The 221,973-nt window shown below is 37.2% G+C and overlaps 31 protein-coding genes and 1 long non-coding RNA gene across 47 annotated transcripts; 21 read left to right on the top strand and 11 right to left on the bottom strand.

Annotated features, from left to right (window-relative positions):
* The first annotated feature begins 2,890 nt into the window (after positions 1 to 2,890).
* Positions 2,891 to 5,214, top strand: LOC135584385 (probable trehalose-phosphate phosphatase 6). 2 transcript variants are annotated; one of them, XM_065101932.1, is made up of 11 exons: positions 2,891 to 3,270; positions 3,359 to 3,499; positions 3,594 to 3,665; positions 3,760 to 3,852; positions 3,939 to 3,992; positions 4,078 to 4,179; positions 4,287 to 4,364; positions 4,445 to 4,514; positions 4,592 to 4,662; positions 4,755 to 4,847; positions 4,944 to 5,148. In XM_065101932.1, exons 1-11 carry the CDS (start codon positions 2,983 to 2,985, stop codon positions 5,007 to 5,009), a joined length of 1,128 nt encoding a protein of 375 aa, XP_064958004.1. In that variant the 5' UTR covers positions 2,891 to 2,982; the 3' UTR covers positions 5,010 to 5,148. The 2 variants fall into 2 exon arrangements, with proteins under 2 accessions (XP_064958004.1, XP_064958005.1); XM_065101933.1 differs by lacking the exon at positions 4,445 to 4,514 and having other exon boundaries at positions 4,944 to 5,214.
* A 3,711-nt stretch (positions 5,215 to 8,925) lies between these two features.
* Positions 8,926 to 10,643, top strand: LOC135609404 (uncharacterized). The gene is made up of 2 exons (XM_065102626.1): positions 8,926 to 10,339; positions 10,440 to 10,643. The coding sequence occupies exon 1, from the start codon at positions 9,158 to 9,160 to the stop codon at positions 10,250 to 10,252; it is 1,095 nt and encodes a 364-aa protein (XP_064958698.1). The 5' UTR covers positions 8,926 to 9,157; the 3' UTR covers positions 10,253 to 10,339; positions 10,440 to 10,643.
* A 5,865-nt stretch (positions 10,644 to 16,508) lies between these two features.
* LOC135609403 (uncharacterized methyltransferase At1g78140, chloroplastic-like) lies at positions 16,509 to 22,767 on the bottom strand. Of its 3 annotated transcripts, XM_065102622.1 has the most exons (10): positions 22,624 to 22,767; positions 22,342 to 22,539; positions 21,012 to 21,112; positions 20,712 to 20,852; positions 18,691 to 18,772; positions 18,216 to 18,406; positions 17,969 to 18,080; positions 17,666 to 17,773; positions 16,940 to 17,148; positions 16,509 to 16,837 (listed from the first exon to the last, which is right to left on the bottom strand). In XM_065102622.1, exons 2-9 carry the CDS (start codon positions 22,531 to 22,533, stop codon positions 17,008 to 17,010), a joined length of 1,068 nt encoding a protein of 355 aa, XP_064958694.1. In that variant the 5' UTR covers positions 22,534 to 22,539; positions 22,624 to 22,767; the 3' UTR covers positions 16,509 to 16,837; positions 16,940 to 17,007. The 3 variants fall into 3 exon arrangements, with proteins under 3 accessions (XP_064958694.1, XP_064958696.1, XP_064958697.1); XM_065102624.1 differs by lacking the exon at positions 22,624 to 22,767 and having other exon boundaries at positions 16,916 to 17,148; positions 22,342 to 22,611; XM_065102625.1 differs by lacking the exons at positions 20,712 to 20,852; positions 22,624 to 22,767 and having other exon boundaries at positions 22,342 to 22,611.
* A 1,574-nt stretch (positions 22,768 to 24,341) lies between these two features.
* LOC103980518 (early nodulin-like protein 21) lies at positions 24,342 to 25,277 on the top strand. The gene is made up of 2 exons (XM_009396954.3): positions 24,342 to 24,719; positions 24,918 to 25,277. The coding sequence occupies exons 1-2, from the start codon at positions 24,521 to 24,523 to the stop codon at positions 25,265 to 25,267; spliced, it is 549 nt and encodes a 182-aa protein (XP_009395229.2). The 5' UTR covers positions 24,342 to 24,520; the 3' UTR covers positions 25,268 to 25,277.
* A 1,410-nt stretch (positions 25,278 to 26,687) lies between these two features.
* LOC135609402 (extradiol ring-cleavage dioxygenase-like) lies at positions 26,688 to 29,066 on the top strand. The gene is made up of 3 exons (XM_065102621.1): positions 26,688 to 27,099; positions 28,260 to 28,630; positions 28,705 to 29,066. The coding sequence occupies exons 1-3, from the start codon at positions 26,869 to 26,871 to the stop codon at positions 28,895 to 28,897; spliced, it is 795 nt and encodes a 264-aa protein (XP_064958693.1). The 5' UTR covers positions 26,688 to 26,868; the 3' UTR covers positions 28,898 to 29,066.
* Positions 29,067 to 29,932: 866 nt separating this feature from the next.
* Positions 29,933 to 35,524, bottom strand: LOC135609401 (UPF0481 protein At3g47200-like). The gene is made up of 2 exons (XM_065102620.1): positions 35,506 to 35,524; positions 29,933 to 31,640 (listed from the first exon to the last, which is right to left on the bottom strand). The coding sequence occupies exon 2, from the start codon at positions 31,429 to 31,431 to the stop codon at positions 30,055 to 30,057; it is 1,377 nt and encodes a 458-aa protein (XP_064958692.1). The 5' UTR covers positions 31,432 to 31,640; positions 35,506 to 35,524; the 3' UTR covers positions 29,933 to 30,054.
* Positions 35,525 to 46,646: 11,122 nt separating this feature from the next.
* LOC135608882 (UPF0481 protein At3g47200-like) lies at positions 46,647 to 48,067 on the bottom strand. Its single transcript, XM_065101930.1, has one exon. It carries the CDS (start codon positions 48,065 to 48,067, stop codon positions 46,664 to 46,666), a length of 1,404 nt encoding a protein of 467 aa, XP_064958002.1. The 3' UTR covers positions 46,647 to 46,663.
* Positions 48,068 to 58,705: 10,638 nt separating this feature from the next.
* Positions 58,706 to 60,093, top strand: LOC135609302 (UPF0481 protein At3g47200-like). The gene has a single exon (XM_065102409.1). The coding sequence runs from the start codon at positions 58,828 to 58,830 to the stop codon at positions 60,091 to 60,093; it is 1,266 nt and encodes a 421-aa protein (XP_064958481.1). The 5' UTR covers positions 58,706 to 58,827.
* Positions 60,094 to 65,274: 5,181 nt separating this feature from the next.
* On the top strand, positions 65,275 to 69,573 carry LOC103980522 (UPF0481 protein At3g47200-like). Its single transcript, XM_065101929.1, has 2 exons — positions 65,275 to 65,333; positions 67,600 to 69,573. Exon 2 carries the CDS (start codon positions 67,784 to 67,786, stop codon positions 69,359 to 69,361), a length of 1,578 nt encoding a protein of 525 aa, XP_064958001.1. The 5' UTR covers positions 65,275 to 65,333; positions 67,600 to 67,783; the 3' UTR covers positions 69,362 to 69,573.
* A 5,565-nt stretch (positions 69,574 to 75,138) lies between these two features.
* On the top strand, positions 75,139 to 76,590 carry LOC103980523 (UPF0481 protein At3g47200-like). The gene has a single exon (XM_065102408.1). It carries the CDS (start codon positions 75,139 to 75,141, stop codon positions 76,588 to 76,590), a length of 1,452 nt encoding a protein of 483 aa, XP_064958480.1.
* Positions 76,591 to 78,795: 2,205 nt separating this feature from the next.
* LOC135609400 (UPF0481 protein At3g47200-like) lies at positions 78,796 to 81,863 on the top strand. The gene is made up of 2 exons (XM_065102619.1): positions 78,796 to 78,909; positions 80,113 to 81,863. The coding sequence occupies exon 2, from the start codon at positions 80,190 to 80,192 to the stop codon at positions 81,714 to 81,716; it is 1,527 nt and encodes a 508-aa protein (XP_064958691.1). The 5' UTR covers positions 78,796 to 78,909; positions 80,113 to 80,189; the 3' UTR covers positions 81,717 to 81,863.
* A 5,413-nt stretch (positions 81,864 to 87,276) lies between these two features.
* Positions 87,277 to 88,979, top strand: LOC135608881 (UPF0481 protein At3g47200-like). Its single transcript, XM_065101928.1, has one exon. It carries the CDS (start codon positions 87,449 to 87,451, stop codon positions 88,898 to 88,900), a length of 1,452 nt encoding a protein of 483 aa, XP_064958000.1. The 5' UTR covers positions 87,277 to 87,448; the 3' UTR covers positions 88,901 to 88,979.
* Positions 88,980 to 91,400: 2,421 nt separating this feature from the next.
* LOC103980524 (UPF0481 protein At3g47200-like) lies at positions 91,401 to 93,959 on the top strand. The gene is made up of 2 exons (XM_009396960.3): positions 91,401 to 91,436; positions 92,146 to 93,959. Exon 2 carries the CDS (start codon positions 92,223 to 92,225, stop codon positions 93,795 to 93,797), a length of 1,575 nt encoding a protein of 524 aa, XP_009395235.2. The 5' UTR covers positions 91,401 to 91,436; positions 92,146 to 92,222; the 3' UTR covers positions 93,798 to 93,959.
* Positions 93,960 to 94,804: 845 nt separating this feature from the next.
* On the top strand, positions 94,805 to 100,810 carry LOC103980325 (subtilisin-like protease SBT5.3). The gene is made up of 11 exons (XM_009396693.3): positions 94,805 to 94,989; positions 95,140 to 95,252; positions 95,320 to 95,417; positions 95,493 to 95,657; positions 95,948 to 96,056; positions 97,371 to 97,905; positions 98,156 to 98,253; positions 98,647 to 98,892; positions 99,580 to 99,694; positions 99,778 to 99,991; positions 100,126 to 100,810. Exons 1-11 carry the CDS (start codon positions 94,906 to 94,908, stop codon positions 100,665 to 100,667), a joined length of 2,319 nt encoding a protein of 772 aa, XP_009394968.2. The 5' UTR covers positions 94,805 to 94,905; the 3' UTR covers positions 100,668 to 100,810.
* Positions 100,811 to 101,377: 567 nt separating this feature from the next.
* On the top strand, positions 101,378 to 104,972 carry LOC135609399 (ras-related protein RABB1c). Its single transcript, XM_065102618.1, has 6 exons — positions 101,378 to 101,564; positions 102,306 to 102,445; positions 103,139 to 103,221; positions 103,300 to 103,504; positions 103,608 to 103,676; positions 104,679 to 104,972. The coding sequence occupies exons 1-6, from the start codon at positions 101,519 to 101,521 to the stop codon at positions 104,769 to 104,771; spliced, it is 636 nt and encodes a 211-aa protein (XP_064958690.1). The 5' UTR covers positions 101,378 to 101,518; the 3' UTR covers positions 104,772 to 104,972.
* Positions 104,973 to 105,497: 525 nt separating this feature from the next.
* On the bottom strand, positions 105,498 to 106,101 carry LOC103980327 (chaperone protein dnaJ 11, chloroplastic). The gene has a single exon (XM_009396695.3). It carries the CDS (start codon positions 105,999 to 106,001, stop codon positions 105,612 to 105,614), a length of 390 nt encoding a protein of 129 aa, XP_009394970.2. The 5' UTR covers positions 106,002 to 106,101; the 3' UTR covers positions 105,498 to 105,611.
* A 1,612-nt stretch (positions 106,102 to 107,713) lies between these two features.
* LOC135608878 (uncharacterized) lies at positions 107,714 to 109,787 on the top strand. Its single transcript, XR_010485636.1, has 2 exons — positions 107,714 to 108,180; positions 109,481 to 109,787. It is a non-coding gene; the product is annotated as an uncharacterized LOC135608878 (long non-coding RNA).
* Positions 109,788 to 114,056: 4,269 nt separating this feature from the next.
* Positions 114,057 to 119,454, top strand: LOC135584151 (probable galactinol--sucrose galactosyltransferase 1). Its single transcript, XM_065102616.1, has 13 exons — positions 114,057 to 114,535; positions 114,859 to 115,118; positions 115,215 to 115,305; positions 116,129 to 116,177; positions 116,395 to 116,486; positions 116,605 to 116,712; positions 116,830 to 116,964; positions 117,084 to 117,494; positions 117,576 to 117,717; positions 117,807 to 117,874; positions 117,954 to 118,088; positions 118,170 to 118,387; positions 118,492 to 119,454. Exons 1-13 carry the CDS (start codon positions 114,345 to 114,347, stop codon positions 118,866 to 118,868), a joined length of 2,277 nt encoding a protein of 758 aa, XP_064958688.1. The 5' UTR covers positions 114,057 to 114,344; the 3' UTR covers positions 118,869 to 119,454.
* A 5,889-nt stretch (positions 119,455 to 125,343) lies between these two features.
* Positions 125,344 to 126,077, top strand: LOC103980330 (uncharacterized). Its single transcript, XM_009396697.3, has 2 exons — positions 125,344 to 125,376; positions 125,475 to 126,077. Exon 2 carries the CDS (start codon positions 125,492 to 125,494, stop codon positions 125,903 to 125,905), a length of 414 nt encoding a protein of 137 aa, XP_009394972.2. The 5' UTR covers positions 125,344 to 125,376; positions 125,475 to 125,491; the 3' UTR covers positions 125,906 to 126,077.
* A 1,426-nt stretch (positions 126,078 to 127,503) lies between these two features.
* Positions 127,504 to 132,959, top strand: LOC135608877 (probable galacturonosyltransferase 4). The gene is made up of 10 exons (XM_065101927.1): positions 127,504 to 127,737; positions 127,875 to 127,909; positions 128,003 to 128,044; positions 128,135 to 128,249; positions 128,442 to 128,647; positions 129,483 to 129,700; positions 130,111 to 130,468; positions 130,581 to 131,156; positions 131,613 to 131,924; positions 132,826 to 132,959. The coding sequence occupies exons 1-9, from the start codon at positions 127,653 to 127,655 to the stop codon at positions 131,886 to 131,888; spliced, it is 1,911 nt and encodes a 636-aa protein (XP_064957999.1). The 5' UTR covers positions 127,504 to 127,652; the 3' UTR covers positions 131,889 to 131,924; positions 132,826 to 132,959.
* A 919-nt stretch (positions 132,960 to 133,878) lies between these two features.
* LOC135609301 (uncharacterized) lies at positions 133,879 to 134,259 on the top strand. Its single transcript, XM_065102407.1, has one exon. The coding sequence runs from the start codon at positions 133,879 to 133,881 to the stop codon at positions 134,257 to 134,259; it is 381 nt and encodes a 126-aa protein (XP_064958479.1).
* Positions 134,260 to 141,038: 6,779 nt separating this feature from the next.
* Positions 141,039 to 141,392, top strand: LOC103980527 (uncharacterized). The gene has a single exon (XM_009396962.2). It carries the CDS (start codon positions 141,039 to 141,041, stop codon positions 141,390 to 141,392), a length of 354 nt encoding a protein of 117 aa, XP_009395237.2.
* A 974-nt stretch (positions 141,393 to 142,366) lies between these two features.
* LOC135609398 (protein FATTY ACID EXPORT 1, chloroplastic-like) lies at positions 142,367 to 145,783 on the bottom strand. Of its 4 annotated transcripts, none has more exons than XM_065102615.1 (7): positions 145,403 to 145,783; positions 145,135 to 145,293; positions 144,008 to 144,248; positions 143,763 to 143,918; positions 142,679 to 142,726; positions 142,551 to 142,591; positions 142,367 to 142,466 (listed from the first exon to the last, which is right to left on the bottom strand). In XM_065102615.1, the coding sequence occupies exons 2-6, from the start codon at positions 145,189 to 145,191 to the stop codon at positions 142,584 to 142,586; spliced, it is 510 nt and encodes a 169-aa protein (XP_064958687.1). In that variant the 5' UTR covers positions 145,192 to 145,293; positions 145,403 to 145,783; the 3' UTR covers positions 142,367 to 142,466; positions 142,551 to 142,583. The 4 variants fall into 4 exon arrangements, with proteins under 4 accessions (XP_064958687.1, XP_064958684.1, XP_064958685.1 ...); XM_065102612.1 differs by having other exon boundaries at positions 145,135 to 145,332; positions 145,441 to 145,783; XM_065102613.1 differs by having other exon boundaries at positions 144,008 to 144,241; positions 145,140 to 145,332; positions 145,441 to 145,783.
* Positions 145,784 to 145,806: 23 nt separating this feature from the next.
* LOC103980332 (VIN3-like protein 1) lies at positions 145,807 to 151,987 on the top strand. Its single transcript, XM_009396701.3, has 4 exons — positions 145,807 to 145,992; positions 148,718 to 149,310; positions 149,961 to 150,277; positions 150,379 to 151,987. The coding sequence occupies exons 2-4, from the start codon at positions 148,790 to 148,792 to the stop codon at positions 151,470 to 151,472; spliced, it is 1,932 nt and encodes a 643-aa protein (XP_009394976.1). The 5' UTR covers positions 145,807 to 145,992; positions 148,718 to 148,789; the 3' UTR covers positions 151,473 to 151,987.
* Positions 151,988 to 152,729: 742 nt separating this feature from the next.
* LOC103980333 (WPP domain-interacting protein 1) lies at positions 152,730 to 161,508 on the bottom strand. Its single transcript, XM_009396702.3, has 3 exons — positions 161,392 to 161,508; positions 160,004 to 161,213; positions 152,730 to 153,646 (listed from the first exon to the last, which is right to left on the bottom strand). Exons 2-3 carry the CDS (start codon positions 161,181 to 161,183, stop codon positions 152,982 to 152,984), a joined length of 1,845 nt encoding a protein of 614 aa, XP_009394977.2. The 5' UTR covers positions 161,184 to 161,213; positions 161,392 to 161,508; the 3' UTR covers positions 152,730 to 152,981.
* Positions 161,509 to 163,811: 2,303 nt separating this feature from the next.
* Positions 163,812 to 170,900, bottom strand: LOC103980334 (uncharacterized). Of its 4 annotated transcripts, none has more exons than XM_009396705.3 (4): positions 170,753 to 170,900; positions 169,217 to 169,573; positions 167,482 to 168,619; positions 163,812 to 166,855 (listed from the first exon to the last, which is right to left on the bottom strand). In XM_009396705.3, exons 2-4 carry the CDS (start codon positions 169,360 to 169,362, stop codon positions 164,171 to 164,173), a joined length of 3,969 nt encoding a protein of 1,322 aa, XP_009394980.2. In that variant the 5' UTR covers positions 169,363 to 169,573; positions 170,753 to 170,900; the 3' UTR covers positions 163,812 to 164,170. The 4 variants fall into 4 exon arrangements, with proteins under 4 accessions (XP_009394980.2, XP_009394978.2, XP_018680261.2 ...); XM_009396703.3 differs by having other exon boundaries at positions 170,561 to 170,893; XM_018824716.2 differs by having other exon boundaries at positions 169,299 to 169,573; positions 170,561 to 170,892.
* A 6,646-nt stretch (positions 170,901 to 177,546) lies between these two features.
* On the bottom strand, positions 177,547 to 183,262 carry LOC135609396 (probable WRKY transcription factor 2). 4 transcript variants are annotated; one of them, XM_065102608.1, is made up of 6 exons: positions 182,954 to 183,262; positions 182,013 to 182,520; positions 180,901 to 181,083; positions 178,682 to 179,502; positions 178,382 to 178,540; positions 177,547 to 178,263 (listed from the first exon to the last, which is right to left on the bottom strand). In XM_065102608.1, exons 2-6 carry the CDS (start codon positions 182,472 to 182,474, stop codon positions 177,699 to 177,701), a joined length of 2,190 nt encoding a protein of 729 aa, XP_064958680.1. In that variant the 5' UTR covers positions 182,475 to 182,520; positions 182,954 to 183,262; the 3' UTR covers positions 177,547 to 177,698. The 4 variants fall into 4 exon arrangements, with proteins under 4 accessions (XP_064958680.1, XP_064958682.1, XP_064958679.1 ...); XM_065102610.1 differs by having other exon boundaries at positions 178,682 to 179,499; positions 182,013 to 182,511; XM_065102607.1 differs by having other exon boundaries at positions 182,013 to 182,511; positions 182,954 to 183,091.
* Positions 183,263 to 185,206: 1,944 nt separating this feature from the next.
* LOC135609395 (probable protein phosphatase 2C 66) lies at positions 185,207 to 190,611 on the bottom strand. The gene is made up of 5 exons (XM_065102606.1): positions 190,225 to 190,611; positions 188,029 to 188,409; positions 187,636 to 187,753; positions 187,089 to 187,312; positions 185,207 to 186,095 (listed from the first exon to the last, which is right to left on the bottom strand). The coding sequence occupies exons 1-5, from the start codon at positions 190,564 to 190,566 to the stop codon at positions 185,538 to 185,540; spliced, it is 1,623 nt and encodes a 540-aa protein (XP_064958678.1). The 5' UTR covers positions 190,567 to 190,611; the 3' UTR covers positions 185,207 to 185,537.
* Positions 190,612 to 196,515: 5,904 nt separating this feature from the next.
* Positions 196,516 to 200,539, top strand: LOC135609394 (uncharacterized). 4 transcript variants are annotated; one of them, XM_065102604.1, is made up of 3 exons: positions 196,516 to 196,918; positions 197,447 to 197,488; positions 198,324 to 200,539. In XM_065102604.1, the coding sequence occupies exon 3, from the start codon at positions 198,369 to 198,371 to the stop codon at positions 200,127 to 200,129; it is 1,761 nt and encodes a 586-aa protein (XP_064958676.1). In that variant the 5' UTR covers positions 196,516 to 196,918; positions 197,447 to 197,488; positions 198,324 to 198,368; the 3' UTR covers positions 200,130 to 200,539. The 4 variants fall into 4 exon arrangements, with proteins under 4 accessions (XP_064958676.1, XP_064958675.1, XP_064958677.1 ...); XM_065102603.1 differs by having other exon boundaries at positions 198,280 to 200,539; XM_065102605.1 differs by lacking the exon at positions 197,447 to 197,488 and having other exon boundaries at positions 196,517 to 196,918.
* Positions 200,540 to 207,930: 7,391 nt separating this feature from the next.
* On the top strand, positions 207,931 to 208,631 carry LOC103980528 (glycine-rich protein-like). The gene is made up of 2 exons (XM_009396963.3): positions 207,931 to 208,068; positions 208,167 to 208,631. The coding sequence occupies exons 1-2, from the start codon at positions 207,969 to 207,971 to the stop codon at positions 208,430 to 208,432; spliced, it is 366 nt and encodes a 121-aa protein (XP_009395238.1). The 5' UTR covers positions 207,931 to 207,968; the 3' UTR covers positions 208,433 to 208,631.
* A 2,475-nt stretch (positions 208,632 to 211,106) lies between these two features.
* On the bottom strand, positions 211,107 to 212,566 carry LOC135608876 (fasciclin-like arabinogalactan protein 7). The gene is made up of 2 exons (XM_065101926.1): positions 212,411 to 212,566; positions 211,107 to 212,210 (listed from the first exon to the last, which is right to left on the bottom strand). Exon 2 carries the CDS (start codon positions 212,163 to 212,165, stop codon positions 211,377 to 211,379), a length of 789 nt encoding a protein of 262 aa, XP_064957998.1. The 5' UTR covers positions 212,166 to 212,210; positions 212,411 to 212,566; the 3' UTR covers positions 211,107 to 211,376.
* Positions 212,567 to 214,530: 1,964 nt separating this feature from the next.
* LOC135609393 (threonine--tRNA ligase, chloroplastic/mitochondrial 2-like) lies at positions 214,531 to 221,664 on the bottom strand. The gene is made up of 8 exons (XM_065102600.1): positions 221,273 to 221,664; positions 220,240 to 220,386; positions 219,959 to 220,106; positions 219,621 to 219,874; positions 218,813 to 219,190; positions 216,729 to 217,037; positions 216,429 to 216,629; positions 214,531 to 214,976 (listed from the first exon to the last, which is right to left on the bottom strand). The coding sequence occupies exons 1-8, from the start codon at positions 221,603 to 221,605 to the stop codon at positions 214,716 to 214,718; spliced, it is 2,031 nt and encodes a 676-aa protein (XP_064958672.1). The 5' UTR covers positions 221,606 to 221,664; the 3' UTR covers positions 214,531 to 214,715.
* Between the last annotated feature and the right edge of the window lie 309 nt (positions 221,665 to 221,973).

The raw sequence follows: 221,973 nt of genomic DNA, 5'->3' as shown, positions 1-221,973 counted from the left end.
AAATTATACAAAGAAAGCTAAAAATTTTATTGTTATCAAATCATAAGTTTGATTAAGTTATTTAGTCTATTTATAGACTAAATAAATTCTAAATCATAATTTTTTTTTTTCTTATTTGGATTCTGATCCTTCAAATAAGTTGAATCACCCAAATTATTTTCTCATATGTTGCTCTCCCACCACCAAGATTTACATATACATGAAATATTTATCGAATAAATAAAATTTTAAATTATAAAAAAAAAAATCTCTGATTAGCTTGAATCATTTCATGACTCCTGAATACTTAGCAATCAAATTTTTTTATGCAGCAGTGAAGAATATTGATTGTTTGGTGTAATAAACGGAGGGTTCCTTCAGCAAAGATTGGAATTGTTGCGTGGGAATTTTCTTTACAGTGAGCTCAGTCTGGAACATAGAGTTTTAACGTTGAAACCATCGATATAATAATTTAAAGCTGGTGCAAATCTGTGATAGATTCTACGTATTAAACTAAAAGTAAGACAGCCAACTACTCCTTTAATTTTTCTGAAGGCTTCTGCACGCAGATCCAAAAGATGAGAATTAGGTACATGGAAGGAAGCATTGACTTTTAGCGAGTCACAAGGGGTACAGTTCAGAACCCTAAACCATGAGAGAGGAACACAATTTTGGAAGACGATAAATGTCTTTTTGTTTATTCACAGCATCACCTCCCAAACATAGATACATTTTTATATGTAAGTACTATAAGAAATCATGATAAAAGTAACGGTTCATTCTTATGTCTGCGTGTGTTGTAATTAACACCACTCTCGTGTCTTGCTCTCCAAGAACAGATTTTGATTAGTGTCTATCTTTAATGCTATCAGAAAATCTGGATGTGTTCTTTTTTAATGGAATCCTCTCTTAAAAATTACTCGACACACTGTAAAGAACATGGCAGCTGGTTTTGGGCTCACGCTACTTGTTTCGTATGTATTATTCATCTTTTTTTTTTTTTTGCTTAATCTCATTCTTCTCAATGAAAATAAGACTTAGTAATACGATCAAATTTTATCGTTATATTATATGAGTCTAACTTCTAACTCTTATCATAGGTTAGATTTTGGGAAAACGATGGATTTGTAGGCGTTTCGATGCTTAAATTAGTATGATTTTATATGATTCTAAAATAATAAGATAATAATTTTCTACCTCTAAGGTCAAAGAAGCACTCAGAGGACCTTTTACAGGTAGCCATTAGATTAGAGCAGACGAGTAATTCTAAAAACAATTATGCCAAATACTCAACTAATCATGAGTCAAATTGTCAAATGCTATAATTATAAGGCAATCAATGTTTATGCTAATGATGCTGGAGGGTCACAAGTTGTCATTCTGGTTTAATAGGTTGTTTTGTCCACATTGAACCAGCATTCCTATAGATGATGATTTAACTATCATATCAGAATGACAAAGGTGTATAGTCAGATCTAACGTGTTAACGAATTACTTGTATGTTAGATTTCCCATATCAATTGTCAATCTAATAATATATGGAGATTGATTCTATTTGGATCACATCTAGAAAATGAAAAGTTCTTCTCAAGAGAATATGATCAAGAAAATTATCAATCGAGGAATGTGTTTGCCGAAGGCAAAAGATAACAATACATATATCTTGTATCTCATATTTTATTTTCATCTTAAGTTAATTTAAATTTATTATGAGCAAAAAATCTATAATAAATTCAGGTTTAGATTTAGCTCGATGATTATAGAAAAAGCATATTCTTTTTAGATTTGAATGATTTCCTAAAAAATCTTCCTTTTTTATGTTTTCATAAGGTATCTCCTCTTTTCATTTTCCTAAATAGAATTTTTTTTATTTTTTTATTCTTATAAATTTCTTTCTCTTTCCTAGTCATCGGTTGTCTTTATCATCGTCGTTTTGTTGGTGTCACCCACCGTTCCTCACCTGTCACCTCCCCCCCCTACCTATCACCGAGGGGTCTTGCTCATCACAACTATCATCTTTGCCTTTGTGCGCTCTTCCTTTCTTGTCATGATTATCACCTTCGCCTCATGAAACAAAACAAAGGAAGAGCGAATGTGACATGTGTAATGGGTTAAGAAAGGTGCTCATAAGCAAAGATGACGAGTGATATGAGGCACATAAAAGTAGAGGTGATGAGCATGATAGGTCAAAAGGGCAAAGTTTTATAGTGATGGGTTGGGAATAGAGGTGATGGGGAAGGGGCAAAAGTGGTAAATATAACAAGTGGACAAGATTGTAGTACAAAGAACAGTAAAATCATGAAGTGAAAAGAGGAGGGGTGTAAGGCGACAAGGATACTATATAAAGACAATAAAATCTCAATAAAAAAGGATGTGGCACCAATAGGTGAAAGCGATGTGCAAAGGAAAATAAAAATATTATATGAGAAAAACGATAAAGACATCTTAAAAAAATAAACGAAGACTGTAATAGGAAAATGATCTTTTAGATTTTTTATTGATATGATATTATTTAATTAGTGCATAGTAATATTTGGATTCATCCACCACGTGGCTCAAATTTTTATTGACCAAAATTAATGATCATATTCTTTTATAATTGCACGATCTTAATAAGTAGTAAGAATAATTAATTCGTAAACTTCATAATTTTATAGGGTGAAAAATAGTGCTACCGCCATTTGTTACGTGGCTTTTGGATTTGTTGGCGCTGCGGGTTCGACACGTCCGCATCACACGTGGACCCGACGCTGGCGCGTGCTGCGTTCGCCGCGACGTTGAAGGCGGCGGGCCCGACGGCCGCCAACCACCTGGGCGTGGGCCCCGGCCTTCGTCGCCTTGTGTTCTCCTCGCTCCCATAAATCCACCGCCCACGGCGACATCGCTCCGTCGCCAACTCCCCAATCTCAATCACTACCACCGCCCTACCAACCCTCAAAATCCTTAAAAATCCCATTTTTAGCGAAGGGAACGAAAAAGAACCGAACTTTACTCCTCGCCGCCATGACGAATCAGAATGTGGTCGTGCCGGAGGCAACGCCAGCTATCACGGTGGCGGCGGCAGCCAAACCCCCGGTCCTGTTCCCCTACCCCCCGCCTCGCGGTGGTGGCGCCTCCGCTGCAGCCGCTATCAGGAAGAAGCACCTTTCTCAGGTCGAGCTCGGCGAGAGCTGGACCAACGCGTGGCTGGAGACGATGAAAGCTTCCTCTCCCATCCACGCGAAGGTTGCGGCCAGCGCTGCCGCGGTGCCCATCATAGAGCGCGAACAGAATGAGCACTCAGCATGGATCGTAAGCGCTTATAGTTCAATTGCGTTCGTCCTTTAACCCAAAAAGGTCGGATCTCCCGATTGCTGATAGTCATGTTTTGCTGGAGCAGGTGCGGCATCCATCTGCTTTGAGTAAGTTTGAGCAGCTCATGAAAGCCACCAAAGGAAAGCAAATCGTAATGTTCTTGGACTACGACGGGACGCTGTCCCCCATCGTCGATGATCCCGACTCTGCATTCATGTCGGATGCAGTGAGTCTTCCATTCTTTCATCTCTTTATTGCGTGCCCCAATTCATCAAAAGATGATATTGTGATCATTCGATTGGTTGTCTTGGGAGTATCAGATGAGAGCTGCCGTGAAGGAAGTGGCAGGGTGCTTCCCCACCGCGATTGTGAGCGGGCGGTGCCGAAGCAAGGTGCAGTGAACACCCGACTCCAAGACATAACATGTGTCAGTAATGTCCGTCTCTCTGTTTCCTCTGCTCACCATTTGACTCCCATGATCTGTAGTTGTTTGACTTCGTAAAATTGACCGAGTTGTACTACGCTGGAAGCCATGGCATGGACATCGAAGTTCGCAAAGGAACTAAATACACCAAGAAGGTACCACTCATTTTCCCTGTTATTACATCAAAATCAAGAAAATTTCTCTCACACATTTATGCTTCCCTCTCGTCTTCGTTGTCCAGAAAAAAACTGTTCTCTTTCAACCAGCAAGCGAATTCCTGCCCATGATAAAGAAGGTTTGGTTCATCTTCCAAGTGTCTCTGATCTGTACATGAAACTATAGCATTATACATGATCACCAACATTTGCTTTCTCCTTCAGGTTCACAAAGCGCTGTCGGAGAAGACCAAACCCATTCCTGGTGCCAAGTTGGAGAACAACAAGTTCTGTGTGTCTGTTCACTTTAGATGTGTAGATGAAAAGGTCAGCCGTGAGCTCACACTCGAGGACCAACTGCTTGTTCCATGCCATCATGCATGGGAAACAAAATCTTTTCATCTTATCCTTCTCTCTGTATGAACTATATGCAGCATTGGAGTGTGCTGCTGGAGCAGGTGTGGTTAGTGTTGAAGGAATACCCCATGTTGCGGATTACTCCAGGGAGAAAGGTGAAGTGTTTCTCTCTCTTTTAGGAGCTTAACACCATAACATGGATGTGACTTGTGTTCCTCGTTCACTACATATTTAGGTACTGGAGATCCGTCCCATTATTAAATGGGACAAGGGGAGGGCCTTGCAGTTCCTATTAGACTCACTTGGTAAACGGAAGAGTAGCATTGGTTTGGTGTTCTAATTATTCCATTAACGAAGCATCAACTTCTTCTGATTCCTATAGGTTTTGCTGACTCCAAAAATGTATTGCCTGTTTACATCGGAGATGATCTCACCGATGAAGATGCTTTTAAGGTATACATGCAATCTCCATTTACTTTGTTTGCCTCTAAAGTTCATGAGTTAGTGATGTTGATAACAGGAAGAATGTGACGTGATTTTGTTAGGTTTTACGTGATAGAGGCCGAGGCATTGGGATCCTCGTTTCAGAGTTTCCAAAGGAGACGAATGCTTCTTATTTCCTGCGACGGCCCTCTGAAGTAATTAGTGTAACCTCATGTATTATACAGACAAATGGAAGTTTGTGTGCGGGGTGTGAAATTGCTGATGTGATCTTTGGATTATTATTATTATAGGTCATGGAGTTCTTACTTCGCCTGGTGGAGTGGAAGCGCCTCTCTTTGGAGGATGGCTTGGAGTAGTAAGCACGAAAGGGATGTGCCATGGCACTACCCCTTTAAAACTTTGGGGTATGCTTGGGATTGAATGAGATGGGACTTCATTTCATCCCGCGTTTAAGAATAAAATAAGAGAGAGAGAGAGAGAGAGCATTTCATTATCCTTTTCTTATTATGAGTTCTTTCGGGGTTTGAAAGCGCTGCAAAAAACTTGGCTTTCCTGCCCCTCAATGAAGCTAAATTTTGTAAGTAGAACTATGTACAATGGAGAAACAAAAGTTGGCTTTCTTGATCTCTCTGCAATGGAGAGAGAAATAACATGTTGTTCTTAGGGTAAACTAATTTACTTTATGTTTGGAAACTGAAATATATACTTGGATTTGTGTGTGGAATATATGGCAAGTTCATCTTAAGAGACTTGTCAGTAGTTGCAACGTCCATAAGCAGGCAAATTCTTTTCTTCTTCGAGTCTCCCTTCAGTCGGAATGTCACTTTCTTCAGTCTCTTTCTGATGCGTTGTAAAAGGAAGAAGAAACCCACACCCTGAAGTCGTCTTTTTAGTTTCCCATTTTGGTCCCTCTTTGGTGAAGAGAAAAAGGTAGGATCTACGAATTCTGATTGGAATAAGCGTTTCCATCAGCAGCCAATTACGTGTCTCCTCTCCTCACCTGAATCTCCATAAACCCTTCTCAGAATCATGTTCTTTTGCTCCATTTATGCTTTGTACTTGTGTTGAAGTCATATTTCAGTCTTAAAACCTACAAAAATTAGCAGCATACTTAGTTTCATCCTCAGAAGCTGTCAGTCCCATTTCCAAATAGCATCCAGCAGCTACAGAACTCTGAAACCAATCCTACTACTTTATCATCTTCACCCACACCATATAATATACCTTTATCGACAGAAGTTGCTGTATCACAATCAAAGAGGTTGGGAGCTTCAGATAAGTTGGACCATGCAGAGGGGTCATCCTCTGTTCTTTACCTACACATGTCTTGTGTTTCCAACAAGTGACTGACACAAGTAAACCCAATGAGCACATGAAAATTATTTTCCACAGGAAGAGCTGATCTTCACCACCTCACATGTGTTCTCAAACATGGGACGATGGCCATCTTGGATCTCTGTCAGACCCACTTGAAAAGAGTGAGTGGAATCTCAGCAATATGGAAGGTTTGTTGTCTTCAACATTGGTTGGGTACCCTTCCAGGTAGGTCATGAAAGGGAGGCAGCAACAAGGTGTGAAGGATTATTCTTGCAAAAGAGATGTTTGATTTAGCTGTTTCTATCTTTGTAGTTAAGGGGTCTCATGTTGATGGAAAGATCAATTTTGTTGTCCACAAAATTGTCACCTGATTTCATCCAATGTTGGGCACCAACAAATTGATCTGTATTACACAAACTCTTTACCTTATCTAAAGAAAAATTATATCTACAGGTAGCTAGCTAATTGAGGAGGGCATTCATTTGGATCTCTAATAATGACAGTGAAAGCTATCATTTCCGTCAAAGCTTGGACATGCAAATTTGCTCAGGAAATATAGCTTTCTGCTTGTTCGGTGAAAAGTTACCCAACAGCCACATCTTCTGATACATTGATGGAATTCATCTTTCTTGACAACGATCTAAAACGTAATCAAACAGAATTGAGCTAAGAACATGGCAAGTAATTCAATGTTATCTGATAAAGAAGGGATGTGAGATGCAACCTTACCTTTCTCATCAATTCTCAATCATGTCATTATTGCTTCAGACAATTGTGATGCACCTTGTCCACCCAAAATACGTATCATGTTGATTAACATCCAAAAGAAGTTACAGCTAAGAACAAACATTACTGGGTCACAAGTTGGAGACACAGAAGACAGATCAATTTCAATCCATAAGCATCAAGCATCTTGAGCTGTTTGGCCCGTATCTTTCTAATTCGGCCCGTCCTCTGGGATATGGAGTCAAGTCAAGAGAAAGAAGACAAGCAAAAGAAGCAACACTACCCAAGCTTTGTCATTGAAAGGACTCATCCTCCAAAACTTGCAAGTGGATGTGCACCTTCACTGTTATCCATCTTCTATATCCCAGAACTAATAAACCCTACAACACATCCGATCATGCTCTCGGAATTAATAGTTTTAAGTTTCATGAAAATACATCTGAAATTAACAGTTTTGGTTCCAAGTAATTTCAGTTCCGAAACCATTGGGTCTAAAAGAGGATAATCTTCCGTTGTTTCAAGTGATTTCGGCTTCAATTTTGATTCAAACCATCGGTTCGCATTGATGAAAAAGAAAAGATAAAAAGATTTCATTACTAGATTTTGATTTTAAAGTGCTAACTATATTATGGAACTTATTTGAATTCTGATTCTATCGAGTACTTAATTCGATTCTGATTTGAATTGAATCGTAGTCAAAACTACCCTACGAATACGTCTTAGGATTGGTCTTGAATAGAAGAAGAAACAAGAGAGAGATGATATGAGGTTGAAGTGATTTAGGAAGGTAGTTTTCATGGGCATGGATGGAGTCCTCCTCAAGCAGTATCTATCAGTTGAACAACATGAGCCACATTACTTTAGCTGTTCCGTAATGGACCCGGAAAGTTCTCTAAGAAGATTGCCCCATCTTCTGCAACATTCGAGTCGAATTTTGCTTCTTATTTGTTTGTGAGTTCAGCGGACGAACACATCAAGCTTGGAACAAAACTAGCCACGCATGGGTGTAAGCCTCAGAAGCTTTCTGATGATCATATAAGCTCTTCTGATATCTTATGCTGCAGAAAGAGAACTCCTTTAAACAAATGGTTGTCATCTCTTCCCAGCTATTAGATATGAAATCCAGCACACTTGGTGGTGGATTCATTAATAATATTAGAACATATGGCTGCCTTTTCAACTATTAGATATGACATCCAGCACTGGTAGGTGGATTTATTATGGTTAGGAATCAGATGCATCACTGGAATACTTTTTCATTTTTTTATTTCTTACATAAACTTAGTGCATCTTCTTAAACAAGGGATACGAGAGCATAGCAAGCTAATACAATAAATAATAAAGAAGGGATACGAGAGCATAGCAAGCTAATACACTGAATTAGCATCCAATATAGGAGATAGGTCAAAAAGATCTTCGTTGGTCAAATCGTTCTGTGTAGTAAAATGACTTTAATTAAAGTAAAAAAGAAATACAAATGACTTGAAGACCTCTTCAAACATTATGTAGCTACATCAATGAACTACTCCACTGTGGATGTTGGACCTCTTAAACTGAAGGAAGAAACTTGTATTGCCTTCTCTGCTGCAGTTTGTCCAACTTATCCCATGTCAGTGCATGGAAGGCAGTACACTTGTTCTGTGACTACAGCACTGGATCCAATTGAGCCCACCTGTTGCTTGTGAGATCAGCTTTGCTGGTGAAAGGGATGGATGAGGGAGCCATTGAAGTGTTGTGACTTGGACAACTGTGATGAGAACAAGCTCAGATACAATTAAGAGTTCTTCTGTTGTAAGGTCATGGGAGTGATGTGTACTTGTGCAACTTCGGTTGACGAGTAGTGTATATCCCCCCAAGATAATTCACAATCTATCTATCTATCTATCTATCTAATTAGGTCGATTAGACGTTCTAATCCAACTCAAGTGGGTGTGTTATTGCTATCTAATAATTGTAATTATTCTCTCATGCTTAATTGGAATTGACGGCAGTCTCTGATCAGTATGTGTTGGACACCAATTGCGACAATGATAAGTGGCTTGGATTTTGCCCCCCACAATTCTAACCCCGAAATCTATCAAAAAGTAGAAAGAATTTTCCCTTAATTAAAAGATTTTTTTATTCTTTTTGTAAGTGGAAACGTGGGATGAAGGAGCCATTTTTTAATTACCAGAAAACACGAAAACAGAAGCTACAAAGAACCTTCCTTGTCCGTCCTCTACCATTCTCTCCTCCCTCAAAACCCATGGCTGAGTGCTGATTGATCCTTCCTCTTCTCTGATCTTCTCTTCCCGCGTATCCTTCTTGGAAAAGAGTGATCTGATCTACGTTTATTGGGAGAATGATAGCTTTCGTCTCCGTGTTTGCCATCACTTCTTGAATTGAGATAATAGCAGCTTCTTCTTCCTCCTCCTGGAGTACTGTTTCCTTCACCCTCTCTCTGTCTTCTACAAGCGATACCATGGACTCTGGTAACCGTGGTAGCCTCCAGTCAAACAGCGGCGGCGGCGATGATGACTTTGACTCCCATGTTGACTCCCTCTCCGCCTTCTTCAGCTCCTCCTCCGTAGCTGGCGCCACCACCCTCCCACCGGCACCGCTATCCGACGGCCAGCACTTCTTCGACTACCCGTCCATCTCCTACCTCAACTCCTCCACCTCGCTCCTCCCCCTCGACTCCGCCGCTGCGGTGCCTTGGCTTTGCTCTCATCTTGACTCCTCCAATTGCACCGCTGCCGCCGTCTGCCAGTCGTCGTCGTCGATGTCGTCAGTGCAACAGCCCGTCCCCACCGCTGCGGCAGCTGCAGGGTCGCGGAGCTCGAAGAAGCGCTCTAGGGCCTCGCGCCGGGCCCCGACGACTGTGCTCACCACCGACACGTCCAACTTCCGCGCCATGGTACAGGAATTCACCGGCATCCCATCCCCTCCCTTCGCCGCCGCGTCCTCTTCCCCCTTCGCCCGCTCCCGCTTCGATCTCTTCCACCCTGCTTCCGTGGGCTTCCGTTCTCCCACCGACGCCCCTCCGCCCCCTTTCCTCCTCCGGCCCTTCCCCCAAAAGGTCCAATCTCCGTCCCTTCCTACTACGACTAATTCCATCTCCTCCTTTTCTTTTTCTCCTCCAGCTTTGATCCCCACAACTACTGCATATAGTGTCAATACCTGTACTCCTACTGATAACCACAACAGCGACTACCAACTACCTTATCAAGATCTTGGCCTCGGTGGAGGACACAGCCAATCTCCTCCCGCCCTCAACTTTCAATCCCCACTTCAACCCTCTCTTCTCCAAGCCAATTACACGCCTGCCTTGCCGACAAGCTTCGATGCAAAGCCCTACAGCGTGCCGTCGTCTGGGTATGACAACAACGTGCTCAGCGGCCTCCTGCCAGGTCATATCGCGTCCAAAGCAATGCGGTCCGGCTGGCCGGACGCCAGCACCGATCTAGCTCAATCGAGGCCGCTCTCGGGGCGGTTGGAGTTGGACGGAGAGAGGCAGCCGGAGAGCATCGCAGCCACGAGGAGCGAAGGCATGGCGGAATCGAGAAGAGAGATGTAGTGATGTTTTTATTGGACGCAGAAGGAGAGGAGTTCATGGCTGCCTTCTTTCTCCTCATGCACATGACACATGTAGCAAGCAGCACTGGTAAGTATACATTAGTATCTTCTTCGTCTTCTCTATTACCTATCTATTTGGTACGTTAAGAGGATTTCTCGAGCTCATCACTATACTTGCACAATGACAGAGCTTGGAAACAGTAGTAGTTTGTTTCTTCTGTCGTTCGTCCCATTTCCTCAGGCATTGTCAACCACAGTAGCTCTTCTAAGAGAAGACTAAAGATGTGCATGGTGCAATCGAAACGCAAATATGTGATGTCTATCAATGTTTACATTATAATACGAACAAATGGGAGGAGATGGAAATCAAGTGGAGCATAAGCTTTCAGCAATCTTCCATCTTAATCATGCTACGTATAGATAGATTCCTTTCATTCATATACCGATTCCTTCGTCACGTTGACACAATGAATCGGAATGCCTTTATAATTATGTAGAATAATCAATTTTCAGTACTTCTATACAAGAAATCAGATTGTTTATTTATGACGTGAGTGATAATAATTTGATTCGTGAATATAGTCTTCTTATCTATAAAGGTAAGACTGCATTAGTCTTCCCAAATCCGGTATATATTGACACTTCATTACTATCGTTTATTGATTTTTTGATAAAAATAAATTAAAATATGCTACTGAATTAAAAGCTTTCATATTGCAAATTCTTCATCAGTTTTATAAAGTTATCGTAATGACGACTTGTTTCATATAATATTATCATTCTAAACCTTTCTCATGTAAAGAAGCGGCTCTCGCAAATGAGAGAGATACTTTTCTCTACGACTATTCGTAAATTATAAATCTTCTGTTCGTCAAAGCTTACAATTGAATGGGTGTTCGATAAATACTAGTTTTTGTTTATGTATTTTCAAAATAGGACATCCCATTCTTTTTCTGAATGTTGAACAATATATGATATGATGATGAAATGAGATAAATAGTAGTTTTTCTAGTTCACTCTAGATTCTTTTAACTCTTCCTTAATTGTCAATAAAACTGGAAGACATTTCAAAGATTATTTTAATTATAAACATTGTCCATTGATATCTACTTGATAAGGATTCAAAATCTCATTCGATAAATTTTACATTTAAAATATTAATTAAGTAACATTCATTTATTAAAATTTGATGATATGAACATCATCCAATAAATTATTACATTAAGGAAAATGACAAGAACAATATATTGAATGGTTTATTCATAAATCCTGATCTTTCTTTGTTTTGCAATGGATCAGGTTAAAGAAAATGACAAGAACAATAAATATATTGAAAGCGACCACCCAAAGATAGGAAAATGAAAAGAACAACGGCAGTAAAATGGTATAGCAACATTCAAAACCAACCACATCAGAGATGCAACAGGCCATGGATAATAAGGTTGTGGTGTAAAAGCTTTCTAGGCTCCAAAGAACATTTACTGATCTACAAAAATTTGCTGTGCCCAGATTTTGCTTCTTACTTTGCTCGCAACAATATTTCCAGTCTCTATTCATCTCCTCCTGTCAGACAGCAATGTACAATCTGAGTTGCTGACACAAATCTTCTCTCTCTCTCCCGCGTTTTAGAATGCTTGGGTTTTTGTGCCCGCAGGTGAAAGCGAACAGATCTAACAAAATTTGGCATGATTAGATGTGTCAGGTTTTGGAATAAATGATAGAGAACTGTAGACAACAATGTGATCTACAACAAATGATGTCTTTCTTCTTCCATCCCAAAGTAACACGTGAGATGGAGCATTTGGTGTTCTGCTTAAAAGGACGACGGGCTTCAAAAAAAGATCGAGGGGTTTCCCCGACTGCCTCCCCTCTCTTTCTTCCTTCTCGAAGAAGACCAACATCTTCCATCAGACTTCAGAAACAAGTTCTAGTGACAATCTCTCGACGGATCACTAACAACAAGACTTCGTGGATTTGAACGACTTGGTTTGCGTAATTCTGTGGTTTGCCCTTGTTTCATGCACCTAATGAGGTGAGAATTGGTGTCAACAAAGCAGCTCACCAACTGGGGTCAACCGGGCATGATGACTGCAACCAGACTGACAAAGCTACATGAGTGGCTGTCTCTTATCTTGTCTCACTTTAATGTCCATACTAGAACCAAATCATGCGACTGCCATTACCAGAGAATCCTATCATGAACTACACCCTCACTGAAATGGTCATCTGCAAGCAGCAGGAAGTTACCAAGCTGTGAACTGTTGGATCAACCATCAACCAGTAATTCTTTTAAGACCAAGGATGGTTGATCAGTTTCGAGCAGGGATGGTAGCATGTTGCCTATTTTCTAGGGGAAGAGTACATGCTTATATTTTATGCTGCGAGATGCCATGTGAAGTTGACAGGACCAGAGAAGGCCATGACTTGTAGCTTACACCAACACTCTTCTGGTTGACTTGACCCAGGAATGGAGGGAGTCCTCCTTTGACTGGTGTAGTTATGTATGTAGGAGAGGCAGTAAAGATCCAGGGAGAAAATTCTGTGAAGCTAAAGAGAGATTCGAGCCATCTTTTTGGAACATAGAATAAGTCTTGCACTTCATCTGTTTGGCTCAAGGTTTTAGGTCAAGGGAAGGTTTACTTGCCAAAGCCACACTGAGAATATTTTGGAGTAATTTTATAGATACATGAAGAGTAATCTTCCTTGTGACCTCGAAAGGCTAATACTGAAGACTATTGATGTGTTCAATCTCACCAAATGAATGAGGACCGAAAAAGTATTTCCTAAAACAAAAATAGATGTTTTGTACAGTAGGAAGGACAATTAATTGGTGAAATGAGACATAAATATATCACATAATTCATGTAAAATACTTTGAGGCAAATCTATTCAATAATTCTTGTTAGGTGGTCAGTAACATTAGCTTGTTTACATCTCATCCAAGTCACCATAAAATTCTCGTCATAGACAAGATGATGGTGCTTTCCTTCTCTATAAAATAATATCAATTGTGATCCTCTATAAAATTTCCCTTCCAATGGTAGGTAGCGCAATGCAGAGAAATAAAGACCTAGTTGACAAGAACATACTCTTTTATATTTCATCTCCCACATGATATTTCTTTTTGGAATGTCCACATCTACTATCCTTGGAACACTTTGTGATATCAAGAACCTTGGAGGTGGAATTTGACACAGCTAAGTGAGGTTGGTTCTACATATTCTGCATGATCTTTATTGAAGAATAGATCTACTAGGGAAGGCATGAAATCAAGGTGGGCTGTTTGCCTTGTGTGGGGAAAAAAGACAATGGGACTTTCTTGTATATGATGAGCAAGGCACTCTTTTCTAGCTTTCTGACTGATGATAGACTAATTGATCATTTAGTGTTTCATCCTAATTTGTGTCCTAACTGCTTGATTGCAAAGCTGTGAAAGTTTCACCCTTAGTTCAGATATGGATGAAGCAGACATGACAGTCAAACTGACCACAAGATCTTGTCATCTTGCCAGCATCATTTACTACATACAACATGTTCATCACATACTGATAAGAGCAATAGTAGTAGGCCATGCAGGTTTTTGTGAGTACAAGAGACTAGCCATATATTAGCAGCAAGCTTAGTCAAGAATCAATTGAGATTCATCAACAAGATCTGTAGAACTGTTCTTGTATTGGTTTCCCATGTCTGATACCAACAATCTCCATAAACGGACCTTAGTGGTTTTTTCTGCATCTTAATAAAGACATGAACCATATGCTCAACCATACACCACCATCCACATTATTACCAGTGCCTAAACTAGAACAAGCATCATGGTGTAACCAAATGCACAGATACAAATAGTGTCAAGAGTGAGTGAAGGGTGGCAGGATGCAATGACAATTAGGACTTTTTCTTACTCAAGAGAACAAGACAAGGCCATTTACCAGTCCAAAGAAGGGTACAGTCCTCGACTCAGAAAACTCTAAAACAACTGGTCATTTTTCTGCAAAGACTCAGCACATGCCCTTTAATATTTCCTTCTGTACCACCATTTCTGCAAGACACAAGAATGACGACTCTTGGTTCCCCTCTCGTTGTGTGGAAAGTGTATATTAGACCTTAGAGAGTGTCGATCCTTCTCTTGACTGATTTCTCTTTGGCAACAGTTACCCAAGATAGTTGCCAACTCCAAGACAGACAGACTCTAAATTCCCCCACATGAGCATCTGACTAAACTCTTCCGACATTGACCAAGACTTTGAGGGATCATCACTTTATTGCTGGTGTACACCCATCCCTTGGAGTTCAGCAAGAACAACTAGGATTCAATAAAGTTGTCTCTCACCATAATTCATGGACATGGTGCACTTACTATACTGCCTAGCAGAAGAGTGTTTACCAGATAGGCAACAACAATTCAACGAGCTACCTAACCAGGTTTACTGATCTTGTTAAAGTTCTTTAAGCTCATAATCTGTCACAAGAATGTGAAGACAACAACTACTTGGAATAAGCAAATAGAACTAAATGTTGTTCTTACCAACACACACACTCACTAATAAAAAATGCTGTTTTAATTCTAGATAAAAACCATGTGTTAATAAGTTACTAAATCGTGGTGACTGAAGGGGACGTAAAGGAGTAGAAGTGGAGGGCAGAAATCTACACCTCTGATTAACTAGCAGCTGATGAGAAATCACTTCATCGAATTGACATCCTTTTTCTTTCCTGGGAAGGGGCATAGTTTTTACCTTTTCAGTTCAAATACTGTCTTGGTTTGATACATCTTACATACCTGAAGATATTTGGTGACTTAGTGATGAAAACAGGTGAGATAAACCTTTTTCTTTTAGATAAATCCTTAGCAAACAGGCAGTCATAAATGACAACCCACTTTTTCTCCTTCCACCAAATTAAAGAAAACAAAAAGAAAAAAACAGAACATTAATCATTATTATTTGAATTTGGAAATGAATTTCAACTTGGAATAAGAAGATCTCCCTCAAGCACGAAAAGTTAGATGTCTTTCTTCTCTGGAAGTAGCACCAACGAAAGACAAGATACTGCTACACCTGAGGCTGAGGGGTCTCCCTGTCTCATCTCATGATTCTTGTTTCAGACACCCCTCCTCCTGCGTATCTAATGATGTTATCTCCCACAAATTCTATGTTGTCTATCGGTGCCATAATCGGAGTTGCTTGCTGAGGGCCCCCCATGCACCTGTGATAGCAAGGCTACTTAGTGTTTCTGCTGATGATGGGTAACCCAAACTTGGGGCATGGATGAGGAGACAAGGTTTGGCATCTCACATCAGTCTCAACACTGTCTCCAAAGGACAAGGCTGGGCAAAAACCCCTCTGCCATAAATGTTGGATTGCTTGATTAAAGATCATAAGTTTTACTCAGAAAACCAAGAGGTGAGTTAAGTTCATACAAACAGGATTGGTTTGAAAATTTAGCAACATAGATTGATCAAATCTGTGGCTGCAAAATTACTGTGTAATTTAGAAGTTTTCATCTTGACTGTGAATTGAGATCCTTGTAGCTTTTCTGACCTAACATCATGTGAGAAGACAATCTTAAGAGTCCAATATCATAAATACACCAGACAGAGGACATGGATCAGTATCAGCTTGAGATGTATATAATTAAATCAAAATATCAATTACAAGTGCAAATGTTTTCTAATTGTATCACAATATTAAACGGATCCGGGAAAGTCAACAATGGGCCCCCATGGATCCAGTTAAGGCGAACGCATTGACGAGGATGGTGCGCCATGCTGGCGCAAGGTGCGGCTGGTAAAACAGGTGGGGCCAACGGTGCCCGCCCGTGGGGCCCCTGTCGATTTCATTCACGGTGGCGACGACGACGACGACGACGATGCGAATCCCATCTCAGTGTCGGTGCCATCACAACACCACGAGCACCACCATGACCATCAATAATAATAATGTATAACACAGGTGAAAAGATTAATAAGAAAATATGTACATTGTACATTTGCTTGCCACCCTTCTGTTGGATTAATATATTGAAGATGTTTCAAGCAGCTTGTTTCTCTTCTTTCCTTCCGGTTTGTAGGTGTGGAGAAGTGGAAGCACAGAGAATTAGCTGATGACTGTTTCCATATGACAGTCAAAATATGCAACATAGCACAATGATGGTAGACTATTCATTCTACTTCGTCACCTAAATATGTTTCCAATTCTCAGAGACGTGCTCTATATCTAAAGGAACATCGTCAAGACATTTAATCAGCAGATGCTTAATTGCATGCCATCTCACACACAAATTTATTCCTTTAGCAAATTATATGAAAAGGAAGGAGAAGATTCTTCTACAGAATATGCATTTAAGTTAACTCAAGACAGGTATATATATCTTTTCTGTTAAAGCATAAGAAAAGGCAGAAGAAGAATCCCACCAACCTCTTTACAGGATTACAACCCTAAGAATTAAGAAGCTTCGACCTAGTAAAAATGGCATTAGCGACTGCAAGTTCACAGTGCAGAGTCTTATCACATCCTCTGCAGCAGCCCCCCTTCCTTTCCTTGGAGAATGTCCGAGAGCAGAGGAGATTATTCTGTTCATGATCAACCTGACGAATAAAAACAAAACAAAACATTCATAAAAATTTCAAGAACTGAGATCAGGTAAATCATGTGCAGAAACTCACATGAACGACTACACAATCATGCACCTTTTAAAAATAAGTGAGTTGCAAGGGTCATAAAAATCGGGTTATGAGCTTTGTATACAATGTCATGATTAACTGGGTTTGGTTGCAGATATCATCACAAAAGGTCCATTCCTCACACATGTAAAATTGACCAAGCCACATGTCTGGCAGAGATCTTCAAGTTCACCTTCTGATAGATAGAGGTAATTGCTCGAGGCACGGATATAATACTGCAAAAGAACATGCCACCAATTTCCACAAATCAAAAACCGAATAAAATAAAGATCAAAGGTTACAAGAACTCAGCAGATAAAAAAGAATGAGGCTTACCTGATTGATTAAGACACAAAGACATCCGATGTAAACCTGTTTTATTTATGCAAATAGCAAGATGGAGACATATGAACGAGGACTAATGTTATGTTTCTAACATCATAAAAAAAAGGCTCTCTGTAGCCATGGTAGTGCATCTGTTGTATGAACAAAAGGATGACTAAAGTGGGCTTATAGATGCCTTTATAACTGTGCTTTGTCATTAAAACAAATAAGAAATATGCCATAAGATCCATTGATATTGGACCATGGACCAGGGGCCAGGTATCAGCAACCCAATGTATAATCTTTTTTTCAATGTGCCTTGCATTTATATCAGTTGTGTATCACATGTCATTGATAACCAGCGGCCAGACTACAATTTCATGTAAACAGTAGTTTTTTGAGAGTATAAATGTTAGATCAAAGCATTACCTGGCGGACTGTTTTCAAGATTGGAATAACCGGAGGCAAGACATCCAAGATGAAGGTTGTTGCAACAAATACACCTCCAGGGCGCAGAACTCGGCTTATTTCTGCTACCTAGAAACACCACAAATTTCTAATAAAAATGTTTTTTTTTTTTCAAAAACAAATGGGACACGTGTGAGGGAGGGAGAATGTAACTTATTTAGATAGTTACCCCTTCTTTTTCTTGCTTTTTCCATATCCCAAAAAAGGCAAAGAAGAGGGTAACACTTGGGTTTCAAAAGTGAAAGAAGGAAAGAAAATACTTACACCAGCAGATGGAGAAGGCCAGCAATGTATGGCAGCACCAGCATGAACAGCATCAACTGAACTTGAGACAAAAGGGAGCCTAGAGATATCAGCTCTCACCAAAATCAAGTTCCTGAATCATAACAAATTATAAATTAAACTTTCCTGAAACTCTCATAATAGTTTCAGTGTGAATTTTCCCTTAAGACAATTAGTACGTTAAATTTTGGGATTCACAAGACTGCTGAGAAAGAAAGAAGCTTATTACTCTCTTGGCATGCCCTCCTGGTTGATGAAATTATAGCATTGCTGCAGCATATTCTCTGAGAAATCTAAAGCTATAACAAGCGAAAACATCCCACTCTTAGCAAACAGCCTTGAGAACAAGCCACTCCCACAGCTTGCATCTATAATAGTTCCACCAGTGCTGGGTTTAAGATAACCTTTAGCCATTTCAAACTGCAGTCAGATACCGAGAATATTATAAAGATTTGACACTAGAATTAAGGAAATGGCACAAAAAATAAATTCTATTTCTTTGGTATTGTATCAAACAGTTTTTTTGATGATATTAGCATTCTGACTTCATTCCAAAATATTGCTTTTATGTATTTGTTTCTTGAGTGTTAAGTACTCCCAAATTGCAAGAAACAGATGTTGAAATAGTTCACAAATAATATTCTGCACATGATCCAGTTTAAGTTTAAAGCTGAACAGTGGTATCAAGAAAGAAGTCATGAAACCTCTCTCTCTGGACCAGGGAAACCACCCCATACAAAATTTTGGCGCCATCCCCTCTCGTAAAGAAATGATACCAATGGGCTCCTGTTCCATAAGCAATTCGTAAGAAGATACTTGGAATGTCTAAGTCAAATGAAACAACTTAATGGTTCTTCAATTTCAATAATAAAACTTTACAAATTTTAGCAGGAGATTCCCATCAGGTCTTTTTAAAAAAATTTATGAAGACAAGAAATGATATAAAATGATTCACTCTAACATGGCAGTGTAGGCATCTCTTTTTGCAGGAAAACATTCAGATTATATATATATATATATATATATATATATATATATATATATATATATATATATATATATATATCCATTATATTTTTTTGAACATCAACCTGACTTTGCCATCCTCTTGCATATGAAAATCATAGTAGAAAAAACACATAAAAATTAGTTTTTATTGTCTGAGGGTCTAAAATCCAATGACCAAATCACAGGGATATATGTATAATATAATATATTAAAATCATGACTTAGGAATGAGTATATAAGAATATAGAAATTTAAGAATCAGAATGGTGTCTGGTAAACCATTAATGGATAAACATTGCAAACATAAGATGTGTACGATGGATAAGATGAATTTGGTGTTGCATGAATTGACATCTCATGATTAAATGAATAAACCTAGCCCATAAAAGTAGATGAATTTAACAGTGATTCTGCACTGAAAAATTTCAGAAACTGAGAGTAACTATCTTCACTTATCAACATATTGGACAGAGAACAAGAAAATGATATTTAAGAGTGTAAGAGATGTGCAAGTTTTTTGTTCAGACAAAAAAGAACAAACAAAAGAGTTTTGCTAAACCATTTGCTCATCAATGACATAAATCATCCCTTATCCACAATGAATGAGTTTTAGGCAGAAGATACAGATAATCATTTAGTAGGACTTCAAGAAAGATACTAACTTGAACCTCACCAAGAACCCTCACAAAACGATGGGGGTTTCAGCTCTTTGTATTGAAAAATATAAATTATAAATTTGTTAGTTTATCTTTTGAAGGATCAACCAGCATCTTCCATGGAATTTAGAGGTTCAGAAAGGTGGTAATCAATCTCCTATGAGGGAACCTTTGGGCTCTAGCACATTCAGAGACCCTTAATCTAGATCAGAAGACCAAATATATTTAGAAAGTAAAAGATCTATCCACTGAATAATAAAGAAGAATGATAAAGAAGAATGCCATTAATTATGATGCTTGTCCCTACGGAAGTTACTGATTCCTAAGCATATCAAACTCCAAGCATTAAGAAGTGCAAGGCTCTTGCTCTTGTCTAATTTGTCTTTGTGGTCTGAACTTATCATGTTCCTATAAATTAGTAGCAGAGAAGAAAAAAGTCCTCCTAAATATAAACACGAGTATATAAGAGGATATCAAGGTATCCCATTTCTGCTATTGGACCCATGCTGGCCCATGACCAGACCCATATGGGCGGAGGAGAAGGAGAAGAAGAGTAAGAGAAAGAGGAACAGGAGGAGGTGGAGAAGGAGAAGACAAGATTGGAAGGAGGAGGAGGAGGAGAGGAGAACTGGATGGGATGAGGACAGCGGGCGATGGTCTGGCGGTGGTAGGTGGCACAAGAGAGGCAAGCAAGGGAGGTGATAGAAACTTATGGAGAGACAGAGAGAGGGGCAGGGGCAACCCTAGTAAAAAGAAAAAAGAGAACCAGACATGCCGCTTGAAAAGAGACGGTCAGCATCCCGATTCACGTCTAGACCAATACATAACTTCCCCTTCATACTGGTCCAGGCAAAATGGCAAGCCTTGGCCCTTATAATCTTTATGTGACTACAAAGAACCTTATTACATTTATGAATAAATCTAGTATATACTTTCAACAATGCTGTTAAACAGAAAAGTCTGTGAGATTCTATTGAATATAAATGTGATCCATAACATGGTAACATTCATTCCTTTTATTGCACCATGGTTTGCTTGTCAAAAGAAGAATCATTTAACACCTGAAAAGTTCAGTCATTGCTGGCATAGTTTCAGCATAATCCTTGGATCCACTAGCTACTGCCAGATCAAGATATATACCATTGTTTTGGTAATCTTTCTTGCAAGTATGGCATTCAAGATTGGACGCAGACTGGAATGCTCTGAAAAAATTCAACCAATATAACATTACACAAAGCAGGATGATCTTTTCAACTTTGCAAATATTGTATGATACTAGAAGAAATAGTATAGTAATTAGTCACACTTGTGTTGACAATTTAAAAATTAATAATAATAACAATACTTCTACCAATACTAACAATGTTAAGCCTGGACCATTTTTGCTGATCAAAGAATTGTAACAAATAGGGCAAGCTAATATGGGGATGCCAGTGCTAACTTTTGCATCTTCAGTGAGATCCTGAAAAGAGTACCACATCAGGAAAGGGTTATCAAACACAAGACTGCTGGTTAAAGCACCAAAAAAATTATCTAATAAATGTAGTACATATAAGAAATATATTTGTAAATAATCAGACAAACAAAGGCTTTTTTGGTAAAACAGGATTTATGTAAGGTCCATTAGAAAATTTTGAAAGTTCAAATAATAACTCACAAACTCCAAATCAAATAACGATTGCTTAAATTCATATAAAATTCTACCAATAAGGGTACTAAAATGGTAATGATTAGCTTGTATACTGCAGTGATGGATTTATAAATTCCTTACAAGAATAGTTTCCCAAAATCATGCAGGTCTTGATAGATACACTGGGATACTGTAAAAAGAATTAAGTTTCAAGGGCTCAAATAATGAGCCTAAGGGCAGTCAACATGGTTGAAGCAAAGTCTCAATGGCCTTATTCGGCACAATCTTATGAACAACTATTAAATGATTTCCACCCTCTAATTTGGTTTGAAAAATCATAGTCAGGAAAAGATAAAAGAAAACAAGCCAGGTACTTGTCTCAAAGAGCTGACTGGATGTTATAAATTTCCACATAACTATTCGCAGTACAAGGTTCACAAACTGAAAAGCATAACCCCCCAAATTCTGACATGGAGAAGAGTATAAAAGAAAGGAAGAATGATCAGCAATGCTCATGTAATACAATATTACTTTCTCATTGTCAATCAATCAGAGCTAATATGATGGCATTAGCAATATTTTAGCAACAATAGTGTATATTACTGCTTTCGACGTGCAGAATTACTGTATTCATCAAAATCATGGTCAATTCAAATACTATATGATTCTGGGACATCAAGGGCGAGATCATGCCTGTGAATGCAACTACACAACATCCATCCATGGAAGTCGTACATGATAACATGCAAATTTTTTGAATTGTAAAACTCTGAACCGCTTACTGTTTTCCATTTGTTTTTTCTATCTCTATTGGATGGACTTTTTATTGTAACTGATGCAGCAGCTTCAATGAAACATCCTCCTAGATTAAAAATCGAATTTTTACCAAATCCACCTTCAATTTGTATCACCAGTCCCAAAATTATAACAACTCCCCTTTCATAGTCTGCACATCACCGAACCATTCCTCTCCCGTGACATTAACTAAGAAGCGGACAGAGTGTAAAAGGTCTAAATCCGATGATAAATCGAATTGCGAATGAAGGGTAGACGAATAAGACCTGTGTTACCGGATTGGAGTCGCCGGTGGCCGTCCCAGGAGGAGAGGAGGAAGAGGTGGTGGCGGCTCGAATAACTACGCCTCGAGCCAGGAGGTGGGGTTTGGGGATGAGACTCCGGCGAGGATTGAAGAGGAAGTGGCGGAGCGGGAGGTGGAGGAGGACGCCTCCCACGGTCCCCAGAGCTGTTGTCATGTTTCCCTACACCCACCGCTTCTCGCTTTGAACCCCGGCGACAGTAAGGTAAAGTACGATGTCGAATTAGATCGCGGGATGTCATCTTACGGTGATGACGGTTGTCGGAATTTTACGGTCTCAACATGTTGTGCGGCTATCCTGCGACCGCCTCGGCGTTGCTTGCCGTCGAGAGACACTACACGGATACGTGGCCGTTGCGACCTACACACACGAACCCTGATGCAATCGGAACCAAATGTTGGCCGGCCCATCAACGGACGCTTGCAGCCCATCATCATGTATATATGACGATCATGATGTCAGGTCAACCCGTCTGAGAACACTCACAACACGGTTAAGCACTCCTAGTTGCATTTGCATTCTAAATATCATGATGATACACAGAGACTTGGTTTAGGCACTAATTGCCGTGGATTTTTTTCAAATTAGATGAATCCGATATATATATATATATATATATAACTTAAATTTTTTTTTATATATTTTTTGACTTATTCTATTTTAGTAGACAAGTCGAACTAAGATTGGTCTCCCTTTTATAGTGAGTGGGGGGTTTGTTCCGCTGGTATGGTAATAAACACATATGAATCAATTATAACTATCCTTCATTGATGCAGAGCCACTATATTACTCCAATTCAAACCGCCATCAACTAGTGTTGGATCATTACACCCATTCACAATATTGTTTGCGCGATAATGGGTGTGTATCATAATTATTTTTCAGTTGGCACTTGTAGGGTATAGTTACATCAAGCTAAGATAACGATGGAAGATTATTTAAATGGCTCCCACATGTCGGCTAAGTGGCTTAGCCATACGGAGATGAGGTGTCAAACACAAAGTAATAGTATCGGCACATTACATTTATGGATGAGTGACATCATTTTCACTATAATACATGCCGTTATATATAATGGAATGCTTGACTTGGTATGCTACATGTCAATACTTTGATTAGATATAGTAATACGATAGGATGATATAGTCGGGTATGATGATGAAATACAAGAGATCGATGAGGCTAAGTGAGGTAGGGCGATACCTTTGGGTGTGATGACCTAGAGGATTAGGCATAGTGGCACACGAAGAATTGGTAGGTCAGGTGTGGTAACTTTTAGACATTAAGTCAAAGGTTTTGTCAATATATCACTTATCAAACTTCATTTTATAGGTTCAAGCATCGTACTAAAAAAATCAAATATTATGCTTCAATATCAAATATTTGAGAAAATCAATATATCATTAGAACGAGTAATATATCGAAGAAAGAATAATATGTCAGAGGTTGAAATATCAAAAAATTGAATAACATACCGAGAGAGAGGACAATATATCGAAAATTTTAAAAATATGTCAGATGAGTAATTGATTTGATAATATCCTAATCAAGATTATTTTAAATCAATTTAAGCCAGTATTACATCAAAACAAAGTCAACTTATACAAAAAAAAATTATTAGGCTTGAATCAAAATTGAATTAGGCCCGGCTAAATCGATAGCCTAAACTATCATTAGTGGAAGAACACGATATTTCTAAGATTTTGGTAGAAAAATATTATTAGTAGAAAATCGAACTGCGGGCTTGAACCAAAATCTATTTTTCTAACCAACTCTATTTAGTGGAAGAACACGATATTTTTGACCGTTAAAGCCCCCACGTCCTCCGCACTCTCCTCGATCGACACGGGTTGACTCGTTCAACGCCATGCAGTCACAAACAAAACTTGGAACATTATGTCTATCCCTCGCAGCACATCAAATCTCAGCACGTACTCCAACCACAGCCGTTTCAATGAATCACGAACTCTCCCCACTCTCCCTCGATTCCTCATGCTCAATCCAGTCCAACTAACTTTGACCACCCGTTACCCTCTCTCTCACTCTCGTTTTAAGGCGCACTCGCCTGCTTCTTTCCTGCTATCACGAGCTCCCAAGTCCAACAAACGAGTAGTCGATTGCTTTCGCTCTTCAAACCTCATCAATGGCGGCTCCGATTCAGACAAAGTTCTTCCCCAACCTCTTGTTCTTCCTTTCGGTCGCGCTTCTGCTTACCTCCGCCGTATCAGCTTACGAGTTCCGCGTCGGAGGACCCCGAGGTTGGACGAAGCCCACCGGAGATGAGTTGGAGAACTACAACCACTGGGCCACAAAGAATCGCTTCCATGTTGGAGATTCCTTGTGTAAGTTGATCACTATATATATAATAGTAGAACTCACCTCACTGATACGAAGAGCACTCAGTTATTAAATCTTAGTAACATAAGATTCTCCTCTCATCGATCCCTATGCTCCATAAATGTAGTAGGATCGCTTCACTGACAGGAACGCCTTCGATCATATGTTTGTGGTCATGTTGATTTGATTACTTGAGCTTTTAGATTTCAAGTATGAGAACGACTCGGTGCTGGTGGTGGACAAGAACGCGTACAAGGAATGCAACACGACGGATCCGCAACTCAAGTTCGTCGACGGCAACACCACGTTCAGGTTCGACCGCCACGGCTACTTCTACTTCATCAGCGGCAAGCCGGGCCACTGCGAGGCCGGGGAGCGGCTGATCATTCGCGTGATGGTGCACTCGGAGGTGATGCCAGGAGCAGCTCCATCATCTCAGCCGGGCGGCGGTTCGGCTAACACGGAGTCCGGTGCTGCCTTGAAGACCACTACTGCTGCTTCTGTGTTGATGGCAGCTCTCGGATCTCTCTTCGCTATTTCCCTGTTCTCCTAGATTAAGCTTTAGGGACGCTAGAATTGGACGCTTCTGTTTTATGATTTGGATAGCTTAGTCATTTATTTGGTTGTTTCATTACAGTTTAAGGTTGAATTAATTCGTTATATGTTATTAATTTCCAAGTTTAGTATGGCATTCTCTTGGATATATCTTCACGTCACACATTCTTTTAAATCATGCATAAAAAGATTTATGGCAAAACAGAGGAGAAACCTAGTCAACCTAACTACCATCGAAACAGTAGTTGCTCTATATTGATCACATGGCAAGAGAAGAACAGCTACTCCGAGCTCACATCTAATGAAGGTGTGAGACCAAATCCATAGAATTTTCTTCTGAGTTTATATGTTATTACTCTCGCTTCTGATCATAATATATCTTAATGTTACTTTTCTATTACGAATAATTGTAACATCTAAAATAAAATAATTAGAGACATGCCATTTAAGTTGGATTGCCCTCTAATCAGCTACCCTTCAAAGCTCAGCCACGAAACCAACAGCTTTTACTGTTAGATTTTGTCCGCCAACTACCATTACATGTAAAAGGGATTCCAAGGAAGGGGATAAGTTTTCTCGTTGGTCGAGAGAGTTTTCGAAGTTCCAGTGCCCATGAGCTCCCCCCATATGATAATGTGAGGTCAATTATCATACTTTGAGTTATCCTCGTTAAAGCATGACTTTCTTATAAACTCTCTTATATATATTTTAAAGAATTTACACTATTTTTATTCACCCTCTCCTGAAAGCACCCTCTCTAGACACCTTAAAAAGAAACTCAGAACACAAAGTATTTTTCACATATTGTATTATAGTTTTAAATCATTGTCACTTAGTTATAGTATTCTCGTATAGGTTTACAATATAAATACATCATAATCTTATTAAAAATAAGATAATTATATTTGTTCAGAATTAATCTAATGCAAAAGATGAGAATCTTTTTACCTTATCCTGTTAGGAGCATTTTGGAATATGTGAAAAGTGAGGATATTGAAGAAAAAGCCTAAAGTGAGAGGCCTTTCAGAATTCATCTATTTTATTTGGATATTATTATTTGTAACCTTTTTTTTACTATTTATAATTTTATTTTAAATTTTTTAATATTATTTGGCAGGGGGTTGTGGAAAAAAAAGATTAAATTAGAAATATCTAGATTATAAATAATAAAATATTATTTTATTATTTTTAAAGGATGGTCAATAGGGAATATTAACCTTTTTTTTATTTTTGTGTTGTACTAAACTTGCGATTGGACGGTTTGATCCACCGAGCCAAGACTTGGTTAGGTGGTCGCATGCATTTCGAAGATCTGAATCCTATGATTGCTGACACGGTCCGACAGTCAAAGCGAGCTGATTCTATATTAGCTTCTCCCTACTATATCTACAACTTAATGGCATCTTCGTGGTCAGAGAAGCCTCACGGTGACGTCGGCATTGACTCGATAAATATAGCACTCTTCTTTCCCTTTTGTTTTTTGACTCAAATCCTCACGCATTAATCCTCTATAAACAGCCAATACTTTTTCTCATATCTCACCGCTCTTCCTCCCCCCTTCTTACCACCACCAATCTATTGTGCTGTGGTTTCTGGTTGATGATGGATACCTTCTTCCTGTCTCATGGCTCGCCGACGCTGTCCATCGACGAGCGGCTGCAGGCGAGGCACTTCATGCAGTCATGGAGGGATCAGGTTCTGCCGGAGGTGCCCAAGGCCATCCTCATGGTCTCCGGCCACTGGGATGTGTCGGATCCCACCGTCAACGTGATCAACGGCCCCAACGACACCATCTACGACTTCTATGGCTTCCCCAAGTCCATGTACCAGGTCATCATCATCCCCTTCCTCTGCTCTTCTTATGCTCCTCTTTTCTCTCTTTCCTTCTTTCTCTGTGAAAACTAGATTTTTTTTTCTTGTTTCCTCCAACAACAAAATCTCCTCTTTTTCACGGATTGGAGTTTGCCGGGTTGCATAAAATCTTGTGATCCCTTGATTTTAGAGGACTTGTAATATTTGTCATACCTCAAAATCCTAGTTGAATCTCAAGAAGGCATGCGATGCATCAAGTTTGTCCATGAAAATTGTGGATCTTCTATCATTGAAAGTCTGATTAGTGAATACCATTGACGATCACAAGTGTTGGGTGGGCAATTAACTAATGATTAGGTGGTGGGAGTTGGTAGACCTATTGATAAATAGTAAAATGATATGGTGGGCGTTAATTAAAAGGTTATTAGGTGGGAGATAATTATTTTAACTGTGCGTGTCAATAGTATTATTAGGGAGACTTAATCCCTAGTAAAATGTGGGTGTCAATAGTATTATTTTAAGTGGGAGTTAATTAAAAAGTCTCCCTAATAACTAATAATTAAATAGTAAACTAACTCCCAACACTTGTGCGTGTCATCAATCCTTTTATTTTTAAAGGATTGTCAATAGTACCACTTAAAAAAATTATTAGGGAGACTTTTTAATTATAATAATATTTGATGACATGTACAAGTGTTAGTTGGGCAATTAACTAATGATTAGGTGGTGGGAGTTGGTAGACCTAAAACACATGGTTTTCTTTACGTAGGGCCGACCAATTCAATGACATCTTACTTTTGAGATTAACATAGCTTTTCCGTAGCCATTAAAGTGGGTGAATGATCTACTAAATGAGTCTTCTTTCCACGCAAAGCATTCGCATAATTAAGGAAGAACAAACAAACGCTAATCTATCTACATCATGAGCATGTATAGGAACACTTAATGGCACGTCTGCATAAGCTGTGGTGCAACGCAACCTGGTTTTCTTGCTCATGCATGGCGTGTCCACGTTTCATGCTAATTAAGCATGCATGTCTTGCCATTTCCATATGTAGAAGAGGATCTTGATTGTTGATCTCAGGGTATGGTTAAGTGCATAGAAGATGAGTAACGCAGCATTTAATGTCCTCCGGAAGGAGAGCAAGTGAAAACTGAGAAGCTTGGAATTGTGACAGCTTAAGTATCCGGCACCAGGGACTCCTGCTTTGGCGAAGAGGGTGAAAGAGCTGCTGCAAGAGGCGGGCTTCGGCCGCGTCAAGGAAGACAAGAACCGCGGGCTGGATCACGGTGCCTGGGTGCCGCTCATGCTCATGTATCCGGCGGCAGACATCCCGGTGTGCCAACTCTCCATCGACTCGGCCAAAGATGCTGCATACCACTACAGGATGGGGAAGGCGCTAGCGCCCCTCAAGGAGGAAGGCGTCCTCCTCATCGGCTCCGGCAGCGCCACGCACAACCTGAGGGCTATCGGACGAGATGGTGCACCTCCGCCCAGCTGGGCCGTCGACTTCGATAACTGGCTCACAGATGCTCTTCTTAATGGAAGGTATGACATGTATATACGTGCTTGTTGGCGTTTCGATCACTGCACTGAGCTGACTCCTTGATGCTGTTTGGTAGGTATGAAGACGTGAACAACTACTTGGTGAAGGCGCCCAACGCGAAGATGGCACAGCCATGGCCGGACCACTTCTACCCTCTGCATGTGGCGCTTGGGGCTGCCGGCGAGAATGCGAAGGCCGAACAGATCCATCAGAGCTGGAGCAACGGCACACTTTCTTATTCCTCTTATCGGTTCAAGGCTGCTGAATGATGTGCACCGAAGTCCCGAATAAATATGAAATGCATATTCTCAAAGAAATTATCTCGTTCTAGATGTGGCTAATTTCACCACTGTTGATCTTAATTCGAGGCTTATCGACTGCTTGTTTGTTGAACATTCTCTGCAACAACTAATAAATAAGAAGTCCTCTACGGCTTTACATTGGCTCACCAATCAGATTGGGGGTCAATATAAGAAGCAGCATATGCAAAAGTTCTAAACATAATATTCCTAGGCTTATCCTAAATTTGATTGAACTTGGCATCATTCCTACCATTCCATAACATCCAAAATCCAGTGGCCAGATAAACCTCGAGGACCAGAGCATCTTTTCTCTCTGCAAGTGCTCACCTTCGTCGATTGAAGAGAAGATGGCTGAGGGATTCAATTTTAGATTTGTAAAGCCAGCATTGGAAGGGTGGAGACAAATTAATAGTGGCTTAGAGGTAGAAAGTTTGTTCTGCAAAAGTTTCCTAAAAAACAAAATAAACTACACCTTAGGTGCAGTAAAGAGTTTCAAAAGCTGTCCAAGACAATGATAGGGCTATTAATTAACGTACAAACTTTGATAATATATCGTAAGATCTTTAATTTAAATTTTATCTTCGTTCTTTTTCTATTAAAAAAAAAAAACTACTAGACAGAACAAGAGGACGCAGCAGTTCTTTATTAATTTTCACATCAACCTCGATCGATTGTTCCTTTCAATTGGTGAAATGCTCACTATGTTCCACTTTCATTAACCTTGACATAAATTATTAGTTAGTTAAGCGTTTTATATCCATACTCAAAATATAATATTAGTAATAATTATGTTAATAATATTATCTACTACGCCAAACATATTACACCACTCAAAGAAAAGCCCTCTGTTCTTTTATCAAGATTCACCGATTAAGGCAATCTTAATTTACAGAAGGTGTTGTTGAAGTTTCATACGCTACGTGTGCAATAGATGTGGGTGTACAAGATTATGACTTACAATTCGATCCTTCTTCTTGTTGACACAATGAATCTGCACCATGATTGAAAACTTTAAGCTTGTTGACGATATGACATCCGCGTACATGGCGCAAACACCTTTAAAGATAAACGTAGAGACCATTACATGGTTCATACAAACTAACGAATGATACAGACCATGATGACTATTTAGTTGGCTGAACATAGCTCAGTAATGTGTAAATGGTTTGAGTTGTGGTAAGAACGAAGAGAAAGATAGCTGCAGCCACTGAGACAATCGCCCAAGGATTACTGAAGTAATCATGATTCAACCTTGCTCGCCATTTGTTACATCTGGCGTCGTAGTGCTTATTGACTTCTTTGTAGATTCTTGAAAAGTAGCTACTCTCGAGGTCGTCAATCAGTACCTCCTTGCAAAGTCGGTTGAAGAGAGTAGCGACTTCTTCGCCGTTGCCCATGCCGCTAATAATGATTTTACTTTGTTGGAGCAATGCGACGTCGGCAGCCGTATCGATGATGCAATCTATGAGTCCCGCGTAGGACGTGACATGAGGGCTGGCTTCCCTGCAGCACTGCTCGAATGCTATGAGGTTCCTGAGGAGGATGTTGGTGTGGTCATCAACCTGAAGCTGTGGGATCTCCATCTTCCCATCCCGAAAGGTGATGTCCAGAAAGCTCTTAGCCTTCTTCTTCTTCCTAATATGGACGCCAGCCTCCGTGAGCCGTGTCGCACTTGGAATCCAGCCCAGAAGCATATTTGTCTCCTCCTGATCGTCTCTAGAGCAGCATGATAATTTGTGTAGCCACGATGAGAGCCAAAAGGGCACGTGGAGCACGTTCTGCATACAGCTGAGGTTGTGGCAGAGGAATGTGGAGGATTCACTGCCATCTCGGTCGTTTGCTGGGAGAATGCAAGAATGGAAAAGATGGAGTGTATGGTGAAATGATTTTTCGACGGAGGGATCTTCCGTCGTGATGATTATGGCCTTGCGGAGGAAACCAAGTATCAAACTATTGAGGTCATGGGATTGGTCAGGAAAAGTAGAGTCGAACAGAGGCTGGAGGAGACAGAAAGGGAGTTGGTTTTCCAGAATCAACATATCACGCGCCACCACTGGTGGTAGCGACCATATTGTGGCTTGTCCTTCTCCCTCTGGCAATATGGCCTCGATCACAAAACAGCAATCAAGCAACATCATTTGGACGAAGTCTTTGCTGCTCATCTCCACATTTTCTGAGTAGGCCATACGTGCTTGCCGCTCGTTCTCCTTGATCAACTTGAGGTAGTCTTCCAGGGGCTTCTCGGGGTTTCGGACAAGGAATTTGTTGAGATACTGCCATTTCAGGTGGTCCATGGCTTTCAGGTGAGACTTGTGACGGTGGAAGGGGCCGAGCGAAACGATCGCTGGTTCGTATGCCTCTGGTTCGATCCCTCGCAAGTTTGGTAAGACTCTGAAGATGGTCGGCTGTTCGGTGCGCCAATCCTCCTGTTCTGTTTCCTTCAACTTGTCCTTCAATGAGACAACCCATTCTCGATCTATTGTTTCCCCTGCAGTACTCATTTATTTTTCCTTCTTTCTTCTCCCCCAACCTTTTAGGGCCTCTTCCAAGTTTTAGTTCTTCTAGAAAAACGAAGGTAATTCACGATTGCTTGCATTCATGAATGTGCGGGCAAAATATCCACCTAATAGTTGTAGAGAAACGGCGAGTCTAAATTGCACGCACGCTGGCTCTCACCATCTCTGATCAAAGACAAAACAATACAGAAAACCTACATATAAACAGATTCAATATAACTCTCTGCATGTGTTAGAATGATAGGCTATAAATTTCACTCATCCATCGACTTAATTTTTAAAACTTACCATTAGTGTACTGTGAACGTGAAGATTAAAGTTATATCTTTTGAAAAGTCTTGAATTAATTTATAAAAAGCTGATAAGATTGAGTCTGGTTTGATAAAGTATTAAAGTTTTAGTAAGACAAAATAGATGTGAATACGATAGTAGATGATAATCGTATTCTAGTTTAATGTGTCATCCTATTCCTATAATTTGTTTACAAAATAAAAATAGAGAATTTAATTGATGAAATGGAAATGAATTCCTCCAAAGATCAAAATGTTTACTGGCATGAGCATGAGTGATCAGCTAATCAGCTACATGATTTTCTTCTTGGAATACATATATTATTTTATAATATCTTAGGCCTATAAATAGACATGGTATATGCTCCTATTCTAGAAATTTAGTTTTTTTTATTTATAATTGTTAGGATATTATTTTTCTTAGTGGTGATAAACTTAATATATTTATAAGTCAATAAAAGTGAGTTATAAAATTGTATATGATGGTTTGTATAGAATTAATATGAATATTTGAGTTAACAATAACGAATGAAATATTATTGCACGAACTTATTAAAATTTGATGTACTTATATCTACACACTTTTTCGTGTTTTCTATTTTGTAGCGAAAGAAAGTATTTTATCATCATTATATCTAATACATGAAACTTCTCATATTGTTGATATATATAAATGAAGTAAAAAAATTAATTAAATAAAAAATTAAAATTATTTGAGTCAATAGAGGTGATGAATTTTATGGTAAACATGATAAGTTGGGTCGGTATTCTAATCTTTTTTTCTAGATTCTTAAAAAAGTAAGATATTTATACTTAGTATACCTTACTAGGTGTGCTGTAGTAAAATAAAATTATTAAAATGTGAAATTATATTCTTATGAATATGATTAAAAACATAATAAGTTATTCTTCTATATTCGAATCAATATGAGGTAAAACAACTATATATATCTTGAACAAGATTCCTAGTAAATCAATTTTATCAACTTCATTTAAGTTGTGGACTAGTAAGAGATGTAGTTTGAGACATTTATATATTTAGGTTATCATATAGAAATAAAAGTCTTTATTCCATATAAAAATAAATTGGATTCAAAACTATATCTTGGTATTTTATAGGTTCTCCAAAAGAATTCAAGTGTATAAATTTTATTACCCTAATCATAATAAAAAATAGTTGAATTTGGTTATACAAGATTCTTAAAAATTATGAAATAAATGGAAGTGAAAAATCTTAAAATTTAATCCTAATATTGAGAAAATATAGATTAATGCTCTTTTATCATTTCATATTTGAGAAGTTGTTATTCCTCAAATTACTAAATAATTTGATGAAGACAAATAACAAAATTACATTAATTAACTCGTACATAATATTGATATCATTGCTAATGAACTTGTAAAGCAATTATAATCGATAGTCTTCAGAATATCTGAAAGAAAAGACTTATCATTTCTGATAATTATATGGTATATTTATGAAAATTTATGATATGAGAATCCAAATGACCTATTATTATTTTCACAAGATACATAAAGTAATGATTTTGAAAGTATGAAATGATGCAATGAAAAAAAAGTTAAAATCAATGGACCAAAATTATGTTTGGGAACTTGTCAAATTACCTAATAATTATAAAGGAGTCAATCGTAAATTAATCTTTTAAGAGTAAACACGATTCATATGACATTATTAGATAATAAAACTAGATTTATGGCTAAAGATTTTTTTCTTAAATAATAGTATGGACGATAACAAGACTAGTTTTTGAAGGAATTCATTATCATAATATTGGTAACTCATTATGATATTAAATTATATCAAATGTATATAAAAATAATTTTTTTTGAATGAGAATCTAGATAAATTTGTAGATAAGGAAAAGCAAAAATTGCCTTGCAAACTTATGAAATTCATTTATAGCCTTAAATAAGCTTCTAAACAATGATATATGAAGTTTTATGTTATCATTATCTTCTTCAGATTTAACTAAAAATATTATTGATCAATGTAAATAACTAAAGGTCATTGAAAGTTATTTCATCATATACGAATGATATTTTATTTATCAATAGAAATTTTAGTTTATTGCACAGACTCAAAAAAAACTTCTTACTAAAAAATTTAACATGGTTGAATCACTGAATAATTTTAGCATATCTAAGTATATTAGTATAAAGTAGTTGATGGCTAGATAAAAAGTTTAGAAGTAGCTATTGTCAATTAATTTTCTAAGTTTCATTATATTGATTATTAACCCATTTAGTATGGCTTTACAATCTAAGATTAAAGAACATATTTTTACAATAAGGCTTATAAGTAATAAAAAAAATATATGATGATACATGCTTAAGTGAACATTATTATTAATATTTTTTTTGCTTACTTAAGGTTATTTATTTTTATAATCCTATTTATATTTATTTATATACATATTATGGTTGAATATAATAACAAGATTATATTGACAAGATAAATTAATAAAAATATTATAGACTGTATTAAAAAAGACTAATAGTATTGTGATATAGAAAAGAGAGTATAATATTGATAACATATAACCACTGCGACTTAAATTGATAGTCAAACTTAATGTTATATTATTATATTTATTAAAATTATTGGTATGTTTTATAAAGTTTGTACATTTATATAAAATATTTTTTAAATTTTAGAATCCAATTATGTAAAATTATTTTTAAATAAATTTTATTTTATTAAATTTAAATTTGAATAATTTTATTTTATATCTTATCAATTAATGGGCAGCTAAGTGAGAAAATGTTAGATTATATGATTCTTATTAGTTAAGATATATTAAAGTTCTAATAGAATAAAAGTTCACTTATGTTAGGATTTCTTAGGATATGAGACGTTGATGGGAGGAACTTTCTTATATCTAGATCTTTTGCTCTCGCTTATATATAAATATGACATCCAAGCGATTAGATTATAGATCATAGATCTATTCTCATTTTTTTATTATTCCTTATTTTTTCATCAATATTATGGTCATATAAAAGATAGGAAGATATGAGAATAAAAACTTATTTTTCTTCTTGCAAATCGATGTTATTATTACTTCTTATAAATCGGACTATGATGAGCTGCTAGATCAAACTAAGATATTCTATCACAGATACGTAAATCTAATCTATGTTTAATTATCAGTGTGCGGGAAAAGGGAGTCCAAGTAAAATTGACGAAGCACAAGGGGAAGACGGTAAGGACACCTGCTAATAATATACAATTCATATCTTAAGCTTCTGTTATGTATGTATTTATAATGGTAGATTACAGAGAAGTTAGGTGCACTAGCTAGCTAGGGAAGTCCGAATTGACATAATTTATAATATATAATATAGTCATATAAATATATTAGTTGCTGCTTTGTGTTGTTACAGACTATATTAGCATATCATTATCATTTGGCATTTAGTCAGGTATTAACTGGAAAAAAACTTTAGAGAATATATGGATTCAATAATGATAATTAAGCTGCTTCCATCCCACTCAATGGATCGACCAACTTTATCCTCTCCTCTATAATATCATGGCATTCAAACCTTAATTTAGAGGAATTATAGCTGTTACGTACTGCTTATTCTTAACTACTACCAATATATATATCCCACATATATTCAGTAAATTTTCCTCAATGTATGGCAAATTTTAGAAACACAGCTAAGACGTTAAACGAAAGAATTGCTTAGAAGATACAAACTAATGAAATCAATCTAGAGATAAATGACGAGGAAAGAAGAAAACCTTGAAAGCTGACTGGAGAATAAGATATAATATGAACGGGAGTGGCGGATGTGAGTCTATATATAGACTCGTGATCAGCTCACATAGATAGTTATTTATTTTTGTTTACAATAAACACTCATAGATAGTCTGGTGATGGGAGGCTGTATGCCACAATCACATCAAATAGTAATTAATGTTGGTCAAATTAAAATATATATTCTCGATCATCGAGACTCACTTTCTTTGTCGTAATTGAATGTTGTTTTACAAAATCGAATGAGACAGTTTTCAATTTGAGGTCCCCATGATTGATTTTGATACGATAAGATCGAAGTATCAATCATTTTTAGTAGGATTCTAGATTTATTTATTTTTTGTTTACAATAAACACTCATAGATAGTCTAGTGTGGGAGGTTGTATGCCACAATCACATCAAATAGTAATTAATGTTGGTCAAATTAAAATATATATTCTCGATCATCGAGACTCACTTTCTTTGTCGTAATTGAATGTTGTTTTACAAAATCGAATGAGACAGTTTTCAATTTGAGGTTCCCATAATTGATTTTGATACGATAAGATTGAAGTATTAATCATTTTTAGTAGGATTCTAGATCTATTTACATTACAAAATATATAAGCATTATTTTCTCTGAAAATTTATGTGACCGTGTTCAATCTCAAGCAGCTAGAAGTTGACAGAATTATTTTTATATGCGTTGATAATTGTGGATAATCACAAATGAATGGTTTCTGAAATATTTATTTTGAAAGAGATATATCATTTATTGAGATAATATATATTTATATAAATTTTGAGGAAAAAATTTTCTACAATCATACACTCAAATCATGCACTCAAATTTGTGATTCTCATATTGTAGATTGATTAAGGAGTATGGCATATAAGGAATTTAAAATTATCATTCTATATTTATCTTTATCATGCTCCCGCAAAATTAAATTTCCGATGTTAACCTTTAACCGATGCAATTGAAATATCCTATAAGTAAAATATTTTATAAGAAAATTTACTAGTTGATTAAAAGTACAAATGTGAGAAATAGATAGTTAACAATTGACAACTTGATCTATAATCAAGTAGAAGTCAATGATAATATTTTAATGCATGAGTGGAACATCAAGTTGACGGTGAATTGGAAATTCTAACTGTTCAAATTTATTTTAACACACACACACATATATATATATATATATATATATATATATATATATATATATATATATATATATATATATATATATATATATATATATTTGCTTTGGAAGAAGCTTGCACAGTTTGGAAAGGGGTTTTTATTGATAAAATAGAAGAATCTATTTCAACTGATATGCCCTTAGGCACGGTCATACATAACATAGAAATTATACTTGGAAAGGATAGACAATTAGCTACAACAGCAGCAAGTGATGTAGATCTAAGTGTTGGTTAGGTAAACATCCTGTAGTAAGAGTAGTTATGAACCGTGTAGACCATCCCCATGAGGGCGGTGAGGGGAGAGCCCTAATCGGTAGAAAAAAACACAATCCCTTGGGGTTATCCTGTGCTTGGAAGAAGAAGTAGGAAAAGGAAAAAATATAGTGATAGTTTTATTCTTCATCGTCGTAAATAGGAATATTGAAAATATAACTTTTTGAATTTGAAAAAAATGTGATGGGCGAATGACAGGAATTGAACCCGCGCATGGTGGATTCACAATCCACTGCCTTGATCCACTTGGCTACATCCACCCCCTTTTCTAGATAAAGGATTTTCTCTTTTTTCCATTCATGATTATTATATTTATTCTTACCTCCATACTTAACTTAGATGGAGATATTGGACATAGAATGCCAATCTTTAAAATAAAAAAATATAAAGAAAAGGAGTAATACATTGTGACATGACACGTTCACTATTAAAAACCCTTTTGTATATAACCATTTATCGAAAAGAATGTAAAAACTCAACATGAGGGAGAAAAAAGAAATAATAGTAACTTGGTCTCGGGCATCTACCATTATACCCACAATGATTGGCCATGCAATCGCTATTTGAAAAGGAACATTTACCTATTTATATAACTGATCGTATAGTAGATCACGAATTGAGATAATTCGTGCTTACTTTTACTTTTGCGAGACATGCAAGAAACGATAATAAATCTCATCGTTAAGTTAATTTAAAGTTTATTTTAATATTAAAATATAAAAATATAAAATTAAATATAAAAAAATTGAAATTAAAAAAATATTTTTTTGTGAAAAAAAATTTGAAAGTAAAACAAGTGTTTATCATTCATTGTTGGGGGATAGGATACCCTTATGATAAAGAACTCGAGTTCCGGTAAAGAAGTGAAAATTTTAGCTCGACATATATATAGTATGTCTGTTTTCAAAGCGCAAAGAGTAATTGATCAAATTCGACTAAGTTCCTATGAAGAAACACTTATGATACTGGAACTCATACCTTATAGAGTATCTTATCCCATTTTAAAATTGGTTTATTCTGCAGCTGCAAATGCTAGTCATGGGTTTGAGGAAGCTGATTCATTCGTTGGTGAAGCCAAAGTTAATAGGAGTACCATTGTGAAAAAATTAAGACCTCGAGCTCGAGGACATAGTTATCCGATAAAAAGGCCTACTTGTCACGTAACAATTGTATTAAAAGATAAATCTAAATTATTTTTAGATGAATCTAAGATTTAGATTCATCATAATAAACATAGTAAAATAACATATATGGATGGAAAGAAAATATAATAGGAAAATATGGGACAAAAAATAAATCCACTTCGTACGTACAACCCAACGTCATCATTCCTTTTGGTTCACACAACTAAAAAATTATTCTGTGGGTTTTCAGGAAGATGAAAAAATACGGAATTATATCAAGGACTATGTAAAAAAAAAAAAAGGAGAATATCCTCGGGTTTCAAAGGAATTGCTTGTATAGGAATTAAAAAAAGAATTGATTTGATCTAGGTCATAATCTATATTAGATTTCCAAATTTATTAATAGAGGGCCGAGAAATCGAAGAATTACATATTAACGTACAAAAAGAATTTCATTCTGTGAACCGAAGATTCAACATTGCTATCAAGAGTTGAAAAACCTTATGGGCAACATAATATTCTTGCGGAATATATAGCTTTACAATTAAAAAATAAAGTTTCATTTTGAAAGGCAACGAAAAAGGCTATTGAATTAGCTGAACAAACCAATACAAAAGGAATGCAAGTACAAATTGCAGGGCGGATTGACGGAAAAGAAATTGCACGTGTCGAATGGATCAAAGAGGGCAGGGTTCCCCTACAAACAATTCGCGCTAAAATTGATCATTGTTCCTATACAATTCGAACTATCTATGGAGTATTAGGGATCAAAATTTGGATATTTGTGGACGAGGAATAATAGACCTTTGTTTATCTTGCCATTCTGGCCGAACAAAAAATAACGTACTGTTTCATTCTTTTTCTGTTAAATCAAACAAAAATGACCAATTCTAGTTCTATAATGTTGAATAAAAATTGGATCGACCATTTGTTATAATTGCTATGCTTAGTGTGTGACTCGTTAATTTCTTCTTTAGAGTTTAGAGTTGGAATTAAAAAAAAAGATTAAACGCTACTTAAACTTAATAACTATATAAAATAACTTAATAACTATATAAAATAAATAAAAACAAAAATAAAAACAAAATAAACTAATAACCAACTTATTGCTTCGTATTGTCGAGATCCCAAGAAACAGTCACTATATGAGATGAGTGGATCAATCATATAGTTGCAGCAACTGCAACTAAAATATTTTCCATAAAAAATCTGACTATGGGTTGTGAAACAAAAATAAAGGGATGTGGATAAATGGAAGGATGATAGAAAGAGAGAACAAAAATATCAATGATATATGATTCCAATATGTATGGTCAATGAATTACCCCATAAAGGCAATGTGATAAAGCATCGATACTGAATGAATATAAATAATAATAAAGAGCCTCGGGTTAATAAAAACTAAGGAGATTGACTCAAGAAGCTGGAGAAGCTATGGGAACGATGGAACCCAGTCACAGTATTCTACTGAAAACGAATCCGAATAATTCATGGGTTTATTAACCCGAGGAACGAACCGAGAAAAAAATTATTTATTATGAGAAGTCATGGGTTGACCTAGGAATAAAACATTAAAGAGTCAATATTCGCCCGGGAAACCTTTATTTATTGAGATTACATTACAATATTTTGGCATCATTTGATAAGGGTAAAAATAAGGATCAAGGATCGATATACAATAAAAAGCATTATCTATAATTATAAAAAGCATTATCTATAATTTATATCTATAAATATCCATAACATAAATATTCTAGCTGTATATCATGTATATACATCTTCCTGCATAACAAAACAAATTCAATATTAATAAATGTCTTAGTGTATTAGTTTATTAAATACATGTGTATTTGTAATATTATCGAATCCTTTCATTTGTGAGGAGCTGGATGAGAAGAAACTCTCATGCCTGGTTCCGTAGTAGAGATGGAATTAAGAAACAACCATCAACTATAATCCAAAAAGAACCAGGTTTCGTAAACAACATAGAGGAAGAAAGAAGGGAATATCTTGTCTGGGCAATCGTATTTGTTTCGACAGATATGCTCTTCAGGCACTTGAACCCGCTTGGATCACGGCTAAACAAATAGAAGCGGGGCGAAGAGCAATGACACGATATGTGCATCGTGGTGGAAAAATATGGTTATGTATATTTCCCGACAAACCTGTTACAGTAAGACCTACGGAAACACTTATGAGTTCGGGAAAGGGATCCCACGAATATTGGGTATCCTTTGTTAAAAACTTTATGAAATAGGCAGTGTATTAGAAGCTGTAGCCAAAGCAGCTATTTCACTAGATGCATCCAAAATGCCTATACGAACTTAATTTGTCAGGATATGTACGTAGAACTAAACAGTGTATTGGTCTTCATCGATAATTGATGTGTATTCGAATCATAGGAGCTGGTAATCATCGATATGCTCATATTGATGATGTTATTGTTGCTGTAATCAAAGAAGCAGTGTCTAATATGCCACTAGAAAGATCGGAAATAATTAGAACTGTAATTGTAGCGTACTTGTAAAGAACTCAAACGTGACAACGGTATGATAATACGATATGATGACAATGCTGCAGTTGTCAGTGATCAAGAAGGAAATCCAAAAGGAACTCGAGTTTTTGGTGCGATTGCTCGGGAATTGAGACAGTTGAATTTTACTAAAGTAGTTTCATTGGCTCCCGAGGTATTATAAATACTACTATATGGGACTATGATATATCAGAACATCTAAAATAGATCAAATTTAGTAGATTAGTAGATTGTGTCTCACGCATATACTTTTAATAATAAATAATTTTATAACACAAAAAGAAAGAAAATAAAACAAAGAAAAAAAAGGGAACATGTTGATTATATCAAAATTAGGAGGCACCAATAATTATAGTTCGTCATGGGTAAGGACACTATTGCCGATATAATAACTTCTAGAAGAAATGTTGACATGAATAAAAAAGGAACGGTTCGAATAACATCTACTAATATTACTGAAAATATTGTGAAAATACTTCTATGAGAATGTTTTATTGAAAACATTGGAAAACATCAGGAAGGTAACAAATATTTCTTGGTTTCAACTTTGTGACAAAGAAAGACTAGGAAAAGAATACACAGAACTATTTTAAAGCATATAAGTTGACCCGGTTTACGACTTTATTCTGACTATCAACAAATTCTTAAGATTTTAGGTGGAATAGGAATTGTAATTCTTTCTACTTCCCGAGGTATAATGACAAATCAAGAAGCTCGACGAGAAAAAATTGGAGGTGAACTTTTGTTATATATATGGTGATCCTCCCCCTCTGGTATCCTAATTTTATCTCTAACTTCCTATTTGTGAAATAGAGAGGAAAAGTGAGTTATATAACTCTTCCTCCATTAGTTGATACTTCAAGGAAGTTACCTAGAATGAAAGAACAAAAATTTATTCAAGTTTTATTATTGAATCACTTCCCAACGGTATGTTTCGGGTCTGCCTAGATAATAAAGATGAAATTCTAGGTTATATTTCGGGAAGGATCCGACGTAGTTTTATATGGATACTACTTAGGGATAGAGTCAAAATTGAAGTAATTTGTTATGATTCAACCAGGGGATGTATAATTTATAGACTTCGCAACAAAGATTCGAATGATTAGGTGATTTTTAAAGCATTCCTTTCATGACGATACAATTCGAAGTTCAAAAAAAAAATTCAAGAGACTTATTTTCTTACAAGAAATAGATTCAAAATTAAGGTAAGAAATAAGAAATATGAAAATAAGGGCTTCCGTTCGTAAAACTTGTGAAAAATATCGACTGATCCGTAGGTGCGGACGAATTATAGTGATTTGTTCCAATTGGAGACATAAACAGAGACAAGGATTATCTTTCTAAAAATGATTTGTTCCAATTGGAGACATAAACAGAGACAAGGATTATCTTTCTAAAAAATAATTTTCTAAAGAAAAAACAAAAATAAAGGATTTCATTTAATATGAAATGGATATTTCTGTATCTTTTCTTTCTGTATATTTCTGACTTATATTTATAAGATGATAAAATATGATAAAAGCTATACCAAGAATCGTTTCACGTAGGAATGGGCGTATTGGTTTACGTAAGAATGGACGTAGAATATCAAAAGGAATTATTCACGTTCAAGGAAATTTCAACAATACCATCGTGATGCTTATGGACTCGCTGAGGAAATCAAGTATCAAATTCTTGAGGTTATGGGATTGGTCAGGAAAAATAGAGTCGAACAGAGGCTGGAGGAGACAGAAAGGGAGTTGGTTTTCCAGAATCAACATATCACGCACCAACAATGGTGATAGCGACCATATTGTGGCTTGTCCTTCTCCCTCTGGCAATATGGTCTCAATCACAAAACAGCAGTCAAGCAACATCATTTGGACGAAGTCATCGCTGCTCATCTCCACTTTTTCTGAGTAGGCCATACGTGCTTGCGGCTCTTTCTCCTTGATCAACTTGAGGTAGTCTTCCAGGGGCTTCGGCCAAGGAATTTGTTGAGATACTGCCATTTGAGGTGGTCCATGGGTTTCGGGTGAGACTCGTGATGGTGGAAGGGGCCGAGCGAGACGATCGTTGGCTCGTATGCCTTTGGATCGATCCCTCGCAAGTGTGGTAAGACTCTGAAGATGGTCGGCTGTTTGGTGCGCCAATCCTCTTGTTCTGTTTCCTTCAACTTGTTCTTCAATGAGACAACCCAGTTTGGATCTATAGTTGTCTCAATCTGCTCCCCTGCTGCACTCATGTTTCCAGTTCCTTCCCATCTTGTCCTTGCCCTTGCCCTCCTTCCTGGCCAATAATTATAGAGCCTATCCGAAGACTCAGAGAAGGAAGGTAATTCACGATTGCTTGCATTCATGAATGTGCGGGCAAAATATCCACCTAATAGTTGTAGAGAAACGGCGAGTCTAAATTGCACGCACGCTGGCTCTCACCATCTCTGATCAAGACAAAACAATACAGAAAACCTACATATAAACAGATTCAATATAACTCTCTGCATTTGTTAGAATGATAGGCTATAAATTTCACTCATCCATCGACTTAATTTTTAGAACTTACCATTAGTGTACTGTGAACGTGAAGATTAAAGTTATATCTTTTGAAAAGTCTTGAATTAATTTATAAAAAGCTGATAAGATTGAGTCTGGTTTGATAAAGTATTAAAGTTTTAATAACAGAAAATAGATGTGAATACGATAGTAGATGATAATCGTATTCTAGTTTAATGTGTCATCCTATTCCTATAATTTGTTTACAAAATAAAAATAGAGAATTCAATTGATGAAATGAAAATGAATTCCTCCAAAGATCAAAATGTTTACTGGCATGAGCAGGAGTGATCAGCTAATCAGCTACATGATTTTCTTCGTGGAATACAAATATTATTTTACAATATCTTAGGCCTATAAGTAGATATGGTATCTGTTCCTATTCTAGAAATTTAGTTTTTTTATTTTTTTTAGTGATGATAAACTCAATATATTTATAAGTGTGAGTCATGAAATTCTATATGATGGTTTGTACATAATTATTGTGAATATTGAGTTTACAATAACGAATGAAATATTGTTCCATAAACTCATTGAAATTATGTATACTTATATTTGCATGTAGAGAAAAAGCTAAGATAGAGATGTGACACAAAAGAGATGGGCTCTAAAAGTTTAGTTGTTTTGCTTAACGTGAATCATGTGCTATATAGACTGGAGTAAGTGTTTGGGAGTGGGGGGATGGTGAAGACATCGATACATTGCCCCCTGAACTCTGTATTTATACAGTTGATAGCTTTCTTGTGCGAGGGGCCACCCAATGAAACATCCCACATACCAAGCCACACTTTTGTCTATCAAAAGACTCGACTCATGTATCACTTTACAGCTTACTCCGTCTCTTCGGCTAGTCGCCTTGTGATATATTTTTTACGTACGTATTTATAATGGTAGATTACAAAGGAGTTACGTGCACTAGCTAGCTAGGGAAGTCCAAATTCACATAATTCATAATATATAATATAGTCACATAAATATATTAGTTGCTGCTGTGTTATAGACTAGATTACCATATCATTATCAATTGGCATTTAGTCAGGTATTAACTAGAAACAAACTATAGAGAATATATGCTGCTTCCATCCCACTCAATGGATCGACCAACTTTATCCTCTCCTCGGCCTTAGCATGTCGAATTAATAGGTTGCTTCTACTATGAAAAAGGAAAAGGGAAAGAGAAAAGAAAAGAAAAGCAACAACTCTCACAAACTTTGGAATGCCAAAGTTATAAGCTAATATATTCCATTTATTTTCTCATGTGTAGCTCACTTATAATTGAAAGTGCAGATCCACATGACAGTTGGAAGACAATTAAAATCCTACATCGTCTCCTGTTCAATCTCATGCAGCAACATCTCCTCTATGCCACCCGTATCAGTTGGCATGAAATCCCATTTCATGCTGAAAAAGAATATTTTTATAAAATTGTATGAAAAGATTGGGTAATTATTTGTACGATTTTGATGAAAAGAAGTTACTATTTGATCTTTTTCCTAATTGCGCTTGTGATAAAAAAAAAATTATGATTAGTTGCTGCTTCCTTTGCCTTAATTAAGAAACTAATATGCGTTTTCGTTCATATGAGCAGCTTTAACACGGTTGGGAATTCGTATGAGATGAGCCCGGCAGAGGATTGTAATGTGTGAGAGATTGCAACCGCTTGCAACATCTTATCATCTTTATTATTTTATCTTATCACTTTGCATTAATTAACAATTGATATTCTATGTAGAGAGAAGAAAGAAAAAGAAAAGGAAGAAAATTAAAGAACATATATTGGGGATTCAGTTTAATATCATATGAATTCAGATCAAGCGCAAGAACATTATATTAGGTATGATTTTGAGTTCTCTTACATTTATACCATTTTGATTAATGTATATGACAATAGATATTGATTTTGATGTTCTTAGTTAATTTGATATTTACACTATGAAAGAAATAAAAGAAGGAATAATGGTTATATTAAAAAATAAGAAAAGAAAAATCACATCAAAATTGATGTGACATAAGTTATGTCTATGCTTCCATTATAAAAATACATTTAAAGCTTAGTTGTTATGAAAAGTATCGTAAGCATGTTATGTGATTTGAAATGCATGTAAATGTTATGTCTTTGTAAATTTTATAAGCATGAAAAAAGTATTTGTTATTATATTTCGAAAGTATGTATTAAATGTATAAAGAATTCATGTGTTTTAAAGAAAATACTTATTTATGATAAATCTGAGTCACGGTGCTTATTAAATTGTGGTTGCTCATATAATTATCTTTTAATTGTTTAGATGAGGAGTAGCTCATTTGTGATTATAGATCCAAAGACAATTAAGAGTCTTGGACACTATTGCATACATGTATATATATATATATATATATATGTATATATATATATATGTATATATATATATATATGTATATATATATATGTATATATGTATATATATATATGTATATATGTATATATATATATGTATATATGTATATATATATATGTATATATGTATATATATATGTATATATGTATATATATATGTATATATGTATATATATATATGTATATATGTATATATATATGTATATATATATATATATATATGTATATATATATATGTATATACATATATATGTATATGTATATATATGTATATATTATGAATTATAAAAGAGTTGTTGAATTTAGTGAAATGCCCTGTGGGTGGTTTGAATTTTGGATTGAATTATATAATAATTATTCTGTTGAAGTTATTTATTCTGGTTATGGTCTTGTATTCTTACAAGAAAAACCTTTAGGGTATTACAATCTATGAATCAATTTTTAACATAAATATTTGTTTAACCTGCTTATAATCTATCCAGATTATTAATCTTTATCTCATTCCTATCAATGCTACATGAACATTTTTCAACAGGATCATAAGACAAATGACAATATACAACCCCAAAAAAACAAGCCGTACATTAATTTTTCATTATTAATCTTTAAATGAGATTGTTTAGGCAATATATGACTATCAAATGCAATAAAAACAAGCCCTACCTTTCATTGAGGAAACAAAAACAACAATGATTCCATGATGAGAATCTATTATGTGGTTATTGATATTGAAATAGATAAAAAGAAGAGATAGAATTATCACTCAAAGGATTCTTTGTTTGTTTCACTCAAAGGAAACTCACTACAACTTCAAAACTCTATCTTTTATGACCTAACACATTGAGTTTATTTAGTCCCTTTGAATACATTATATTTATTATATTTAATTTGGATCTTTTTTTTTCTAAGGCTCTTTTCTTGTTTTAAGAATCAATAATCAATTTGGTTCATTCTTTTATAATAGGATCTTTAATGTGTTATCTCTCGATACAATAAACATCATGATGCTTTGGAAAAATTGATTAGTTTAATTCCAACAATTGATAATAGTTTGAAGAGATGAGATCATGGAAGAGTGACGACGAGAAGAAACATATGATGGTACCAAGTAGGCGAGGAGATTATTTAGGTGGTCGAATATAGCTCAGGACCGTATAGACGGTCTGCGTAATGGTGAGAATGAAGGCGAAAATGGCTGCACACAACCAGATGATCGTCCACGGGTTCTTGAAGTAATCACGATGTAGAGTTCGCCACCATATGTGATATTTGATGCCGCGGTGCTTATTGACATCTCTGTAGATGCTTGTAAGATAGTCCTCGTCTTTGATCAGCACATCTTTGCAAAGCTTGTTGAAGAAATTGGCGACTTCGGTGTTGTCGCCCGATGTGTTGATGATGATTTGATCTTTCTGGAGCAATTCGACGTCGGCAGCAGTATTGATGATTGAATCCATGAGTGACGCGTAGGCCGCAAGATGCGTTCCAGCGTCCTGGGAGCACTGCTCGAAGGCTATGAGGTTCTTGAACAGCACGTTGGTTTGGTCATCGACCACAAGCTGAGGGATCTCCAGCTTTCCATTCTGGAATGTGATGTCCAGGAAGCTCTTGGCCCGTGTCTTCATCTTGAACTGGATTCCCGCCACCTTGAGCTGTGTCGCGCTTGGAATCCATGGTATCATGGAAGCTGGTTGTTCGACCGGAACCGGGTTGTCACGAAAAAAGCTTAACATGTTCATCCGCTCCTTCTGCATTCCTTCAAACATGAGGCTCCATGATGGCTGGGTTTTGCTGTTATATGGCTTCTTTGCTGCGACAATGCAAAAATGACATAGATGAAGAATATGATGGAAACCATGGCGGGGGACTCTCTCGTTGTCGTTCATGAACATGATGAACATGCGTAGAAATTCTTGTGTCAGCTCTGTTAGGCCGCCAGCATCTTCAGGAAAAGCAGTGTTATGTAAACAATCGAGGAGAAAGAAAGGGAGCTGGTTTTCCAGCAGCAACATGTCTTGCGCTACTGCTAACGGCGACCATATTGTATTCTTGATCGCATTCTGTCCGACTTTGCGTTCACTCACACCCTTTACCCAGGATATCATGATCTCAATCGCAAAACAGCCGTCGAGCAGCATCATTTCTACGAATTTATTGCCACTCATTATCATGGAGCTTTCATTCGGGTTCACTTTGTCGCCAAAGTAGAAACGACGTGATCGGATTTCCAAATCTTGAGTCTTCTTGATGTAATCCTCCAGTTTCTTCTGGGGTTGTCGGCGAACGAATCTCCTGAGGTAGTTCCATTTTAACTCCTCCATGGGTTGCAGTTCAGATTTGCCATGGTGGTATGGGCCGAGGGAGACGATTCTTGGCTTGTAGGCCCTGGGTTCGGCCTCCTGCAAGACTCCTGGGACTTTAAAGATTCTTGCCTGTTCGGTGCGCCACTGGTCCCAATTTGCCTCTTCCACCTTCCTCCTCAAGGTGTCCATCCATGCCTTATCCACATCTATCTCAACTTTCATCCCTGCGTCACACATGACTGTGTTTTTGCGCCGAAGTGTGAAGTGAGTTGACTGAAGATTTGAAAGTAAGATTATGGAATCTCGTTTTCAACTCTTACTCTTCGAAAAGAATAGAGACAAAGTGATTCATATTGCTAAACGTAACTTGGATATATAAGCCACTTACATATTCAATGTCCTGTGGCCTCACAAAAAGATAAAAAGATGGAACTGAAGGAACATATTTTAGTGTAGTTCGCAAGTCTAAGAACAACATTCGATGCATTGAGTTCTAACCTTTTGAAGTTAAAGACAAAAAAAAACCCACTAAGGAACCAACCAAATAAGAATTGATTAGCTATCGATCTGAAGTCGATAAGCCAACCTAGTAAAGGAGAACTAAGAAAAGCTTCTGAGATTTGTTGTTATTAAAACTCATTACAAAAGGAGAAAGAGAGAGATACTTAGAAATAGCTTCCACTGGCAATACGTACCCGTGGAACCTAGAATCTGCAATGGACTTCAGATGGAATTGTTGGATGTGAAGTCATACATATAATCTCACGATCACGTGGGCTCTATAATTTTTTTGAAGTGATGCTATGGTTTCCCAACTCTGATCTGTTAGAAACCAAAAAGTTCTGATACCATGTTGAAAGACTCAAAAAAGGTGATCGAAATCAAGAATTCATAATTGAGAGACGATACAGGTGAATTAAGAAGATATGCCAATTAGAAACTCACATTAAACAGAGTAACTTATAATCTCACAAACCCCTCTTCGTCTCTTCTCCCAATTGTACTCCTAAAGTACTACTACACAAGTCCTTTATTTAAAGATAAACTCAAAACTTTGATTTTGGTAATAATTCTTATTTTGACTAAGACTCCTAAACCAAAATCATATCTAGTCACAAAGTTTAATTTAATATTCCAACATATTCCCCCAAATTAAACTTCGTAGAAAATATTATAGAAAGCCTTGAAGAAGCTTGATTTAATCTTCTTACATGTTATTTTTGTTTATAGTATTTTTTTTGGAATCTTTGAATTATGAGCCACTCGTGCTTGTCCTTTCAAATGATTTTACTATCGATCGTCCCATCAACAATAAAGTTATCATGGTTGGATCAGATGATATCAATAATTGAAGTGAGATAATAGCATATGCTAAAGAAGGAGAGGCTAAGGCTAGTAACAAAGTTGAGAGGATGCTAATAGTAAAAAAAATCCTCGAAGGGGGCTCCGATTAAAGTCAAGAGGTCGACCCTAGATACAACTATTGAGGAACACATATAGTCGATCGACACACCAGCTCCTGACCTAATCCCCGAGGATGAAGTTGTTAAAATTTTAGAAGGGTGATCAGGTTGGCCTATCTTCTTTTTATTTTGTCTTTCATTTTTATCTTTTATTTTTTAGTCAGGAAATCCATTTTGAAATATAAGGACTCCCGAAGATGATGTCAAGTTCTTGGAAGGTTCGACCCACTGAGAGTCTAGAGTCAGTAAGTTCTAAGTTGAACTTTTTTCATAATTCAATATAGTACTTTCCATGTTGATGCCAACCTACTCTTTGTATGAGTTTGGTTGCTAACTTCAACTTTCCTCAAAACTAAGTCTTCATTTTTTAGTCAATAAGGGCGAACTTTAGCATTAAAGGTCTTAGCAACCATCCTCTTATAAGCTAAGATTTTGAGGTATGATCAAATCCTAACTTCATCAATTAGGTTCATATTCACTCTGATCCCAACCTCTAACTCTTCTTGAGAAAAATGTTGGGTATGAGTGGTTGGCAAAATTAGTTCAGTCGGAAGCATATCATCAGTCCCACAGGCTAAGTAGAAAGGTGATTCTTTAGTATAAACTCCGGTTAGAGTTTGGTAGCTCTATAAAATACTCAAAAGTTTATCCATCCATATTTGTTTGGTTTTAGAGAGTCTTTTCTTTAAGCTCTAAGTATAGTTAGATTGGTGACCTCAGCCTAGCTATTGGCGCATGGGTGAGCCACCAAGTTAAATCTTAAATGAATTCTGAAGTAGTCATAAAATTTTTTTGAACTTAGAATTATTGAATTGTGTTCCATCATTAGTTATTTATGTCCACGTAACTCTAAACTGAGAAATGATGTTCCTTCGGATGAACAACTCAACCTACCCTTCTGAAATCGATGCCAAAGGCTTGTCCTCTACTCATTTTTAGTGAAGTAATATACCCTAACTACCAGATATTTTCTTTGGCCTATGATAGGTGGAAAAAGCTCAAAAATATCCAACCCCCACTATACAAAAAGCTAAGCTGCATCAATCGTGGTTAGTTCTACCACAGGTAATCTTTGGACTCAAGCATTGCATTAATATTTATCATAACATCAAATGTACTCATCGACATCTTTCCTAAGGGTCAATCAATAATACCCGGTCATAAAACCTTGAATGCTAGAGTCCTTGCACCAATGTATTCTCTGCATACACCGTAATGGACCTAAGATAATAAACAAGATGCTTTAGTAAGATAGAGACAATATAGGAGGGGATATTACAAGGATCGTATGAAGAGAACAACATCAAAAATACAATACCATGCTTATTGTCTATGCACCCTTTTTGCTTCGATCGATTCATCGGTGAGAACTCTAGTTTTAAGATATTTCATAATGTTCCCCATCTAAGTTATTTCTACATATGTGATTGTTACTTGACCCTTGTAAACACTTATTTGAGTTAAAATTTTTGTGATGATCCCTTTTGTTGCTTCAAAGCAATCCTTAGTGGGTGGTCAGGAGAGTGCATCAATTGCTATGTTGTCCCTTTTGGGATTTACCTGATGCTAAACATCGGGATGTCAACTATCACCTGTTTTAGTTCTGTAAGATATAGAACCATGGTCGAATCACAGGCCTCATATATATTGTTGATCTAATTAATAAGGGCTTAAGCCTTAATAATGATTCTTAACTGGTAGAATCACAAACCAGATCCAAAGCTTAAACTTGCTAAGCTTTACTACCCATTTAAGAAGCCTCTTAATAATATTAGGTTTGAAAAAGATTTGGAGCATCGGTTGGAATATCATGATAATAATATGATGAGTTTAGTAGTGGCAGAGCTTCTTGGTTACTAAAATAAGCCTATAGGGTAGTTTTTCAAATTTGAGATATCAGGTTTTAGCATCTTGAAGTACATGATTGGTGCAATATATAGGTCTTCCTCTCGAATCAACACTAACTTATGGCTACTAGCATTACAAATAGATAAAGGTATAGGTCTTCTCCTAGGTGGGGACTGAAAAGTTGAGGTAGAGCTGCCAGCTAGGTCTTGAGCCGATCAAATGCCATGACACTGCTCAGTCTATCGAAAATCATTTAGAATTTTAAAGAATGGTAAATATTGATCACCGGTTCAGGACAAGAACTGACTAAGCACAATAATTCAATTTATCAGCTATTGAACCTTTTTTATTAAATCCAAAGACCTTATATTGATAATGGCTGGACTTTCTTCGGGTTTGTGTCTATTCCTCGTTAATAGATCATGAAACCCATGAATTTTCTTAAACTTATAATAAATATGCACTTAGCCAGATTTCATCATATCTAGAATTTCTTAATGATGATAAATATTTCTCTTAGGTTGGATAGGCGAGTATTTGTGATGTGACTCTTTACTAATATTTCGTGTAGACCTCTATAGTTTATCCAATTTGGTGCTGGAATATCTTATTAATCATCCATTCTTTGGTATATTTTCTCAATATTCTCGAGTCCAAATGATATGATTTTATAATAGCATAGGCCTTTGTCAATAATGAAGGTAATATATTTTTTGTCTTGTGTCATTTTAGTCTGATTGTACCTAGAGAAAGTATCCATGAATGTTAGGAGCTTTTGGCGACAAACAATACCATGCGACGTTGCTATGTGTGATGGCATAGGAGCACTGCGATGTTAAGGGTTCTGCGGTAAGTAGGTGACCGCTAATAAGTGGTCATATTGGTCGCGGGTTGCAACTAGTGTCCACGTAGCAAAAGTGCCACAACAAGGAAGTCATAATGAAGCATCTCGCACGCAGGGGTTGCCAACCGTAATTCGGAATCACGATTGCGACTTGGCGTCGATAAGCACCACATTAATAGTAGTGTCAGCGACAAACATTGGTGCTGTTGGCAACCATAAGACTGTTAGTTCGATGATGAGGCCTATGGGCTACAAGTGACAATGCGACATCGAACATCGCAATGCAACACCACAGGCGACATCGAACATCGCAATGCAACACCATAGACCATAGACCATCGCAATGCAACACCACAACGGTCACCTGGGTATAGGCAATGGTGGAGTTGATCATGGGGGGGGGGGTGGGCTGGTCAAGTTGCGCCACCTAGTGTCCTAGCGATGGACGTGAGTGCAAGTGTGCTGAGTGGAGGTAGCACTGGGTAGTCAAGGTTGTAGGTTAGAGGATTTTGGTCAAACTCAAGCTTAAGAAAATCTTGCCCCAAATATGATTTTGACCTGACTTTAATTTTGACCTAAGTCAAAATCTATTTTTGATCCAATTTTTATCTTGATCAATGCTTTATATTGACCTAGTCAAATATAGATTTTACTTATGATTTGAAGCTCTAATTTTGATCGAATCTAAATTTTGATCGTGATCAACCCTAATTTTGACTGAACCCTATTTGGACTAGCCATGCACAATTTTAATTATTGTGATTGATTGGAGTAGTTATTGAGTCTAATTTGGGTGGTCCAATTTTAAACTACCCAATTAGTTGTGGGTCAACCTATGTTACCCAATTAAATAGTGTTTATTGGCCTAGTGTAAGGTTATATATATAATTTAAAAAATATAAATTTTAGATTTTTTTTATAGTTTTCTCATATGACATATTAGTAAAATTTTTGTTGCTTATGGTACTTAAATTTTTTCTTTTTGATATTCATGTGGTAATTTACAAGCATTTGTTGTTTTGAAATAATGTTATTTTCACATGAATACATGAATTTTATTTTATTGAGTTTTTGTTTTATTATGCTGATTAAAGTTTATATTCAAAACTTATTATAATTATTTTTTATTGAATAGTTTATACATAATTTAGTTAAAGAAGATAATATTATTTGTAACTTATATTCTTGAGTTTTATTGACTTATAACTACCAAAGTAACGATGATAGATTTATGGCGTATAAATTATAATAAATATTTTATTATTTACAGGATATTTAAAATATAATTTATATTTATGTATTAGTCTTACCATCATTAAAGTGGCCCAGATTAATAAAAATTACATCAAATAATTAGTCTTATATGGTATTAAAAATAATATTATTTATAATAATACATAATCAAGAGATTTATATAAAATTAAAGATGAATTTATTTTAAATAATTATGTGATAGGTAGGATAATATTATTTTAGATATCTTTGTAGTTTAAAGTTGTATACCCAAAGATAATAATATTGTTTCACAAAAATAATATTAGTCCTTCATCATTATAAAATTTAAGTGAACATTACATATGTTAATATTTCACCCAAAAGTGAATTTGAGATTATATTAATAATTCATCATGTTTTTGAAAATTTAAAATATTAAATTATTTTTTCATTTGTTACCATGGTACTTCCCTTTTTGCATTCTCATGCATTTGATGTCCCTATAATCTCTAGATCAAATTATTTTAAATGACTTGAGCATATGTAATTTACATTAGGTGTTATATATTTTGATCAAACTTATTAAAAGGATTACAAACTTAACTACTAAAAGTTTTATAGACTAAATAATTAAAATAGATAATTGGATATGGTCTAATAGGCTCAATTTTATGACAACTACTAATAATATTTAGACTTTATTATCATCTACAATTAGCATATTGAAATATTTAAAGATTAATTTTAAATTTATTTATAAATTATTAGTTAATATTTTAATGAAAGGACTGACTATAGCTCTATATGATAATATTTAAGAAATTCAAGATTATATCTTCGTTATGACTGATAAAACTACAAAGCTCAAGAATATTAGGCATAAATGTAGTTGTCATTTCTTATATAATTTATGCTTAATTCTATTTCTTCTTTGCTTAGTTTATTTAAAATTTACTATAATAAAATTAAAAATTAATAAAACATAAATAAGCTTACTAATATATGTATTTAAAGAACTAGATTAAAACAAGAAAGGTCTTATAATATTTTGGATACTACTTAAGGAGTAGGTAATAATAAAAAATATTGAAGCATAATTGATCAAATAAATCAGTTGAGCAACATATAAAAGATACGATGATACATGTTTCAATGGATATTATTATTGATTTTTTTTTTTACTTACTTAAAATTATTTGTTTCTATTGTTCTATATGATTCACATTGGTAGTTGGACTTAATATAGTATTATTATATTTATTAGATTTATTAGTCTATTTTATATAAAGTTTATGTGTAAGTATAAGGTGCCTTTCAAAATTTCAAAATCAAATTAGGTAAAATTATCTTAAATAAATTTTAGTTTATTTATTTTAATTTTGGACCCTATTATTTTATATCTTACTAGTTAATTGGACAAAGAGAAGTTCACTTAAGTTATGATTTTTTAGGAGATGATGTTAATAGGAAGAACTCTCCTAATTACCTTTCTATATATATGTGATCTATATGTGATCTCATAGTGATTAAATTATAATCATAGATCTATTCTCGTCTTCTTATTAATCTCTACTCATTGATTAACAATAAATAGGAAGAGAAGAAAATGAGAATCTAGTTTCCTTGTTATAGATCAATGCTATTATTGTTTCTTATGAATCGAACTATGGTCAATTATTAGGTCAGACTAAGGTATTCTATCGTCACATCGAAAGATACATAAATCTAATATTTGGTTTATTTGATTTCGATTTTGATATGACATTATTCCACATAATAGTTTTTTTTTATGCTTACAATAGAAAAGTACACTAAAATGCTGATTAAAACAACATTAAGCAAATGAAAAATGTTTGCATATAGAGAAAAAGCTAAGATAGAGATGTGATACAAAAGAGATAGGTTCTAAAAGCTAAGACCTTTTTCTCTGGTTTGCATATGAGTGGGGGGGGGGGGGGGTGGGCTGCGGTCTCCGGGGATGGTGAAGGCATCGATACATTGCCTCCTGAGCTCTTTATTTATACAGTTGATAGCTTTCTTGTGCGAGGGGCCACCCAAGGAAACTTCCAACATACTAAGCCACACTTTTGTCTACCAAAAGACCGCGCAGGTGGATCCCAAAGGGTAAATTATCAGTGTGCGGGAAAGGGAGTTCAAGAAATGATTGACGAAGCACAAGGGGAAGACGGTAAGGACACCTGCTAATAATAGACAATTCATATCTTAAATTTTTGTTATGTACGTATTTATAATGGTAGATTACAAAGAAGTTAGGTGCACTAGCTAGCTAGGGAAGTCCAAATTCACATAATTCATGATATATAATATAGTCACATAAATATATTAGTTGCTGCTTTGTGTTATAGACTAGATTACCATATCATTATCAATTGGCATTTAGTCAGGTATTAACTAGAAACAAACTTTAGAGAATATATGCTGCTTCCATCCCACTCAATGGATCGACCAACTTTATCCTCTCCTCGGCCTTAGCATGTCGAATTAATAGGTTGCTTCTACTATGAAAAAGTTAAAAGGGAAAAAGAAAAGAAAAGCAACAACTCTCACAAACTTTGGAATGCCGAAGTTATAAGCTAATATATTCCATTTATTTTCCCAGGAATTGTATGCCTTGTGTGGCTCACTTATAATTTAAGTTGCAGATCCACATGACAGTTGGAAGACAATTAAAATGCTACATTGTGTCCTGTTCAATCTCATGCGGCAACATCTCCTCTATGCCACCCGTATCAGTTGGCATGAAATCCCATTTCTTGCTGAAAACGAATATTGTTATAAAATTGTATAAAAAGATGGGATAATTATTTGTACGATTTTGATGAAAAGAAGTTACTATTTGATCTTTTTCCTAATTGCGCTTGTGATAAAAAAAAGTATGATTAGTTGCTGCTTCCTTTGCCTTAATTAAGAAACTAATTTGCGTTTTCGTTCATATGAGCAGCTTGAACACGGTTGGGAATTAGTATGAGATGAGCCCTGCAGAGGATTGTAATGTGTCGATGATTAGGAGTCACGAATGAACTCCTTGAGCGAGATTATTTATACATGGAACAGAAATAGTGGGCAGGATTTGTATTATTGTTATTTTTTCCTGGTCAAGACTTTCTTTGGGTAATGATAAGCTTAAGAAATGAGATTTGTCAATACGAAATTGCCGACGTAAAATGTGCAATGCCTTAAGAAGAGGTCGCTGGAAAACAAATTTAATTAATTATGTTCATTGATATATATATATATATATATATATATATATATATATGAAAGAAAATAAAATATGAATGGGACGCCTTGATAAAAGAGCTATCCTTAAATAATTGTGTATGACACAAAATTTTTTGTTCAAGAATTATTCTCATCATATAATTGTATGGAGAGAAATATAATATTTTAATGGTTATCTTCCATCATTCGCCCACCTTTTCTTAATAATCTTTTCTGTGACTCCGTTTCTTATTTTTCTTTTCTTCAACGCAGTAGTCACTTGTATTACTTCCTCTGGCAAGACAAAGTCAGAAAAATAAGATGATTAAAATATATCAAATTGATTAGGGTTAACAAATAACAGATTTAATATCAAAATAATTAAAATTCTAAGTTTTTTTTTATTGTGAACCAAATCCAAAATAGGTAATCGGACTTTTTCAATTATTAATGATATAAAACTATTCTTTTGGTCTATTTTTCTTTACCTCATACACATAAATATTTTCGAACATAATATATCCAATAGTCAAGTAGATTTGTGTTTAAAAGACGAGTGAGCCAGGAGAATAAATGAAGTCTTATAGATCCCATAGTTTGTACGGATTTATATTTTTCTCTTTCTTTTTAGGTTTATAAACGAAGTCTGATAAGGAAGAGGAGAAAGTTTGTTGATCCATTGAGTGGCAGTAAGCAGCTTAATGCTTCCAAATATTTCTAAAGCTTGTTAATCTTTTGTGAGAATGGCCAAATCATGATGATTACTTTCCCCATCTTCTTATCCATATTACATAAATAATACTTCATCAGATTTCATAACACAAAAGTCTCCTGACCAATTAACAAAAGTTGACAGATTTGTCATTATACTTTTGTGTTCTTGAGGCTTCTCTAGTACATATAGCTTCTTTCTGTTGTAATTATTCTTTAGCAGTGTTCTTCTTTTTGTCTTTTGTTTTACTTTTGGATAAATATGCCTCTTGTTAAGTTTCTTCAACTAGTCTAGATTATTGTAATGTAGGTTCCACCCAAGCTTTCATTTTGTTTTCTTTTGAATGCGAAGGATGCATTTAGTCATAATTCAAAATATAGATTATAATTGCAAGCTTTTATTAGCATACATCCTTCTACCTCAAATCAGTAAGCAATTGGGTGAGACGAGCGAGAAAAAAGCGAGTGGAAGAGTGTCTGAGCATACCATAGTTACTTTTAAGAAAGAAACAAGGAAATAAAGCTTCGCGCCTCAAAAAGTAAGACACTGTTTCATGTTCCAAAAGATTTCCTTCTCATAGTTTTCTTTTATGTGGTGTTAGCTATATAAATAGACCCTCGAGCTCCCATTCAACACACGTCCATTTGAAATATATCTTCTTCTTCTTCTTCTTCTTCTTCTTCTTCAGCATATGGCAAATTGTTGGTTTCATGGTAAGTAAAAGAAGTCTTGTTGTAGAACTAATGAATCCGTCGTAGCTGTTAATTCCTTCTTTTCAAGAATGAGACGTGCTGTCTTTTATCACTTATGCTTATGCTCCTCTTCCATCATTTAGCTGTTTCTCTTCCTCCTTATAACTAACTACATGTAATAAGTTCTCGTTTGCTTGACATTGTTTTAGCATATCGGCCACTATCTTTTCCATCTTTAACTTCAGAAACGAAGAACTACAGTTATCTAAAATCGTAGTTAGACTTGCAGTGGAGGGTAGCACGAAGGTGTAAGGTGATTACTTTGTTTGGACGTTTACTTTTAATGAGAAGTGTGTATCTTCACCAATAAGGTAGAAAAGAAGATGCAATACAAAATAGTAGAAAATAGCACAATGGAAAATAATTTAAAGAAGGTCCTAATATTTCTTCAAATCGTTACCGGTGAAAGAAGAGGCGCAGCACAAAGGTAGGTAAGTTTTGCAAGTGAAAGAAAACAATTCTTTTGAGATGACTTTAGTCATTTTCAAACTAAAGTGCCTTTAGAAACTTTAATATTGGAGCTTCAAATTTATTTTAAGATATAGACTTTCTTCAAGCTTCATTTAAAGCTTGGCTTGAGGTCACTTTTATAGATCCACCTCCGTGTGTTCTCACTCCAGCATAATCTGTCTTCGGTTTATATATTGAGGTCAATATGTAAAGTGAAGCAGAGTCTTAAGCGGATTGATTAGACGAATTTTGCTTATTTATATCTAACGTTTATAGATTCTTTCCTTCCAAGTGGTAGTGAATATGTTTATATGATTATTTTGGTATTTATTCTTGTCATTAACAGAGCACAAAGTTTAGCTCAAGTCAACGTCTTCCACGAGACAAATAAGTGCATTAAACTGTGTCGTGGATTCCCCTGCATGCTTCTTTTCTCCCTTAAATTGCTCAAGGACCAGTTTGGGAACAAGTAGAAGATGAGTGACACCGTGACATTAGATGACGAATGGGTGAAAGGCTTGGAAGAGAAGGTGGCCGACACTAAATGGGAGGACCGGCGCAGCCAACTGCCCACAATCTTCAAAGCCCCAAACCACATTCGAGAAATAGATACCAAAGCCTACGAACCGGTCATCCTCGCGCTCGGCCCCTACCACCGTGACAAGCCTCACCTGCAAGACATGAACAAGCTCAAATGGCACTACCTCAAGAAATTCCTGGCCCGAAACCCCGTCAAGAACTTGGTGGATTACCTCAAGCAGGTCAAGGCACTGGAGAGCCAAGCACGGATGGCCTACGCAGAAGAACCGAACATGAGTAGCAATGACTTCGTGCAAATGCTGCTGCTTGACGCCTGTTTTGTGGTTGAGACCATTACGTCCTGGGAACAGACTGAGCAAGGACTTGAAGCTGTACAAAATCCAATCAAAAGTACATCATGGGCTCTACGAGCGGTAGCACGGGACATGTTGTTGCTGGAGAATCAGCTTCCCTTCTTTCTTCTCGAGACATTATTTGACGCTGCCTTTCCCAACCAATCTGTCAACCTCCTCGTGCTGGTACTCAATTTCATCGGCAGATTTGTAAGGACCGGTAAAATGGAAATTGCTTCTCTCAGCGGCAGTTCACACCATCTCCTTCATATCCTCCATTCCTGCATCATCCCAGAAACGGACCGACATTGCAATCGGGTGGTGATGACTGGACAACCGACTTCCGAGGTGCCATGGATGCCGAATGCGACACTGCTCAAGGAGGTCGGGGTCCAGTTCAAGATGAGGGTGGCGGCTAAGAGCTTCTTGGATGTCACCTTCCAAAACGGGGTGATGGAGATGGCCCAGCTGATATTCGATGGGGACACCTATACACTCTTCAGGAACCTCACAGCATTCGAGCAGTGCCACAAGCTTGCCAACCCAGTTGTCACCGCCTACGTGCTTCTCATGAACTCCATCATCGATACCGCTGCCGACGTCCAACTCCTCAAACGAGATAAAATCGTGATTGGCGCTTGGGACCATAGCAAAGAAGTAGCCAGTCTCTTCCACGATCTTGTCATGGATAAGGTCTTCGACGGCAGCTGGTGTCCGCCGAGCATCTTCAGCGATGTCACCAAGTACTACGACAGCAACAGACATCGGGCAACTCACTTCAATACTCGTCGGGCGTTCTTCTCGTTGTTCTCAGTTATCCTAGTGCTCACCCTCGTTACGATCGTGAGCTACTTTTGGCCACCTAAGTAGCAGTCTCTTGGCCCGTGTACTGTTGTAGCATTGGGTTCTCGTGTTCCCTCGTGCTCTCTTGGTGTGTTTGCTGCAGTGTCTGCAGTCTCATTAATAACCGCACTGATGGCTCTGCTAGTCTGTATTTTTTTGTTTGATGCAATAAATATGTGTTTGATAAACTACATTTGCTTCCTTAATGCAATAAATGATGTGTCGGGTAGTTTTCGCATTGCTCGAATATATGTAAATACTTGTGCTACCTGCAACTAAGGTTATTGCATTTTGTTAGGTAATTAAAATTTGTGTAATGTGCAGATCATCATTAATTATTTTTGAAAAATAATTTCTCTGATACCATGTTGAAAAAAAAAATGGATCGGTGATCCGCATAAAAAAAAAAATCATAAATACGAAGGAATTATATCAACAAGAAAAATATGGACACTTCTAAACTACAAAACCTTATTTAACTTATAATCTTTTAAAATCCTAAATTTCTCGGTCTTTCGCTCGTCTCTCCATTTTCTTGTTGTTTCTAAAGCATTACATTAACTTTTGTAAACATTATATTAGCCCTACATTTATAGGGGATCAACTTAATACGTTAACTTTAACCATGACAATGACTCTTATCTTACATAAAACTCTTAAATTAATTTTTTTACTTAATCATAAAATTTAAGTTATCAACATACTTTCCTAAAATATATTTTATAAAAAATTATCATGAAAATTTTTAAAAATTATTGTGGTTATTATTTTTGATATGATTTTTTAGTCATGCAATCCATAATAGCATTTAATTTGTTGTAACTATCTTAATCAATTGTAAGAGGGATATGTGGTATCTAGATCATTGTGTTTTATTAGGCTATTAAAATTAGATAAATTCTTGAAAAAAAATCTCTAGTTTTAAAAAATTATTACAGAGAATTCTATATTTTCAAAATGATTAAAAAAACCCTTCAGTAACTTTTTATCTTTTGCCCTTAAAAATTGTATCTTCTCTCTAGTTTTTAATCAACCACTTACACTAGTTCAAAATAAATTATATTAAATGGTGTAATTGATATGATTTTATAAATTAAATTTGTAGGTGTTGGAATCAAATTTTAGTTGTCCAACTTGGAAGCTGAATCGTATTCGACCCAGATCTTTCCCGCCCCTCTCAAGTGAAAACATTTTTATGTTACATTCGAACCCTAACAAACTACATTGAGGGGTGTTCCCAATAAATGATTCTATGATGCTTAAGTCAGTGGTCGTTGGATAAGTCGAACTGAAAAAAAATATTATGTCCTTAGACATATTTGTACGTTCCCTTTTATAATGGTTATTTAGGGTCATTGTTGATCAAGTCCCTCGAGATCATGATGCTCGAAGGTCGAATAGGATAAGAATCAGTTGGGAGTCTTCAATTCACATATTGGAGGGAACTGTGTGCTTTGTAAGAAAATAATCAGTTGGGAGTCTTCGATTCACGATCTTGTCATGGATAAGGTCTTCGACGGCAGCTGGCGTCCGCCGAGCATCTTCAGCGATGTCACCAAGTACTACGACAGCAACAGACATCGGGCAACTCACTTCAATACCCGTCAGGCGTTCATCTCGTTGTTCTCAGTTATCGTAGTGCTCACCCTCGTTACGATCGTGAGCTACTTCTGGCCACGTAAGTAGTAGTCTCTTGGTCCGTGTACTGTTGTAGCATTGGGTTCTCGTGTTCCCTCGTGCTCTCTTGGTGTGTTGCTGCAGTGTCTGCAGTCTCATTAATAACCGCGCTGATGGCTCTGCTAGTCTGTATTTTTTGTTTGATGCAATAAATATGTGTTTGATAATCTACATTTGCTTCCTTAATGCAATAAATGATGTGTCGGGTAGTTTTCGCATTGCTCGAATATATATATATATATATATATATGTAAACACTTGTGCTAACTGCAACAAAGGTTATTGCATTTTATTAGGTAATTAAAATTTGTGTAATGTACATATCATCATTAATTATTTTTTAAAAATAATTTCTCTAATACCATGTTGAAAAAATAATTGGATCGGTGATCCGCTTAAAAAAATCATAAATACGAAGGAATTATATCAACAAGAAAAATATGGACATTTCTAAACTGCAAAACCATATTCATCATAAGAACTTATAATCTTTTAAAATCCTAAATTTCTTCGTGACTCGACCTCAGTCTCTTCATTTTCTTATTGTTTCTAAAGCATTACATTAACTTTTGTAAACATTCTATTAGCCCTCCATTTATAGAGGATCACCTTAATACGTTAACTTTAACTATGACAATGACTCTTATCTTACATAAAACTCTTAAATTAATTTTTTTACTTAATCATAAAATTTAAGTTATCAACATACTTTCCTAAAATATATTTTATAAAAAATTATCATGAAAAGTTTTAAAAATTATTGTGGTTATTATTTTTTATATGATTTTTTAGTCATGCAATCCATAATAGCATTTAATTTGTTGTAACTATCTTAATCAATTGTAAGAGGGATATGTGGTATCTATCATTGTGTTTTATTAGGCAATTAAAATTAGATAAATTCTTGAAAAAAATATCTAGTTTTAAAAAATTATTACAGAAAATTCTATATTTTCAAAATGATTAAAAAAAAACCCTTCAGTAACTTTTTATCTTTTGCCCTTAAAAATTGTATCTTCTCTCTGGTTGTTAATGACCATGAACATATTCAACCACTTACACTAGTTCAAAATAAATTATATTAAACGGTGTAATTGATAAGATTTTATAAATTAAATTTGTAGGTGTTGGAATCAAATTTTAGTTGTCCAACTTGGAAGCTGAATCGGATTCGACCCGGTTCTTTTTTATGTTGGACATTCGAACCCTAACAAACTACATTAAGAGGTGTTCCCAATAAATGATTCTCTGATGCTTAATTCAGTGATGTCGTTGGATAAGTCAAACTAAAAAAAATGTTATGTCCTTAGACATATTTGTGTGTTTCCTTTTATAATGGTTATTTGGGATCATGGTTGGTCGAGTTCCTCAAGACCATGATGCTCGAAGGTCGAACAGGATAAGAATCCATTGCGGGTCTTTGATTCACATATTGGAGGAAGTTGTGTGCTTTGTGAGAAAATAGTAAGAGTAGATTGTGATAGAAGTTCATATCTTGATTGTTTATTTTTTCTGCAAAGGTTGCTACAATAATTGTTGGCGAGGTCATCCTACATTTACCTAGTGGAGCTATATTGGATGTATATTATTTTATTTCTTCTATTATCAAAAATATTATTTTTATTTAATATTTGATAGTAAATGGATATAAATTAATTTTTAAAAATAATTATTGTTCAATAATATTACATAATAAGATTATCACTAGAGGAACAATGCATAACGATTTATTTGTACTAGACATTGCCCCATATATCATAAATATAAATGTATCCAAGAGGAAACGAGATGAGGTGAGCGGTACACGCATATATCATTATAGGCTGGGTCATATCCACGAAGGAAGAATCCAAAAATTACTAAAGAATATATGCCTAGATTTATTCAACTATGAGTCATATGTAACTTGCGAGCATTACAAAATACAATAATTTACCTAAAAAAATATAAATTATCTAATTTTATTTGATAATTCTTTTTGATAATTTATCTAATTTTATTTGCCTCACAAAATACAACGATAGTTATTGGTAGATACAAATTCCTCTTACAATTGATTAAGGTAGGTGCAACAAATAGAATGCTACAATGGATTGCATGACTCAAAAATCAAATAAAAAATAACAACGTAATAATTTTTTAAACGTTTCATAATTATTTTTTATAAAATTTATTTTAGGGAAGTATATCGATAACTTAAATTTTATAATTAAATAAAAAATTAATTTAAGAGTTTTACATAAGATACGAGCCATCGTCATGGTAAAAGTTAACGTAGTAAGTCGATCCTCTATAAATGGAGAGCTAATATAATATTTTCAAAAGTTAATGTAATGCTTTAGAAACAATAAGAAAATGGAAAGATCGATAAATTTAGTAGGGTTTTAAAAGATTATAAGTTCTTATGATTAACAAGAGATTACAGTTTAGAAGTGTGTATATTTTTCTCCTTGATATAGTTCCTCTATATTTATGATTTTCTTATGCTGATCACCTATTTCTCCTGCCCACTATTTCTAAATAACAATAATACAACTCCTGCCCTCTATTTCTCTTCCATGTATAAATAATCTTGCTCGATGAGTCTCCTAATCATCTACATATTCCAATCCTCTGCAGGGCTCATCTCATACTAATTCCCAACCGTGTTAAAGCTGCTCATATGAACGAAAACGCATATTAGTTTCTTAATTAAGGCAAAGGAAGCAGCAACTAATCATACTTTTTTTTTATTTTTATCACAAGTGCAATTAGGAAAAAAGATCAAATATTTACTTCTTTTCATCAAAATCGTACAAATAATTATCCAATCTTTTCATACAATTTTATAAAAATATTCTTTTTCAGCATGAAATGGGATTTCATGCCAACTGATACGGGTGGCATGGAGGAGATGTCGCTGCATGAGATTGAACAGGAGACGATGTAGCATTTTAATTGTCTTCCAATTGTCATGTGGATCTGCACTTTCAATTATAAGTGAGCTACACATGGGAAAATAAATGGAATAATATATTAACTTATAACTTTGGCATTACAAAGTTTGTGAGAGTTGTTGCTTTTCTTTTCTTTTTTATTTTATTTTTTTTTCCTTCCTTCTCCCTTTTCCTTTTTCATAGTAGAAGCAACCTACTAATTCGACATGCTAAGGCCGAGGACAGGATAAAGTTGGTCGATCCATTGAGTGGGATGGAAGCAGCTTAATTATCATTATTGAATCCATATATTCTCTAAAGTTTTTTTCCAGTTAATACCTGACTAAATGCCAAATGATAATGATATGCTAATATAGTCTGTAACACAAAGCAGCAACTGATATATTTATATGACTATATTATATATTATAAATTATATCAATTTGGACATTATTTATAATATATAAATTATTATAAAGTGGTACAAGAGTCGAGTCTTTTGATAGACAAAAGTGTGGCTTAGTATGTGGGATGTTTCCATGGGTAGCCTCCCGCACAAGAAAGCTGTCAACTATATAAATACAGAGCTCAGGAGGCAATGTGTCGATGTCTTCACCATTCGGGCCCCCAACACCAACCACACACCCCCACCTCCCCTAGCACGTATGATTCACGGTAAGCAAAACAGAGAAAAAGGTCTTGTTTTAGATGCAAACATGTCTTTTCTCCAAGTTAACTATTAACACCTTTCTTTTTTGTGTCACATCTCTATCTTAGCTTTTTCTCTACGTGCAAACATTTCTCATTTACTTGATGATGTTTTAATCAGCATGTTAGTTTTTTTTTTATTGCATGTAAGCATAAAAAAATATAATTATATGGACTAACGTAATGCCAAGATACCTTTCGATGTTATGATAGAATACTTTAATTTGATCTAGCAACTCACTATAGTTCGATTCACATAACAATAGCACTAATACGAAGGAAACTAGATTCTTATTCCCTTTTCTTCTTATCTTCCGTAGGATAAGGATTAATAGGAAGATAAAATAGATATATGATCCTAATATTAATGGAGGAGTAAGGATTAATAAAGATATGAGAATAGATAGATATATGATGTATAATATAATCCTTAGGAGTTTCTATATATAAGTGAGAACAAAAAATATAGATTAAATAATTAAGAGAGTTTATCTCATCAATATCAATATTATCTCATGAGGAAGCCTAACATAAATAGATTTCTTGTCTATAACATTGATTAGAATCCAATTAGAACTTTAATATATATTAACTAATTAAATAAACTCATATAATCTAATATTTTTTTATTTGATCCATTAATTGTTAAGATAGAAAATAAAAAAATTAAAATTAAAAATTATTTAAAATTAATATTACCCAATTGGATGCTAAAATTTTAAAAAGGATTTTAAATGAGTGCACGTACTTTATAAAACATGCTAATATGCCTAATTAACATAATAATATCATATCAAGTTCTACTGTCAATGCGAGTCATAGTAACTATATATCATCAATATCATATTCTTTTTTTCTATACTATAACATTATTAATCTTTCCTAATACAATTCATAATGATTTTTATAATTTATCTCGTCAAGATAATTTTATTATCACATTCAACCATAATATACATATACATAAATGTAAATAGGATAGTAGAACAAATAATATATGCTTAAAATTCATCATCATATCTTTTTTGTATTGCCTACAAGACCTATTCTAAGAATATATTCTTTAATCTTAAACTATAAAATCTTATTAAATATATTAGCAATCAATATAATGAAATTTAAAAAAACAATTGACACTAGTTTTAAACTATTTCTTTAACTATCAAGTATTTTATGCTAATATGCTTAATATTGCTAAAGTATTTATTATTTTTAGAGAAAAAATTTATTATAGTATGTCAAAAAATATCTTTAGTGACTTGACAATTGAATATGAGTATACCAGACATAAAATTTCAATCATAAAGTTTGATTAGTAGTCTTAAATCATATTATGAAATCAGCTTCGATAATACAATAATAAATTAGTTTTCTCCGTAATTATAGATAGAGAATGTCGAATATCATAAATCTTATGTTTTGACTATTAAGTATATTTTCTAATTATTAATCTATGTGATTTCTATTTTAAATCTTCTGATTGAATGATTACTAAAAGTGCTCTTTTATTTTTCGTCCATCTGTCCATGAGACAAAGGATGGTATCTAAATACACTTTTGGGATGACACTATTAGAAGTTATAGTCGTCGTAAAATTTTTAAAATCTTTATACAAACAAAATTCGCTAATTTACATCATCATATCTATAATCTGTGTTAGATTATGTAGTCCTATCTAATTAGATAAGATATATTATATATCTGATTGGATTTTAATTATGATTATCGATTAATAGAAAGAAAATCTAACTATGATGAGATTCCTTACGATATGAATTTAATGAGAGAGACTCTCCTAACTATTTAGTTTAGACTTTTTTCTCTCGCTTCTAAACAGATAGGATCTCCTAAAGACTCAACACGATATGATACGATACGTGATGTGATTTATTATTGAAAACTTATAAATCTTTATTCATCTTCCCTTAGTCTCTAATCCATCACTAATTATTAATAGTTGTCCTACGAAGGATAGAAAAAGATGAGAAAGTGAAATTAGTTCTCCTTTACATATTGACATCGTCACAACTTTCAAATCTAACGATGACGGTGCACCAACAAATTAGATAATTTTTTTTTGAATAATATTGAAATGTACACATTGTATATATGATCTATTATTATTTAACTTTATTTTTTGAAATTAAGATTATAATTATAGTTTTTATGCTTATATTGTGAACAAGGGCTAGTGAATTTGTTTATACTATTTTTTTTAATTTGTTCATGACAGAAACCGAATTTGAATTAAGCCAGCGTTCCTATGGAGAAATAGGTCGACTATTTTGTTCTCACATTCGTCGAGCAATAATTCTCCAGATTCCTTGCTTCGTTTCTTCCGAGAACCTTAGTGTAAGCTAAGGTTGGGGGAGACACCAGAGAAGGAAAGCAAGAACAAAAATAAAAAGAAGCTGAAGATGAGTATTGCAGAGGAGAAGATCGAGATAATTACAAATGACGAATGGTTAAGCTCGTTGAAGACGAGGGTAGCCAAAACAAAATGGGTGGTCGGGCGCACCAGTGGGCCGACCATCTTCAAAGTCCCAAGAATCTTTCAAGAGGCAGATCCGAAGGCATATGAGCCTAAGATGGTGTCGCTCGGCCCCTACCACCATGGCAACATACACCTGAAAGCTATGGAAGATCTGAAATGGCACTACCTCAAGGAATTCCTGGGCCGAAACCCCGGCAAGCCACTGGAAGACTACATCGATCAGATCAAGAAAAGAGAGCACGAGGCACGTATGGCCTATTCAGAAAAAGTGGACATGACTAGTGATGAGTTCGCCCAGATGATGCTGCTTGACTGCTGTTTCGTGATCGAGATCATAGACTTGTGGAAAACGTATGTGGAAAGACAAGAAAAGGAAGAAGAAGAAGAAGAAGAAGCAGTAGATAAACAAATTAGATGTGCGTGGCCATGGTTCCGCACTGCGCGACCGATACATTCCGTGGCCGCCCAACCGCGGCCACTGATGCATTCCGTGGCCATGCGACCGACGCTTTCCGTGTTCGAGCGACCGATGACGATGTTCGGAAACCAGCTTAGAACGGATGAGAAAGGAACGGAAGCTGAGCATAATCCAATTACAAGTACACGGTACACTCTACCAGTGGTCGTGCGAGACATGCTGATGCTGGAAAACCAGCTTCCTTTCTTCCTCCTCGAGACTCTGTTCCACTCGGCTTTTCCTAAATCACCTGATCGCCTAGAAAATTGGATATTCAAATTCGTCAGCAATCTCGTGAAAAGCAAGATTGAGAATTCCCCCAATATCGGCGATGTGAAAGTTCACCATATACTTCATCTTTTGCACTATTGCATTGACCCAGCAAAGACACGAGATGGAGGTAAACCTTCCTCATCCCTCTGGCACAAGCCTAACAGGAAAAACTTACGTCGCTCTCGAGAAGATAACCACCCAACTCCCCTGCTGAAATGGATTCCAAGTGCAACGCAACTGATGGAGGCTGGAATACATTTTAGGAAGAAGAAGGAGGCCACGAACTTCTTGGACATCACCTTTCAGAATGGTGAGATGGAGATCCCCTTGCTTCAGGTAGATGACGGCACCAACATCCTCTTCAGGAACCTCCTAGTATTCGAGCAGTGCTCCAAAAATGTCAGCCTTCATGTCCCGGCCTACGCGACGCTCATGGATTGCATCATCAACACCGCCGCCGACGTCGCGTTGCTCCAGCAACATGGGATCATCCTTAGCTGTTTGGGCGACGGCAAGCAAGTCGCTGATCTATTCAACAAACTTTGCAAGGAGGTGACGTTGGACTACGAGAAAAGTTATGTTTCAGGCATCTACAAAGATGTCAACAAGCACTGGACCAACAAATACAACCAATGGCGAGCGAGGCTTAATCATGATTACTTCAGTAATCCTTGGGCGGTCATCTCGGTGTTTGCAGCTATCTTGCTCTTCGGTCTAGCCATAACGCAGACCATCTATTCTGCTCTGAGCTATGTTCGACCGCCAAATTAGTCTCCGTATTATTATTATTATTATTATTATTATTATTATTATTATTATTATTATTATTATTATTATTATCTTCTGCCTCTTCCTGAAGTGTTTGAAATCTTACTGATACTGTACGATTCTCTGGTTTCTGTACTGTAATTTGTTATTGCAAGCAATAAAGGGTTTGTTTGCTTAGTAGTTTGTATGAGATTGCTCGAAAGCATTCCTTTTGCTTACCTGCGTCTGAGTTATGTATTTTGTAGAACAATTAAATTGGCTATATGATCACAAAATGCAATTGAAAATGAATGCCAGGATGTCACCTATGATTACTTCATCATAATTGTTCTTCACTTTTCTGTAGATTCTCGCATCAATCGTCGGTCATACTTAGAAATTTATATCACCAAACATGTGAATCTGCATTTGCAAATACACGTCAACATAGTGTGTGTATTCAGTCGTTGATATTTGCAGAATATACGCATATTTCTATACAGTATCATATTATCAAATCCTACTTAAAATTTTGAATGAATCATAGTAGAATTACAACAATAAAGACAAACCGAACGAAGCAAAAATTATTAAAAATGACACAACAAAGGACGAGGGCAAGTATTTCTACTACGGTAAAAACATACATTAGAAGTTGAACTATAAATAGTACCTTCTAGAGAAGGCAAAACAAAAGCTTAAAGAAGTCTTAGGTATATTCATGATCAGTTTTAATTTATTAAAATTCTTATGATGACACATAAATATTAGATATCGATAGTGCTTAACACATTTATAATTTATGGTAAGTTTTGACAAGTCATATGACATTGACAAGATGCAAGATGAACCTAAAGATAAACAATATAGCAAAAATTGTTATAGTGACTGTTGGCAAGATCATCGCTTGGTGAAGCTACTATTGCATTGAATACATGTTATTTTATTCTTATCATTATTAAAAATATTATTTATATTTCATGTTTGATAGTTAGTGAATATAAATTAGTTTTTAAAAATAATGATTATTCAATAATATTGGATGATAAGATCATCACGGGATAAACATTATATAATAGTTTATTTGTGCTCGACATTGCTCTACGTATTATGAATATAAGTGTGTCCAAGAGAAAACGAGATAGAATAATATATACTTATAGTATTATAGGTTAGGTCACATCCACTAAGGAAGAATCTAAAAATTACTAAATGATGGACATGTAGATCTATTTGACTATGAGTCATATGAGAATATTACAAAATATGATAATTTGCCTGACAAAATATAAATTATCTATTTTTTTAATAATTTATCTAATTTTATTTAATAAAAATATAATAATAGTTACCGATAGATATGACAAATCCCTCTTAGGATTAAGGTAATTACAACAAATCAAATACAAATCGAATGTTATTGTGGATTGCATGACTCAAAAATCAAATCAGATAACACCATAATACTTTTTAAAACTTTTCATAATAATTTTTTATAAAATTTATTTTAAGAAAGCATATTAATAGCTTAAATTTTATAATTAAAGAAAAAAATTAATTTAAAAGTTTTACATAAAATATGAGTCATTGTTTAACGTAGTAAATTGATCCTCTATAAATGGAGAACTAATATAATGTTTTCAAAAGTTAATGTAATGCTTTAGAAACAATAAGAAAATGGAAAGACGTGGTAGAGTAAGGAAAGATGGAGAAATTTAGGGTTTTAAAAGATTATAAGTTCTTATGATTAACAAGAGTTTTTAGTTTAGAAGTGTCTATACTTTTCTCGTTGATATAGTTCCTCTATATTTATGATTTTCTTATGATGATCACCTATCCAAAAACAATTTCAACACGGTATCAGAGAATTTATTCTTTAAAAAATAATTAATGATGATCTGCACGTTACACAAATTTTAATTGCCTAATAAAATGCAATAATATAGTTGCAGGTAGCAAAAGTATTTGCATACATTCGAGACAACTTCATTTATTGCATTAAGGAAACAAATGGAGGTTATCAAACACATATATTTATTGCATTAAGCAAACAAATGAAGATTACCAAACATATATTTATTGCATTAAGAAAATAGAAACTAGCAGAGCCATCGGTGCGGTGCGGTGCGGTTATTAACGAGAACGGCCTCTTCTTTAGGCATTGCACATTTTATGCAAACCTCATTTCTTAAGCTTATCATTATCCAAAGAAAGTCTTGACCAGGAAAAGAATAACAATAAAACAACTCCTGCCCACTATTTCTCTTCCATGTATAAATAATCTCGCTCAATGAGTCTCCTAATCATCTACACATTACAATCCTCTGCAGGGCTCATCTCATACTAATTCCCAACCGTGTTCAAGCTGCTCATATGAACGAAAACGCAAATTAGTTTCTTAATTATGGCAAAGGAAGCAGCAACTAATCATAATCTTTTTATCACAAGCACAATTAGGAAAAAGATCAAATAGTAATTTCTCTTCATCAAAATCGTACAAATAATTATCCCATCTTTTCATACAATTTTATAACAATATTCTTTTTCAGCAAGAAATGGGATTTCATGCCAACTGATACGGGTGGCATAGAGGAGATGTTGCCGCATGAGATTGAACAGGACACAATGTAGCATTTTAATTGTCTTCCGACTGTCATGTGGATCTGCACTTTAAATTATAAGTGAGCCACACAAGGCATACAATTCCTGGGAAAATAAATGGAATATATTAGCTTATAACTTCGGCATTCCAAAGTTTGTGAGAGTTGTTGCGTTTCTTTTTCTTTTTCCCTTTTCCTTTTTCATAGTAGAAGCAACCTATTAATTCGACATGCTAAGGCCGAGGACAGGATAAAGTTGGTCGATCCATTGAGTGGGATGGAAGCAGCTTAATTATCATTATTGAATCCATATATTCTCTAAAGTTTGTTTCTAGTTAATACCCGACTAAATGCCAATTGATAACGATATGCTAATCTAGTCTATATAACACAAAGAAGCAACTTATATATTTATATGATTATATTATATATTATAAATTATGTCAATTTGGACATAATTTATAATATATAAATTATTATAAAGTGGTACAAAAGTCGAGTCTTTTGATAGACAAAAGTGTGGCTTAGTATGTGGGATGTCTCCTTGGGTGGCCCCTCGCACAAGAAAACTGTCAACTGTATAAATCTGAGTCACGGTAATGTGTCGATGTCTTCACCATCCCCGGACTCCCCAACATCCACCGCCGCCAACACCAACCACACACCCCCACCTCCCCTAGCACATATGATTCACGGTAAGCAAAACAGAGAAAAAGGTCTTAGTTTTAGATGCAAACATGTCTTTTCTCCGAGTTAACTATTAACACCTTTCTTTCTTTTTTTTTTTTGTGTCACATCTCTATCTTAGCTTTTTCTCTACATGCAAACATTTCTTATTTACTTGATTATGTTTTAATCAGCATTTTATTTTTTTTTAATTCTATTTAAGCATAAAAAATATAATTATATGGACTAACATATTGTCAAGATCAAAATCAAATAACATAATTTAGAGATTAGGTCAACATACCTTTCCATATGATAGAATACTTTAATTTGATCTAGCAATTCACTATAGTTAGATTCATATAACAATAGCACTAATAGGAAGGAAACTAGATTTTCATTCTCTTTTCTTCCTATCTTCCATAGATAAGGATTTATAGGAAGATGAAAATAGATATATGATCTATAATCTAATCCATATGATGTATAATATAATCTCTAGGAGCTTCTATATATATAAGTGAGAGCAAAACATATAGAATAGATAATTAGGAGAGTTTCTCTCATCAACATTATCTCTCGAGGAAGCCTAACATAAATGAATTTCTTGTCTATAATCTTGATTAGAATCCAATTAAAACTTTAATATATCTTAACTAATTAAATAAAGTCATATAATCTAACATTCTTTTATTTGACCCATTAATTGATAAGATATAAAATAAAAAAATAAACTAAAATAAAATAAAATAAAATTTATTTAAAATTAATATTACCCAATTGGATGCTAAAATTTTCAAAAAGATTTTATATGAGTGCGCGAACTTTATAAAACATACTAATATGCCTAATAAACATAATATCATATCAAGTTTGACTATCAATGCAAGTCATAGTGACCATATATCATCAATGTTATACTCTTTTTTATATACTATAGTATTATTAATCTTTCCTAATACAATTCATAATGATCTTTATAATTTATCTAGTCAAGACAATTTTATTATCACATTCAACCATAATATATATATACATAAATATAAACAGGATAGTAGAACAAATAAATTTAAGTAACAAAAAGAAAATAGTAATAATAATATCCACTTAAAATGCATCATCATATCTTTTTTTATTGCTTACAAGCCTCATTCTAAGAATATATTCTTTAATCTTAAATTATAAAATCTTAGTAAATGGATCATCAATCAATATAGTGAAACTTAAAAAATCAATTGACACTAGTTTTTAAACTTTTTCTTTAACTATCAAGTATTTTATGCTAATATGCTTAAGACTGTTAAAGTATTTATCATTTTTAGAGAAAAAAAATTAGTATAGTATGTCACAAAATATCTTTAGCAACTTGACAATTAAATATGATTATACCAAATTCTGGGATAAAATTTCATAGTCATAAAGTTTGACTAGTAATCTCAAATTATATTATGAAATCAATTTCTAATGTTGATAATACAATAATACATTAGTTTTCTCCATAAATATGGATAAAGAATGTTGAATATCATAAATATTATGTCGACTATTAAGTATAGTTTTTAATTATTAATCTATGTGATTCTTCTTGATTTTAAATCTTCTATCTGGTATAGTGATTACTAAAAGTTCTCTTTTGTTTATCATCAATCGGTCCTAATAATATGTTTCATGGGACAAAGGATGGTATCTAAATATAGTTTTGGCATAACATTATTAAAAGTTATAGTTTATTGTAAAATGATCAAACTGTTGAGATGAACAAAATTCGCTAATTTTTATCATCATATATATACTCTATGTTAGATTATGTGGTCATATCTAATTAGGTAAGATATATTATAGATCTGATTGGATTCTGATTACGATTATCAGTTAATAAAAAAAAATCTAATTATGATAAGATGAACTTGATGGGAGAGGCTCTCCTCATTACTTATTTTAGATTTTCTATTCTCATATATAAATAGATAAGATCTCCTAGAGACAACACGATATGATTTATTATTGAAAAATTATAGATTTTCACTCGTCTTTCCTTAGTCCATAATCCATCACTAATTATTAATGGTTATCCTATGAATGATAGAAAAAGATGAAAAAGCAAGACTAGTTTTCTTGTGTATTGACATTGTCACAACTTTCAAATCTGACAACAGTACGCCAACAAATTAGATAAAGGTTTTTTTTTTAATAATATCAAAATGTACGCATAGTATATTTGATCTATTATTATTTGATTTTATTTTTTATTATTAATTTTTTTATATAATAATATAATTATAGTTTTTATGATTATACTGTGAACAAGGGCTAGTGAATTTGTTTATACTATTCGTTTTATATCTGTTCATGACAGAAACCGAATTTGAATTAAGCTAGCGTTCCTAAGGAGAAATAGGTCGACTATTGTGTTCTCACATTCGTCGAGCAATAATTCTCTGGATTCCTTCCTTCGTTTCCTCCGAGAACCTTAGTGTACGTTAAGGTTGGGGGAGACACCAGAAAAGCAAGAACAAAAATAAAAAGAAGCTGAAGATGAGCATTGCAGAGGAGAAGATCGAGATAATTACAAATGAGGAATGGTTAAGCTCGTTGAAGACGAGGGTAGCCGAAACAAAATGGGAGGGTTGGTGCACCGATGGGCCGACCATCTCCAAAGTCCCTAGAATCTTTCAAGAGGTAAATCCGAAGGCATATGAGCCTAAGATGGTGTCGCTCGGCCCCTACCACCATCGCAACATACACCTGAAAGCTATGGAAGATCTGAAATGGCACTACCTCCAGAAATTCCTGGGCCGAAACCCCGGCAAATCACTGGAAGACTACATCGAGCAGATAAAAAAAAGAGAGCTCTTGGCACGTATGGCCTATTCAGAAAAAGTGGACATGAGTAGTGATGAGTTCGCCCAGATGATGCTGCTTGACTGCTGTTTCGTGATTGAGATCATACACTCGTGGAAACCGTTTGTGGAAATAAAAGAAACAGTGCCAACATTCCGTACGAGGCTACCGATGTCGATGCATCAAACGGTTGGGAAAGGAACAGAAGCTGTGCAGAATCCAAATACAAGTACACGGTACATTCTACCAGCGATCGCGCGAGACATGCTGATGCTGGAAAACCAGCTTCCTTTCTTCCTCCTCCAGACTCTGTTCGACTCGGCTTATCCTGACAAGTCTGATCTCCTAAAAAAGCACGCATTCGAATTCCTCGGCGAAACATTCATGAACAGGAAGATGAAATTGGCATCCGACAATGGGGACGTTTACCATCTCCTACATATGCTCCATTTTAGCATTTCCCCCCCAGAAAAGAACCGAGACGACGGTGAACCCTTCGTCTACTGCTGGCCCTTACAGTCGATGAAAAAGTCACGCCACCAACCCAAAGACGATCTAGAGGGGACCGACCACCAAACTCGCCAGCTGAAATGGATTCCAAGTGCGACGCAGCTGATGGAGGCTGGAGTACATTTTAGGAAGAAGGAGAAGGCCACGAACTTATTGGACATCACCTTTCATAATGGTGTGATGGAGATCGCCTTGCTTCAGATAGATGACAGCACCGAGACCTTCCTCAGGAACCTCATAGCATTCGAGCAGTGCTCCAAGAATGTCAGCCTTCATGTCACGGCCTACGCGGCTTTCATGGATTGCATCATCAACACCGCCGCCGACGTCGCGTTGCTCCAGCAACATGGGATCATCCTTAGCGGTTTGGGCGACGGCAAGCAAGTCGCTGATCTATTCAACAAACTTTGCAAGGAGGTGACGTTGGACTACGAGAAAAGTTATGTTTCAGGCATCTACAAAGATGTCAACAAGCACTGGACCAACAAATACAACCAATGGCGAGCGAGGCTTAATCATGATTACTTCAGTAATCCTTGGGCGATCATCTCGGTGTTTGCAGCTATCTTGCTCTTCGGTCTCGCCATAACGCAGACCATCTATTCTGCTCTGAGCTATGTTCGACCGCCAAATTAGTCTCCGTATTATTATTATTATTATTATCTTCTGCCTCTTCCTGAAGTGTTTGAAATCTTACTGGTACTGTACGATTCTCTGGTTTCTGTACTGTAATTTGTTATTGCAAGCAATAAAGGGTTTGTTTGCTTAGTAGTTTGTATGAGATTGCTCAAAAGCATTCCTTTTGCTTACCTGCGTCTGAGTTACGTATTTTGTAGGACAATTAAATTGGCTATATGATCACAAATTTCAATTGAAAATGAATGCCAGGATGTCACCTATGAATTCTTCATCACTTCTCTGTAGATTCTCGCATCAATCGTCGGTGATACTTAGAAATGTAGATCACCAAACATGTGAATCTGCATTTGCAAATACACGTCAACATAGTGCGTGTATTCAGTCGTTGATGAATATACGCATATTTCTATACAGTATCATATTATCAAATCCTGCTTCAAATTTTCAATGTGTGAATCGTAGTAGAATTACGCCTGCTTTTCTTGTAGTATATACAATAATATGATTTGACTAGGAAATCAAGGGAATAATATGCAAACAGACCATTTAGCTATTAATGCTATTATGAAGGTATTATATAGCAAATCTTTATTTTTATAATTTCTCTATCATCCTAATTTGGTCGACATAATTTTATATAATCACTTAATTAAATAGCATATAGGGTGTTAAAATTGAATTGAAAAATTGAATTAAACTGACATGTCTAAAACTAGTTTAGTCGGAACGATTCATCAATAATTTGATTTTGAAGATTATAAATATTTTTTTTCGAGGGTATTCTTCTTAAGTTTGATTATTATTATTAGTTTTAGTTTAAATGTCAAGCTAGATAGTTGACTTTTTTGGTTTGTGACAAAGTAATCCATGAAAATGGTTTACATTATTCGAATTTGAAAAGCCAATTGAACTATAAAGCATCATGATTAATATTATGGTATCAACCACCTAGACCACTCCACGTGTCGGAATAACATTACACCACCTAGACTACTCGTCTGACCTGTCGAAATAACACTACAACGAGTAGGCGCCTGATTGACGAGGACATGATGTTATATATATATATATATATATATATATATATATATATATATATATATATATATATATATATATATATATATATATATATATATATATATATATATATATTCGTTTAGAATTTCAAAAAACAGAACATAGTCATATTATCATCGATTTTTAATTCATTTCTATAATATATTATGATAATATAAATATCACCTAACTATATACCAACTTATTATTCCACTCACATATAAAACATATTATCATCAATTTTTACTTATCAATTATCAACTATATATTTATCATGTATGTACTTCAACAAACTAATAGATTTCCTCTTAAAGCATTTTGCTTATAGGACATGCTCGACAAAAATTTAATTTTACGAAAATATGATAAAAGTAAATATGGAATGATAATTTTAAATTTCTTATATATCATAATTCTTAGTCAATTGGATTTAAGTGCATGATTTGAGTATATGATTATAGAAAATCTCACCCTCAAAATTTATATAAATATATATTATCTCAATAAATGATATATCTCTTTCAAAATAAATATTTCAGAAACCATTCATTTGTGATTATCCACAATTATCAATACATATAAAAATAATTCTGTCAAATTCTAGCTGCATGAGATAGAACACGGTCACATAAATTTTCAGAGAAAATAATGCTTATATATTTTGTAATGTAAATAGATCTAGAATCCTACTAAAAATGATTAATACTTCAATCTTATCGTTTCAAAATCAATTATGGGGACCTCAAATTGAAAACGGTCGCATTCGATTTTGTAAAGCAACATTCAATTACGACAAAGAAAGTGAGTCTCGATGATCGAGAATATATATTTTAATTTGACCAACATTAATTACTCTTTGATGTGATTGTGGCATACGACCTCCCATCACCAGACTATTTTATTGTAAACAAAAATAAATAGATCTAAAATTCTACTAAAAATGATTGATATTTTAATCTTATCGTCTCAAAATCAATTATGGGGACCTCAAATTGAAAACTCTCATTCGATTTTTTTAAACAACATTCAATTGAAAGTGAGTCTCGATGATCGAGAATATATAGTTTAATTTGACCAACTTTAATTGCTGTTTGATGATTGTTGCATACGGCCTCCCATCACCAGACTATCTATGAGTGTTTATTGTAAACAAAAATAAATAACTATCTATGTGAGCTGATCACAGAGTCTATATATAGATTCACATCCGTCACTCCCGTTCGTATAATATATCTTATTCTCCGGTCAGCTTTCAAGGTTTTCTTCTTTCCTCGCCATTTATCTCTAGATTGATTTCTTTAGTTTTGTATCTTCTAAGCAATTCTTTCTTTTAACGTCTTAGCTGTGTTTCTAAAATTTGCCATACATTGTGGAAAATTTAGTGAATATATGTGGGATATATAATCTTGGTTAGTAGTTAGGAATAAGCAGTACCTAACATCTATAATTCCTCTAAATTAACGTTTGAATGCCATGATATTATAGATGAGATGCAGATTATGAATTTAGAAGAAGAAGTTCTATAGGTGTTGCAGCAAATGAGGATTATTATATATAAGGAAAGGTTCCACTTAAGTAGCTACAACGCAAATAAATTGTGTAAATCTTATAAGGTTCGGCTCCACTTCTTCATCAATATTCATTTGATTAGTCGATTGTATGTGACATTTTTGTATCCTATATATAGAGTGTTAGGGTTGTAAGTATTTTTTTGTTTATAAGAGCATGAGTATCCTAGAATAATACAGGATCATAGTATGAAAAGATGTGAAAAAAAATACCTCATATGAAAAAAAAGATTTCATATAAAGGAAGAAAACCCTATAAATTAGGGTTTGTCTATTGTATATATCATATATCTTTATGTCTTGATGGAGCAACAACATTAATGCTTTTGTTGGGATTAAGTCAATGATGATTGTGATTATTCATGGATAATGAATAATTTTGTTTTCTCCGTAGATATGGATAGAGAATATTGAATCATGTAAATCTTACGTCGATCCTTAAGCATATTTTTTAATTATTAATCCATATGATTTTTCTTGATTTTAAGTATATATATATTTTTTAATTATTATTATAAGTGCTCTTTTATTTTTCGTCCATCTGTTTTTATTTTGATCGTATGTTTCATGAGATAAAAGGACGGTGTCTAAATACTATCGAAAGTGACATGCGCTCTCAACTATATATACTTTCGGTACGACATAGTTAAGTCTTAGTCGTTGCAAAATGATCGAAATGTTTAGAGGAACAAAATTCGATAATTTACATCGTCGCATATCTATGAACAAGGGCTACTGAATCTATTTAGACGATTCCTTTTATATCTGTTCATGACATGAACCGAATTTGAATTAAGTCAGCGTTTCTCTGGAGAAATTAGGTTGGCTATTTTGTTCTCACATTCGTCAAGCAAGCAATACTTCTCTGGATCCCTTGCTTCGTTTCTTCCAGGAACCTTGGAGTGTACCTGAAGGTTGGGGGAGGCACCAGAGAAGGAAAGCAAGAGCACAAAGAAAAAGAAGCTGAAGATGAGTAATGCAGAGGAGAAGAGCGAGATAATTACAAATGAGGAATGGTTAAGCTCGTTGAAGAAGAGGGTAGACGAAACAAAATGGGAGGGTTGGCGCACCGATGGGCCGACCATCTTCAAAGTCCCTAGAATCTTTCAAGAGGCAGATCCGAAGGCATATGAGCCTAAGATGGTGTCGCTCGGCCCCTACCACCATGGCAACATTCACCTGAAAGCTATGGAAGATCTGAAATGGCACTACCTCAAGAAATTCCTGGGCCGAAACCCCCGCATGTCTCTGGAAGACTACATCGAGCAGATCAGGGAAAGAGAGGACAAGGCACGTATGGCCTATTCAGAAAAAGTGGACATGACTAGTGATGAGTTCGTTCAGATGATGCTGCTTGACTGCTGTTTCGTGATTGAGATCATACACTCGGATGTGGAAAAACAAGAAGAAGAAAAAACAGTAGATAAACAAATTAGATGTACGCGGTCATGGTTCCGCACTGCGCGACCGATGCATTCCGTGGTCGCGAGCACTGCGCGACCGATGCATTCCTTGGCCGCGCGACAGATGACGATGTCGGAAAAGCAGCTTCGAACGGATGGGAAAGGAACAGAAGCTGTGCATAATCCAATTACAAGTACACAGTACACTCTACCAGTGGTCGTGCGAGACATGCTGATGCTGGAAAACCAGCTTCCTTTCCTTCTCCTCCAGACACTGTTCAAATCGGCTTTTCCTGAATCAGCTGATCCCCTAGAAAATTGGACACTCAAATTCGTCAGCAATTTCGTGAAAAGCAAGATTGAGAATCCCCCCAATATCGGCATTAAGAAAATTCATCATATACTTCATCTTTGGCATTATTACATTGACCCATACAAGAAACGAGATGGCGGTAAACCTTCCACATCCCTCTGCCACAAGCCTAACAGGAACAACTTACGTCGCTCTCGAGAAGATTACCACACAACTTCCCTGCTGAAATGGATTCCAAGTGCGACGCAGCTGATGGAGGCTGGAGTACATTTTAAGAAGAAGGAGGCCACGAACTTCTTGGACATCACCTTTCAGAACGGTGAGATGGGGATTCCCTTACTTCAGGTAGATGACGACACCGAGACCTTCCTCAGGAACCTCATAGCATTCGAGCAGTGCTCCAAGAATGTCAGTCTTCATGTCACGGCCTACGCGGCTCTCATGGATTGCATCATCAACACCGCCGCCGACGTCGCGTTGCTCCAGCAACATGGGATCATCCTTAGCGGTTTGGGCGACGGCAAGCAAGTAGCTAATCTCTTCAACAAACTTTGCAAGGAGGTGACGTTAGACTACGATAAAAGTTATGTTTCAGGCATCTACAAAGATGTCAACGAGCACTGGACCAACCAATGCAACCAATGGCGAGCGAGGCTTAATCATGATTACTTCAGTAATCCTTGGGCGGTCATCTCGGTGTTTGCAGCTATCTTGCTCTTCGTTCTCACCATAACGCAGACCATCTATTCTGCTCTGAGCTATGTTCGACCGCCAAATTAGTCTCCGTATTATTATTATTATTATTATTATTATCTTTTGCCTCTTCCTGTATGGTTTGAAATCTTACTGGTACCGTATGATTCTCTGGATGCTGTACTGTAATTTGTTATTGCAAGCAATAAAGGGTTTGCTTAGTAGTTTGTATGAGATTGCTCAAAAGCATTCCTTTTGCTTACCTGCGTCTGAGTTATGTATTTTGTAGGACAATTAAATTGGCTATATGATCACAAAATGCAATTGAAAATGAATGCCAGGATGTCACCTATGATTACTTCATCATAATTGTTCTTCACTTTTCTGTAGATTCTCGCATCAATCGTCGGTCATACTTAGAAATTTAGATCATCAAACATGTGAATCTGCATTTGCAAATACAAGTCAACATAGTGTGTGTATTCAGTCGTTGATATTTGCAGAATATACGCATATTTCTATACAGTATCATATTATCAAATCCTGCTTAAAATTTTGAATGAATCATAGTAGAATTACGACAATAAAGACAAATCGAGCAAAGCAAAAATTACTAAAAATGACCCAACAAGGAGCGAGGGCAAGTGTTTCTACTATAGTAAAGACATACACTAGAAGTTGAACTATAAAAAGTACCTTGTAGATAAGGTAAAACAGAAGCTTAAAGAAGTCTTAAGTATATTCATGATCAATTTCAATTTATCAAAACTCTTACGATGACACATAAATATTAGATATCGATAGTGCTTTAAGTTCTGAGACATTGACAAGAGGCAAGATGGAGGACAATATAGCAAAAATCGTTATAGTGACTGTTGGCAAGGTTACCCTACATCTGCTTGGTGAAGCTACTATTGCATTGGATACATGTTATTTTATTTTTATTATTATTAAAAATATTATTTATATTTCATGTTTGATAGTTAGTGGATATAAATTAGTTTTTAAAAATAATAATTATTCAATAATATTTGATGATAAGACCATCACGGGATAAATATTATATAATAATGTATTTGTGCTCGACATTGCTTTACATATTATGAATATAAGTATGTCCAAGAGAAAACGAGATAGAATAATATATACTTATGGTATTGTAGGTTGAGTCACATCCACTAAGGAAGAATCTAAAAATTACTAAATGATGGACATGTAGATCTATTTGACTATGAGTCATATGAGAATATTACAAAATACGATAATTTACCTAACAAAATATAAATTATCTAGTTTTTTAATAATTTATCTAATTTTATTTAATAAAAATATAATAATAGTTACTAGTAGATATGACAAATCCGATTAAGGTAATTACAACAAATCAAATACAAATCGAATGTTATTGTGGATTGCATGACTCAAAAATCAAATCAAAGATAACACCATAATAATTTTTAAAACTTTTCATAATAATTTTTTATAAAATTTATTTTAAGAAAGCATATTAATAACTTAAATTTTATAATTAAAGAAAAAAAAATAATTTAAAAGTTTTACATAAAATATGAGTCATTGTTTAAGGTAGTAAATTGATCCTCTATAAATGGAGAACTAATATAATGTTTTCAAAAGTTAATGTAATGCTTTAGAAACAATAAGAAAATGGAAAGACGTGGTAGAGTAAGGAAAGATGGAGAAATTTAGGGTTTTAAAAGATTATAAGTTCTTATGATTAACAAGAGTTTTTAGTTTAGAAGTGTCTATACTTTTCTCGTTGATATAGTTCCTCTATATTTATGATTTTCTTATGATGATCACCTATCCAAAAACAATTTCAACACGGTATCAGAGAATTTATTCTTTAAAAAATAATTAATGATGATCTGCACGTTACACAAATTTTAATTGCCTAATAAAATGCAATAATATAGTTGCAGGTAGCAAAAGTATTTGCATACATTCGAGCGATGCGGAAACTACCCGACAACTTCATTTATTGCATTAAGGAAACAAATGGAGGTTATCAAACACATATATTTATTGCATTAAGCAAACAAATGAAGATTACCAAACGTATATTTATTGCATTAAGAAAATACAAACTAGCAGAGCCATCGGTGCGGTGCGGTGCGGTTATTAACGAGAACGGCCTCTTCTTTAGGCATTGCACATTTTATGCAAATCTCATTTCTTAAGCTTATCATTATCCAAAGAAAGTCTTGACCACGAAAAGAATAACAATAAAACAACTCCTGCCCACTATTTCTCTTCCATGTATAAATAATCTCGCTCAATGAGTCTCCTAATCATCTACACATTACAATCCTCTGCAGGGCTCATCTCATACTAATTCCCAACCGTGTTCAAGCTGCTCATATGAACGGAAACGCAAATTAGTTTCTTAATTAAGGCAAAGGAAGCAGCAACTAATCATACTTTTTTTTTTATCACAAGCGCAATTAGGAAAAAGATCAAATAGTAACTTCTTTTCATCAAAATCGTACAAATAATTATCCCATCTTTTCATACAATTTTGTAAAAATATTCTTTTTCAGCATGAAATGGGATTTCATGCCAACTGATATGGGTGGCATAGAGGAGATGTCGCTGCATGAGATTGAACAGGAGACGATGTAGCATTTTAATTGTCTTCCGACTGTCATGTGGATCTGCACTTTAAATTATAAGTGAGCCACACAAGGCATACAATTCCTGGGAAAATAAATGGAATATATTAGCTTATAACTTCGGCATTCCAAAGTTTGTGAGAGTTGTTGCGTTTCTTTTTCTTTTTCCCTTTTCCTTTTTCATAGTAGAAGCAACCTATTAATTCGACATGCTAAGGCCGAGGACAGGATAAAGTTGGTCGATCCATTGAGTGGGATGGAAGCAGCTTAATTATCATTATTGAATCCATATATTCTCTAAAGTTTGTTTCTAGTTAATACCCGACTAAATGCCAATTGATAACGATATGCTAATCTAGTCTATATAACACAAAGAAGCAACTTATATATTTATATGATTATATTATATATTATAAATTATGTCAATTTGGACATAATTTATAATATATAAATTATTATAAAGTGGTACAAAAGTCGAGTCTTTTGATAGACAAAAGTGTGGCTTAGTATGTGGGATGTCTCCTTGGGTGGCCCCTCGCACAAGAAAACTGTCAACTGTATAAATCTGATTCACGGTAATGTGTCGATGTCTTCACCATCCCCGGACTCCCCAACAGCCACCGCCGCCAACACCAACCACACACCCCCACCTCCCCTAGCACATATGATTCACGGTAAGCAAAACAGAGAAAAAGGTCTTAGTTTTAGATGCAAACATGTCTTTTCTCCGAGTTAACTATTAACACCTTTCTTTCTTTTTTTTTTTTGTGTCACATCTCTATCTTAGCTTTTTCTCTACATGCAAACATTTCTTATTTACTTGATTATGTTTTAATCAGCATTTTAGTTTTTTTTAATTCCATGTAAGCATAAAAAATATAATTATATGGACTAACATAATGTCAAGATCAAAATCAAATAACATAATTTAGAGATTAGATCAACATACCTTTCCATATGATAGAATACTTTAATTTGATCTAGCAACTCACTATAGTTAGATTCATATAACAATAGCACTAATAGGAAGGAAAATCTAGAAACTAGATTTTCATTCTCTTTTCTTCCTATCTTCCATAGATAAGGATTTATAAGAAGATTAAAATAGATATATGATCTATAATCTAATCCATATGATGTATAATATAATCTCTAGGAGCTTCTCTATATATAAGTGAGAGCAAAACATATAGAATAGATAATTAGGAGAGTTTCTCTCATCAACATTATCTCTCGAGGAAGCCTAACATAAATGAATTTCTTGTCTATAATCTTGATTAGAATCCAATTAAAACTTTAATATATCTTAACTAATTAAATAAAGTCATATAATCTAACATTCTTTTATTTGACCCATTAATTGATAAGATATAAAATAAAAAAATAAACTAAAATAAAATAAAATAAAATTTATTTAAAATTAATATTACCCAATTGGATGCTAAAATTTTCAAAAAGATTTTATATGAGTGCGCGAACTTTATAAAACATACTAATATGCCTAATAAGCATAATATCATATCAAGTTCGACTATCAATGCGAGTCATAGTGACCATATATCATCAATATTATACTCTTTTTTATATACTATAGTATTATTAATCTTTCCTAATACAATTCATAATGATCTTTATAATTTATCTCGTCAAGACAATTTTATTATCACATTCAACCATAATATATATATACATAAATATAAACAAGATAGTAGAACAAATAAATTTAAGTAACAAAAAGAAAATAGTAATAATAATATCCACTTAAAATGCATCATCATATCTTTTTTTATTGCTTACAAGCCTCATTCTAAGAATATATTCTTTAATCTTAAACTATAAAATCTTAGTAAATGGATCATCAATCAATATAGTAAAACTTAAAAAATCAATTGACACTAGTTTTTAAACTTTTTCTTTAACTATCAAGTATTTTATGCTAATATGCTTAAGACTGTTAAAGTATTTATCATTTTTAGAGAAAAAAAATTAGTATAGTATGTCACAAAATATCTTTAGCAACTTGACAATTAAATATGATTATACCAAATTCTGGGATAAAATTTCATAGTCATAAAGTTTGACTAGTAATCTCAAATTATATTATGAAATCAATTTCTAATGTTGATAATACAATAATACATTAGTTTTCTCCATAAATATGGATAAAGAATGTTGAATATCATAAATATTATGTCGACTATTAAGTATAGTTTTTAATTATTAATCTATGTGATTCGTCTTGATTTTAAATCTTCTATCTGGTATAGTGATTACTAAAAGTGCTCTTTTGTTTATCATCAATCGGTCCTAATAATATGTTTCATGGGACAAAGGATGGTATCTAAATATAGTTTTGGCATAACATTATTAAAAGTTATAGTCATTGTAAAATGATCAAACTGTTGAGATGAATAAAATTCGCTAATTTTTATCATCATATATATACTGTATGTTAGATTATGTTGTCATATCTAATTAGGTAAGATATATTATAGATCTAACTGGATTCTGATTATGATTATCAGTTAATAAAAAAAAATCTAATTATGATAAGATGAACTTGATGGGAGAGGCTCTCCTCATTACTTATTTTAGATTTTCTATTCTCATGTATAAATAGATAAGATCTCCTAGAGACAACACGATATGATTTATTGTTGAAAAATTATAGATCTTCACTCATCTTCCCTTAGTCCATAATCCATCACTAATTATTAATGGTTATCCTATGAATGATAGAAAAAGATAAAAAAACAAGACTAGTTTTCTTGTGTATTGACATTGTCACAACTTTCAAATCTGACAACAATACGCCAACAAATTAGATAAAGGTTTTTTTTTTAATAATATCAAAATGTACGCATAGTATATTTGATCTATTATTATTTGATTTTATTTTTTATTATTAATTTTTTATATATAATAATATAATTATAGTTTTTATGATTATACTGTGAACAAGGGCTAGTGAATTTGTTTATACTATTCGTTTTATATCTGTTCATGACAGAAACCGAATTTGAATTAAGCTAGCGTTCCTAAGGAGAAATAGGTCGACTATTGTGTTCTCACATTCGTCGAGCAATAATTCTCTGGATTCCTTCCTTCGTTTCCTCCGAGAACCTTAGTGTACGTTAAGGTTGGGGGAGACACCAGAAAAGCAAGAACAAAAATAAAAAGAAGCTGAAGATGAGCATTGCAGAGGAGAAGATCGAGATAATTACAAATGAGGAATGGTTAAGCTCGTTGAAGACGAGGGTAGCCGAAACAAAATGGGAGGGTTGGTGCACCGATGGGCCGACCATCTCCAAAGTCCCTAGAATCTTTCAAGAGGTAAATCCGAAGGCATATGAGCCTAAGATGGTGTCGCTCGGCCCCTACCACCATCGCAACATACACCTGAAAGCTATGGAAGATCTGAAATGGCACTACCTCCAGAAATTCCTGGGCCGAAACCCCGGCAAATCACTGGAAGACTACATCGAGCAGATAAAAAAAAGAGAGCTCTTGGCACGTATGGCCTATTCAGAAAAAGTGGACATGAGTAGTGATGAGTTCGCCCAGATGATGCTGCTTGACTGCTGTTTCGTGATTGAGATCATACACTCGTGGAAACCGTTTGTGGAAATAAAAGAAACAGTGCCAACATTCCGTACGAGGCTACCGATGTCGATGCATCAAACGGTTGGGAAAGGAACAGAAGCTGTGCAGAATCCAAATACAAGTACACGGTACATTCTACCAGCGATCGCGCGAGACATGCTGATGCTGGAAAACCAGCTTCCTTTCTTCCTCCTCCAGACTCTGTTCGACTCGGCTTATCCTGACAAGTCTGATCTCCTAAAAAAGCACGCATTCGAATTCCTCGGCGAAACATTCATGAACAGGAAGATGAAATTGGCATCCGACAATGGGGACGTTTACCATCTCCTACATATGCTCCATTTTAGCATTTCCCCCCCAGAAAAGAACCGAGACGACGGTGAACCCTTCGTCTTCTGCTGGCCCTTACAGTCGATGAAAAAGTCACGCCACCAACCCAAAGACGATCTAGAGGGGACCGACCACCAAACTCGCCAGCTGAAATGGATTCCAAGTGCGACGCAGCTGATGGAGGCTGGAGTACATTTTAGGAAGAAGGAGAAGGCCATGAACTTATTGGACATCACCTTTCATAATGGTGTGATGGAGATCGCCTTGCTTCAGATAGATGACAGCACCGAGACCTTCCTCAGGAACCTCATAGCATTCGAGCAGTGCTCCAAGAATGTCAGCCTTCATGTCACGGCCTACGCGGCTTTCATGGATTGCATCATCAACACCGCCGCCGACGTCGCGTTGCTCCAGCAACATGGGATCATCCTTAGCGGTTTGGGCGACGGCAAGCAAGTCGCTGATCTATTCAACAAACTTTGCAAGGAGGTGACGTTGGACTACGAGAAAAGTTATGTTTCAGGCATCTACAAAGATGTCAACAAGCACTGGACCAACAAATACAACCAATGGCGAGCGAGGCTTAATCATGATTACTTCAGTAATCCTTGGGCGGTCATCTCGGTGTTTGCAGCTATCTTGCTCTTCGGTCTCGCCATAACGCAGACCATCTATTCTGCTCTGAGCTATGTTCGACCGCCAAATTAGTCTCCGTATTATTATTATTATTATCTTCTGCCTCTTCCTGAAGTGTTTGAAATCTTACTGGTACTGTACGATTCTCTGGTTTCTGTACTGTAATTTGTTATTGCAAGCAATAAAGGGTTTGTTTGCTTAGTAGTTTGTATGAGATTGCTCAAAAGCATTCCTTTTGCTTACCTGCGTCTGAGTTATGTATTTTGTAGGACAATTAAATTGGCTACATGATCACAAAATGCAATTGAAAATGAATGCCAGGATGTCACCTATGAATTGTTCATCACTTCTCTGTAGATTCTCGCATCAATCGTCGGTGATACTTAGAAATGTAGATCACCAAACATGTGAATCTGCATTTGCAAATACACGTCAACATAGTGCGTGTATTCAGTCGTTGATGGTATTCGCAGAATATACGCATATTTCTATACAGTATCGTATTATCAAATCCTGCTTCAAATTTTGAATGTGTGAATCGTAGTAGAATTACGCCTGCTGTTCTTGTAGTATATACAATAATATGATTTGACTAGGAAATCAAGGGAATAATATGCAAACGGACCATTTGGCTATTAATGCTATTATGAAGGTATTATATAGCAAATCTTTATTTTTATAATTTCTCTATCATCCTAATTTGGTCGACATAATTTTATATAATCACTTAATTAAATAGCATATAGGGTGTTAAAATTGAATTGAAAAATTGAATTAAACTGACATGTCTAAAACTAGTTTAGTCGGAACGATTCATCAATAATTTGATTTTGAAGATTATAAATATTTTTTTTCGAGGGTATTCTTCTTAAGTTTGATTAGCTAATTCGGACTGAAGTGAATCGATTTTATAAATCGTACGAATTAATGATCAAACTGGGCATACAACAATAATATTAGCCCAGTTTCAATACTATAATTTCAGAAATTATGAGTCTAACTTTATAAATCTTATCACGCCAATAAGTTATCTCACTCTGAGTAAAGACAGCAAAAACACAAGGTAGTAGATATAATATACCTCCATAAATAGTAGGGTATTATTATTATTAATTTTAGTTTAAATGTCAAGCTAGATAGTTGACTTTTTTGGTTTGTGAGAAAGTAATCCATGAAAATGGTTTACATTATTCGAATTTGAAAAGCCAATTGAACTATAAAGCATCATGATTAATATTATGGTATCAACCACCTAACCACTCCACGTGTCGGAATAACATTACACCACCTAGACTACTCGTCTGACCTGTCGAAATAACATTACAACGAGTCGGCGCCTGATTGACGAGGACATGATGTGTTATATATATATATATATATATATATATATTCGTTTAGAATTTCAAAAAACAGAACATAGTCATATTATCATCAATTTTTAATTCATTTCTATATTATATTATGATAATATAAATATCACCTAACTATATACCAACTTATTATTTCACTCACATATAAAACATATTATCATCAATTTCTACTTATCAATTATCAACTATATATTACTCGTATGTACTTCTAACAAACTAATAGATTTCCTCATAAAGTATTTTGCTTATAGGATATTTCAATTGCATCGGTTAAAGGTTAACATCCTTGACGAAAGTTTAATTTTACGAAAACATGATAAAAGTAAATATGGAATGATAATTTTAAATTCCTTATATATCATAATTCTTAGTCAATCTACGATTTAAGAATCACCGATTTAAGTGCATGATTTGAGTATATGATTGTAGAAAATCTCGCCCTCAAAATTTATATAAATATATATTATCTCAATAAATGATATATCTCTTTCAAAATAAATATTTCAGAAACCATTCATTTGTGATTATCCACAATTATCAACACATATAAAAATAATTCTGTCAACTTCTAGCTGCATGAGATAGAACACGGTCACATAAATTTTCAGAGAAAATAATGCTTATATATTTTGTAATGTAAATAGATATAGTATCCTACTAAAAATGATTAATACTTCAATCTTATCGTTTCAAAATCAATTATGAGGACCTCAAATTGAAAACTGTCGCATTCGATTTTGTAAAACAACATTCAATTACGACAAAGAAAGTGAGTCTCGATGATCGAGAATATATATTTTAATTTGACCAACATTAATTACTATTTGATGTGATTGTGGCATACAACCTCCCATCACTAGACTATCTACGAGTGTTTATTGTAAACAAAAATAAATAGATATAAAATTCTACTAAAAATGATTGATATTTTTAATCTTATCGTCTCAAAATCAATTATGGGGACCTCAAATTGAAAACTGTCTCATTCGATTTTTTTAAACAACATTCAATTAAAAGTGAGTCTCGATGATCGAGAATATATATTTTAATTTGACCAACATTAATTGCTGTTTGATGATTGTTGCATACGGCCTCCCATCACCAGACTATCTATGAGTGTTTATTGTAAACAAAAATAAATAACTATCTATGTGAGCTGATCACAGAGTCTATATATAGACTCACATCCGCCACTCCCGTTCGTATAATATATCTTATTCTCCGGTCAGCTTTCAAGGGTCTCTTCTTTCCTCGCCATTTATCTCTAGATTGATTTCTTTAGTTTTGTATCTTCTAAGCAATTCTTTCTTTTAACGTCTTAGCTGTGTTTCTAAAATTTGCCATACTTTGTGGAAAATTTAGTGAATATATGTGGGATATATAATCTTGGTTAGTAGTTAGGAATAAGCAGTACCTAACATCTATAGTTCCTCTAAATTAAGGTTTGAATGCCATGATATTATAGATGAGATGCAGATTATGAATTTAGAAAAAGTTTTATAGGTGTTGCAGTAAATGAGGATTATTATATGAGGAAAGGTTTCACTTAAGTAGCTACAACGCAAATAAATTGTGTAAATCTTATAATGTTCGACTCCACTTCTTCATCAATGTTCATTTGATTAGTCGATTGTATACGACATTTTTATATCCTATATATAGAGTGTTAGGGTTGTAAGTATTTTTTTGTTTGTAAGAGCCTGAGCATCCTAGAATAATACAGGATCATAGTATATAGTATGAAAAGATGTGAAAAAATTATCTCATATGAAAAAAAGGTTTCTTATAAAGGAAAAAAAAACCCTATAAATTAGGGTTTGACTATTCTATACCTCATATATCTTTATGTCTTGATGGAACAACAACATTAATGCATTTGTTGGGATTAAGTCAATAATGATTGTGATTATTCATGCTTCTCTGGATCCCTTGCTTCGTTTCTTCCAGGAACCTTGGAGTGTACCTGAAGGTTGGGGGAGGCACCAGAGAAGGAAAGCAAGAGCACAAAGAAAAAGAAGCTGAAGATGAGTAATGCAGAGGAGAAGATCGAGATAATTACAAGTGAGGAATGGTTAAGCTCGTTGAAGAAGAGGGTAGCCGAAACAAAATGGGAGGGTTGGCGCACCGATGGGCCGACCATCTTCAAAGTCCCTAGAATCTTTCAAGAGGCGGATCCCAAGGCTTATAAGCCCAGGATGGTGTCGCTCGGCCCCTACCACCATGGCAAGATTCACCTGAAAGCTATGGAAGATCTGAAATGGCACTACCTCAAGAAATTCCTGGGCCGAAACCCCGGCATGTCGCTGGAAGACTACATCGAGCAGATCAAGAAAGCAGAGGACAAGGCACGTATGGCCTATTCAGAAAAAGTGGACATGACTAGTGATGAGTTCGTTCAGATGATGCTGCTTGACTGCTGTTTCGTGATTGAGATCATAGACTTGTGGAAAACGTTTGTGGAAATACAAGAAGAAGAAGAAGAAGAAGCAGTAGATAAACAAATTAGATGTACGTGCCCATGGTTCCGCACAGCGCGACAGATGACGTGCGCGGCCGCGCGACCGATGCCTTGCGAGGCCGGGCAACCGATAATCATAGCTTGCGCGGGACAGATGACGATTTTGGAAAGGCAGCATATAACGGATGAGAAAGGAACAGAAGCTGTGCAGAATCCAATTACAAGTACATGGCACACTCTACCAGCGGTCTCGCGAGACATGCTGATGCTGGAAAACCAGCTTCCTTTCTTCCTCCTCCAGACTCTGTTCGACTCTGCTTATCCTGACCAGCCGAATCTCCTAAAAAAGCTGGCACTCGAATTCCTCGGCGGAACATTCATGAACAGAGAGATGAAATTGACATCCGACAATAGGGACGTTTACCATCTCCTACATATGATCCATTTTGGCATTTCCCCCCTAGAAAAGATCCGAGACGACGGTGAACCCTTCGTCTTCTGCTGGCCCTTACAGTCGATGAAAAAGTCACGCCATCTCTCCAAAGACGATCTAGAGGGGACCGACCACCCAACTCCCCTGTTGAAATGGATTCCAAGTGCGACACAGCTGATGGAGGCTGGAGTACATTTTAGGAAGAAGAAGGAGGCCACGACCTTCTTGGACATCACCTTTCAGAATGGTGAGATGGAGATCCCCTTGCTTCAGGTAGATGACGACACCAACACCCTCTTCAGGAACCTTATAGCATTCGAGCAGTGCTTCAAAAATGTCAGCCTTCATGTCACGGCCTACGCGGCGCTCATGGATTGCAACATCAACACCGCCGCCGACGTCGCGTTGCTCCAGCAACATGGAATCATCCTTAGCGGTTTGGGCGACGGCAAGCAAGTCGCCAATCTCTTCAACCAACTTTGCAAGGAGGTGACGTTGGACTACGAGAAAAGTTATGTTTCAGGCATCTACAAAAATGTCAACGACCACTGCGACACCAAATACAACCAATGGCGAGCGAGGCTTAATCATGATTACTTCAGTAATCCTTGGGCGGTCATCTCGGTGTTTGCAGCTATCTTGCTCTTCGTTCTCACCATAACGCAGACCATCTATTCTGCTCTGAGCTATGTTCGACCGCCAAATTAGTCACCGTATTATTATTATTATTATTATTATTATTATTATTATTATTATTATTATCATCTTCTGCCTCTTCCTGTAGGGTTTGAAATCTTACTGGTACTGTACGATTCTCTGGTTGCTGTACTGTAATTTGTTATTGCAAGCAATAAAGGGTTTGTTTGCTTAGTAGTTTGAATAAAAAAATATTCTTAATGTATTTGTTAGGACTAAGTCAATGATGATTGTGATTATTCTTTTTATCAGAGAAAATGGAATCATGTAAATTTTATGTCGATCTTTAACTATATCTTTTAATTATTAATTTATGTGATTCCTCTTGATTTTAAATCAACTTTCTCGTGATTGCTATAAGTGTTCTTTTGTTTTTCATCCATTTGTTTTTATTTTGATTGTATGTTTCATGAGATAAAATGATGATGTTTAAATACTATCTAAAATAACATGTGCTCTAAACTATATATATTTTTGGTATGATGTTGTTAAGTTATAGTCGTTGCAGAATCATTTATAATCTTTAAAAATTAAATTATTATTAAATCGATTTGTATCGAACTAGTTTCGAACCCGTTCAGTTTTGGTTTGATTTGGTTTGATTTGGTTTTTGGATTCAATTCAAGTCTAAGCAATAGTAGAGTAATTAGTTCAGTTTAATATATAATAACCCCATGCTCCAAAAATAAAGAAACAATAACCCCACGGTTCAAACTATAATGCCTGCGCATGCAGAACAAAGCTTATAAAGCTCTAACACAGATTCCTAACACATAGAATAATATATTATTAATTATAGGATTAAAGAAAATATCCACAGTTTTAAGACATCAAATTTCTCGACTCAATCCTCTTTGATTCCTCAATTTTGTGACATTAAATTTTCTCTTTTGTTTCCCCTTGAAAGGTTTTTTTTTTTTACTTTTGTGACAAAAAAAAGAAGAAGAAAACAGCAAGAGTACTGTGTCCTTTTTTTGATGCAGAAAGTTCCCACTGCTTTCTTCTCTGGTAGGCTTCCCACACCTTCTGCACCTTTAAGAAACCTGAAGAGAAACCACAAGGATTGCCTGCCCATCACCCCTTCTGCCTCTCCCAAGGACGAGACCAGCAAAAGCGAGAAATGGGTGTCGAGAGGCGAACTTTTGTTTTCGTTCTTCTGTTCCTCCTCTCTCTGCTGCTCCAAAGTCTCACTTTTGCTAAAAGGGTAGGCATTTTATGACATCCCTTCAAAATCCCCCTTGTAAAGATCGCTTTTTTCTCTATGCTTTCTTGTTGAAATCTCGTTTCCTGATGGCCTTTTTCCTGCCTGCTTTGGTTCATTCCATTCTCTTGAGTTCTTCTTCCTCTGATGCAGTCTTATGTTGTCTACTTCGGAGGGCATTCCCATCGGTCGGAGGAGGCCCCTTTGCTCGCCCATGAGCGAGTCGTGAACTCCCATTACGAGTTCCTCGGCTCATTCTTGGGGAGGTAAGAGATCCTGTCGGAGGCATTCTGGCTCCTCTTCTTCATCTCAATCAATCATCTTGCAATGCAGTAAGGAGAAGGCCCAAGACGCCATCTTTTACTCCTACACAAAGTACATCAACGGTTTCGCCGCTGATCTCGAAGAGGAAGAAGCCACGGAGATCTCTAGTGAGGCATTCTCTCAATATTTTCATCGTGCCCATGCCTTTCCTCCTTTCACGGTTGCAAGACTGTTGTTTGCAGAGCATGCTGGTGTTATATCCGTGTTTCCTAACAGAGGACACGCATTACACACCACCCGTTCGTGGGATTTCCTCGGCCTCGAGAGGAACGGTAGAGTTCCTCCGAGTTCTATCTGGGCACGGTCGAGATTTGGAGAAGCTGTCATCATCGGAAATCTCGACACTGGTACGTCCACTTTACATCAAAAAACTTCTACCTTTGTGAGGTAATTGACTTTTCCTTCTCTCTTTTCATACGAATCCATGCACTGTCAATCCCCTGCTTCAATCTGTGTGTTCATGGGACTTTGTTGCTGAAGAGCTATTCAGCATGAAACAGTCACATTTGACCGAGGAACTTGTTCCATCTCCTCATCACATTCATCCGCTGTCTCTATCCAGCTCTCAAAAGTATGTTCCACCGTTCACATGGTTGACTGATTTGTTCTTGTTTCTTCGAATGTGTGATGTGTGCAGGTGCATGGCCGGAATCCGAGAGCTTCAAGGATGAGGGCATGGGGCCAATTCCACCAAAGTGGAAGGGAATCTGTCAGAATGACATTGATAAGGGAATTCGCTGCAACAGGTCTGGCCTCTTTGTACCCGCTCCTTCTCGAGTCCTTTCCATCCTTCATTTTTCATCTTTCATCACATGAAGACTCTTCTGCCTCCTTTGTTCTCATCTCTGCTGCTCACATCATGTCTACTGAGCTTAGCAGATGCTTCTGGATTGGGTGAACGGCTTTCTCTGTCGGTTTGGACTCTTTTGGGTTGCTTTGGATAGCTTGCAGTTTCATGTGACTTCTTCACCTCTTAAAACCAATGCCGATACAACAGATTGCTAACTTGAAGAAGATGAAAACATGATCAATTCGACTTCAACGAGTTTAAATTAGTCGTTTAGCTTCAATAAATTCTTCACAAGTACTCCATATTGTGCCTTCTTGGCTTTCAATGTTCAAAGCCGCTTAGCATACCAACAGGAGTACTTGGGTTGACTTTGTAGAAGATAATGAATTGAACGAAAACAAGTTGACAAAGTAGGGCTCACTTGCATTTATCTTTTCCTGCCACTATTTTTGGCCATTTCGGCAACATCAGCTGTACTTACAGTAAAGGTCATAATTTCTCATCAGAAATGTGTCTTTTCCATTGCAGATCGGACCAATAGTCTCTTTCCCAGTTCTTCAAACTTGCATCATACATTTAGTGTCCTGGACCACATTTCAGGGCTTAGGAATCTGTTCAATCTTGGGAACTTCAAAGACATAAATCCAGCAGATTCCACTGTAAAAGACAAATTTAACAGCTGTAGACATAAGCATAGGCTATGAGGAGAGGATTCATATGGTGTCCCCTTTCCTTCCTAGAAATATGCACCTTGTCTCTTTATCTTTGATTCCCATCCAAGTTGAAAGGGAAAAGACAAAACAAAAAAAAAATTTAGTCTTCCACAGATTGATGTGCCACCTGACAAAAAGGTTTTATTGTTGCCAACTCTGTTCACTGGACTAGGTGAAGTTTTATGTTTTATAGGAACACTAACAAAAATAATGTTGGAGAACAAGTGGATTATCTCTTTGGTTTAGTGATGTTTTATTATCTTTTATCCTACTCGAATTAAGTGAGCAGCTCCTGTTCTGTGAATCTTGTGAGGAAGAAATAGCTTCTTTGAATGATGTGTGACAGAGAAAGGGAAAGCACTGAAACAATAATTTAGGCTTCTCAATACGTGGGAAACGCTTTGGCCGCCCTCGACGAGAAACCAACCCCGTTTCCCCGTCTAACGGCTAGCGGGTCCACTTAAAACAGTTTCAACAAACGGCTCTGATGCATGCGTCATTGACGCAAGGAGCGTGATCATCATAGATCTGACGGCTGACGACGATGCTCTACGCAGGAAGCTGATCGGCTTGCGGTACTTCAACAAGGGCTACCGCTCCGCGGTGGGCGCCGTCGGCCTCGCCGCCGAGACGCCCCGCGACACCGACGGCCACGGGACCCACACGCTCTCCACGGCCGCGGGGCGGTTCGTGCCGGGCGCAAACGTCTTCGGCCTCGGCAACGGCACGGCCAAGGGCGGCGCGCCGAACGCCCGCGTGGCGGCCTACAAGGTGTGCTGGCCGCCGGTCAATGGCAGCGAGTGCTTCGACGCCGACATCTTAGCGGCCTTCGACGCGGCGATCCACGACGGCGTGCATGTGCTCTCGGTGTCGCTCGGCGGTGGGCCGACGGATTATTTCAAGGATGGGGTGGCCATCGGCTCCTTCCATGCCGTCAAGCATGGCATCACCGTCGTGTGCTCCGCCGGAAACTCGGGCCCCAAATCGGGCACGGTGTCGAACACCGCGCCGTGGATCGTCACGGTTGGAGCAAGCACTATGGACAGGGAGTTCCCCGCCTATCTTTCTCTTCGCAGCAAGAAGCAAATTAAGGTTAGTTTTGATCTCTATTCTCTTATGAAACATCATGTTCTTGATTTCATGAATGCTACTCGGATTTATTTGTTGCCTGATGTGTCTTGTTCAAGTATAATTAATTGCTCAAGTTTTCCTCACATTTCACAAATGAAACAAAATTTTCCTTGTCTATAAACTACTGCATAGCGATCATTGGTTACCTGTAATCAAACCTCTTTGTCTCCATTGGTTTTGGTTCACTTTTCTTGTTCTTTTTTGCTTTCAGGGTCAAAGTCTCTCTCCAATGGCCCTTCCGGACAAGATGTTCTACCCCATTATTAGCTCGCGAGAAGCTACGGCTAGAAATGCATCACAGGAGAGCGCGTATGGAAGAATTCATGCTACTATTGCTATTTTATTCTCATTTGACTTGTCGCAAGTGGTGACCATTCTTGTGTTAAACGCACCATTGTTCTTGATTTCTCAATGCTAAAACTAAACAATTAGAAAATAAGCAGTTATAAAATATTTTTTTTCTCCTTACTTAGACTTCTACTTACAACATTGTTGAAATTATCAGAATTTTCTGAACATTTAACATCTAAAACATAAACCTAGTAATCTTGGCACTCATGTCATGTTGCTGAATATTTATCGAGGAAAAATAAACATTTCCAGTGTCGCATGCTTTTACTAAAAGCATTTAGTTTCAATCTAGTAAGTTTTTTTTGTCGGTCATATGAAATTGAATTGACATTTTTTTCATTTAAATTGCAGCAAATTGTGCCTCAAGAGATCTTTAGATCCAGAGAAGGTTCGAGGGAAGATAGTTGTATGCCTACGTGGGGAAAATGCAAGAGTTGAAAAGGGAGACGTTGTTCACCAAGCCGGCGGCATCGGAATGGTACTAGCAAATGATGAATCCACTGGAAATGAGATCATTGCAGATGCCCATGTTCTTCCTGCGACCCATATATCATATGATGATGGCCTTGCTATATTATCGTATCTCAATTCCTCCAAGTGAGTTTGCAAATTATACACTGTTCCTAGTGCTAAATCATCAGTGTGCATATGCTAGACAACTTTAGTGGAAACTACAAGATGGCACTGGTGGCATAGTCCCTATCAACTTTGATTGCAATAGCTTTGGCTTCACCAATAGCCTATTAGCTCTGTTAGAACATCCTTTGAAAGCACATGTTTGGCAAATTTCTAGACCTACAGAGCAAATTTTTAACCTTTTTGCTCTTCCATGAGTTATGAACTCCAAATCATAGTAAAATGAAAAAAATCATGATATAGATTGAACATGTATATTATTGTTACCTAATTTCTGAATAGAGATATTTTTTTCTTTAAAACATAAAGCTGTAGTTAGCAGTTTGGTGGGCATCAGTCAATCCTTTTACAGTTGCTGCTAAATGTTCACCTGCATGTTTGGGTAACTCTCTAGAATTTCTCATAATTTAGATTGACCCAAAAGCTTAATGGTCACAAACCTTTTTTTCACTGCTTGAATTTATGCAGCTATCTGCAATCTTATAGTATGCTCCAATTTCTTAGGTTGAAGCTGCAGCCATATGCAGTACATCGACATTGGGGCAAAAAATGTCAAATTCCGGAAAGACATGATATATAAATGGAAATACTGCATCTATACAATCCTTTCTGCAATAGTTAAATTTATGTAAAATATTCTTCTTGTAGGTCACTCTTTGGATATATTACAAGCCCCAAAACAACCATTGGCACAAAACCAGCACCAGTCATGGCTGCTTTCTCTTCTCAGGGACCTAATACCGTCAACCCTGAGATCCTCAAGGTTAACCAAAACCCTCTTGATCTATATTCTGTAGGGCCTAATGAATCCATAATGTTGGTCAATTTTTTATGTCAATTTTGCAGCCTGATATCACTGCACCAGGGGTTAGCATTATCGCTGCTTTCTCTGAAGCAACTGGTCCAACAGGTCTAACCTTTGATGATCGTCGGGTTTTATTCAACTCAGAGTCAGGGACCTCCATGTCTTGTCCTCACATTGCGGGCATTGCTGGACTTCTCAAAGCTCTCCACCCTGATTGGAGTCATTCAGCAATTAAGTCCGCAATCATGACAACTGGTATGTGTTTGCTCCATGACTGATTTTTTTTGTTTCAACTCATGTGTATAACTCTACTCCTGCTGCTCTTATCTAGCCAAGCATGGTGTATCAATTTGCATACAGTTCACCATTTTGCCTACAAACTTGTGCAGCTAGAACTCGAGACAACATGAAAGAGCCTATGTTCAATTCATCCTTTGTGAAGACCTCTCCATTCAGCTATGGCTCCGGCCATGTCCAACCAAACCGTGCCATGGACCCTGGCCTTGTTTACGATCTAACTACAAATGATTACTTGAACTTCTTATGTGCGCTTGGCTACAACTCCACTCAAATAGCAACATTCAGCACTGAACCTTTTGTCTGCCCATCTAAACCTCTAAAGATCGAAGACCTAAACTATCCTTCAATCACGATCCCTAATCTGTCTGGTGCTTCGACTATAACCCGAACGATAAAGAATGTCGGACTACCAAGCACATATAAGGTTCGTGTGGAAGAACCGGCAGGGGTCTCAGTGACGGTGAAGCCCAGAAAACTCAAGTTCAAGAAACTAGGTGAAGAGAAGAAGTTCACAGTTGCTCTCAAAGATAAAAGAAGTAATTTGGCTAGAGAGTACACTTTTGGTGGTTTAACATGGTCAGATGGTAAGCACTATGTCAGAAGCCCCATTGTGGTGAAGGTAGCGGGTTAAAAGAATGTTGTAACCCATCGTAATTTTCATAAACAGGAAATGTTTGGTATATTTGTAGACCAATGTTGGAGAAGAAAAAGCTGTATTGATGAACATCATATATTACAATAAATGCAAAAAAAAAAATGCATAGCAAAGAATCAGCTGGAAAAAGAACTTTTATCTTCTTGATTCTTTTTTATTCAATGTTTTTTGCTCTCTCAAATTTTGATGCAGTTTCTTAGTCAACCTAACACAGATCAGTCAATTTAAACGCTCGAATTCTGGATTTTAGTCCAGTGATATGCAGTAGATGATAAACACTTGAAACAACACAAAATCTCAATATGAAATGTCAAATTGAAGTATTGCGTACAATTTTACGAAACAGATTCTTGAAGTTTAAATAATCAATCCTTGTTGTTAGTTCTGAGTAGTATAACATCTCGTATCATCAGAAATATATATATATATATATATGAACACACGGTGAATGACTCTTAGACCGGTAACCCGGCGAGTCATGAACGAGTTGGACCCTTGCTCCGACCGGCTACGGGTTTTGGTTTTCTGTGGGGTCGGCGCCGACGACAGCGAGGACTCGGTTTTAATTGTATTATAACTGACAGCCCCGTTTATTACAACTCGAGTCACTTGCCTGAGAAGTGGGTCCCACAAGAGGGATGCGGGTAAGCCACGACGAGTGCCAAGAGTATTCCTTTAATTGGAGGGCAACCGCGTGACGCCTCTGGAAGCCAGAGAAGGTCGACCGCAACTTCCCTTGGTTCTTTCTTCGATCGATTGATTACTTTTAGGGTTTCGTTCTCGATCATTGGAGGGTCGGGGTGGTGGTGGTGGATCTGAGCGAGAGGATGTCATACGCTTACCTCTTCAAGTACATCATCATCGGCGATACAGGCACTCTCTTTTGCTTCCCCTAGGGTTTATATTTGATCTTCCGGTTGCGTAGAGTTTTCGATTTCTTTGTTCATGGTTGGGGATTTGATGAGCTACGCGTAACTTGGTGGGAATACGATGGTGGTGGCTTGTTATCAGTATCTGGTTAGGGTTAAACTTTGATTCTTCCTAGTGAATTTATTATTGTTTTGCTGTGTTCGGAGTTTGCTTGTAAATTGTGGGAAGAAGAGAATATGCTATAGTGCTTTCTCCTCTTCAAGTTTCCTGTATGGGTTTGTTATCTCTTGTTGGCTTGCATTATGATAATAGAGTATTTACGATATGAGGACGATGATGTGATCCTTTTTTTTATATGAAGTTCCTTTTCTTATACATTAATTAATGCAGATTTACAATCTTATCTATGCAGTATTACCAGCGAACATTCTTGTGATAAATCTACACATCTTTTTGTTATTTTCTATTGTAAAATTTGTGTACGGGTCATTTTTGTGTTCTTTCTTCACGGTTTCTATGTTTCTACTTACATATTTATTGGGGTTTGGTCAACGATATTGGGAATGCTCCCACTAATGTGCCATTCTGTTAATTGCCTTCATTTCTAGTTTAGTTCAGCATGTTAACATTTTCTATTAAGTAAACGAAGACAGGTAGTGTTGGTATCAAATTGGTCCACACAGATTTTTTAATTGCAGTTTTACTGTAACTTCTTGGGTTCTTTTACTTTTCATCTATTTGCAGGAGTGGGGAAATCATGTCTTCTCCTGCAGTTTACTGACAAGCGCTTCCAACCTGTGCATGACTTGACAATTGGTGTTGAATTTGGAGCTAGAATGATAACCATTGACAATAAGCCCATAAAATTGCAGATATGGGATACAGTTAGTATCTTTTGTATCTCTTTCTCTCTTTAGTGAATTAGTGTAATCATGAATTTTAAGTTTACTGTTCATTCATTAGAATATGATATTTCTAAGGTTGTGATGGTTACTTTGTTGGACTTTTGAGATAGACTATTGGGGTTTCTTAAAGATCATACTTGTAAGGAGGTAACAACATTCTACCTGGTATCTATACAGTGTTTGACACCACTGTTCCCAAATTTAACCCTAGTAGAGTTTAAGTTAGAGTTTTAAGTATAGTTTCTAGCTTAGAGGATTCTTGGATGAATTTATGCCCTTGTTTCTGTGGTTATTTAAATGATTTAGAGTCCTATTCAAACTGCACTAGTACTTATGGCATGTAAATAATATTTTCAGTGTAGCTTTTGTTTGGAAAATTATTCAGTTGTGAAGATTCAAGTTTGGGACTTATATATGTATTTCACTTTGTGATTTGTGAAATTTTGTTGGAAAAAGAAATCATCCCTTAAGTTTTGTGGTAGAGATTAATTTATAGAGCACGAAAAAGCTGATAGGAAGAAAGAATATAAATAGGACATGCAGGGATGACATTGACTCTAGTGATAAAGGAACTATCACCATTCCATATGTTCCTTCAAGAGCGAGACATGGCATGGAATATGCCTTGTTAACTTGTGAATTCATCTAATCAGAAAATTAAAAATATTGCAGGCTGGCCAGGAATCTTTTCGATCAATTACCAGGTCCTATTATAGAGGTGCTGCTGGTGCCCTGCTTGTATATGACATCACCAGGTATTAATTTCACAGGGATCCTTGATCTTTCGGCGCTATTAGTTGCTTATACTGTTTAATATTTAAACTGATTGTTAGGAGGGAGACATTCAATCATCTTGCTAGCTGGCTGGAAGATGCAAGGCAACATGCAAATCCTAATATGACAATCATGCTGATTGGCAACAAATGTGATTTGGCTCACAGAAGAGCTGTGAGCACCGAGGAAGGAGAACAGTTTGCCAAAGAGCATGGATTAATCTTTATGGAGGCCTCCGCTAAAACAGCACAGAATGTTGAGGAGGTGAACCAGCTTTTTTTTTTCTTTTTTCTTGTGCCATGTTTTGTTATCCTAGGAACTTCTGTGTGACAATTTACTTTGCAAACTTTGTCATATATGGTTGCAGGCTTTTATTAAAACGGCAGCAATGATATACAAGAAAATTCAGGATGGTGTCTTTGATGTATCAAATGAGGTAAGACTGTGTATAACAATAGGTTATAGTACACAAACCAAAGCATTGATGAAGGGAAACTTCTCTGTAGGTACCAAGGCCTTGCTGTTTTTCCTTTTTATGTGTTGCATAATGACAAACAGAATATCAATTTTTCACTATTTTGGCTTTCTAATCTTGAGATTGTCTGTCACATGAATGTAGGGTCATTATTTGCTTGTAAGAGAACTGTGGACCCTACAGCCGGGAGGGCTGTTGTTCCTTTAGTTCTGTTTAGTTTCTGAAACTTATATAAGCAGAAAGCTTTTATATTAAAAGAAGTTTCAGATACAACAGAATTGTCTTTAAAAAGTGTTAGACAAGCCATAATCAAACATGTCTCATACCTCAAGTTTCATTTCTTGCTTCCAAAAATGAGAATACGACAAATTGAGCCCAGTAAATGTCATGTAATTGCAGTTGGTTGAATAACCATCATAGTACCTCTTCTTCCTGTCAAGATATTAAAGACTGTTTTGTTCCTAATTATCGACAGTAGTTTAATTGCACCTTTAATAGCATATGTATTATTTACCTAAAGTGCAAATTCATCATTGAATGTGACTGGTGCAGGGTAATTTTTTTGTAATATTTAAATGTAAAATTTTATATTAAAATGTCTTTTGTCTGAAACTGGAGCCTCGACATACACGAACTGAAGCTCATGATGATAACCTGCAAATACTGATGATGATATAAACTGAGTGATGTCAGTCTTATCTTAATAAAAAAACATTGATATGATGCAAGACCTCCTTTGTATGTTGTACTTTTTCACTCACCATCTTGATCGAATGAGCTCAAGTCCCTATTGTCAATTATACTGGTGATGAATTTTAGGCTGACTTTAAGGGTCGCAAATTTTCTATGATAGCTGTTGTTTTATTATCCTTTAATACAAATTTAAAAAAAAAAAACGTTTGGCTGTCTCTTGGAAGAGTAAAATTTGTGCATCCTCATTTATCTTATTTGTGTTTCTGGCAGTCATACGGAATCAAAGTTGGATACGGAGGAATTCCTGGTCCATCTGGTGGAAGGGATGGCTCATCTTCTCAAGCTGGTGGTTGTTGCAGCTGAGCTTGTGCCACTGATGTTTCTTATTTGTTCTGTTTCATCCTAATAAACTGAGCCTGACCGGTGTTAATTGGTTCTTCCAGTGTCAAGTATGCATGATGGCAAATATTGTGTAATCCGTCTGTACATTAGTTGGTATACCACCGGTGACTAGCTCCTCTATGTGTGTGCATTTGTTCTTGAAAGGTTGTATCAGTTTGGGTCTTTTGTTGGGCTTCGTACATAGTCTGATCAGAGGAACTACCCCATTTCAAGGGTATGTGGTGGGTTTGCAAGCAAAGATATCTTTGTACCATCCTTCAATTTTTCACCCCTTTTTATACGACAACAGGAGGAGGGGTGAATAATGTGCTATGCCTCAAATGCCCACTACTATCTAGAGGCCTCAAAGGAAAAAACGTGAAATAAAATTGAAGAGAGGTGCTCGTCGGAATATGTAAGATATTAGGGTGCTAAATTTGATCCACGGCTATGCGATCCCTAAGACTCGACACTGCTAATTTTCGAGTATGCAATGTAAGGCCGGAACTGGCCCTCCTTTATTCTAACTCCTCCTTAATCATCAGTTGTTCTCCTCGAATCAATCTCATCGTGTGACTGAAGTTTTGCCATGTCCATTTCTTTCCAACCTATAGACTGGATGTCCTAAGCCACTCGAGCTTCGTTTTTACTGATCAAGAAAGATCTTTTTATTTCTTTTTTATATTCTTTGATGACCTGAGATGAAAGTGATATGTAACAGCTACCATACTTTCATTGCCTGCCAAATGGGACATGAGAAGCCCAGCGAATCCTCCTCCAAAATTATCTATTTACACGACTACGAATCAGGTGCACTGCGGCCTACCAGCACTGGTCCGTCTCCCACTTTGTGAACCGTTGCCGGTCCGACACGACGAAGCCGGCCCGAGGAATCCGCCCTACGATGGACCGGTCGTACCGCGCCCGCGCCGCCGGGTCGGACAGCGTCTCGTACGCGCGGCGGATCTCCAGGAAGTCAGGTCCCCCGCCCGCCGGCGCTGCGTCCGGGTGGAACCGCTTGGCCATGGCCCGATACGCCGCCTTGATCTCCCGCGCCGTCGCCGTCTCCCCCACCCTCAGCACCTGGTACAGGCTCGCCGGTGCCCTGCTCCTCCCCGCAGCCGTGGCCACCTGCGCCACCACCCGCCGCTGGGCCGAGATGCCCCGTGCCGGGGAGAGCGAGATCCCGGAGAAGATGACCGTTCCAGACATGGGCGAAGCGACCAAGTAAAGAGGGAACAAGAACAATGGAGGGTTTTCGTTCGTTTGGAGCACGGAAGCGAACAGAAGACTGAGTCGAGAAGGAGAACGCTTTGGGGGTCACATTTATATGCGGAGAATTAAATTATAGGAAATGGGTGTTTCTTTATTTTATATATAAATAAAATAAATTAGAGAGAGCGGTCTGCGGAATCGATGGACACGCCGCAGCCGATTTGGGAAAATGGGATTTGGACGGTAACGTGGTGCTTCTAGAAGGGACGGGGACCATGAGCATTGCGTGGCTCCCGGTTGGGTTCTGGAAGCGCAGACGACTTGTGTTAGGTTTTGTCGTGGGGACCACGCGCGTTCGAAACGGTGGGTTCTGGAAGGAGTCGCTCGAACGTCAACGTGGAAGACCATTTCAAGGATCCTAACAACAAGATCAGCTCTTCCATCTTCGAGAAATCGACGATCGTCAATAAACCCACTATTACTTTGTGTTGGTGAACAAGTGTGTCGTGGCTAGTGAGTCAACCGATCAATATCGGGAGTTTCTGTCTACTGAGTTGGATGATGAGGTAGACTGGGCCCTCGCAACGGGGTGTTGACTAGTGTTTTTTGGTCCAGGTGTCGTCTGCGTCGTGCAGCGTCTCTCCGTTCCCAGGCTAGTTGGCAGCTCACCTTCGTTTGCTAGATGGTGATTCCCAGTTTGAGACGCTCGCGACTCGGATGTGATCGCTTGTTTGTAAAAATGGTCTTCGTCTGGTGATTCCCGACTTTGGCCCTTCCGATGAGCAAGTTAGTGGTGAGTTGAATTATATATGCCTCTTTCTAGGTCAGATGTCGGCCATGAGCTTTTATATTATTGTACGAGAGTTGATCGCACGCGGGTTCGGTGTGGTGGCTGATCCTCAGGGGACGAGATGGTACTGTGCGGCTACTGTCCCGAGATGTGCGAGACAACATCGCCCTGAGCTTTCGGGATGGGACATGCCGAATAGTACCTCAGTACAGATTCTGACTTAGCGTGTGAGAGTGCTTCCCTTGCTGACCTGGCTGTAGCGCGACATGACATCGGTTGTGACGTGTCTTGAACCTAAAATATATCTTATCACTTTGATTACCCTCTTTTTCCACTTTTCTAAAAGTTGTCTCCTTGTTTTTGTGTTGCAGATGATATGGTTGTGTTTCCGCGTGCGCTCCTAGTTTTTTTGTTTGTTTGTTTAATGATGAATTTTCTTTTATTATATTAAGCTTTCCATTTTCCATGGAGTCTTCTATAAATAAAAAAAACTGTAAGACATGTCTGAAGGACTTCCGGAGGACCTCCTCCTCTTCTCGGTGATCGTTTAATCAAACATGAGAAAGAAACATGTCTCCTATCGAACTACATATTTGTAGCAGTCCTATCCACACCCGAAACTTGAGAAACAAGTAATTCGGCCTTTATTTTCCGTTAGGTCGAAGCTTGATATCGTACAAGCAGCTGAGTAGTACAAGTCATGTGGTCTTCTAGAAGCTCTCTGCTTTTGACGACCTTGGTTCATCCTTCAGCTTACTGAGGATGAGGAGGAGCCCATGGGTTTCTTCCAAACCTTTTGCGATGCACCGTGGTCTGGCGCGTGAATGGTACCCATCGAAAGGGATATGGCCGCCGTAAGATTACAAAAAGGATTAAGGTGATCATCACATCATCCTATTCATGATGATGTGGATGGAGATATGATGTCTCCGACGGTCAAAGGCCGATTGGCTCTTAGCTAGAGAGAAAGACGCCCATAACCAGCATGGCTTTGAAAACCGTGTTCTAGAGAGGAACAAGAGAAGTTTTAACAGTCATCTAGAACCATCCTCACTTGCAGAGCACGTGCCTGAGTCCCACTAAACTAGACTAAGGAAACCGTTAGCACGTGTGAGCGAAGTCGTCATTTCACACCGCACCGTCGCCGCCGCACCTGTTCCGTCCGCAAGCGGCAGCAATCCCATGTTAGGGTCATCGATCGAGTGAAGCAGCTCGGGTGGGAGATCCGGCGAGTCCTCCGGGAAGCCAAGATGATGAGGAAATCGCGGCCGGGCGAGGGCGACCTCGATCGCCTGCTACTAGTCAGCGGTGACCGAGGGGGCCTCTCGTTCGTTGTTCGTTCGAAGGAAACCGCTTCGGCAAATAGGTGGTCTCCTTATCTCCTCGGTAATATTATCGTCGTAAGGCATTTCTGTTTTCTAATGTCTCCAAGGCTTCTGCTTACCAATTTTTTGCATGTAAATTGGTGCTATCAATAAATCCTTTATTCATTCCATCGGCATCTCTGTGCAGAATTTATTTTTCCCAATTCAGTTTGAGATGACATTTTGCTAGGGTTTTTTTATTATTATTATTGAAGGTTTACCTTTTGTTCCATACTACAAGAATTCGACGGGAAGTCGAACCAAAGTGTGGAGTGGGGCGTGGGTGAGTGAGATCCTTGTTGAAGGCGCGGAGGTTTTTTAGGCATGCTATCCGCAACCTCTCTGTGAGGGTAGGAGTTCTGAGATATGCATAGATGTGCAAAACAGCATAAGCTGTGTCGTATTATTAGGTGGAAGACGCCGTTGTTAGAGCAGGAATAGAAGATCTAACAGCCATTTTGGTCATTTGGGTTTTTGTACTTAGAAGCTCCAACAACCATTCCTGTAGGTGTATCAACCGGCAAAAAAATTAATTAATTGCCATATAACAAATGGTTGATATATATAATAAATTAGATTATGTGGTCCTTTATAATTGGATAAGATAAATTAATTAGATTCTGATGATAGATATTGATAAACATAAAAGAAGTTTGTATTATAGTAGAACTCTCGTAATAATTTATTCTAGACCTTATGCTATCACCGCCTATAAATAGACAAGACATCTCGTCATAGAGGAAGCAATTGAGATATTACGAGTTCTCTCTCAATCTCTTTAATCCATCAATCTAAGTGATTCTATGAAAGATAGGAATAGAGGAGAAGAAGTGTCTAGTTCTCCTTATAGATTGACAATATTTTTTTAGATCTAAGGACAATGTCTTTATAGATCACACAAATCTTTTTCAGATGACATCAGAATGTACGTATCGTAAATCTGATCTAATGTTATTTGATTTCAATCATGACATAAAATTTTTTCGTATTACATATAGTATATCACATCACAGATTTTATACTTCACTGTCGGAACAAAACCATGATCTGTAATCGGCTTTTCCATGCTGTCACCTAATTAAACATTAATGACTCTAGATGCGATAGAGGGCACTCAGTTGATTGGTATTTCTTCTTGGTGGGCTGATCTGAGTTTGGCTTCTCTTCCTATTGGTTAGGTTCTGGAGAAGTGGACCTTATGACCGTATAATGCTTTTTTAGATGCTAACCTAAAAGTTAAGAGTAAATCAGATTGCTTTATAAGCTGGTAGATACTATGGTCTATGGATTAGTGCTTATATGGGTGTTGTTCTTATTGATAGTGACAACAGAGCTGGAGCTTTTAGTGTAGCCTGAGCTTGCTGAGATATCACGAAGGTGATTACAATGTTGCTTCAATTTTATGGATCTGTTAACAGCTGCAATAGCTTCCAATATTAAGCGGATTTGCATCTCTTATTCAATTTGGTCTGAATTTACTGTTCCAATATCACAACTAGATGCAAATTTTTCTGTCTTTATTCAGAATTTTTTTGGAAAGAATTTGTCCAAAGTAAATATACAAGTCAAGTTCATAAACTGCTACAATATTTAGAGAGTTAATTGAGTTTGGATTTGCGTGATGTGAAATTTATGACTTCCATATCTCTTTCCATTTTTTATCATTATTAGTGATAATAATTGGCCATATTTTTATTTCGGAAACTCTTTAACAGTTTGGAGTGTCTTGGAGATGCAAAATCATGTATCAAGATTGAATTAGAGAATACACATCTAAGTAGGTAATGAAAGTTTAGATTAGCCTGACGGAGATAAGTTACAATTGGTAGCATGTTCTATTATAAGCCCCAACCGTAGAGAGTCTGCATGAATGTGTCTGTGGATTGTAACTCATGACAACCATCTTAGTTTTACCCATGAAACCATACTCTCACTTTCGAGGTGGAGTCGAAGTGGAGCTCTCAATTTGTTGAGGTTTCGCACTGACAAAAAAATCTGAAGTAGAAAATCTTGATTCGATCCCTTCAATGCTTAAATTAACATGGAGTTCAAAGAAGAATAATTCAAGATATGAAAGAATTTAGCATTCATAATTGAGGTTCAATTTAGCTTTCATAAGAACTTCGACTACTGACATAGTAAATCCTAGGTAAGTTTTCTATCATGCTGGAAATGTATCGAGTTATAATTTTATCCTTATCGAAATTTTTAACCATTGCCACTTATTTGAAGAAGAAGAAGAACAAGTCGGCCACAACAAATAAATTCGTTCATGCTCATCAAGAAACAGGTAATATTTTGCTCATTCCCAAGCGGCCAGAATGACTGGCTACTCACTGAATCATGCCACCTTGGATTGACCTATGACCCTATAGATTACCAGAGTACAAAACTGCGGACTCCCATAACCCACCACCCCAAATATAATAAGAGCAATAATTACATGCATGCATTAGAAAAAACAGAAAAACCAATTACATACATCCCCCAAAAAGATGCACGGAATGATGTGCGGGGACCAGCCCGAGATAGTGTTTGTGATATTGTCTCTTCGAAACTTATCTCTTCCGCCACAAAACAACCGTGGCACACGTTTCCTTACCGGCGGCCTTCCACTGCTGCCGTCCAATTGTGATATGCCCCCTAAAGTTGGCGAAAATAAGTCACACACTTGCAGTGTGATGGCGACTCTTGTCGACACTCTCTGAGTAGGTCACAGTGAAATGCATGCACTGCCTCACATGTCCTTTGTGGTGTTGTGATGTGGGTATAGATGCTAACAATGTAGCTAAGAACATCTAAGTCACAATCTTCTGCTGCAGATACGAGAAAATATCTTGTGGAAACAGTGATAAACAAATGAAGATGGAGGAAGCCAATAATTCACATTCAAAGTAAGAAAAATATAAACTTTGTGCATGCAAGCCTTTTTATGATGATCAGATACTAGAAATAGGATGATGGTGGAACAGACTGTCAGGATTTTTTAATTTTGGGAGTTCTTAATTTTAAAGACTTGATATTTTTTTTAATTTTAATTATGATAAGAGTTTTTGAGTTTTTTTAATTATGTTAAGAGTTAGAAATTATTTTTTTTATTTTTGTTAGAAATTCTATTCCTAATAGACATATATATATATATCCTTTGGTTATTTTTCTCATGCAATCGATACAACTTAACACCTTTGGCCAACTTGGAGATTGATCCCCTCAAAGTGATCAAAAGGAAATTGATCCTCTGGAAGGAATTAAATATCTATCTATTTTCTTAGATAAAGCCATAAGGTTTTATGTATTAGAGTAGTGTTCCTAAAATTTGTATGGTGTTTCCTCGACGTTTCCAAAGTTCATATGATATTTCTTTAGCATTCCCTATCTCCTCTCAGATGTTGCCATAGGTCTCGACACTCATGTCGCCAATGGTGACTTTACCTTAAATGCCAAGTAAGCAGTGCTCATGCCCTTGACCCGAAATAAAAAATAAAACTTAGGTATTGCAAATCTACAATTATACATAAGGACTTGATAATTCTATGAAATCTCAATTTAAAGCTTGGAAGTAAAAATTTAGAGCAGGCTAAAAAAACTCTTAATAATTTTAAAAGGAGTTTACTTGAGAGTTTTAACAAAAATCAACAAGATAAAAGTTTGGCTTTTGCTAATAAACAACTAGATCGATAAGTCACAGAGAAAGGTTACCAAGTGCATGATAATAGGTACCCTCGCATGAAAGTATAATTTCTTATATGAGAAGATAAAAATCCGACCAATTGAATTTTTAGAATAGAGAATTTTTTTTGCTTTCATAAAACTCCTGAAGATTTTAAAGTGGAAATAGCTTCAATCCAACTGAATGAGGATGTTATTTAATGATATGATTGGTATTAAACATGTTATGTGTTTTCTCATATGAGTAATTTAAGAAAGAGTTTTTTTTGTTCATTTTAGATCATCTGAATATGATAATATTAATGAGCTTGTCAAGATTCATCAGACTTCTATTATGTTATAGTATCAAAATTGATTTGAATAACTATCAATTTAGGTTAAAATTTGATCTAAAAGGTAATTGGTGGAAACATTCATTAAAGATTTTAATTCGGACGAATATTGTGAAGTATTTACAGAAGAAATCTAAGCAAAGGCAACACCACTAAAGATGGGAAACCAAGGAGAGAAAAGAAGAGATGCTGTATTATTAATATATTTAACAGAATTCTTTGATGACAACCACAAGAACATATATAGCTCATGAACCAAAGCAGGAAGGAAAGCAGTGTGTTGGAAATGAGTAAGTAAGGTATGCAGATGAAGACATCCATTAACTTGCAACTTTATTGGCTGGCAAAAGCCGCCCATGCAATGTAATAATCCATCCCCCACAATTAAGAGAAGTATTCCCACGCATGAGGTCATATGCTTCATAAATAATTCGAGTGCATGACAATTCATAGGTCACCCACATCGAACGAGATATGTGAAAAGATGCAGCATTTGGTTCACCAAGATATGATTCTAAATGTTTCGGGGGGAAAAAGAGAGAGAGAGAGAGAGAGAGAGGGAATATGTTCTTGAAAAGATACAACATTCGATTCACCAAGATATGATCCAAAATGCACGACAAGAAGGATTTTCTTCTTTCTTATTATTAACAACACTTAATCCATGCTATTTATCGCCACTGTAGTCCACAAAAGCAACCTTCTCCACTTCAGTCTCACTCGTGAGTAAAGACACAGCAGACACCAGGTTGTTGACATAATATACCTCCATAAATACTAAGATTATTATTATTATTATTGAGTTTATATATGACTAATACTAGTTGCTATTCTATGATCTATTTTTTAAATATGTAATTTTCAAGAAAATTAATTATAGACTAAAAAAAAAAACATTATGAAAGCATCAAGTAATTTCAAAATAAATCAGGGGATTTCGATTACCTTATCATTGAAAGCGGTTAAGGCGTAGTTTGCCACCTCGCCTTTCTTGATTTTCTCCTCGTCTTCGGAGGAGTTCGATTCATCACACTTTGTGTTCTTCTTCAAGTTCATTATTTTATTTTAAATTTTTATTTAATAAACTTATTAAGATTTAGTGTTCGAAGTTCAAGTTCATCATTGTCCTCATCACTTGAGTCATCGCTTAAGTGGTATTCATTTGTTTGGGATTCCAAATTGTTCCTGTTCTTTAGAAGGTTGTTTTGTTCATCATATGTATTGTGCACCATTTCATATGTCATCAACGAACCAATTAATTCTTCTAGTGGTAAGTTATTTAGGTTTTTAGATTCTTATATTGCGGTTACTTTTGAATAGTCTACAAAGGTTACACGCCATTTCCAACCGAATCGGTCGTTCCTTACGCGGCACCACGTAGATTCTGACGCGGATCGACGTCCATCCCCTTCCTTCCGACTCTTGTTCGATGGGAGGGGCCTCGTCCGAACCGCACCCTCGTCTCGACCTCTTCTTCCTCGGCCCCACCCAGCGACCACCCCGCGTGGAGTATATGACACGTCATCCGCAGCTGTTCCCTCGCTCGCGAAAGAATTCTCGTCTCGGCACTCCGCCGAAAACTAACGATTAGGTCTACACGCACAACCTTCCGACCCCACCGCGTCGTCCCTCGAATCGCATGTCGCGGCTACGTTGGAGGAAGAAGTTGCCCAAGAAAGTTAAAATTTTGTGTCGGAAGCTTTTGCCTTCCAACATCTGATCGAATGGAGCCTATGCAATTTACTGTACGTAATTCAGATTTAAAATCAATTAATCCTATCTTTTTTCACTGTCCTTTGCACTTTATGTAAGTGCTGCTGATTTGAAACATATTCTTTACTCGTATGTGATCTTTGTGTAGGAGAAATATGTCTGTGTGTTCCTCTATGAAATCATGGCTTTTTATTGAGGTGATGGCATTTATTTTGATGTGTTTGTTTGGAAGTTGCTTAGCTGCCGAATACACGTACAGTGTTCGGATGTTCCCCAATATAAAAGAAGCATCCCACCCTGGTTGGTTTGGTTCATCAGTGACGAGCGTTCCTCTCGGAGCCCCTTGTTCAACATTTAGCTCGATTTCTTGAATAATTTGAGCGATTTTTGCGTCCGGTTTCTTTTTCTTCAAATTTTCTCTTTTTTTTTTTTCTTCATTTGTTGGTGATTTGGGTGGGGTGGGGGGTCGAAGATGACGGTAGGGGCGGGGATTCGTGTTAAGGACGGGGATCTGGTGGTGGTGCGGACGAAGATCTTGTCGGATGTGCACGAGAACGTCGTCTTGACGCCCGCCAGCGGGAACGGGGTGATGAACGCCGCATTTATCGGCGTCCGATCCGAGCGCCGAGGGAGCCGCAATGTCTTCCCCATCGGAAAGCTTCTGTAAGTTTCCTTTTTGCTCTTTTTTTTCCTAATCTTTTCTGTAGCAAAGGATGTACTCCGTTCCTATTTTCGTTCCCTTCACTTCTTGTTTGTAAAAATTCTTCCTTTTCCTTTGTTTGCATGGCCTCTTTCAAGATCCACCACTGTCATCGTAGCAAGCTATAGTGACATAAATAGGCGTAGCTTTAGTTTGGCCAAGATATTTGTCTTTCCTTTCCAAAGATTCTTCGACAAAATTTTCTTACCATATAAGAGTAATCTGATGTTCCGATGTAGCCTTCTTGGTGAATTCATGGTGGATAATCTCTGTCTTGGGATTGCAGGGACCTCCGGTTCATGTGTACTTTTCGGTTCAAGATGTGGTGGATGACTCAGAGGATGGGCTCTTGTGGACGAGATATCCCTTTCGAGACTCAGTTTTTGATCGTTGAGGGAGCTGATGGTTCTCATTTTGGAGAAGGGAGTGAAGGTGGGGTGGGCCAACCTGCAGTCTATACAGTCTTCTTGCCGATCCTCGAGGGAGCCTTCAGAGCTGTGCTCCAAGGAAATGTGAACGATGAACTGGAGATTTGCTTGGAAAGTGGTATGCAATCTCCCCATTTTTTATAACAAAGTAGACGTTTAACTTTACTCTGTAACTCTGCATGATTATCACACGTCTGGCTACCTGATATTTCAGGTGATCCTGCTGTCGAAGTTTATGAAGGAACCCATTTAGTTCTTGTGGCGGCTGGGTCAGATCCATTTGAGGTCATCACATATGCAATCAAGTGAGCAGTTTATTTTATTTGTCCTCACCTTTTCGTTAAAAACATTTCATGTTGATACGAACATTGTTGATAAGAAAATTGTTGTGCATATCCTGCAATGTCTTTTAGCATTAACCAAGATTCGTTTTACCAATCTATATCGGTGTACTGGCTGATGGTATGATACATACCGTTCCGTACCGATGTATTATGTGTCAGTACGATAGGGTGTATTGACAACACAGAAAAATGACTGAAAATAGTTCTAAAAATTCTTGAAAAATAAAATAAATAGATTGAGATTTTTAAGTTGGAAATGAATATAAATTTAGTATAATTATAGCAATACAAATTTAAATTAGGAAAGAATAGTGATACAAACCACTCGGTACAGGGTGGTCCACGTACCAGTCCCCTATCGGACTGGTACGTACTGCCTGTACCGGGCAGTATATCGTGGCATGGCAACCCATGGTATTAGCAGTATTGGGGAGAGATTTGATTTAGCTATGTGAGACATTGTTGTTAGTGGTTATTGTGCAATTCTTTTCTTGATACGTTTTATACTTCCATCTTGGTGTTGCATATTGATGTTTAAATGAGTGCATTAATCTAGCATTCATTTTAAAAGTTGTGGTTTCCATTAAACTTTCAGCTAGTATAAATAAAACGTTAATATTCATATAATCCAGCACCCTATATTGTTAACCTGTGCAAAATAATCTATCAAGTCCTTCAATTGTCCTTTTCAATCATGAATAGGTATAGTGCTTTAAGATGTAAATCAATTATGTCATGCAACATCTCTTTGTTTAGCATTTAAAGAATTCATTGTATTATACAGGACTGTTGAGAAGCACTTGCAAACATTTTCACATCTAGAGAGGAAGAAGGTAATATATACATACATATACATATATATACATACACACATATACACACACACACACACACACACACACACACACACACACACACACACACACACACACACACACACACACACACACACATATATATATATATATATATATATATATATTCATCAGCTTGTGTACTCTTTAAGTTGGTCGACAACAATATGTTATATATATTTTTCTTTTTTCTCAGATGCCAGATATCTTGAATTGGTTTGGCTGGTGCACATGGGATGCATTTTATACTAATGTAACTGCTGAGGGAGTTCAACAAGGATTGGAAAGGTGTTACAGCAGCCTTCTGTACCTTTAAGAAACTTCTTTCAAGTGTTATGCAATTGTTTTTTTTCTCCGGAGAACTCTTGTTATTTGATTTATTAAAGATATCTTTTGTTATCTCCAGCTTAGGAATGGGTGGAATTCACCCGAAATTTGTCATAATTGATGATGGCTGGCAGTCAGTGGCTATGGATCCCACTGGAATTGCATCTGAATCAGAAAATGCCGCAAAGTAAGTGCCACTGACTTTTTTCTTTTTGTGGCTTTAACATGACTGACAGTGTTTGATCTGTTTGCTTTCCTTCTGACATTTGACCAAGTAATTCTTTTTTTCTACCTTTTTTATCAGCTTTTCAAACAGGCTGACACATATCAAGGAAAACCACAAGTTCCAGAAAAATGGTAGGGAGGGACATCGTGATGAAGATCCAGCAAATGGCCTTGCGCATATTGTTACAGAAGCGAAGGAAAAACATCAAGTGAAGTAAGTCATCTTTTTGCTCGATTGACAACTAGTTTTATAGTACAACATGGAGTTGATTCTCATGTTTGATTGTTCATCCATCAAGCAGCTGTTCATCCGATCACAATTTTCTTGCACAGGTATGTTTATGTGTGGCATGCAATTACCGGATACTGGGGTGGCATAAGTCCAGGTGTTTCTGGAATGGAACATTATGATTCCAAGTTGCAGTATCCCATTTCATCTCCTGGGGTTCAGTCAAATGAACATTGTGATTGTTTGGACAGCATAACCAAAAACGGCCTTGGCCTTGTTAACCCTGAGAAGGTCTACAATTTTTACAATGAGCTCCACTCATATCTTGCTTCTGCTGGGATCGATGGGGTCAAAGTAGATGTACAGAACATTCTTGAGACACTTGGTGCAGGACATGGTGGAAGGGTAACGCTTGCTAGAAAGTACCACCAGGCCCTAGATGCTTCAATTGCTAGAAACTTCCCTGACAATGGAATTATATCTTGCATGAGTCACAATACAGATAATTTATACAGGTAAAATCTAATTTACTGTAAGAAGTTGTTTTGTTAAATTGCTGGTCTCCACACATTTCACTTTGTTTAATCTGGGTACAGCTCAAAGAGAACTGCTATTGTTAGAGCCTCTGATGACTTCTGGCCAAGAGATCCAGCTTCCCACACCATCCACATTGCATCTGTTGCATACAATACTGTTTTTCTTGGAGAATTTATGCAGCCTGACTGGGATATGTTTCATGTAAACAAACAAACAAAAATTTATGTTTTCCCTTATCACTACTTGTAAAGTTTTCGTGTCTATTAACTTGGCTGATGCCTTTTCTTCAGAGTCTGCACCCTATGGCTGAATACCATGGAGCAGCACGGGCTGTTGGAGGTTGTGCAATTTATGTTAGGTAAGCTTAATTTGCAATATTATCTCTTTGTGAAGAGATCAAAAAGTGTTTTCTTATGTTAATCTTCTGTCTTGTGCAGTGACAAACCTGGGAATCATGACTTTGATCTGTTGAAGAAGCTTGTGCTTCCAGATGGATCAATCTTGAGGGCTAAACTTCCAGGAAGACCCACGAGGGACTGCCTGTTTTCCGACCCTTGTAGGGATGGCAAGAGGTGAAGAGCTGATCTATGTTTTAATTCATAGGATTTCTGGATTACATATCTTCTAACTCAATCGTGTTCCTGGCAACACAGTCTCTTAAAGATATGGAATTTAAATGATTATACTGGAGTTATTGGGGTGTTCAACTGCCAAGGAGCTGGATGGTGCAGAGTTGGGAAGAAAAACCTGATCCATGATGAACAACCTGGCACCATAACTGGCATTGTCCGTTCCAAGGATGTAGATTACCTTCCAAGAGTTGCTGATTGTGGTTGGAATGGCGATTCTATCATTTATGCTCATCAAGGAGGTGTGCACTCTCATATCTTGCATCCACAATAATATTTTGATATTTACAAAATTTAGCAATTCATCTTAGATTCTTCTGTTAAGTTGCCTCAATATGTTTGGCAGGCGAGTTAATTTATTTGCCAAATAATGCATCCTTGCCGATCACATTGAGATCTCATGAGTATGAAGTCTTCACGGTTGCTCCCGTGAAGCAGCTGTCAAATGGAGTTTCTTTTGCCCCCATTGGACTAATCAAAATGTTCAACTCTGGTGGAGCCATCAAGGAGCTCAATTATGAGTCCACGAGAAAGGCAATCATAGATTTGAAAGTACGTGGCTGTGGTGTTTTTGGAGCCTATGTGTCGGTTTCCCCTGTGAAAGTAGCAGTTGATGCAGAGGCAGTTGACTTCACATATGATGAGAATCATGGTCTGCTAACCATTCATTTGGGGATTCCACAACGAGATTCATATATATGGGACATAACCATCGAGTTTTAAACAGCAATTGGAATGCTACTTCATTTGCAAGACCTGAATTCTACAACAATGAAACATTGCTGCAAGTTCATATGAGATGGCACAATAAGTAGCTGAAGAAAAGTGAACTTTTTCCTATTTTCATTTTAGGAACTGACTCTTCTGCTAGAAAGAATTGGCCTCTTTGCCTGGGATGAACCGCTCTAGAAGATATTTGATTAGGTGTGCTTAATATGGAGAAGAGAAGAAACATGAGGGCTGCTATGCTTGGTATCAAGGTGGATTGCTGCTGAAGAATGGAATGCTGTGCCCAACAGGAAACTCATACAAGTCTATGATAAAGCCAATGCAGCAGAAATCAGAAATTGGATTGTGGCTAATGTTTATGTCGAACAGTAGGTTGAGGATTAAGGTTGTAACATGAATCTCTGTACAATGTAGATCATGTTGGTCTCCTGATCTCCAATATCTTGTGTCTTATAAACATCTACCCGACATGTTTGTCACCGTGAGAATGGCCTTAGGAGTTCAGAGTGAAACAATAACCTGTAATATTTTCTGCGGAAGGTAAAGGAAAATGAGCAGCTTGATGTTGTTATTTGGTTTATGTACTATGGTAATGGTAAAATGTAGCTCCATTTTCTGGGATTTTGCCTTGAAGGATCCAAGTGTGTTCAGTCAATGCGACGTTTTTGCTGTTTTCGTCTCATTTCAAGACTGGCATGCAAGATTTTCCAATTCGGTGAAGATTGATTGCCTAAGACCTTTTTAGTCTCCCTGGCAGTATGAGGTTTGCTTAAAATATATTTAAGAAATGCTTTGTAGTTTTGACTGTCCAAACTAAAATGAGTGGGCGAAAGATGGAAGAGATGTGATGAATATTAAATTATGCTGACACTGAATCCTTCAAATATAATGTTAAGCTCCCAAAAGATTTACCAAATTTTGTAGGCCAAAATTCCATAAATATCTACCAAAGATGCTAACAATATGAAATAAAAGAAGTTCCCAAGAAATTTATACCAAATTAGTTTAAAAGATAAAATTGTACTGGTTTTTAGATCACTAATCAGAACAGAATCCTTTGGAACCGAAATGTTTTGTGTGGAAAAACCATGACCTAATGGGTTTCGAGCATGATATTAATGGTGCAGATTGTTGTCGAAAGAGAATCCTCGGGTAGACGATGTCCAATGTCCATAAGAAACATTGTCTATCATCTCTTTGTCTTGAATATTTCATGTCAAGACAATGAAAGTTATCATTGCTATTGTCTGTCAACCAACTTCTGGGATGCATGATTAGAATGAATTACACAAATTCTTTTGCCGGTCGATACCAATTAGAATTATCATTGTGATCTTTTCTCGACTATACACTGCTGGTGGGAGATCGTGGGATCACGGGAAAACTTATTTGAGTGACTGAAACATTTATAGTCTTATAATTGACTAAATATCGAGAGATTTAACTAATATTTTCCTTTTCATATCAAAAAAATAATAAAAATAATAAAAATAAAACTCTCAACCTCTCAACTTTTTTAATCTCGACTTCAATATCTACCGCGAACACCCATGATAATAATACCTCTTTTTTTCGTGATCTTAATAATAATAATAATAATAATAATAATAATAATAATAATAATAATAATAATAATAATAATAATAATAATAATAATAATAATAATAATAATAATAATAATAATAATAATAATAATAACTAAATTGCCTAGTCGCCTTTTGTTTCAATTCATAGGTGAAAAGTCCAATCAAACCTAAATTTGGCCCCTGTCACACGGATCTAGCAAATCAATTTGATAAGACATATTTGGGCATCTCCTCCGCAATCACAGTCAATCGTTACGTAAGAGTCGACGTAGCGTCTCAAAGCTAACATGGCACATTGCGTTGATGCGACACCTCGAACCCATACGAGATAGTTGCTTGCATTTGCGTTATCTATCGACTGTGCCCATGTCGCCTGAGGTTGTATGAGGCAATGTCACACGGTACAAAGCAGCTCATGAAGCCTAAAGCAGTGTCGCGTGACGCAGGATCGAGCAGGTCGATTGATGCTTGCACAGGGCGTATGGGCCAATCGCTTGAGACATCGATGACCATTAACCGACCCTATACGACGACCTCTGATTGCGAGTATAAAAGCTAACCTTTGGGGCAGCACCTAGGAGGGACCTCGAACACCCAACCTTGCATCACTTCTTCTTACTTACTTAAACTTTGAAGAAGTCGAATCAAGAAATCTACTCTCGACCTTGACCTATGTACAAGAGTCAAGAGCTCGACGCAGGATGTAGCGTTGCAAAACGCACCCCGAACCAAGCCGTGTTGACTCCTCGGCCCACGACGTGAAGTTGCACAACATCATTCCAACCTCTAGATCCGAAAGATTATTATTGTTACGAAATAGTTTCTAAATAAAATATTAAGAAACAATAAAAGAAAATATTAATCGTCCTACATCTTTCTTTCGTCCAAAGAGAAACAGATATATAGAGTATGATTGGTTAACCCAACCCCACCACCCATACAACCAGTGAATCGGATCGTGTTACATCAGGTGCCAGTGGAGCAGATTGTGAGGCAAACCAGGTGGAGCCCCCTCGATTGTTTTTAGAACGTGCTTGGCCTCACTATATTCACATATTCTTCTGGTTAGTACTTTATCGTATAAATTATGGGCATCATATTCGAGCTCAAGTGTAAGCATCGTATTTAATATAATAAAAATTTCTTTTTAATTATCAAATAGTTCTAATTGCATGTCCTATAAATGAGATATCCTTAGAGTTAGTACGTTATTGTATAAATTATGCATCTTAGATTCAAGTTCATATGATAATAATTTTGAAAAATAAATAAAAGAATAATTTTAGAGAAAAATAGTTCTAAGTAGTTGTTCCATAAATATATGTTATTTTGCACACCCCTTCGCTCCTATGTGTGCTCGAACACTTCTTTTCTCCTTCATTATCTTTTTTATCCGTACAAATCTTTATTTCCTTACTAAGTAAATATATAGTCTTCATCGACACAATCACCACGAACGACAAAGTTAGGAAGAAGAAAGAAAACTCAATAATATTGATGGCCTCAATCTAGGTGCAAAATTTTGATCTTATCTTTTCGTCAAAAGATGTTTGATAAATTTAGAGGACTAAAATTTTCTTTTGTGGATGGGAGAGTGTAACATCTCATATTTTTAAAAATTTAGTAAATGCTCGTTTGTAAATATGAGAATTATTTAATAATTTTTTTATATTAAATAATATTATATTAAAACTTTATGGCTAAGGACACTGTGAGGCCCATTGAAGAAGAAGTATTGTTACCTATATGATAATATATGGACGATTTTCTTAAAAAAAAAAGTTTTGGCTTTTCTCAAAATATGACTCATTTTTATTGTTCCTAAATGATGCTTTTTTTTTTACTTTGAATAATATTCAGAAAATCTCTCACCAATCCCAATAGTATTTGTTTGGCCTGTTATTTTGGTTACTATGATAAAAATATTATAAGCTTACTTAAAAATACTACGATATAAATGGACTCATAACTTCAACCAAACTCATTTTTAGTTTAAAATATGATATCACTTATCATATTTTTTTAATAACTTTATAGTATTTTCAACACCTCAATAAAAATATTATAAGTGAACCAAATTGAATCAAAACACATTAGAAATAATTTAATATATCATACTAGGATTTAAATAGGTATTTATAATAATTTAGGAATAATGTTACCCAAATAGGGACAAAAAATTAACATGTTATAATATATCACGATCATCGTAACAAAAATACTATAAATTCTACCTGAAAACATCGTAAATGATTCCAACAGAATTCTAATTTCAACCAAGCTAACTATAAATCTAAAAATATAATATTTTAATGACAATGAACGATGCATAATATGATGTGACTTATAATATTTTTTAATAATTTTATTATAGTGTTTTAAGTTTCTCAATAAAATACTATAAATGAACCAAACAAAATACTATGATAGTTCGAAACCAGAAAAAAAATGATAAAAGAAGCATCATTGGGTTTGATGAAAGATATTTTAGGTATTATTTGGAAAGAAAAACTAAAACACGGGTTGCTTTAGTGGAAAAAAGAAAAATAAAAAGGGAGCATTTTCCCATGATATATTTGTGCTTCACAAGGGATGGATGATAAAAGATGGGAGAAAGAGAGTTTCTTGGTCGCTTTTCTCTTTCGTAGATGTATTAATATATTCCGATAAATGAAATGAAGATTGCGAGCATACTTCCTCTTAATAAAATGCACCTACTTAGCATCTAAACACGAGCCAATTACATCGGCAGCGTGATCAAGTGAATTGCTATTAGTTCATTTTGTCTTGCACATCATCTGGAGCTGTCACTACTAACATGGTAAATCGAACGTGAAGAAGAATGAGGCAAAAAAACTAGTTCAAGAGTGCGGTCAACTCTAAAACCTCGAAAGAAGACTCTACTTCGAGTGGCTCGCAATCCAAAAGCTCCTTAACCATCTCCAGCAATCATGCATCCAGGAGCGCATGGATCGGCATTCCGATCGACATCCAGTAAAGCTCGCCAGCGTTAGTCGCTTACGCTATCCCCACAAGTCATTGCTTCCAAGCCATTTACTGGCCCTCCTCGCAGACACCTAATGCTGTGGTAAGCCAACGCACAAGAGTTGTTTACTGTATGAACCAAGAGCCTCAAACCTGCGTGTTAGGTTCTCGACACTCGACAGACAGCAAAGATGGGAGTCGCGCAAAGCCAAACAAAGCTCTGGGTCACATCTAGTTGGTAGTCCACAAGGATTAAGGACGAGATTAAGCAAGTTGCTTTCTTGGTTATCCACAAGGATGACCAAGTTCATGGCGACAAGGACCCGAACGCAGCTGTAGGATTGCTAAGTTGATTAAGGACACGCGAGTTAACCATCTCAGATCTCCTTTAGTCTTTTTTAATCTGATGAATTAAAATAATCTTTTTCTCTATTATGGTGGTGATGAGAGTAATACTAATTCTTTGCATGCAGGCTTCGTTGCCTGTGGACGCTTTCCATAAAATACATGGGTGTTTTAGAGTGTGGATATCGATAGTGGACTAAATAATGCTCCTCATATTTATTTCCTTATCTTTGTTATAGCATAGTTATGGATATATTGTTGTGGTTCAGAGTTATTTTTGGATTCCCCAAGTCACTATACTTGGAAAATTAAATTATGGAAAGACTTTTCATCATAGGAAAAATACCTTAAAAGTTAGGGCTTAATTATTCTATGAATACTCATTCTATTGATAGGGTACATATATCTTGATCATCCTATAAAGATTCGACATATCTTTATCAGTTCTTCATAACGACAAAATATGTTGATCCACTTCAGTATGAATTAAAATAAAAAAAAAATATATTTTTTAAATCTTTCATTTTTTATAACCCTACAAATAGAGAACCCTCTAATAGTGATTCTAAGTTCTCTGTCCTCTCTTTGCTATTCTCTCTCTCTCTCTCTCTCTTGAGATTCATGGTGAGGGACAGTTCTTATTGTGTACGACAAGTTTCAGAATCGAGTTCTTAATAATTTTGGGACTAACACCCATATATCTCTAGGTTTTATTAAAAATATTTTAAAAATAATTTTAATACTTCCAAGATTTTTCTCTACTAAATTTTAGTAAATTTAGAAAGAGTAAAAGAAAAGAATTTTTTTTAGCAAGATGTTTATCTAACATGATATAAGTAACAAGTATCAAACCATGTATATTATATTATTTATTATTATTATTATTTTTTTCTCTTTATATATATATATATATCATAATTATTCCATAGCGATATGTTTTTTTATTACTGAAACTAAAAGAAGGGAGAAGATAGGGCAAAATCTACGTATCGCACAACGATTGAGCCAGCGCACATGTTGGGGCTGCTATCACAAAGGAAGTCTGATGGCTTCATCTCAACCCCTGCCTGTGATTTGGTAGGTTTAAACTCGACTGTCTCTTCTTGATTCGACATCAATTGTTTCGCTAATTATTACCATATCAAAACTATGGTAATAATAATAATAATAATAATAATAATAATAATAATAATAATAATAATAATAATAATACTTTCGATACTGAAATCAAATTAAATAGCGCAAATTGGGAAAGGCAACACTTTCCCGCTGAAGCCCGATTAATGCAGTCTTCTTCGTAAAGCTATGCTCGTTTATATGTATGTGTGCGTGTACGTGAAAAGCAAAAAATAACAACAAAAACCAAAGGCTTATCGATAAGCAATGAGGCGTGGAGAGACGAGGAGGAGGAAGAGGAGAGGAGAGAGCGTGTGAGTCGTTCAGGCCGTTTCGGTGGTTCGCGTGGCGTGCGAGCAAAGCCTAATTGGCTGTCCCCATTCTTCTCCTATACATAAACACACGACCATATATATATATATATCCCCGGCCCTGGAAGAAGACACCACCCCCGCAGCAATCGACCTCAGGTACGAATGAACAACCCAATTCACATCTTCACCTCTTTTTCCTCTTCCATCAGATGCAAACGGCTCCCGATTAATCTTTGCTGCATGTCATCGTGCAGCCGTGATTCGTAGGACGATGGATCGAGACACCAAGAAGAGAGGCCGAGAGGAGTCGGATGCGAGAGGAGAAGCATGGGACCTGTCTTCGAAGAAGAAGAAGGAGAAGAAGAAGAATAACGACGCCGTCGACGACACGAACGTGTTCCGTCCACCGGGCCTCTTCGAGTTCCCGTGGCAGAAGGGCGAGCGCCTGCTGGTGCCGGAACCCGAGGGCTGGGACCTCCGTAGCGTCTTCTTCTCTTCCCTCGTCGATGGCTGCTCTGCCGCCATCGGGGTCCCCGGCGACCGGCTCTCCCCCACCGCCCCGCGCCCCTTCTGCCTCCTCGAGGATCCCACCGATGGGGAGCTCGACGGCGGCGTGGATTGCATCTGGAGTTCCGTCCTCCGCCACCCGCTCTCCACCGTGTACAGCAAGGGCTACAACGCATGAGAACTTTCCTCCTCCTTTTGGTAGATGATGGTTCGAACTAAGACGTTAACTGCATTGCTTAGATGACGATGACGACGATAACCAACGACGACGCTGTTAAAAACCGCATTAAGCAAAAAGAACTCAGATGATTATAGCCGTTAATCACACCAATCTCACAACCACAGTGATTTGGCACTTTTTATATCACCGTAATATTTTTTGTGTTGAAGGTGTATATTTTAATGTATTCCAATTTTTTTTTTCTTTTTTTGAGCTTATTACCTATTGAAATGGATCATACATCATTGAGATGGATTAGGAAGTCTGTTCGTCTTTAGCAACTGCTCCAAAATTCTGATAAATCTGCTGGAATTGCTGAATTATCTATCTATCTGGCATCAACTTGCACGTGTTTTAAAGCATGATGTAATATATATCTACGGCTACCGTAAACGAACGCATTATGTTTATATATGTTTTCACGTTGGTATGGAGATCGATGGACCTGATGAGTCGATGTTGATGGTTGTCATCCCTAATGCACTAAAATAAATATAATAATCTTACTGGGGGCAACGCTAATGCTCGAGATGGACAAAAGAATTAACCCACCGATGCTGTCTTTAGCAGTAAAATACCTGTCATAATTAAGTATGGGGTGGCTTCCTGCGTTAGAGGTGCAGGGCTTTCTATCACGTGAGATGCTGAAGCATGCTTACACCCCTCGTGGAGTCGGTAGATCTCACGTACGCGGATGTGCGCCGCCGATGCTTGCCATCTGTGCACGTGGATTAATCGTATATTTGGCATTAAACTCGTTATCGACAAAATGATTCCCATGCTTGCAGCGAGTTACATCAAGCACAGTTCTCCGGAGATACAAGTCTTCATTAAACTTATTTTAGTGATTGAAATTTGTTATGAACATATAAAGCTGGTTTAGAACTCCAGTCATAGATTTATTTTAGATTGATGTGTCGGAAGATTATGAATTTGATTCAGAAATAAAAAAAATTACATGAGGGCCACATGATATTTAAATTAGTATTCCTCGGTAAAGATATGCATCTGGGAGACACTTTTTATAATACAATAAATGATCATTACATTGAGATTGTGATAAATATTAAAAATGATTATGTGCGATCATTAATTGGGCTATGAAATTGTTCATCAAATCTGATGATGCAAAAGTAAAAGTCTATCGAGTCAGTTTCCCCATTAGCAAAAGGAGCAAAGAGGACCCACGTGGATTTGGATCGCAAGTCGTGAGACATATCAGGAGTGACGTGGGCTCTGCCAGGATGTACGAATTGCGCTAAGGACACCCGTCGATCGGTTCAGGTGTGATTCAGCCAGCCTTCGAGTTAAAACGACCTTGACGTATTAAGACGCAGGCCGCAGGCGGTGAATGCAACTGTGAGCGCGAGTTGGGTCATTAACTAAATACCAAAATAATACCAGCTAAGACAGAAGACTCATTTTAATAGGTGTACGTGGCGACCGATCCATGTCCCGCGCCGCCCTCGCCAGTCATCCACGTCATCGTCGGACTCCGCAGAACCCGTCCCTCGTCCCAACCTCTTGTTTCAAACGACGCTTTGCTTCCCTAAAACTTGATTAGTCTGTGTCCGGTGGAGAAGAAGGAACTCGATTTCTCGATCCAAAGATCGGATTTTTGGGGCATTTGTTACTCCTAGGAAGTGGTTCTCGTCAGCCAGAAGTGGAGGAGGAATGAACCATTTGTGCTGAAAGGGGAGGAGACATGGCGAGAAGGAAGCCGGTTTTGTTCCTGCTCTGCGTCACTGTTGTTGCGCCTATCGTTCTCGCCATCACGCCTGGTTTCGTCGGTAATGCCTCGTTGAAGCAAGCAATGTGAAAAAGAAACGTTCTTTGTCCCCTTTTAATAGTCATTTCCAAGAAAAAAAAAAGTTCTTTATTTCCACACTGATTCCTCCTCTTTTCTTTTTCTCTACGTATTTGGTAGCCAATAGCCATTTCGGCGACGAGATTCCCATCCTGGTAAGTCACTCGTTTGCCACTGTATCATCAGATTTGGCTTCGTATATGTACTCTTTTATGAATCGATGCTTTCGTGTTCTTCCTTTTCTCTAGAGTTCAAGGAATGATGTCGAGACACTCAATGCGCTTTCCCAGGTTACTTTCGATATCTCTTCTACATCTATCTTTTGGATTCATAATTTCTTGATTTCTCTTTCAACTTTTGGTGCATTAATTTCGTCACAGGAGTCTGATGATGCTGTCAAAGAACCAACTTGGGCCGTTTACCCTGAAAACTCCAGTAATTCAGATCATGTCTCAGCTAAATCCAGTAATGGAGTGGATGCATCAACGACAACAGGTACCAACCACTTCTCTTTGCTCCATTTCAATCGTAGTTTCTTATCGTCTCCTATGCTATAGATTCACTTAATTGATTTCACGTTGTCGTTTATCGAACTGCTGATTTTTGTGCTTCCAATAGTTAGTGCATTCGGGAGGTCAGTCTTCATATTTTGATCTGGATATCTATTTGCTATTTGGTTGGTGATAGAAATGCCTTTGGGCCAGTCTGGTCAACATAAGAGCCGAGTATTATCAGAAGACTCAGAGGGAACTAATTTGCAGACAAAGACTGTGATTCAGCAAGTGACTAAAAGTGAAAGCAAAGATGATGGCCTCCAGAAGCCAGAAATGGGACGAGAGAACAAGGCGACAGCATTCAAGAAGAGTACATTTGCAACCGAGTCTGGAGAGCAGGTAAAAAGGGATGTGAATTATGGATGCTCAAGTGAGGTTTATCTGTGGATTATACATTTTGTCTTTCTTCTTTTACTTTCGATTAAAAGGCCAAAATCTCATATTTCGTTTCTCAGGAAGAAACAATATACACCATGCGCAGGAAAAATTAACTGAAAACCACTCATCCTCCTTAAGGCCAGTGATATAGAAGATAGTGGAGTATAAAATTGATTACATTATGGTTCATACATTCCACAAATGTCTTTGATTAGTTCTCTTGGTAAGATATGCCATGTGTTAGAAGGTTTGTTGATCTTTAAGGCATTATAATTGAAATTAAGCATATGTTGAACAAATGACTGGGAATAGCCTCTTATTTTTGCTTAAATTTCTCTTGTCATGGAGCTTCATTTTCTTTAGGTCGAGTTCCATACGACCATTCAAGTTCAGTTCATTTCTCTTATATCCTGTATATCATGGGGGAAGAAACCAATTACGACCCTTCATGATTACTTCTTTTTATTTTTTTGGAGACCAGGAAGTGTTGGAGCTTTCATGGATGGATCAGTGAAGGGCTTAGTGAGTGTTCATGGTCAAGAAATTTCTTTCCTCCCATTGTTCATATATGTGCCCTATATTTGATGACTTTAGTTTGTTTTACACAACCAAGAATGTTAAGTAGATTTCCTAATTGTTCTGCAATCGTATGCTTTTGCTTTAGGTAAAGAAGCTTGCAATAAAAATGCTGTGGATACATTTACTGCAAGACATTGGTTATTAGTAAATTTGTTTTTAACTTGATACAAAGCTGATGATCATCTCTGACTACTTGCTTATTCTTCATTCTGAAAAGGACCATCAGAAGCCAGAAAAAGGTTCGAATATTGATTCAGGTGATATGCCTGATGCAAAAATTCGGCAATTTAGGGACCAGCTGATAAGAGCAAAGGTCTTTCTTAGTCTTCCATCTTCTAAAACCTACCCAGAATTCATCAGGGACCTTCGAGTACAGATGAGGGATACTGAGCGCACACTTGGTGATGCAACCTTGGACTCAGAATTGCCAAAGAAGTAAGATCTCTTATCTTGCAAATTTGGTAAAGTCTGTGTTTTCTATTTGTTGCTAAAATCTAAAGGGTGACATGAAACATATTTTATTACTCCATTTATGTTATCTGTTTTATTAAAACATTGTCATACTTCTATTTTCAAAAACTTCAGAAACAAAAACTGAATAAATGCTCGTCCACTGTGCTTGTCATTGCTGCATCGTCATCACGAGGGATATTCGTTTACGTCATCTTCAACCTACAATTCCAAAACATGGAAAACTAATAGACAGCAAAAATAAGAAAAAGAAAAAGAAATCCTAACACCACAGAGGCAAACTGATATAATTGATGTTTTATAGATATTAGCATTATTATGGATCAGTTCAGTTTGTAGTGAACTGTTTTTTATCCCAGTGTTTACTAATTCAGTGCCCGTGAGAAACTGAAGGCAATGGAACAAACATTGTTGAAAGGCAAGAAAATTCAAGAAGACTGCTCTGTGGTAGTTGAAAAGCTCCGAGCTTCTTATCAGTCTGCAGAGGAACAAGTGCGTGTTCAGAAGAAACAAGAGTTGTTCCTGACACAAGTTGCTGCAAAAACCCTTCCCAGAGGTCTCCATTGTCTTTCTTTGCATCTTACCACACAGTACTATTTACTTGACTCGAGCCAACAGCAATTCCAACACCAAGAAAGGCTTGAAGATCCTAAACTCTATCACTATGCACTGTTCTCGGATAATGTGTTAGCAACTGCAGTGGTTGTGAATTCTACGGTGTTTCATGCTAAGGTCAGCTTCTGATTGCCTTGACCTTTGGTTTTTGTGTTGACTTTGACTTCAATTTTGCTTTAATGCATATTACAACAAATCTTCCTCTCTTTCTTTTTTTTAACACATGCAGAACCCCAAGAACCATGTATTCCATGTTGTTACCGATAGACTCAACTATGCAGCAATGAAGATGTGGTTTTTGGCTAATCCGCCGGGGAATGCAGCAATTCAGGTTCAGAATGTTGAGGAGTTTACATGGCTGAACTCAAGCTATAGCCCGGTTCTAAAGCAGCTTGGATCTCAATCTATGATAGATTTCTACTTCAGGTTGCACCATGCCAAGTCTGATGGGAACTTGAAGTTCCGAAACCCAAAGTACCTGTCTATCCTAAATCATCTGCGATTCTATCTACCTGAGATCTTACCAAAACTCAGCAAAGTAGTATTTTTAGACGATGATGTTGTCGTGCAGAAGGACCTTACCTCACTTTGGACAATTGATCTTAAGGAAAAGGTTAATGGTGCAGTTGAAACGTGTGGTGAAAGTTTCCATAGGTTCGATAGGTATCTCAACTTCTCAAATCCCCTTATTGCTGAAAATTTCGACCCTCATGCCTGTGGCTGGGCATTTGGGATGAATGTCTTCGATTTGGATGAGTGGAGGAAGCAGAACATCACTGATATCTATCACCATTGGCAGACACTGGTAAGATACAAATCCTAGTCTCATGTTTTCTTCTCGATGCCTTGTATGTTTGACTTATAACTACTGATCACAGATCTTGTTCATAATCAATATTTGATCTCTGATATATATTGTTCAATTTTTGCACGACAATTTTGTATGTGGCGTTATTACTACTTTTTATTTGATACTTGTGCAGCATTACTTAGAAAATTCTTGACCAGTGAAAAAGTAATATTTTGTTCCAAGTGAAGCTCAATTTTTCACTTGATTTAGTTTGACGTTGTATCACATCTGCATATAGAAGAAGTTTAAAAGACATTGTTACCTCAAGTGAGCATAATGTTTCATGAGAAACTTAACCTTTTCACTAGATTTACATTGACATTTATGTCTCATCAATATCCAGAAGTTCTGTGAGATGGTTTGATCTCACCATTTTTTTGTTTCCTGCAACTTTGGTTGTACCGTCCACAGAATGAAGACAGACTCTTATGGAAGTTGGGCACTCTTCCACCAGGTTTAATAACATTTTGGAAGCGCACTTACCCCCTCGATCGCTCTTGGCATGTGTTGGGTTTGGGATACAACCCAAATGTGAACCAGCAAGATATCGAAGGAGCAGCTGCAATACACTACAATGGAAACATGAAGCCTTGGCTTGAAATAGGGATGGCCAAGTACCACAACTACTGGTCTAAATATGTGAACTACGACCAAGTTTATTTGAGAGACTGCAGCATCAATCCTTAAGAACCAAATGGTGTCTTCATATCCCGTCTAATACAGGTTCAGCTTATCTTTAGATATTATGTTTGATGGTCTTGTTCTACCTTTTTCTTTAATTTGATTCTTGGTGCTCTAGTTTAGCAAAGCTGGCTGGGGCTGCAGTTCTTGTTTTTCTTTTTTCCTTTACGATGACTGCATATATGCTTCTACATTAATGAGAGTTAGAATTTGGTTTATGTTGCATGCACTTGGATGTGCTTCTTTCATACTTTTTGCTACAAATTGAACTACCATCATAGGTTGGTTTCTCTTCACCGACAACATGCAAATGTAGTGCTTCTTGTTTGGTGGGTGACTTCTTTTCCTTCAAAATAAGAAAAGAAAATTATAGTGATCAACTTATAGTTAGTTCAAGTGTAGGAATCATTTTCCAAAGAGTGCTAATAAAAGAGTCTTAGTGATTGGAGAATCAATTTACATGCTTTATATATCTCCTTTTCTTTCTTTAAAACCCAGTACTGTCATCAACAGAGCTTCTTCGGCAACTTGATTTCCATTAACAGAAAACATAAATAGGTACATAAATCTCACGATACTAATAGAGCTTTCTTCTGATTTCCATTAACAGAAAACATAAATAGGTACATAAATCTCCAAAATGTCGTTTTTTGTCTTCATCTGGTGGCTTATGCCATACTCCCTCTATATATTCCTTTTTCTCTTATATTATTTTCTATTTGAATCTTGTTTCGTATGATTCATAGTTGCTTTGTACTATATACAAGTGTGATGAAGACTTGTGACAACAACCATAGGTGACAAGCTGCATACTGTTATCCAAAAGTATGAATTATATGCCTTGCTAACAACTCTTTGTCATCAAATCAGAATGAGATTAGTTAACTTCTGCACATTTATGCTGCACAAAAAAGTGTCGAAATCAGATTTATTTTTGATGCAGAAGTATTGGCGCAACAGATGGTTTCTGCACCAGATAAATTATCAGGGCAAGTCTCAGATGATTCTGTGACGGATTCAGAGTAGCGATGGATTTCCTTTTCATCCTTTTTGAACGTGGAAACCACCACAGTTGAAGTGGATGTCGAGTGGAACAGAGAATAAACTTTTCTTTTCTGTGTTTAATTTCTTAGTGATTTGAAAGGAAGAGTAGACTTGTTAAAATCTTATTGATGGAGGGAAGAGGACGATAAAGGAGACTTGTGGAGGAAATGAAATTGATACATACAGGCCGATGATTCTTTGTTTTCTCTTCCTGGCTGTTCATACAGAGGATATTGAGAAGGGATATGATGGATTCGAGTGTTATTACCTGTAAATACATATATATATATATATAGTAAATAAATATGTAGAGAGAGAGAGAGAGAGAGAGAGGATTCAGATGCAGCATGCAGGAAGACATCCGATGCTCTGCCTTATTGCAGGAATGCCTCCCGGAGGCAGTCGATATCCAATGTGCCCATCGTAGACGATGTGCCATCCTCATCCCATTGTTATTGTTAACTATATATGGTCCTATTTAATTAGGTAAGATATATTATAGATATGATTATATTCTGATTATGATTATAGATATTATAAATATATTAGGAACTCTCCGAATAATTTATTCTAGACCCTCTACTATCGTATATAAATAGACAGGACTACAATCTCTCTCAACCCTTCTCCCTAATCATCAATCTAAGTGGTCCTACGAAAGGATAGGAAGATAGACGAAGGATCTAGTTACACCTGCTGAACAGTAATAAGGTACGCATAATAATATTATTAGATATAATTTTATTTGATTTCAATCTTGATATAAATTTTTTTTCACATTACAGATAACATAACATAACATATATATATATATATATATATATATATATATATATATATATATATATATATATATATATATATATATATATATATATATATATATATATATATATATATATATATATATATACTTGTTTTTGGTACAGCAATCAGTCCAAACCAGAAGAACATGGCTAGGGTTGTAGGTGTGGCGGTTACCGCTGACGACGGGAACTCTTCCATGTTCCATCTCACCGGAATCCTCTTCATGGTGTGTATGGCTGTTGTAGTTATCTTCAACTGCGGCGACAGCAAGAAGAAGCCCAAACCAAGGAAGAACGTTGTGTACTACGGCGGGGGCGGCCAAAACTATGCTACTGCGGCGACGACAAGCCACAGCAGCAGTACCGCAGCCAACGTCGCGGTCGGTGCTGCGGTAGGGACCGTCGCTGGTTTCGTCGTTGCTGATGCCCTCGTCAGTAATATCAATAGCGATGGCGGTGGCTGTGGTGGCAGTGGCGGTGGCTGTGGTGGCGGTTGCGGTGGCTGTGGTGGCGGTTGCGGTGGCTGAGGGAATAGATATGTTGATGATGTATATCCTGTCTACGAGAAATAAGGTCTTACCATTAATGGCGTAAGTAAAAAAGGATGATTTGCTATGAAACGATGTCTTTCTCATGTATATATGCTAATAAATTTTGTACGACTACTTTGATTGCAATAATAAGTAAGCATTGAAATTTGCACCTACAAAATCAACCCAAAATAATTAACGTGATGATAGGATAGGATAGGATAGGATAGGATACTCGAGTGGTGCTGAGTTGAGGGTTCGCATCCTTTTTGTCTTGCAAATTTTTACACACAACATTAATTAGGTAGAGTTGAGGGTTAAAACCTCGTCGATTAGATTTGCTGATAAAAACGATTTAAATGTTAAGAGTAAGACACTAATATGTCGCCCAAAACTAGTCTTTTGAAAATACAAAAAAATTATATATATTATTCACGTACATAAACTCATTTTAAGTTTGTCTGCTTGTCCTATAAATCGACTCTGAATTTGATCCATCGATTGATTCAAAAAAAATAAATTACTTCATCAAGATTCTTCAAAGTCAATAGACTTTACGATTAAGTTTAAAATATTATTTATCATACCACGAAATTTATTTATTTTACTCTCTTTTTTCTCATGCATGGTAGGTTTAAAGTCAAATCTGATTTTAATTTCTAGGAATCGAAATCGAAACATATGACTTTTAGACCGATTTTAATTTACATACTTTGTATATCTCCTTTTCTTTCTTTAAAACCCAATACTGTCATCAACAGAGCTTCTTCGGCAACTTGATTTCCATTAACAGAAAACTTAAATAGGTACATGAATCTCACGATACTAATAGAGCTTTCTTCTGATTCAAAATTGTGGTGTAAATGTGTGTCAAAATTTTTTGTTGGAGGTCTCCAAAATGTCGTTTTTTGTCTTCATCTCGTGGCTTATGCCTTACTCCCTCTGTATATTCCTTTCTCTTCTATTATTTTCTATTTAAATCTTGTTTCGTGTTATTCTAGTTGCTTTGTACTATATATATATATATATATATATATATATATATATATATATATATATATATATATATATATATATATATATATATATATATATATATATATATATATATATATATATATATATATGATGAGACATATTTTGGCATCGCTCACGTGGACTCAAGCAAGCAGACACATGTGGAACCTCAAGTACGATGTGGCGTGCAGCACACACACGTAGCGGGCAGCTGCTTGCCGCCCCCTCCGTACGAATGACATCATCACGGTGCAGTTGTCTCAGAAAGCTCGAGGGGGCACCACGCGATGTCGATCCGTGCAAGTCGGTCGATGCTTGTACAGAAACTAAAGTCGGCCGCCCGAGAAGCCGACCATAGTTAATTTACCCTATACGACTAACTCATCCTCACAGGTATAAAAGCTAATCCTCCTTAATCAGGAGGAGAGGGACTTCGAACACTCAACTCTATCTTATTTCACCAAAAGTTGACTTGAACTTTGGAGAGGTCGAGTCGGGAAATTCCCTTCCCAACCTCGACCTTTGTGTAGGATTCGATAACGAAGCAACAACAACCCATCGAGAGAGAACCGCACTCAGGAGACGACGCTTGGACCTAACCTGACCCAACATCGATGTGACCCTAGCATCCGCGTGGGCGACCTTGCGCTTCGGGATTGGACTGAGTCATGCTGACATCTCAACCACGGTATAACAGTTCACCAATATTTTGGCGTTAGAAAAAGGATCCGATGTCGCAAGATCATCCCCAGCCAAGCAATCTAAGCGAATGCCTTGGAGAGGAGCCACTCTCAATGCACTCAACCTTCGAATTCGGAGGACAACTCCCACCTCCTACGAGCTTAGAAGAAAATGCCCCCACTGTAACCCCGAGCTGCTATTGGCGACTATTTATTGACCCCAAGAAGTCACCCCCCGGGGCCACCATGGGACAACTTCTCGTCTCTGCCAAGGCGTTCTTTAGCCACACGCTTCAAGTTCATGCCCTGGCAAGAATAATGCAGATCATCATCCACTTTGTTCCTCAGCTTGCTCAGTAGTCAACATTACCTCAATTGCCGCAACGAGATCCATCGGCTCCTATCCCTACGCCATTGTCGGTCACTCAGTAACTTGCCGCGACGGGCGTTACCCCATTGCCTAAAGAGCTATCAGGGAATCCAAGGCCGACATCCGAGAACAATGCTCCAGACCTCGGACGATCCTACCCGAGCACACCTAAGCTCGACACGTTGTCATCCAATTTGGCGGACTCTTTCCGGGCTCAGCTATGCTCAGTCAATCGACGCCTTGATAAGGTCCAAAAGGAGTTCAAGCATAACTTCCTCGCCAGCATGTGGTCGAAGCCGTCTACAACCATGCTCCTCGGCCTCAACCGAAAACACAATGAGATTTCTTGATGGGCCAACGACCATCTAGATTCTTCTAGTCGCTAGTCGAGCGACCAACGATAACCATCCCCGAGATGCTCCAATGTGCAAACCAGTATGTTGATGCTGCTAAGACATTAGAAGCGGGAAAGCACGAAGAGCACAAGAAGCCCCATGCGAAACCATCCCGAGGGCTGACCTCGAGCAAGCTAAGAAGAAGGCTCGATCGGCTTGACCTGCCGCTCCCAAATTAACCCTCCGCCAAAGTCAGAAAATCTAGGATAGAAATTTTCCCGCCATAGTTAAAACTCACCCCAGTTGGTTCGGCTGCCATGGACATAGTAGTTGCTCAGCCTCAATGGTACACCTTGGCCAAAAAGTGCCTCAATAGTGCACCTCAGCCAAATAGTACCTCAACGGTGCACCTCGACCAAACAGTGCCCAAGTTGTGCACATCAGCCAAACAATGCCTCAACGGTGCACCTTGGCCAAACAATGCTCGAGTTGTGCACCTTGGCCAAACAGTGCCTAAATGGTGCACCTTAACCAAACAATGCCAGAGTTGTACACCTCGGGCAAATAGTGCCCCTAATGGTGCACCTTGGGCAAACAGTGCCCGAGTTGTGCACCTCGGCCAAACAGTGCCTGAGTTGTGCACCTTGGCCAAACAATGTCTCAACGATGTACCTCAGCCAAATAATGCACGAGTTGTGCACCTTGGCCAAATAGTGCCGAGTGATGCACCTTGGCCAAAGAATGCCTCAATGGTGTACCTCGGCCAAACAGTGCCTCAATGGTGCACCGTGGCCAAAGAGTACCCGAATTATGCACCTTGGCTAAACAGTGCCTCAATGGTGCACCTCGGCCAAATAGTGCCCCCAATGGTGCATCTCAGCCAAATAGTGCCCGAGTTGTGCACTTCGGCCAAAATGTGCCCGAGTTGTCCACCTCGGCCAAACAGTGCCGCCAATGGTGCACCTCGACCAAACAGTGTCTGAGTTGTCCACCTCGACCAAATAGTGCCCAAATGATGCACCTCAGCCAAACAGTACCCAAATTGTGCACCTCGGCCAAACAGTGCCTCAATGGTGCACCTCAGCTAAACAGTGCTCAAGTTATGCACCTCGGTCAAACAGTGCATCAATGGTGTACCTTGGCCAAATAATGCATCAATGGTGCATCTCGGCCAAACAATGCATGAGTTGTGCACGTCGGCCAAATAGTGCCTGTGTGATGCACCTCGACCAAAGAATGCCTCAATAGTGCATCTCGACCAAACAGTGCCCGAGTTGTGCACCTCGGCCAAAAAGTGCCCCCAATAGTGCATCTCGACCAATCCAATGCTTGATCCACACCTCGTGGCCAGTCTAATGCCCAAGTCACATCTTGGCTAGTCTAATGCCGAGCCACATCTCGCGGCCAATCTAATTCCCGAGTCACATCACGACCAATCTAATGCCCAAGTCACATCTCGGCTAGTCTAATTCCCGAGTCACATCTCGGCCAGTCTAACGCCCGAGCCACGCCTCACGGCTAATCTAATTCCTGAGTCACATCTCTGCCGATCTAACGCCCGAGCCATGCCTTGCGGTCAGTCTAATGCTTGAGTCATATCTCGGCTAGTCCAACGCCCGAGCCATGCCTCGTGGCTAATCTAATTCCTGAGTCACATTGCGGCTAGTCTAATGCCCAAGTCACATCTTGGACAATCCAACGCCCAAGCCACGCCTCGTGACCAGTCTAATTCCCGAGTCACATCGTGATCTCTCTAATTCCCGAGTCACATCATGACTAGTCTAATTCCCTAGTCACATCTTGGCCAGTCCAATGTTTGAGTTACATCTCGACCAATCCAACACCTGAGCTACGCCTCACGACCAATCTAATTCTCGAGTCACATCTCGGCCAACCTGACACCCGAGTCATGCCTCACGGCTAGTCCAACGCCCGAATCACATCTCGATTAGTCTAATGCCCAAGCCACACCTCACGGCCAGTCTAATTCCCAAGTCACATCTCGACCAATCCAATGCTCGAGCCACACCTTACGGTCAGTCTAATTCTTGAGTCACATCTCAGTCAGTCCAACGCTTGAGTCACATCTCGGCCAGTCCAATGCCCGAACCACGCCTCTCGGCCAATCCAACTCCTAAGCTATGCCTCACGCTCGAGTTGCATCCTGGCCAGTCCAACACCCGAACCACGCCCGAGCCATGCCTCGCAGCCAGTCTAATGCCCGAATCACATCTCGGCTAGCCCAACTCCTGAGCCATGCCTTGCAACCAGTCTAATGCTTGAGCCCCACCTCGTGGCTAGTCCAATGTCCAAGTTGCATCTCGGCCAGTCTAATGCCCGAGTAGTGTTGTTCAGCTAACCCAGTCCGTGAGTTATGTCGCTTGACCAGTCTATCTCTCGAATAGAAGCTCTTGATCAACTGATAATTGAACCACCACTCTCAGGACGACAGCCAACCCAACCGGCAAAAGGCACTAAGCCATGCCCCGCGCCCCATCACAAGGAACTCAAGGCATGCCTCTTTTGGGGGGAGAGAATGATAGGGCATATTTTGGCATTGCCCATGTGGACCTAAGCAAGCAAACACACGTGGAACCTCAAGTACGATGTGGCACACAACACACACATGGCGGACAATTGCTTGCCACCCCCTCCGTACGAATGACATCATCATGATACAATCATCCTGGAAAGCTCGGGGTGGCGCTGCACAACGCCGATCGGTGTAGGTCGGTTGACGCTCGTACAAAAACTAAAGTCGGCCGCCTAAGGAGCCGATCGTAATTAATTTACCCCGTACGACCAACTCATCTTCATAGGTATAAAAGCTAACTCTCCATCAGAAGGAGAGGGATTTCGAACACTCAACTGTATCTTATTTCACCAAAAGCTGACTTAAACTTTGAAGAGGTCAAGCTAGGAAATCCCGCTCCCGACCTCGACATTTGTGTAGGAACTGACAACGAAGCAACAACAACCCATCGAGGGAGAACCGCACTCAGGAGATGACGCTTGGACTCAACTCGACCCGACGTCGATGCGACTCGCGCATCTGCATGGGTGACCTTGCACTTCGGGATTGGGCCTAACCGTGCTAATACCTCAACCACGACGTAAAGGTTCACCAACAATATACAAGTGGGATGAAGGCTTGCAACGACAACCATAGGTGAGTAGCTGCATACTGTTATCCAAAAGTATGAATTATATGCTTCTGCACATTTCTACTGCACAAAAAAGTGTAGAAATCAGATTTATTTTTGATACAAAAGTATTGGCGCAACAGATGGTTTCTGCACCAGATAAATTATCAGGGCAAGTCTCAGATGATTCTGTGACGGATTCAGAGTAGCGATGGATTTCCTTTTCATCCTTTTCGAACGTGGAAACCACCACAGTTGAAGTGGATGTCAAGTGGAACAGAGAATAAACTTTTCTTTTCTGTGTTTAATTTCTTAGTGATTTGAAAGGAAGAGTAGACTTGTTAAAATCTTATTGATGGAGGGAAGAGGACGATAAAGGAGACTTGTGGAGGAAATGAAATTGCTTTGTTTTCTCTTCCTGGCTGTTCATACAGAGGATATTGAGAAGGGATCTGATGAATTCGAGTGTTATTACCTGTAAATACAATTGTGTGACCACTGAAGTTTATGAGATCACTTGTCACTCAATCAAAAAATTAAGATGGAGTCTCCTTGTATCAATTATGGGATAAAAAATTTAAGCTTGCACTATGAACTTTGGGTTCAGACCTAAACTGTGAGAGGGAATACTAAATCTTATAAATATATAGTGTTCTTTCATTTTGAATATTCCCAATTATTCAATTCAAATATATTTACCACAAGATTAGATTAGAAGATGCTCTTTGGTGTTTGATCAATGTTAGTACAACTAAGACTTAATAAATATATTAGATCCTTTGTAGATTACTGATCATCCAATCAAAACATTTATATATAGAGAGAGAGAGTAAATAAATGTGCAGAGAGAGAAAGAGAGAGAGAGAGGATTCAGATGCAGCATGCGGGAAGACCTTCGATGCTCCGCCTCATTGCAGGAATACCTCCACGCGCTAAGGCAGTCGATATCCAATGTCGACATCCGATGCGTTGTTTACTTCTTCAAGAGCTGACTTTAGGTTTTTAGCATTAGTCAACCACCGTCGACGATGTGCCATCCTCATCCCGTTGTTGTTGTCAACGAAGTTGCGTGGAAACTCCCGGCTTCGAGAAAGAACCAAAAGACAAATAAGGCTTCAAAACTTGACGATCTCTCTCCTATACATACATACATACATACATACATACATATATACTTGTTTTTGGTGCAGCAATCTGTCCAAACCAGAAGAACATGGTTAGGGCTGTAGTTATGTCGGTCACCACTGACGACGGGAGCTCTTCCATGTTCCATCTCACGGGAATCCTCTTCATGGTGTGTATGGTTGTTGTAGTTATCTTCAACTGCGGCGATAGCAAGAAGAAGCCCAAACCAAGGAACAACGTTGTGTACTACGGCGGGGGCGGCCAAAACTATGCTACTGCGGCGACGACAAGCCACAGCAGCGGTACCGCAGCCAAAGTCGCGGTTGGTGCTGCGGTAGGGACCGTCGCTGGTTTCGTCGTTGCTGATGCCCTCGTCAGTGATATCAATAGCGGTGGCGGTGGCGGTGGCTGTGGTGGCGGTGGCTGTGGTGGTGGATGCGGCGGCGGTTGCGGTGGCTGAGGGAATAGATATCCTGTCTACGAGAAATAAGGTCTTACCATTAATGGCGTAAGTAAAAAAGGATGATTTGCTATGAAATGATGTCTTTCTCATGTATATATTCTAATAAATTTCTTTGAAGGTTGATTTGAATATGATTTTTATGATTTCTTTGAAGGTTTTCATGGACATATATAGTTGCTGATATATTTTTATTTTATTTTTAAAATAATCTACTAATTTGTGATGGATTTAAGATCTGAGCAAGGATACTTTTTCACCATTTATATCATTTAATAAAATTTATAATCCTTTTCCATGTTCAAAATGTTTAGTATATTAAAAAAATGTTTTTAATTAAAAATCTCTAGTATATTATAGATTTTGAAATGATAATTTATTTTTTTAATAAATCGAGGATGTGACAGTCCTCATCTCATTTAATAAATCGAGGGTTCACATCCCATCTTGCAAAGTTCGGATAACGTTACTGTGATCAGTGTGGTTTATAGGAAGACTAATCAATACCCACTATAAATCCATTACCAATGCCGGCAGAACGTAACAAAAATTGTATGCAACAGAGATCATTCTGAAAACCATGCTTTTCTTATCAGCAAAAACTAAATCCACTAAAACACTTCCATTGCGATGATAATAAATCCGAAATGACCCATGTTTGTGAAGAAAAAAGACAATGTCAGTACTCATATTATATTTAGACAATGATAAAAGCACACAAGATTTCGACCAGACAGTTTTCTGGAGTCAAACTTCTGTCCAAGGAATACACTTAACAATTCATGTTCTAGCTTTTCATCAAAAAAATTTTCCACAACTCCATTATCAGTTTACATAATGGATCTTTATGACATAATTTTTCATACAACTGGGTATTCTGTCTGCAATCGCTTAGAGTCTCCAGAAGGAAACTAATAGAGGCACACAACTGAAGCCCCCCACATGTAACACGACAATTCCGTTCTTAACACTATAATACTCGTGAAACAATTATTGGGAGCTGCTGCCAACTTCTTGGGCGGGGGGTTTCCTCCAGAGATTAGCACATACGAATAAAAGCAAATCATTGCAACACTGCCAGCGGTTAGAAATATGATCAGAGATGAGTAATTATCTAAAAAGATGATTCTCAAAAAGTTCATTGGTGCAGAAGAATACCTTATGAAAATATAAAATCCTGTAGGGAAGAGTTTATTTGACTGCATCAATATGAAACCAGCCAATCATTACCACTTGTAAACGGATTATATACTAGTCAATGAAAAATCTAATAGGTACTTTATTACCAAGGAGTACATCTGCAGAAAATTCCAGACAAAGTGTGGCAGATGTGGCTGCAAAACAGACAAAGTAGACTCATAGTTAGCATATCCAGAAGTTAGCACTATAAGATTGAATAAAATATTCAGTCATCAGCCAGGTTATTCTGTACAAGGATCTGAGCATCAAGACATCCCATGCCTGCTTGTGTCATATAATTGTAGCCTCTTTCATTTATGAATTTAATTGCACATTTACATAAACATCTAGATCTAAAGACATTGGCATTTGAAATAAACTAGTGATGAATATATCCCGTAATCTAGGCGATAGCCTAGACCTAGGTGGTAGCCTGGAAAACAAACTTTAGAAAAACCACTCTACCATTTTAGAATATTAGATAAATGACCCAATAGTTTCAAACTACAATTAGAAAAAAAAATCAACAGTTCAATATACCTCAACATTTGGAGGTAGTGGCATTAAAATATTCACGAATAATAAAAAAATATTTTACCTATTGCAAAAGCAGTTAGACTAGAAAACTTATAATAGACAAATATAAATACATGAAAATTATCCCAAATCAATCAGTTTATATGTGAATATATTGCATGTATAAATATAGTTTCACATCAAAATATAAACCAAGGTTCGAGTCACGAAAACAACCTCTTTTAATATTTAAAGGTAAGCCTGTATACATTGACCCTCTCTAGATCCTGCATTTATGGGAGCCTCGTGCATTTAAGTACGCCATTTATCAAAATGAATGTATGAAATCGTATACAAATATATGATTGTATATGTGTAGTAATCCAGGTGAGCATTGGCTAAATGCCTAAGCATTGTATACAACCCTAGCCTAGACGACCAAGCAAACATCCATGACAGCATTGACATATGCCACCATTTTCCAAATGCAGGTCAATCAAAAAAATCTAAAACTCAAAGATAGCAATGCTAGAAATGCCCCAATTGTGAATTTAGGGACATTTAGTCATAGAATCCTTGGGAACTACATTAAATAATATTTCTTTACATTGAACCATAATAAGGAAACATGAAAAGATGGTAAGTATAAAGGGGTAAAGAAACAGGGATACAAACCTGCTTGATCCGATATAAATGGTAAGCTGGATCTTCCAGTCCTCCAAACCTTTAGGCTAAAGAAACTCAGAGCCAATATGACACCACCACTTACCATGCCTGTAGGATTTCTAGAGAAAATATATCCAAGCAGCCCCCCAGCAAAAAGAAACCTACCTATAAAAGAAAATATTATGTTCGTTAGAGAGGATGTAGGTCATATTCTTCACATCAACTACAGCAAACAAGACTTCTACTCAGCTTACACTTCCAACTAAAAGGTTTGATTGGCATACCAAAGGGGATTCCTAAGCAAAAATCATGTATTTTCGCACTTCTTTTGATTGTGTTAACAGCCTCCGTTTGTACATGAATGTCCATACTCATTTTCCCATTGACTGGTTCCACAGTTGGAGCTTCATCAGGCTTACTTTGTGTGTGTCTCATACTAGTGTCGGCATCAATACTACTAGAACTACTTCCCTTGTGGCACAAAGAGACTGAATACTGACATTTGAAGAAAAAGTTTGGAGTCAGTCTTGCACTGTATAAATAAAAAGTGCAAAGAAAGAAAATACAAGCTCTACTAGCCAAAATGAGTTTTCATTTGTTGCCATCTTTGCTTTAGTGTATAATTTTAATCTTTTCTTTCTGGTTCAAGAGAACCATGATAGCTGCAGCTAATGAACTAAAATGTCTGACCTAAATGAATATGTTATCTTGATTTACAAAAAGAATAAATGAGACAATACATATCAGAAGACACTGAATTATGTAAAGAAAAACTATGCAATCCACAATTAACTAGGAGCATACACTCAAAATCTCCAGATAATTCTTTATGTAGTATGCTCATGGATTTGATGACTAGTTAACCCACTTCATTAGAAAAGCAACCACAAGATGGGCGAAATCAAAGTGCCAAATTGATTCTGGATCATCAAAACTTATGCTTCTTTGAGATCATGAAGAAAGGAACACATAATTATTCCAACTCCAACTGATCCATATAATCTAATTCCCCATCTGCTCTTGATTTTACACCATTTTGGCATGCAAATAGACATATAGCTCCAAATTCATGCATAAAAGAAGAGACATGTTTATATCTCTATTATCTATGTACGTATATTTATCTCCCAATGCACACCAATGCTGCTTGATCATGCATAACATGCATACAGAAGATGGTACTGGTGTTAGAGATGGTAATCTGCCTATAATTTTCTCCAAAAATTTGAAAACCTAAGAGCAAAGCTCGAATGCAACCACTTATATCAATAGTTCAACACGTCAGCCCCATCTCCCATCACACTTTCGTCGCTACAAAAGGAGGTAAGGAGATGATAGGAAATAAAGAAGGTGGACGGTCGAATGGTGATTAAACTGATACCTTACCTCCACTGATGTTGGAAACTCTAATGGCAGGGACTCTCACATACTTGCCCATGAGGTCCACCCGATCAGAAGAAACCCTAGACCACAAAGCCGACGGGCGAAGCCCCTGCCGTGGTTGGATGCTCCACCTCGCCGCCAATTTGGACCCATAAAGCTGCACGGTCGACATCAATCGATCTATTGATTAGAGTCCCTGAGATCAAGATCAACATACGAACATGAGACGTTGGCCGCATCTGAAACAGGTCTTCCTAGAAACGTACGTCCAAGAACTCGAAATAATTGGAGAATTTGGGCGTACGGGCGGCTGCTCGTCCCAGATGACGAAGAGGTTGACCAGCCGCGTCCAGACGAGATGAAGCAAAGGAGGAACGGAGTGCGGGGATGCGGCGCGTCGGTGGAGTATTCCGGCGAAGCAGATCGATGGCATCGGGGGCTTGAAACCGGGAAGAGAAGCTTGGGTAAACGTCCAGGAGCGGCGGTTGTGAGAGCTCGCCTTGGTGTGACTTCAATCGGTTGAGCAGCCCAAATTGAATCTTTCGTCCAAGTCAATGTTGGGCCCAATCGAATCGAATCCGCCAATGGGTTCGATCCATTTCTGGTCCGACCCGTTAAAGACCCGGGCAACAAATCCCAAACCGAATCCCTAGACGAACGCTCTTCTTTCCGGTCGTCTCGCGTTCTCCACCTCCTTCTTAGGTCGGTGCCTCGTTCCCACCTACCATTCCCTTCGCAACCACCGCCGTTCGCGAGGAGAAACACCCACTCGCCAGCCGTCATCACGCGGTCTCCGGCGTGGGACGCCTTTGGAAGGGGGAGTCCGGCGACCAAAGGCCAACGACCGGCTTCAAAGGTAACTCTGCTCATCGAACTCTTCCTCCTCCTCCTTGTTCTTTGCATTTAATAGGACAAGGTGTGGGACCTTTGTCAGAGATTGCCTCGATGATTTAATCAGAGTATTAATTGCTCGATTAGGAGGAAAACTTGCTCATGATCGGATCGAACCTTCCGGCTCCGATCCCATCGCTGGAGATTAGGATTAGCAGCCATTAGTTGCGGCAAGGGGCATACATTGCAGAGATTGAGAATAGGGATTCTTACTTGTCGATCTAGGAGTAGATTTGATAGATTCTCCTAGTTGAGTCTCGCGTGCGCATCCCTGTTGGATGCCAGTCCTATACCATAATCCTTAAAGATCATGTTGAACCTTAATTTATTTATCTGGGCCTTGTTTCTTTAATGCTTAAATACCCTAGCAGTCTTCTGTTTGAGAGTTTGCATATCACATATTTAGGGGTTTAGATTATTCACACTCTGCAGTTTAACATACATCATTTGGAGAAGCTCCATTTAAGCATCGAATACTGCGACTCTCAAGTTCCTTACTGTAAAGGTAAGATCATTTCACCATAATATGAAGCACATTATCATGAGAGAAGATATGGATGCATTGATTAGACAAATTGGCCATTTGATTGAGGATGCTCTGAGCTATTTCTGCAAAAGAACCTGTGGTAAACCTTCTAAGAAATTAGAAAGGCTTACCACTTGAGGAATGGAAATCAATCAGACTGCCTAATGCAATAAGAAATTGATAGGTAAGTGAATCAGGAAGGAGTATGCGCTGCCCATTATGATGCACTGAGTGAAAAAGTTCAAACCAATATCACACAGTATGCAGATAAGATATCACAACCATACTTTAACCAAGAATGGTCTATTGTTAGGCTGTTCGGCTCCTTGATTTGTAATATGAGGTTTGCATGGTGTAGTTTGCTGTATATGCACCCTGAAATGATTCGTCCTACAAGTCAAATTCTCGCTAATGTACCATGTCAATTTCATTTCAAGCAATAATATAATTTAGTGCATGAGAAATGATATAACTTTCTGCTGACATTAAATATGATATTTCATGGTACTTTTTTTTGTTTATTAATACTTATGGAAGTGTTTAATTGGCATGGACAGAACAGATTAATGAGAGAAAAAACTCCACATTCAGTACTATGTTGATGTTCTATGGGATGCCTTTCTTCTCATTAAATAATCCTGAGATTTAATAACATCATACAGAAAAAAAAAAGATACATCACTGTTATCATTTGGCAAGAACTATGACTTTTTGGCATATGGCATCCATAATAATTCATTGACCAAAGAATTAGAATTGGTGTAACTTGCTACTGCCTTTTAAATATGATATTGCACACTACTTCTCTTTTCTAACTTGTTAGCTTTCTAAATTGTATTGAACAGAAAAATTTACCAAGAGAACAACTCTTCATTCAATGCCATGTCCTATTTGATGTCTTGGCTTCTGCATTAAATAATTCTGAGATATTATGTCATCTTATAGAGAAGAAAAGATTTGTAACTGGAATCATTCATAAGGAAGCTATTAACATTTGCGTATGGATCCATCTAAACATGTTTGAGTAGCATAGAGCAGTAATGATTTGTTGAAAAAAAGAAGTAAATCCATCTGAGTCAGCTTCACCTATTAATTTAGGACTTCTGCTATCATAAACAATTGAATTCCTACCTTAAGACTCTTAATGCCAACTTTTGGTGGGTAATTTTTTAATGATTGTTTGGTTTGCTTGGCATTTCATAAATAATCATTCTAGATGGATTTTTAGATAAGGATATTCGGGTCAGATACAATAAGAAGTCAGAGCTAGTTTGAAAAATTAGTAATTGTAATTGTATGTGCTAGGGTGTTATCTTTGTTTATTTCTGACAAAATGATTGAAGCTTATGGTTCTTTGGCCCAAAACTATGAGCATAAACCTAGAAGACGCGTTTTCATTTAGACCTCAAGGAATGATGCTTCATCAGAGATTCACACAAAGTAACAATTGTAAATTTTTTCCCCCATTGTAGATGTTAAATTCACCAATTTGCATCCTCATGCTTCTGAAGCCCAAATTGGGCTCCCATTGGGGTCATCATCCTCGAAGTTTGTCATATCATATCCATCCTCTTCCTTTCAGTTCCTTTGTTATTTTCTTCAAATTGGACAATTCTTTTCCTTGTCTTTGTATCCAAGTGCTTGCATTGCTTGTGTACTCTGAAATCTGTTGATCATTTGCATTACGTATACTAGTATCAGAGGAAGACATACCTAAAATAATACAATGAAAGACAGAGATATTTATGTTTGGGAGTACTCAGATCTTCCCAAAAATGAGTCTAGTGTTTTGGGGAATGCCATTTTAGTACTGAGACTATAATGTTTTATTTGCTCTTCTAAATCATTTAACTTGTTTTGTACAATTTTTTGCTGTTTTCCAGATAAATCATGACATGGTTCATATCAACAAGTAACATGTATAATGCATGTAGACATGGGAATCATATGGAATTAAGTAAACATGTATAATGCATGTAGACAGTACAAAGCATATATATATATATATATATATATATATATATATATATATATATATATATATATATATATATATATATATATATATATATATATCCTGGTTTTAGAACATATAATCAATGCATGTTAGCATTTTTCTCATCAACACTAATTCATTGTGTTGCTTCTCCCGTTATTGTTTCAGAATACATCCTTTCACTACAAGCACTCTGGAAGAAAGCCTGGTTGAGCTCCTGAAGTTAATTCTAAGAAGGATATGGCACAATCATGTCTCGATAAACAAAGAAAGCAACCTAGTTCATCAAAATGTAAAATGACAGTTGTTAGTAAAGCAACAACCAAAGGATGCAAAAACTTGGACTTGAAGAAGCTTTCTTTAGATCATCCAGATCTCACCGACAATGAGCCCCCTAGGAAGCAACCAAGGAGAAGTGAACATCCTGTTCATCTTCCTTCTGCTGAAATCTTTGAAGATTTCAGGTCTGCTAACACGTGGATCTGTAAGAACTCAGCCTGTAAGGCTGTCCTTTCCTCAGAGGATACATTCTGCAAAAGGTGCTCATGTTGCATCTGCCACCTCTTTGATGACAACAAGGATCCTAGTCTTTGGTTAGTCTGCACATCTGAATCTGGTGATAGGGACTGCTGTGGATTGTCTTGTCATATTGAGTGTGCACTCCAGTGCCAAAAGGCAGGAGTTTTCAGTCTTGGACAATTTATGCTGCTTGATGGGAGCTACTGTTGTGCTTCTTGTGGAAAGGTTTCTGGAATAATAGGGTGAGTATTCACTTCTTTAGCTGTTGGTGAATTTGTATTGTGTGTTTATTTACTGAGTCACTGCGAATTTTTTTACAAGTCAGTGTCACTCCTTTAGGTTACATGTTGTACCATGCACTTCTTGCATAGTTTTTCACACTTCATACCTCCTCTCCTTCCTTCTATCCCAACAGTACTGATGTTCTTCATCGTTTTACTGTTTACAATGTATTCTACAGATTTTAATTTATTCTTTGTTACCATTGTGTTTTTTCATCAAAATAAGGTGGTTACTGTAAGCTAATCTGCCCAGTCTGTTTATGCACTTCTATATGTATGGATGGAGGGATATATTTGATATACTGTCTTCTTAATTCGAACCTTTATGTTGACATTCTGTTGTTCAGCCTCAACTAGATGCAAATATGTTTTCTATTGTTATAAGCAATATCATTTGTTCTTTGTTGACCACTTCTAATTACCGTTGGTCAATATGTTGACAGTTGATCATTTTGATGCTTTAGAGACCGTGCAGTTTAGCAAGCCATATCTCTGACCGCATGTTTTAATGTAATTGATGTCAAGTTTAGTGATAGTTTTTGTCTGAAATTTTACTTTTTGGCTGTATAATAGTTGACGTGTAGTGATGTCCTTCAACTCATCCCTAACAGATGCTGGAAGAGGCAACTTGCAGTGGCAAAAGATGCTCGTCGGGTGGATGTCCTTTGTTATCGCATTTTTTTAAGCTATAGGCTTCTGGATGGCACTTCTCGCTTTAAAGAATTGCACCAGACCGTGGAGGAAGCGAAGGCAAAGTTAGAAACAGAAGTTGGTCCAGTGGATGGAGTATCAGCCAAGATGGCCCGTGGCATTGTGAGCAGGCTGTCCATTGCTGCCGATGTTCAGAAACTCTGCTTTGCTGCAATTGAGAAGGCAGATGAATGGTTAAGATTGAGGTCAACTGGTCATTTAGAGGAAAATCACAAAGGTGAAACTCATTGATGCTTGTCCATAGGTGCTCTCTTGCTTCTAGTCAATACAATGAGATTTAAGTTTGACACAGTAGTCCCTTTTTCCACTTTGTTGCAGATTCACTTCCGGCTGCCTGTAGGTTTCATTTTGAAGAAATATCATCATCTTCTCTTGTAATTGTTTTGAAGGAGGCTTCTTCAACATTTGATGCCATCAAAGGTTATAAGTTCTGGTACTGCAAGACCAGAGATCAACCATATAAGAAAGAGCCTGTCATCTTCCCAAGAGCTCAGAGAAGGATTTTAATTACAAACCTCCAGCCATGTACAGAATATGCCTTCCGGATTATCTCATTCACAGAGGATGGGGATTTTGGTCACTCTGAGTCGAAGTGTTTTACTAAGAGCGTGGAGATCATCAACAAGCATATGGAGAATAATGGGGCAGAAGGGTGTTCCTCCAGTGACAAGCAAGAAGGGAAGACACCAGTTGCCAGATCCTCTGGATTTAAAGTTCGGAATCTAGGAAAGATATTGCGGTTAGCTTGGGCGCAGGAAGATGGGTGCTATGATGGGTTTTACGATGATAATGTTCAAGAGGAGTCATGTGGTGGGAGTGGTGAAGTGATAGCAGAGGTTGTCGAAGCAGCGCCTGCCACTTCACGCCGGCTTGATTTGAATGTGGCCACAGTTCCTGATTTAAATGCTGAGGCAACTCCACCCACTGAATGCTCTCCTGAGGAGGAAAATGCATGCAGCTCTGAGAAGAATGAATTAGCCAGATCTAATGGAAGTGATGATTCCCAGACTTGTGCAGCAACATTGGTCCACGAAGTGCCTGCTGTGGAATCTCGACCTGAGTGTGAGGAACAACCAGCTGAGGAAACTTGTGAGGGAGATAGCACTTTGGTCAGTGGTTCACCTAGGCGATTCCAACATAGGTTGGGTCAGTTGGATGACAATTATGAGTACTGCGTGAAGGTGATAAGATGGCTGGAGTGTTTGGGGCACATTGAAAGTGATTTCCGCATGAAGTTCTTAACATGGTTTAGCTTGAGGTCAACCGAGCAAGAACGCAGGGTGGTACTTACATTCATCCATACACTTATTGAAGAGCCCAGCAGTTTGGCAGGGCAGTTGCTGGATTCATTTTCAGAAATTGTTACCTGCAAGAGACTGCGCAGTGGTTTCTGTAGTAAGCTGTGGCACTAATGTGAAAACCTGGCTCAAGAGTTTTGGCTGCTCTTCCTCTTGTCCTCTTAACATTTATTAAAGAGGTCCATCCATATCGGTTTCTTTGATTATTTATCATACAGGTTGTTACTATCGGCACTCGCTAACTTGGAAACACTAACATCATCTGTCTACTACCATTTCAATGAGTGTCCACTTTGGCAGTTGTCCTCCGTTCAGGGAACTACTGAAGGTGATGCCAGTGACAGTTTGCTTAGGTGGGGTCCTCGTGGAGTTGGCTACATCATAACCAACAAATGCAACCATTTGATGTTGCTGTTTGTTCCTTGTCGACCAATCGGAGGTTCGTAGTTCGTAGTGCTTTCGTTGTTAAAAAGTCGGATCCATATTCAACTTGCAGCGATCATCTATATACACAGATTTGTTGCTCCTGCTTGCCCAATATATTAGCTGGTTTATGTTGTAAAAGGTAGGATTGTGAAGACAGAATGATTCCATACACTGTCATAGTGGTAGCATGGTTTATCTTCCAATTTTGTTTGCTCATATTAGCTCAGGTACTTGGAAAAGTCTTCTTGAATGTCTCCAAAGATGGAGTGTCGATTTTACCTTCTCAATCTTGAGAAGGTGAAAGTCACAGAAGCAATCACAATACATATGAGGACAATAACAAGAACTGAAGAAGCTACTTTGTGTTGTGACTTGATAATTTACCTGAACCTTAATTTTTTTACATTGCAGAACAGAAACGATTCTTGCTGGATGCCGCCAACTAATTAATATGTAAGATCATCCATTTCTTCGCTGACGTATTCTTTCAATGAAACTAACCATTGGATTGCCATCTCTTGTTGCTACCATGATTTTTCTTGCAATATTACCATTCTTCAAGCATGACATGCAGTTTAATCAGTGTCCTTGACTCACCTTAGGTTAATGATCGGAAATGTGACGATAATTTATCTTTGTTTGAAAATTCAAAATCTCAAGCATTGATTTCATAGACCTGACCCACTTTTAATTTCAGTATATTCATGCATCCTTAGCATGATTCCACTAGATTCTCAGATTAATATCAGACACAGGCTTCCAACTTGATCAACCAGTGAAGCCCCGGGTTTGATTTATCAGAAACCACAGTTACTAGCTCATTAGTTTAGGAGTCATGACAAGACATATGATAACGACACGGACATCAGATTACAAGAACCCATGACGATTATAAATGACAATGCAGTTAAGCAAATGCTTTTAACTTTTCCAGCCAAAAAAAAATGAACACATCCAAGTTTCTCTCACCAGAATATCATACATAAGCTAGACCAGTTAGTCAAGCAAATACAGTGAAAATATGTACTGACAGAATCAAGAACTTGTTAAACAAATATATGACCACTTCCCTAAGCAAAGATACTAACTCCAAGGGTTCAAAAGGATTTGTGAAACAAAAGGCACGTTCGTATTTGCCTAAGAGCATAGTGCACAGAAATATCTTATGTGACACATTAAAAGTAGAACGGGTTGTGATTACGTGGGTGCAACCCCACTCGATGACGGAAATAACTGCATGAGAAACAACCCAAAAGCAATACACAATAGTATGATCTGGACACAAAAACAGAGAGAGTACTTGTACGCTATCCTCTGGAGCTTCAAAACCTCTTCGGCCGCTAACAGATCCTTCTCTAGTTCCTCAGCTCCTCCCCTCGACACGACAGTCTTATTTTCAGCATTCTCCACTTCACACATCATCTTCAGCTGATCCCCGGATGGAGATTTCTGCTCCTCTAAAAGCGCAATGTGATCTTCTTCTAGAACTCTCCAAATTTGCGTAGTTCTCGCCAGGATTGTGTATTTGATTTCTACCTCTATCTTCTTCTCAAGCAGGTTCTCAAGCTCCGTCTCCATGTCCCTGCATTTCTCTTGAAAGAACAACAGGTCGGTGCTATCTGATTCCTTGTTTGGCCGCTCTGTCCTGTTGAGGACTGCTTCAAGCTCAAGTATCTTTGTTTCCTTGGCCCTGACAACCGCTAAAGCTTCTCCCAACCTGCACTCTAGATGCTCTATCTTTTCATTCTGTTCAACCAAATTCACTTCAACAGCTGGGGAACTACTGCCTTCTGTTTCTTCATATTGGCCACCATAATCATCAGGTAACACGTCTTTCCCAATTTCCCAAAAATTTTGAATCTCTGCAATATTCCATAAAAAATTATTTTTTTATTTACATCACAATTTCTGGAAAAAAAAAAACCAATCCAGAAACCATCTTGACCACATGTTGACAGGTAGAAATAATAGACTATACTTGAAAATTAAGGTTTTCTCATGACATGGCTACTCTTAATCATCCAAAACCATTAAGCTCAAGGTCAACACTTTATGAATTAGAACGACACATATTGCCTAGAGTAGTTCATCCAAATTAAGTGTTATCAGTTCTTAAGCTCTAGTTCATAATGCAATTGAAAATGGTCAAACAAACATGCTGTTAGATATTATTCATAAGTCACTTTAAAATGACAACCAAGATGACATTGTCATAACTGCAATAAGTTTACTGCTTTATTAATTAAATGCAGCTAGTGATCGCTAAGCTGGTGCTGTGCAGCTTATTGAATATTTCTTCTAAATCAACTACATCTAACTATAGAGAGGGAACTACAAAAAAATATCAGAATCCAGAACATTTAGGTGATGTCAAGCTTAAAAAAGTTCTAATTCATAATGGCCCATGTGTACATTTCACCAATATGAAAATCCAAGCAAATGAGTTGATGTATCATCATATTCTCCAAACTCCAATGTAATAATATATAGCTGTGGATGGATAATATGCTTGAATTTAAATGACAAGCTTAGCTCTCTGATAAACCCTGTCATATCAACATCAAGATGCAATCTGGGCAAACCAAAAACGATTAGCACATCAAATTCAGGCATAAGTCATAACAACATGAGCAACTAGAATCACATTCTACACTACCATGGGTGCAACTGCAGATCACTCGTAGATGTTCAATTTGAAATTGCACATAATAAAAAAACATTGAAAAGGTCAGATTGCAAAATTATTGATGCAATTGCTTATATTGAACCCAAAAAGAACTAGATATTGATGTAGAACAGGGTAGAGAAATAGAGAGATAGCAAGAGAGGAGTAAAATTAGAGATTAGAGAGGAGAGAAAGAGGAGTGAGATTAGAGATTATAGAGGAGAGAAAGAGGCTAGAAAAGAGAAGATGCAATTCTTTTTCATTTAAATCTGAAGTGTCTTATCTATTGACAAACTCCACTATTTATAGGGGTTTAGGAACCTTAGTACAATCAATTGAGGTAATGATTTCCAAGAGTACCCTCCCTCCTAGAGAACTTGTATACCTTTTAAAAACCTAAAATGTGACTTCTATGACACCTAAACAACTTTAAAACAACTTATTACAACTGAGAAGAAAAAGGGTGCACTTGATACAAAAGTAGAGTCCCAAGGTTAGCACCTAGAAAGACTAAATGACGCTTCAATTTTTCACACAACTCTTGGAGTTTCTAGGTCAAATAATTAATGACATTTTGCTGATTTATTTCCCTAGAATAAACTCTTTTGAAATCCCTTATAAAGATAAATGAATCTTCATGTGAAAAAACACTTGACCCCGTAGAGTGATTTGGAAGGTAGTGGTCCAATAAGTCTGGTGCAAAGTCATGAAGTTCCCTCAAAGTAATCCAAGTGACATCGGAAGTTGGACAATCACGCAACTTGACAAGAAAGTATCGGTGACACTAGTAGCAGACAAAACAAGACGGTCACCAAGAATAGTCTCTACACCATCCTTGTGTTGTGGAAGAGTCGATGCTTTGAGAGGATTGTCACATGCAGGAACATGGGTAGAAAGAGGAGGCTCAAAAGTACCATAATATGGAGTTAAATTTTTCATATTGAAAACTGAATTAATATTTAAGTTGACAGACAAATCGAGCATATATGCATTATATCTCAATTTTTTGATAATAGGAAAAGGATCAATAGCTTGAACACTTAATTTTTTGAATGAGGTTTTGGGGAATCTCTCAAGCCAAATGCGAACCAAGACATAATTCAATTTAAAACTCTTGACTCTTACAATGTGCTTAGTAGCAAATTTATAACTTTCATTACTTAGGGCAATTTTATGTCGAATCTCAGTATGCAAATCATGGATATGTTGAGTGAATAAGTAGGCTTCATTTGAGGCATGATAGTTAAGTGAGAGGTAAGTGAGAGAGATCCGTCAATTACATGTTGGATTTCCCATATGAGTGGTTGTTCCTAGTTGTTCACTAGGTAATTCCAAAGGTATGACATCTGAAAATTCATTTAATAAGGATTTAACTTTAGGAGTTAGGTCATAAGCAATGCAAGGACTAGGAAATTCTTTAGCAATGATGACCGCATAAAATTTGTTGTTTAAGCCTTTTACTTCAAAAGACTTACAGTCCAGTAATTAGAGTCCTTTGGTGGTTGGGGCATGTGGAAGGGATTTGAGAGTTCCTTAATGGTCCTTTTATGATGATTTCATTGGTCGCAAGATGATGTTTTTACCTTAATAGTAAAAGGCATGGGTGTTTTCTCTCCCATGATCGGTAACATCGAGGTCATATAGTCAAGGTTGACCTACAAAAATGTGAGTAACATCCATTGGTAGAACATCACAAATCTCATCCTAGTAATCGCACAAGACAATCTCTCGGTCACAAGTGGTTTGTCAACCCAAGCTACTTTGAATGGTATCGTATGCGACTCTACTTTAAGGTTTAGTCTCTTGATAGTAGATTTTAAGACTACATTCATAGTGCTACGTCCATCTATAATCAACTTGTAAGTTCTCTCCTCGATTTGTATAAAAGTATAGAATATATTAGAATCACTAGAAGGAGAGAGAATGATGCGGACAATGTTGTCATGGCATATTCAATTTCTAGTTCATTTGTATCACTTGAGTAGGCTTCGGGTTGAACTACTTAGTATATTTCCTCGATTTGATCCTCTATTTCTTTTTTTAAGGTAAGGGTACGTTGTGAATAACGTGAGGCAATATGCCCTCTATTGTTACAGCAATTACATTGGATTGAAGATGAAATAATTTGAGAATCAATGACCAAACGAGTAGGACAATTCATGGTTGGGCTGGAGTGTTGCTAGCAATGGATACTTTTGGCTTGATAGAGCCACTACTTGGATATATTGGGAAATAGTTATTATTGAAAGATTGAGAAGATGCTCAAGGAGTTGGATAGATTTTGAGGGACTTATCAATCTCATGGGCTCGTTAGGAAGCTTCCATGGATGTCAAACCTTAATAAAAGTTCTATGGTGTCGGGGAAACTAAGGGAGGCTTCTCATTGAATGTCAAATATTAACCTATTACCAAACCTTCGAACAGTGATAATTTGGTCCTCTTTAATTTTATACTTAAGTAAACGCTCCTTAAATCAGGCCAAATACTTAGCCTTACTAGAATTCAATAGTTTGAGGTTCAACTGTTCAATCATTTGGCCTTTAAGTAGGTTGCCAAATATTTTTCGTCAAGTTTTTGTTTCATGGCTTCCCATTGGGTGACAGAAGGCTCTTGACAGTGTCCAAGACTGCATTGGATATGTTGCCAATACTTTCTATTAGGTCCTACTAGTTCTTTTTTTTTTTGCAAATCGCACGTATTTAATATCAATCATTTTGTACCACTCAATGTAGTCCTCAATACTATCTAATCAGTCAACAAACATATTAAGTCAAACCTACCATCAAATTGTCAGCAAAATCGAACTTGTTGATCCATTACTCAAGTTTGTGGGTTTCTAGTAGGTTATTGGAATTCATCCTTAAGGTCAAAAGGTTAGTTATTACAAATAACTAACCCAAGGTCAAAAGGTTAGTTATACCTTTTAGAAACCCAAAATGTGACTTCTAAGAGATCTAAACAATTTTAAAATAACTTATTACAAATAAGATGAAAAAAGTGTATTTAATACAAAAGTAGAATCCCAAGGTAAGCACCTCAAAAGATGAAAATAATCCCTCATTTTTCACACAACTTTTAGAGTTTCTAGGCCAAATAATTGATGACTTTTTGCTGATTTCTTTGTCTAGAATAAACTTTTCTGAAATCCTCTATAAAGCTAAATGGTTCTCCATCAGATATACACATGATGAAATTCAATGATACTAACAGAAATTTTAATAGCAATTTATCTAAAAATGTCATAAGAATATGATTTTCAAACAACACTAAGAAAATGCATAAACCTGGAAAATTTGTAAACACCAACAGTACTCATTAGGAATTAGAAGAAGTGTATACCATATCTAAATCCAAACTATAGATGGCACTGTAGGACCTAACATATCATTTGATAAAACATGACTTCAAAATCACCATGGTTGTATTGAGTATACAGGGGATATATGTCACATCATTATGCACATCTCCGGATTAGAATACGATGGATCTACAATGACACCGATGAATGATGTTTAGCCTATGTTGAATGGTGTTTTTTGAATGAAATATAAACAAGGGGGAAATTTAGGGTGGTCATATTCGTCACAGCAATGAATATAGATTCAGAGTAAGATATAGATTGTGTCACCTATGTTCTCACTGTTATTAACTGAAGTCCCTAGGGAGTTCTGAATTTTGATCCCATCAAGTGACTGTCCCAAAAGTTTTAACCTTCAAAATAGTCAGTTTATATTGATATACACTTTTTGTGCCTGACAGATGAATTCTGATTCTTTCTGACATGTTACTATAAAGTTATCAACAGAGGAATATGAGGAACTTAAGAGAATGTTTATATGCCAAAAGGAGTTGCCTTCAAGGTTTCCCTATCCTTCAGAGTTTCACAACATAGGTTAAAATAGACAAAAGCTGGCCTGCAAGGCAATCGTAAAAGGTTTAATGAGCATGAATGAGAATGGACAAGTATACATAAACATGTTGGACATGTTATGCTGTTAGGTTATAATTTTTTTAACTCATTACTATTTGTAATCCTACTTAAACTTCATTACAGTACATGACAGTCAATATCCTCCAATACCTACCGGTCATAATTCCTCTGTGCTTCCATAAGTCTAACATATCTTACATGAATCTCAAGGGAACTCACTCAATAATTTTTTTAATTAATGTGAAAATGGATGATCCAACTAAAATAAATATCAATCACAGTGTTCCATATCTGCATGTAGAGGTACCTAAGAAGCATTTCTTACAAGAAAAAGAGGAAAGTAGGAAATAGAGTTAACCTAATGACGGAGCTTAGCTATGATCAGTTAGCTGAGTGATTCACCCAGCAGCACCAACAGAAAGTTTAACCTAAGAATGGAGCTTATTGATCCGTTAGCACCAACAAAAAGCTTTACCATCACAAACCAGTCATTTAATTGCAGAACTTCACAAATAAAAGAGCGAACAGAAAGAGATAGAGGAAGCACTGAGTAATTATTGAGGCCCCCCAAGACCTTGGCAAACATTGCAGGTAATTATTTTTGTGTTAAATATTTGATCAGAACAATATAGAAAAATGAAGAAAGCATAGACATGAATCTTAATAGTCTGCCGAGAAAAAACAGCTTTTGGAACTTTTTGTACATAACATCGTAATGAATTTCTTTTTTTGGTAAGTAACAAGGAAGGAAATTTTGGTAATAGTGATTAATTGAAATAACATGTGCCAAGAATCAAAATGAAGCAAAATGGAGAAACAAAGAAAAGAACAGTGTACTCTTACAATTTTTTTTCGTAACAATTGACTTTATTGTCCAAATATTTAACAAGTTATGTGACTGGAAGCAAATTTGTTACTAGACAAAAAATACTGTAATCATCCAAGATAAAACATGGATCCTATCCTTCCATAAGCGCATTACCATACGTCATTCAGGGATATCAAATTTTTTTCTTGTTCATTCCTGCAAAGTCTTATTTGGTCATCTAATCACCTGACAGTAGCAATCGGAATTTCCATTGTTGCTGCATCTACAGATCATATGGACATTTTCAAATCACCTTAATCAATTTCCCCTAGTTTATCAACAAGTGATACAAGTACCTAGATGTTCTTGGCTCTATTTTCTCTAGTAATGCCCACGATGACATCCTAGTCATTATAGATAAGCACAACATTTGAAAACCACCAATAGAACTAATCCTGCTGCCTTTTTTCTCAAGTTTTTGCCAATTGTCAATTTATGGCTCCAGCTGCTAAGTGCAAAAAGAGGATGGAAAAAAAAAGCTCTCTATCTTTTTAATTTGGCTAACCCAAGTTTGTTGATTAAACAAAAAACTAATATAGTACAATAATAAGATGATGATAACAAAACAAGCTCTATATCTTTATAACAAGGCTAAGCCAATCGTTTTGATCGAACAAAGACTACACACCTTTTCTAGAACATTAAATGTTAAAACCTAAAAAATTACACTTAACGCATTAGAACGAAGGTGAAAAGAAAAAGGAACTGCACAGATCTTGTTATGGGAAAATGAAAATGAGATGAAAAATGTGTACCATTTTCTAGTGCTTCTTTTATTGCTTGGAGAGAATCAATTGACTCTAGAAAGGGATCAAGATCCGACAGTGGCTGACTTTTAGACTTATTTTCACCCCCTGAATACTCGCCATCCAAATCATCCCTCAGTACGTCTCCAATGCCCCCATTCTCTTTGAAGAAACCTGATCTGACTTCTACACTTGGCTGAGCATCATCACTCTGTTCACCGCAATAGTTCACAGATTTCTCACTCTGCTTCCCATTACTAGCCATGCTATTCGTACAAAAAACAGCCACATTTGAACTCTGCAAGTCAGAATAGGAGTTCTCCATCTCGATCTTAACTTGGTTTTCTGTAATTTTCTTAACATCGGCTCTAACTCCTTTTGCCCGCTGACCTCTTTGTTGTACAACATGCCCTGGTACTCTTCCAATAACATTTCGTGCCCTACTTCTGTCCCTCCCAAAACCAACCGTTTCATGCCGCAGCCTTAGAGCACTCGCAGCTGTCGATGACTTACTACCATGATCATCACTGCTCTCAGATTCTATGCCGATATTGAAACCAGTAGCAGTGACTAATAAACCAAGCTCTGGATCTAATGTAGTGGGGGCAACTACAAAGGGAGGCCCTCCAATGTTCATGGACACCGATGAAGCAACTGAACCTTCACCCTCAACCTCGTCCTCGCCATCACTCTTGTGCTTGTTGTCTTCATGAGCTTTTGATGGCTCCGCAAGTGAAAGTCTGCGCTTCAGAATCTGAGCTGTATCAGCACAGCCTGTTATATCTTTATTCAAATCTCTCCTAATTCTCCTCCACTTCTTCAATCCAAAACCTTTTGAAGGTGCCAACTTCGATGCCACCACCTCCGCCGCTGCACTCGAAGGAGATCCAATCGAATTGGAAGGTGACTCGGCCAAAAACTCTCCTCCAACGGGATCCCTATTAACCTTCACAGCCCCAGGAGAGGAAACCACTGCTTCGCCAGGAGAAACATTACCCTTCTCCTCCCAAATTTGATCTGCACCTCCTGTCCCAATCGGAGAATCGATCCCAGAAGGCTCTTCACCGCCCAGTTCACCGCCAAACTCCGCGTTAATTTCACTCAAAGGAGCCATCTTTACAGTGGTTTCACTTCTGTTTTCCCCTCCCAGCTCTTCCAACCTCGATTTGGAGCTCTCCTCCGAATTCATTCCCAAAGCTACTGCAAAACCCTAGATCACCTACAGTTACACGGATGATGACCAAGTATTAGGGAGAATTACAACAAACCGCCGGAAACTTCGACAAAGATCGCGATTTCCTTTCAAGGGAAACGAAACGAAGAGAACGAGCGATTCAATCGAAATCCAACTGAAACTTCGACCAGGGAAAATCTCGGATTTCGAAGAAAAAACAAACCTCTAGCGCGGTTCCTTGGTCGGAAATCGAACACAAGGGGCTCCGAAGGGGGCAAAAGGATGCCCCCCGAATCTGTGAACTCCAAAGACGGTAAGGGAGGAACGGAAGAGGGTGATGTTATTTTCTTATACGGATTTATTACGTGGGAGGATGTCGGTGGACAGATAGATAACTGGGCCCACACACGTGGCCGTGCTTCGCAGAAGGCACCAGGCGCGGAACACCTGTCGTGCCGTAACCACCAATACAACGCCTCTTTCCATTGGTCGACGTCCGCGTACCGCTTGGATCTTCCTGTTTGGTGCTCCCACCCACGCAGAGGATTTCACGAGGCATTCCATCGGCAAAAGTGGCAGGCCCCGCCCCGTCTGCGAAATAATTTCACGTGGCAATGCAAAGTCTAAACAACGAAAACTATTTTAACTTGCAGTTTCAGGTTGACTTCACGTAGTCGGATGAGATATTATGAGCCATAGCGAATGCATAATTCAATTTTTGTCCTTAAAACTATAACTACAAATGTCAGGTTAAATGACTTGAGACTTTTTCTGTGAGGGGTAACTACTGCAGGAAATTACCTGATATTTCAACTTAATCAATCAAAAATATCTTTCATCTCATCTCTTCGTTGGATGTCTTCTATTTGAATATATACAGTCTGCTCTCTACCGATATATTGGACTTCAAGAAAGGCTCCATTTGTAGTTAGCACCCCCTGTTAGGGGTAGTGCGAAATAGCAAAGTAGTAGTGGTTGTAATGTCTTGGCGTGCGTGGAACATTTGCTTGTAGTATTACGAAGCAAGTGAACTCAAATATGGAAAATAGCTTTTAAAGACTCGGTATATGGGAAATTTGCTCTTCTAATACTTTCACAAGTAGCAGACAGACAGCTCTCTCTCTCTCTCTCTCTCTCTCTCTTACTTGGATGGAAGTTAAACCAACACCACTCTCCACTCGAAGTTTAAGCTGCATCCACATCTCGTAGCAATTAAAAGCATTGTATTACAACCACCACGCAAACTAGTTGGGTTTCTTTAACCCTTAACTTGGCCTTGTCAAGGATGACAAGTTCATGAAGTACCATGCTGGGATACCTTGTTCAGGGCATGGTCACTGGAGTTGGGCCATACCATAACCTCTCGGATCAATCGATTGGTTGACCCTGTGCACAACAATGGCTTCACCAATCTCAAGTTCCAGTGAGTGTAGCTCTTGTTCCGAGGAGGTCATGATCTCCTTAATCCCTCTCCGTGGTATGCTTTGCCACCACTCAATGGTAATGGAAAGATTGATCTGTACTTTTTCGGCAATCAGCAAGCAACGTTCCGTAGTCTAAGACACTTTTCACGGAAAAAGCTTCCTGGTCTGGGAAACCAGGAAACTTCTTTGAATGGTGTCCATCGAAGAGCTCATCGAAAACATGAGGTAACGATGATGATTACTTCCTTTATCTTCTTTCTCTTCTCCTATTGTGTGTGTGATTAGAGAATTCAAATAGGGCGGGGAAGACGACGAGCCGGGGCGAGGCGTGGGAAGCACAGGTACGGCCGCGTGTCACCTGTTCCTACGTGGTGGGAATTCCTTGGACCGCGCGATGTGGCTCCCGCCACTCTATTGATGAGCCTGTCTCTCATTCTCCATGCATTGCACACACATCGAGGCCCACGCCTCCCCATGATAACGCCAAACTCCACCACGTTAATTGCTAGAATACACTGCCAGCAGCAAGGCGAAGCAGAAGAAAGAAGAGGCGATGGCCGTATGCCCGTTTCAAATTGCCAGCCAATGGCTGACAGCTTTTACGTGTCTCGTACGGTGTTACAACGCTAATTCAGCATCAGCAGCATAAAAGGGCCTTCATGGTGTCAGTTTGCCACCAAACGAAGTAGGAATTTTTACTTCTCTTGGCTACTGTTTTCATTTCTCTCTCTCTCGTGCCCTCTGTTCCTGTTCATGCAAAAAGACTTGATCTTGCTTGTCCAACGGCTATATTTCATGTGGCAGGCAGTGGAATCTATGGAAGCTTTCATGAGCTGCTCTCGTGTTGTCCTCCTGACTGTCAGATTTCTCGGAATCATCTTTGGATTCATAAGCACACGCAATGGATCACTGGCTTGAAGAATCATGCATTAATGTGTAAAGAATGAAGGAATAAGGATCTATTGATGCTCGTATAGGTGGTTTCGGTTGCATCAACTTCTAGTTGAACCGACAATGCACGAATCAACAAGCAATTAAGCCGTAGAAAACAAGTAAGATTTGCTAATCGGGGGAAATGGAACAAGAAATTATTCACAAAATTCCTACAAGGTTTAATTATATCCAAAGCCATTTTGAGACGATAAACAAATCAACCTGCGGAACCCATAAAATGTTTAATTCAACTTTCATTATCAGCATCAAGTAAAATTAGAGGCAATGACCAAAGACAATTCTAAAAAAGATTTATTGCCATAGTTGATGGGAAGATTCAAATGCATGGATTATTCAGAGTTCTACATGCACTTGGAAGAGAGAAAAGATCTCTGTTGCAGCCAACAAGGCCTTCGAAACATCCATATTTTGATACACAACACTTCAAAATTTCAAGAGTACTAAGATTCTAGTTAATTTCGGTCTTTTTCTTCAGGTGGATGCTTCATGACTGTTTAAAAGGCCTGTACATTGAAAAGTCTAACCAAGGTAACCCAACTGTAAAACAACAAGTTTTGGTGGCTACATCGCTGCAAGAGAAACCCGAGAAGAGATTTGTTCTACGAGCACTTTGTACAGGGAGGATCAGCGAAGGGTCTGCGAGTAATACAATGATGGGTGCGTGCGAGCAGCCGCAGGAGAGTGGAACACAAAGCGGCTAGGCAGTAGAGGACCACGTCCTTCTGAAGTGCTTCCTCTTCTCATCAAACTAGTATTGACCCCAGTGAATGGGTTTGGTAACAATGGTCTCAGGCCACCAGGAATGTCCCTTATGTGGTTCTGTGAAGAAAAGCAGGTAAATGGTCTCTGAGACGAAGGATTCAAACCTGAGGCAGCAAAAGGCAAAGTGCTTGTCGGACTGCTTAAAGTTGGTTCCTTATCAGTCTCGGGAAAGTCGCTGATCACAATCAGTTCATTCATCATATAAGGAGATGGAGAGGATTTGGCCCTCTTATATGCATTCTTTTGCTGAATCTGCTGATCAGGCCTTGGCACAAAAAAAGCATGCTGGGGAGTGACTGAATAACCAGCCATCGGTGTGCTAGGCAGGCATATGGGAAATTTGTGCTCATCCATTGAGACAGCCGAGTCAAGGACAGGAGAACCGCCGAAGATGTGGTGATGGTGTCGAAAATTCTCCTGCTTCAGAAGGCTGTTGGTTGAGCCAAATCCAGGAGGAGACAGGAAATTTACATGTGATGGGTAATCCAAAACTCTACTTTGGGGTTGCACAAGCTCTTCATCTTTCACCACCATCAAATTCTTACCCATCAACCTAAGGATCGGACTGGAAATTGACTGGTTATGTGGCTGAGATGATGGGGTAGCAACACTGGAAGTTGGAACCATGGCTGAAGAATCTGATGAACGCTTAACGAAAGTAGGTTGCCTATCTGGTTGCAAGCTGGAGCTGGCCATAGTATTAGTTCTCTGATTCTTGTACGAACTAAAAGAAGAAGAGACTATTGGCCTGGCAAACAAGTTGGACAGCTGCTTTCCCTTGGTTGTCCTGTGGGCAGCATTTGATCTTAATAATTGAGACTCTCTTGAGAGGCTCTCCCTACATGAGCAACAGAATAACTTATTCTCCAGTGAGTGGTTAGGCTCTTTTGCTGGCAGATTTTCCTTCACTTCGTGATCTCTGCCCACAGCATTTCTTTCTGCAGCTGCTACTGTGTCTTCAGTAATTGGTACTATCAAATCCGACTTGTCTTGAGAATTAATAGCAATTGCTAATGGTTCAGCCTCTGAATCTGTGTATTTGGAGTCCTCTGAAGAGGGGAGGGAGAGAGTTGAGGCAGTTGACACAGGTGATCCACATGGTTCGTCTTCACTAGCCAAATTTGTAGCATCATTTGTAGTTGTTATAACTGAGGTTATTGATGTCCCCTTTTGGGGCATTTGAGGCCCCACATCCTCATGACTAGTCAAGCAGCCACTAGACTCTTGGTTGGACATGGTATCAGCCGTACACTCTGTGAGCTCGATAACACAAGAGCCTTTTTCCCCTCTGACTGCCATTTCATCTGTTATTTGGCTATTAAGGCCATCAATATCTTCGCTGGGCAAGCTACCACAGTTCACCTCTTGCTTCTCGGATCCTTCCACTAATTGTTCTTTGTGGGCCTTGCTTTTAGATATAGGTTGAACTTGTTCAGCCGATGGCGAAAGCTCTGATCTGGCACCAAATGTTGCTTGCAGGTTTTCTGAACTCACAATACCATTATGGGAAGGATTGGCAGTAGCCATTTCCATTGAAGATTTACTGGCACAATTTCCAGAGCCAAAGACCTCTAGTTGCATGTTCAAGTTTTCAGAATCAGGATCGTGGTTTTCAGTTTCAAGGCGCAACCTCTTCAAAGCACTGTGTTTCTGCTTTTCCATTATGTTTCTGTCATCTCTTTTCTCAGGTCTTAGGACATCGTTCATGTTTGGAGATGCATGATTCATCATCTCTCCTGCTGCAAATATTGCAACATTCTTCTTCGAGCAACCAAATTTATGGGATCCTAGTGAATTACTTGTTCTTGAAATATCAACACCAGGTCCATGCAGTCCTCTGCGGATAGCTGTCCGAAATTCTACTCCACTCTTGGAAATGGATCTATGCTTACGGAAAGTTTTAAAGGAAAAGGATTTCTCACTTAGATCACCTTTCCCTGCTTCCAAGTTGATGGATGGTCTTTTAACTGAGTCATCCTGTTGCCAAGTTAAATTGATTTGGTCCTCTATTGAGGAATGAGAGATCTTGGAAGAAAGTTTTGTCCTCTGAGAAAGCTTATCAGATTCCTGCTGGATATCCAGGTCAATCTCCTTTGTTTTGATCCTAGGAGTCACAGAACTCCCAGATGATTTTAATATTCTCAATAGGAGACCATGTTTCACAGTACTTTTTGATGACCATTTGCAACTGGAGATAGGAAGCTTTTCAGAGTTTTCAAAGCCATTGACCATGGAGGGGATCATCTTTGGAGAGCTGACAAAGTCTTCAGATAACCTAGAAAACTTCAATTGATCACTTATAGCAACAGAAGACTTACCAGGATCCAGATGGCTACTCTTGGCAAGCCTGCTTCTGGTGACATTATTATCTGACACACAATGAACATTCTTTCTGAGAGGCTTTTTCAGGATATCGGATTGTCTAGAACACATCCACTGCCTTGAAGAAGCAGATCCACTGCCCTTGGGGAAGTTTTCTGGGTTTATTGATTCTTCATTCTCATAACAAGTATCCATAGGACAATCTCCTTCATGTGCAGTTTTCATCTGGTTTAGCAAATATATGAGTCATGCTATCAAATTCCAAAATGATCGATGCTAGTGAGAATTAAACTAATTTAAAATAAGTTGGCATGCAAAATTCAGCAATCAAAATTCAGCAATGAAATAGACAAAGTTGGGGAGGAAGTTGTGAAGTTGGACACATAAAGTAAAGGCTAGAAAGCATCAAGTTTAACAAACTTAAAGACTTACTACAAGCCAAAGATCATAACTGAGAAAACCTGAGCAACAGAAACACAAGGATAGAAATAGTCACAAATTCGAACTTCCAACATCAAAGAAATTGAGGAAAGGAATCAAAAGAATTGCTGATTAGATCATAGAAGTAGTAGTCTGAATCTTTCTTTAGAATTCACTACAAGGTTGTTTCAGATATCTGAAGTACATATAGAATTTAAACATGTGGCAAGGTAACTACAAAAAAATGATGCTAGTGGCTTTATTCTCATTAGCATATTATTGAAAATACCAAAAACCTGGTTCCAAAAGAGCATGAACTTACTGAATCATTGAAATTTCCATATTTTGTGTTTAGATGATCTCAGGTAACAAAGGTTGTGGGTACAAGTACGCATATGTAGCCATAGATTTCTTGATGAAAAATGAAGTACCTGTGCTTTCAACAGCAAATATGAGCTCAGTTTCTTTCTCTGTGCCTTCACTTTCATCTTCTTCGAGTACTTTGTCATCAAGTGCTTCTTCTTTCTGATGAAATTTTTTTTGGTTGTCTCAATTACTTCTGCATGCTTCGAAAACTTCCGTTCTTCCTTCAACTCTGGTGTATCATTGAGCTTGGATAAAATTCTGAGTTTTATGCCATTTGAATCAACATATACTGCTCCTTCATTTACGTCGTCTCTAGAATCTGTTGGTAACTTTGGTTTCTTTGCTTCCATATCAACTCCAACAGTTGCTGCTGTGGTAAATGCCAATTCGATGGCCCAGTTTGTGCCATTCCTCCTATCAAGATCTTCAAGAGTGCAGTGAGGAGCAGTAGCATAAATATCCACCATCAGTCTCTTCTTTCTCGGTTTCACTTTTGGTTTTAAGAGTTTGTTTGAAACCCAGTTGTTGTTGGACACCATTGAGAGGCACTGATCTATATGAGCATTCAAAGTTGTGTTTGAAGTGGAAGAAAATGTTTTACAAACTGGACAAACCTTTGAAGCCATATGATCTGAAACTGTGCTAGAGTTAGATATTACGTCCTCTGCCTGACAGCTCCTAGATATGACACCTAATTTGACTATCAACCTGCACTTCTTTTCTAATGATTCATGTGAGCTTTGAAGGCTTTTAGTAGGTTCAAAAACATCTATTTCTGAAGGTGCTTTAGATAATGAGGAGGAAGGTCCACCAATTTCACTGGAAGTTCTTTTGACTTGCTCATGGTTTCTTATCCAGCCAGTTTCGGCATCACAATGAGCCAGTTCATCTTTACAGATTCTCTGACAACTTAACGCCTTCCTATCAGGAGATGGTTTCTCTAATGATGAACACGATTGTTGTCTGACAATAGCAGCCTCCACTGGAGGCTCAGCATGCGTTAGGATCTGTTCAATTTCTGAGCATATAACAGGTTGTACAGATTCTGATCCCTTTCTGCTACACTGGACTCTCACCAAACTTGGAGTTTCGAAAGGTGGCAAAAGATCTTTCACACCGTGCTTCAGGAATAGCTGCAAGAAATGTGGCGTAAATGGCCAACTTGACTCGAGGCCTTTGCTCCTTGTTGCAAAAGCATAATCTCTGAAATCCAAGAAAAAGATCCATCAGAATGAACATCCACTATATTTGTTACCGAGGCATAAATTCTATGGACGTAAGATCCTCAAATGCAGCTCCCTACTTCCAGTATATGCAATCGAGGAGGTCAGCTTTTCATGACAAAATTCTACCAAGAACAAGTTCAAATTGTACACTTATTAATAACCAAAACTAGATACAAATTGATACCACAAATCAAGAACTAGACAAATATTCCACAAAGCCATGACCCTCGAGATCTGTCACCATTGACAAAAAGGACAACTTATTTTAACAGGTGATATGAATGATTAAACTCACATAAGTAAAATCGTATAAAAATAGATAAAAAACATAAAAATTCCAAAAAAGTACAATTAAGCCTTTCTTTGTTTTAGAAACTTAGAGGGTCTCAGAAGAATATCAACATAAGGATCCATCAAAGGTTGGCCCATATTCTACAGATTTGTAAGTGAAGAAGGAAAATCTTAAGCAAAAGGTCCTACAGAAGTCAACCCACCAATCTGATTGATATAAGCAAAACCATTTCTTGAAAGCAGTATAATAACAACACAAGGCATGGTTTTGGGAAACTGTTACCTTATAGAGAAATTAGGAGTTGGTGTCTCTTCGAGGATGGGATTTCTCTCTTGAAAGGGAAGCTTTTCAGAAGCACACTCACCTGTTCCCGGTGCTGGAAGCTTGGAGGAACATGAAGGGTGTGGTGTGATTTTAGTGGATAACATCTGAGGAAGCGTTGTCCAGTTTTCCTCCTAAATCTTCCAACAGGAGTAGCAGCCCAAGAGCACTACTGCTACTGTGCCTTCTCTTATCCTTAGCCTCCAGCATAACAAAGGACTTGAGCTCCCTAAAAACCCCTCAAAAGAAGGAGAGCAGTAAGATCCAGCAAAGGACAAACACCACCACCCTTCTCCCTCTCTTCACCTGACTTGATGCCTGCAAGATTGCACAAAGCAAGAAAGAAAAACTAAACTTAGGCAAAAGTGAAGGCAGCTACCAGAGAAGAAATAGCACACTTTTTGCAAGGTGGAGGCTTCTAAAACATTATTTCATGTATACTTGATACTGGATTCGTGTGGGTCTAAGCCAAGAAGATGAGATCAGTCTCCTTGGAAACAAAAGACACTCGAAGTTTGAAAATTTATGTGGTTGGAAAACTTCGAGAGCTGTCATTTTATGTGACCGAAGGAGCAGCCACACCCGTAAAAACATTTCAGGAAGCCAAAACCAGTTTACTGAAAGATTAGTAGGAAGAGTTCGAGGAGGAAGAAGAAGACCTTGGCAGAAGCCCTGCACATGAAATGATAACACGAGCCACTAATCAAGGTTTGAGAACCAAACCAACGAGGAGAATCAAAAGCATAGCCACCCACTAATCGAACTAGATAGAAGAGAAGAAAGGACGGAAAGGTCATGGAGATGAGAATTAACATGATGGATTCCTAGGATGGAACACAAGGGAATAAAGTAGCCGAAATTACACACAGTATAAAGGAAGCATGATGAAGAAGCTCATCTCAACCCTCCTGGGCCAAAAAGGACAGGCAAATCTGAAGAAAACCCTCTTCCTAGAGTTTTCTCTTCTTAAAGAGGTACCAGGAACCCCACCCACACACGCCCCCAAGAAGATCCAAGCAAAAGGGTTCAAGGATGGCAAGGAGAGAGGGGTGAGACGGGGCAGAACGATTGATCAGATGAAAGATCCAACAAGGACGTGGCTGATGCAAACTGATGCAGGGACCAAAACAAGATCCCAAGGAAAATCCATGAAGAGCAACCCAGCAGGAAGTTTCAGAGACTCTAAGATGAAAACAGAAGAACCACATGCAAGAGATAGATGGGAGAAAAACCCCATGACAGAAAGAAAACAATACACACACACACACACACAAACAAATCACATGGAAGAAGAAGAAGAAGCACCTGTAGGCGTTACCCAGTCTTTGGATCCAAATGGAAGTGAAAAAGTCAAGGTAGCTTGAGAAGAGAACTCTAACTCTAAGAGTTGCCTGCTCTAGCAAAGGAGAGGAAGGGGGCGGAAGATGTGATGAGAAAGCAGGGGGGGTGTTGTAGAGATTGTAGGAAATGGAAGATGAGAAAAGACCACCCACTCACACATCTATGGCATCAGGTTCTCCACCAAAAAGCAGGCCTGTACATTAACAGCAACTCGAGAGAGAGAGAGAGAGAAGGGGTAAGGGGGCAAAGGGCAAAGAAAATGGAGGAGTTCTCAGAGAGCAGTCCTTTTCCTGTCCAACTCTGTTAAGCTTTTCTACCTCCGCTCTTTCTCCTCCTCCTTTGCTTTTCGCTGATATTATTATTCAAGAATGAACTGGTAATGATGCTAACTCTTGACCCTGCCCCCTTCACTAAATCACATTCACACCCTCCTCTCTTGTAATGATGCTAACTAACTATTTAGTGTTGCCACTGCCTCATCACTTCCACTTGTGGGTAAATTCCCTAATTAACTTACTACGAGATTCTAAAAGAAGTTACTCCTTTTAAAGGCACCTTTTTTGCTTACTTTTCGCTTGTTTGTTTGTTTGTTTGTTTGTACACATGTTATTTTGTTTTCCAAAGTACCTTTTGTCCTCTCAATATTAACACACACAAAAAGCATTGAGAAGTTCTCATCTGACCATGCACTTTCAACTATTTTTACCTTGAGAAAAAATTATATTCTTGTATAATTTCTCGATCCATCGGTATATCTTAAAATATTATATAAATACAAAAGATGATGAATATATTATCGACTGATTGCTACGTAATCATCGACTTACGACACTCTCAATTGATTAGTCAAACCAATGAATCAATCGGATGAACGATATAATTAATTATTTTTAATATTATATTTTTTTATGAAATCTTAAATAGTATCAAATTTTCATCATCAACTTCAGTTTAGAATAACATATAAAATATTGATTTGAGGATGATGTACCATATCGATCTACTTCAGAGTTTAATTTCATTAGATAAAAAATACGGTAAATATTTTTATAAATAATTATAAGAACCTAAGATTTCTCTTTAAAAAAATATTTTAAAAGTTAATACATTAATGACTACATTAAAAATTTAAGATCGATTTGTTTCACGAATCTCGATAATACTTATGGTACTTTTTAATTTGTATAATGCATTTGATGTTATAAATATATATGTATTTTTATTTAATTAAATGATGCTACCTTTTTAACAAACTCCTTTATTTTTCAAATCATAATTCCTTATTGAGTTCCTCCCTATCTTCCAACCTCCACAATCACAAATAACATCAAAGGAAGAGTAAAGATAGAAGTTGTAATTTAGGGTCGGAGACGAGGGTACTTTGGGAAGTGGGCACGCACGCACTGTTCCTGTGCACATGAGTGGTACTAACTTTTCCTTGCAAGGAAATCAATCACATCACATTTATATCTTTGGCACATTGCGTTGAGATTGAGAAAATCGATGGCCACATCAAAGATGGCGCGTGTGTTATTGGGGAGCCACGAGAATAGAAAATACGTGTACGTATTACTTCACGCCTTCCACACATAACCGGAGATAGTGAAGGATGAGTCGTTTACTTTTTAAGTAGAGACTCCCCTCGGAACTCTCAATCGATCCTTTTTGTGTTCTTCCAAACATATGTGTATATATATATATATATATTATACATACATATAGAGATAATGATGCAATAATTTTCCTTGTAGAGCACGAAGATTAATGCACGAAACAGTGGGTCTTTTTCGAGGTGTAATTTTGGGTACCGAAAGGGTGATGGATGGAAGCTTTAAATGTGAGCCTTACAAATTGGTGGATGGACCGACGGAGCACCATTGTTGTTTATTATTATTCTTCTTCTTCTTCTTCTTTTAATGCAATGAGGATGTGGATAGGATGCAACTCTTCTTGCCTCTTCTGGTCACGGGATGAATCAGATCTATTTATTTAAAGTATCATTTCATAGATTATCAAATGATAAGGTGTTTGATAATTCATTGATAATATCTATTTATTAAGGATTATGAGTCTGAAACATTATTTTATAAATATTAACAAAAAATAAACTACTTACTAAATTACCAAATCATATAATAATAAATAATAAGAGTGGGTCCCTTCCTTCCATTAAACCGTGTGCTTGGTGATGTACGCTTTGGGTCCCATCTTAAAGGTGTCGGAATGGAATCAAAATGAAGTCAGTCAAATTATCAAATATGAATAATTAAAAACATTGTTGTTGTAGTATAATTAATCGCTTCCAAATATGAAATGTGTGATTCACGCATGAATTCGTTGAGCCGCCCCTCTCTCTCTCTCTCTCTCTCTCTCTCGTGGATCGAACCAATGGGGTGATGACTTGCTTGGAAAACCATCATGTCTTTCGTATATTCTACCAAAAGCATTGTAAACGTGCTGCTAGCTAACTTTAATCAATTTGATCCGAATAAGTCAACGCACAAAAAAGTCAACGATATTAGTGTCTTTTGTCGACAAAAGTGACTATTTATCTGTGTCTTAAAATCAACAACACTAACTATTTACCACTTTCTTTAATAAAAGAATTACCGAATTGTCGCAGGACAATAAATCCTAATTTCACTAGAAAGAGAGAGATTTTTTTCTTGAATTATATATATGATGAAACGATGCTTTACGAGTTTCATCATTTCGTAAATCTACCATCAATTTCGTATCCAAATAGATCGTCAAAAAGACAAATCATGAATTTGGTAGCACTGAACATCGATCGAGTCATCGATCGTAGAAATGCCTAACGACGAAGCCAAGAATCGATATGATTGATAGATAGAATGTTAAGCTCTAGTTTTAACATAAAATGGCTGCATGCCAAATGATGTGATGGTGACATGGGTTGGTGAGATGAGTTAATTGCACTATAGATGGTTGTCTAATCTAATGAAATGAAGGTACTGATATTAATCAAAATGGTACATTTAATTCTTGAATTCTTGACAATTATCATTATTCCACCTTTTTTTTTTTTTTTTTTTGTCCTAGTAATGCTAATACTTTATTATATGATGTTTTTTTAATTATTTTAATATGATAATTTATTTAGTAATTTTTATATTAGAGGAATATTGCTAGGGTTATGATTTATGAAAGTCTTCATGTTAGATTAGTGGATCAAAAAATCTTTAAATTAGTCTCCATTATTTATGGTATGATGAATTTTTTAATTAATATGAGAATTTATTTAGTAATTTTTATATTAGAGAAATAATGCTAGGGATATGATTTATGAAAGTCTTCATGTTAAATTAGTGAATTAAAAAATATAAAAATAGAGAGAACATGGGTGCTCGTGGAGTCATAACTAGCTATAAACTTATGTTATGTTCATCCAAAAATGGATGAAATTATGTTATGTCATGATCCACTATATCATCTATGTCCTTTTCATATAATTGAAATATGTTATCAACTAAAATCTTCTTTCAAATAAGTCTCGTGTTATTACTATAAAACCTCTTTTATTTCTTACTTACTGATTCTTATTTTAATTGATATTGTTATAATTAATATATTCATATTAGCTTGATATTGTTTCATATATACATATGTATATTATTGTAATTTCACATGTGCTTATGATATATCCTACCTTCTTAATAAGAATGTCCTTATTATACTCTAGTATTTGTGTGATAATATGAATAAAAAATAAAAAGGAGTTATATGTAGATTTTGTGATGCCCTTGTCGCCCAAATGACTTTATCAAATGACTTTATCCAAACATGATAGACTAGTGGCCACCCAAGAATGAGTAGTATTGTACTATGTCATGATCTCATTTCATCCTTTATGTTTTTTTGGAATATACTTATGTGTTATTATTTGCTCTTATGATACGAATACATTGAATGAAATATCAAATATACCTCTTGAACTCATGACTTGCATTTGTTCTTAATATGCGCATATGGTGCTCTTTGCTCCATTACTATCATTAGATCAAGTATGATAATTCTTGAGCTCATGATTACATTATGATTTTGATTCGCTCTTATGTTGCTATACGTTGCTTTGATATCAATAAATCAAATGAAATCTCATATATGCCTCTTGATCTCATGCTTTTTATGATTTACTTATATATTGCTCTTTGCTCCTAAGTATGAATCATATATAAAATGATAAGTATGACTCTTGAATGCATGCTTTTCACCTTGATGCTTATCCCACATGATTTACTTTCTATACGTTATAAATATGGTAGTCACTTGTTGAGTTTTGTAGATTATATTATTGTTGTATAAAATTTTCAGGTTAGCTTATGTTATTGGTGATATATTTTTAGTGATTTAATAAGATATTATTGTAAACAACACTTTATTTGTAATGTTGTATAAAACTATAAGTTAGTGTGTGTTGTTGTAAAGGTTAAAAGATATAACGTATTTTAAAGTTTAGAATATTAAATGTGATGGCTTTATACTGATGTGTAGGTAAATAATTGGTTTTTATGATTATGATATTTTTATTAGATCTTGTGAGTCTACAAAGTGATTATTAATAATTTTGATTTGGCAATGAGTTTTATAGAGTTATCAAGTGATGTGTTGTATGATTATAGATCGTATAAATTTTATAGTATATATGTAAATAAGAATTGAATGCATTTGGTACCCTCAAATTTTATGTTATGGATGTTGAGTATAGATTTATGGGTAATTAAAAAATATTTTTGATTTAAGATAGATTCACGGGAAATGATATTAGGAGTTGTGACATATCATAATATATATTTTTTATACTCAAAGTCAAAACATACTCGAGCAAGCTATACGAGCTTAAAGGAGTTCTTAGTAAATGTGGGGTTCTTTTACTATTTTTCTTATTAATAATGCTCTTTGGTTGCTAGACTAGTCTTAAAATGGATGACTTGGATAATTTTGTAAGTCTCACTTTTTATTGTATTAGCAAGGATTGAAGTGTCGTAGCTATGCGGTATTTGAATGATGGGCATGCCAAAGGATGCAACCTCGTTGGACATGACAAGATTGATGTCTCACCAAAGAGCTAGTTATTGGTGATTTATGTCCGCATGGTAAAAAGTATTGAGATGGGCTTGTCCTGCGAAGCTGTTGCAGAGATCCTAAGAACTATTCTTGCATGGCTCCATTTGTCTTTTGGAATTTGGCCATGGATTAGTGCTTCTTGTTTCAGTATGAATTTGGCCATGGAATTTGTCTTTTGGAATTTGGCCATGTATCAAATATTAAAGTTTCTAAAAAAAAAAAAACTATATTAGAACTATAAAAATTGAAGGAGTTAGAGCCCCTTCCAAGAAGATAAAAAAGCGAGCACAATCATTCATCCGTAAAAATGAGTTATCACGTTTAAAATTTAAGAGAGAAAACAATTTCTACGATAGATAGAGCCCTGTGCTATATAGGCCCTCAAGATAAGTTCGAATTAGATTAATAAAGATAGATGAGATGAAATAAGAGAAGAATTCTTAAAAATATTTTAGAACTTTTAAAATAAAATTTAAAATTCTCTAAAAAGATTTTTTTTATTTAATACATAAAATAGCCACAGTCGTATATCCGTTTTTCCTTCTGTTTTTTAAAAATTAGTCCATAGGATAACAAATCTAATTATAATTTTCTTACATTGTGTTATAGCGTTTTTAATAATATTAAAAAAATACTATAACACAGTATAAAAACACTACATTGTTAAAAATATTATAGTAAAAAAAAATAAACATAATATTTTGTATAAATTTTATATATTGTTGAAAATATCATCACACAGAATAATGGATCGATCTATGGGGAAAAGAGTATTCCAGAGGAAAATGTTGAAAATGAGAGGGTGAATTCGTCCATTTAAATTGCCATTTGAAGCCTACTAAAATTTGGTATCTACGTGAACTAATAACTAAAGCGTTCAAGTCTCCTAAAATTTGTCTTGGAACCCAATGAAAACAATGTGTGTGATGATGAAAAGGATCTTTCAAGTTGGATCACTAATTCTCATTTCACTCGTTAGTCGTGGAGACTTCAATTCCTGCAATTCCATCGGATGATGAGAAGACCTTCCACCTCCATTGACTAATAATCTATATATATATATGTCACTTTCCAGCACACTCTGCAGATACTTTCGAGCACTCATTTTCACATGCAATCTCCTCTCTTGTAGCTGCTTAAATTTGATCTTTCCTTGTTTGGTGTTTAATTTAGGCCTCGACGAGAGTGGTCTTTGGTAGCTTGCAAGTTGGAGAACAGAAGATGAAGTGGGAGACACAGACATGGAGCTGCGCCCACCCACTTGTGTGTTCATGTAAAAAGGTCGATGGGGCTAAATGCAGTACACCATCTCCCAGAAGATCACATGTCCTACTAATGGCTCACAAGTATTATTGCCGACAAAAAGGAAGGTTTGAGGACATTGCCTTCATCTCCAGTCATAGGTAGGGAAGAGTGAGCATGCACCTCAATGATCTCATAATTCATCTTGATTCTTCTTTCAGGGAAGGAAAGATCGACTGTGTTGATGTTCTGGTCATCTTTTTCTGATAATTGGGTGGTATGCATTTTAGCCCAAGGATGGAGTCATAAACCAATTGCAAACACTAGCATTCATGGATGGAAGAAGGTTTTGTTTACCTGAGCACCACTGTTCGTTTGATGTTCCCTTCATTGTGTTTCCAGAGTGAGCATGTTAGATGTTTGTTTCCTTTTTGTCAAGCATGAATTCTTTCTCTGCAGCAGCAGCAGCATTCAAGTACATGAACTCATCAGAGCTTTAGGGTGGTGATAACAATTTGTAAATGACTCCGTTTAAATAGAGAAAGTTTAAATGTATCTGCTATCATTTCATGTCCACGGTAAACTAATTCCCAAGTCTTTTCTTGGCAAAGCACAGCCCAAACAAGCCAACATGAAACCATTATACTTAATGTAATGCCTTGCATGATGTCAAGGTTCACTTGATCCTATGCTTGAAACAACTAAAAGAGAGGCTTTTCTTTCCCTTCCCTTCTCAGGTGTACAGAGAAGCATCCATCTTTCATTCTATTATTTACAGCTGAGGTCCTAGAGGAAGCCTGCTCATCATCTGATGATAAATTGAGGCGGCATTCAGCACAGGCAGCTCTGAGTCTGGCATGGATTCTTCCTTGGGCTCTAATTTCGGCACCATTAATCCAGCTTCGGTCAGCTGGAGATGACTTAAATAAGGATGAAGCGGAGGAACAACCGGCATCTTCATTGCTGCTGCCATCGGACCCAATCCAGCTATGGCAAGGTTTGCCAGGCCCGGTTGTGCCATGGAAAAAGGGAAGCTGGATGGTTGTCCTAACTGCTCTCTTCCCGGGAAGCCAAATGTGCCGAGAGCTGCATGGCCATCAAACCTCACAAAGCCATCTTGGGTTGGCTCAGGCCTTTGCAGAAGGCCATTATGTTGTGGAGCTGCATTGGCCGTTGTATTTGACTGGGCAGAACTGGGTTGGCCACTGTTTCTTGCCACTGGCACATCGTGGTTATGCTTGCCCTCATAAGTGGTAATCACCGACTTGAGATCATGTGAGGCCCTCTCAATGTGCTTCCGTACTGTGCATCCTGGATTGGTGCACTTATAATAACTCCTGCACCCAGAAAGCGAGATTTCAGCTCCATCAGCGGTGGAAAAACAAATGGGATTTTTCTAGGAATTAGAGTTGCATTTGCAACCATAATTTGGACGATGACAGGAAATTATGATACCTGGGATTTGGGTTTCCTTTGACAACCTTCTGACCATACTTGCGCCAACGATACCCATCATCGAGAATGTCAACCTCACTGGTAGTCTGAACCACCACTCTTGGTTCGCGAACTGCCCTTGAAGCTGCACTCATTTCAATAGCAGAAGCTTCTAGCTTTCTGGATCAGAACAGATGAAAACAAACAACCAATTATTACGATCCTCATAAATTTACAGGTGACAAAGTCAGGTCATCAGATGTTTTTCTTGCTCAAATAAACTACTGGAAGTCGACAGTAAGGTAGCACCAAGAAAATAACCTTCTTTTTGACTCTGTTTCATCTCCTTCACCATCACAACCAAGTGAGACACTGCCATGGGTTGCTCGATCATCCTCTTCTTCATCATTGGACATCGTTGATGAAACACCAATAGCTTCCGGGGATAAATGAGTGCCATCTTGGTTCTGTTGCAGGGAGTTAGAAGGGTCACACTGTTCAGCGGCAACAGGGGCTGATGAGGTTGCCTCCAGGCTATCTCCCCACCAATCTTGACCTCCATTCCCGCTGTGTAAGCTTCCCTTTACAGGCTTGCCATCAAAACTTGTTTGTGAGCCAGGCTGTTCAGAGCCATCAATCTGAGGGTCACCAAATTGGTGCAATAAACGGCGACTTGTGTGAGGTTTGGGGTGATTGTGGGCACCCTTATAGATTATCTCGGTGATGTGACCTTCATGAGATCGCTCTACCTTTTTCTTCACCTGACATTTTGGATTTGTGCATTTGTAATAGCTTCTTGGATATTCACTGCCCTTTACCTGTTTTTGGCCATATTTCCTCCAATTGTATCCATCCTCAGCTGGAGTGCCAACAGCTGCAGAAAGTTCTCCTCTTAGGTCTGCTTCCCCATCCTGCTGGGTATCGACAGTCGGAGCATAATCAGTTCCAACGATGGAGTCAGAGACTCTCTGGTTCAACATAATATTATCAGAGGTATCTTTTCTATCGGATGGGACAGAAAAGCCAGCCTGAAGGTGAAATTTTTGTTGAATCTGGAAGTTATTATTGTCAGCTTCTATGGTTCCTGTTTGCGTAGGTTTTCCAGATTGAATGGACACCTCAATGCCTGGCAACTCCTGCTGCTGAACAAAATCCAAAACCACCTTACAAACATTAGTGTATGGACTGCTAAATGTATATGTGAATAAGATACTGATAAACATATTTGTTAAAATACATATATCTTACGCTGAAGAGTTTGTGTGGTAAATTTATTTTGTCAATCTAACAAAGAGCCGAAAAAGTCACCATAAAGAAGATATGCATAACTATGCCAAGAAAAGGGCAACAAAAAATGTTTCAGTCATTTGGAAAACCAGGGTGCAAAAAGCTTTTGCATCAGAAGGTAGGTTCATAGAGACAGCAAGAATGATAATTCCTCCACCAAATATGGATAGAAAGCCTAAAAACTGTTTAATAAAGACAATAAAGCCTAAAATGATAATTCTCAAAGTGTCTCCTAAGCAGGAGAAGAACATTCAACATAACAGTTATTCACTAAAATAACAGTCCGGCCTTGACTATTTACCGTTACTATCTCCATTAGTTCTCAATCTGCCTAGTTGGATGCCAATGCAGGCTTAGAGGAAAAGATAGAATATGTTTCTTCATGTGTAATCAGGTAGATAAATGCTTCTTTCCAGCTATACATTTTCCTAACTACCATGCAAATATCATTAAGCAAGTTGGTCAGATCAATCAAGTTATTTTATTTACTAATAAGAGAATTTCCACAATTGACAAATTAGGGACGTAGTAGGCAATTCTAAAAGGGAACATAGCAGGTTGGGCAGCACCAATACACAATTTAATGATACAACTTGGGAGATTCTGTATAAAGGTTATTTCACAAACCTTTTATAGGTCACCAAATTGTTAAAATGTAATTTTATATATCAAACCCATATCTATATTGCTCTTGACCTAACATATTTGGCCACTGGAAGTTAAAAAATACAGAAATAGCAAAAAGAATTATAAATTATAAAAGCACATATTTCCATCGATTTGAGGCATTTAAACTGATCCTCATTGCAACAGAACTTATAAACTGATAAAGGAAACAAACAAAGCCTTGCAAGATGACTGCTATTTTCTTGGTGAAACGTGCCACCGTAACTTCCTTTGTGGTGTGTAAGTTGAGCCAGAATCCTACTGGTAGACAGAAAATAATACAAAACCGATTGTGTAGACTCCAAAATCAAAATCGATACAAATTGGCATGATTTACAATGCTCAAATGACTTACAAATGAAGTCTATGTTCTTTGAAGATTTTGAACATATGATTCAAGTAGGTGGAAAAATAAATACTATCTCAATGACATAGAACAAATTGTGATTTGATCAATAATTCAGGATCAGTATGATCAAAGCCTTCATCTTAGCAATAAGGTTCTAGATAATATCTGTGCATACAGTGATGAGTCATCAGAAAACTATAGCAGCAACAGAAGTTTGTCCAGGCATCCACAACATTACCTTTTCTTCAGTGCTTGAGAGGTGTGAGTGTGATTCCAGAGGAGGCTTAAAGGAAAATGCTTCTGGAATGTCTTCAAATAGATCGTTGTCACTTTTAGTAGAAACTGCTGAAAGTGAGAGTGACATTGGGTTTGAATCAATATCTGCAAAATTGAACTTGCCTGTTGTTGGAGATGGTTGAGCCTAGAAAAATAACAACGAAAAGTCAGGTAACAAGAGACCCAGAGTTTCAGCCCTATATGTTAATGAACTGAATATGACAAGTAGAAAACTTTCAAATATAAAAATGGCCAAGTTTAAAATTCCCTAGGACCTCAATGCCAATATGCATTGAATTAACAGAAAAAATGGCAAAAGAACACCAAGAAACTGATACACAGCTCTCAAGACCTTTCTACTTATATTCATATATTTTTAAGCTCCACCGAATTGTTGACTAAATTGTATATTTTTCAACTTTTTTGTGTAAGCATGAAATAACTAGCAGCGGACTTGCATAAAATGTCTCCAACAGTGTGCACCATTGATTTACTGAAGTAGAAAATGCCATGCTTGTCCTTATCATTTTCCTAGCCCAAGTTAAAATGCGAACCCACCTGCTCCGATCGGATAATTTATCAGTCTGACTATGTATCACTAGCATTCTCAATGATGATGTAATATAAGCAATTAAGGAAAATTAATGCCGAATTGTAAATGAGCCTTTTACGTAACATATTGAATCAACACTTATTTCCTGTAACCTCACAGAAATTTCTTCTTCTTTTTTTTTTTTTTGCCAAAGAAGTTAAACACAAGGACCATGGGCAAATCCATATATGCTATCATTTTGTTTAAAGGTAACAAGTGCTCTGATTCATGAACAACAAAAATCCATGTGTTCTTTCACTACTTGGTTAAGAACCACGATGATGTTGGTGCATTCAACAAAGGATCAATGAACACAGTGACCCTGTAGAGGTTCTTCTCACTCTACAACAACTAACTATCGGCAAAGTTGTTGATATTATGTTGCAGTTCTTAATTTATATTCTCCATCTATCTGACTTCCTTAATGTGTTTATGTAGAAAACACGACAACTACTAAAAGAATGCAAGGTACAATATCTCACCAGACAATTAGCAAGAAAAACCGGGGACTCCAACAACATGGTGGGACTTAGACCAGGTGGAATAGTCAAATAAGGGGAACGTATTTCCGAGGATGAAACGATGGTGGCCGGTGGTATCCGAGCTGTATCAAGCTTCGGCACATTAAATCCTTTTCTGGCTGCCATCCTCTCAGCAAGACCTACAGCAGAGCATGATTTGGGGGCATCAAAAGGTTTTGGTTGCACTGAGGCATCATTTGAGAAGTCGTTTCCAGGCTCAGCTTCTTCTATTTTTGTGTTTATGCCCATTTTCTGGTTTTCACATGTCCAAGGAAACCCCACATTTCCATTCTCTGTCAAGAAATCTGAGAATGATTTCGATCCAAATTCTTCGTTTATAGAGTTCGAAAGAAAGGCTCTTGAGCTAGGATTTGGAGGTGGGCGGTCGTCGATCATGGCGTTGTTGTCATCTGTCTTAGCCATGATTAATTCAATTCTTCACTTGATTCAGCACAAATTCCTGCAGAATCTTAGTAGGCAAATAAAGGAGAAGATTATATTCAGATGAAGCTTATGAACAAACGCGGCTCGGAATTCCAATGTTCTAACAAGAGAAACAAAAATCAGAACCTACCTTCAACGCAACCTGACAACAAACTAATAGACCAGCGAGCGAAAGGGAAAGATGAGATTTTGAAGGATTCCCAATCACGCAATTGAAGAAAAATGACTTGGATTACTAAAAAGTTTCGATTTTTAGGCGATCACAGGTAACAAAATCAACAAAAAGCGACAAACTTCAGGACGAACGAAGACCCAGAATGTCCAAATGACCACATACATCTCCGGAATGAAGCTACCAAAAACCCGCAAAAATGAATCTTTGCAACAGAAACAAAACAGGAGGGAAGAATTACAAGCAAAAAGAACCAAGTAAAGGATGCAAGGCAAAAGTTACGGACCGAATCACACCACTTGGAAGGTGGGAGCAGGAACAGAGGCTTCGAAAACATCCAATGATTGGTCAGCTTCGAGCTCCGAGGCTGCAACACCAGGGAATGGACAGGGACAGGTGCTACAGGGGGAGGCAAGCATCAACGAGACATAAATCACACACATTTGTTGCTTCCTCGGGGAAATCCAAAAATTCTCCCAATAAATCTCCCTGCTTTCTCTCTAAAAAAGAGAGAAAGAGAGGGAGAGGGCGGTTTGACCGAGAAAAGGAGGAGGAAAAAGAGAGAGAGGAGAGAGAGCAAGAGGGAGACACGAGAACTAGGAAGGATTTGTTGGCATTGAAAGGTTAAAGAGAGCGCGCATTAAATGGAGAACAACTCTTCTTTTGTTTGTTCTCTTTCCCTTATTTATTCCACCTTTTCTGTTTTATATTCTTTGTATTCTTTTTCAGATTAACTCTCATCATTTCTATATTAACACATCACTCCACATTTCTCGACATATCCCTATGTCAATGCTCGATTCTTCACGTTTGATACATTGCAATTGTACATTGCCAAAATATTTAGTGCATTGATCGATCGTATCCCATTTCACAGTAGTTTATCTAAAGGATAAGAATCTTTGCATTTTGATTTGCTTGATCCCAACACCCTTGTGTTAGTTGTTGTTTGCATTTTTTTGTGGATGAAGATTTGATTTAATACCTCACGCAACTCTTTTAGGAATCAATATTTTTATTTTGTCGACAACTTTCAAAAATCTAAGTTTAATCGAAGAATTATTTAAATGAGAAACGGGAAGGAAAATGGATATATGAAAGACTTAAATGATCAAAATGCAATCTTGAAGTGCTTAATCAAACTCGGTTTATTGTTTGTTTAATGGAGGGTAAATAGAGGAGGGAGGGAGGGAGGGAGTGGAGGGTGAAGGAAAGCCGCATCTTATGGGAATGGTGGCATTGCCATGTGGAAAGATAGATTACAGTTTCTTTGTGTTGCTACCAATTGTCACCTCTTTTTTATTTCTATTATTGTTTGTCTTCTCTAATTGTTTAGCTAACGATAGCACAAATCATGGTTTTGCAAGAAATGAGGTTCCAAAGTGTCTTTTGCTTTGCCTGAGAAAAGATTATGCAGTTCCATTTTAGGTGGCAAGTGAAAGCTTAATTGGAGTGCACGACATGACAAAAGTGATTGTTGCCGAGTCCTTTTCATGGTGGAAGGAAGGGGCATTTCTTCTTCCAAGAGAATCCCCATATCTGAAGACTCTCTCCCCACAGCACTCCTTTTGGACTACAGCTTGAGCTCCACCCTTGACCATTGACGCTGTCGATGCACCTGTGTCACCCATCTCGGTAATGTTTCTCCAACATCAGGCTCTATAAAGTTTATAACGAGATAGAACAGTGTTTCGGTGAGAAGCTCTAATGATGAAGCATGGAAAAAGGGTTGTTTGGATTACAGTGCTCGTTTGGACGCAGTAAATTAGCTCGATTCTACTTAGCTGAGGAGAAAGAAGGAAAGGAAAGCAAGTAATTGTAATTGCTTTTCTCCCTCTGCTCGACCTCTCCACGAGCCACGTATTCAAACAGAGCCTCATGGTAGTCTTCTGGAGAGCAGTCTTTGCGCCGCAACTTCGACGATCACGGCGAGAAGGCTGCTGCTGCAAGTTCTCCTCTGCAAGCCAAATAGAAAGACTAGTAGACGCACTTGGATGAGTGAAGCTTGCAAGGAATAAGGAATGGTGGGGAAGTCTCTTTCCATTTGGAGTTGGATGAAGTGTGTTGGCAAAGAAAGATCGCAAGAGCAACGATAAAGACAGATCAATTTACAACTGATCAAAGAAAAGAATCACAAAGTCAACAATAAAGAAGAAACAAGAAATTCTTCAAGTGATATCGAAACCATTAATGCTTAATATTTCTAATTCCTTGATGATTAGTGTGCATTTCCAAGTGAAGTGTGTTCCAAACGAAAGTAGTTTGCAGGATAACATACGAGGGTTCAGAAAAGAAGAAAAATCAAAGGGAAACTGATGGTTGCAGGAGCCAAACATTACTTTTAACACAGATGAAGGAGCCTTAACTCTGACCGGCTTACCGATAATTTTGTCTCTCCTCTCGGGATAATCCACGTTTGTCTCGGGGCTTACTCCGAAATGATCAGGTCGAAGTTCCTAACGATTAATATCCCTTTGAAAAAATAAAATGAAATATAGCTAATTCCCCGATAAAACACACCGACATTTTTTCATATAAGTGGATGTAATTCACAGGCTTTTTTTTTTCCCAAAAAAAAACTTTTTACAATGAGAAAAGAAACCTGTCAAGTGTAAACCTCCAACATCAAAGTAACATAATGTAGGCCTTGTGTTGCTCTTCTACAGTCGATTAGACAATACTGGTAATCCAAATCGAAATGATAATGTTGGATTAAAGACTCAGGCAGATGGATAAAATTCAGTACAATAATTTCCAGATCCAGCACCAGATCTTATGAATTTTTTGTTTTTTCATCTTGATCATTCCAACTTTGCATTAGATAACAACAAGAATATCCAGATTCAGATTTTGGAGGTGATTGTGGCTTCTCACAACCATTTTTTCCAACTAGAGGTTCTTTTATCACCAGATAAAAATCTAGGAATATTAAGTAGGGAATTTACCCTAGTGAAACCATCTAAGGCTGACCATTCCTCCTCCTCAAGAACGGATATACAATGGGCAAGGCTCCTGGTAGATTGGGAATTTTCTGGCACAGTCATCACTTGGGGTCCCTCAGATACTGAAACAATCTCATTTGCACTGTGAAGAGCATAAGAGGGTTCCAATCCAGTAGTATCAACAGTGATCGATGATTTCAATTCACATGTTTCTTGTTCGCCTATAACTTCTTTATCAGTAAGACCCAACACCATTGGCTTTTTTGGCTCGGTCTGTTTCTTGTTCGAGTCGCAATTCTGAGATGCATCAGATGATATGTGTCCCAAGAATAGGCAGATGACAGCACAGTCATCGACCTTTGATGTAGGAAACTTAAGCTGCCATTCTCGCACTGCACAGTCGACAACAGCTCTGGCAGCACTGCTGCGAGTGGGTGCTGATACAACAATATCTACTACCTCCTTGTTAGAAAGAACATCCCAAACCTGCACAAAATTAATCCTCATGTTAGAAACTATATAATCTTCTAAATCAAGCTACCTTTTCATCAATGTAAATATCATGCAAGCAAAATGTTAATTGAAAATGACTAAATGAGAAAAGATTCATGACTGATGGTTAATATTTTACTAATTACGATATGGATCAGTATTGGTTACACAACAGAAGCATGCACTAGCAAAAACACAAAAGACCTGTGAAGAATGAATTAGATGGCTACTCTAGTGGGACCAATTGTAAAGAACAAATAGGAGAATTTTCACTAAATTGTAGACCGACAGCCTCACAATGCCAACAGCCAAACATATGAACAACAATGTCTTAAAGAAAAAGTATTTCATACAAGATTTGGGTCTAATACGAACAAAAAGTATGAGGTGCCATGCCTTTTCATATTTGGGTTTAATATTCTGATAACTTCATGCAGTATGAGGTGCCATGGAGCCAACTGGAACTCGAAACATGCCGTGCCCAACAGATGTCATGCCAACTGGTGCCAACATATGGCTATGTTAATCTTTACATTTAATAGCCGGCACAGGGACATGCCAGTCAGCATGGCACATGATCATACTGTACCAAATAAGTATCAGCATGCCTTCATACCAAAACATGGCAATCCTTATGCAGCACAAATAACAATGCCAATGGAAAATACCTTCTGACAGATAGTCTACTGAAGAATATTTTCTATATTCAAAAGGACTGCGTAAAGGATAGTTTTGCAAGAGTGATGATGATGTCCAATGAGAGGGATAAAGACAACTGCAAAATAAGTTTATGATGCAACCACAGAATACAGATGCCAATTGGGCTACACTAATCTGGTTTTCATAATTCTAAGATAATAAAATATTACAGAAAGATTTTTCACACATATCTATCAATCTAGATAGTACTTGATCTAAAACTAACATTTTAATTTTGCAACAGTATTTAGCAAAGGAAATTACACAATGACAGGAAAAGAAAAATACCCCATCGGTGGCAAGAACTATAAACTCATCTTTCTCAGTCAGATGGCGATATGAAATTTCTGGAACTGATATTAGACCATAATCTTTAAGACAGAAATCCCCAAAAGCCCTGGCCATAGCCAATCCAGGGGAATTGTTGTTTGGCAACCAAACACGTGCGACTTCTGGTTCATCTTGCAGTGCAAAAACTCTTCCCTTGCATTGCTGGATTCTGGCAGCTTCCCCTAGTGACAACATATTAAAGTTTAATCCCAGGTAGACCTAATAAGTTAAGGAGATTACTAAAGCTTGTCAACAATGAGAAGTGAACATCACTCATCAACGAAGAAATATAGACATAGAACTGTGAAATTGTAGACTTAAGACTTAAGAGTGAATTGTTTCACCTCTTAAAATAATTGATTAATTATGGCAAAGACCTGGATTATTATATAGATCAGTAACATAAGCCCTACGTAAAATGAAAACACTCCGATAGAAGCAAAGTGAATGCTCTATTCTATCAATATTTTATGCCAACAGTGCTTTCGATAAAAGTTATAGTTACTAGGAAGATTGGGCTTCAGGTCAACGGTCAACTGTGTAGCAATTAAATTATTGTCCTCGTCTCGTGTTCCCATTATCGCTCTTGAGTCACCAATGTTTCCAATAACAAGGTCCTGTCCCTGTAGAAGAAAAGTCAAACTTAATGGCCACCAAATAGATCGAGACAAAACCAATTTTAAGTTTTGGCAACTACTTAAAAGTTCACCAAAAAACTTATTGTTTTAAACTATCCGAAACTACATGCATTAGTAAATAATAATGATGACTAATTAAAAACTTCAAAAATTAGGAAGTCTAGAATCCCTAAACCAAGTCGACTTTGGAATTTCTTTTAAGCACCAGAAAGACAAGAATAATGTGAAGAAACAAAAACATTTTGCAACTCAACTATTACCTGCTTTACTATAGTAACTGCTGTAGTTCCACTACAAAAACAATCGATCATTGGATGAAACTTCAACTCTTTGTCCATCAATCTAAATGCCTTCAGGAAAGATTGCTTCAGTGGAAGATACATCTCAGGCACTTTTTCATTCTCATCCACGTAGTCACTCCAATTATCATCTTTGCTAAAAGATGCCATTTCTTCAGAGTCCATGCTCCCAGAAATACTACCATTTAGATCAGGATTCTCGTGACTGTTAACTCTAACTCTCCATTGGGTGGACAACTTTAGAGGAAGAGAATCTCTGACTTTCTTAGCAACCATATGACCATATGGACCGTGACCATCAAACACCCCGCAGAAAATGGTGCCTTTTGTCAAAGAGAAATTCTACAAACACACATATCATTGTAATGTAATCAACAAGAAGTTCCAAATGGTAGCGTTTGCAATGAAGGCAATATGTATATACTGGTTGGTAAAAATGAAGGTTTTTCCATGTTATCTAAATGATTGTAATGAACATCATACATAAATAATATATGCAGGTGGAGTAACAAGGCAATAGCAACAAGGTAACAAGCATGTGTTATTGGAAAAGCAATAGCTATTACAATGACCAACAAGACAAACCCAGCAGCAAGAAACTTCTAATTTAGCTGCTGCACCTGCTTTGAGTCATCTCTCTTGCCTTTACCTAATCAGGTACTCATTCTAATAAAAGTAAGATTAAGCATAGATTCAATTGTTCATTTTGTCAAAGCTCAGTTTCCTCTCCCACGGCCTACTATTTTACAGAGTAATTCTCTAGGAAACAGATGCTTAAAAGGCCATTTATTTGCAATCGCATTTGACAATGTGAAGGCTTCAGCAATCAGATGGCCATGAACTCTGACATATTCTTTAAAGATGCCATGCAGCTATTGCAAAAATCTCATTAGTTAATAAATTTCTCCAGATTTCATGTGTCTTTGTAATAAGCATAAATAATTGATGCATTTGGGAAGATCAGAATATAGATTATCTCAACTCATTTGGATTACATATATTTAGGTATCTTCAATTTACTAGATTTTGGCACCAAAACACCCGCATGATTAGTTCACTACAGAATTGAGGATACAGACTTAGTTATTCTATTGACATATGTCATATATATTTTCATTTATATGAGAATTTAAATGAAGACAGTTTAATGCAGGGGTAGCTCCATGCTTAGGCAATCTTGTCTCTTTTGGTAAATATGCCAATATGGATGTATAGCAATACATATATGTTAGAGACAATATGTATGCCATGCTCTAACTTTCCTTCAAGACTGGAGTAAAAATAACAAATCAGAGTGCAGTTAATGAGTAACTACTATGCAAAAAGCAAATCTATCACAAACGAGCGCAGAGGCATGAAAACTAGAAGTCACGGGTAACTACAGAAAACTAGAAGTAAGCATAATTGTCAATGTGAAATTACATAATGTGCTAATTTTGGAAACTATTATTTAACTAAAATTTTTAAGCATTGATGATAGATAGTGCAATCTATAAGTGTAAGATTCTTAACTGTTCTGGCCTCTTTCTTATATTTCAGAAATGGGCTTCTTTATGTTTTTATTCTAGTAATAATTACAAATTAGAGCAGCAAAAAGAACCTCGATATTAACTTATAGAATTACTAGATTAAGAAAAAAAAAATCCCAAGGGAACATTGGATATTTACCAAAGAATTTGTGAAAAAGAAATAAGACACAGGGAAGAAACATTGAAGGACACCAGGGAAACAGATACATCACCATGCAAGATATTGCTGTATATTGCAAATCGTCAGAAACTAATAGCCTTCCAATTACGAGTGGAATCACCAACCACAAATTCCACAAAAAATCAAGATTTAAGAAGCAAAATATCACGAACTTCCCCCAAAATCAGTCAAACAGAAGCCAATTATCAAAAGTAGATTTTTTTTTTTTTTTGAGTAAAACACGCTACATAATGCTTCCATTCCAAGAAAAAAAATCATACTGAAAGGAAAAGACTGAGTTTAATTGGACAAACAATATGCAACAAGAAGAGCAAAATAGACAGAGCATCAATTCATCACCACTACGCATAAAGACACATTCTTGCGAACGAAACCACGTAGTATTGCCAACGAAAACCATCATTTGTCGCCATAAAAGCGAACAAGAGCCGACAAGCAGATAGATACCTCCCACACGATCATTGCATCCTGGTTAGTCCCCTTCCGTCCCTGCTGCGTGTACAGGCAAGCGACCTCGCTGGCGTCATTCAAGAACATCCGGCCCGGCATGCGGCGGAGCTCATCCTCCACGGCCTCGCAGCCGCCGTCGGCCGTTTCCCGCCGCCGCCCGCCGCTACCTGCCCCCCGTCTGCCTCTCTTCTGCTTCTCCTTCCTTACCTTCTTCCTCCCCCTCCAGCTCTTGGAGCCGAGACGAGGGAGGGCCGAGGAGGAGCCTCCGTAGCCTGAGCCCACCGTCGGAGTTCCCTCCACCGTCACCGGCGACGGGGATGCGGAGAGGCACGAGCCCATCAAGTATCCCCGAGAGCAAAAGAAAGACTCGTTTTGGTGCCACTAAGAGCGTCATGTTATGTAAGCGACCGGTTGGAGTTTATTACTTAGAAATCAAAGTATATATATATATATATATATATATATATATATATATATATATATATATATATATATATATATATATATATATATATACACGCACACACAATGGAAATAGAAGGTGTGATCTAAAAAATTTCAAGGGGATACTTAATAATCATTTTTTTTATTTTTTATTTCTTCAAGATTTCATTAATATAAATATCTTAAATTTATTGATTAATTAATTTTTGTCCTTATTCAGTGTAAGAAATAATTTCACACTGTTTTTTCTCTTTAAAAAAAGAGAGAAAATTCTAAGTAAATAGAGAAGGCCACAAATTCTTTTAGTTTTTTGTGCTCCGTATATAAAAAAAGAGTTGAGTAAGATAAATATACAGTAATCATCGTGGATTATAACTCAGTTCAAGTTTGTATTTGAACATTGTTGGATAGCATGCACAAATCATCCCAATTAATTTGCGTCGAAGGATTCGGAAGAGGATGACAAAGACATAGATGATGATGCGTGTCTTTTTGTTTGATTCCTTTTGATCCATCCTCTTGTTGTCTAGATAAAAGGTAGTGATGAGAAAAGCTGTAGCTTTGATTGCCCACACTGTTGTCAATGACAACGAAAGGAGAGCAAGCAATGTTTCGTTCTTCTTCTCTATCCACATTAATCAAAGCACTAAGTTTGGTAATCCATTACTACATTATCTAATTATGCATGAGATTAGGTAGCTCGATTTGGACCTATATCAAATTTTGGCTCCTCATGATAAGGTTGAGTCAACTATGGGTTGTTTATTATTTCATTAGGTATTAGTAATTGTTAGGATTGATCGAATCAAATATTCAAGATAAGGAATTCAAGTACGAAAAAAACTATATAAATTAAGATTTATTATCTTTTAAATATACTATGTATCTTAAGATTTTGATAATTAAGTCCTCATTAGGGCTCTTCTCTAACAGATCCAAAGTAAGTGAAAAAGATTCAGAATATGTGAGTGTATAATTTATTTAAGAAAGAAATTATTCTGTATGTTTTATTATTTGTTACATTGTGAAAATTTTAAATTTTTCTTGATTAAAGAAAATAATGTATAAAAATCAATCTTATGTTGATTGGTTTGAGTTTATGTGTTATTATTGATTATCTTGATTGTTCATTTGATATTAGTCTTCTACTAATTACAATTTAAGCTCATAAAATTAACAAGCAGTCCTTCAAAATTCCTTTGAAGTTGGAAAACATTCACAAGTTGAAGAAGAAAAAACAAAAAAGACTAGTAGTCCATTAAGCTGGCCAAGGAGCTAATTAACAAGCATCATAAACTATCAATTCTCAGCTCTTGACCTCACAAATTACTTAAGTTTGGCATTGTCATCCTGTACTTAATGCTTGCTTGTTTTGGTTCTTCACCAGAACAAAGAAAACATACTCCATCCAGAGACTCCAAAAGAAAAGTTAGCTCATGCTGCTACTGCTTGTGCCTAAAGAAGTCACAGTTGCAGAGAGTAAAAACAAGAAGAAGATAACAGCAGGTAGCATTTATGAATGACCTACCATGCTCTGCATTTAATTTGAGTACCTACTGCAGAACTTGTCATAGGTATGGTTACTGCATGCAACAGCATAACATTTCTTCCTCTCTTCTTTTCCTTTTGGAAGTGAAACATGAGCTTTCTAATTCTCATAAATTAGGGTCAAAAGTCGAAGCAGAAGTGTTATTTCAAACCATAATAACAAGTATATTTTCTGCAGAGCATGTGGGTGGGGGATGGACTGACTTGATGTCTGTCCCTCCATTCAGGACAAGCTTCTCTGTCACATTCTTCCACAATGAGCAGAGGGGTCACTCAACCACAACAGCCTATTGTACCAATTCATTTATCACCATGGCCTAAGCACATGAAAGCATATGATTCATTTAAACCCCATCTAAAAGACTTGCTGAGTAGGAAGGCATTCTCAGTTTGATCAGCTATTAATGACAATATTAGTTCTTTCTAAGCAGTTTCAAGTCCCTAGCTTACTTCTAAATCATGGATTATTAACCACATTAATCTGCTGTCCATTTAATTTATTTGTTTATCAGTACATCAACCTACTTTTTCTCTAGAAAGTTACTGAATACATGGTCACCTCACATGACCAGTTTGCTTTTTATTTATTTCTTCCCCCCTTTCTCTTATTTCTATGTGAGAAAAGATAGGTGAAGCTACTAGAGATATGTCAAACAATAATGCCATGGCACACAACCAAGATATACTAATCTACATTATTCAAGTCATTTGAATACTCATGGTGACATGATCGAGCTTAAACCACTGCATCACAAGCCAAATCCGCAACATAACTACAAGTGAGTAACATGCAGAAAGTACAAATTCATTTTGTGCTTCCATATGTTTCTACAATTTATAATTGATTCCTTTTTTGTTTTCCTACATTCCTACTGGCTTTGATGGAAATTCTAAATGAATTTTTCATGGCTCTCAAAGGCAGGATCAATTTTGCAGTTGGACATGCCCACCATGTATTGGATCTAATATGCAGTAGTTGGAAAATCCCCACCACACTTCAATATGGTGAGATAATTGTCACTCTCCATAGTTAAATACTTTTCTTCTTATGACTAGCTACCACTGTTGTGGACCATTTGGATTCAATTCTCTGCTTCAATATTTTTCTGTTGTCGGCTATTGAGGCACTAGGAAGAGCTAAGAGAAGGATATTTCTATGCCTTGGTCAAGATATCATATCTTTGTGGTAATTGTCATTGTGGTTAGGGGCTGAAACAAGGGTCATAGGCACAAGGAAACTTTGGTCAAACAAGCATAGAATTCAAGTTTTTCCATAGGCCTTAATTTCCCTTTTTTATTGTAACAATCCATGGAAATGAAAGTGATAATGGCCAAACAAAGGCCTGTGCATTTTTTTAGCTTATTTAGCAACCTGCACCACAGATTGGCACTCACAGCTTTTTCTGTCACTAACATACTGTTTGAGTACTTGATTGACTTCTGAAATACATATTAAATTTAAAGATTTGGCTTGTACCCTCTTTGTTAGCCTAGTGGGCAAGTTGAACTATCAAGAGAGTAGTTTATTGTCACTAGACTTGGATAGCAACAAATGCATTGTATGGATTTTAGCAAGTTGAACTATCACAGAGAGGAGTTTATTGCCATTAGACTTGCATACCAACAAATGAATTGCATGAATTTTAGCAAGTACTGAACTGTTCAAGCATCCAACAAGAGACCTCAAGAGATCTTAAAGAAAAAGTTTTTTTCTGAAAAGAAACTTCTACTTCATTTTTCAATCTAAAAAGGTTGATTACTGTCTTCTGTGCTTGGAAATCCCCTGGTGATTCTGAGGATTTGCATATTAGCAATGATGATGATGATGAATGCTTGATTTTATACTGAAAACTCCAAATGAGTTCATGAAGAAAAGTGACTAATTAGACATTGTTAAGACACTTGGATATGTATCATATAAGATAGAGGCTATCTCTCTGCCATCAGAGACATAAATACTCTATGCCTCCCATGAGAACAGAGCTTGTGAATTTTCAGACCTCAATGAGGCATCAAGTCTTGAATGAGGACTCTTGTGTTCTCATTCAATGATGTTATTGCCCACCATCCTTTTGCCTTTAACTTAAATGAGCTACCAACCTCACTCCCACCAAGCCACCTCTTTCAGTCTTCTGGACTTGAGACCTGCAAGTTAACCAACTCAATCAGAGTGCCTTTAGCAAAGAATGAGATAAGACCACTGAGAATGCCAAAGTAATTGGTCATTGTTCATCATGTAACATAATTATATGGTCATCTCAATGAATAACACAAACACAAACACACACAATCTCAGTTGTCATGGGAATTGAAGATCTAACTTGAACAAGATTGTATCTTGTTTTGCCCAATTGCAATACAACAATGGGTGAGACCACATGAGTCATGCTTATCATGATTTGACACAAGAGCTCAAAGCAGGTGATTGTTTGGGTTAGCATCTGATTGGAAGGCAATGTGCCATATATTATTTAATTATGAGCAATTACAACTCAACAATGGATTTCTCTATCTAGGAGGCTTTTGAATCAGCATAAGCATAAATCCTTTATACTGAACATTACTTGGAAACATCTAAGGGAAGTGGATAGTCATAAAGGATGAAATAATAACAAGCTTATAAGACATCATAACAAGAATTCGAATTCTGAGATTTATAATTTATATAATAACATACTAATCGATTGAATGTCTCAATAGAGATTCTCACAACAGGCCTAATTGGTTGGGTGTGTGTGCATTATATTTTTGAAATTTTGTTAATAGGTCAATGTGGGCTCTATCATTATTGGTTCATCCCCAATAGTTTGAAAAATAATGAGCCCTAAATTTTTGAATGATCTTATTCCAAATTGAGCCTGCAAAACATATAACTAGTGTGAATGAGTCTCCTACCTAGCCAAAATACAAGTATTAAAAGAAGAATTATTTATAATTATTTATCATTTTTTGGAAATCCAACAAATATATTTTTTGAAATAATGAACTATTTCTACTTTAGAAGTTTAGAATAAAACCTCAACTAATTAATGATTCAGTTCATCATATATTCATTTGACAGATTCATTAATTAAGTTATTTATTAAAAAAAGTTATGTCTGATTCAAAATTGTCCAATTATTGAACTTTTGATCTTTTTACCTTCTTTTGATGCATCTAAAAAAAATGAAACTTTACTATTATTTTCCTGTTCAAGCTCATGCAAATCTTCTCCTTTTTTTTTTGTAAGCTTTAGTATGTAGAAATGGAAAAAAAAAAAAAAAAAAGCAGGAAAATTATAAAAAATGATCCTATTAAATCCCCAGTTGTATGTGCAGAAAGTGAAAAAAAAAGGAAAACATCAGCTCTTTTTTACTAAAAATCTCTTGGTTCAATCATAGTCTTTTCAATTTTTTTATTAATTTAAAAGAAAATATAACCTAATTTTAAGTCCAAATAATTTGCATCCTCATCAACTCCTCAAATTCACAACATGCAGCAATGCAACCACAAACCCTTCTTTCAGGTGATCTAGTAAATAAAAAAGAAGTACATCTCAGATAGGTTGTGGAGTTCTGCAAGTCAATGCCATCCTTCAGGCCTCTTTCTTCATCTGATGGCTTACCTCTGCTTGTTCTTTTGCAAGATAATGGCATCTACAAGCAGTGCAGTTAACTGTGCCACAACATGATAGCATCTTCCAGTCTGAACATTTTACACTGTTCAACCTGAAATTTACTGTTTAATATTATTCCTTTGCCGACAAAAAGGAAGTGTAGATCCAAAAAAAAAAAGCCTAGCAACAATCTACTGCTGCTATTTAGTTATTGTATTAAAGATCAGTCCATCTTGACACACGCAAATTACCTCTCTATCAAGAGATTACAAGAACTGGACTTCACAGCTCCTGGTGGAACTTGCTGCTCCCTCATTGTTATGGAGGTTGATTTGTCTATTTTACTGGTCTCAAGAGAGTGTGTTACACAGGAGAAGAGAAGAGTCAAACATGTCTCCAACACTTGCCAACTGCAGCACACTGTGTGTACTACAATGCATTCTTACGGAGTGTTGCAGTATCTGATGGAAGCAGCATGTCCTCTGAAACATAGAATGAAAGGTAAACTCACATGCAGTGGTGTTTCGGAGCAACAAAAACCAATATGAAGTTTACTTCATCCTCGAGCTCAATGTTCCTTTTGTGCAGATTAAATATAACAAGATTCAAAAGTATATTTTCAATGCATATCAAGAACTTGAATTCTTCTTTCCACAGCCCAAGTGCTTGAATTGTGGGAATCAAGAACAAGAACAAGCAGGCATATACAACCTTGGAATGATTGATACAGATCATTGTTCATAGCTACTTGGTGATCCTTAAATTGAAGGCACGTAAGAACGATTGACTCTGTTTCTTACTGCCATGTCTGCTATTAATTGTTGCAGACCTGTGAAAAGAATTGGTCACAGGACAAGACAGGGCAATTGAGATGTACCAAACTTGTAACTGGGCAACGAGGAAAAGGAACACTAGGAGGACGAATGGTGCGTGTTCTGTGAACAGTTACATTATTATTCTGTTTCTGGTAATTCCATAGCTGTGCACAGACAGAGAAAGAAAGAGAAAAGGGGAAAGATCTGAGGGCAATGGAGAGTTCTGTGGATCATTTCTTTCTTCAGTTCCTCCTCCACACCCTACCTCGCCATCGATCTCCCTTCCAAGGTAAGAATCGTCCGATCCCCCAATCGCCTCTGATTCCATCCTTCTCGTCTCGGCTCTCGTGCAAAGAAAGGAGATTGCTTTACGGGAAAAAAAAAATCGTTTTTGGGGTAGATTGTGTGGAGCTTTCTTGGTGTTCGTTGATTTTGACTGGAGATCTTGGTTGGATTTGCCTTTCGGATGGTTGGATCCATCGATATGGAGACGAATTGAGATGGGTGGACGAGTTTTGGGGGGGAAAAATCTCGACTTCTCCTTTTTCTTCTGGTTTGTCTGCAATTTCGTGCTGTGTTTTGGATTTGAGATGCCAAGATGACATTTTTATGTGTTTCTTCGTTGATTGTGGCTACTTAGTTCTTCTGTATGTGGTCAAATTTTGTTATTGGCTTTGTTCGAGGTACAGTTATTTTGGTTCAGAATGTTCCATGTTCCAAGATTTCAGATTGAGACGTTACATAAACCATCTCAATCTGTTGATTCTTGTTCTTCCAGTTGAGCTTAATCATCTTTACCTATGTTTTCTTGCTATAGATGGAGAAACTTGTATCGATATGAGGAGATGAGAGGGCACAGGTCTGTTGTTAGTGGTCACATATATTCCTGCAACTTTTAGGAAACTTTTGCTTGATTCATGGAAATTGTCTCGTCAGTTTGCTCTAATCTGGAGTATCTAGGTTTTAGATTACCTTGAATTGCCACAATGATGAATGTAGATTGTCATATTGGTGTCTTGCTTTTTTCAGTTCAGAAAAAAGAGAAATTGCATTCTGTCTTACACATAATAAGTAGCAGAATACCTTCAATAAGGTTCCTTAAATTTTCTTGTTGTTGAGAAGTAAAAGATTATAGATTTTACTCATTAGATAGTAGTCCCTGAACTTGACCTTTTATATATTCGATCAAATTTGTCGATTAGGTTCATGTATATCAATGTCAGTCCACATATTGATGTATACTTAGCTAATACTATATAACACATTAGGCAATGTTCTCATGTATAGAGACAGTTATAAAATTCCCGACATACAACAGTGCAGTGAATAATGTGATCAAACTCTCACGTCGCTTTGTTGATTCTCATTACATCAGTTGTTTGGGTAGCAAGGACTTTTTTTTTGGCAGTTCATTCCTGGTTGAAATCTTTCTCCAGGATCTTACCTCTTTCATTGCATAGACCATGAAATTTCTTCTTTTTTTCTTTTTTGCATCGTATATCATGCTTGCATGTACGTATGCTGTGCATCATGTGCAGCAATTCAAGTGTTCATCAGTGTCACTGTAACCTTCAGTGATCTTTGGCTTGTCATTTGTTTAAGCGTCTTACACTGAAGAGGTGTTTTAATTTCCAGTTGTCTACTTTTCAGGCATTTTGTTGCTTGAGTTTAAGTTTTTCTGCACGAAATTGCAGCCTCTCGAATGATAATTTCATATTCTAATTGCCCTCCTGGTAGCAATGGGCATTATAAAGTTAAGGCCTCAGCGGCCTGGAAATGATCATCATTTACGGCGAAGCTCTTTCATCATTTTACAAAACGAGGAGACACATGAGCTGGAGAAGACTCTTGGTGATGATTCCGATGACTGCGAACTTGGTGAAGTGGGCTATGAGTATGTCATGGTTGGAGGTCAAACATGTGGTATTCCTTATGAGCTTTATGAACTTCCTGATCTGAAAGAGATACTGTCCGTAGAGACTTGGAATTACTATTTAACCGAAGATGAAAGGTTTTCTCTGGCAGCTTTTCTTCCAGATATGAGCCAAGAGACAGTTTGGATTGCAATAAAAGAACTGCTTACGGATGTTGATGTGTTCTTCGGTAACCCACTCAAGAAGTTCTACAGTGGATTGAGGGGTGGACTTTATTCTCCACAGGTTACTCATTTAAGAGAAGGCATACACTTCTTACAGAGAAGTGAATACTATCATAGCTTAAGATCATACCATGAGAATCTGTCTCAGGTGTTTGTAGAGATGAAAGAGGTATGGAATAGATGTCGACCAACCACCAGTATCGAAGAAAGAGTTCAAATTTGGAACAGCAGGAAAGAGAACAAGCCTGTTTTTGTAGTTGATCTAAATACATTTCCAGATGAAGGTACCTTAAAAAAGGGTGACAGTAATGACAGAATTGTTGAAACTGTACCTTTCTCGAAGAAGACTAAGATGTATATGAATCAAAGTCATGACTCAAAGGTTCTTGTGAGTGGTCTAGTCTGTAGCACCAAAAGAAAAGCAAAGGGATTTCTGAAGTTAAAGCCAATCGTAACGAACTCGGTGCCAATTCAGATGATGCAAGCATTGCCAGATAAATCAGGGGAACCATCTATGCGGCTGCCAAAAGGTGTTCTGAAAATAAAGCCCAGATATGATCCTCTTAGTGAGGAAAAACTAAGACCAAAACCAGAACAAATTTCTGTGGATGGTTGGGGTACTCATGCACACCAGGTCTTACCTCCACAATTTGCTTTCAAGAGAGACAACCTTAATCTTAGCAAGAGGTTACCATTTTCACATCAGGTAGATAGAGATGGAAGAACTTACAGAGACACAGAGGACAAACAAGATTGGCAAAGAGATGAGGATCTATATGCAGGTTGTGGATCAGTTGATTATTCTGAGAGTGAGAGATTCCAAAGGAAGCCAAAGATGATAATAGACTTGAGGCATGATGATGTAGAAATATGCAAAGGGTGGTTTCCTTCACAAACTAACCAGAATTTAAGAATTTATCCTCAAGAAGATGGTCATATTAGAGAGTGCCAGGGTAAGAAAAGTAGCTGGAATAGCTCGAACACTCAGCCAAATAGATCATTTGAAAGTTTGGCAGATCCGAAGAAAGAATCTTTCAAACATGCACTTGAAAATTACCAAGAAAGAAAGCCGAGTGCTTTAATTTCCGAAGCATGTTTTGGGGTGTCAAACAATTGTACCCACCAGCATGAGATTTTGACAAAATTTTCTGATCATTTGGACCATCAATGTAAAGATAATGGTGCAGTAAATGTGGCAGTTTCCGGAGTCAAAGAAGGTCTCATGCTTCCTATAACATACAAGAGGAAAAAGCCTCAGAGAAAGCTCAACCAGGTGAATTCTCTTAAGCAGCAGCAGCCAAATGTAGTGAGTTTGGAGTCAGCTGCTCCTAGTGGAATACTAAAGCCGAAACCAATGGCCATTAAGATTAAGTTCAGTGGTTTGACAGGTTACAATGCTTAACGAATAAAAGCTTCTGCTGGATCGACTGTGACATGAACATCAATCCAGGTAACGCAGCCAGATGCAGCAATGAGAATCTTTGAAAGGCATATTATACATTGAAGAACAGCAAATGCTTCATGAAGCTATGGGTATCGTTCGATGGAACTTGGCGGATCTGCTACTTCTTGGCTTTCGACTCTGAGCAGCCACTTTGATGGATCATGCCGAAACTATTTGTTGGAAATGGTGCTGAACTGACACAGTTTGAGCTAAGAAGAATCATCCAGCACAGGTCACATTTCATCCCTTTCCCAGGGATGATAAACAGGGAGATGGTTTTTCTTGCTCAGTAGTCACTAGCTTCATGTGGTCAGACATTGTCGATCGATGTATGCTAATGAGTAATGAAATTGATATTCTTCATTGCATATGCCTTTCAAATATGCTCAAACATGTTTTTTTTTAATAATTCAAGCATTTACCTATTTTTATCATCTAAATTGAGTATGGTCAGCATTTACTTCATTGTTTGATCTTTCTCGGATTTCTTAAATAGTTGTTGACGAATCTCCATATGGAGAAATCCCTTGGGCATATTGACAAACTCCATACTCCATAGTATGTTTTGTTTTTAACTTTGTTACGTATTTGTACAATGAAAATGTTTTCACATATATATTACTCTTCATGTTTTCACATATGTTTTCACATATTCAACTCATTTGTTTATTGAAGTGAAATAAATCATATCTTTAAGGCTTGAATAATAAAAATATGTTCTTTATTACCTGTAAAGGAAATAGTTAGATTCGACTAAACGTCACCATACAAGATGTGCAAAAGATGTCGGTAACAAGAAGTGTGTCATCAAACAAAAAAAAAAAAGTCAACCTTGCTGACTCTTGCATGGGAGGGTAGGGCGTGAGCATGCTTGTTGCTCTCCCTATACAAATGAAATAAATAAAAAAAGCTCCCCACTTGGCAACTTTAACAAATTGCTTAACAAAAAACAATCATACAAAATGTTCCTGAGACTCCAAGGAGCAGATGTTATCCGTAGGTCCTTAATGCTTTCTGAAGCAATGTATTTGATTCTTTCAATGTAGCTTTGCATTCAACTTGCAGAATACTTCAAGCAAAAAGAGGAAGAGCTGCCAGCAATGCAAAATCAAAAATAAATAAAATAAAATTTTAATTTTAAATTCAATTATACATGCATAAATTAAAATAATTAATAAATTTAATAAATATAATAATATTATATTAAGTCTAACTAGTAATATAAATCATAACGGTTCTATGTCATCGTTATTATACTTGTATCATGATAATATTAGTCCTTTATAAAATGGCTCATATAATTTATCTTGTTAAAATAATTATATTATCATATTTAATTATAATATATATATACATAAATGTGAAATAGAAATAAATAATTTTAAATATGTAAGTAAAAATGTCAATTATAATATTCACGTACATCATCATATTTTTTTAGGTTACTCACAAATCCAATCATATTCTTTCAAATACTTTAATTCATAAGTCTTAAGTGAATGGATCAACAATCAATATAGTAGAATTCGAGTTATTAATTGACATTAGTTATTTGTAGACTCTTTTCTCAAACTATTAAATACTTTATACTAATACATAGAACTACAAAAGTACTTATCATTCTTAAAGAAAAATAACTGGAATAGCTTGAACACTTAGGCAAATGGTTTAGTCGTCCCGACTTATATCTATTCCTAAATCTTTTTCCCTCGAAGCCATCGATTTTCACTATCGATCTTCTTTTCAATGGACAAATATTAACTATCCTTATTATAACTTTCTCCTTTGTAAGATTGAAGAGATAACCTCCATTCTCTATTTTTACATAAGGTCTCTCACATCCTACAACTTGGAATTATAATCAAACTCGAGAGCAGAAAATGACTCAAGCTATACTCAAAATAAGAGTTTATAATACTTTTGTGCTCAGAAATAAGTGCTCTATCAAACAAGCCTAAGGTATTTATAGACCTCAAAAACCTTAATGAATGGATCAAAAAATTTAAATATCTAAGATTTCATGGTACTAACAGTACTCCCACCAGCATCAAATGATAATATCACTTTAATGAGATCACAAATCTTAGCTCTTGCAATACTATCATCACCCTAAGTGTACTACCATTGTCTTGGGTGGTGCTACAACCAGCATGGGTGGTACTATAATCAGAAACACTGAAAAAACATAAATAGTACTTTTCGATTGACTTAGATAGTACGATTGCTTGGGCCTAGTGGTAAGATTATCAATTTGGTCTTCTAATAAACCCAATTTGGTCCTGGTTCAAGCTCAATAGGTTCCTTGATAAGTTGGCATAGTTTCGACTCAATACCAACTCAAATTAATCCAAAATAACCTTAATCAAGATTTTAATAAATAAACCACATATATGATATATTTACGAAGCTTTTAGCACATTGTATGCTCTTCCAACATATCGTCCGATCTTTCAGCACTTCATTTAAATCTCCGGCATATTATCTTTTTCTTCGGTATATCGCTTATTCTACTAGTATTTCGACTTTCTCACGATATTCAATCTTCCAACATAATATTCAATCTTACATGTATAATGTCCAAACTTACAATACAAAATTTGATATTCGGCACATGGATTAATTTTTTTACTCGATGTCTAATTTTTGACATGATAATTTTTCAACGTAATGTTTGACTCTTCAGCTCGATAATTGGTCCTTTAGTGATCAAAATATTTTCTACATCACTTATCTCAAAAATATAATATCTAATAAACTCATTAATTAATTTCATTATCAAAATTTAATCCTCAGTTTAACTAGCCTATTCGGCCGCAGAAGCAGCAGCAGAGGTGAATCCCTAAAGAACCAGAGAGAGGGTTTTCGATGGGATAACACGGCATGTTGGATGAAGATGGTTTGAATCTCCTCGACTGGGGAAGCAATAATGTGTTGACGACACGGTGTGCCTCTGGGATGATGCAAACAAGTCGACTAAGGTACTTCTACAAGCCGTAGAAGACAGCGGACCTATCACTAGCATCAGCTGGTCGCCGGATGGCAACGTCCTTGCTGTCGCATTCGGCAATTCAGTTTTAGCCTTGGTTGATCCAGCATCAGGACAAGATGTGAATTGTGACGGAAGAAGATGAGAACCCGACCCGTGTGTTGTCTGTTCTTGCCTGGAGAAGTAATTCAATCTTGACAACGGGCGACTCAATTGCCTGTTCTTGTGTCGCGGTAGCGGTAAGCGGGACGAGACAACCAGTTGAATCCTTTCCTTCCTCGGGACGGGACAGTGAGTTGAATCGATTCGATCAGAAGAAGGATCAGACGGGAGCTCCGTTGTGGACATCGTTAATGGCTTGATGGCAGGTTCCATGTTCTCGAGTCATGGCAAGTACTTTCTGACGCGCCACAGTCCTTGATTTTGCATGCATGCATCTTTTGTGCCTATACTTTACAGAGGTTTTTTACTCCACAAAATTTCTACCTTACAAAATTTCTACCATACTATCCTTATTTGTATAGGGATTAAGTTGGTGGTAGAATTTATTAGTGCAATTTGATTTGGATCCAATTTGCATAGGAGGTTTTCATTTCGTCCGATGTGCTTATGAGTTTTACTTCCGAATCATTAATTTGATGTCGACTAAGTTGGACTCCAACTTGTGTTATGAGCCTTTGATCTCGTTCGAGGTGTTTATGAACGTTCAATGTGATGTCAACTTGTACTAAAATTGATGTCGGATGGATTCCCAATGTGATCATTTCGATACTCAAATCAAATTTTCGAAATAAATTATGTAGCGAAAGAAGAGGATGATAAGATCGTTAATCACATTCACATTTTATAATAGATCCTCCTTAAACATAAGTAGTTAGGAAAATATTTCCTTGTTTTGTCTTTTTCTTTTAACTTGTATGCTACTTTTTTAGTGTTAAGTTTTGGTTGGAGGTGAACATTTTTTCTATCACTAGATATTATATGAACATTTTTAAAATTTTGTGGTCAGAAGATTCTCTGAAGTAAAGAAAAATTTATTGTAGAAGTTTAATGTTATTTTTTTAATGATCAAAATTGATTAAAAATTAAATTGATAGAAACATAAAATGCATTGTCAAGTGTATTCAATTAAATGAAACTTATTATTGTGATGTCTCTAACCAAAAACCCTTCCAATTATGATAAGTGTCTAACATAGGCGATAACTCAATGTCTCGTAGTTGATATAAAGAATTTGATTTTTCTGGATTTAAGTAGGGATTTGTCGAACCATATCAATTTTTTGTTGACTTTCTAGTATACCTTTGATTGTTGATCTCGATTTTTTTTTTGGAATTCTCCTTTTCCTCTCAACAAGTGGCATTAGAGTCCAAAAGATTCAACGGTTAGAGATTCAAATGAGGATGAGTAATAAAGATTAGCAAAAGTATTTTCTCTTTAAAGATATAAAAGTAGACAAAATATTTATTAAATGAGATATTGTTAGGATTAACAAGTATTTTAGAATTCTCGGAACAACTATCCCAATGGAATAGGGAATCCTAGTATAAGAAGTTTTCAAAAACTAATAACTAGAATTTTATTCTTCCATAAATATCTCATGTATCTTTAAGTTTTGGTAAAAAAAAAAGTAAAATGTGAAAAATAATTTTGGTATTCCTAAGTTTTTCTGTGGGATATCTAGAGAGAGTACTACTCTTAAGGGTTTTATAGAGATGATGAAAAAAATAATAAATTCCTCAGGATTTATCCAAAGGGCATGTAAAAAAAATCGAGTGAGGATAAGACAGCAGAGAAGACAACTCAATTAGATTGCGGTAGTCTTTCTAGCTTTCCAGCATTGTTCTTCCCAAATCACCTATCTGTTAAAGACAACTTTTACATATAAAAGTAATTGGTCAGTGGTTTATGCAAATGAGTTGTCCTTGTTGATGTCACCAGCCTTGTGAAACTTGATGAGAACAAGGTTTGTTTACTCCACACTACTTTGGAATCTCAAGTAGAAGGCTGCGAGTATCTCCCTTTATATTGCCATCATCTACATCACCTTTCATCACTTGCAGATGTCCAGTGCAATCTAAGAAAGAATGGGACTGAAACATGGCACGCTCCGGAGGTCTGGTTCTTCACCACTTCCAACCCAAGAAGAAGCTCCGGTGGCTAGGAGAACACTGGCAGAACTATTCATCCCTCGGTGTCTGAGGGTGGACAACAACAGCAAGGAAGAAGACGGGGAAGAGATGGCGGGGAGGGAGAGGAAGCCAACCTTGGAGGAGTGGCTCCTCTCCTCTCCTGGCCTTGAGCTCGACTCCGTCGTTGCGAGCGGATCGCAGCACCGCAGACACTCTCCCAAAGTCTGTCCTCTTAGTCCGGCGTTCCCCTACGATCACCTCCGTTCCACACCAAGACACAGCTCTGCAACTGATGAAGGACGGATCTCTTTCAGCAGAAGCGAGAGTCAGAAGAAGAGGGTGAGTTTTCGGTTACCTGACGAAGCAGACATCCATATAATATACTCGCACGGTGACGCAGAAGAGCGCGAGCATGGCGGAGTTGGTGAACGAGTGTAAGCGCAGGACATCTTCCGTAGATGCAATCTAGAGCTCTCATCTCATCTCCTTTGCTAAGAGAGATGCGTACTGTTTCCAGCTTGATGTGATTGTAAGCGAGGATGACTCGTTCTCAAGCTTCAAACTGCATGAAGGGAATGTTTGTGCTTATATCTGGGAATGTTTGTGCTTAAACCTGCTTCCACAATAAATTATCGGTCTGCTTTGCATCGATATCAGTATATAGCTTCAGGAGCTTCATCTAATTCCAACCTTGCGAACTGTTCTGGCCATTGAATGCTTTGGGAGAGACGCCGATATCAAAAGAAAAATCCACATATCAACAATACAAAATAAAATATATTCATTGTTATCCAAATAATCATATTGTTTTTTAGGTAATTTGAATCGAATAATTTCTAACCTTCGATGAGCGTAGAATTGCCTACTAAGTCTGATTGATTAAGCAATCATCACACATCCACCAAAAAACCCATCGATCTTCTGCTCCGTCACCCACGAATTATACTGACGACAAACAAGAAATATGGCCATTACTGATGACTTGTGGTAAGATACAGTGACTTGCTGATTAAAGAATCTGAAACCTGTGGTGGGCTCTAACATGACTGAGTCATGTTCTTTGGTCATTTAAGGACCTTAGAAACCAAATGCCATCCACACCAACAAGAACTGAATGGAAGATTTGTGTGCATTTCTTTTATTTCTTTGTAAAAATCCAAAAGATATAAGCCAAACTAAAATGATATCAAAGTCAACTGCTTAGCGAGTAGCAAATCAATAGTTCACTTCATTTACATATGTGAATCAATAGTTCAAACTTCACAAAGCTCATGCTCTAATGAGATCGGATAGTATGATTCTTTTACGATTGAAACCCAGTTACTCGATGAATGCATTCAAGGTAAGAGAAAAAGAGCTAAAAATATCATTGTATCATTGAAATGCTCTTATTCTGTACAAAACTGGGGAGAAATTACCCCTATTTATACTTAATATTCACTTCAAATAAATGACACTAGATCCAACATAGAGATTACTAATTTTTACTTACCATCTAACCCTAGCCCTAGTTTGATTTAAATCCAAACTAAACTGGTTAGGAATCAAAATCGAATTAGGTCAACGATTCGATACTAGTTAAAAATAAAAAATAAAACATGAATAGGAATTATGGTGTAGTATTTAGCACATCAAATTTAAAATCTAATGACTTAGTTCAAACCTTGATGATAAAGTAATTCATTTTTTTTATTAATCGATACAGGTGATTCAAATCCGAATCTGAATCGAAATTGACAGTTTTGAAACCATCTTAAAAAACCAATGAGGCTGACGTATTAACTGTTCAATCCAGTCGTTTAATTTAGTAGATTGTAGATCTAATAACTGTATAATCCAATCAATCATCGATTAAATACATCAGCCTATTTTCTTCATTATTAATAAGAAGATCACCTAACTCTTCCAGAGAGAAGTAGAGGTATGTTGATGTCGTTTTGTCATCAGAATATGGCAAGATGTGACAACATGATAAATGCTCTTCGACCTACAGGAATGTTATCCGGTTACCTTCTTTTAATTGTTGTCTTCCTAGTTTAATATGCCAGTGTTGACTGTGACCATTCATTGGAGTCTCCTTCCCAACTGTACACTATTAATGCCTGGACTCTCTCTCTCTCTCTCTCTCTCTTCCCACCTTCCCAGCCAAAATGGATTACGGTGCCACATGTTTCATTGATGAGGGCATTCAAATGAGCATACAGATGTTGTAGTGAGAAGAGTCTATCTGCTTTTCCTCGATTAAAAGATCATGTATAACTTACGTGGAAGTAGTCGCCAATGAAAGTACATATATATACATATTTTATTTTAGGTATTTTGGTCGTCCACCCATTTATATATGCAGTAAGGTGAGGTGCTACAACCTTCTCTTTACATCTCGCTTAAACATATTCTGGAGTTGATTCGAGCATTCTTTGTTCCAATGTAATAATACTCTATGACAGGATAAGCTTATCATCGGTTTCTGACCATATTTGTCAGCATGCAGTGATACGAACAAATTAATGTGTACTAACACCCAACTGTATCACTGGCGAGATAACATGCATCCTCTCTTAAATGATCACAATCAGATCGATACTGCTCGCTATACTGAACATTATAAATAGGGCAGCGCACTCATGGTTCTTCTCACCTCAGCCTATCCAGCTTCAGGTAGTTCACCAGTGGACAGACATGGCTTCCAAGGCTTTACTTGTGTTTGGTGTCCTCTGTGCGACTCTCCTCCTCGTCTCCTTGCAGATGGCAACAGCCAGGGAATTGAGTGAGAAAACTGGTGAGCTCTCTCTCTCTCTCTATGCCAATGCATGTTTATGGCTACGTAGAATACATATACTTGGGAATAGTCTGACGACCATTCTGGCTGCCATGCAGAGCACCAGAACATGAAGGAAGAAGGTGCCGAGGACCGGAAGTATCCCGACGATCGCGGATACGGTGGCTACCCTGGCCGTGGTGGTGGTTACTACGGTGGCTACCCCGGCCGTGGTGGTGGTTACAACGGTGGCTACCCCGGCCGTGGTGGCGGTGGCTACTGCAGGTGGGGATGCTGCCGCCGCGGCTACTACGGTGGGTGCCGATGCTGCTCCTTCCCCGGAGAGGTTCCAGATGCTGAATACCAAGCTGAACCGGGGAACTAGATAAGTCTCATCCAGTACTGTTCTAGTAATCCATATTATGTACTGTGTGGTGCTATGGTCTAAAGAGTGAATTATCCAAAGAGTTCTGCCTCCTGGGTGTCTCTCTTAGTTCGTAGTTGGTATGCTATGGTCTAAAGAGTCAATTAGTGTTCTATGTTCTGTCATCATGAATAAAGTGGTTGTTCTTGTTTGATGCAAATGATATCTCCTACGTGCCTTATGAAGATGTTGAATAGTGCTTCTTCTCAGATAAAATGTCATACAGTGCAAGAGGCTGCTTCCAGCCAACACCATTCTCTCTAAAGCAAATGTGTTTATGCTGTTGTTTCAGGTGTAATGACGAGAAAGAGAGAGAGCATATGGCATCGTAAGCCTTGTCAACACCGGTGATCGCCTCTCAGCCTCCAACGTCGACAGCTACAGTACTACATCGCCCAGGCGTCGAACATGACTAAGCAGCTAAGAACAGTATCATCTAACGATATCATTCTTATGCACTTAAGACCAAAGAAATTTAATCATATAAATCGTAAGATAGAAATATATGATCACGATCATGCATGAACATATATCATGTAAGATTAATTTAGTTTGACCAACCATTATTTTGAGAAGAACAATAATCATGTTTAATATGGACTATTGCAGTTAAAAATTCATTCATAATTGACCTACTCTACGCACAGATATTATAAAGACAACAAATGGCACAAGTGCCCGGTACGATCAAGATCATATTGCTTGCATTGACTTCCAAGCATTTCATGGACCGAATGTGGTCGACTACCGACGTGCACATTACTTGATGCAACTTGACTTTTGTCTCAATCAATCTCTTCTTTGAAAGCTCATAAGACCTAATTGGATAATGAGTCGTTTATACAATGATTCAGGACGCTTCACAAGAAGATTTACGGCTTTTCGATGTATTCGGCAAACATAAATTTGGCATTATGTGTGCTATGGACTGATACTCATTACTTAATTATTGGCCGCAGTTGAACCATTATTTGTTGGGTGATCTATGCATGAAAAATAAATTTCTAACTCTATAGATATATCCGAATTTATTCTAAATATGATTAAGGGATGTTCAAACTTTGTTTAAGTGGATCGGATATATATGAATATGAAAGAAAAAACTCAATCTACTGATCATGTTACTATTTGATCATAATTAAGGTACTTGCAAATTCCACTCTACTTAAACCTAATCCCAGCTAAATATTTAGTAATATTAATTAATCTCAAACCTAGTTAAAGGATGAGAAAATAAATCTTCCAGTTGCTTCTCCGATGAGCTTCCTTTGGAAAAATATTTTAGCTAGAATAAGAAATTTACTTGTTTGCTCCTCCTAAAATGTTCATGATTATAAAATTCTTTCGTGCTTTTTTTTTTTTTTTGAATTTAGTCATACAACATTGTCACTTTCTTCAGGATAGGTCAATAGTTATTTCTGTGGATTTATATGTATGTTCCAAATAGATGATAAGGGTTGGATTAATATGCATGTCCTAACACCCAACTATCTCATTTGTCAGATATCATTTTCTCCTAAATGTTCACGGCCAATGCCGGAGGAAGCTCATGAAGCTTATAACTAGGGTATTGGAGTGCATGGCTCTTCTCACTTCAGTTCATCCAACTTCTAGTAGCACTCACCAGCAGTCAGACATGGCTTATAAGGCTTTGATTGTTCTTGGTTTAGCAGCTCTTCTCCTTTTCTCTTTGGAGACGGCAACAGCCAGGCACCCGGCTAAGAAAACCGGTACTGATAACTCTCTCTCTCTCTCTCTCTCTCTCTCTCTCTCTCTCTCTCTCTCTCTCTGAAAGAAATATATGCATTTATATATAAAGGATTAACGAGTTCAGATGTAAAATGATGCATGTTCATGATGTACGTAACAGAAATCATCACAGCTACCTTAGTGCTTAATTATTTGACTCTTTTTTGGTCTGTCGTGCAGAAGAAAAGAGCACGAAGGAAGAAAGTGTTAACCAGCAGAAGTATCCTGGCGGATCGGGTGGCTACCCTGGCGGTGGCTACGGTGGTGGCTACGGTGGCTATCCTGGTGGCGGATTTGGTGGCTACTGCAGGTGGGGATGTTGCCGTCGTGGGTTCTTTGGAGGTTGCCGCTACTATTGCCCTTTCCCTGTTTGACTTGGTGATGCTTTACCAGGGAACTTATAAAGACGTGCTTGCTGCTATGAATCCTTTTAAGTATTGCATTGCAAGAATAATATATATACCGCATGTGTGTGGCGTAGAGAGAGAGAGAGAGAGAATAAATTAGGGAGCTCTCCCTTCTCTGTGTTTGGTTTGTTATATGCATATATATGGTTTCATACTGTACTCATTTGCGGGTTTGATGCATGCCAGTGGCATTTTTATGTACTGTAGACAGTCAATGCATCCTTCGCAAGATTTAATTTATCAGTACAAAGTCAACAGACAGCATCTACATGCAAAGTTGACTTCAAGCGTCGGTTCCACATGACTTACTGTGTTCCGGTCAGAAGCCGAAAGATCGAAGACGAACCTTCATATTTGGTGTATCATATGCCCTTGTCTGAATTCGAACATTTTCACGTGGAAAGATTGAAGACCTTCACATGGTTCTAAGTTTGTTCAGCAGAAAGCCACTCCACATGATCTCAACCCAAACAAAAACAATTCTTGAATCACATCTCAAACTCACATTCTTCTTGATACATATGCAGTATTTCGAGGGCAATGTTCATCAACAAGTGTTATACAATGAGGTAAAAAACCTTCTATATATCAATTGGACATTATTCCGGATGACATACAAATTGCTGCGTCATATAATATAGCAAAAAGTATAAGTAAACGACATATTTATGTAAACCACTCCGTCAAAAAGAACTGCCAGAAAAGTGAATCAAAATGCTGTAAGTTGAAATGCTTTGCAGTGTTGCTCACTAAAGAAGCATCAGACAGCTTGAAACAGCCAAAACGAAGTAGATCAAGAGACCAACCCCCCTGGTGTTGTATGCAGAACCGCCGGTATTAGTTGGTGACTCTAAAGATTTGGGAGAAGAAGCGATTCCATTGTGACTGGGGGCTACATCTGATGCCTTCGTGGTCTCCGGAGCTGGAGCTGGAGCTGGTGCTAGAGACGGATCAACGCTGAAGATTGCTTCCGGCAGTAGGACGCAACCGATCTGGTAAACGGCGACTGGTGCAGTAGAGTAGACGCTGCTAGATATCTTTGGGCTTGACCAAGACGAGACGACATGAATGATCCCAGCAGCCTCGGTGACGTTGAGAGTGTACTGCCCGCCGGCAAACGTGGTGACGGGGTTCATGTTGCTGAGGTTCCTGAAATCCGAGAGCGAGTAGTACTTGGATAATGCATGGTACAGGAGAAGCGTCCTGAGTTGGTCGTCGGTGAGGTTGGCCAGGTCTGAGCTTTTCAGCAGTGCGAATGCCGAGTCCTTGGGCACGAAGATGGTGATGCCTTGCTCCGAGTTGTTGGCTTGGTTTTGGAAGGTGTCGATGACGCGGGTTTGAAGAAGATAGTTGAGGAAGGTATGGTAAGGACCAGCGACCGAGAGGAGCTCCGTGAGGTTCACATGGTGTGGCGCAGGTGCTGGTGCAGGTGCTGGGGATGGAGGTAGGATCGGTGCCGGAGGTGTCTGAGCTATTGCAGGAGAAGAAATCAGCAAGGCTACTAGAGTAGTAGCAAAAGAGATCGCTGTGAGCTCCATGATCTGTCCAAAACTGTTCTTCCCGCAATAAGACTTTCCTTGCCCCTGCAATCCGTAGAGCTGATCAAAGTAAGCTTCTCTATGAAAAGATTTCAAACATAAAGATCCCCAGGCATCAAAGAAACAAGTGAAAGGAAGAGAAATGTAATGATAAGCAACTCATGCACCACTGAAGCCAGAAAGAAGTCTGCTAGAATTAACATTAAACATCAAAAGACAGTAAGGAGAGAGCATGGAGAACTCACCCAACTGTGAGCTTCAGGAGGCACACAACTCAAGGGATGAAGGAAGAGGAAGGCAGCATTTAAAAGGGTGGCAGTAGGTGGGATCACAGCAAATTGGAGAGGGTGAAAGAAGGACGTGAGTTGGCCATTCTTCTATTCTTTTTCTGAAGCTTCAGAGACAGCCCATCTCAGTTGAGAGTTGGAAGCTGACCCGACAACTAATCTCCCTCTTCTTCTTTCTATAAGCTTTCTCCACCTTGCACTCCACCCCAAGTCCTAACACCAACATCATTACTACGAGATGGGGCATTGTCTTAGAGTTTCTCACAAGTCTCACAAGTGGTCATGAGGAGCACAACTCTCTCCTGTATCACCTCTATACATGCTAGTTTGTGCAGAACAGCAAATTGTACAAACAATGATTTATATTGGTAGTAAATAAATGAAGCCAGCTTTGGATAGATATCCGTATCCACCATGTGAATCAGCAGGGAGAAGATGGACTCAAGACATGAGGACCAATCACTCCAATAGCACAACAATTAAGGGAAAATTTTCCTGATCCCCAAATCCTTTTTAATTTGCCTAACTACAAGAAGTGATGGGTTGGACTAAAGGTTTCACACAGGAGGAACCTAATTAGATCTAATATAGAGTCAAATGGTGGTGTCATTCTGTAGTTGCCAGGATGTGCCTGTGAGATTCCACAGACTTTGTCAATATACTTGGATGCATCTTATATGAGGTGATTCCATGTAACACCCTGATTAGTTTCACATCGAAAATGGACAAGATTAAGATTGACTTATAAGGGTTTGATAAGTATACTATTATCGACTTCAGCTTAAGCATTTTGATCAGTGGTTTAGACCAAACAAAATTAATAGGCTAGTTAGCCCATCAGGCTCGAGTCATAATATTTGGTATCAGAGCCGACCTAACATTTGGGGATGATGAGGAGGGCTACCATTGGGCTACGCCTCACACCCCTGATTAGTCCCACATCGAAAGTGGGCAAGATTAAGATTGACTTATAAGGATCTGATGAGTGTACTACTATCAACTTTAGCCCATCTCGAGTTATAATATTTCACCTTCATTGTTCTTAATGATGTCAATTTTGATCTAATCCAATGTTGGAAAGATATCCATCGAAATTTGATCGACGTTATTAGGTGACTTGGATGAAGGAGTCTTTCCGACGTTCAAATTAGTTGACAAAATAAAAAAGATTTAAAAATTTAAAATATACATAATACCTAAATTACAGAATATTAAGTGTATTAATGAAAAAAAAATCCCTAAATTTCATACTGAAAGGCATCTCCATTTGGCACATCAGTCTTTCTTGATTGACTGACGCCACATGTCAAGTTTTAATTTACGGCAAATAACCATAACAATTATTCTTTGTTAGGCATAGATGCGTAGTTGACCTCTACTATGCTATAGTAACCAGAAGAAGAAAAATGGTTCCCCTCATTCATTTTGGAAGACTGCTAGTTATCTAAATTGTATTATTAAGCGTAGTCTAATTCTAATAACACTTGCATTATGTGAGAGCTTTCATAACCTATCTCGTACATTGATAGAGAACCTTTAAGAGATCTGACACATTACACATGTTTTCCTTTCTCAATCTTATCATTTACTTTTACCCTTTTTTTTCTTCATGTATTTCTTCTTTGTTATTGGTGCAATTGGAATAGTTCTCTAAGAGAATCCCCATCGAGCGTGGCGTACCAAAAGCTTCTCGATGACTGCATTTTGAAGAACAGGTCTCGTATCCTCGCTTTCAAGAGTGCACTCGAACCGCCGGCCAGGAAGCTGCCCCAATTTGACGAGCCCATTCGGCCAAAGAAAAGCAGCAGAGGCGAATCCCTAAAGAACCTGACGACCCCATTAATATTTCTTCTTTGTTATATTTATTCAAATTTATTATAACAAGTAATGATATTTAATACTTTATGAAACAAAGTAAGTGAACGATTAGGCAACCTCTCATCTTTAGTTTATGATGGATGTGATTCATGTCATCCATCCAGAGTTTTCCATTATAGTACAGATGCAATGTGACAAATTCACAACAAAATGAGTAGGAGATAACTGATAAACAAATTGTGCATGAGAAGGAATACGCGTGGGAGGAAAATATTACTTCATTAAGAGCAAACAAATATAGTACATAATTTGGGAGAATCAAAGGGGGAGAGGGGGAAAACTAGAATCCTTTACTGTTGCTGTTGGTTGAGAATGCACATGCTACGACTGCAAACTCCACTGTACTCAGTTTTGATACTGTTTGAATCAAGGTTAGATGGGTTTCCTACAATGATGTTCTGTTTGACACGGCAAACTGGATTCTAGCGATGAACTCGTCGATGGTCATCATTCCAAGTTCACCTCCAAACCTCGATCTGACAGTAACCATCTGAGTCTCGACTTCTTTTGGCCCAACAACTGCCATGAGAGGCACCTTCTGCTTTTCTGCATTTCTTATGAGCTTCGGTAGGCGCTCGCCGTAGCAAAGCTCAGCTCGGATGCCAATGGAATTTAGCTTTGATACCACCTCCGTGCAGTACTTGACCTGAATAATTCATAATGAAAGTTATGAGCTTAGAAGTTTTCACAATAATGTATGTAATAACAGCACCTCAATAGTTACATAGCATAAAAAAGAACCATTTCCCTTGATACTGAGCTATTATTAGGACTGGTTGCAAAACTCGTATCACTAGAAAACATGTTATACATGAACATGAAAAGTCAAAGTCCTCTATTTGTTTTCATTAGATCCTTGGGTTATATTTCACAAGCAACACATTCTGACATTTAATTAGGTATACGGCACACACCTAACAACATCCTGATTGAAGGGTAAATTAGAAATGTATGAGAAGCATATTAGACGTTTAGCCATTATGTTAAGATTGATATCGATGAGTGGATTGAGATACAAAATGCCTTGATTGTTTCACATGGAAGAAACTGCATGCATGACTGTAAATGTAGCAGCCCCAACACCACACAATTTATTGATCATCAGTGTTCACCAGCTGAAACGCCAACATTGAGCTAGCATTTATTCTGTTTGCAGACATACTACTTTTATGAATATCAATATGCATCTTTTGACTCCAATAATGCTGAGGACTCGATGGAAAAATATCATGATATAAGTTAGTAGCTTCCTTCGTAGAAGTCTCAAATGTATATACAACATTTGTTCCACAGATGTATGTTGAGTGGGTTGGGCCTGCAGGTGTGTTTCATCAAGTTGGCACTCCCATTAGATGAAAAACAGCAATAATCATAATAAAGATGTGGGTTTAAAAAAAGGAACTAGATAAAGAAGAGAAACTACAACAAAAAAAGAACCAACAAATTTGCAAGAAAGAATTCAAGACCCATGAAAAAGGACATCAACTCCAGTTAACAGAATCCTAAATTTCAACTAGAATGATTGTGCATCACAATACACCAACTGATAAAGGAAAACACCTAAACTCATACTATATGGTAAAGATGAAAGGAAATCTTTTGCAAAAGTGTATATATATATATATACACACACACACACACACAGAAATTGCCAAAAAGAAAATCTCTGACATCCTTGGCATACCAAAAGATCCATGAGCTTCAAGAGAAATAGAGGTAGAGAAAGAAAGGGAGTGCCAAGAGAGCACCATCGATGTCAACACAAAGAAGAGGGAGATAGGAGGAAATTTTGAACAAGCATATTGTATTTCACATCTAATTTTGATATAAAAAGCACCATTGATATCAACACAAAGGAGAGGGAGATATGAACAATGTACATAATTTTGATTAACATAGAACCATGTTGTATTGGGTTGGGTAGCCAGACACTTAAGCAAAATAAAGTTAGGTTTTACAGCCCAAGCCCATGAAATCCAAAGCCTGCATACTGAGAGTTGACAACAATGTAGAAAAATAACTCCTTTAGGAAAATAAATATCAATCCATTTGGGATCAAAAGCTTAACAACAAAATCATGATAAATGGAGAAGCATACCTCAGTATCGGTCACAGGTAAAACACGAGCTTGGATCGGGGAAATCCACAGTGGAAAGTCACCAGCATAATGTTCTATAAGGACACCAAAAAATCTCTCCAAAGATCCAAGAACAGCTCTGTGGATCATAATAGGGCGTCTTTTCTCGGCATTTGAATCCACATAGGACATGTCAAATCGCTCAGGCAAGTTGAAATCAACCTAAAATAATGTCATACGATGGCTTAGTTAGCTTATATGCACATTCCAAAGCTCATTTTGAATGTCCAACCGAATAGAAAGGAATGCTAAACAACTTGCCTGCACTGTTGAGCACTGCCATTTCCTTCCTAGTGCATCTTCAATTTTTAAATCAATTTTTGGACCATAGAAAGCACCACCACCTTCATCAATCTGGTACGCCCAACCTTTGTCATCTAAAGCATCTCTCAAGGCAGCAGTTGCTTTTTCCCATATATCATCAGTGCCCACAAATTTCTCTGGCCGCGTTGAAAGGTTCACCTCGTACTTCTTGAAACCAAATTGAAGCAGTATCTCCTCAGTCAGATCAAGGACACCCCTAATCTCATTTTTTATTTGATCATCCAAACAGAATATGTGTGCATCATCCTACATCATAGTGAAGCCAAACTCAAATCATCAGCATCCTGTGCATTGGTATACAATCATGAATGCTTGGAACTTTACTCTCAAGTCTCAAGTAATATTAATGAAACTAAAACTATTTGTTTAACTTTGTTCGGAGTGGTCCAAGAACCTTCAGAGAAAGTACAATCAAATATCATTAGGTGATTAATTGAATGTTAAGAACACAGTTTGGTAAGCATCATAATAACTTTCAGAGAGTAGACCTGTTGTATATTTTGTAAATTGAGATATCAGACTAAAGTGAATGCTACAATATGAAACAATCCAATACTAATATCTCACCAGTAAAAGAGTTAGATTCTTTTACCAAATGTGAATTTATTCAACAATAGCTATAACTAGGAACACAGATAAACAATAATATTAAAATAAGACTAACAGTAATGTTTTTCAACTTGATCATTGTAAAGCAAATCCCCATAAGCCATCTACCCATGATAAATAAAGATCATGAATTCATCCAAATCAGGGTTTGCTGTTTTCAAGTATCTCAAATAATAACATCCAAAAGGATGACAAAATGGTCAAACACAAAACATTTTCGCTCATGCAAACTACCAACGCAACAGGCATCCAAACGAGTACCAATTTGTATAAAACTACTAGCAAAATCAGTCGATTTCTTTGCCAGACATACAACACCTGAGACCCTTGAGAGTGTTAGCTAGTTGAACTGATAAGGACCTTGACAGTATATCGCAAGGTCCTCGGCTCGAATCCCACCTTCGCTACTTACCCTTTGTGAAAAAAAAAAACACCTAAGACCCTTTACATCATCTGCTGTAGAGATTAAACAGAAAAAAAATCTCTACAACAAAGAAGGTCTTTACAAACAATGAGGATCATTGGTCTTGTGGATAGAACCTTATGAATTTCTCATGGCTAGATTGACAGGATAACAGCTAATGATCAAGGTTCCTTTTGACTGAACTAGAAGGGGGGGTAAGCACATGGTATATCACATAATGCCATGTGTTTGTTACACAATCTATCAAGCACTGTGCCTCTTGAGTCAATGCCTCACAATCATCCACACAACAATTTATTTTTCAAATCATGAGTCTATTGATTGATGGAACAAAAATCACATCCATTCAATTTCATCTCAAATCTACTATGCGCATTTTACCACAAAGTAACATGTCATCACTGGATGTCTATAGATGACATCAACTATTGCACTCCTTCATTAACAAAGACTCATAATTATCCATCAAGCCAGGCATGCATAACATGTGCAATTGCACGATGGCGATATTATGCACATGCCAGTTACATGCCTGGAGTTAAATTTGGAATTGCATCTCAGGATGTGACCATGCCCAGTGTTAGTACCTCACCGACATGGATAACATAGAGACGCATGACTAGAACATGAAATCCATGCATCAAACTCCTAATTCTTATGTCAACCATGTTCATGGCTTTTCCAATTGACATCACTAATACATGAGATCCCAGTCATGCTATAATGAACATGCATTATCCTCATATGTGTCAGATGAACCAAATGCTAGTAATTTTCTTCAAAAAAAAAAAAAAAGAATGACCAGAAAACCCTGGCTTAAACTGATCAATTGTAAAAGTGGAAAAGTGAAAACATGTGAAACACTGAAACATAACCATGAATACACCAAAGAAGGAGTTGGCACGAAAACAGAACAAACTGTGCCACTAGAAAACGTTAAACATGATTAATTGGCCAAGATGCTCTAGAGGCCATCATCCATTTGTACCTGGGTGAACCCTCTCACACGAAATAGTCCATGCAAGCTACCAGACAATTCATATCTGTATACAGTTCCCAACTCTGCCACTCTCATAGGAAGATCTCTATACGAATGCAGCTTCCTCTTGTATACCAATATGTGATAAGGACAATTCATTGGACGAAGCTGATAGAGTTCATCTTCTATATTCATCTGGTCATACATATTTTCCTTGTAAAAGTCCAAGTGACCACTGACTTTCCAAAGATCGGCCTTTGCAACATGGGGAGTGTAGAGTAAGTCATAACCATGTTGCAGATGAATTTTTTTCCACGAGTCTTCAATAATGTGCCTAACCGTTGCACCTTTTGGATGCCAAAATACCAATCCTCCACCTGCATCTTCCTGCAAAAAAATAGAAGGAAGATTAGAATATTCCTCAGGAATTGTAGTTCCAATATACAGGCTGAAAGTTTAGCATAGTATATACAAATTAATATAGAAATGCAAACTTGTTGTACATGCATGGAACATGTGAACAGCAGGCATTGATTGGTCTCAAAGAAACTAAAGGGAAGAAGCAATCTCAATGTTAAAACACATATAAATATTTCTGAAACCCTGACAAGAAACCAGTAGAACTTCGTAAGATGAAAAAGTGCAAACGAATTCTCACAAGTTTTCACATATTATACTTCCATATATCCCTCTCATCTGATGGAAAGATAGAAGTTGTAGAATGATGACATAAACCAATTCTCAAAGAAGATCCTCAAAACATTTTTACTAAACAATTATGGTCTAGCTGATAATATGGTTGAGATAGTTGTTGTACCTGTATAGAGAATAGATCAAGATCCTGACCAAGACGCCTATGATCACGTCGCTTTGCCTCTTCCTTTAGATGAAGGTAAGCTTTTAGCTGTTCTTCGGTCTCCCATGCTGTTCCATATATCCTTTGCAACATGGGTTTATTTACATCACCTCTCCAATAGGCCCCAGCAATAGATTCAAGTTCAACAGCCTTCTTATCTATATGTCCAGTTGAATCCACATGGGGTCCAGCACAAAGATCCCACCATTCATTTCCTGTATGATAGAAAGATAAGTGAGCAGCAAGTTTTTTCAATAGATGCAGCAGGTTCACTATGTTTCATAAAAAAGTAAACTTACCTATATGATAAATTGTAATAGGTTCTTCCTCTATACTTTCCAATATTTTTAACTTGTATGGTTCATTTAGGGCCATAATTCGTGCTTGAGCCTCTTCCCTTGATACCTCTTCTCTTATTAAAGGCAGATTGCGGTTGATGATACGATCCTACAGATGATGCAAGAAATAAATTCTGTACCCTGAAACAATAAGCTAATGAATATTCTTGCATAACTACAGCTATGTCATGACCTTAATTTAGAAAGCCATTCAAAGCTTTTGAAGATTAAGTCAGGCTTACCATTTCCTTCTTTATTCTCTTCAGATCCTTGTCCGTCAAAGGCTCCATATCAAAGTCATAATAAAAACCATTGTCTATCCATGGACCTATGGTCACTTTAGAGCCAGGGAACAATCTCTGAACAGCCATTGCCATGACATGTGCGCACTGCAAAAAGAGATACTAGCATCATGTAATGGCAATGCTGAATACAAGCAGCAATGTTCATCATTTTGACCCTTTCTCATTTATAAATATACAGTAAATCTTTACAAATGTTTAATGAATAAGATACAAATATGAATTCCATGTCAACATTTCACTAGTTCTTTGTTTTATTTTCGTTCCTTTAGCAGCTTTGTGAAAACAAGGAAATTGACAAAGTTCATCATAACACAAAGAGAGCACTTAAGTCTGTAAAACGTAATTTTATTTATCAATGGCCATGGATATCAAAATTGATGATGTAGACACACTTCTTCGCACACACAAAATAAATAAATATATAAATATGCAAGATATTTCTTACTACATTTTTGTATTGGATATTCATGGTTCATCGCATATCATCAATGCTTGATATCTTGTATATGTAAAAACAAACCGTTTGTACCATGCGTTATATGCTGACCGAGGTGCAGAAAGTTCATAAGCAGAATTTTTCTTTTTAATGAGCAAAGCATTTGAAAACAAATTTCATCTTTCTCAGTCACATACTTAAAGACACTGATCCATCTTTCTATCTTTTTTATTTCTTCCCTAATTGGAACAGTCCAAGACTATCGTCCCTTCTTCCCAAAAATTCCATTACTTGCATAATTTTTCATCAAGAAAGTGAGAGAAGATCCAAGACATACAAAAGCCCAAAATACGTACCTAAATGCTTGCTATAGATCTTACCAACGACTGCAAAGCATCAAAATTTAAACGTTAATGGCATATATCTAAAGAAGAAGGATAGTTCGACAGTCAATATAACTAAAAAATTTATCCTTTTTTGCCCTCCGTCTGAGAAAGGAAGCAAGAAGGGTTCAGTTAGGAGGAAGAGCAGTACCGTGTGGCGAATCCGGAGTAACTTCTCGGAGGATTCATTGGTGGGGAGAACGATCCTCTGTTCCCTCAAACTCTCCTCCTTGTCCTTGGCACTTCTTCCCCCAGTCTCTCCATCCAGCTTAGGCTTCCCCTCCACAGCGCTGGGGGCAGGCGAGGAAGAGGCAGCGAACCTGCGGGGGTCTCGCGTCGGAGACCAGAAGGGGAGGGATGGGGCCCTCCGGGTGGCGGGAGGCGAGGGGAGGCGGCCGTTCAAGAGAGGACGAGATAGGGTTTGAGGTCTGGGGAGGAGGAGCGACGAGGGTGAGGCTGCCGCCATGGCGTAGGCGAAGCTCATCTTCGCCTCCCCTCTTTCCGCTCCAACGACTTGGCTTGTGTGGACCGATCGTTTCTCTTTCTTTTGTTTCCTTTTAGATAAACTAAAAAAATGAGAGGTATTTTTTTGTTCATCTTTAATTATTTTAAATAATCTAAATTTATTTTATATTTTTTTAATTTTGGTTATTATTATTTTCCCCTGAACTCTCAATAGTTTACTTGTGGATGCTCGATGTCCACGAATGGCTCACGGATTGGAAAGTTTGCTCTCCTATCACATCTTAAGTCATTTAAAAATAAAAGGTGATTGGCTTTCCTTTTTTTTTTCTCCTTAAAATCAACATGAGGAACAAGTTGTTTCAAAATCCGTCGCTATGTGTACGATTG

Source organism: Musa acuminata, chromosome BXJ2-4 (genome assembly GCF_036884655.1).
Source record: "Musa acuminata AAA Group cultivar baxijiao chromosome BXJ2-4, Cavendish_Baxijiao_AAA, whole genome shotgun sequence".
Classification (NCBI taxonomy): domain Eukaryota; kingdom Viridiplantae; phylum Streptophyta; class Magnoliopsida; order Zingiberales; family Musaceae; genus Musa; species Musa acuminata.
This window is presented reverse-complemented; position numbering and strand designations above follow the sequence as displayed.

What these genes read in the sequence shown, in the direction of transcription:
- LOC135609396 (XM_065102608.1), bottom strand. Translation starts at nt 182,474, where the DNA reads ATGGCTAAGACAGATGACAACAACGCCATGATCGACGACCGCCCACCT. An exon ending in TCTCAAGCACTGAAGAAAAG is followed by an intron (nt 179,503 to 180,900) that starts GTAATGTTGTGG and finishes GATTTTGTTCAG; the next exon opens with CAGCAGGAGTTGCCAGGCAT. An exon ending in GAAACAGAGTCAAAAAGAAG is followed by an intron (nt 178,541 to 178,681) that starts GTTATTTTCTTG and finishes GTTCTGATCCAG; the next exon opens with AAAGCTAGAAGCTTCTGCTA.
- LOC103980527 (XM_009396962.2), top strand. Translation starts at nt 141,039, where the DNA reads ATGTCGGTCACCACTGACGACGGGAGCTCTTCCATGTTCCATCTCACG.
- LOC103980523 (XM_065102408.1), top strand. Translation starts at nt 75,139, where the DNA reads ATGAGCATTGCAGAGGAGAAGATCGAGATAATTACAAATGAGGAATGG.
- LOC103980325 (XM_009396693.3), top strand. Translation starts at nt 94,906, where the DNA reads ATGGGTGTCGAGAGGCGAACTTTTGTTTTCGTTCTTCTGTTCCTCCTC. An exon ending in TCGTATCTCAATTCCTCCAA is followed by an intron (nt 98,893 to 99,579) that starts GTGAGTTTGCAA and finishes TTCTTCTTGTAG; the next exon opens with GTCACTCTTTGGATATATTA. An exon ending in TCAACCCTGAGATCCTCAAG is followed by an intron (nt 99,695 to 99,777) that starts GTTAACCAAAAC and finishes TCAATTTTGCAG; the next exon opens with CCTGATATCACTGCACCAGG.
- LOC103980334 (XM_009396705.3), bottom strand. Translation starts at nt 169,362, where the DNA reads ATGTTATCCACTAAAATCACACCACACCCTTCATGTTCCTCCAAGCTT. An exon ending in ACTCCTAATTTCTCTATAAG is followed by an intron (nt 168,620 to 169,216) that starts GTAACAGTTTCC and finishes CTTGGATTTCAG; the next exon opens with AGATTATGCTTTTGCAACAA. An exon ending in ATTTGCTGTTGAAAGCACAG is followed by an intron (nt 166,856 to 167,481) that starts GTACTTCATTTT and finishes TTGCTAAACCAG; the next exon opens with ATGAAAACTGCACATGAAGG.
- LOC135609301 (XM_065102407.1), top strand. Translation starts at nt 133,879, where the DNA reads ATGGCTAGGGTTGTAGGTGTGGCGGTTACCGCTGACGACGGGAACTCT.
- LOC135609399 (XM_065102618.1), top strand. Translation starts at nt 101,519, where the DNA reads ATGTCATACGCTTACCTCTTCAAGTACATCATCATCGGCGATACAG. An exon ending in CAGCACAGAATGTTGAGGAG is followed by an intron (nt 103,505 to 103,607) that starts GTGAACCAGCTT and finishes ATATGGTTGCAG; the next exon opens with GCTTTTATTAAAACGGCAGC. An exon ending in TCTTTGATGTATCAAATGAG is followed by an intron (nt 103,677 to 104,678) that starts GTAAGACTGTGT and finishes TGTTTCTGGCAG; the next exon opens with TCATACGGAATCAAAGTTGG.
- LOC103980518 (XM_009396954.3), top strand. Translation starts at nt 24,521, where the DNA reads ATGGCGGCTCCGATTCAGACAAAGTTCTTCCCCAACCTCTTGTTCTTC. An exon ending in CCATGTTGGAGATTCCTTGT is followed by an intron (nt 24,720 to 24,917) that starts GTAAGTTGATCA and finishes TTGAGCTTTTAG; the next exon opens with ATTTCAAGTATGAGAACGAC.
- LOC135609395 (XM_065102606.1), bottom strand. Translation starts at nt 190,566, where the DNA reads ATGGGCTCGTGCCTCTCCGCATCCCCGTCGCCGGTGACGGTGGAGGGA. An exon ending in CCTGAAGCCCAATCTTCCTA is followed by an intron (nt 187,313 to 187,635) that starts GTAACTATAACT and finishes TGTTGTCACTAG; the next exon opens with GGGAAGCTGCCAGAATCCAG. An exon ending in TAGTTCTTGCCACCGATGGG is followed by an intron (nt 186,096 to 187,088) that starts GTATTTTTCTTT and finishes AATTTTGTGCAG; the next exon opens with GTTTGGGATGTTCTTTCTAA.
- LOC135608881 (XM_065101928.1), top strand. Translation starts at nt 87,449, where the DNA reads ATGAGCATTGCAGAGGAGAAGATCGAGATAATTACAAATGAGGAATGG.
- LOC135609393 (XM_065102600.1), bottom strand. Translation starts at nt 221,605, where the DNA reads ATGAGCTTCGCCTACGCCATGGCGGCAGCCTCACCCTCGTCGCTCCTC. An exon ending in TACTCCGGATTCGCCACACG is followed by an intron (nt 220,387 to 221,272) that starts GTACTGCTCTTC and finishes CTCTTTTTGCAG; the next exon opens with TGCGCACATGTCATGGCAAT. An exon ending in GTGTGAGAGGGTTCACCCAG is followed by an intron (nt 217,038 to 218,812) that starts GTACAAATGGAT and finishes ACTATGATGTAG; the next exon opens with GATGATGCACACATATTCTG.
- LOC103980528 (XM_009396963.3), top strand. Translation starts at nt 207,969, where the DNA reads ATGGCTTCCAAGGCTTTACTTGTGTTTGGTGTCCTCTGTGCGACTCTC. An exon ending in GGAATTGAGTGAGAAAACTG is followed by an intron (nt 208,069 to 208,166) that starts GTGAGCTCTCTC and finishes GCTGCCATGCAG; the next exon opens with AGCACCAGAACATGAAGGAA.
- LOC135609400 (XM_065102619.1), top strand. Translation starts at nt 80,190, where the DNA reads ATGAGTAATGCAGAGGAGAAGAGCGAGATAATTACAAATGAGGAATGG.
- LOC135584151 (XM_065102616.1), top strand. Translation starts at nt 114,345, where the DNA reads ATGACGGTAGGGGCGGGGATTCGTGTTAAGGACGGGGATCTGGTGGTG. An exon ending in GAATCAGAAAATGCCGCAAA is followed by an intron (nt 116,713 to 116,829) that starts GTAAGTGCCACT and finishes CTTTTTTATCAG; the next exon opens with CTTTTCAAACAGGCTGACAC. An exon ending in CTGACTGGGATATGTTTCAT is followed by an intron (nt 117,718 to 117,806) that starts GTAAACAAACAA and finishes CCTTTTCTTCAG; the next exon opens with AGTCTGCACCCTATGGCTGA.
- LOC135609398 (XM_065102612.1), bottom strand. Translation starts at nt 145,308, where the DNA reads ATGTCGACCGTGCAGCTTTATGGGTCCAAATTGGCGGCGAGGTGGAGC. An exon ending in CCAACATCAGTGGAGGTAAG is followed by an intron (nt 144,249 to 145,134) that starts GTATCAGTTTAA and finishes TTCAAATGTCAG; the next exon opens with TATTCAGTCTCTTTGTGCCA. An exon ending in ATTTATATCGGATCAAGCAG is followed by an intron (nt 142,727 to 143,762) that starts GTTTGTATCCCT and finishes TCTGTTTTGCAG; the next exon opens with CCACATCTGCCACACTTTGT.
- LOC103980333 (XM_009396702.3), bottom strand. Translation starts at nt 161,183, where the DNA reads ATGAATTCGGAGGAGAGCTCCAAATCGAGGTTGGAAGAGCTGGGAGGG. An exon ending in AAAAGAAGCACTAGAAAATG is followed by an intron (nt 153,647 to 160,003) that starts GTACACATTTTT and finishes GGAATATTGCAG; the next exon opens with AGATTCAAAATTTTTGGGAA.
- LOC103980524 (XM_009396960.3), top strand. Translation starts at nt 92,223, where the DNA reads ATGAGTAATGCAGAGGAGAAGATCGAGATAATTACAAGTGAGGAATGG.
- LOC135609394 (XM_065102604.1), top strand. Translation starts at nt 198,369, where the DNA reads ATGGGCATTATAAAGTTAAGGCCTCAGCGGCCTGGAAATGATCATCAT.
- LOC135609302 (XM_065102409.1), top strand. Translation starts at nt 58,828, where the DNA reads ATGAGTGACACCGTGACATTAGATGACGAATGGGTGAAAGGCTTGGAA.
- LOC135609404 (XM_065102626.1), top strand. Translation starts at nt 9,158, where the DNA reads ATGGACTCTGGTAACCGTGGTAGCCTCCAGTCAAACAGCGGCGGCGGC.
- LOC103980327 (XM_009396695.3), bottom strand. Translation starts at nt 106,001, where the DNA reads ATGTCTGGAACGGTCATCTTCTCCGGGATCTCGCTCTCCCCGGCACGG.
- LOC103980330 (XM_009396697.3), top strand. Translation starts at nt 125,492, where the DNA reads ATGGATCGAGACACCAAGAAGAGAGGCCGAGAGGAGTCGGATGCGAGA.
- LOC135584385 (XM_065101932.1), top strand. Translation starts at nt 2,983, where the DNA reads ATGACGAATCAGAATGTGGTCGTGCCGGAGGCAACGCCAGCTATCACG. An exon ending in CTGCATTCATGTCGGATGCA is followed by an intron (nt 3,500 to 3,593) that starts GTGAGTCTTCCA and finishes TGGGAGTATCAG; the next exon opens with ATGAGAGCTGCCGTGAAGGA. An exon ending in GAACTAAATACACCAAGAAG is followed by an intron (nt 3,853 to 3,938) that starts GTACCACTCATT and finishes TTCGTTGTCCAG; the next exon opens with AAAAAAACTGTTCTCTTTCA.
- LOC103980332 (XM_009396701.3), top strand. Translation starts at nt 148,790, where the DNA reads ATGGCACAATCATGTCTCGATAAACAAAGAAAGCAACCTAGTTCATCA. An exon ending in AAGGTTTCTGGAATAATAGG is followed by an intron (nt 149,311 to 149,960) that starts GTGAGTATTCAC and finishes CATCCCTAACAG; the next exon opens with ATGCTGGAAGAGGCAACTTG. An exon ending in TTTAGAGGAAAATCACAAAG is followed by an intron (nt 150,278 to 150,378) that starts GTGAAACTCATT and finishes ACTTTGTTGCAG; the next exon opens with ATTCACTTCCGGCTGCCTGT.
- LOC135608882 (XM_065101930.1), bottom strand. Translation starts at nt 48,067, where the DNA reads ATGAAAGTTGAGATAGATGTGGATAAGGCATGGATGGACACCTTGAGG.
- LOC135609402 (XM_065102621.1), top strand. Translation starts at nt 26,869, where the DNA reads ATGATGGATACCTTCTTCCTGTCTCATGGCTCGCCGACGCTGTCCATC. An exon ending in TCCCCAAGTCCATGTACCAG is followed by an intron (nt 27,100 to 28,259) that starts GTCATCATCATC and finishes GAATTGTGACAG; the next exon opens with CTTAAGTATCCGGCACCAGG. An exon ending in GATGCTCTTCTTAATGGAAG is followed by an intron (nt 28,631 to 28,704) that starts GTATGACATGTA and finishes GCTGTTTGGTAG; the next exon opens with GTATGAAGACGTGAACAACT.
- LOC103980522 (XM_065101929.1), top strand. Translation starts at nt 67,784, where the DNA reads ATGAGTATTGCAGAGGAGAAGATCGAGATAATTACAAATGACGAATGG.
- LOC135608877 (XM_065101927.1), top strand. Translation starts at nt 127,653, where the DNA reads ATGGCGAGAAGGAAGCCGGTTTTGTTCCTGCTCTGCGTCACTGTTGTT. An exon ending in CATCACGCCTGGTTTCGTCG is followed by an intron (nt 127,738 to 127,874) that starts GTAATGCCTCGT and finishes CGTATTTGGTAG; the next exon opens with CCAATAGCCATTTCGGCGAC. An exon ending in ATCACCATTGGCAGACACTG is followed by an intron (nt 131,157 to 131,612) that starts GTAAGATACAAA and finishes TACCGTCCACAG; the next exon opens with AATGAAGACAGACTCTTATG.
- LOC135609403 (XM_065102622.1), bottom strand. Translation starts at nt 22,533, where the DNA reads ATGACAACAGCTCTGGGGACCGTGGGAGGCGTCCTCCTCCACCTCCCG. An exon ending in TCCCTGGTCCAGAGAGAGAG is followed by an intron (nt 18,407 to 18,690) that starts GTTTCATGACTT and finishes ATCTGACTGCAG; the next exon opens with TTTGAAATGGCTAAAGGTTA. An exon ending in TCTTGAAAACAGTCCGCCAG is followed by an intron (nt 17,149 to 17,665) that starts GTAATGCTTTGA and finishes GTTCTTTTGCAG; the next exon opens with TATTATATCCGTGCCTCGAG.
- LOC135608876 (XM_065101926.1), bottom strand. Translation starts at nt 212,165, where the DNA reads ATGGAGCTCACAGCGATCTCTTTTGCTACTACTCTAGTAGCCTTGCTG.
- LOC135609401 (XM_065102620.1), bottom strand. Translation starts at nt 31,431, where the DNA reads ATGAGTACTGCAGGGGAAACAATAGATCGAGAATGGGTTGTCTCATTG.